Source organism: Rattus norvegicus, chromosome 17, assembly GCF_036323735.1.
Source record: "Rattus norvegicus strain BN/NHsdMcwi chromosome 17, GRCr8, whole genome shotgun sequence".
NCBI classification, from domain to species: Eukaryota; Metazoa; Chordata; class Mammalia; order Rodentia; family Muridae; genus Rattus; species Rattus norvegicus.
Genome location: NC_086035.1, coordinates 30,986,647 through 31,275,004, shown reverse-complemented (window position 1 = coordinate 31,275,004; position 288,358 = coordinate 30,986,647). Strand labels below are relative to the sequence as shown.

The 288,358-nt window shown below is 42.7% G+C and overlaps 7 protein-coding genes and 1 long non-coding RNA gene across 37 annotated transcripts in view; 4 read left to right on the top strand and 4 right to left on the bottom strand.

The window, feature by feature from the left end:
- Serpinb6el1 (serine (or cysteine) peptidase inhibitor, clade B, member 6e like 1) overlaps positions 1-985 on the bottom strand; it is a 16,495-nt gene extending 15,510 nt beyond the window's left edge. For both annotated transcript variants that reach the window (XM_006253873.5, XM_008771603.4), the window contains exon 1: positions 2-985. In XM_006253873.5, the coding sequence (XP_006253935.2) occupies positions 2-292 (291 nt within the window). In that variant the 5' untranslated portion in view covers positions 293-985. The remainder of the gene's footprint in view (position 1) is intronic.
- A 78,984-nt stretch (positions 986-79,969) lies between these two features.
- Positions 79,970-198,194, bottom strand: Serpinb6a (serpin family B member 6A). Of its 5 annotated transcripts, none has more exons than NM_001395026.1 (8): positions 198,103-198,194; positions 182,333-182,441; positions 94,090-94,264; positions 91,556-91,708; positions 88,420-88,537; positions 85,090-85,232; positions 80,779-80,934; positions 79,970-80,480 (listed from the first exon to the last, which is right to left on the bottom strand). In NM_001395026.1, exons 3-8 carry the CDS (start codon positions 94,252-94,254, stop codon positions 80,076-80,078), a joined length of 1,140 nt encoding a protein of 379 aa, NP_001381955.1. In that variant the 5' UTR covers positions 94,255-94,264; positions 182,333-182,441; positions 198,103-198,194; the 3' UTR covers positions 79,970-80,075. The 5 variants fall into 5 exon arrangements, with proteins under 5 accessions (NP_001381955.1, XP_038951420.1, NP_954516.1 ...); XM_039095492.2 differs by lacking the exon at positions 198,103-198,194 and adding an exon at positions 197,906-198,044; NM_199085.3 differs by lacking the exons at positions 182,333-182,441; positions 198,103-198,194 and adding an exon at positions 98,611-98,750.
- LOC102554685 (uncharacterized) lies at positions 98,680-115,664 on the top strand. 9 transcript variants are annotated; one of them, XR_001841893.3, is made up of 8 exons: positions 98,680-98,819; positions 101,204-101,360; positions 103,089-103,203; positions 104,574-104,729; positions 106,666-106,838; positions 108,569-108,670; positions 114,244-114,358; positions 114,511-115,664. It is a non-coding gene; the product is annotated as an uncharacterized LOC102554685 (long non-coding RNA). The 9 variants fall into 9 exon arrangements; XR_001841894.3 differs by having other exon boundaries at positions 106,666-106,870; XR_010059148.1 differs by lacking the exon at positions 103,089-103,203.
- Positions 130,943-160,180, top strand: Nqo2 (N-ribosyldihydronicotinamide:quinone dehydrogenase 2). Of its 5 annotated transcripts, none has more exons than XM_006253867.5 (7): positions 130,943-131,221; positions 134,793-134,880; positions 137,098-137,262; positions 154,553-154,683; positions 155,839-155,952; positions 156,808-156,909; positions 159,299-160,180. In XM_006253867.5, the coding sequence occupies exons 2-7, from the start codon at positions 134,874-134,876 to the stop codon at positions 159,473-159,475; spliced, it is 696 nt and encodes a 231-aa protein (XP_006253929.1). In that variant the 5' UTR covers positions 130,943-131,221; positions 134,793-134,873; the 3' UTR covers positions 159,476-160,180. The 5 variants fall into 5 exon arrangements, with proteins under 5 accessions (XP_006253929.1, XP_038951419.1, XP_006253930.1 ...); NM_001004214.1 differs by lacking the exon at positions 130,943-131,221 and adding an exon at positions 131,343-131,364 and having other exon boundaries at positions 159,299-159,881; XM_039095490.2 differs by lacking the exon at positions 130,943-131,221 and adding an exon at positions 131,435-133,876.
- Ripk1 (receptor interacting serine/threonine kinase 1) lies at positions 197,838-230,022 on the top strand. 6 transcript variants are annotated; one of them, XM_017600526.2, is made up of 13 exons: positions 198,001-198,139; positions 201,840-201,889; positions 202,928-203,192; positions 203,292-203,511; positions 204,226-204,382; positions 207,071-207,208; positions 208,984-209,212; positions 210,593-210,742; positions 214,973-215,049; positions 221,608-221,698; positions 222,637-223,179; positions 225,068-225,208; positions 227,534-230,022. In XM_017600526.2, exons 4-13 carry the CDS (start codon positions 203,348-203,350, stop codon positions 227,818-227,820), a joined length of 1,977 nt encoding a protein of 658 aa, XP_017456015.1. In that variant the 5' UTR covers positions 198,001-198,139; positions 201,840-201,889; positions 202,928-203,192; positions 203,292-203,347; the 3' UTR covers positions 227,821-230,022. The 6 variants fall into 6 exon arrangements, with proteins under 6 accessions (NP_001100820.1, XP_017456017.1, XP_017456015.1 ...); XM_063276410.1 differs by lacking the exon at positions 201,840-201,889 and adding an exon at positions 198,843-199,011; XM_017600528.3 differs by lacking the exon at positions 201,840-201,889 and having other exon boundaries at positions 198,000-198,139.
- Positions 230,023-232,373: 2,351 nt separating this feature from the next.
- Bphl (biphenyl hydrolase like) lies at positions 232,374-268,722 on the top strand. 5 transcript variants are annotated; one of them, NM_001037206.1, is made up of 7 exons: positions 232,430-232,542; positions 239,581-239,684; positions 242,020-242,186; positions 245,429-245,582; positions 255,848-255,979; positions 259,056-259,179; positions 268,330-268,722. In NM_001037206.1, the coding sequence occupies exons 1-7, from the start codon at positions 232,436-232,438 to the stop codon at positions 268,415-268,417; spliced, it is 876 nt and encodes a 291-aa protein (NP_001032283.1). In that variant the 5' UTR covers positions 232,430-232,435; the 3' UTR covers positions 268,418-268,722. The 5 variants fall into 5 exon arrangements, with proteins under 5 accessions (XP_063132658.1, XP_063132657.1, XP_063132656.1 ...); XM_063276587.1 differs by lacking the exons at positions 259,056-259,179; positions 268,330-268,722 and adding an exon at positions 258,304-259,019 and having other exon boundaries at positions 232,375-232,542; XM_063276586.1 differs by lacking the exon at positions 259,056-259,179 and having other exon boundaries at positions 232,376-232,542.
- A 225-nt stretch (positions 268,723-268,947) lies between these two features.
- Positions 268,948-272,819, bottom strand: Tubb2a (tubulin, beta 2A class IIa). Its single transcript, NM_001109119.1, has 4 exons — positions 272,686-272,819; positions 271,309-271,417; positions 270,948-271,058; positions 268,948-270,196 (listed from the first exon to the last, which is right to left on the bottom strand). The coding sequence occupies exons 1-4, from the start codon at positions 272,740-272,742 to the stop codon at positions 269,136-269,138; spliced, it is 1,338 nt and encodes a 445-aa protein (NP_001102589.1). The 5' UTR covers positions 272,743-272,819; the 3' UTR covers positions 268,948-269,135.
- A 789-nt stretch (positions 272,820-273,608) lies between these two features.
- Tubb2al1 (tubulin, beta 2A class IIa like 1) lies at positions 273,609-283,935 on the bottom strand. 4 transcript variants are annotated; one of them, XM_039096193.2, is made up of 3 exons: positions 283,560-283,929; positions 283,199-283,309; positions 273,609-280,777 (listed from the first exon to the last, which is right to left on the bottom strand). In XM_039096193.2, exons 1-3 carry the CDS (start codon positions 283,687-283,689, stop codon positions 280,716-280,718), a joined length of 303 nt encoding a protein of 100 aa, XP_038952121.1. In that variant the 5' UTR covers positions 283,690-283,929; the 3' UTR covers positions 273,609-280,715. The 4 variants fall into 4 exon arrangements, with proteins under 4 accessions (XP_038952121.1, XP_038952122.1, XP_038952123.1 ...); XM_039096194.2 differs by having other exon boundaries at positions 273,609-278,983; positions 283,560-283,928; XM_039096195.2 differs by having other exon boundaries at positions 273,609-278,980; positions 283,560-283,928.
- Between the last annotated feature and the right edge of the window lie 4,423 nt (positions 283,936-288,358).

Sequence of the window (288,358 nt, the reverse complement as noted above, 5' to 3'; positions counted from 1 at the left end):
CCTGACATATCTGGCTTGCAGTGGTTCCATTTGCTCCCATTAAGATCATAGACAGAGCTGAAGATATGCTCGGGAGTGAGAAAAATACATTTTTTGAGATGTCTTCACCCAATACTTTAAAAAGCTTTATGGCAAAGTTACCATTTGCTTTCAGGAGAGGATCCATAATGGTGAGTCTAGAATGAAGGATTACAATAAACATCATAAAAACACAGTCAAATGTATAGGCCGAATCTTCAATCTCACCAACATTGTCATGCTCTGACTTGGTGAAGAAGGGTAGATATGGCATGGAAAGTAAAGATCACATGCACAAAGTGTATATCCTTATATATATATAGCAAATCCGGCCTCACATAAGCTACATAGTAAGATGCTGTCTTAAAGAAAATAAGCCAATGAAAATAAGGACCTTATATGCATGGTCAATTTTTTACTCCAATAGCATATTGTCTAAGATCTCCTGGTTTCTGTCAGGATGGCATTAAGGAAGTACAAAATTTGACTACTTGCAGAAGAGATTACGTATTGCTGCTGGTTAAAAATACAAGTGTTTGGTTGAGGAATGGCTCAGTGGGTAATGTGTATGTCACTCAAGTGTGAATATCTTGGCTTTGACCCTCAGAAACAGTAAAGCTCAAGAAAGAGGTACATAGTAGTGATCCCAGTCATGGACAAAGGAGGTGGAATAAAAAACCAATGAACAAAAAGACAGCTGCTGGCCTTCATAAATACCTCAAAGGATAGAGTAACAGCCATGTACATATAAGGCATATAAGAACTGACAAAGTGGCACATTGTTGATATACCAAGGGAGGTCCTGGAGGTGGAGGCAGGAGAGTCTCTGGAGGCTCATGGATGAGCCCATACCCTGGAAAAGGTAGCAGCAACAAGGAGAACTTACCTCAAAGAAACTGACAGGGACCAACACCTGATGTTGCCTGGAAGAAAACAGCTGCCTTCTCTCTCTCTCTCTCTCTCTCTCTCTCTCTCTCTCTCTCTCTCTCTCTCTCTCTCTCTCTCTCCCTCCCTCCCTCCCTCCCTCCCTCCCTCCTTCTTCATTCCCCCTACCCCCTCTCATTCTGCATTTCTCATTTATCATTGGTAAAACTCTTGGACCAAGGTCTTCCAGGACTTGCTTTCTGTCTTAGCTCCTTTCAACGTTGCTATGAAAAATGCATGAAAAAAGTAACTCCACTGAAAACTAGTATAATTTGGCTTGTGGTTCCCTATGGCAAAGATGTCAGGGAGGTAGCACCTGGGGGCAGCATCTCAATCGGCATCCACAGTGAGAAATAAGATCAGGAAATGGTGCTGTCCATTTGGGTGGATATTCCCAAATCAACTAACCTGATTAAAATAATAATCCATCCATGAGGAATTATAAAATATGACTCATAGTGCACCTAGATCAAAATTTCCTAGGTGATTCTAAATTCTGTCAATCTATAGATAACTCTACCACTCCAAACTTCTGTGCCCAATCACAAACAAAGAATAATATTTGGGTTGGAATTAGTAGAAAGCCTACTGGTTGTAAGGGGCTGACTGAGAGCATTAGCTAAGCTGTAGGGAATAGGTCTTTTGTCCCATCTGGTCTCCTTTTGTCAGAACATTTCTCAGCACACAGCCTTCAGGTTTACAGAGACTACATGTTCCAAACCAGAATCAGCAAGCTTTGAAATAAAGGTGTGGGTCTTACATGTAACCCTTCTACCTCTGTCTGCCATTGTTGACAGGGACAGGTGGAGTGGAAGTGTATCACTTAGCTCTGTTCTACTTCTTTGTACTTTTACAAATCTGAGTTAGTTGTAATTAACTTTAAGGGATGCTCTATAACAGGGATTGTGGACCATGCCTTCAGTCTTAGGAAGCAAGAGGCACAGGCAGGCAGACCTCAGAGTTGAAGGCCAGCTTCATCTACAGAACAGCAAAGACTACACAGAAAAACCCTGTCTTGAAAAACAAAACAAACATACAAAATGTGCTTTGATTTGGAATTGGTATGACACAATATTAAATGTGGTCATTCCTGGATACCTAAATCACACCAGTCGGTCTATGAAATGCAGCAATGTTCAAGTGCTCAATTCAGTTTCATGATTTTAAATCATCTCTAGATGACCTACTATTCTTAATAGAATATAATTGCCAGATACATGAGCATGTACACAACACTGCTTGGACAGGAAAAAAGGAAAAAATATGTACATTTGAGTTAGAGACTCATTATACCAAACAAGCTAGTGTCGAATTAGCATCCCTTCTAATATCTGCATGAGTGTTTCTGTGAATTGCATATCTAAAATCAGAAGAAAGAAATCAATACCATATAGATAATAATGGGAGAAAAGCCAGATTTGGGGTTATACACCTGTAATTCCAGCACCTGGAAGGCTGAGGCATGCAGAGTTCAAGGCCAACCTGGTCAACAAAATGAGTTGCAGGACAGCCTGGAAACCCTGTTAAGAGAAAGAGACAGAGACAGAGAGAAGGAGAAGGGGGGGGAAGCGGAGGAGGAGGGGGGAGGGGGAGGAGGGGAAAGGAGAAAGAACTATTTCCAACTTTATCCCATCTCCTAAGTGATTGGGTGTTGCCTCTTTAAAGGGAAGAATGTTACAGTAGACTTGAACAAAGTTCTTTGTTGAGGCCAAATCAAAAATGCCATTTCCTTCTGTTCAAGAGAAATAACTCTAGCTCTAGACTGGGGGCAGCTAACATTCCAAGATACTCAATAGAGTTGATCACCTGGATAAGAGACTATCCACGTGGGGGAGGTGGATACAGGAAATGTCCAGATAAGTGCATGGGGGGATAATTATCCACTTAAGAAGATGATGCACTTTTACTTTCCAAAAAGCTGCTGTGAGGATCTGGTTGCTCTCCCCATCTTTCTGAGTCAAGACACAGAAAAGCATAACTGTGCAGTCTTCTTCCTTTTGTCGCTTTCTTTCAGTTTCTCTCCAAGGCCTGGGTAAGCCTACCATGCTTCTATACTGCTTTCCTTTTTGCCATGTGGCAGCTTGCTAAACCTCCATCACTAACTCAACCCACAGGAATTTCTCTTCCTCTATTCTACCTCAAAGCTCCCAAAAGCTGTTCTGTGGCTTTTCTTTCAAACTCTAATAAAACTTTGTTCAAATTTTTACTGTGTCTATTTTTGGTGAAACAAAAGGAGTTTAAGGAATCTAGGAACACATAAAAAAGAACCCAAATTTTCCTAGAATCAGATGGTTCTCCATGTAGGGCTCCCTAAAATTTCCAGTAACCCTGACACCATGGGAATGATAACTTTACATACTTTTAACTCTCAAAACATATTTAACAAAAAAGGAAGTTGAAGACTTTTATTTAGGGGCATATCACGTGCTCAGCACAACAAAGCTCTAGGTCCCTCAACATAATAAGGAGAAAGCAAGGAAAAAATGTAACTCACTGGACAATTTCATCTGAAACAGAAAGGAGGATAGAAACTTTCTTCGAATCCCAGAAGGCTAGCCTGAGAGACTCTAGATCCTTTAACATTTCACCTGATGTTATTTTAATAGAAAGCATGCCAAAATCATCAGGAGAGCTCCTTGTGAGTATCTGTCTTCTCACATTGAGGGTCTCCATGTAGTTCTGGTTTGAACCTAACTTTCCAGTTTTGAAAGTCACAAACACCACAACACATTCTAGAGAGTCTCCAGAAAAGTAGGTCCAACACCATTGGCACTGACTTCCAGGCCACTCTGGCTCCAGCCCTTTGAGATCCCAAAGTCTGCCTCATTTGACAAGAGTCCAGGATCTCAATTCTGGGCAAGCAGAGTCCCATGTGTGTCCAAGAGCCACTGGCAGACTCCTTAGTGCAAAAGCCACTGCCTCAATTTGTGCTTTGTTCATGTCCCTGGCATCCAAGCAGGCAGCAGAACCACCACCTGGCTGGGAACAAACAGGCTTCACCCCTAGGATCCAAACACATAACAGCACCAACAACTGGCCTGAACCAAAAGGGAACTAACTCCCTAGAGGAGTCGAGTGACACTGGGACACTCTGATAGCTCAGGTAAGACAGCTCAGCTCTTGTCCTGCAACACAGGAGCCACCCCCTGCACAGAAACCAGTGTCAAAGCCAACCCACAGAAAAGCATACCCAGGACCATAGGTTCACCTGAAGATGGTGAGAAGTGCAGATGTGTGAAGGCACTAACTGCACCCAGGGCCTTAAATACTGGTAGGACAGAGAGGTAGGAGGAATCTGGAGCCCTGGGCTCTAGCCTATTAGGTTAGGAAAGACAGAGGTCAGGACCTGTTGAGATGTACCCAGTAATACATCTTTTGCCTCCTGGCAATTAGGCAACTGATTTTTCTGGTCCAAGACACCTTCTCTAACCACAACAGGGAGAGGATCAAACCCAGGCTGAAGTCTATGGTTTGTTCCCTACAGATACCTAGGATGTGGTCTCAGCAGCCTGTTTACTCTGCTTTTGTCAAGCCTGAATAACAGACAGCCTAAGCAACATCAGAAGTGTGCCAGCACTTACTGGGCATAATCGGACAAAGAACAATGGAAATTTGATTGTTTGTCTAGCAAGTACAGTTGAGTAAATAAAAGGAAAGGAATAAAGGAAGCAAGAAAGGAAGAAAGAAAGAAAAATAAGAAAGGAAGGGAGGAAAAATGAAAAAAGAAGAAAAAAGGAAGGAAAGAAGAAAGAAAAGAAAGAATGAAAAGAAGGAAAGAAGGGAGGGAGGAAGAGAGGAAAGGAGGGAGGGAGAGAGAAAGGGAGGGAGGGTGGGAGGAAGGAAGGGAGGGAGGGAGGAAGAAATGTATGTGTTCCATGTCTTCACTTTTTCTGGGCCAATATAATTAGCCACAGAAAAATGCGCTTAGTTTAAAAAGAAAAAAAAAAAAACACAGTCTAAAGAAAAAAAGAAAAAAAGAGAGACATTTCTGACTCCAGAGGGAAACACCTAATGCCATCTGGGACACTGCTGCATGGAGGCTCCTGGAAAAGGCAGCGCAGGTCCTCCTGGTTGCCGCCCTCACAGAGAGCTAAAAAGCAACACCCACAAGCAAACTTGAGCCTCGGGACCACAGGTAAGACCAACTTTTCTGCTCCAAGCGACCTGACTGGTGGCCTCAGGACACACAGAAGCAAAATTCCCCTGGGACTGGACACTTCCGGTTTTTAGCTGGATTCCCAACCTCACTGATTGCCGCCCACACCTCACTGCTCCCAAACACCTTGGGGGAGAGAACTCACCACCCCGACAGGTGGGGACTCCTGAGACTGCAGAGCAGAAGAGACCACCAATACTGCCAACGCCTGCCCACATCTCTGGCCCAAGAGGAAACTGTATATGGCCTCTGGGAACCGGAAGATAGGGGCACTAGAGCTACAGGTCCCCTGTGCCCCCAGACACCTCTGGAACCTGAAGTGACCGACCAGATAAACAGTTCTCTGCAACCAAATCCCATGGGAGGGAGAGCTAAACCTTCAGAAAGGCAGACACGCCTGGGAAGCCAGAAGGGACTACACTCTGCCCACATTTCTGACTCCAGAGGAAAACACCAAATGCCATCTGGGACACTGGTGCATGGGGGTTCCCAGAAAAGGCGGCACAGGTCCTCCTGGTTGCTGCCCTCACAGAGTGCTCATAAGCAACACCCCATGAGCAAACATGAGCCTCGGGACCACAGGTAAGACCAACTTTTCTGCTCCAAGTGACCTGCCTGGTAAACTCAGGACACAGGCCCAAAGAAACAGGTGAAGACCTGTAGACAGGAAAAACTACTCACCTAAGAGCAGAACACTCTGTTCCCATAACTGGCTGAAAGAAAACAGGAAAACAGGTCTACAGCACTCCTGACACACAGGCCTATAGGACAGTTTAGCCACTGTCAGAAATAGCAGAACAAACTAACACTAGAGATAATCTGATGGCGAGAGGCAAGCACAGGAATCCAAGCAACAGAAACCAAGACTACATGGCATCATCAGAGCCCAATTCTCCCACCAAAGCAAACACGGAATATCCAAACACACCAGAAAAGCAAGATCTAGGCTTCATCCCAGGCATGCAGGGATGGTTTAATATACAGAAAACCATCAACGTGATCCATTATATAAACAAACTGAAAGAACAAAACCACATGATCATTTCATTAGATGCTGAGAAAGCATTTGACAAAATTCTACACCCCTTCATGATAAAAGTCCTGGAAAGAATAGGAATTCAAGGCCCATACCTAAACATAGTAAAAGCCATATACAGCAAACCAGTTGCTAACATTAAACTAAATGGAGAGAAACTTGAAGCAATCCCACTAAAATCAGGGACTAGACAAGGGTGCCCACTCTCTCCCTACTTATTCAATATAGTTCTTGAAGTTCTAGCCAGAGCAATCAGACAACAAAAGGAGGTCAAGGGGATACAGATCAGAAAAGAAGAAGTCAAAATATCACTATTTGCAGACGATATGATAGTTTATTTAAGTGATCCCAAAAGTTCCACCAGAGAACTACTAAAGCTGATAAACAACTTCAGCAAAGTGGCTGGGTATAAAATTAACTCAAATAAATCAGTAGCCTTCCTCTACACAAAAGAGAAACAAGCCGAGAAAGAAATTAGGGAAACGACACCTTCATAATAGACCCAAATAATATAAAGTACCTCGGTGTGACTTTAACCAAGGAAGTAAAAGATCTGTACAATAAGATCTAGATTTAAAATCATATTTGATCATGATGCTGGAGGACATCAAAAAAGACATAAAGAACTCCCTTAGAGAAATGCAAGAAAACATAAATAAACAAGTAGAAGCCTATAGACAGGAATCACAAAAATCCCTGAAAGAATTCCAGGAAAATACAATCAAACAGTTGAAGGAATTAAAAATGGAAATAGAAGCATTCAAGGAAAAACACAGGGAAACAACCCTGGATATAGAAAACCAAAGGAAGAGACAAGGAGCCATAGAACAAGCATCACCAACAGAATACAAGAGATAGAAGAGAGAATCTCAGGAGCAGACTATTCCATAGAAATCATCGACACAACTCTAAAAGATAAGGTAAAACGAAAAAAGCTACTGGTCCAAAACATACAGGAAATCCAGGACTCAATGAGAAGATCAAACCTAAGGATAATATGTATAGAAGAGAGTGAAGACTCCCAGCTTAAAGGACCAGTAAATATCTTCAACAAAATCATAGAAGAAAACTTCCCTAACGTAAAGAAAGAGATGCCCATAAGCATACAAGAAGCCTACAGAACTCCAAATAGATTGGACCAGAAAAGAAACTCCTCCTGTCACATAATAGTGAAAACACAAAATGCACAAGATAAAGAAAGAATATTAAAAGCAGTAAGGGAAAAAGGTCAAGTAACATATAAAGGCAGACCTATCAGAACAACATCACACTTTTCGCCAGAAACTATAAAAGCAAGAAGATCCTAGACAGATGTCATACAGACCCTAAGAGAACACAAATGCCAGCCCAGGTTACTGTATCCTGAAAATCTCTCAATTAACATAGAAGGAGAAACCAAGATATTCCATGAAAAAACCAAATTTACACAATATCTTTCTACAAATCCAGCACTACAAAGGATAATAAATGGTAATGCCCAAAATAAGGAGGCAAGCTACACCCTAGAAAAAGCAAGAAACTAATCGTCTTGGCAACAAAACAAAGAGAAGAAAAGCACACAAACATAACCTCACATCCAAATATGAATATAACAGGAAGCAATAATCACTATTCCTTAATATCTCTCAACATCAATGCTCTCAACTCCCCAATAAAAAGACATAGTTTAAAAAACTGGATAAACAATGAGGACCCTGCATTCTGCTGCCTACAGGAAACACACCTCAGAGACAAAGACAGACACTACATCAGAGTGAAAGGCTGGAAATCAACTTTCCAAGCAAATGGTCTGAAGAAGCAATCTGGAGTAGCCATTCTAATATCGAATAAAATCAATTTTCAACTAAAATTCATCAAAAAAGATAAGGAAGAACACTTCATATTCATCAAAGGAAAAATCCACCAATCCTAAATATCTATGCCCCAAATACAAGGGCACCTACATACGTAAAAGAAACCTTACTAAAGCTCAAAACACACATTGCACCTCACACAATAATAGTAGGAGATTTCAACACCCCAATCTCATCTATGGACAGGTCATGGAAACAGAAATTAAACAGAGACATAGACAGACTAAGAGAAGTCATGAACCAAATGGACTTAACAGATATTTATAGAACATTCTATCATAAAGCAAAAGAATATACATTCTTCTCACCACCTCATGGTACTTTCTCCAAAATTGACCACACAATTGGTCATAAAGCAGGCCTCAACAGATACAGAGAGATAGAAATGATCCCATGCATCCTATAAGACCACCACGGGCTAAAGCTGGTCTTCAATAACAATAAGGGAAGAACACCCACATATACATGGAAGTTGAACAATGCTCTACTCAATGATAACCTGGTCAAGGAAGAAATAAAGAAAGAAATTAAAGACTTCTTAGAATGTAATGAAAATGAAGGTACAACATACCCAAACTTACGAGACACAATGAAAGCTGTAATAAGAGGAAAACTCATAGCTCTGAGTGCCTGCAGAAAGAAACAGGAGAGAGCATATGTCACCAGCTTGACAGCACACCTAAAAGCTCTAGAACAAAAAGAAGCAAATACACCCAGGAGGAGTAGAAGGCAGGAAATAATCAAACTCAGAGCTGAAATCAACCAAGTAGAAACAAAAAGGACCATAGAATCAACAGAACCAAAAGTTGGTTCTTTGAGGAAATCAACAAGATAGATAAACCCTTAGCCAGACTACGAAGAGGAGTCCAAATTAAGAAAATCAGAAATGAAAAGGGAGACATAACTACAGATTCAGAGGAAATTCAAAAAATCATCAGATCCTACTGCAAAAGCCTATATTCAACAAAACTTGAAAATCTTCACAAAATGGACAATTTCCTAGACAGATACCAGGTACCGAAGTAAATCAGGAAGAGATAAACCATTTAAACAACCCCATAACTCCCAACGAAATAGAAGCAGTCATTAAAGATCTCCCAACCAAAAAGAGACCAGGTCCAGACGGGTTTAGTGCAGAATTCTATCAGACCATCATAGAAGACCTCATAACAATACTATCCAAACTATTCCACAAAATTGAAACAGATGGAGCACTACCAAATACCTTCTATGAAGCCACAATTACTCTTATACCTAAACCACACAAAGACCCAACAAAGAAAGAGAACTTCAGACCAATTTCCCTTATGAATATCGACGCAAAAATACTCAATAAAATTCTGGTAAACAGAATCCAAGAGCACATCAAAACAATCATCCACCATGATCAAGTAGGCTTCATCCCAGGCATGCAGGAATGGTTTAATATGCGGAAAACCATCAACATAATCCATTATATAAACCACATGATGCTAAAATAACAAAACCACATGATCATTTCATTAGATGCTGAGAAAGCATTTGACAAAATTCTACACCCCTTCATGATAAAAGTCCTGGAAAGAATAGGAATTCAAGGCCCATACCTAAACATAGCAAAAGCCATATACAGCAAACCAGTCGCTAACATTAAACTAAATGGAGAGAAACTTGAAGCAATCCCACTAAAATCAGGGACTAGACAAGGCTGCCCACTCTCTCCCTACTTATTCAATATAGTTCTTGAAGTTCTAGCCAGAGCAATCAGACAACAAAAGGAGATCAAGGAGATACAGATTGGAAAAGAAGACGTCAAAATATCACTATTTGCAGATGATATAATAGTATATTTAAGTGATCCCAAAAGTTCCACCAGAGAATTACTAAAGCTGATAAACAACTTCAGCAAAGTGGCTGGGTATAAAATTAACTCAAATAAATCAGTAGCTTTCTTCTACACAAAAGAGAAACAAGCCAAGAAAGAAATTAGGGAAACGACACCCTTCATAATAGACCCAAATAATATAAAGTACCTTGGTGTGACTTCAACCAAGCAAGTAAAAGATTTGTACAATAAGAACTTCAAGACTCTGAAGAAAGAAATTGAAGAAGACCTCAGAAGATGGAAAGATCTCCCATGCTCATGGATTGGCAGGATTAATATAGTAAAAATGGCCATTTTACCAAAAGCGATCTACAGATTCAATGCAATCCCCATCAAAATACCAATCCAGTTCTTCAAAGAGTTAGACAGAACAATTTGCAAATTCATCTGGAATTACAAAAAACCCAGGATAGCTAAAACTATCCTCCACAATAAAAGGACTTCAGGGGGAATCACTATCCCTGAACTCAAGCAGTATTACAGAGCAATAGTGATAAAAAACTGCATGGTATTGGTACAGAGACAGACAGATAGACCAATGGAATAGAATTGAAGACCCAGAAATGAACCCACACACCTATGGTCACTTGATTTTTGACAAAGGAGCCAAAACCATCCAATGGAAAAAAAGATAGCATTTTCAGCAAATGGTGCTGGTTCAACTGGAGGTCAACATGTAGAAGAATGCAGATCGATCCATGCTTATCACCCTGTACAAAGCTTAAGTCCAAGTGGATCAAGGACCTCCACATCAAACCAGATACACTCAAACTAATAGAAGAAAGACTGGGGCAGCACCTGAAGGCTTACATATGCCTTCTGTAATGAGCAGCACCTACACTACTTCTTTCTTTCTCCTTTTAGTCTGAGATTGGGTCTCAGTACTAGGCCCAGGCTGCCCAATGGCTCCATCTGTGTCAGGCAAGCCTCAGGTGTGGAGAATCTAGTCTCCTGAATCATTGGGATGACAGGCCTGATTCTTCAACCTACTATTGATGAAAATACAGACTACAAGCTTGAGACACTTCCGGTATTGGATGGGTGAGTTGTCTTTGGGGGACTAATAACTCTGCCCTAAACATTGCTAGCATCACTATTTTCTGAACATCATTGTATGAGTAGCCAGGATGATTGAGTGATAGAGGCAGACTCTATTGTCTAGTTTTCACTGCTGCATTCCTCAAACCTTCCTTTCAAGCACACCGCCCCTCCTATTTTCCAGAGCCATGAGGTGGCCTCCTAACAACTACGACCTTCAAAAGGACAGACATTATTCCCAGCCCGCAACCTAAATACACAGCTTCATAGACAAAGACCTTTAAGATAATTACAATTTTCTTCTTAGGATAGTACAATGCAAAATCAGCAGGTTTAAATATTTTTATATGAATTAGCTAGAATTTAGAAAATGGTGCCAATTGCTTGCCAGTATGCTATAAAAGTTCCACTTGTTGCACAGACTTATTCTACTTACTGAAAGAGCCATCAGCACCTTGGAGACAGAAGGGGAAACATAGAGTCTCTGGCCTTAGTATAGATATGCTAGCAGATAAAATAGGATATGGTATGTACTAGACCAATGATGAATACAGGGCAAGAACAAGTAGAAGCACAAACATAAAGGTTTGAGCAGCCTTAAATATTTTGGAGGTTTCCTACACACGTGTTCCCTTTAAATATCTATTAGGAGGTTATACCCCATTTAGGTGATATAGTCACCACATAAAAGGCCCAAAACCTTTCAGATTTATAATTAGCTTATAAGCAATGGAACAGGGCAGAGATCAACCCTCTGTGCTATTATGTCGACTTTCCTGTGGTGATCTTGGAGAACTCACTTTCATGTTCTGCCTGGGCCACTTCTACTCCATCAGGCCATCTCTCATGACCCTGCATTCACATTCCACATCATCAAATGAAAATTTAATTCCTCTTCCTCTCTGCCTCTCCCTCTGGTTGCTACCTAGGACCATGAACCCCAGAACCTTCATTCTGCCACACTCTATTCTACCCAGCCCAATTGGTAGGCATCTTTATTAACCAATTATTGAGGGTGTTGGGGGTCAAGGTTTGCAGAGCATAATTTATTGCATGACAATCTCCTCATGGGGGGAACCCAATTAGGTGGACATTATTTACCATCAGAATACATTGCAGTAACAAACCAACCCCCTGCAAGCCTGCCTTTGGGAGTAAGGAACAAAAAGACTGTGAGAGTCTGTAGAACTAGGACTGAAAACTGAAGAGTAAGGAGGAAATGAGTAAATAGGACAGAAGAGGGAAAATCTCTTTGTGCAGACTGGGAAACAAGGAAGGGTGTTTATACCTCTGAAAACCTATAGCTCCTAATGTATCATTAAATGGGAATCAAAATACCTTAGCTACTGAACTCCGTTATATCAATAATATCATACCTGTGGGTTTACAGACTTCTGAGCATGTAGGATATCCTCAGATTTAAGATTGAAAAGCTTGCTTCACAGCAGGGTGGGACCACAGCAGGAGTAGGAACCAATATTGCTAGTTCTTCAGATAAAAAGCACTAACAGTAAGCAGAGAGGTGATTACAGGAGAGGACAGGCAGTGCCCTTAATCCCGACATTATGAAAGAACAGACAGAAACATTTCTGAAATTCAAGGACAGTCTGATCTAAATAGAGAGTTCCAAGCCAATCGTAGGTATATAGGGAGATCCTATCTAAATAAATAAACAAAATTCATAAAAATACAAAGGAAGATAGAGAGCAATGGGGTGTGTGGAATAGTAGGACACAGAAGGAGGAAGCAGCCATGTCAGAGATGCATGACCCAACAGAACTGCGACAACAAACAAGATGGGAAAACAGGAGTTAGAGGGATTTAAGGAAACAAGATTAGCATGATTTCTTCATTTACTTTATTCGTGTGTGTGTGTGTGTGTGTGTGTGTGTGTGAGAGAGAGAGAGAGAGAGAGACAGACAGACAGACAGACAGACAGACAGACAGACAGAGGAAGAGACAGAGACACAGAGACAGAGACACAGGTAGACAGGGACAGAGACAGAGGCAGAAAGGGGGGAGAAATATATGAAGGTATATGTCAGTCTACAAAGAGAAATTGGAAGTTAAATTTGTGAAAGTTATGTTAGTTCCACCTTTATGTGGCTTATAAGAAACAACCTCAAGTCAGTAGCTTGACTGGCAAGCATTTAGCCACGAAACCACAACACCAGGTCCTATTAAATTTTTTGCCCACTGTGGTGCTAGGGTCTCCCCTATGCTAGACAATGAGGCTATCACTGAGCGACATCCATGGACATTCCTTTGCTTTTTATTCTGAAGCAGTATCTCAGTAAGCATCCCAGGCTGCCCCTAAATTTTGTGTGTAGCCTAGGATAAAATCAAACTCCTTCAAATTCCCACATAGCTCTCATAACAAGTCTATGTCACTGGTTCCAGTGTGAATTGCAACTTTGATATGTAAAATCAACATGACTGTCAAATAGACACAGCTTAAATCATAGGTCTGACAAAGGTTTACCTAAGGAGAAGAATTCCCAGGAAACCCAGTATACAAAAATGAATAGAGAGAAAAGAGTTAGCAGCCAGTTGGAGAGGCCAAAAGGCCCTGAAAGGTTGAGAAAAGGTTTTATTAAGAACCAAAAATATCAGCTAATGCTAAAAACGGACCTGAGTGTTTTGGGGCCATGAAGAATCCCTGTAGAACAGAATTGAGTTACAAGAGTTGATACAGTGGATTTCAACTAGAGCCAGACAGTAATTTGGTTTGCCAGGAGAGTAAGGAGTCACAAGAGTGAGTCAATTTTACTGGGAGTGATGAATATTGGGGAAATGGGGACACATAATAACACCCTATGACTAAGATAGAAGTACCAGGGTAAAGAACAAAGAAAGGCTGGTGTGTCCGGGCCCATGAACTCAAGAATTCAAGCTGGGCAGCCTGGGCAGTTGCTGGAGGCATAGGCAGGGCATTCAAGTACATTCAACAGAAGTGAAGTTAGAAAATCAGGTCTTCTCCCTGAGACAACTAGAGGATGATATTGGTGAGGACAGAGTGAGTTGAGTCACCAAGATGACCTCAAGAAAAAACAAGGAATGGCTGAGACAAGTGGAGAGATAGCAAGGTCAAAACAGTGAAGGCAAAGTGCATATGAAAATGACATGCTGCCTTTGTTATGCCCTATGCTTCATGAGCCTCATTGGCATTAACAGAGATGTGCCTCATTTTGGGAATACTTCAGGCCCTCATCAGAGGCCCACTCCTACAGAGTTTATTTTGTCAGGGAACAGGCACAGCATTCAGCATGGCAGGGAGTGCCTCAGCTAGAAAGGCATTCCACACCCAGGAGTCATAACCACCAGGCCTCATAGCTGAGCCTTGGGCAGAAGCACTTACACACCAATTGGCCAAGAAGACCAAGAAGCCTGGGCCACAGAATTCCCTGGATACTACTCTCCCTCAGTTTGAAGCAATGAGGCTGTGTTCACACAAACCTGGGCCAGAGCCTGGGGCACCTCAGGACTGGGGCCAGGTGACAAGGTTGGACATCAGAGGCTCAGGACAGCTATTCTCCAAATGGGAGAAGTCTGTAATACAAGGACAGTGACTAGGAATCAGGATAAGGGACTGAGTCTGCATCTGTGCAAGTATAATATCCTTGGTTAAATTAATCAAGCCCTGGTGCAGTGTGAGAGAGACGAAAAGGACTATGATTTTAGAAAAAATCAAGAGACAACTATCATACCCAGAGGAAAACAATGTGCTACTTTTAACCCAACAACTTATTTCTTATCTAACCCTTGCATAATGAAACATTACCCAATCATTCTGTTTCCATGAGAAGTACCTAACAGCATACAAAGCCAGGGCTCCTCACATCAGACCCTGTCAGTGGAACAAAATCTCACTGAGGCAGGTAGGAGGACAATCAGGCCCAAAAGGCTCAAAACCCAGGAGGAGCCATGGCCTGTGCTCAGGGAAAGGGAGGTTATTGTCCAAGCACCCCATATCAGGCAACTTGGATGCTGTTATTGACAGAGTCTGTAGCCCAGAAATTGAGGGCTCTAACCCCATCACATCTCACCTGCTGATGATCTTGATAATAATCAGATCGTTTCCAAAATCCTCTGGGTTCTGCCAAGGTATCACTTGCAGGCACAGACATAATAACTGGCTTTTGTCTACTCTATACTGGCAGAGATCTGTTAGCTTGCTTTCTGTTGTCTCTTCATTGGACTTGAGTCCTTCACTTAACCTTAGGATATTTTTATATACATTTATAAAAATGACTGCTCAGGGAATGAATCCCAGTGGGTAGAGTGTTTGTTTACATACCACAGATTCTGCGTTTCATCTCCAGCAAAGCATAAATCTGGATGGGATGCTTAGCTTTACTTTCTACGTTTATTCAATCTAGAATTAGCTGCAGGATCTCTCAATGAGATATTGACTACATTAGGTTGGCCTGTGGATATGTCTTTTGGGGGATGCCTCAATTAATTAATGGGAGTAAAAGAAGTTGCCTTCTTGAGACCAAGACATATGATAGCACATGTATAAAAATATTTACCAGATTAGAACTGGTAAGAGAAAGAGAAATAGGCAAGTCTCAAAAAATACCCGTATTGAGATGGAAGAGAAGCCCTTTTATATCAGAGGGGAAGTTTCTCAATCTTAATCTATGGTCTATTTCTGTGATATCATATATGGACAGAGGGAATGCCCATCTCATTATCCCTACTAGTAAGAAGTATATAGGAGTCATTAGAGGACCCCATGTTGCATCATGAGTTATGGGATCAAAATTACGACAAGTGAGGTTCTCAAGTTAAAGGAGAGGGGGCATGGTTCTTTCATTAGATGGTTTTCTTTCTATAATTTGCCATCACAGATCAGCCAGGTCAAGTCACTTACACAAGATCAAGGTCTTCTTACTACTGAGATTTCTTCAGAGCTAACAAGGGATACTGGGGGCCTAACTGGCAATGCATGTCTGTAATATTAGTGTAGGACCCTCAATAATGACATGTTTTTGTTGCATTTTAAAGCATGGAGGGATGGTTGTCACAGACAGCACTGTGGCACGGTTCCTGGGGTGTTAGGCAGAACTGAAGCTGATGCTAACAGATGATATTCCTAAAGTCATGCCGTCTGGAGCTTAATGACCTGTAATCTGGAGCATAGCAATCAAAGTAAAAGATTAAGGAAGGAAAGGAGATTTATGCCAGCATAGAGGCTGGATAGTGACCAGGAGAACCAGCACTTGTACCCTACCGGAGCTACCAGGATTGTATCAGGTCATAGAAATGCATTTTCAGTGAAATACTATTTGAAGCCTGCCTTTACAAATCAAACCTTAACCAACCCTGTAAGCAGGTGAACAATGAGCTCTGCAATCATTAATAACTATGTACACAACCTATATTCAACCTGCTCTGAATTAACCAACCTCTAAGACAGAGTAATAAATCTTACTCTACTTTGGATTTCCAAAGTAATTAACTTCTCCAATCTCAGATGAATGCAAAGCCTCAATTGCACCATGTTCCCTGCTTTTCCTTTGTGACCCATTTGTTCCCAGCTCAGAACAATATAAGTGTTGTATCATGTGGTGATAACATCTACTACTGGAAGCATCTAAGTATTGAAAACAACACCCTGTCCAAAAAATTTAAAAAATGAGAACAAGCCATAGGTAGAGATCTATTGTTAAGATAGGATTGCAGCTTTGTATGTTCAGAGTCACGGGGCCAAAATCTTATCTATTTGTAAGGCTCCTATCAAAAACTAATTAAGAAAAAATTTTCTTAATGCTTTTTATTACCATATTTTCTGTGTTGTTCAATAAATAGAGAACAGCTCAGCTCCATCTGTGCATATCTCTGTGCCCCACATGATGCCTGGTAACTACAGAGGTCAAAGGAGACATTGGACTCCCTGAGTCTCCCAAAAGGCCTGTCAGTACTCTTAACTATTAAACCTGTCAGCAGATCCAGGCTCTCTTACTGCTCTCTGAGGGAGGGGCTTTCAAAACAGAAATATTAGTCACTGATAGGAGACAGTGAAAAGTTGCAGAATATGCATCGACCACTGCCTCTTCTGATTTAAACTCACTTCTTAAGGGAGATACTATATCCTTAGAACTTTGATAGCTCGAGATTCACAGGCATTGTTTTGTGGTCTGAAAAGTAGTCTGGTCTGCAGTCTAATGTTACAGTAATAGACTTTGCTTCTGTATGTAAAGGAATGATTTCACATGAAAAAATATAGAGGAGATGGAAGGGACAATGAGTGTGGGGAGAGTCTAGCTTCTTCTGAGGTAGAATTGGACAGTTGCAGATTACTGTTGAGCTTCATGATGTAGAATAAGTTGTGTACCTGCTGATATCAGGCGCAGAAGCTTGTGTTTACACTAGTGCATCGAAAGTCTGTGGCCATAAAGTTCAAGCAGTGTTGTGGGATATATTCTTGGAGAACTTGATTGGCACACAGACTAAAATGGAGCCTGCCTTATAGATATTAGTCAATGTAGTTATTAAAGGAATACTTATAATAATAGGTTATATCATCCATGAAGAGTTTTAAAATCATTTTAGTTGGAGGGATTAAAAGCAAGGGAGATTGTGGGTAAATAGAGAAGTTGATGATAAAAGAGGCATCAATAAAAGAAATGCCAATAATATTTGAGGTTTTAGAGGACATTGTGGTGGAGGCACAGTAAGATAAGGTTTTAGTAGGATTGCTATAGATCTCATTGAGAATTATCCAATTGAATAGCATCATTTTAAAACACACGAAAGCTATATTCAGAGGAATGTAATAAATAGATGGACTATAAAAAACAATCAACAATGAGCGTGATTGTTGGGGGGAGGGCGGTAATGGGGGGAGGATGGGGAGGGGAACACCAATATAGAAGGGGAGGGGGATGTTGGCCCGGAAACCGGGAAAGGGAATAACAATCGAAATGTAAATAAGCAATACTCAAGTTAATAAAGATAAAAATAAAAATAAATCAAGCAGCCAAATGTAAATTGGCTTTGAAACCATAATATTTTGACTCTCCACACTTAGAGAATATCAATTCTTACCACACTAATGTATTTTGATGAGTCTCAACACATATAGTTTTAACACGTATAGTGTTAAAGCCTCAGCTTATTATCAAATTCGTGTCCTAGTACATCTAGGCTAGCATTTCTCAACCTGAGGATTTTGATTAATTTGGGGTTCAAATAACCATTTCACAGATGTCTATTAAGAATATGAGAAAATGGGGCTGGGGATTTAGCTCAGTGGTAGAGCGCTTACCTAGGAAGCGCAGGGCCCTGTGTTCGGTCCCCAGCTCCGAAAAAAAAAAGAACCAAAAAAAAAAAAAAAGAATATGAGAAAATGCTCTGTACTCAAACCCCATGGGGGAGAGAGATGGAATCTCAGAAGTTCAGACAATCCTGAGAGCTCAAGGGAGAACACCACTTCTGCTCACATTCCTGGCCCAAGAGGAACCCGCCTAGAACCCTCTGGACACAGTAACCTAGGAGTAGTCTGGGATAGGACCCTTCTGGTCTCTGCTTGTGCCCAAAGCTGAAAGCCAGTCACTAGGAGTGTAGAAACATGTGAGAGCAGAGGTTAAACCACAACTTCTATGCCAAGGGACCTGCATGGAACCCTCAGGACACACAAACCCAAGGTCAGTCTGGGACAGGACCCTTCCAATTTCTGCCTGTGCCTGGAGTTGACCAATCCCACAGCTATCTGTACCCATATCCCACTGGAAGAAAACCAGTCTCGAGGAGTGCTGAGACATAGGCTCACAGGAGGGCTATGCCACTATCAGAGGAAGTAAGAACAACTAACACCAGAGACAACCAGATGACTACAGGCAAGTACAGAAACCTAACCAACAAAAATGAAGGCTACTTGGCTTCATCAGAGCCCAGTTCTACCACCAAATCAAATACTGGATATTCCAAAACACTGGAAAAGCAAGATTTGCATTTAATATCATATCTCATGATGAGGATAGAGGACTTGAGGTAGGACATAAATAAATCCCTTAAAGAAATGCAGGACATGCTTGTGCACATTTTGGATAACATGCTGTCATCTGTCAAGGGTCTAAGTTACCTCACTCAGACCTTGCTTCTGAGGACACCTATTTCTGGGACAGAAGACAGAGCTTGCTGGCACTGACATGGAAGCTTCATAACTCTGGCTAGGCTTCATAGTGCTAGAAGATGCTGTGCATGCTGCCAGAGAAAAACAACCATCCATCTTACCCAGCTGTGAATGATTTAAAGCTCATTAACAACTGGCCTGGTAGGATATGACCACTGGTACAATAATGGCATGAAGATCATGGGAGGAGGCTGTTGCCAAGACTCTCTCCAAACTGATTACAAGGCCCCATTGCTGATGATAGCATCAACACAGCTAACTAAACATGGGGATGTCAAGCTGGTGCCTATATAGAGCCTTTACTCCTATATACTAGCATCCTTGGTAGAGGAAGGTACTCTGTGTGCTTCCAAAACAGAAACAGAAATACCAAGCCAGCTACAACTGCCTGATCTACAATGATGCCGTGCCTTCAATGTATGTTAGGGAAATGGTGGCATATAGCTAGTGGGAGTAATCAACCAACATCTGGTTTCACTTAAAGTCCACTCCATGAGACGGAATCCATACCTGACACTGTATGAGTAACCAAGAACCTAGTTTTAGATACCCTATGGACATATGACCAAACCAATCACTACTGTTCTTAAAACAACGATGATGGTGGTGATAACGAAGATGACAACAACTACAATAAAACACATAGTAACAAAATTACTCCTGATGCCATTCTTTATACTCATTGATCAATTCCTCGCTCAGCTATCATCAGAGAATATTCATCCTGCAGTAAATTAGAACAAATACAGATACCCACACCCAGATATTATTCAGAGAGTGAAAGACTTTGGAAAACTCTACCCAAAACAGGTTTTCTCTATTAAATCCCTCTCCTTTAGGCTAAGGTAACCCAGTGGAAGAGAAGGCTGAAAGAATGTAGTAGCAAGAAGGTATGGAGAACACCAAGAAAACAAGATCAATAACCATATGAACTCATGGAGACTGAGGCAGCATGTACAGGGCTTACACAGGTCTGTACCAGGTCCTCTGAATATATACTATGGCTTCTAGTTTAGTGATTTTATGAGATTCCTGCGTGTGCAAATGAGTGAGTCTCTGTATCTTGTTTGCTTTTGGACTCTCTTCCTTCTGTTTGTCTTCTCCAATTCTGATGTGTTAGTCTTGTTTCATCCTATTTTATTATTTATTATTGTCTCATAGAAGCCTTTTTGTTTTTTTAATGAGAGACAGAAAGGGAGTGGTTCTGAATGGGAAAGGAAGTGGAGAGGAATTAGGAGGAGTAGAGGAAGGAAAAAGCATAATTGGTATATGTTATGTGAGAAAAATCAATTTTGAATAAAAGGAAAAATACTACCTATATAAATACATACATGCATGCAATAACATTTAGCTAAAAACAAGGCCATGAACTTGAAGGAGAGTGGGAATGGATATATGGGAAGGTTTGGAAGAATGAAAGGAAAGAGGGAAACATTCTGATTATATCGTGATCTCAAAATAAAATTTTAAAAATTTCTTGTTTTTTTAAAAAAGTAAAAGAAAGAAAAAGAAATGCAGGACTACACAGGTAAACAAGTAGAAGCCCTTAAAGAGGAAACATAAAAATCCCTTAAAGAATTCCAGGAAAACACAAACACACAGATGAAATAATTGAACAAAATCATCCAGGATCTACAAATAGAAATAGAAACAATAAAGAAATCACAAAGGGAGACAATCCTGGAGATAGTAAGGAGAGAGATCAGGACTCACAAACGCAAGCATCACCAGAGAATAAAGGAGATAGAAGAGAAATCTCACGGGCAGAAGATATGATAGAAAACATTAATACAACCATCAAAGAAAATATAAAACACAAAAAGCTCCTAACACAAAACATCCAGTAAATCCAGGACACAACGAGAAGATCAAACCTAAGGATAATACATATAGAAAAGAGAAAAGATTCCCAACTTAAACTTCCCTAACCTAAAGAAACACATGCCCATTAACATAAAAGAAGTCTACAGAATTCCAAGTAGATTGGACCAGAAAAGAAATTCCTCGCATCACATAATAGTCAAAACACCAAATGCACAAAACAAGGAAAGAATATTAAACGGAGTAAGGGGAAAAGGTCAAGTAACATATAAAAGTAGACAGATCAGAATTACACCAGACATCTCAAGAAAGACTAGGAAAAACAGAAGATCCTGGGCAAATGTCATACAGACCCTAAAAGAACACAAATACCAGTCCAGGTTACTATAACCAGAAAAATTCCCAATTAGCATAAACGGAGAAACAAAGATATTCCATGACAAAACCAAGTTTACAAATACCTTTCCACAAATTCAGCCCTAAAAAGATAATAGAAGGAAAATTCCAACACAAGGAGAGAAACTACACCCTAGAAAAAGCAAGAAAGTAATCATCTTGCAACAAACGCAGAAGAGAGCCACACAAACATAATTCCACCTCTAACAACAAAAATAACAGAAACAACAATCACTATTTTCAATATATCTTAAAATCAGTGGAATCTATTCCTCAGTAACAAGGCATACACTAACAGACTGGATATGTAAACAGGACCAGGATTTTGCTGCAAGCAGAAAACACACTTCAGTGACAAAACAGATATTACCTCAGGGTAAAAGACTGGAAAACAATTTTCCAAGCAAATGATCCAAATAAATAAGCTGGAATAGCCATCCAAATATCAAATAAAATTGACTTTCAACGAAAAGTTATCAAAAGAAATAAGGAAGGACACTTCGTATTCATCAAAAGAAAAATCCACCAAGATGAACTCTCAATCCTGAATAAATCTACTCCAAATACAAGGGCACCACATTCAAAACAGAAGCCTTACTAAAGCTCAAAACACACATTGTGACTCACACAATAATAGTGGGAGATTTCAACACCCCACTCTCATCAATGGACAGGTCATGGAAACAGAAATTAAACAGAGACATAGACAGACTAAGAGAAGTCATGAACCAAATGGACTTAACAGATATTTATAGAACATTCTATCATAAAGCAAAAGGATATACATTCTTCTCAGCACCTCATGGTACTTTCTCCAAAATTGACCATATAATTGGTCATAAAACAGGCCTCAACAGATACAGAAAGATGGAAATAATCCCATGCATCCTATCAGACCACCACGGGCTAAAGCTGGTCTTCAATAACAAGAAGGGAAGAACGCCCACATATACATGGAAGTTGAACAATGCTCTACTCAATGATAACCTGGTCAAGGAAGAAATAAAGAAAGAAATTAAAGACTTCTTAGAATTTAATGAAAATGAAGGTACAACATACCCAAACTTATGGGACACAATGAAAGCTGTGCTAAGAGGAAAACTCATAGCACTGAGTGCCTGCAGAAAGAAACAGGAAAGAGCATATGTCACCAGCTTGACAGCACACCTAAAAGCTCTAGAACAAAAAGAAGCAAATACACCCAGAAGGAGTAGAAGGCAGGAAATAATCAAACTCACAGCTGAAATCAACCAAGTAGAAACAAAAAGGACCATAGAAAGAATCAACAGAACCAAAAGTTGGTTCTTTGAGAAAATCAACAAGATAGATAAACCATTAGCCAGACTAACGAGAGGACACAGAGAGTGTGTCCAAATTAACAAAATCAGAAATGAAAAGGGAGACATAACTACAGACTCAGAGGAAATTCAAAAAATCATCAGATCCTACTGCAAAAGCCTATATTCAACAAACCTTGAAAATCTGCAGGAAATGGACAATTTCCTAGACAGATACCAGGTACCAAAGTAAATCAGGAACAGATAAACCATTTAAACAACCCCATAACTCCTAACAAAATAGAAGCAGTCATTAATGATCTCCCAACCAAAAAGAGCCCAGGTCCAGACGGGTTTAGTACAGAATTCTATCAGACCTTCATAGAAGACCTCATACCAATACTATCCAAACTTTTCTCTGTTTTCTATCTCCAGAGGTGTCTGCTTTTATGATTTCTTTATTGTTTCTATTTCCATTTTTAGATCCCGGATGGATTTGTTCAATTCTGTCACCTGTTTGTCTGTATTTTCTTGTATTTCTTTAAGGGATTTATGTCTTTCCTCTTTAAGTACTTCTGTCTGTTTGCCTGTGTTCACCATTATTTCTTTAAGGGAGTTATTTATGTCCTTCTTAAAGTTCTCTATCATCATCATAAGCTGTGATTTTAAATCCATCTCTTGCGGTTTTTTTCTTTCGTTTTTTTTTGTTTGTTTGGTTTTGTTTTTGTTTTGGGTTTGGGGGGTTTTTTTGTTTGTTTTTGGGTTTTTTTGTTTTTTTTTGTTTTGTTTTTTGGTGTGTTGGGGTATCCAAGACTTGCTTGGCTGGGAGAACTGAGTTCTGATGATGCCAAGTAGCCTTGGGTTCTGTTGCTTATGTTCTTGCGTTTACCTTACTCCATCTGTTTATCTCCGTTGTTAGCTATTCTTCTGTCTCTGACTACAGCTTGTCCCTCCCATGAGCCTGTGTGCCTGTGATTTTAGATATGTCAGCACTCTTGGGAAACCAGCTCTCTCAAGGTGTGTCTTGAGTAGACAGACTGTGGGACTCTGTACAGGTCCCTTTTTGGACTCACTGGAATGAAAGTGGGGTCCTATGGTCCTAGGAGTGTTCACACCGTGTCCAGGCAAGATCCAGGCATGGAGGGCTTTGGGACAGCTCCAGCTCCAGTACACAAACTGAGACAGTAAGGATACTGTCTCACACTGTTCTGCAGTTCCTGTACCCTATATGCTCTGGGTGGATCCCTCTTTAGACAGTCACTGGAGTGAAAGTGGGGTCCCACCTATGGGCCTAGGAGTGAGGGCACTCCTGGGTGTCCAGCTCTCTGGACAAGACTTGGGGACAGAGAGCTATATTACAGCCCCAGCACCAGGGCACAGATGGAGATAGGAAAGATCCTGTCCCAGGCTGCTCTGCAGTTTCTGTGCTCTGTGCATTCCTGTCTGGTCCCCCTTTGGTCAGTAATTGAAGTGAAAGTAGGGTCTCACCTGTGAGCCCAGGAGCAAGAGCACCTAGCACACCAGCTCTCTCTGGGCAGGACATGGGTACAAAGGGCTGTAGTACAGCCCCAGCTCAAGGGTACAGGTCTCCATTTTAATTATGTAGCATTTCTGCCCATTTGACCAGCTTCTGGCTGTGAGTGTGCTTGTTTGACCCTTGTTGTTCCGGTGGGTAGGAATCATTAGATTTTAAGTGAAAGCTCTTCTAGAAGACAGACTACTGCAATGTGGAAAGGCTTTAACAACTTGTTTTGTTCATACTGGGGGTTAATTATTTGCCACCAAACAAACTGTCACAATATTTACCTCTTTGTTTTGGCAGTGCTGTAACTCTGCAGGTAATTTATGGGGGAGCCTTTCCATCCGTCCTTCCCTTTGCTTATGTGTGACCACATGCCTTCTGTACCATTCACTTGCTTGGGAAAGAAGTAAATTTATCTCCTAATTGGTTTAGAATTTTGCTTGTCTATTTAACTTTTGGTTTTGGATCTCATTATTTATGGAACAATAAATGTCATTTAATGCTAAGGGGAGGGGAAAGAAAGCAAAGAAGACTTATGCCATCGAGTAGATCCAGGTTGGACAATGACCAGGAGAGCCAGTCTCCTTATGCCCTCCCAGAGCTGCCAACCCTGTGTCATCTCCTAGAAATGGATTTTCTGAGAAATACTGTTTGAAGCTTCCCTTTACAAATCAAAATTCGACCCAATCTGTAACCAGGTGAATAATGAACTCTGCAATCATATATGACTACTTGGGCATTGTGCGTACACACTGTATATTTAACCTGTTCAAAATTAACCTACTTCTAAGATAAACAGTAATAAATCTTACTATACTTTGGATTAACTCCTACAATCCTTGATCAAGGCACAGGCTCAATTGCACCATGTTCCCTGTTTTTCCTTTGTGACCCATTTGTTCCCAACTCAGATCAATGTATGTATTGTATGAGGTTGTGACAAGATCTAAGTCATTTATTGCTAGAAGCATCAAAGTAATAAAAGCAACATCTTCTTTTGAAAACAATCCATAGGTATAGGTCAATTGATAAGATCTGATTGCAATTTTATGTGGTTCTGAGCCACAGGGCCAAAAACAAATCCCCTTGTGAGGTTGCTGCATAAGATCAGTAGAGCTGTGATCCCATAAAATGATCTTGGCAGTGTTCCTTCTGTTTCTACTTTGTGAAATACTTTGAGGGGTATTGCTATTAGCTATTTTTTAGTTCTGGTAAAATTCTGCAAACTTTCTGGCTTTTGGGGGGTTTTGGGGTAGATTTTAAAGACTGCTTATATGTCTTTAGTGACTATGGGGCAGTTCAAATAGTTTACCTCATCCTGTTTTAATTTTGGTAAGTGATATTTATCTAAAACATCATCCATTTCATTAAGATTTTTCAACATCATAGAGTACAAGATTTTGAAGTACGACATAATAATTCTTTGAATTGCTTCAGTATCTATTTTTATGTCTCCCTTTCATTTCTGACTTTATTTGGATACTGTCTTTGTATTTTGGTTAGTCTGGCTAAACATTTGTTTATGTTGTTGATTTGCACGCACAAAAAAACAGTTCTTGGTTTCATTGATTCTTTGTATTATTTTCATTGTTTCTAATTGATTGATTTCAGCCATGAATTTGATTATTTGTAGCCTTCTTCTCCTCTTTTGTATACTGCCTTTATTTCTAGAGCGTTCAGGTGTACTTTGTAATTACTTTATGGGGCACTTAGTGCCATGAACTTTCCTGTTAGCACTGGTTTCATTATGTTTCATACATTTCAGTATATTGTGCCTTCATTGTCATTGAATTCTTGAAGTTTTTAATTTCTTTTTTTTTATTTCTCCCCTGACCCACAGATCACTGAGTAGAAAGCAATTTAATTTCCATGAGTGGGTAGGGTTTATGGAGTCTAGCTTTTAATCCATGGTGGTCTGATAAGTTACAAGGCATTATTTCATTTTTCTTGTATCTGTTGAGGCTTGCTTTGTGACCAACTATATGGTCAATTTTAGAGAAGAATACATAAGATGTTGAGAAGAATATGTTCTTTTTGTTTAGGTGGATTATTCTATGAATTCTGTTAGGTCCATTTGGTTCATAACATGTTAGTTTTAATATTTCTCTATGTAGTATTTTTCTGGGTGACATGTCAATTCCTGACAGTGGGTGTTGAAGGAAGTCTCCCACTATTAAGCTGTGCGGTTCAGTGTATAATTTAACTTTAGCAATGTTTCTTTTACAAATGTGGGAGCCCTTGTCTTTGGGGCAAAAATGTTCAGAACTGAGAAATTATCTTGGTAGACTTTTTTCCTTGATGAGAATGAAGTGTCCTTCCCTGTCTCTCTTTTTATTTATCTTTATTAACTTGAGTATAACTTATTTACATTTCGATTATTGTTCCCCTTCCCTGTTTCCGGGCCAACATCCCCCTAACCCTCCCCCTCCCCTTCTATATGGGCTTCCCCTACCCATCCTCCCCCCATTACCGCCCTCCCCCCAACAATCACGTTCACTGGGGGTTCAGTCTTAGCAGGACCAAGGGCTTCCCCTTCCACTGGTGCTCTTACTAGGCTATTCATTGCTACCTATGTGGTTGGAGACCAGGGTCAGTCCATGTATAGTCTTTAGTTAGTGGCTTAGTCCCTGGAAGCCCTGGTTGGTTGGCATTGTTGTTCACATGAGGTCTCGAGCCCCTTCAAGCTCTTCCAGACCTTTCTCTGATTCCTTCAACGGGGTCCCAATCTCAGTTCAGTGGTTTGCTGCTGACATTCGCCTATGTATTTGCTGTATTCTGGGTGTGTCTCTCAGGAGAGATCTATATCCGGACCCTGTCAGCCTGCACTTCTTTGCTTAATCCATCTTATCTAATTGGGTGGCTGTATATGTATGGGCCACATGTGAGGCAGGATCTGAATGGATGTTCTTTCTGCCTCTGTTATAAACTTTGCCTCACTATTCCCTGCCAAGGGTTTTCTTGTTCCCCATTTAAAGAAGGAGTGAAGCATGAGCATATTGGTCATCCTCCTTGAGTTTCATGTGTTCTGTGCATCTAGGGTAATTCGAGCATTTGGGCTAATAGCCACTAATCAATAAGTACATACCATGTGTGTTTTTCTGTGATTGGGTTACCTCAATCAGGATGATATTTTCCAGGTCCATTCATCGGCCTATGAAATTCATAAAGTCATTGTTTTTGATAGCTGAGTAATATACCATTGTGTAGATGTACCACATTTTCTGTATCCATTCCTCTGTTGAAGGGCATCTGGGTTCTTTCCAGCTTCTGCCTATTATAAATAAGGCTGCTATGAACATAGTGGAGCATGTGTCTTTGTTGGGTATATCTCTTGGGCATATACCCACAAGATGTGCCCAAGAGAGGTATAGCTGGGTCCTCAGTTAGTTCAATGTCCAATTTTCTGAGGAACCTCCAGACTGATTTCCAGAATGGTTGTACCAGTTTGCAGTCCCACCAGCAATGGAGGAGTATTCCTCTTACTCCACATCCTCGCCAGCATTTGCTCTCACCTGAGATTTTGATCTTAGCCATACTCACTGGTGTGAGGTTAAATCTCAGAGTTGTTTTGTTTTGCATTTCCCTTATGACTAAAGATGTTGAACATTTCTTTAGGTGTTTCTCAGCCATTCGGCATTCCTCAGCTGTGAATTCTTTGTTTAGCTCTGAACCCCATTTTTAATAGGGTTATTTGTCTCCCTGTGGTGTAACTTCTTGAGTTCTTTGTATATTTTGGATATAAGCCCTCTATCTGTTGTAGGATTGGTAAAAATCTTTTCCCAATCTGCTGGTTGCCATTTTGTCCTAACAACAGTGTCCTTTGCCTTACAGAAGCTTTGCAGTTTTATGAGATTCCATTTGTCGATTCTTGATCTTAGAGCCTAAGCCATTGGTGTTTTGTTCAGGAAATTTTCTCCAGTGCCCATGTGTTCGAGATGCTTCCCCACTTTTTCTTCTATTAGTTTGAGTGTATCAGGTTTGACGTGGAGGTCCTTGATCCACTTGGACTTAAGCTTTGTACAGGGTGATAAGCATGGATCGATCTGCATTCTTCTACACGCTGACCTCCAGTTGAACCAGCACCATTTGCTGAAAATGCTATCTTTTTTCCATTGGAAGGTTTTGGCTCCTTTGTCAAAAATCAAGTTACCATAGGTGTGTGAGTTCATTTCTGGGTCTTCAGTTCTAATCCACTGACCTATCTGTCTGTCTCTGTACCAATACCATGCAGTTTTTTATCACTATTGCTCTGTAATACTGCTTGAGTTCAGGGATAGTGATTCCCCCTGAAGTCCTTTATTGTTGAGGATAGTGTTAGCTATCCTGGGATTTTTGTTATTCCAGATGAATTTGCAAATTGTTCTGTCTAACTCTCTAAAGAATTGGATTGGTATTTTGATGGGGATTGCATTTAATCTGTCAATTGCTTTTGGTAAAATGGCCTTTTTACTATATTAATCCTGCCAACCCATAAGCATGGGAGATCTTTCCATCTTCTTAGGTCTCGTTCAATTTCTTTCTTCAGGGGCTTGAAGTTCTTATCATACAGATCTTTTACTTGCTTGGTTAATGTCACACCGAGGTATTTTATATTATTTGGGACTATTGTGAAGGGTGTCATTTCCCTAATTTCTTTCTCGGCCTGTTTCTCTTTCGTGAAGAGGAAGTGATGGTTTTCCGTATATTAAACCATCCCTGCATGCCTGGGATGAAGCCTACTTGATCATGATGGATGATTGTTTTGATGTGATCTTGGATTAGGTTTGCAAGAATTTTTTGCGTAGTTTTGCGTCAATATTCATCAGGGAAATTGGTCAGAAGTTCTCTTCCTTTGTTGGGTCTTTGTGTGGTTTAGGTATAAGAGTAATTGTGGCTTCATAGAAGGAATTTGGTACCGCTCCATCTGTTTCAATTTTGTGGAATAGCTTCTTTTTCTTCTAGAGCTTTTAGGTGTGCTGTCAAGCTGCTGACATATGCTCTCTCCTGTTTCTTTCTGCAAGCACTCAGAACTAGGAGTTTTCCTCTTATCACAGCTTTCATTGTGTCCCATAAGTTTGGGTATGTTGTACCTTCATTTTTATTACATTCTAAGAAGTCTTTAATTTTTTTCTTTATTTCTTCCTTGACCAGGTTATCATTGAGTAGAGCATTGTTCAACTTCCATGTATATGTGGGTGTTCTTCCCTTCTTGTTATTGAAGACCAGCTTTAGCCCGTGGTGGTCTGATAGGACACCCGGGATTATTTCTATCTTTCTGTATCTGTTGAGGCCTGCTTTGTGACCTATTATATGGTCAATTTTGGAGAAAGTACCATGAGGTGCTAAGAAGAATGTATATCCTTTTGTTTTAGGATAGAATGTTCTATAAATATCTGTTAAGTCCATTTGTTTCATGACTTCTCTTAGTCTGTCTATGTCTCTGTTTAATTTCTGTTTCCATGATCTGTCCATTGATGAGAGTAGGGTGTTCAAATCTCCTACTATTATTGTGTGAGTTGCAATGTGTGCTTTGAGCTTTAGTAAGGTTTCTTTTATGTATGTAGGTGCCCTTGTATTTGAAGCATAGGTATTTAGGGTTGAGAGTTCATCTTGGTGAATTTTTTTCCTTGATGAATATGAAGTGACCTTCCTTATCTTTTTTGATGACTTTTAGTTGAAAATTGATTTTATTCGATATTAGAATGGCTACTCCAGATTGCTTCTTCAGACCGCTTGCTTGGAAAGTTGTTTTCCACCCTTTCACTCTGACGTAATGTATGTCTTTGTCTCTGAGGTCTGTTTCCTGTAGGCAACAGAATGCAGGGCTATCATTGCATATCCAGTTTGTTAATCTATGTCTTTTTATTGGAGAGTTGAGACCATTGATGTTGAGAGATATTAAGGAATAGTGATTATTGCTTCCTGTTATATTCGTTTTTGGAAATGAGATTATGTTTGTGTGCTTTTCTTCTCTTTGTTTTGTTGCCAAGACGATTAGTTTCGTGCTTTCTCTAGGGTATAGCTTGCCTCCTTATGTTGGGCTTTACCATTTGTTATCCTTTGTAGGGCTGGATTTGTAGAAAGATATTGTGTATATTTGGTTTTGTCATGGAATATCTTGGTTTCTCCATCTATGTTAATTGAGAGTTTTGCAGGATACAGTAACCTGGGATGGCATTTGTGTTCTCTTAGGGTCTGTATGACATCTGTCCAGGATCTCCTGGCTTTCATTGTCTCTGGTAAGAAGTCTGGTGTGACACCTATGGTCACTTGATTTTTGACAAAGGAGCCAAAACCATCCAATGGAAAAAAGATAGCATTTTCAGCAAATGGTGCTGGTTCAACTGGAGGGCAACATGTAGAAGAATGCAGATCGATCCATGCTTATCACCCTGTACAAAGCTTAAGTCCAAGTGGATCAAGGACCTCCACATCAAACCAGACACACTCAAACTAATAGAAGAAAAACTAGGGAAGCATCTGGAACACATGGGCACTGGAAAAAATTTCCTGAACAAAACACCAATGGCTTATGCTCTAAGATCAAGAATCGACAAATGGGATCTCATAAAACTGCAAAGCTTCTGTAAGGCAAAGGACACTGTGGTTAGGACAAAACGGCAACCAACAGATTGGGAAAAGATCTTTACCAATCCTATAACAGATAGAGGCCTTATATCCAAAATATACAAAGAACTCAAGAAGTTAGACCGCAGGGAAACAAATAACCCTATTAAAAAATGGGGTTCAGAGCTGAACAAAGAATTCACAGCTGAGGAATGCCGAATGGCTGAGAAACACCTAAAGAAATGTTCAACATCTTTAGTCACAAGGGAAATGCAAATCAAAACAACCCTGAGATTTCACCTCACACCAGTGAGAATGGCTAAGATCAAAAACTCAGGTGACAGCAGATGCTGGCGAGGATGTGGAGAAAGAGGAACACTCCTCCATTGTTGGTGGGATTGCAGACTGGTAAAACCATTCTGGAAATCAGTCTGGAGGTTCCTCAGAAAATTGGACATTGAACTGCCTGAGGATCCAGCCATACCTCTCTTGGGCATATACCCAAAAGATGCCTCAACATATAAAAGAGACACGTGCTCCACTATGTTCATCGCAGCCTTATTTATAATAGCCAGAAACTGGAAAGAACCCAGATGCCCTTCAACAGAGGAATGGATACAGAAAATGTGGTACATCTACACAATGGAATATTACTCAGCTATCAAAAACAACGAGTTTATGAAATTCGTAGGCAAATGGTTGGAACTGGAAAATATCATCCTGAGTGAGCTAACCCACTCACAGAAAGACATACATGGTATGCACTCATTGATAAGTGGCTATTAGCCCAAATGCTTGAATTACCCTAGATCCCTAGAACAAAGGAAACTCAAGACGGATGATCAAAATGTGAATGCTTCACTCCTTCTTTAAATGAGGAAAAAGAATACCCTTGGCAGGGAAGGGAGAGGCAAAGATTAAAACAGAGACTGAAGGAACACCCATTCAGAGCCTGCCCCACAGGTGGCCCATACATATACAGCCACCCAATTAGACAAGATGGATGAAGCAAAGAAGTGCAGACCGACAGGAGCCGGATGTAGATCGCTCCTGAGAGACACAGCCAGAATACAGCAAATACAGAGGCGAATGCCAGCAGCAAACCACTGAACTGAGAATAGGTCCCCCGTTGAAGGAATCAGAGAAAGAACTGGAAGAGCTTGAAGGTGCTCGAGACCCCAAAAGTACAACAATGTCAAGCAACCAGAGCTTCCAGGGACTAAGCCACTACCTAAAGACTATACATGGACTGACCCTGGACTCTGTCCCCATAGGTAGCAATGAATATCCTAGTAAGAGCACCAGTGGAAGGGGAAGCCCTGGGTCCTGCTAAGACTGAACCCCCAGTGAACTAGACTATGCGGGGAGGGTGGCAATGGGGGGAGGTTTGGGAGGGGAACACCCACAAGGAAGGGGAGGGGGGAGGGTGATGTCTGTCCGGAAACCGGGAAAGGGAATAACACTTGAAATGTATATAAGAAATACTCAAGATAATAAAAATAAAAAATAAAATAAAATAAAAAAAAGAAGTCTGGTGTGATTCTGATAGGGCTGCCTTTATACGTTACTTGACCTTTTTCCCTTACTGCTTTTAATATTCTTTTTTATTTTGTGCATTTGGTGTTTTGACTATTATGTGATGGGAGGAGTTTTTTTTCTGGTCCAATCTATTTGGAGTTCTGTAAGCTTCTTGTATGTTTATGGGCATCTCTTTCTTTAGGTTAGGGAAGTTTTCTTCATGATTTTGTTGAAGATATTTACTTGTCCTTTGAGCTGGGTGTCTTCACTTTCCTCTATACCTATTGTCCTTAGGTTTGATCTTCTCATTGAGTCCTAGATTTCCTGTATGTTTTGGACCAGTAGCTTTTTCCATTTTACATTTTCTTTGACAGTTGTGTTGATGATTTCTATGGAATCTTCTGCTCCTGAGATTCTCTCTTCTATCTCTTGTATTCTGTTTGTGATGCTTGTATCTACGGCTCCTTGTCTCTTTCTTTGGTTTTCTATATCCAGGGTTGTTTTCCTGTGTCTTTTCTTTATTGCTTCTATTTCCATTTTTAACTCCTTCACCTGTTTAAGCATGTTTTCCTGGAATTCTTTCATGGATTTTTGTGATTCCTCTCTACAGTTTTCTACTTGTTTATTTATGTTTTCCTGCATTTCTCTAAGGGAGTTCTTCATGTCTTTCTTGAAGTCCTTCAGCATCATGATCAAATGTGATTTTAAATCTAGATCATGCTTTTCTGGTATGTTTGGATATGCCGTGTTTGCTTTGGTGGGAGAATTGGGCTCCGATGATGCCATGTAGTCTTGGTTTCTGTTACTTGGGTTCCTGCGCTTGCCTCTCGCCATCAGGTTGTCTCTGGTGTTACTTTGTTCTGCTATTTCTGACATTGACTAGACCTTCCTATAGGCCTGTGTGTCAGGAGTGCTGTAGACCTGTTTTCCTGATTTCTTTCAGCCAGTTATGGGAACAAAGTGTTCTGCTTTCAGGCATGTAGTCTTTCCTGTCTACTGGTCTTCAGCTGTTTCTGTGCGACTGTGTCCTGGGTCCACCAGGCAGGTGGCTTGGAGCAGAAAAATTGGTATTACCTGTGGTCCCACAGTTCAAGTTGCTCGTTGGGGGGGGCTGCTTTTGAGCTCTCTGTGAGGGCAGCAACCAGGAGGGTCTGTGCCGCCTTTTGCCGGAGCCCCTGTGCACCGGGGTCCCAGATGGCATTAGGTGTTTTCCTCTGGAGTCAGAAATGTGGGCAGAGTGTAGTCTCTTCTGGCTTCCCAGGCATGTCTACCCCTCTGAAGGTTTATCTCTCCCTCCCACGGGATTTGGGTGCAGAGAACTGTTGACCGATTCCCTTCAGGTCCAGGCAGTGTCTGGACTGCAGGGGGTCTGCTGTAATAGTGCCCCTATCTTCAGGTTCCCAGAGGCCATATACAGTTTCCTCTTGGGCCAGGGATGTGGGCAGGGGTGGACAGTATTGGTGGTTTCTCCCATTCTGCAGACTCAGGAGTCCCCACCTGTCCAGGCGGTGAGCTCTCTCTCCCACGGGGTTTGGGAGAAGTGAGATGTGGGCCAGGATCAGCTAGCCTGGGGCTCCAGCTAAAAACCGGAAGTGTCCGGTCCCAGAGGAATTTTGCCCCTGTGTGTCCTGAGTCCACCAGGCAGGTCGCTTGGAGCAGAAAAGTTGGTCTTACCTGTGGTCCCGCGGCTCAAGTTGCTTGTTGGGGGCTGCTTTTGAGCTCTCAGTGAGGGCAGCAACCAGGAGGGTCTGCGCTGCCTTTTGCCGGAGCCCCCATTACTAGGGTCCCAGATGGCATTAGGTGTTTTCCTCTGGAGTCAGAAATGTGGGCAGAGTGTAGTCTCTTCTGGCTTCCCAGGCATGTCTACCCCTCTGAAGGTTTAGCTCTCCCTCTCACGGGATTTGGGTGAAGAGAGCCCTGTCTCTCTTGATTAATTTTGGTTGCATGTCTATTTTTTTAGACACTAGAATGTTTGCTTGCTTCTCAGGTCCATTTGCTTGGAAAACTTTTTCCACCTCTTTATTCTGAGGTAATGACTATCTTTTATGTGTTTCTTGTATACAGCAGGACAATGAATCCTGATTTCCATCCATCTGTTAACCTATGCCTTTCTATTGGGAAACTGAGACCACCGATGTTGAGAATTATTAATGACTAGTTACTGTTATTTTGTTGTTGTTATTGTTGGTGGTGGTGGTGGTGGTGTTGGTGGTATGTGTGTGTGTGTGTGTGTGTGTGTGTGTGTGTGTGTGTGTGTGTTGTCCTTGTTTTGGCTGGTATGCAATTACTTATTTCCTGTGTTTTCTTGGATGTCCTTATCCTCCTTGGGTTGGAGTATTTTCTAGTATTTTCTGTAGGGCTGTGTTTGTGGATATATATTGTTTAAATTTGGATTTGTCTTGAAATATCTTGTTTTCTCCATCTACAGTGATGGAGAATTTTGCTGAGTGTAGTAGTCTAGGTTGGCACCTGTGAGTTATTTGGAGTTGCAAGGTATTTGTCCATGTCTTCTATCTTTTAGACTCCCTGTTGAGAAGTCAGGCTTAAATCAGACAGATCTGCCCTTGAATGTTACCTTGCCTTTTCCCTTGCTACTTTTAATATTCTTTCTTTGCTCTTTAGATTTGGGTTTTGATTATTATAAGGCAGGGTGATTTCCTTTTCTGATCCAGTCTAATTGGTATTCTATATGACCCTTGTATGTTGATAGGCATCTCTATCTTTAGGTTGGAAAAGTTGCTGTTATGAATTTATGGAGAATATTTTATGGGCCTTGGAACTGGGACACTCAACTTTTTATAATCCTATTATACTTAGATTAGGTCACTTCATGGTACACCAGATTTTCTGGATGTTTTTGTGAGGAATTTTACAAAATTAAAATTTTCTTTGACTGATGTATTAATTTCTCCTATTGTATCTTCTATATCTGAGATTCTGTCTTCCATCTCTTACATTCTCTTGTATTCTGTTGGTAATGCTTCCATCTCTTGTTTTATTTCACTTCCCTAGGTTTTGCATCTTCAAGATTCCAACAGCTTGTGTATGCTTTATTGGTTCTATTTCCATTTTCAGGTCTTCAACACTTTTATTTATTTCTTTTTATGTTTAATTATATTTTCCTGTATGTCTTTAAAGGATTTGTTTCCTCTTTAAAGACCTATATCTGTTTGATTGTATTTTCCTATATTTCTTTAAGGGATCTATTCATTTCCTCTTTAAAGGTCTCAATCATCTTTAAAAGACTGATCTATGGTCATTTTCTTGCTCAGGACAGTTTACCTTGGGCAAAAACACTCAGCCAGCAGGAAAGATGGGTTATGGAAGTGAAGGTAGCCTGTTCAGAAACTGCAAGCCTCATAACAGTGTGAGAAGAGGTTGGGGGAGAATGGAGATTCCCTGGGATAGCAGGCTGCTCAGGGCTGCTTGGCTTTGGCCACAGTACTCAGTAAGCAGGCAGACAAGTGGGGGAAAGGAAGCTAACCTGTGTGGTTCAAGAGTCACAAGTATGATGAAGGTGGGAGAAGACATGGCAGGAGAATAGAGGTGTGAAGGAGATTGCAGGCAGCTAAGAGTAGCTTGGCTTGACTCAGAAGGCTAAGAGAACAGGAAAGATTGGAAGGGGAAAGATTCTATTACAGAGAATTGGTCATTTTAGGACATTCCTACTAAATTACAAATATTTAAAATGATTTTCAGTATTTGCCTTATTACACAAAATTTTCATTGTTTCTGTGATCTTTGGTTCTCTACACTGTTGACCAAAAAGATCTATGACATTAATTTTCAAAACTGACTAATGTATTCAGAAGTTTAGACCAAGACACATGCATAGTTGTTCTAAATCTAAGACCTATCACTTCTCAAATACCCACATTGTCTTCTTAAAAAGTACTGAATACTCCATAAAACCAAGTAAAACCTATATGCACCAAGTCTATGAAAGAGAGGAGTCTGTAAGCACGGTAACAGTTCAGAAGTAGTTATAGATTCTTCCCATGATGAACTTTTGAGAAAGGACACACTGAAGAAGTAAAGACTTAAAATTAGATGATCTCACAAACTGGATACAGAAGACACATCAAAGACTTCTTTCCACATGGAGGGAAAGACTATGTGGAGATGCTCCTGACAAGCTCCTACACTATAAGATTTTAGTCGACAAACTCATAGATTTGTACATTTAAAAATTATTTATGGAGATAGGAAATTTCTGGTTTCCATTTGCACCCCAGAGCTAACCCTGTGCCACAACTCTCTACACCCAAATCCTGTGCAGAAAGAGATGGTCTCCCAGGAGTGCTGAAACACCAAAGAGCACAGATCTACTATTCCAATACCTGGGCCAAGTGTGACAGAGATAGATCCCACAGGACAGAGGACACAGGAACCTTGGAGCATCCTGGGACAAGATCCTTCCAGTTTCTATCTGTGCCCCAGAACTGACCCTGAGCCACAGCTCTCCATACTCAAATCCTACCTGGGAAAAACAGGTTTCCCAGGAATGCTGACAGACCTATGATCACAGGCACACAAGCTCAAGGGAGAGACAAGGTACAGTCAGAGCACAGCAAGAGCAGCCAATACCAGAGATAACCAGATGGAATGAGGCAAGCACAAGAACATAAGCAACAAAAACCAAGGCTACTTGTCATCATCAGAACGCAGTTCTCCTACCACAGAAAGTCATGGATATAACAACATACCAAAAAAGGAAGACTCAGAATTAACACCATGCCTTATGATGATGAAGGATTTTAAGAAGGACATAAATAGCTCCCTTAAAGAAATAATAGTGAAGAGCGGAAGAGACCACCAACACTGCTCAACCCTGCCCACATCCCTGGCCCAAGAGGAAACTGTATAAGGCCTCTGGGCTCCCGTGGGGGAGGGCCCAGGAGCAGCAGGACCCCTGCCTGAGACACCACCGGAACCTGAAGGAAACAGACCGGATAAACAGTTCTCTGCACCCAAATCCCGTGGGAGGGAGAGCTAAACCTTCAGAGAGGCAGACAAGCCTGGGAAACCAGAAGAGACTGCTCCCTGCACACACATCTCGGACGCCAGAGGAAAAAGCCAAAGACCATCTGGAACTCTGGTGCACTGAAGCTCCTGGAAGGGGCGGCACAGGTCTTCCTGGTTGCTGCCGCTGCAGAGAGCCCGTGGGCAGCACCCCACGAGCGAACTTGAGCCTCGGGACCACAGGTAAGACCAAATTTTCTGCTGCAAGAAAGCTGCCTGGTGAACTCAAGACACAGGCCCACAGGAACAGCTGAAGACCTGTAGAGAGGAAAAACTACACGCCCGAAAGCAGAACACTCTGTCCCCATAACTGACTGAAAGAGAGGAAAACAGGTCTACAGCACTCCTGACACACAGGCTTATAGGACAGTCTAGCCACTGTCAGAAATAGCAGAACAAAGTAACACTAGAGATAATCTGATGGCGAGAGGCAAGCACAGGAACCCAAGCAACAGAAACCAAGACTACATGGCACCATCGGAGCCCAATTCTCCCATCAAAACAAACATGGAGTATCCAAACACACCAGAAAAGCAAGATCTAGTTTCAAAATCATTTTTGATCATGATGCTGGAGGACTTCAAGAAAGACGTGAAGAACTCCCTTAGAGAACAAGTAGAAGCCTACAGAGAGGAATCGCAAAAATGCCTGAAAGAATTCCAGGAAAACATAAATAAACAAGTAGAAGCCCATAGAGAGGAGACACAAAAATCCCTGAAAGAATTCCAGGAAAACATAAATAAACAAGTAGAAGCCCATAGAGAGGAGACACAAAAATCCCTGAAAGAATTCCAGGAAAACACAACCAAACAGTTGAAGGAATTAAAAATGGAAATAGAAGCAATCAAGAAAGAACACATGGAAACAACCTTGGATATAGAAAAACAAAAGAAGAGACAAGGAGCTGTAGATACAAGCTTCACCAACAGAATACAAGAGATGGAAGAGAGAATCTCAGGAGCAGAAGATTCCACAGAAATCATTGACTCAACTGTCAAAGATAACGTAAAGCAGAAAAAGCTACTGGTCCAAAACATACAGGAAATCCAGGACTCAATGAGAAGATCAAACCTAAGGATAATAGATATAGAAGAGAGTGAAGACTCCCAGCTCAAAGGACCATTAAATATCTTCAACAAAATCATAGAAGAAAACTTCCCTAACCTAAAAAAAGAGATACCCATAGACATACAAGAAGCCTACAGAACTCCAAATAGATTGGACCAGAAAAGAAACACCTCCCGTCACATAATTGTCAAAACACCAAACGCACAAAATAAAGAAAGAATATTAAAAGCAGTAAGGGAAAAAGGTCAAGTAACATATAAAGGCAGACCTATCAGAATCACACCAGACTTCTCGCCAGAAACTATGAAGGCCAGAAGATCCTGGACTGATGTCATACAGACCCTAAGAGAACACAAATGCCAGCCCAGGTTACTGTATCCAGAAAAACTCTCAATTAACATTGATGGAGAAACCAAGATATTCCATGACAAAACCAAATTTACACAATATCTTTCTACAAATCCAGCACTACAAAGGATAATAAATGGTAAAGCCCAACATAAGGAGGCAAGCTATACCCTAGAAGAAGCAAGAAACTAATCGTCTTAGCAACAAAACAAAGAGAGTGAAAGCACACAAACATAACCTCACATCCAAATATGAATATAACGGGAAGCAATAATCACTATTCCTTAATATCTCTCAATATCAATGGCCTCAACTCCCCAATAAAAAGACATAGATTAACAAACTGGATACGCAACGAGGACCCTGCATTCTGCTGCCTACAGGAAACACACCTCAGAGACAAAGACAGACACTACCTCAGAGTGAAAGGCTGGAAAACAACTTTCCAAGCAAATGGTCAGAAGAAGCAAGCTGGAGTAGCCATTCTAATATCAAATAAAATCAATTTCCAACTAAAAGTCATCAAAAAAGATAAGGAAGGACACTTCATATTCATCAAAGGAAAAATCCACCAAGATGAACTCTCAATCCTAAATATCTATGCCCCAAATACAAGGGCACCTACATACGTAAAAGAAACCTTACTAAAGCTCAAAACACACATTGCACCTCACACAATAATAGTGGCAGATTTCAACACCCCACTCTCATCAATGGACAGATCATGGAAACAGAAATTAAACAGTGATGTCGACAGACTAAGAGAAGTCATGAGCCAAATGGACTTAACGGATATTTATAGAACATTCTATCCTAAAGCAAAAGGATATACCTTTTTCTCAGCTCCTCATGGTACTTTCTCCAAAATTGACCATATAATTGGTCAAAAAACGGGCCTCAACAGGTACAGAAAGATAGAAATAATCCCATGCGTGCTATCGGACCACCACGGCCTAAAACTGGTCTTCAATAACAATAAGGGAAGAATGCCCACACATACGTGGAAATTGAACAATGCTCTACTCAATGATAACCTGGTAAAGGAAGAAATAAAGAAAGAAATTAAAAACTTTTTAGAATTTAATGAAAATGAAGGTACAACATACCCAAACTTATGGGACACAAGGAAAGCTGTGCTAAGAGGAAAACTCATAGCGCTGAGTGCCTGCAGAAAGAAACAGGAAAGAGCATATGTCAGCAGCTTGACAGCACACCTAAAAGCTCTAGAACAAAAAGAAGCAAATACACCCAGGAGGAGTAGAAGGCAGGAAATAATCAAACTCAGAGCTGAAATCAACCAAGTAGAAACAAAAAGGACCGTAGAAAGCATCAACAGAACCAAAAGTTGGTTCTTTGAGAAAATCAACAAGATAGATAAACCCTTAGCCAGACTAACGAGAGGACACAGAGAGTGCGTCCAAATTAACAAAATCAGAAACGAAAAGGAAGACATAGCTACAGATTCAGAGGAAATTCAAAAAATCATCAGATCTTCCTATAAAAAACCTATATTCAACAAAACTTGAAAATCTGCAGGAAATGGACAATTTCCTAGACAGATACCAGGTATCGAAGTTAAATCAGGAACAGATAAACCAGTTAAACAACCCCATAACTCCTAAGGAAATAGAAACAGTCATTAAAGGTCTCCCAACCAAAAAGAGCCCAGGTCCAGACGGGTTTAGTGCAGAATTCTATGAGACCTTCATAGAAGACCTCATACCAAGATTATCCAAACTATTCCACAAAATTGAAACAGATGGAGCACTACCGAATTCCTTCTACGAAGCCACAATTACTCTTATACCTAAACCACACAAAGACACAACAAAGAAAGAGAACTTCAGACCAATTTCCCTTATGAATATTGACGCAAAAATACTCAATAAAATTCTGGCAAACCGAATTCAAGAGCACATCAAAACAATCATCCACCATGATCAAGTAGGCTTCATCCCAGGCATGCAGGGATGGTTTAATATACGGAAAACCATCAACGTGATCCATTATATAAACAAACTGAAAGAACAGAACCACATGATCATTTCATTAGATGCTGAGAAAGCATTTGACAAAATTCAACACCCCTTCATGATAAAAGTCCTGGAAAGAATAGGAATTCAAGGCCCATACCTAAACATAGTAAAAGCCATATACAGCAAACCAGTTGCTAACATTAAACTAAATGGAGAGAAACTTGAAGCAATCCCACTAAAATCAGGCTAGACAAGGCTGCCCACTCTCTCCCTACTTATTCAATATAGTTCTTGAAGTTCTAGCCAGAGCAATCAGACAACAAAAGGAGATCAAGGGGATACAGATCGGAAAAGAAGAGGTCAAAATATCACTATTTGCAGATGACATGATAGTATATTTAAGTGATCCCAAAAGTTCCACCAGAGAACTACTAAAGCTGATAAACAACTTCAGCAAAGTGGCTGGGTATAAAATTAACTCAAATAAATCAGTAGCCTTCCTCTATACAAAAGAGAAACAAGCCGAGAAAGAAATTAGGGAAACGACACCCTTCATAATAGACCCAAATAATATAAAGTACCTCGGTGTGACTTTAACCAAGCAAGTAAAAGATCTGTACAATAAGAACTTCAAGACACTGAGGAAAGAAATTGAAGAAGACCTCAGAAGATGGAAAGATCTCCCATGCTCATGGATTGGCAGGATTAATATAGTAAAAATGGCCATTTTACCAAAAGCAATCTACAGATTCAATGCAATCCCCATCAAAATACCAATCCAATTCTTCAAAGAGTTAGACAGAACAATTTGCAAATTCATCTGGAATAACAAAAAACCCAGGATAGCTAAAGCTATCCTCAACAATAAAAGGACTTCAGGGGGAATCACTATCCCTGAACTCAAGCAGTATTACTGAGCAATAGTGATAAAAACTGCATGGTATTAGTACAGAGACAGACAGATAGACCAATGGAATAGAATTGAAGACCCAGAAATGAACCCACACACCTATGGTCACTTGATTTTTGACAAAGGAGCCAAAACCATCCAATGGAAAAAAGATAGCATTTTCAGCAAATGGTGCTGGTTCAACTGGAGGTCAACATGTAGAAGAATGCAGATCGATCCATGCTTATCACCCTGTACAAAGCTTAAGTCCAAATGGATCAAGGACCTCCACATCACATCAAACCAGACACACTCAAACTAATAGAAGAAAAACTAGGGAAGCATCTGGAACACATGGGCACTGGAAAAAATTTCCTGAACAAAACACCAATGGCTTATGCTCTAAGATCAAGAATCGACAAATGGGATCTCATAAAACTGCAAAGCTTCTGTAAGGCAAAGGACACTGTGGTTAGGACAAAACAGCAACCAACAGATTGGGAAAAGATCTTTACCAATCCTACAACAGATAGAGGCCTTATATCCAAAATATACAAAGAACTCAAGAAGTTAGACCGCAGGGAAACAAATAACCCTATTAAAAAATGGGGTTCAGAGCTAAACAAAGAATTCACAGCTGAGGAATGCCGAATGGCTGAGAAACACCTAAAGAAATGTTCAACATCTTTAGTCATAAGGGAAATGCAAATCAAAACAACCCTGAGATTTCACCTCACACCAGTGCGATTGGCTAAGATCAAAAACTCAGGTGACAGCAGATGCTGGCGAGGATGTGGAGAAAGAGGAACACTCCTCCATTGTTGGTGGGATTGCAGACTGGTAAAACCATTCTGGAAATCAGTCTGGAGGTTCCTCAGAAAATTGGACATTGAACTGCCTGAGGATCCAGCTATACCTCTCTTGGGCATATACCCAAAAGATTCCTCAACATACAAAAGAGACACGTGCTCCACTATGTTCATCGCAGCCTTATTTATAATAGCCAGAAAATGGAAAGAACCCAGATGCCCTTCAACAGAGGAATGGATACAGAAAATGTGGTACATCTACACAATGGAATATTACTCAGCTATCAAAAACAACGACTTTATGAAATTCGAGGGCAAATGGTTGGAACTGGAAAATATCATCCTGAGTGAGCTAACCCATTCACAGAAAGACATACATGGTATGCACTCATTGATAAGTGGTTATTAGCCCAAATGCTTGAATTACCCTAGATCCCTAGAACAAACGAAACTCAAGACGGATGATCAAAATGTGAATGCTTCACTCCTTCTTTAAATGAGGAAAAAGAATACCCTTGGCAGGGAAGGGAGAGGCAAAGATTAAAACAGAGACTGAAGGAACACCCATTCAGAGTCTGCCCCACATGTGGCCCATATATATACAGCCACCCAATTAGACAAGATGGATGAAGCAAAGAAGTGCAGACCGACAGGAGCCGGATGTAGATCGCTCCTGAGAGACACAGCCAGAATACAGCAAATACAGAGGCGAATGCCAGCAGCAAACCACTGAACTGAGAATACGTCCCCCGTTGAAGGAATCAGAGAAAGAACTGGAAGAACTTGAAGGGGCTCGAGACCCCAAAAGTACAACAACGTCAAGCAACCAGAGCTTCCAGGGACTAAGCCACTACCTAAAGACTATACATGGACTGACCCTGGACTCTGACCTCATAGGTAGCAATGAATATCCTAGTAAGAGCACCAGTGGAAGGGGAAGCCCTGGGTCCTGCTAAGACTGAACCCCCAGTGAACTAGACTGGGGGGGAGGGCGGCAATGGGGGGAGGGTTGGGAGGGGAACACCAATAAGGAAGGGGAGGGGGGAGGGGGATGTTTGCCCAGAAACCGGGAAAGGGAATAACACTTGAAATGTATATAAGAAATACTCAAGTTAATAAAAAAAAAAAAATGATAGTGAACACGAGTAAAGAGGTAGAAGCACTTAAAAAGGAAACATATGAATACCTTAAATAAATACATGAAAACACAACCAAACAGGTGAAGGAATTGAACAAAACCTCCAGGATCTAAAAATGGAAATAGAAACAATAAAAAAATAAATCATAAAAGGAGACAACAATGGAGATAGAAAACCCAGAAAAGAGATCAGGAGATATAGATGCAAGGATCACCAACAGAATACAAGAAACAGAAGAGAGATTCTCAGGTATAGAAGATACCATAGAAAACTCTGGCATGATAGTCAAAGAAAATGTAAAATGCTCCTAACCCAAAATATCCAGGAAATCCAGGACACAATGAGAATAACAAAACTGAGGATAATAGGTACAAAAAAGAATGAAGATTCAAAACTTAAAGGACTAGTAAACATCTTTTCAAAATTTATAGATTAAATTTTCCTAACCTAAAGAAAGAGATGCCCATAAATGTAAAAGAAGCCTACAGAACACCAAACAGAAGGGCCCAGAAAAGAAATAACTCCCTTCATATAATAATTAAAACACCAAATAGATTGTACCAGAAAACAAATACTTCCTGTTACATAATAGTCAAAATACCAAATGCACAAAACAAAGAAAGAAAGAATATTAAAAGCAGTAAGGGGAAAGGTCAAGAAAGATAAAAAGGCATACCTAACAGAATTTCACCAGACTTCTCAACAGAGACTAGGAAAAACAGAAGATTCTGGACAGATGTCATACAGACCCTAAGAGAACACAAATGCCAGCCCAGCCTACTATATCTGGCAAAAGTCACAATTAACATGGATGGTGAACTCAAGATATCCCATGACAAATCAAAATTTACACAATAACTTTCCACAAATCCAGCACTACAAAGGATAATAGATGGAAAACTCCAACAGAGGGAGAGAAACTACATCCTAGAAAAAGAAAGAATCTTGCAACAAACCCAAGAGAGTCACACAAATGTAATTCCACCTCTAACAACAAAAATAACAGGAAACAACAATCACTATTCCTTAATATCTCTTAACATCAATGGACTCAATTCTCCAGTAAAAAGACATAAACTAACAGACTGGATACTAAGGAGGATCTAGCATTTTGCAACATGCAAGAAACACACATCAGTGACAAAGACAAGTACTATCTCAGAGTAAAAGGCTGGAAAACAAATTTCCAAGCAAATGATCGCAAGAGACAAGCTGGAGTATCCATTCTAAGATCAAATAAAATCCATTTTTAACCAAAAGTTATCAAAAAAGATAAAGAAAGAAAGTTAACATTCATCAAGGACAAAAATCCAGCAAGATGAACTCTCAATCCTGAATAACCATTCTCCAAATGCAAGGGTACCTACATTCATAAAAGAAACATTACTAAAGATCAAAGCACATTACACCTCACACAATAATAGTGGGAGATTTCAACACCCCACTCTCCTCAATGGACAGATCATGAAAACAAAAAATAAACAGAGACATAGAGAAATTAACAGAAGTTATCAAACAAATGGATTTAACAGTTATTTATAGAACATTTCATCTAAAATAAAAGAATATACCTTCGTCTCAGTGTCTCATGATATCTTCTCCAAAACTGACCATATAATCAGTCACAAAGCAGGCCTCAACAGATACAAAGAGATTGAAATAATCCCATATATCCTATCAGATCACCATGGACTAAGGCTGGTCTTCAATAACAACAAAAATGACAGAGAGCCCATATACACATAGAAGTTGAACAACACTCTACTCAATGATAACTTGGTCAAGGAAGAAATAAAGAAAGAAATTAAAGACTTTTTAGAATTTAATGAAAATAAAGACACAATATACCCAAACTTATGGAATGCAATGAAAGCAGTGCTGAGAGGAAAACTAATACTTCAGAGTGCCTCCAAAAGAAACTAGAGAAAGCTTGACAATACACCTAAAAGCTCTAGAACAAAAAGAAGCAAATACACCCAAGAGGAGTAGAAAGCAGGAAATAATCATATTCAGAGCTGAAAACAACCAAGGAGAAACAAAAAGAATTATACAAAGGATCAACAAAACCAGGAGCTGGTTCTGTGAGAAAGTCAACAAGATAGATAAACCCTTAGCCAGACTAACCAGAAGGCACAGAGAATGTATCCAAATTAATAAAATCAGAAATGAAAAGTGAGATATAACAGAACTGGATAAAATTTTAAAAATTATCAGATCCTACTAAACATGCCTATATTCAACACAACTGGAACATCTGGATGAAATGGACAATTTTCTAGACAAATACAAGGTACCAAAGTTAAATCAGGATCAGATAAACCATCTCAACAGTCCCATAACTCTTAAAGAAATGAAAGCAGTTATTAAAGGTCTTCCAACCAACAAAAGCCCAGGACCAGCTAGGTTTAGTGCAGACTTTATCAGAACTTCATAGAAAACCTCTTACCAATACTATCGAAACTGATCCATAAAATAGAAACAGAAGGAATACTACCAAATTCCTTCTATGAAGCCACAATTATGCTTATACACAACCACACAAAAACCCAACAGAGAAAGAGAACTTCAGACCAATTTCCCTTGTGTATGAATATCGACACAAAAATATTCAATAAAATTCTCCCAAACAGAGTACAAGAACACATCAAAATGATCATCCATAATGATCAAGTAGGCTTCATTCCTACAATGCGGGGATTGTTCCATATAGAGAAATCCATCAACAAAATCCACTATATAAAGAAACACAAAGAAAAAACAACATGATTATCACATTAGATGCTGAGAAAGCATTTGACAAAAGTCAACAGCCCTTCATGATAAAAGTCCTGGAAAGATTAAGAATTCAAGGCCCATACCTAAACAGTATAAGCAATATACAGCAAACTAGTAGCCAACATCAAACTAAATGGAGAGAAACTTGAAGCAATCCCACTAAAGTCAGGGACTAGACAAGGCTGCCCACTCTCTTCCTACTTATTCAATATAGTACTCGAAGTCCTACTGAGAGCATTCAGACAACAAAAGGAGGTGAGAGGGATACAAATTGGAAAGAAGTCAAAATATCATTATTTGCAGATGATATGATAGTATACATAAGGGACCTCAAAAATTCCACCAGAGAACTCCTAGAGCTGACAAACAACTTCAGCTAAGTGGCTGGATATAAAATCAACTCAAACAAACCACTAGTCTTCCTCTAGTCAAAGGATAAACAAGCTGAGAAAGAAATTAGGAAAATGAAACCCTCCACAGTAGTCACAAATAACATAAAATACCTTGGTGGGACTCTATCCAAGGAAGTGAAAGATCTGTATGACAAATACTTGAAGTCTCTGAAAAAAGAAATTGAAGAAGATCTCAGAAGAAGGAAAGATCCCCCATGCTCTGGGATTGGCAGGATTAATGTAGTAAAAATGGCCATTTTGTCAAAAGGAATCTACAGATTTAATGCAAAACCGATGAAAATTCCAACCCAATTCTTCATAAAGTTACAAAGAGCAATTTGCAAATTCATTTGGAATAACAAAAAACCCAGTATAGGATGATGTCATACAGGTGAAGGCAGATACAAGATTGAATGAGGTCTGATATTGGATGAGAAGGAAGGATGGGTGGAAGAAAAGTTTGAGGGAAGAGGAAGAGACTGGAATGGGAAAAGGAAGAGAAGTGACCAGGAGAACATGGAGGTGAATGTAAAGATTCCTCTCCGCACATTTACAGTTAGTTGTTATGATTATTCTTAAGGGATGGATATGTACAGGGCTTTGCATGTCTAGGTGGGCAATTATATCTTATTAACTGGATCATAGGCTATTGTGGTGTGTGTTCTTTCATGTGGCAATTTAAGTTCAAAACAGTATGTGGTGGCTGGAGACACGGGGCCGCCAAGGAATTGTGATGAATATTTCTGGCATGGTGGCAACCTGCCTTAGAAACTAGATGGGTAGAGAGGTTGTTGCCAGACTCAAAGAGAAGCCATCAACAGTGTGATATGGGGTAAAACAAAGCAGGTGAGAGGCTTTGCTGACTGAGATGAAGATATCTGTCAGATATCTTGGGGCACTGCATGCAAGACCTAGTGTGGGGGGAAAAGGCAGCCTTTAATTTTTTTATAGTTTTACAGCAACAACCCAGGATAGCGGAAACTATCCTCAACATAGAAGAACTTCTGAGGCAATCACCATCCCTGGCCTCAAGCAGTATTACAGAGCAATAGTGATAAAAGCTGTATGGTGTTGGACCAGAGACAGGCAGGTATAATGATGGAATAGAACTGAAAATCCAGAAATGAACCCACACACCTATGTTTACTTCATCTTTGACAAAGGAGCTAGAACTGTTCAATAGAAAAAAGAAAGCATTTTCAAGAAATGGTGCTGGTTAAACTGGAGATTAGCATGTAGAAGAATGCAAATCAATCCATTCTTTTTTTTTTTTTTAGTATTTTCTTATTTATTTATTTACTCCCTTTTTGTCCAAATTGCTGCCAGTTTCCCTGCTCCCTTACACCGTCTCTCCCTCTATCTCTCCCCTTCTCTTCAGAGAGGGTGGTGGCCCCAGGGTATCCTCCCCCACTCCCCAACCCCCACACCTAGCTGGCACATCTAGCCTCTTTGGGGATGAATTCATCCTCTTCCACTGAGGCTAGTAAGGTAGCCCAGCCAAGGAAACAGAATTTACAGGCAGGCAACAGCTTTAGGGACAGCCCCTGCTCCAGTTGTTTGCGGACCCACATGCCCAAGCTGCATATCCGCTACATATGTGTGGGGACCTAGGGCCAGATGTGCATGCTCCCTGGTTGACGGTTCAGACACTGAGAGCTCCAAGGTTCCAGGTTAGTTGACTCTGTCCATGGTTCTTTGCAGTCCGTGTCCTTTTCTGGTCCTTCAGTCCTTCCTCCAGCTCTTCCATTGGACTCTCTTATTCTTTGAATGGATCATTCACAGTTTGCTAGCGCTGTGCACTGGTCACTTGGAAACACTGATACCCCAACCAATGCACAATGTAATATATTACAGAATCACACCAATTCCTGTTGCCACCTATCTCATTGAACAAAGGGTTCAGTAAGTCATACGGGGTGGCACCACCTGTAATCCCAGCACTGTGGAGGCAGAGGTGGGGAGAATACCAAAAGTTTGAGGATAATCCTGTTCTGTACTGCAAGTTCCAGGGTACTCAGGGTTACAGCAGCAAAATTCTCTTGTCCAAAAACAAATAGTCAAATAAATGATGAGTAAAACAATGATTTAAAAAACCATCTAGATATTGAAAAGCTGCTCATATCAAAACCACCAGCAAGTTTTCAGAAAACTCTGTCTTAAATTCCAAGTTTCCTTACTGGCAGCAGATATGATCAAGGGAGGCTGCAGGGATAGTTCAGTGGCACAAAGCACTAGTGCCTGTGTGGCAGCATTCCTCTTGGAGGCTCTGCGGGGGAGTGATTTCTCTCCTTTTGCCATCTACATTCTTTGGCTTATGACTACTTCGTTCATCTTCAAAACCATGGATATGCCAGTGTTTCCTTTTTCAGTTTGTCTATTTCTCCGTATCTGTAGCCCAGGCTGATTTGAAACTTGTTATATAATTCAGGCGGCCCTCCAAGTCCTCTTCCTCCTGAGTCTGCCTGTCAGATTCTGGGATCGTAAGTGGGCACCACCACACTTGGTTCTCGTGGATCTTTTGTGCATACAGTCCTGTCACCTACAGACCGTTTTCAATATCCTTTCCTCATTCTTTTTTTTTAATTTAGAGAATACTTTATTAGTTTTTGTAATCAAACCCACGTATATAAGACCTTACATATTTAATACAGTGTGTTACCCCTGTACAAATGGAAAAAACTTAAGTTCAACATTTCTAGACCAATATGGCTGTTAATTTCTGTACAGTGCCAACTCAACACAGTAAACGGGGATACTTTTTTCGAAAGTTGACAGCACAGGTAAAGTTTCAAAAAATTCAAATTATATATCTGTATATATATATTTATATTTATATAAAAAGACCAATAATAGCAGTGTGTTATGCATCAACAGCAGCAACAGCTTTTCCAGGTTCTGCAGTCATCTGAACAAAACTGTAGAGACATCCAGCACACTCCATTAAAAAAAAAAAAGTAAAAAAACAAAACCCAAGAAAACAGCACAGTTCTGTTACTCTTGTGGTACCTGGCACCATTTTTTTTTTAAATTAGCTTCTCAATCATCATCTGGAAAGAAAACATTCTGAGCAACATCATTAAAAACAGCTCTGATAAAGCACGGTCACTACTACGTATCATAAAGCAGGTACAAGCTATTTTACATCCACAGAGGTATGATACAGTACTGTCCTACATCTATAATACTAGAGGATACAATTTAAAAGGCATTATTTGAGACTTGATTCTACTTTTCCAGCAGAGGGCCCAAAGGATGGTGTGACACAGCTTTGTAAAGAAACATACTCTAGACAGGATTTCCTTTCACTAGTGGCACACTTCTAAGGATTCATTCTCTCCATGAATGTCAGCTAAAACCATTATTAAAAAAATGAAATATCCCTAGAACAAAACCGTATAACCACCGGATTCACATGAAGATGACCTAGTGGAGACAAGCTGGACCTCACCTTACCAACAAGCTATCAAATCTGTTATGTTTAAACAGTGAGACCTCCAAGGAAGGAGATGCCAAGTAGTGCTTCAAAGCTTCGGACCACAATCAAACACAGCATCCTTTTCAACAGAAGCAGAAGCTCATCTGAATATGCTCATGGATGCTGACATCAACATTTAATCATCTCCTCACTCATCCAGGAAGAGGGGGAGATCAGTTACTACTGTACTTTATTGTGTTCAACCAAATTACCATGTTACAAAAATAGCAAGCTGCCATAATAAAAAATAAGGCTCCTCTATCCAGCACCAGATAGCATCATTTTACTTTCAAGCCTAGAAATTGCACACTTGTATATAAACCAATCGAAGATGAGGATTGAGAGTTCATCTTGGTGGATTTTTCCTTTGATGAATATGAAGTGTCCTTATCTTTTTTGATGACTTTTAATTGAAAATTGATTTTATTTGATATTAGAATGGCTACTCCAGCTTGCTTCTTCTGACCATTTGCTTGGAAAGTTGTTTTCCAGCCTTTCACTCTGAGGTAGTGTCTGTCTTTGTCTCTGAGGTGTGTTTCCTGTAGGCAGCAGAATGCAGGGTCCTCATTGCGTATCCAGTTTGTTAATCTATGTCTTTTTATTGGGGAGTTGAGGCCATTGATGTTGAGAGATATTAAGGAATAGTGATTATTGCTTCCTGTTATATTCATATTTGGATGTGAGGTTATGTTTGTGTGCTTTCATTCGCTTTGTTTTGTTGCCAAGACGATTAGTTTCTTGCTTCTTCTAGGGTATAGCTTGCCTCCTTATGTTGGGCTTTACCATTTATTATCCTTTGTAGTGCTGGATTTGTAGAAAGATATTGTGTAAATTTGGTTTTGTCATGGAATATCTTGGTTTCTCCATCTATGTTAATTGAGAGTTTTGCAGGATACAGTAACCTGGGCTGGCATTTGTGTTCTCTTAGGGTCTGTATGACATCTGTCCAGGATCTTCTGGCCTTCATAGTTTCTGGCGAAAAGTCTGGTGTGATTCTGATAGGTCTGCCTTTATATGTTACTTGACCTTTTTCCCTTACTGCTTTTAATATTCTTTCTTTATTTTGTGCGTTTGGTGTTTTGACAATTATGTGACGGGAGGTGTTTCTTTTCTGGTCCAATCTATTTGGAGTTCTGTAGGCTTCTTGTATGCCTATGGGTATCTCTTTTTTTACGTTAGGGAAGTTTTCTTCTATGATTTTGTTGAAGATATTTACTGGTCCTTTGAGCTGGGAGTCTTCACTCTCTTCTATACCTATTATCCTTAGGTTTGATCTTCTCATTGAGTCCTGGATTTCCTGTATGTTTTGGACCAGTAGCTTTTTCCGCTTTACATTATCTTTGACAGTTGAGTCAATGATTTCTATGGAATCTTCTGCTCCCGAGATTCTCTCTTCCATCTCTTGTATTCTGTTGGTGAAGCTTGTATCTACAGCTCCTTGTCTTTTCTTTTGATTTTCTATGTCCAGGGTTGTTTCCATGTGTTCTTTCTTGATTGCTTCTATTTCCATTTTTAATTCCTTCAACTGTTTGATTGTGTTTTCCTGGAATTCTTTCAGGGATTTTTGCGATTCCTCTCTGTAGGCTTCTACTTGTTCTCTAAGGGAGTTCTTTATGTCTTTCTTGAAGTCCTCCAGCATCATGATCAAATATGATTTTGAAACTAGATCTTGCTTTTCTGGTGTGTTTGGATATTCAGTGTTTGCTTTGGTGGGAGAATTGGGCTCCGATGATGCCATGTAGTCTTGGTTTCTGTTGCTTGGGTTCCTGCGCTTGCCTTTCGCCATCAGATTATCTCTAGTGTTACTTTGTTCTGCTATTTCTGACCGTGGCTAGACTGTCCTATAAGCCTGTGTGTCAGGAGTGCTGTAGACCTGTTTTCCTGTTTTCTTTCAGCCAGTTATGGGGACAGAGTGTTCTGCTTTCGGGCGTGTAGTTTTTCCTCTCTACAGGTCTTCAGCTGTTCCTGTGGGCCTGTGTCTTGAGTTCACCAGGCAGGTTTCTTGCAGGGGAAAAGTTGGTCCTAACTGTGGTTCCAAGGCTCAAGTTTGCTCGTGGGGTACTGCCTAAGTCCTCTCTGCGGCGGCAGCAACCGGGAAGATCTGCGCCGCTCTTTCCGGGAGCCTCCGTGCACCAGGGTTCCAGATGACGTTTGGTGTTTTCCTCTGGCGTCTGGATGTGCACAGAGTGCAGTCTCTTCTGGTTTCCCAGGCGTGTCTGCCTCTCTGAAGGTTTAGCTCTCCCTCCCACGGGATTTGGGTGCAGAGAACTGTTTATCTGGTCTGTTTCCTTCAGGTTCCGGCGGTGTCTCAGGCGCAGGGATCCTGCCGCTCCTGGGCCCTCCCCTACGGGAACCCAGAGGCCTTATACAGTTGCCTCTTGGGCAGGGGTGGGCAGTGTTGGTGGTCTCCTCCGCTCTGCAACCTCAAGAGTGCCCACCTGATCAGGCGGTGAGGTCTCTCTCCCATGGGGTTTGGGAGCAGAGAGCTGCTGCGGGCCCAATCAATCCATTCTTATCACCCTGTACAAAGCTCAAGTCCATTTGGATCAAGGATCTTCACATAAAACCAGATACACTCAAACTAACAGAAGAAAAAGTGGGGAAGAGTCGAAAATTTCCTGAACAAAATACCAATGGTTTAGTCTCTAAGATCAAGAATCAACAAATTGGACCTTATAAAACTGCAAAGCTTGTGTAAGGCAAAGGACACTGTAATTAGGACAAAACAGCAAACAACAGATTAGGAAAATTTTTTTACCAATCCTACCTCTGTACAAGGCTAATATCCAGGCGTTGGGGATTTAGGTCAGTGGTAGAGCACTTGCCTAGCAAGCGCAAGGCCCTGGGTTCGGTCCCCAGCTCCGAAAAAAAGAAAAAAGGCTAATATCCAATATATACAAAGAACTCAAAAAGTTAGACTCCAGAGATCCAAATAACCCTATTAAAATGGGGTGCAAAGCTAAACAAAGAATTCTCAGCTGAGGAATATTGAATGTCTGAGAAGTACCTAAAGAAATGTTCAACATCCTTAGTCATCAGGGAAATGCAAATCTAAACAACCCTGAGATGCCTCCTCACACCAGTAAGAATGGCTAAGATCAAAAACCCAGGTGACAATAGATGCTGGCAAGGGTGTGGAGAAAGAGGAATACTCCTCCATTGCAAGCTGGTACAACCACTCTGGAAATCAGTCTAGATGTTCCTCAGAAAATTGGACATTCCACTACCTGAGGACCTAGCTCTACCTTTCCTGGGCATATTCCTAAATGATGCTCTAACATACAACAAGGACACATGCTCCACTATGTTTATAGCAGCCTTATTTATAATAGCCAGAAGCTGGAAAGAACCCAGATGCCCTTCAACAGAGGAATGGATACAGAAAGTGTGGTACATCTACACAGTGGAGTACTACTCAGCTATCAAAAACAATGACTTCATGAAATTCATAGGCAAATGAAGGGGAACTAAAAAATATCATCCTGAGTGAGGTAACCTAGTCACAAAAAAACACACATGGTATGCATTCACTGATAAATGGCTATTAGCCCAAAAACTCAAATTACCCAAGGTACAATCCACAGACCACATGAAGATCAAGAAGGATGACAAAATTATGGATTCTTCAGTCTTTCTTAAAAGGGAGAACAAAAATATTCATAAAAGGGCATATGGAGACAAAGTTTGGAGCAGAGACTGAAGGAATGGCCAATCAGAACCTGCCCCACCTGGGGATACCATATATATATGGTATATATATATATATATATATATATATATATATATATATATATATATATAGAGAGAGAGAGAGAGAGAGAGAGATAGCATGACAAATACAGAGGCAAATAGTAGCAATAAACCATTGAAATGAGAATGGAATCTCCATTGAAGGACTTAGAGACAGAATTGAAGGAGTTGAGGGGTCTTGCATTCCCGTAAGAACAACAATACCAACCAACCAGAGCTCCCAGGAACTAAACTGCTACCTGAAACTACACATGGACAGACCCTTGGCTCCAGCTGCATATGTAGCAGAGGCTGGCTACAGTTCAAAACACTCTCAGAAACAACATCTACCATGCTTCTATTAGTAGTGGCCTATTAAGTTACAAATGAAGCATTCCACTGTTTCCCAAACAAAGTCTCCAAATCCACATTCTTTAGCATGGTTAGGCTTGTCAAAGCAATACCCAAGTCCTGGGTACTGACTTCTGTCTTAGAATTTCCATTGCTATGAAGAAATACTATTACTAAAGCAAGTCTTATCAAGGACAATATTTAATTGGGGCTGGCTTACAGGTTCAGAGGTTCAGTCGATTATTTTCATGGTAGGAAGCATGACAGCATCCAGGTAGGCATAGCCTTGATGGAGCTGAGAGTGCTTCATCTTGTTGTGAAGGCAAACAGGAGAAGACTGACTCTCAGGTAGCTAAGGGGGTGGTTTCAAAGACCATCCACACAGTGACACACTTCCAAAAAGGTCACACTTACTCCAACAATGCCACACCTCCTAATAGTGCCCCTCCTGAGCCAAGCATATACAAACTACCACAACCCAACTATAAGGTCACCACAGAAGCATCAGTGAAGTCAGAAGGGATCGTGGCAGCTGCAACACTGCACATAGATCATGGAAAGTCCTTCCTACTATCCCTTAGAATTCTCATATGACTCTATCACACAGACTCTGATCCTTCAATTTCTTCCCTTCCTATTAAATGCTTTTATTGTATTTCAAGTAGGTGACCAACATGGCTGCTGAAACTTGTCACCTTTTTATTTGTAACACTTGTCACTAAATAAAGTCACCTGGTGTTTATTTATGCATCCATGGTCAACTATATTCCTGTGAGTAACCTCATGTTTCCAACCCCAAGAGAAAGTGGTCAATATGTATGTAAAGAGGTTTATGTGTCATACCATACAACAGGATAAACAGAGATATGGGGGAAAGGAGCTTTTCCTATAGGCATGAGTCTCTGCAAACCTCAGTTCTACACAGAGACTATCTGAGACATGTCTCCACTGTCCACTCCTCAGAACTCCAACTTGCTGGCCTTTTTCACTTAAAGTGGGATGAGATCCTGATGCTAACAGAAAAAGAGACAAAAGCACACATAGCTGCCTGTGTTGACATCCACAGGGCTCTCCAGCAGGGAAGAACTCTGTAGCCAGCAATACAACAAACCTATAGAACTGCAAGTCCAGATCCTAGAAAATAGTTCTGGAGGTGGGGTGCCATAAAGCCTTTTATTTCATAACTGTTATTGCACTTATGCATAAGGTCACTTTGGGTCACAGGCAAACCATGGAGAGTGGGTAAAAGAATGATCGGAACACCCTTTCCTCAAGGAGAGGAGAACCTGCCACAGAACAGAATCCCACTGGTATTAAAATACTGAATGAAGAAAAGGAAGGGGTGCTCAGCACAGAAGCAGGGGGTAAACCACGATGACACCTTCATAACAATTGCAGTAGAAGCTTCAGCCTCTGTGCCCTCCTCATTCACCTCCACAAAGGCCTTATGTATGACGTTGGACAGAAAAAAACCCTTGCTTAGAAAATATTCCAGAAAAGTCTGCTTTGCCCTCCTCAAAGGCATCAGTCATGCCCAACCTGCATACAACATTGTTCATTTCATAGTTCTCCAGTTCAAACCGTGGGAAGAAAACCTCCGCCTTTTCTCCCTTCATTCTGCTGAGCCTCATCCAATCTATGAATTTCTCATAAGTTATTTCCTTTTCCACCTCGAAGAGAAATGAAGACATTAGGACAGTGCTGTGACACAGGTCTCTTGAAACAAAGAGGAGGTTCTACACTGCCCAGGGAAGTGTGGCTGTAACTTATTATAGTAACAGGGAGAGGATAGGATGCAGAGCTTGTAAAGCATGCTCCAGATCCTGAGTTCCATTCCTGTCCCACAAATAATATAAGATAAAAACATGATCATGGGAGCCTAGGAGAGCTACCCCAGTAGAAACCCAAATGCTACTCTTTCTCCATTACAGCTCCATCAAGGCCCTATTCTCCTTATCATTCTCAGTTCAACATTCCCATCTGGAAGCATGATGATCATGTTTAACTCATTGTCAACACAGGGAAGCAACAGAATCTTGGTGGATATCTCTTCTACATAGGTCATCTTAAAGGTAGACTTCTTAAACATCATCTGTATAGGTTTCTTCTCATTCTGTGAATGGAGGATAAATACTAAGTTGAAACAGGGCACACTGTGCAATATCACAGGGGAAGACAGTCACTGGGAGAATTTTCTTGATGAGACTTAGAATATTCTATCAGCTCCTAAACTTCTGAAATAGTTTAGACTTTCTATGTCCTTATAGGCCCATTGTTTTCAAGAATTGATCCTCGGAATAGATCTTTAGGAAGGGAAGGGATGTTTAAGAGATGGGGCCTAGAAAAAGATGTTCTAGTCATTGAGAGGTACCTTGGGAAGGGATAATCAACTGTGTAAAATTGGTTATCTCTATTAGTGTTAATGATAGAGAGAAGACTCTAAATACCTGTCATGCCATGAGCCAACAACTATTTTCTACTGGGAACTCATTTATTTTCATGACTATGAATCAATTCCCAATTCACTGTTCTATCCTGGACTTCTCTCTGAACTTTAGAATAATGTATTTTGTAGTTATTTGACTGCTGTGCTTTTATATTTCTTTGCACAACTGCTCTACCTACAAGTCGTACTTGTCCCAATTGACAGCCATGTCCTCCTTCCACTTACCAAAACAATTTTCTGTCCTTGATTCCTGTCTTTTCTCCAGTAGCCTGATTTGACTCATTACAAAACGGTATTGCCTGAACCTCTCTTTTTTTTTTTTCCAGAGCTGAGGACCGAACCAAGGGTCTTGCGCTTGCTAGGCAAGCGCTCTACCACTGAGCTAAATCCCCAACCCCTGAACCTCTCAATTATAACCAAAACCTGACTCTACACTTTAACCTCCACTGCCATCGACACAGCTTGAGATGCTGTGATGTCATCTTTATCACTGACCACAGCACAGCACCCATAGGTCCAAGCACAAGGCAAGTCGGACCACCCTACTGTGGCTTAACACCTTTGTGTGGAATCACCCTGGCAGAAACAAAAGTTACTTAAAAGCCTTAAAACACCCAGGAATAACAAAGAGCATGCCCTGCCTCCTATTCTAGTTCACTCTCTCTTCTTTGGTTATAGGGCTGTTTGCAGTGTTGTGGTTAACTAGATTGTGTCCCTTTCTGCCCAAAACACTGGTCCTCAGAACCTGGAACTTGCTACTTGTGTCCTGGTGTCTGCTCTCATGCAGTCTTAGAGTGAAGGTTTCCTCAGCAGCTCTCACTGCCTCTCCACTCAAGCACAGTATATTGCCACTGCCTCTAGGTGTCCTGGAGCCTCTCACCAACCACTGTTTTCATACCTATGCTTCTCTTCTCTAGAAAGGCAGATCTTCATGAGGGTAGGCACACTCAAGCAGTTAGTGTGTGGTCACAGTAGGATCTCAAGTGATCTGAAGTAGTGAACTGCAGGCTATAGTGGGAAATTAATGGGCAGGAATCCTGCTCAAAATTTAAATACAAATCCATAGAGCAGAAAATCTTGTGCTTTTGGAGACATGTCTACATATATGGATTACTGTCAGCAGCTGTTGTAGCCACAAATCAGTCTGTGTCTAGTGTAGATACAAGAAAGCAAGACAATACCTCTACACTCTGCACTTAGTAGGAGCTATAGTAAGTAGGTCTACTTGTGTAATATATGGAAAAGATCTCAAACAAAAAAAAAGGCTTCTTGCTCTCAGTCCTATGCCCTTTCCTAGGGACTACAGAGTCAGGGTCAAAGCGCTGCTGTGAGCATGAGGAAAGAGACGCCAAACTAGCATAGCAGACCAGGAAAGGAGAGCCAGTTCCCAAAAGCACAAAAGCATCACCCTGTGTCAGCAGCCCCAGGCTCTGCCCACTCCCATTTTTGCCCTCCTTGTTGTAGATAAACTTATATGAATTCAATTATAATCATCTAGGGTTTCCAATGCTTGCAGTTGAATGAATCCCTAAGGTACATCTTGTCAACAAGTGATTTAAATGGCAGAAATACTTTAATCAGGAAAAACTGAAGAGTTTATAGAAAGTAAAGCTTGAAATGAAATTCATCTCCTAAGAAACTGGAGGTTCAATTAAAGTTAACCGGGAAGATCTGAGAACTGGTTAATGATCCAGAATGTAATGTAATTAATGTCTTTTGTTAGCCGAGGGGTATATGTATCAGGTGAGAGGGAGGTGAGGAAGGAGAAAGAAAGCAACAGGGAATTACACAAGGGAGAGAAGTAATATGCTTAAAAAAGCACTGGGCCATCAGCAAGTAACATGCTCTAACGTAAAAGAGGTTGAACATGGAGTCTATCCCACATACCTGTCCCTTTGTTGGCTTGTCTGTAAGCAAAAATCTGTGTGTATCTATTAAACAAGAAATGAATTTCACTCAATAGTAATTTCACTCATTAGTTCACTGTTTACTGAGCACCAACCATAAGCCAGGCCCTCATTACACAGCTCTCTGGCCTCAGCTGTTTTCCTAACAGGGTGAAAAAAGTGATTTTCCCTCTGTATTCTTTTGTGGTAACCTGCACGAAGTGTGGTCCTCATGAAGAAGGGGGAAGACATGAGACAGGACTCCTGGGAAGCCACAATGAAAAGAACAGACTGCACACAAGGAATGGGCTGCATTCTGGACCACAAGGAGCCACACACACATCGGGAGTTCAGATTTTGTTATTTTCAGACTTCTGTGAAAGACCATTTCAAGTACACTGCAGAGCTCTGCCATGAGGTCTGGATTCAGCTGCTGCCAGTAACAGCATAGCCCATGACAGAAGCAGGGCCAGGCCTCATACCATGTAGTCTATACCCATCATTGCCAACATGTAAAAGGAGAAGGGAAGGGAAGGCCCCAAGGTTAAGAGAGCGTCCTGTAGAACCTCTCAGAGGAACCTCCTTCTGCTTTAGAAGCCAATGTGAACAGAGGACATTGTCCAGGTTAGGGTTAGGGTTAGGGTTAGGGTTAGGGTTAGGGTTAGGGTTAGGGTTAGGGTTAGGGTTAGGGTTAGGATTCTCCTTAGTTACTACACTATGTTTACCTTGCTGACTTTGAAAGGCATCTCCCTGGTATCCTCTTCGTTAAATGATTTTTCCCAGTTTCCTTTGAAGTAGATGACATTCACAAGGACCAGCAGAGTGTTTGAATTCATTGTACCTGGAGACAGCAGCTCTTTGATTTTATCCAAAAGAAGGAATTTTTAAAACTTAATTAAAGATTTGTGGTACTTCGGATAAGAATAACCCCATTGGATCATATATTTGCATGCTTAGTCCTCAATTGAACCGTTTGGGAAGAATTAGTAAGTAGAGCCTTGTTGAAGGGGGTCTGTTGTGGCAGGGTAGTCTTTAAGATTTCAAAAACCTATAGAGGAGGGCTCAGTCTCTCTCACTGCCTGCTGCCTGTAGATCAGGATGTAAAACTCCCAGCTACTGCCCCAGCACCATGTCTGTCTGCTTCCTGACATGATGATCAGGAAATAACCCTCCTAAAACTGTAAGCAAACTTTCTTATACAAGAGTTGCCTTGGTCATTGTGTCTCTTCACAGCAATAGAACATTAACAAAAACTCACCCAATTAGCTAAGAGGTGGCTGACAAGCAAAGGGCGCCACCTGCTGCTCTGTTAGAAGCTTGCACAGGAGATTTCACCTGATATAAAAGGACACATGTCAGCTGGTTTCTGGCTGCAGGAAGAACTAAACTGAACCCGTCACAGCTCCCTGCCTCAAATCCCATGGGGGAGAGAGCTGGACCCTCAGAAGTGCAGACACTCATGAGAACCGGGAGTCGACAAAGCATTCTGCCCACATTCCTGGCACAAGAGGAAATTGTCTAGTGCTGTCTGTGCCCCCTGGACACAGGGACCTAGGAGCAGTCAGGGGCAAGACCCTTTCGGTTTCTTCCTGCGCCAAGAGCTGAAAGCCAGTCACCAGAACTGCCTACACAGCTGAGAGCAAGGCTCTCTGTTCCCAGATCCAGATGAAAGAAAACAGGAGTGCTGTCACACAGGCCCACAGGAGGGCCAAGCCACTTTCAGAGTCAGCAAGACAAGCCAACACCAGAGACAACCTGATGGCAAGAGGCAAGCACAGAAACCTAAGCAACAGAAACCAAGACTACTTGGCATCATCAGAGCCCAGTTCTCCCAACAAAACAAATGCTGGATAACCAAACACACCAGAAAAGCAAGACTGAAATTTAAAATCACATTTTATGATGATGGGAGACTTTAAGAAGGACATAAATAACTCCCTTAAAGAAATAAGGACAACACAAATAAACAAATATAGGCCCTTAAAGAGGAAACACAAAAGTTTCTTAAAGAATTACATGAAAACACAACCAAGCAGGTGAACAAAATGGACAAAACCATCTAGGATTTAAAAATGGAAATCGATTAGGGTTGCTTGAGATAACTGGTGTTATTCTGATGTATTCCATCTTGAAAAATTCCCTCAAACACCTATTTGGATTCCACACAAAAAGGGATTAAATCTAAAATGTCACCCTGGGTATTCTAGAAGGAAAGTGGGGGGGGGGGTGATATGAGATGAATATGGCACTCTTCATCCTTAATAAAAGTGTCTGAGTATTTAAATGAAGGTACAAAACCTCTTTTCTCAAGGTCTGTCTGTCTTAGTTCGTTTTCTTTGGCTATCGCTGAATACTTCAGACCACATATTTTATAAAGAGTAGAGGCTTGTTTAAGTTGTGATTTTAGAGACTAGGAGGCCAAAGTTTGAGGTACTGCATCTTTATGAGAATCTTTTTGCTGGTAGAAATTTCTGTACCATCTGTATAGTCATGTTGAGGTATACATACAAGTAACAAGGGCAATTGGGCTCCATAATAGACCCATTGAAGATAGCCTATGTCAATCAATCTTTTAGTCCTTAAATGCATTAACTGAGTTATAGCAAAGCTCTCATGGCCTAATCATCCCACAAAGACCCCCCCTCGCTTCCTAATACCTCACATGAGGGATTGGCTTCACCATGAATTGTGCTGGGACCACTCAAAGCACAGCACCCTGTCCTCAAGACATCTGTTTGCTGAGCTCATGGAGAAAGCAATTGGGTACAACAGAACTCTATTGTCTAGTTATCACTACAGCATTCCTCAGACTTCCCCTCCAGACACACACTGCTTTCCCTCCTCTTTCCAAAGCCATCGGCATATCTCAAAGCAACTAAGAACTTCACGAGGACAGAGGTTCTTCTCAGTCTGTGAGCTAACTATATAACTTCGTAGGTAGGCAAAGTCCTTTAGAACAATTACAATCTTGTTCTTCAGAAGGTTTCTGTGTGAGCATCCACTTTAAGAACTTTATTATATAGCTGACTGGTACTGGGGAAAAGGTGTCAATGGCTCGCCAGACATGGTATAATTGTTTCATTTGTTCTACAGATTTAATCTACTTATGGAACCATCCAAGAGCCTCTTGGAAACAAAAATTGAGAAGATACAGCTTCTGGCCTCAGTACAAATGGGCGAGAAGATGAAATATGTTGTGGCCTCTGCAACACGAATGCTGAATACAGGGGAAAGAACAAGTATATGTGGGAATAATAGGTTTGCCTTTGGGAATAAGGACCAAAAAGGGGGTCAGAGTCCTTAACACTAGAACTGAGAACTGGAGACTAAGGATGTGCTGAGGAAATGACACACAGGAAGGAATATTCCAACTGTGCAGGCTGGGAAACACGGAAGTGTGCATACACCACACTCAGGAAACCTATAGCCCATAACATATATCATTAAATAGGAGGCGATATAGCTTCAATCTGTTTTATATTCATGACATCATGCCAATGGGTTTACAGACTTTTGAGCATGTAGCGATAACAGAATTAAATAGGAAAGCTTGCATGACAAGCATGTGGAAGCACGGCAGGACTGGAAATCAGGCAGGGGAACCAATGCTGCCAAGGTTTCAGATAAAAAGCACTAACAGGAACCAAAGAGGTGCTTATGAAAGAGGACAGGCAGTACTAGGTGAAGTCCCTTAGTCCCAGCACTAGGGAAGAAGAGGAAGAGCTCTGCAAGTTCAAGGACAAGCTGGTCTAAATAGAGTTCCAGGCCACTCAAAGATACAGAATGAGACACACTATCTACATAAATAAATAAAATTAATAAAAATACTAAAGAGATACCCTTGCAGTAATGGAGGAAGCAGACATAATCCAGATGGATGATTTGGCCCAGTAGTCTAGTGGCTGTGACGACAAGCAAGATGGGAAAACAGAAGATAGAAGAATTTAAGGAAACATGGCTTGTTTATTTACTTTATTGGTGTGGGGGTATGGGGGCGGTTAGGGCATATGACAGCCTATCTGTGGAGATTGGAAACTAATTTTGTGTAAGTTAATTTAGTTCTACCTTTACACGGGTTTTAAGGAACAAACTCAGGTCAGTAGGCTTGACTGACAAACATTTACCCACTTAGCCATATCACAGTATATCTAGGCAAAATCTATTTATTTTTTTCCCTCTGTGATGCTGGGGACTGAACCAGCTCTCCTGAGTGTTAGGCAAGCACTCTACCACTGACCTACATCCCTAGTCCTGGTTTTACTTTTTATTTTGAGACAGTGTCTCAGTAAGTATACAGGCAGGCCTTAAATGTTGTCTGTAGCCCAGGATAGACTCAAACTCCTTTATTCTCCCACATAGCTGGACTAACAAGCCTGTTACACCAAGTCCAGCATCAATTTCAATTTTGACATGGAAAGATAGAAGTTCCATGGGAAGTTGAAGAGAGGTCTAGGAACCAAGTGCCAATGTGATGTCAAGTACATACAGCTTGAAGTCATGGTCCTTGGTGAGGTTTCTCAGAGAGGTGAAGGATTCCCAGGAATGCCAGTACACAAAGATGAATAGAGAGGAGAGAGCCAGCAGCTGACTAGGAGGCCAGAGGGGCCTGAAAGAGACTGAGGGATAGGTTATTAAGGACAAAGAGAAGGGACTAGTTCCAAATAAGGATCTGAGTGGCTTGGGACCATGAAAACTCCTTGTTGAAGAGAAGTGGGTGACTAGAGTTGAACGAAATAGCCTTGGAGTAGAGGGGGTTAGGGGAAGGTAGTTTGGTCTTCTTGGAGAAGAGTGAGGAGGCAGAGGTGTGATTTGGATTTTACTGGAGGGATAAATGGCAGGGAAGTGGGGGTCCGATGTTAAAAAGCTCTATGAACAGACCCGAAGCACCAGGGTTGGGAACAGAGTGAGGCTGATGAGGACTGGCCTACAAACCAACGAGCTTATGAATTCAGGCATCCTCAGTAGCCAGTGCTGGGAGGATAGGCAGTGCATTTGAGAATATTCAACCTCAGTGGGGTCAGCAAAGACAATGCCTCTCCCTGAGACACCTACAAAATGATACTGGTAAGGATAGAGTGAGTTGAGTCACCAAGATGACTTCACTAGTAGTCAGGGAAGGGTTGAATCAGTTGGAGGATAGCATGGTCAAACCAGTGGAGGCAAAGTGTACTCAACAGTGGCCCCCCACTAGGGAACCCTAGGCTTCTAGGGTTTTGTTGGCATCTGCCCAGAAGTGCAGAACTTTGGGAACAGTTCAGGCCCTCAGCTGCTTCCCACTCCCAGAGTGACTATTCCTTCCAAGGAGCAGGCACAGCATCCAGCACAGCAGGGAGGGCCTCAGCTGAAAGTTCATTCACACCCAAGGACTCCTTATCAGCAGGCCTCATAGCTAAGCCTTGGCCTCTTGCACACCAGTTGGCCAAAACCAGAAAACTTGGGACACAGGATTTCTGGGTCACTGGCCTCTTTCCGTGGGAAGGAATGGAGCTTTGGCTCAATGTGCCTGGGCTTGAGCCTAGGGCACCACAAGGCTAGGTAAAGTTGGAGGTTAGAGGCTCAGAGAAGTGAGACCAAACAGTACAGGGCTGTAAGGACAGGGGCAGGGACTAGAATGTAGGCTAAGGGGCTGAAACTGTGAGAAAATGGTCATTAGTAAAATTACTCATGCCCTTAGGCAATGTAAAAAGGTTAAGGAGAAGGCTGGGCTTTAAAAAAAAGTTGACATCTGTCATACCCACATCACTTCCTCAGCACTAGAGCAGAACCTTAGCTAGGCATGTGGTACAAAGGTCAGCCTCAAGAGGCTCAAAACTGTACAGAGCCATATTGGATTTGGGTCTAGCCACTTTTTGACTGCATGGCTCAAAGTGACTAGGTGACTCTGGGCTGTTTGGCCACAGATATTCACCCCTAAGATGACTGCCATAAGTCTTAAGATTGTTAGACAAACCCTCTCCCATGAATTTACGGCACAGGAAGATAACATTCAAGGGATGCCTCAGCTCGAGCAGATACCAGTTATCTCCTGAGTCAACACCTGGTGTCTTCATCGTCTGACCTCATCTTCGTCTACGGCCTAACCTCTTTGCCTCCAGCTATCACTGTCTATATCTTCATCTCCCCCTCCTCTGTGTTTCACAAAGGACACTCCCCCTACCTGAAAGCCTTAAAAGTTGTAACGTTCACTCCAATAAACGAGACCTTGACAACAGAATCTTGCTTGGTCTCCTTCTTCTCTCGCCCCCCATTTAGGTCCAAGGGTAGCACCCCTTCAGGACCCTGAATAACTGGGTCCCCGCAGGCAGGGACAAGTGGCGCCTGAACAGGGACCCCGAAGTACAGCCAACTACCGGACGATGGAGACAGGAGATCCTCGGAGAGATTGAGGACTCTTCAGGCTGCATCGCTGGAGAGGGAGGTAAGACCGGTTGAATAAGTGTTGTCCCATCGCCATGGAGAAGGTTTTGTCTAAGGAGGCTTGATTCATAGGAGAGATCAAGCGCTCATTCAGGGAGAGAGGAAAGAGTTAAGAAAAGGGATTTAATCAAATTTTTTTGTTTTGTTGATGAAAAGTGTCCTTGGCTAGTTTTAAGCAGCCCCGATATACACCCCCTTACTTGGAATAAGGTGGGTCAAGACATTAATAAACTCTTGAAAGCTGGTGACCCAGTGTCTGCGGCATTTTTTCAGTTATTGGGGTAAGATGGGCTAGAAAAGGCCTTGATGATTTGGGCTAGCGTAAATAAAATTTGTAATAAAAAAGGGACAAGGTAATGGTTTTTGTGTATGCGTTCTTTTAGAGTTACGTTTTAGTCTCTGGACCCTGATTAGAGATAGTTTACACCCTAGACATGAGAGAGAATGGGTTTGGGAAAAACAGTCCTCCCGGACTCTCCACGGATGCTTTGGAGAAAGAGAAAAACTTTCAGAGCTCTCCTAGGAACAAAAGAAAGGCAGGAGACGTCCTGCCTCTCTGCTGGCTCCTATTGGAGAAATGCTTATTTCTGGTTCTGGGTTCCATAGGTAGGATATCTGGGTCCCTTCTGTGGGACACCATCTAGTTTTTCCCCTCTATGTCTATTGTCTGTCCTTGGTGCACCAAGCTGTCCATGTCTGTCAGTTTATGTCTGTTGTTTTTGTTTCTCGTTGTTTAAATATTTTATGTTTCATGTTCAAAGGAAAAAATGGTAAAAACTTTATCTGCCGGTCGTTCACACCTTGATTTGGTTTTAACTTGTTTCAAAAAAAAGGGGGGGGGGGACAAATGAATAAAGAACAGTTTCAATTGGCCTTTGGAGCCCTGTACCTGTAGCTAGGAACCTAGGTCAGCTGGAGAAGCTGCCCGGGGGCTGAGCGTCTGCAGGAGCTGATCTTAAAGGCGCCAGCAGCCCCTCAGCTTCTATGGTATGGGAGCTGATGGCTGTTTCTCTTAGAAAAATTCCTGACTTATTATTAGACTTGGCAGGTGACAATGTGCTTCTCTTAAAATCACAGCTAGAAAAGTAAAAATGGTGCTTGGTCTAAATATTAAAGACATGTGTAGCCACTTCAATTTTGTTTCTGACTGGTTCTAAATGTATAAATATGCTCTACCTGCCTTGGTCATGGATTATTGGCTTTTAAGTTATTGGATATGGTTAAAAAGGTGTAACATTGGTAACAGAAAGTTGGCCTAAAACTGTAATTTGGATAAAGTCATTCTAGACAACATGTGGCATGAGCCAACCTAGGGAAACAGGTCTAAATTGAGATATTTTTATGGAACTCTTATCCTAGAAACCAAGCTTCTAAAAGATTTTAGGGCAATGTCTCTTTGTTGAGGTATCGGAGACTGCACCATCATGCATTCATATGTAGGAATTAGCAGTCAAACTTTGTAGCATGAAGGGTAGATAGACTCAGTGTCTTGGAGACTGGATTTTGGAGACTAGTTTGTTGGAGGTTGAGTTTTGCTTTCCAAAGTTGTGGTCTGCCCTGAAGTTATCTATATTTTAATGCTAATTCCACTGCCCCAAGGACAGCTGCCTAGTCGAGTACTCAGAACTCAGGTGACCTTGTGGTTGTACTCTGGTGTTACAAGGAGAATTTAAGGATTGTGATTAAGGATTGCCAGTGTTACATTGACTAACTCAAACTTATTTGTAATTAAGAAAAAAATCAAACAGGTAGAGATTGTTACAGGATTTATGAAGGATTGATGAGGTTTTGGAACTTGTGAGAGCACTACCGCTTGTTTGCTTACTCCAACTGCCATTTCAAGATAGATTTAGAGGATTGTTTTTATGCAGTTTGTTTACATCCTGGTGATTGTGAGTTTTCATTTCATGAGCTTGCTTATAATTTTAGAGAGCCCATGAAGTGATATCATTAAAAATTTTACAAAAGAAGGGCTAACAGCCTTGTATTGTGTAATTTTGTTGCTTCTTCAATGTAAGAAGTTAGAACTTTGAATCTTTCAGTGTATATGGAAATTTTTACTACAAACCTTTGCTCTCAAAATGAGCTTTAATATTTGGGGAGTAGCTGTTACACTGCTCCAGAAAAGAATATTTGAAACTAATTTTAAACTTCTAAGGATATGTTAATTGCCAAAGTACCTCACCTTACCAGAGGACTTAAGCCTGTTTGTTATCCTCATTGAAGATAAAGCTTCAGTTGTGTTAATACAGAATTGTAGGCTAGAGACATGGAAGTATTTTAAAAAGAAACCTGGTGAAACATATCTTATTCCAAACAGCAATTAAATTGGTTATTACAAAATACTGATATTTGGCCTATCACATATACAAATTTTTCAGGCAAAGTTGATAATTTTACTCTTTGCATGCTTTTGTATTTACTGTAAATTTATGCATGCAACCCATAGAAAATGCGCTTACTGTATTTATAGGTGGTTCATCTAATAAAAAGGCTACATGCATGATTGGATCACTTGTTTATTCTCTTGAGTTTCCCCTTGTTCAGCACAGATTATTAAATTACGTGCTATAGCCACTGTTTTTAAAATTAAAAAAAAATCAAGCTTTCAATTCATATACTGATAGCCAATGTGTGGCTTATGGTTTACAGTTGATTAAAAAGTTTTCTGTTTTTAGATGCTACTAGCCCTCAAATTTTACAATTACTTAATGCTTTATTAGAGGCAGGTTTTTCTACTTGAAATCAGTGAGTGATGATTTCAGTGTGAATGTCTGACAACCCATTGTCCTTTTAGAGCTCTGGCGCAGACAACTAAATTAAACCATAGACTCATACCCATCTCTTTAAAAATGGTAATGGAGTTGATACACACCCTTATGAAAAGAGGAAGACTCCATTTGCTTACTTTCAATTCCCAGCCTCGCCCTGCCACCTCAGGGATTTCTAGTAGGACTGAATCTGGACAATGTTTACAGGAGTTGGCATTTCTAATTAATGCTTAAAACTTGTGAGGTTCTGGAGAGATGACTTTAGTGGTTAAGAGCACTAAGTACTGTTCCTTTATAGGCCATTTAAGAACTCAAACTGGATTGCCTGGACTCCTTAGCAAGAGAGGGCAATGATACCAGGCAGATTATAGGCCTTACATAGGAACAATTAGTCAAAAAATCTCATTCTTTATATCACTAAAACAATAATGCTGGAAACAATAATTTGGTATACAAGTCAATTTAAAAATACAAGTGCTCAGTGTCCTCAATTTAATCCTCGAGGACTTATCTTAATAAACAATATTTTAACAGTTTTAATAAATAAAAAGGGGGCGTTATTCCTGTTTGCTAAATAATAGTCTTTTTATTTTAATTTTAAAATTTGGATGCCAAGGAACTCTGAGTGGTTATGGGACCCTACAACTAGGCATACTTCTGCCTAGAAGTATGATAGAAAGATCCACATATTGACATGATCCTGTCCAGGTATTTTTATGGGGAAGAGGGAATCTTTGTGTTTTTTCTACAGGATGCTACAGGAGTGTGCCAGCTGCCCGAGTGGCTGGTGAGACATGCTGATCCTGGGAGCGTGAAGATTCAGCTCTCGTGGTTCTGGTCCCTGGAGTCATTCCTGTGCCCTTAGAGGAAGATGGAGGACTCCCCCTCATCTTTTGTCATCACAGAGATTTTGGTGTTGCTGCAGTCATTGTGCCCCGTCCCACCGCGGCCTGCCCTCCAACCCTCTATGCTCTGCTGCTTGCTGGAGAAGACTGGACTCCAGCTGTTACCCCTGCCCCCCTCATTCCCCTGGTGACTCTTGCTGCCTTAACTGGTGTTGTCATTTTGCAGTCTGTAGCTTCACAGGAAGGCCATCTGCGTGAAGCTGTTGTGGACTGGGGAACTCTGCCCTGGTTGTGCAGATCTCAGAAATGGTTCCATTGTCTGCTGGTTGTTCCAGAGAAGAATGGCTGATCCTGAACTGTCCTGGGAAAGACCTTGGCATTTTTGCTGCTATTGTAGCAGCCATTACTGCTGCAGCCATTGTGTCTGCAGTGTCTGGAGTTACCCTCCCCCAATCTATTGTTAGGCAAGCACAGTGGGTGAACTTTCTGGAGTAGTTGCTAACAATCGGGAATTCTAAATTTTATTACAGGAGCGGCTTGACTACGGTCCTTGGTGGTATGGCCGTAGCAGCTGAGGAGTACCAGATGAGGTGCCCACTACTTATCGGGAGAGGCTCAATTTCCACAATCTGTTATATTAATGCCATCTGGCCCCTGCTCTTTCGCCCCTGGGCTCAAGTAAGAGGAATGAGAAGATGATCTAATGTAGTTATCCTCAGGGACAGGCAACTTCTTCTGACCCTTGACCAATCTAAGACAGGAACCTTGGGGGGCGACAAGGTGATCCTATGACCGATAAGGCTGGGGTTCGAGAGGTTGATCCTAAGACAGAGGTGGCTACACCCCGTTTAAATGTACGGGCCGGTCAAATGTTCCTCTGCCCAGTTTCTCCCCCAATAAACACACACGTATAGCCCAGAACGGTGTGTTACAGCATAAGTTCATTCCTAGCCATTGGGGTGCAGTCCTAACTGCAAGAGTAGCTCGCCATGGCTGAGCTGGGCACTCTGAGGCATGTCTGATCTCAGACCACTACTTCCACCTAATGGTCTTTTTTTTTTTAAAAAAAAAAAAAAGAATAATGGGGGAGATGTACAGAGCCATATTGGATTTTGGGCCTAGCCGCTTTTTGACTGCATGGCTCAAAGTGACTAGGTGACTCTGGGCTGTTTGGCCACAGATATTCACCCCTAAGATGACTGCCATAAGTCTTAAGATTGTTAGACAAACCCTCTCCCATGAATTTACGGCACAGGAAGATAACATTCAAGGGATGCCTCAGCTCGAACAGATACCAGTTATCTCCTGAGTCAACACCTGGTGTCTTCATCGTCTGACCTCATCTTCGTCTACTGCCTAACCTCTTTGCCTCCAGCTATCACTGTCTATATCTTCATCTCCCCCTCCTCTGTGTTTCACAAAGGACACTCCCCCTACCTGAAAGCCTTAAAAGTTGTAACGTTCACTCCAATAAACGAGACCTTGACAACAGAATCTTGCTTGGTCTCCTTCTTCTCTTGCCCCCCATTTAGGCCCAAGGGTAGCGCCCCTTCGGGACCCTGAATAACTGGGTCCCCGCTGGCGGGGACACAAAACCCCATGGCTTGTGCTTAGGGAGAGGTTCTTGCTGTCCAACCCCAAGTCAGGCTACTTTGTTGCTGACATTCACTGATTCTGTGGCCCATCGGATGGGAGACATAACCTTATCTGCTGGTGCTCCTGATGACACTCAGATCATTTCCAAGAGCCCCTGGGTTCTGCCAAGGTATCACTAGCAGGCACAAGCCACAGTAACTGACTTTTGACTAGTCTGTACAAACAGGCTAGCTTTCTGCTGTCAGTTCATTGTACTTGAGCCCTTTACTAGACCTTAAGACATTTTTCTAGACATTTATAAATAAGACAAACTGGTCTGGATTTCTTTCCACAAAGTAGGCCCCAGATATGATCCCCAGCAATGCATAAAACCTAATGGGATGGTTAGCTTTAATTTCCAACTTGATACGATCAACATTTACTTCTGAAAAGACTCTCGATGAGAAATTGTCTACATTAAGTTGACATGTGTGCATGTCTGTTGGGGGATGTCTTAACTAGTTAACGTGGGCAGGCCCAGCTCACTGAGGACAGCACTATTCTCTAGGCAAGAGTTCTTGAACTATGTAGGAATAAAGAAATTGCCTGAGAACAAGTAAGATGTCAGGAAAGGTATAAACTTATTTACCAGATTAGAACTAATAGGAGGTTTAATAAAGAATGTGTATTATAGGCAAAACAAACACAGAAAGAAAATTCTCAAAGAGACTCTCCCTCTTGAGATGGAAGGGTGCCATTTATATCAGAAGGAAAGTTGTTCGATATTAGGTCATGAACCGTTTGTGTGATGTCATATCTGGATAAACAGGAAATGTCCATCTCATTATTATAAGTGATTCATTCACAGTATTCATTAGGGGATCTCATAATGCACAAGGTAACGTGACTTACAGGATCAGGCTTAAGGTAAATGGATATTGCTGTTGAAGCAGGGAAGGGGTGGCGACGGGAGAGTACTTCCATTCTTGAGTCACTTTGTCTCGACAGATCAGCAAGGACAACTCATTGACACAGATCAATGTCTTTCTACTGAGGCTACATCAAAGCTGAGAAGGAATACTGGGGCCAGACTGCCAGTGCTGGTCTGTCATACGGGTGTAAGACCTCAAGGCATGAAAGGTTTGCATTGCATTTTGGAGCATGGGAAGGGAATGGATGGTTATCACAGACAGTTTCAGCAGTGGGAGGCAGGCACGGACGCTGATGGTAACAGACAAAATTCCTAAAACCTCAGCCAGGCCTCACTTTAGATATGCTTTTCTTTTGAGTCACTGGTCTGATTTTTGGTACAGGTCTGATTCATGACCTGTTGAAAACATAGACTCCAAGTTTGAGACAACTTACATGTTGGATGGATGAGTATTGGGCTGAAAACTCTGCCCTAAACCCTGCTAACCTCACTATTTCCTGAACATCATTCCATGAAGAGCCAAGAAGACTGAGTGACAGAGGCAGACCACTGTCACTTCCTCTACAGTTAATTTTCCTTTGACTAAGGCCAGCATACCTCTTGATCCCCAAGTTATCCCAAACTGCAATCCTTGGAGAGACACATTTCAAACTTGGGCCCCTGTCTATGCACAGTCACTCTCTGAATAAACGTGTATAGGAGTGGTTCTGATGGATTTATTTAACTGGGAAACTGTGTTTACTGATGCTGAAGGACCGTGCCCTTAATTTGGTTTTGATCTACCAATAAAGTTGCCAGTAGGCAATGACTGAGCACAGGGTGGGACACTGAGAGTTGCTCAGGGAGGATCTAGGGAGAATAGGGATGACTTGGGAGAAAAGTAGCAGCAAGAGATAAAGCCAACCAGAAATGTGACTTTTGGTGTAAGTGGCCACTGGACACTTTCCTGACTGGGCCTGGGGTAGCAGAAGAAGCTTTATGAGTGCTCAGTCATTGAGTTAGCCCAGTCATCTGGTGTTAGCTGGTCTTGCTGTGTCTTGACTGTGGCTTGTCCTGCCTGTAAGCCTGTGTGTCAGCACTCCTGGGAGACCAGCTCTCTCCCAGAGAGACTTAGGTGCAGAGAGCACTGATTCATGGTGAGCTACAAGTGCAGATGGAATCCTGAAGCATGACCATGTTTTTAAGATTCTTATCACATAGTGTCTTCTCCTCTCTTTACCTTCCCCTCTCTCCTCATGTTCCTCTCAGACCCCAAGCTCAGGAACCTCAAATCCCACCTATTTCTCTCTGCCCAGCTATTGGCTGTCAGCATCTTCATTTAACCTATAGTTATAAACCAAGGAGCAAGGTCACATTGTATTCGGATTCTCCTGGTTTTGGGAGCAACCTGGCCTTGGGGGCCAGTACTTATCATTACAATGCATATCAAAACAACAGTTTGTATTGTTACTGATTGATTTACAGGAGCAAAGTATGTTATCCCAGATGCCATTGCTTTTAGTATGTTAGGGGCATCATAGTTTTTAAGTTCTATGGGGCAAAAGAATCAACTTGGTCCTGAAAAACCTCAAGAAGCATGGAGATGTGGTCTATGAAAGAAAGAGCCTCAGAAGATAGGAATTAGGATCACATACCAGAGTCACAGTCTCGTCTTTTTTAAATTTAACTTTATGTGTATATACTCCCATGCACCACATGTATGTTTGCCTGGGTTCTACATGTAAATAAATATGCCTGTGCCCCACATGCTGCCTGGTACTGCAGAGGTAAAAGGAGGCATTGGATTTCCTGAGTCCCCCAAAGAGCTGTCACTGCTCTTTTTTTTTCCATTTCTTTTTTCACTGGATATTGTTTTTATTAGATATATTTCTTTACTTAGATTTCAAACGTTATTCCCCTTCCTGGTTTCCTGTCCATAAGCCCCCGTTCCCTTCCCTCCCCCTCCCCCATATGGGTATTCCCTCTATACATCTCCCTTATTGCCCTCCCATGTTCCCCTGCACTGGGGGTCCAACCTTGGCAGGACCAAGGGCTTCCCCTTCCACTGGTGCCCAAACAAGGCTATTCTCTGCTACATGTGCAGTTGGAGCCTTGGGTCAGTCCATGTATAGTCTTTGGGTAGTGGTTTAGTCCCTGGAAGCTCTGGTTGGTTGGCATTGTTTTTTTTATGCGGTTACAAGTTCCTTCACCTCTTTCAATACTTCCTCTAATTCCGCCCAAAGGGATCCTTTTCTCCGTTCAGTGGTTTGCTGCTCTTAACACCAAACTTGTCAGCAGACGCAGGCTCTCTTGCTCTCTGAGGGAGGGGCTTTCAGAGCAAGAGCCTGCTGGAGGCCCTCTGATTCTCCAGAAAGAGAAAGCAAGGTTGTGGGGAGCAGAATATGTATATACCTCTCTGCTGTAAACTCATTTCTTTAGTGGCATGTCATATACATGGAACTTTGATAGGTAGAGTTCACAGGCATTGTTTTGTGATCTGAGTAGCAGTCTGGTCTGGAATCTAATGGTACATTCCTAGACTTTTTGCTTATGTTGAAAACAAATAGAGGAGTGATTTCATAGGAAAAGAAGATAAAGGAGTCTCAGTGGACAATGGGTGTGGGCTGAGTCCTAGCTTCTTCTGAGCAAGAATTAGACAGTCACAGATTAGGTTTGGGTCTTGTGATCTAAAATGAGTAATGTCCAGTATCTGCTGGTCTCTGGTGCAGAAGCTTGTGTTTACACAATGCATCAAGGGGCTGTTGCCCATACAAGTCCAAGCAGTGTGGTAGTCAGTATTCTTGGAGAACTGGATTGGAATGCAGACTAAAAAGGTGCCTACCTGTAGATATGTCAATGTTCTGGGGACAGCATATGATGACAGGGACTGCCAGCAGTAGGCTGGGATAAAGACATCTCAGAAGCCCGCAGCAGCTCCTTTTTTTAAAAGGTGGCATCTGGAACCCTGAGAAGCAAGAGACACATCCTTCCAGGGGACCCACCATCTGAAATAAGAGGCTGCCCGCAGTAGGTCTTGATGGAGACATTTCAGTAGCTCCCAGCAGCTCCCGTTTAAAAAAAGAAAATGTTGTTCCCATTTCTCCTAACTTTAGCCTGGACAATGGCTGTATAGATTTCATTTGTGTGTGACTGCCTTTCAGTTGGCCTTGGTGTGCATAATTATTCTACTATATCTGACTTTCCTACTTCTTTCTTCTTCTGCTCTGGTGAATTCTGTGAAACTAGATGTTCCTTGATATAATGATTTTTAAACAATTAGAAATTGAGGCATAGGGGCACCGCACAGCACAGCACAGCACAGCACAGCACAGCACAGCACAGCACAGCACAGCACAGCACAGCACAGCACAGCACAGCACAGCACAGCCCTGATGGCCCAGGTGCTTGCTGTGTGTTCTCATCTTGGAAACAATGTAATAACTGCAAAATGGTAGTTCCAGATTAACGTTTGACTTGCAAAGAAACTTTGAAGAATTTATTAGAAAATGAATTAGAGCCAACATTGGGACCTCAAAAAAGGAAAAGGTTATTGAAGTTAGGAAGTAAGTTTTACATAACATTTGAGAGTGGTTCCTGGATAAGGAAGTATAGAATATATAAAATTATATACTAGTAAAACTAAGTCAAAATACTGGGACTCTTACAAGAGTCATTGCATACAATGTAAAGGAACAGAAAGTTAGCGGAACTACTGAGTTAAGGGTTAACTTGATTCTTTCTGGCCACTGCCTGGCAGCTTTACCCATGTCATTTATCATTAGAGCTTCGCAGGGAAAATGCAAGTTAGCTGACCTCCGAGCTCTGAGCTCTGAAGTATAATAAGTCAAAAGTTGAAGTTTAAATAATAAGTTTGTAATTATTATTGTTTTGGCCACAGGTCTGGGAATAGGGGAAGGGAAGCTTGAAACTTTGGGGAACAATCGTAATTCTTAATTCTTAGTGGGATGTGATTATTCTTTTGAATTTGATTTGGCAATGATTATACAATGTCTTTTTTTCTACCTGCTTTTGGAGTATCAATAAAAGATTGGGGCAAGAGTAAGGTGAGAGAGCACAAGAAGAGCATGTGAAGAGTGAGTGAAGAGAGAATGTGAAGTGTGTATGAAGAGTGTGTGTGAGAATGAAAGGGCAATATACAGAGGTGTGTGTGAGGGTGGGAGTTTGAGGGAAAAAAGTGCAATGGAGAAAAGCAGAGTGCGCAAGAGAATGCAGAGGGTGTGCAGCCTCAAGCTGAGAGACAGAGACAGACAGAGACAGAGACAGACAGAGACAGAGACAGAGAGACAGAGAGACAGTGAGACAGCGAGACAGAGACAGAGAGACAGAGACAGAGAGACAGAGACAGAGACAGAGACACAGAAAGACAGAGAGACAGAAAGACAGAGAGAGGAAAGTCTTGATATTGCCTATCAGTTTGTACCCAAAGAGTAGTCTGTGTATATTTATTATGCGCCTTCCAGATATTCCTTCTTCCAGTTGAGAACTCCGGTTCTGTGTCGAGGCTAGATGCCGGCATCAATGCAGTCATTAAAGGAATACCCATAAGCATAGGTTATGATGTCCATGAGAGTTTAAAATCATTTTTGTTGGAAGTGATTATGCAAAGGAGATGAAGGGTAAATAGAAGAGTTGATGGCAGAAAAGGCTTCAATAAAGAAATACCAATACGATTTGATGATTTGCTTTTAGAGGACGTCGTAGGAGAGGGAAAGGAAAGGTTAGTTTTAATAGGGTTGCTACAGGTCTCATTGAAGATTATCTAATGAAATAGTTTCATTTTAGACCACAAGAGAGTTATACACAGAGAAAGGTAATAAATAGATGGGATGTTAGAAGGAACCAAGCAGCCAAATATAACTTGGTTTTGAACCTATAACATTTTGACTTTAAAGAATATTGCTGAATATGGCCCAGAATGTCACAGTTAGATGACCAGATCATATAGTAGATCCACTCCTGGCTTTCTGAGGAACCTCCACACTGATTTTCATACTTCTTGTGCCACTTTGCACACCCACCAACAGTGAGTATGTGTTCCCCTTTCCCACATCTCATCGGCACTTGTAGTCATTTGTTTGAGGGTTTAGTTTTGGTTTTTGTTGTTAAGTCACTCTGACTTGTAAGATGAAATCACAAAGCAGCTTTAATTTGCACTTTCCTGATAGCAAAGCATATAAAATTAAAAAAAAAAAGTTTATCAGTCTTCTGCATTCTTTCCTTTGAGAGTTGTGTAGTTTCATCTCTCAATTTCCCAATTTTTAATTATTTGTTTTCTTCATATTTAGGTGTATTTTTTTCCATTCTTCATATATTCTAGACCCTAACACTCTGTCACATGTGCAACTGGTAACCAGATTTTTATTCTACTCTGTAGGTTGCCACTTTACTTAAATTAAGGAATCTTTCGTTGAACATTGGTCTTGGGAGAGAAGGGGGCGGGGGAAGGTAAGAAACTTTAAAGTTATTGTTTCCTTAATTCTCTTCTTGGCATGTTTGTATATAAAAGGCAACTTTCATGTGTTAATTTTGCATTCTGCTACTTTGATGAAAGTGTTCACCTGTAGTTTTCTTATGGTGTCTTCAAGATCTTTTATACATACAATCAGATCTTCAAATAAGGAGACATAAGCTTCTTCCTTTCCTGTTTGTATCCCCTTTATCTCATCCACTTGTATTATGTCCTAGACAAGACTTAAAGCACAATATTGAGCAGGAATGGACAGAGTGGCTATCCTTGTCTCATCCCTTTTGCTACTAGGAATACTTTGGTTTTTCCCATTTAGGATAATGTTGCCTTTGGTCATGCTGTAGATTGCCTTTATTATGTGAGATATGTCCCCCATATCCCTAGATTCTTCATAACTTGTATCATGAAGGGAAGATGTTGAGTCTTGTTGAAGGCCTTTGTTACATCTAATGAGATGATTGTGGTTTCTGTCACATAATCGTGATAGATTATGCTTATTGTTTTAGGTATTTTGAACCTCCCTGCATCTCTGGGATGAAGCCAAATGATCATGATGGATAATCTTTGTGATGTGCTCTTCAATTTGCTTAGCAAGGATTGTATTGTGACTTATTATGTCTGCATTCATCAGGGAAGTTGGACTATAATCAATTTCTGTCTTTCTATATTTTCTTTCCTCTTTTGATCTGGTTTTGATCTCAGGATAATTGGTCTTATAAGGAGAATTTGAAAATGTTCTTTCATTTTCTATTTTGGAAAATAGTTTGAGGAGAATTGGTGGCAGATTTCTTCACAGAATCTACCTGGGCTTGCTTTTAGCTTGGAGATTTTAGTTAGTGTTACCATCTCATTGTTTGCATATATATTTACATTATTATTTCATCTTGAGTTAACTCTGGTAGGTAATATAAATCTAGAAATCCATTTATTTCTCTTAGATTTTCAAACTGGTAGGTACACATTTTTTAAGTATGCCCTCATGATTTTGAGTTTCCTATCCACAGTGATATCTCCCTTATATTTTTAATTGTATAAATGTAGATCTTTCTCTCCCTCTATTAATTAGCTAATAGTGTATCAGTCTTGTTAATTCTAAGAACCTATTGTTTCCTTGATTCTTTGTCTTGTTTGCTTCTATGTCATTACTTTTAGCCATGAATTAGATTATCTCTTCCCATGCTGTTTGAGTTGTTGTTTGTTCTTGTTTTTCCAAGGATCAGATGCATTGTTGTTAACTTGACATCTCTCAAAATTTTGATGTAGGTGCTTAATGCTGTCATGAACTAGTTCCACTTAGGACTGTTGTGTGTCTCATGATTTGGGTAGACTGTGTTTTCGTTTTCATTCAATTCTAGGAATTATTGATTTCCTCATTCATTTCTTCCTTGACCCAACTGCCATTCAGGTGTCTTGTTCAGTCTCCATGGGGGTGTGTGCTTTCTGTAGTTCCTCTTGGTAGCCAGGTTTATTCAGTTGTGGTCAGACAGAGGGGCAGATGTTATTTCAGTTTTCCTAAATTTGTTGAAACTTGCTAATGTCATAATTATGAAGACATTTCTATGGGATGTGCATAGAAATGTGTATTCTTTAGCATTTGCATGAAATATTCTGTCAATGTGTACTAGGTCCATTTGATTTATTAAACTCCAGTTAACTCCAGATGGCTTTGATACCTGATCCTCCCACCTCTACTTCCCAAGTGCTGGAATCATTCATCTGCACCCTATGCTCACCACTTTTCCTGTCACAGGCATTTTTGCTATAGCAACAGGACACACTGGCAAATGGTAAGCATTGAAAGCCTTCCTCACCCTTTCTTCACATCAACTCCTAAATTCCATGTGTCTTAATGTTACCCAACTATATTGTCATGACAGCAGCATCGGTGAAGTCAGAAAGGATCCTAGCTGCTCCAAAATTACTCATAGGTCATGGAATGTTTTTCCTGCATTCTCTTTCACACAAACCCTGACCCCTTCAATTTCTTCCCTTCCTTCTAAATGTTTCTATTGTATTTCCAGCAAGTGACCAACATGGCTACAGAAACTTGTCACCTTTTTATTTGTAATACTTGTCCCTAAATAGAAAGTCATCTGGTGTTTGTGTGAATTGTCAAAGGCCAGCTTTGAGATCACAGGCAGTTAGGGGGTGTGGCAACAGCAATCCAGGTCAATGCTAATAGCAGTCAACACCCCACTCCCCCAGCTGACAGCAGTGGGCAATTTACAGAATCAGCACCACTGATGGAACAAAACTTAATTATCTAGGGATGGCAAGAATGCCTAGCAAGAAACTGAACTCTTTTAACTCACAAGTGGCTGGTGAGAAAGAAAAGGATAGAGAGGGTCATACTCTGGCCAGGCCTGACCACCTGTTTCATCAACTTCATAAGTATATATACACACTTGTATACATACACATATACCTACAAATGTATGTATGTACATACATATAGACAGGGAGACATATATACATATATAAATTTGGTGGATGGATCAGAGCCACACTATTTTTTTCTCAGCCTTTTTGTATCTTTAGAAAAAAGTTTTTTTATAAAACTATCTCATTGATAAAATTTTATACAAAGGGGAAGTAAGAGAAGGATGATGTCGAGAGTAAGTTCAAAACATAAGCTTATTATAAGTTCATAGCAACAGTTTCACATGGCCTTGCTTTATCATAGTGCATATCTGTGCTTTCATCCTTGGACCTGTCTAGAATGAATATTTTTCCTTGATCACAAATTTGTTCCAAGCCTATCTCTCTTCTTAGCAATTTATGAAAGCTTATTGTATTCCTTATAATGCAGCTTTTACTTACTGTTCTATGAGGAGAGTGCACATTCTATTCTTGAGTCTAACTTTATTACATCTTTCTGGAAAAACAACTAAAACCATCTCCTTAAACTTTCTTCCTAAAATTATTTGAATTCTATAGTCATTAATTCATATAAAGAGCATTAATTCATGAAAGTTCATCTTCATGTTGATCCACAGGAAATTTGTCCAATAGAGTGGGCTGATGCCCAGGACTCACTGGGCTATGTAATAGTGGCAGAAGAGGCATATGAGCAGTGGGAAGCAATTCTGAACCAAAGTCTCTGGAACTGTGTCTCTCCAGAGCACACCCACTGAAGCAGGCCATCTCCAGCAAACTCACTTGCTTGTCACAGCCCTCACTAGATGACTTCGGTCAGTGAATGCCCTCATGTTTCCAACGCCTGAGAGAAAACGGTCACTAAGTATCTAAAGAGGCTTATGTGTCATACCATCTGACAGGGGAAACAGAAATATAGGGAAAGAGAGCTTTCCCTACTGACCACCCCTTGAAGCTTCAACACAAAGGCTTTTTCTTCACTTAAAGTGGGATGAGATCCTGATGCTACCAAGGAAAAAGACAGAAGCACACATGGATCCCTGTATTGGTAGTCACAGGGTCCTACAGCAGGGATGAGCTCTGTAGCCAGAAACACCACCAACCCACAGGAGTGCAAATCCAGATCCTAGAAAAAGCCCTCCTGTGAGAGAGACAGACACTCGGTTCTGGAGGTGGGGTGCCATAAAGCCCTTTATTTCATAACTGTCATTGCACTTACACATAAGGTCACTTGGGTTATAGGCAAAGCGGGTAAAAGACTGACAGGCACACACTTTCCTCAGGGAGAGGAGAAGCGGCCACAGAACAGAATCCCCTTGGTCTTAACATGCTGAATGAAGAAAAGGAAGGGATGGTCAGCTAAGAAGCGGGGAGTGAACCTCAAGCACCTCATCGTTATGGTGCTACCTGTAGCAGCTACAGCCTCTGTACCCTCCTCATTCACCTCTACAAAGGCCTTATGGATGACCTTAGACAGAAACAAGCCTTGCTTGGAAGCTATTCCAGAAAAGTCGGCCCTGCCCTCCATAAAGGCATCAGTCATGCCCAATTTGCCGAGGACAACCTTCATGTCATAATTCTCCTCCAGTTTAAACCTTGGGAGAAATACTTCCACCTCTTCTTCATCCAACATGTCCAGCCTCGTCCACTCTATAAATTTCTCATAAGTTAATTCCTTTTCCACCTAGAAGAGAGGTGAAGACATTAGGGCAGAGCTGTCACAGCAGGTAATTGAAACAAGGGGGAGGCTATACACTGCCCAGGGAAGTGTGGCTGTAACTTATTATGGTAGCTGGGAGGGGACAGGGAGCAGCTCAGTGGTGAGTACTTGCTAAGCATGCTCTAGGTCCTGAGTTCCACCACAGCCACACAAGAATGAAAGATTAAAAACATGATCATGAGAGCCTAGGAGAAATGCCCCAGCTAGGGGGCATTCCCACTGTTTCTCCATCACAGCTTCATCAAAGCCCCGTGATCCTCACCGTTTTCAGTTCAATGTGTTCATCTGGAAGCATGATGATCATGTTCAGCTCATTGCCAGCATAGGGAAGCAACAGAATCTTGGTGAATATCTCTCCAATATAGGTCATCTTAAAAGTAGACTTCATAAACATCATTTGCACAGGTTTCTCCTCAGTCTGTAAAGGAAGGATAAATATTAAGTTAAAAGGAGACACAAGTGACACATTGGCCAAATTCAACCAAAGGAGCAAGGCATTGAAACTAGGACCACTTGCTTTTTTAAACTGTATTTGATATGTATGAGTGCTTGCCCTGCATGTCGTGTGTGTGTGTGTGTGTGTGTGTGTGTGTGTGTGTGTGTACCACATGACTATGGGCATTGAGTGCCTGCAGATTTCAGAAGACAGTATGAAATCAACTGGAACTGGAGCTATGGATGGTTATGACACACCAGTGGGTACTAGATTTTGACTCCAGTCCTCTTCAAGAACAACATGCGTTTTTAACTGCTGAGCCATCTCTCCAGCCTTGAGAGAATTTTCTTGAATTGACTTCTAGAATACATCTTCAGCTTCTCAAACACATGTTTAGACCTTACATGACCCCTAAGGCCCATTTTTCAAGGCTTGGTCTTAATGTGCAAGTCTGGGAAGAGAATCTTGTTTGTTTGAGACAGAATCTCACTATGTAACCCTAGTTGATCTAGAACTTGCTACAGAGACCAGGCTGGCCTTGAACCAGAGCTACCTTTCTCCACCTCCTGAGTGTTGGAATTAAAGGTGTTTGCCACCATGCCTGGCATAGTGGTGGAATCTAATAGGTACCCCTCAGAGGGAGGAATTTATATCATTGAGATATGCCCTTGAACAGAACTGAGGCATCCTGGGCTTTTTCCTGTCTTTCAAATTCCTGGTCTAGGAATGACTCATTTTGCTCCAATGCCTGCTTTCAGCATTCCATTCAAGTATCCTCAAAACAGGGCCCAAACCAATGGGCCCATCTCATCATAGACTTAAACCCCTAATCCTGAGTCAAATAAATAAACCCTTTCTCTTATTAAATTGGGTATCTCCACATTTTAATGACAGGAAGCTGACTGACCCATTTGTTAAACAATTGTGATGCCCTGGGCCAATAATTCTGTTCTATTGCGGTCTCATTTATTCTCATGACTTTGAACATAATTCCCAAATTCACTCTTCTACCCTAAACTTCTCCTTGAACAATGGAATAATCATTTTATAGCCTATTTAACCCCTGCACTTTGATATTCTTTTCTATAACTACTCTACCTACAAGTCTTACTCATCCTGATTGACAGTGATGTCCTCCTTCCAGTAGCCAAAACCATTTCACATCCTCAACTCCAGTCTTTCTCTCATACCCTTGCTTGACTCATTACAAAACTGTATTGTCTGTACCAAAAACCTGAGCTTTTTCACCTCCACTGCCATCAGAACAGCCCTGGGATACTGTAAGAACCTCCTTGTCACTCATCTCAGCACAGCAGCCATAGGTCATAGCACAAGGCAAGTCAGACCACCCTGCTGTGACTGGATACCATTTGTAGGACCATTCTATTACAAAAGTTAATTAAAGTCCTTAAAACATCCTAGAATAACAAAGAAGAACCCACCCTGCATCCTATTCTAGTTCACTCTCTCTTCTTTGGTTATAGGGCTGTTTGCAGTGTTGTGGTTAACTAGATTTGTGTCCTTTTCTGCCCAAAACACTGGTCCTCAGAATCTGCTTATGTCCTGGTGTCTGCTCTCATGCAGTCTTACACTGAAGGTTTCCTCAGAAGCTCTCACTGCCTCTCCACTCAAGTGCAGCATACCGCCACTGCCTCTGGGTGTCCTGGAGCCTCCCTCCCAGCAACCACTGTTTTTATGCCTAGGCTTATCTCAAATTTCCTCTAGAAAAACAGAGCTTCATGAGGGCTGGCACACTCACCCAATTAGTGCCCACAGTAGACTCTCAAGTGACATCTAAAGACTATAGTGGCAAACTAATGGGCAGGAATCCTGCTTATAATTTAAATACAGAAAATTTTGCGTCTTGGGAGCCATGGCCACGTCACAGAGCAGTCTGTGCTCTGGTGTAGGGACAAAGCAGAAAGACAATGCCTCTTGCCTCTGCACCTAACAGGAGCTATAGTAAGTAGTTCCACTTATGTAATACATGAGAAAGACCTAAAAAAAAAAAAAAAAAAAAAAAAAAAAAAAAGGCTTCTTGCTTTCAGTCCCATGTCCTTCCCCTTGACTGCATCAGGATCAAAGCCTTGCAGGGATGTAGGCATGAGGGAAAAGATCTCATGCTAAAAGTAGCAGAGAAGGAAACAAGAACCGGTTCCCAAGAGCATCACCCCAAGCAGGCAGCCCCGGGCTTCATCCATTTCCTGCCTTCCTGTGTGGGAAAATAAACCCTGCCAGGAAACTTGGTAAGGCTGAGCAGGTTCAGAGTCTCCAGGACCCAGGCACCCACCTGAGGCGGTAAGCAGCTTCCTACTTCCTGCCAGATTCCTGGCCTGGAACATGTGTCACACTCCCTACATAGGAACATGACCTATGGTCACGTAGATCAGAACAGAGTTCTCCATGCTAATGAAGTATCTAGAAGCCCTGAGGGTTTAGCCAATAAGCTTCCCTTCCCAGACATTCCTTCCTACAAAGCATATTTAATCTCTGATCCACCCTGAGAAGGTAGTATGCACCAATTTCCCATGATAAACAAATGGTATAGATAAACATGGACTGTCTCTTTCATCAAGAACCACTGTGGCAAACATGGAGAAACCCTTTATCTACAGAGCTTCAGCCTAAGTCTCCAGCAGAAGGCCCCTCTGTGTTCCCAGAAAACCACTGTAAGCTAAGAACAATAGCTAAACCCCTCCACCCCTACCCTCTGACCCCTACCCCCTGCCCCTGTGGCTTGTCCTCAGCCTTTGGGCCCACTCTGTCCCAACTCCCCTCCACCCAGTATCTGGATGCCCAGGAGTATGGGAACCCCCAGCCTTGGGCTCCTCATAGGCCCATGGTCCGCAGCCCTTCATTCTGAACTCCATGCAGTTTCCACTGAATTCCACTGAATTCTACTGAATACCCGGGAGCTTGGGAATCCCAGCTTCAAACTCCCACATCTAAGGCTGTATTTTCCCACCCACTGAGGAGTGTATTGGCATTTTGGTGCAGGGTAAATACAGTCTAGCTCCCTGTGTTTCGTCTGCCCTCTGGCATTTCCACACATTAGCAGCAGGGTGAAATGCTGACCTATATTCCTGGTGGGTGGTAAACTTGTATGAATTCAACTACAGTCATCTAAGGTTTCTTTTGCTTGCAATTGAAGGAAGCTCTAAGGTACAACAAGTCACTTCAAAGACAGAAATACTCTAATGTGGAAAAACTGAAGAGTGTGTTTAGAATAAAGCTTGAGATAAAATGTGTTTTCTAAGAAGCTGAAGATTCAGTTAAAGTTAGCCTAGAAAATCCAAGTGTTGGTTAATGATCCAGAATGGGATGCAATTAATTTGTTTTGTCAGTCTGGGGATATATGCACCAAGCAAGACAGACAGGCAGGCAGACAGACAGACAGACAAGAGAATGAACTAGATAATGATTTAAAAACAAAATAAAACAAAACCCTGGGCCATCTTCAAGCACAATGCTCTAACCTGGAAGAGCTTGAACATGGAATCTAATCCAAATACGCACCCCCTTGTTTGCTGTAAGCAAAAATCTGTGCATATCCCTCAAACCAAGAACGAACTTCACTCACCAGCTCAGTGAGCACCAACCATAAGCCAGGCACTCATTACACAGCGCTCTGGCCTCGGCTGTTTTCCCAACAGGGTTAAAAAGATTATTTTCCCTCTGTATGGTTTTGTGGTAACCAGCACAAAGTGTGGTCCTCACAAAGGAGGGGGAAGACACAAGACAGCACTTCTGGGAAGACACACTAAAAAGAACAGACTGTGCACAAGGAATGGGCTACATTCTGGACCACAAGGAGCCACACACACATCGGGAGTTCAGATTTTGTTATTTTCAAACTTCTATGAAAGACCATTTCAAGTACACTGCAGAGCTCTGCTGTGAGGTCTGATCTCAGCTGCTGCCAGTGACAGCATAGCCCGTGACATAAGCAGGGCCAGACCTCATACCACGTAGCCTGTGCCCATCATTGCCAACATGTGAAAGGAGAAGGAAAGAGAAGGCCCCAAGGCTGAGAGAGGGTCCTGCTGAGCTGCCCAGAGGAACCTCCTTCTGTTTTAGAAGCCAATGTGAACAGACGACCTTGTCCAGGAATCTCCTTTGTTATCGCACTATGTTTACCTTGCTGACTTTGAAAGGCTTCTCCCTGGTGTGCTCTTTGTTAAACTGCTTGTCCCAGTTTCCTTTGAAGTAGATGGCATTCACAAGGACTAGCACTGTGTCGGGATCCACTATACCTGGAGCCAGCAGCTCTTTGATTTTATCTGAAAGAAGGAATTTAAAAAGGAAAGATAATTGACGATTTGTGGTAGTATGGATGAGAATGGGCCCCCATAGGCTCATCTATGTACATGCTCCACCTCAGTTGAACTGTTTGGAAAGGATTAGTAGGTATAGCCTTGAAGGAGAAGTGCTGTTGGAGGTGGTCTTTAAGATTTCAAAAACCCACGGCAGCCCCCACCCCTTCTCTCTTCCTGCTGCTTGTGGATTAGGATGTAAAGCTCTCAGCTCCTGCTCCAAGACCATGCCTGTCTGCTTCCTGTCATGATGACCATGAAATAATCCTTCTAAAACTGTAAGCCAGCTCCAAAGTTGATGCTTTCTTTTATAACAGATGCCTTAGTCATGGTGTCTCTTCATAGTCACAGGACGGTAACAAAGAGCCAATTAACTAACAGAGGTGGCTGATATGTGCCAAGGGCTGGTAGGCAAATGGAGCTCCCTGCTGCTCTGGTCAGAAGCTGCTCTGGTCAGAAGCTTGCATAAAAGACTTCACTTCTCTCAATATATCGATATTTAGCCTTAAAGCAACAACCCTGACAAGAAGAAGACACCTTTTTGTTTTTTAAGATTTATTTTTAATTATGTTTATGCATGTGTGTTTGTAAGACAGTATGTCCACACGTGTGTTGACATCCACAGAGGCCCCGGGTGTTAGACAGATCCCCTACAACTGTAATATAGGAACTTGGACTGGGTGTTGGGATCCAACCCAGCACCTCTACAAGAGCACTTTGTGTTCTTAAGTGCAAAAGTATCCAGCACCAAAGCCACACTCTCTTTGAAAACTCTAGAGAAAATTACCAAGAAGGCGATAAGAAAATATATGAGTTGATGCTAAAAGTGCAGTTGGGATTGAAATAGAACGCTTGAGCTGGAAAGAGACAATTGTTAACTACAACTTTAAGAAAGGATCTTTAGGCTGTTTTAAAATATCCTGGAGGCTAGAGAGATGGCTCAGCAGTTAAGAGCACTGACTGCTCCTCTAGTGATCCTAAGTTCAATTCCCAGCAACTACATGGTGGCTCACAACCATCTATAATTGGATCTGATACCCTCTTTTGGTGTGTCTGAAGACAGAGACAGTATACTCACACACATTAAAATACATATATATATATATATATATATACACACACACACACATACACACACACACACTGGTTATGAATTACACTTAAAAATATTTGAATAGATATATTTATCTTGATCTGAACATTAGAGAACACACATTGAAAATCACACAGAACATATTTACGTTTCAACTTAAAAATCAATTGGAAGTAGAACAGCAGTTATAGAATGGACCTTACAAGTATAAAGCAGTCTAAAGGCACAGGTAAATGGGGGCTCAGTCCAGCATCTGCAACCATTCGACACAGCTACAGAATGGGAGCACATCAGCCAGAGTGGGGAAAGCTGCAGGAAAAAAGCATTTTGCACTCTATGTAACAACCTTTAAAAAGAAAGAGAAAAATAAAAAAGGGAGGGAGAGAGATTAGGAGAGAAGAAGGGAAGGAGGAATGGATCAAGGATGGGAGAAACAGCAGGTTCTCGAATAGGTGTATCAAATTGGGAGACATCAGAGACACACTGTTAAAATCTGGGAAAGCTAGGTGTAGTGACACACCACTTAATCCCAGAGCCGGAGCCCGAGACAGAGACAGAGACAGGGCCAGAGCCAGGGCCAGGGTCATCTCTGTGAGTTTGAAGCCAATCCAGTCTATTTAACAAGGTTAGCCAGTGATACACAGTGAGCTGCTGTCTTTAAAAAGTTGAAATAAAAAGGAACAGGAAAAAGCTAAGCAAAGTGTCAGACACTGACAGTATTTTAGAGACAGCTTTGCAAAGTTTATATATCTGTTTAGAAAAAAGTCCTGTAAACTGCAGATTTTGATCTGACTGCCTGTGTAGTTACTGAAAAAAACTGCCAACGGTTAAAAGCATTCTGTACATGCAATAGCCAGAGCTTCACTCAAATTCAATGCATGAACCCGAGGTGCTTATGGCGGTGGCCCCATCTTGCTTCACATCACTTCACCATGACCTTGGTGCTGACATACATGAACATTTTGTACTGTGCATGTCATTGTAGTGTGCTGTGAAATACAATGCCAACAAACACTGAGTTAAACATATCAGCTCATAATTCGAAACCGTGATGTTAGAAATGCAGCATTTGTGACTACATACAAATTTTTCTGATCTTATAGACAGAATGGCTTCATTGTGAAAAATATTCTCGTACTCTCCGCAAGTAAGCATCAAGTTATTACATCTTTGGGAATACGAAGAGATGACTAATGCCTAAAATTTCATATAGCACCCACATTAGGTGGCTCACAACTGCCTATAAATTCAGTTCCAGGGATCTGTCACTCTCTGGCCTCTCAAGCACCCGAAGGCACCTGGTGCGCATAAACGGCATAAACGCATACGAAGATTTTTTAAAGGCTTTAAATTTATTATCTCTTTGGGCTGATTTGTGTTTAGATAAACCTTCTCCCTCATTAGTATGAAAGTTTGGCTCCATCTTTAATCATAATAAATACAGGATACGAACAAGTTGTTTTAAAACACATTTCTATTAGACTATCTAAATGTACACCTGTCTTATATATTGTACAAGGTCAGACAAAAGTTTCTCAGGCAAAAAGGAGTTGTGACGGGTAAAGTTTAAGAGTTCTGATCTATGGGCCGGGCATGGTAGCACACACCTTTAATGCCAGCACACAGGAGGCAGAGACAAATGATCCCTGAGTCCCAGGGCAGCCTGGTCTACAGAGTGAGTTCCAGGACAGCAAAGGCTACAAGTGGACTCTGCCTCAAAAAACAAAGACAAAGACAAAAAGACTAGAGATGGAGGAATGGTCTGGCAAGTAAAGACACTTCCTACCAAAGCTGAAGAACTAAAGAGAATCCCTAAGACCCAGTGGTGGAAAGAGAAAATCAACTCTTTTGTGTGTTGTCCTGACTGCAGGCGTACACAGACATACACAAACTCACAGCAAACAAACAAACAAACAAATGTATCATTTTTTTAAAAGTAGCTTAACTGCTTAAGAGGGATGGGGTGTGGCTCAGTGGCAGAGATCCTGCTCAGCATGCTCAGGGCCCTGCAGCCAAATCTCAGCACTAAACACAAACAAAATGGCGTCAGTCTGTGCTCACCTTCTGTCTTTTTGGCTACCCAGGTGTTGATGCGCTGTCGAGACTGCTCTGTGTCACCCTTGAAGTCCAGCTCTTCCATTTCTGCTTCGTAGAACTTGCGGCAGGCATCTTTAAAAGACTGACACAGCATAATTACATAATGTGACAGCTGTGACATAATTACACAGCTATGAATGTGATTAGCACCAACAGCCTCCTTCCCAATGCCCAAAAACAGATACTTAAACTTTAATGGTGTACAGATGTGACTGGCAAACAACTATACAGGAAAAATATAAAATCCAGCCTTCCCGTTTCTGGCTTTCTTTACCCTTAGTTTATGAATGAGGTAAGATGCTGGTTGGGATGAGAACCACTAAAAAGCACAATGAACGCTGGATCTCCGAGGCAGTAGCTGAGGGGCACGGAGGTAACTGGGAGCAGCCTCAGATGCAGGTTCATACTGCCGCCACTCTAAGAGGCCACCGCACTGGCAGAGTGAGGGTTAACCCCACAAGAGCTATGGAACCTCTGCACTGTGCACAGGCTGGACCTTCTACCACGGTTTTCTATGCCAAAAGACATACAAATTCGCACCATTCAAAACAGTGTCTCCTATCCAGTCAGACACCAGGGAAGTGGCCAAGGAAGCTATGAAAATGAGTGTATCATTTTAATTTATTTTACTTCATCGTATGGAATTTGAATAGTCATGTATCCATGGCCAGTATGTCAGGCAGCTCTGTTACAAGGATGAGCAATTCACAAAACCACAGTCTATGCCGGGGTTGAGAGCTGCAGTGCAGTAGAGAAGAAGACCTGCCTGTCACACACGATCTCTTACAGGGAACTGATCACCAGCACCATAAGACACTAACAGTCAAGCTGAAATAGTCTATGAAATGACAATGACATTGAGGACCACCCACATTCTGTCGTGTTACAACAGAAAACTCAATACAACACAAATGGGCTAAAATTCTCATTATGTTAACAGTGTGTGTTGGGGAATAATTTTGTGTACTGTGTATTCAGACACTGATTTCTGTGCCCAGAGAGCTGGTTTTAGTAAAGACATCTGCATTGCAATGATAATTGGAGCATCTCCTGTCTCAGTGATGTGTAAAAACTGTGTTCCATCACCTCTAATTCGTTAATAAAAAGCTGGTGAGCCAAAAGATGAGCCAGAGAGAAGGCAGGACTAGCAATCCCAGTGAGAGAGGCTCTGGTGGAGAAAGAGAATGAACCATGAGAAAACATAACTAGGAGCATTCTCCATGAGCAGGTTGCCAGGGGAGTCATTATGAATACACTGATGCAGAAGGTGCAGCCGGAGCAAGGCTAAGACGCTGTAACCCCAGCACCAGAGGCAGAGGCAAGAGGATTAGGTGTTTAGAGCAACCCATAGCTGTATTTGAGGGTACTCTAGGCTACAGGAAATATGTCTCAAAAAAAAGAAAAAAGAAAAGAAAGAAAGAAAAGAAAACAGGCTAGTAACATACCCTTGTTATACCAGTGAATGATTTTGCAATTTTGAAATACACTGTGCACTGTCAGATTAAGCTACTATTTTTTAAGCAACAACTAATCAATCTTAAGGGGGAATCTAACTGCATATGGCAATTAGGATTTGAATTTTTTGGCGGGGGAGGATGTTCAAGACAGGGTTTCTCTGTGTAGCCCTGGCTGTCCTGCATTCACTTGGTAGACCAAGCTAATCTCAAACTCAGAAATCTGTGTGCCTCTGGAATCAAAGGCCTGCACCACCCCAACAGGCTTAGAAGTTGGGATCTTTCATGATAAATTAGTAAGAAGTAACTCAAAATAGTACTAATCTAGTTGATATGTACAAAACAGTAACAATTTAAATTATCAACACTTTTCTTTAAAAATTCATCAAAAAAAAGAAAGAAAATGAGTAAGCTAATCATTTGTTTGCCGAAAGTTTTGTTTTCTTCATGTAAAAAAGCCTTAAAATGGTAATAGCATAGAAAGCAGATAGAGATGCAAAGAAAGTAAAATAATGTGCAACTAACTAACTAACTAACCAGTGGAGATCTGAAATAGGTTAGAAAATTACAATAAAAAAATAAGACTGGGGGTTGGGGATTTAGCTCAGTGGTAGAGCGCTTGCCTAGGAAGCGCAAGGCCCTGGGTTCGGTCCCCAGCTCCGAAAAAATGAACCAAAAAAAAATAAAAAATAAAAAAAAATAAGACTGATCTCAAACATTGCAAAAATGAAATCTCTTATAAAGTTATAATAGAGCAGCTAGCCCAACACAAAAATGTCCACAGAGTATATGAATGAACAATTCACAGATGAGTTGAACGTCCTTTACCCAAAATGCTCAGGGTCAGATGTAATTTAGATTCAGGGAGTCTTCAGGTTTCAGGGTTTTTTGTTTGTTTGTTTGTTTGTTTGTTTGTTTGTTGTTGTTTTTGGATTTAGGGACGTTCAAAATCCAAGTGTAAAAGATTAAAATCATGCATAGCTCATGACAAGGACAGAAAGAAAAACTCTGCTGACGTCTCTGGCAACCTGGGCTCACAATGGAGCAATACATACTACAATATTAAGGCTCTACATTGTTTTTACAACTGCATCCAACAGTGCATAAGGCCACATTCATAACTCTCGGGTGGTAACAGGCCCCACTGGGGGCAAGCTAAATGCTACCCACATACAAGTGGTTTACTATGTCACCACACATTTCTACTCAGGATTTTCATGATATCTAATGGTAACTGAATTGTGCTTAGGGTGTGGATCAGTGGGAGAACTGGAGCTTAAATGTGTGAGACCGTGTGCTCCACCTCTCACACCAACAACAGCAACAGTAATAATGAGACAGAGTCTTGTGACAGTCGAGAAATAGAAAAAACTCATTAAAAAATAATACACTCAATGGCGTTACGCATGGAAGATTCTCACCGACTAAATTTCTGTATGTGCAGGAACACAAACATCACACTCACTTGTGGAAGCTCCTATTTGTGGAAGGAGCAGAATTAGAAGATAGCGCTTATTCAGACCTTCTGTACAACTGGGATACACTCACATACGGTTTCAAAGTATGTAAACACAGAGCTGCGTTAGTAAGCAAGGGAGTAAGGTGAATCCTCAGGCCCTCATCTCCGAACACTGCATGACACTTACTGCTAAAATATCACAAGTCTTTTCCCCAAAGAGCCTGTTGGCTGTTTTGAGCAAGTACTGTGTGCCAGTCTTGTTCACTTCGGCGAGAAGGGACTGGAAGCCCTGGTGGACGTCTCCACCTCCATTGCCGCTGCATTTATCCAAAGACAGTGTCTGAAATCAAAACAGATTAAAAACAACTTCAAGTCCAACTGTAAGAAAAGAGTCAACGCTAACCTCATCCTAAGGATTTTACAGATCCCTGATGCCACTCAAAGTTAAAGGTGGGAGTACCTCGAAGCTTCCCTTTCTAGGGTCCTCTCTGTGCCCTCTCAGCCCTGGGATGAGCAGAAATGGCCTTTCACAAATCCAACTCTTCATAGTCACTAATGATGCTCTGGCTCCAAGCATGGCTCAACCAGACCTGCTATGGCTCCAGTGCAGCTGGCCTCTGATCTCAGGTCAGGCTGCCTCTTCCCTGCTCTTGGATCTGGGCTGGCTCCAGCAACCGTCTGACCAGCAGAATTTAGGAGAGTGACCCTGTTCCAGGCCTGGGCTTTAAAAGGCCTGGCAGGTACTACCTTTGTGCTCCTGGAAGGAAATCCAAGCCATCCTGCAGGAGGCCACATGGAAAATACTTGAGTAATTGCTACCACATAAAGCTGCTTGAAAAAGAAGCAGAAGATCAAAAACTCAGGTAACAACAGATGCTGGTGAGGATGTGGAGAAAGGAAGAGGAACTCTCCTCCATTGTTGGTGGGATTGCAAACTAGTATAACCACTCGGAAATCAGTCTAGAGGTTCCTTAGAAAATTGGACATCCCACTATCTGAGGACCCAAGTATACCTCTCCTGGATATTAGCCCAAAAGCTGGAATTACCCAAGATACAATCCACAGACCACATGAAGCTCAAGAAGAAGGATGACCGAAGTGTGGATGCTTCAGTCCTTCTTAAAAGGAGGAACAAAAATATTCATAGGAGGAGATATGGAGACAAAGTTTGGAGCAGAGACTGAATGAATGGCCACTCAGAGCCTGCCCTACCTGGGGATACAGCCTACACACACACACACACACACACACACACACACACACACACACACACACACAGAGCCACAAAAACCACACAATATTGAAAAAGCCAAGAAATGCATGCTGACAGGAACCTGATATAGCTGTCTCCCGAGAGGCTCAGCCAGAGCAGGTCAAATACAGAGGCAAATGCTAGCAACAAACCATTGAACTAAGAATGGGGTCCCCATTGGAGGACTTAGAGAAAGGGTTGAAGGAGCTAAAGGGGCTTGCAACCCCCTAAGAACAATAACAACCAACCAACCAGAGCTCCCAGGGACTAAACCACCACCCAAAGACTACACATGGACAGACCCATGGCTCCAGCTGCATATGTAGCAGAGGATGGCCTTGTTGGGCACCAATGGGAAAAGAAACCCTTGGTCCTGCCAAGGCTGGAACACACCCCTCCCCCCCTCCAGTGCAGAGGAATGTCAGGGAGGGTGGAAAGGGGGCTGTTGGGGAGGGGGAACACCCTCATAGAAGAAGGGGAGGGGGTGGGATAGGGGGCTTATGGCCAGGAAACCAGAAAAGGGAATAACAGTTGAAATGTAAATAAAAAATTTCCAATAAAAAAAAGAAAAAAGAAAAAGAAGCAGGAACCCTGCCAACAGTGAACATCTAGGTGTCAGACCTTAGATATACCTTCTTAGACTTTCCAAGCCTACTGAAAAGCTACATGAATGACTTCAGCTACTCCCATAGGAAACAGATGAGCTGTCTATTAGTAGTTGTAATAGCTTGGAGCTAAAAGAGAGACAATGCAAATTGAAGGCAAGCCTGTAGGCCATAACTGTCTTCAGGCAGGAGGCAATTTGAGGAACAAACAAACACAATTACATCTTGTAAAAATGGAAAGACACTGCCTAGAGTTAGCCCAGAATGCAAAGTCCCTGCCCAGGTTGTTTCCTTGTCTTATGCCAGGACAGTTTGCCTCTGCAGTTCATGCACCTCTGTAGCTAAATCATAATTACATCTGAGAAGAGCCCTAATGGATCTGTACTGTTCTCTTAGCCAAAGGTGACCCCATTTGGTAAGAAACGTCAGGGTCCTGGAATAAGGTTGGTCTAGTGTTCCTTGCCTGCAAAAAGCTGAGATTCATTAGGCCAGAGAGAAGACAGAGGGACCACAGAGATCCTGACACCACCCTTTAGGTGTTTTTACTCAAGATAACCCTCACATACATGCTGTGAATGCCAGCGAGGCAGTGAAAGGATCTTAACAAGTATAACACACCGTTCCCTTCAACTCTCCAGACACTGTCACTTCATTCCCACTTGTTCCTCAAGATGGATTGTTTTTTTTTTTTGTTGTTGTTTTTTGGTTTTTTTTTTTTTTTTTTTTTTGAAATTGAAAATGTTGGGCTGGAGAGATGGCTCAGCCATTAAAGGCAAGGCTCTCAACCAAAAATATAAGAGGATGTAGAGGGCCAGCTCAGTTAACCGTCTATGGTGCTTATCTGCCATGAAACAGTGCATTTACCTGAACCATCTGGCTTGCAGTCATTCCTTTTGCCCCCATGAAGACCATGGTGAGGGCTGCGGAGATGCTAATGGGTGACAAAAATATATTGTTTGAGCTGTCTTCACTCAGTGTTTTCAAAAGCTTTAAGGCAAAGATGCCATTTCCTTCCTGTAGATGATCCATGATGGTGAACCTGGAAGGAGGGATTAAAATCACATAAATACAGGCTGATGTGTAGGACGTCTTCACTCTCACTTACACCGTGATGTTTTGGCTCAGTGAACAAAACAGCCTGGTAAGTAAAGGTCACGTGCAGGAAATGATACAGCCCTACTGGGCTGACTCAGCCTTATCTTTCTTCCCCCCCACCCCCCGGGGCTGGGGACCGAACCCAGGACCTTGCGCTTCCTAGGCAAGCGCTCTACCACTGAGCCAAATCCCCAGCCCCAGCCTTGTCTTTCTAATGTGCAGAAATCAATACATGGGGAACCCGAAGGAACTGGCTAAGAGGACAAGAGGCCCCTGAGGACACATCAACCGTGAGTGCTACAAATGCAGCCACGCAGGCTGGAAGCAAGCAACTGTAGGAGGAGGGCCTGTTGGTGCTCTCACCATCCATTAGCAGTTGTCGAATTCCTTTCCCAGTCAGACACTACAACAGTTCTAAGACTTCCCTGTGCTGGTTGGGAACTGACAGAACAAGGGAAGGGGAAGTAACTGGCTACAGGAAAGGGAAGGGCACCCAGCTGTAGTGATAACAAACTACGCAGCACACTTTGACATTCCTAGGAGGACTATAAACACTGCCGAACTCTTTAGTGACTTTTAAGTCATCGGATTTCCCTCACTTGAATGGACTCAAGCCTTTTTATAAAAATTCCTAATTAACTGCCTTTTTTTTCTTCTTGGTGCACAGAACTGTCCTCATATGGCTATCAAGAATCCATATGATTCTTATACTGGTTACTGTGCCCTGAGCTGTTGGTCTCAAACATTCTGACTTTACAGGAACAAGTGGGTACTATGCTGAACTCTTCCAGACCAAGGGCACAATATGGTTCCCCTCCTGGTTTCTTTCAGGAGGGGATTTGTAAAGTTCTAACTGTGTTGCTTGGAGAATAGATTGAATATTGGTCCTGGGCTGGGGGAATGAGTGGTTCAGTGGATAGAGCATCTGTCATGCAACTGACTTGAGTTTGAAGCCTGAGCACCCAGGTAAGGCCAGACGAGGTTGGACAAATCCACAATCCCAATCCTGTGAGGTGGGGGGTGGAGACTCTAGAAGCTCACAGGCCAGAAGCCTAGCAAATGAGGTGGCGAACCATGAGAGTCTATCTCCACAGAGTGAAGCGCATGGAACCACATCTGAAGTTGGTCTCTGATTTCCACATGCAGGTCAACACTCATGTATATCTACACTTGCACAACATAAGCATGTGTGCATGCATGCATACATACACACACACACACACGCGCACACGCACACGCACACACACACACACACACACAAAACGATGAGTTGCTGTGTGTGGACACACCAGTTGACAAGATAGGATAGATGCTTCCTTTAAGGCCCTCACGGGCCATGCTTTAAATTAGATCATCATTGCAAGTTCTCGTGCACTTGACTCTTCTGAGACCCCCTGGCACTTGGAGACGTTCATCTCTGCATTCAGTCAGACTACTCTTCTCTTTCACTGTATGGGTATTTCATACAACCAGTGTTTACTGGCCGTATCAGTGACAGGACTCCTGGACCCTTGCTCTGTGAGTGCTACAGGTCATACCTCTTTACCTGTATCATCTGTTCTGGACCCAACATATTCTTTTGTTACTTGTTCCTTTGTTATACAGTGCACTGTCCAACCACATTCTAAGAAAGAATATATATTCTGGTTTCTAACATCTGAAAATGTATTATTGTCCCATGCCACGGAGTCTGGCAGGGTCTACAAAAGGTTACATGTGACTTTGCACAGCTTCGTTCCTTCCCAGAACTAGTTTTGCTGTTGGAAGGTCTGATGACATACTGACTCCAGATGTATCTACTGCCCCCACCACAGCCCTAACACTGAAAGCTTATGAATTCTTATTCTTATTTCTGATACTCAGAAACACCCAATTTTGTGAACCTCTCTGATCCCTACTCCCGCATTCTACTGGATTCTTGGAGAACCCTTTTAAACTAGCAATTTCAACAACATTTCCTTTTCACTATGGAAACAGTTGTGAAGGTACTGCTCATTTCTCATAAACTGACTCTGTGCTCTCACTTTCTGCGTTATCTGTTTGTCAGATGCTAAAACTTTTGGACCGACCTCATTCATCCAGGACTGCCTTAATGTCTGCTGCTGTGATAAAATGCCTTGACAAAAGCAACTTCAGGTAGGGTTTACTTTGGCTCATAGCGCCTCACAGTTCCAGAGTTCAGGGGAGGCGAATGCTTGTGCTCAGCTAGCTGTCTATGCTTTATGGCCCAGCATATAGCTGAAAGGTCTGCCAAGATTGATTGTGTGACTTGATCCCATGTCCGGCAAGCTTGGAAACAGAGGATGGTGTTCTTCTATGTGACCCTACAGCACATGCTGAAGGTTCCTTTTGCCAGATAAGGGGATGGCAGGAAACACAACTGTTGATTATCTAATTCGATCTACTGCTATTGGCTGTGTTCGCTGTAACTCACTAAACTAATTTAAAGGTGCTTTGGGCTGGAAAGAGCTAGTAGAACTTTAAGTACCCAGTCATTCCTGGTTATCTGAAGGATAATATCAGTTGATATCTTAAGATGCCAGTGAACTATATTGTTGGGGGGAGGGCGGTAATGGGGGTAGGATGGGGAGGGGAACACCCATAAAGAAGGGGAGGGGGAGGGATTAGGGGGATGTTTGCCCGGAAACCGGGAAAGGGAATAACACTCGAAATGTATATAAGAAATACTCAAGTTAATAAAAAAAAATATTCAACAAAATTTGTTAAGATAGCTATGAAATTTAAATATTAGAACACGATAAAATAAAATGAATGCTATATTCATGCATTTAAAAAAAGATGCCAAAAATCCCCAAATGCTCAATTTACTTATGTAAAATAACTTAACATTTGACCTAACCAACATAAATGCCCCTGTGTACTTTAAATGGTTTAGAGATGAGTAAATACCCAGCATAATAAAAAGGCTAGAGAAACGATCCATGTTACCATAGTGTTTAGAAAACAAGAAAAGGGAGAGTCTATATATTCCTACACAGCCTACGCTGTCCTCAAACTCCCATCTCCCTGTCTCACCCTCCTGGGTGCTGGGATTGCAGGTGTACTGCAATACACCTCAGGTCTCCTACAGTGTTTTCTATCTGATTTTGATTTCTCCTTCATGGTGACTAACAGTGAGTTCCATGGATGGGATGCTATGGGGAAACAAGCAGGTATAGAGAGCCCAAATAAACTTGGTATATGGAGCCAAGAGTGCCCCCAAACACACCCTCTCTGTGTGATGACACAAGTCATAGCAGATGTGATTGCTCACGGCAGCCACACTAGGACACACCCTGTGTATACTGATAACAGCAAACATCCCTGGTGCCCCAGCACTACAGTCCCTGATCGCATACATTTACCCAAGGTTACTTGATATATCAGATCCCACACCCAGGCCCTAACCCACTGGAGGAAGGAAACGAGCAGCCTCTGGAGGAGTCCTATCACAAGCAATTTCCTCCCAAGCAGCCAAAAAAAAAAAGTGCCAAACCTCGCCCAGCTTTCCCTCACACTCAGCGTTCCTGACAGCACATGAATGTTATTGTCCATATTTCTGATCCTAAAATGGAGAAAAGACCTAAGGGGAGGAAAGGGAGAAGACCAGGCATGTGGCTCAATAGGAAAGAAGTTGCTCACCAGAACAAGCTCTGGGTCCATCAAAAAAGAGGAGGAGGGGAGGAAAAAACAAGTTCACGTGCCAATTTCATCTGGCACAGAAACCCTGTCAAAACTTGGCCCATAATCTTTTCCTAGCCTGACAAACATCAAATCTGTGAGTTTAGTAGGGAAAAAAAAAAATTCCAGAGATCTGGACTTGTTTCTCACAAGTAGCTATGTTTACAGGCCTCCCGGGTGCTGAGGATTGGTCAAAACCTTCCAGCACAGTCTGGGCCGCGCCCCTGGGCTATTCAGGCACACTGGACAAGAAAGCAAGGAGGCCTGAGCACTCAGCCCTCCGCCTCTCTCCGTCCCCCAGATTCCAACGCCCGTCGTAGTGCGTCACCAGCCTGCGTCTCCAGGGTCTCCTGGATCACTCGGGATCGGGGGACATACGTGGTCACCTGTAGCCCCCGGACCCCGCGCAGCAGCCGGGCCGGCTCCACGCTGCCCCCATCCCTCGCCAGCTGCCTCCTCCAAGAACGCTGGCAGATCTGGGTGGGCGGAGATGCCACCAGATGGCCGGGACCACAAGGCGACTCAGTCGGCTGCGTCACGGTCCGCTGAGGCCCTGTGCAGCAGAGGGAACCCGAGCCGGGACCACAGAGCTCTCTCCACAAGCCATACCTGCCCGTGTCCACAGTCCCGGCCGCAGTTAGCCTACAGCAGAACGTACCCTAGACTCTGGATTTCCGGACCAGTGGCAGGCAGAGAAGAGATGGGAGGGACCCAGCCGCGCCCGAGGCCTTAAATACCTGTGGGGCGGGAAGTCGGGCGGAGTCTAAAGGCCAGGGCGCTGCCGCCCCGGAGTAGGAAAGGGCCGAGAGTAAGGCCAGGTGAGTGACTGTGGCCCTACAATCTAGCCTATTCTCTGGCTCTTGGCCACCTTGTGGCAGATTAGGCACTTGATCTTTCTGGTACTTTACCGGATGATTTGACTACCTCCATTTAGCAACACCAGAAGTGTGCCAGTACTTAGTGGATGGACATACATGTGACAGAGCAGAACATAAGTTTAAAGTGAGGGAAGAAAAGACTTTGAACTACTGGGGCTGGAGGTAGAGGTCTTATTCAGCAGGTACAGAAAAATAAAGACAGGTGGTCAGTCAGTGCCTGTGTCCCAAGACTCCACTACTCCAGACTGGAAAAGTCTGACTTTGAGGTGCTGATATTTTATATAAATGAGATTAAAAACCCTATCTGCCTTCTTGCATTCCTTCCAGGAAGCAAGACAACTTGGTGGGGAGAATACTGGTCAGATTTTAAATCTTTAAGGACAGGACAATTGTGGAAACATCAAGATTCTTTGCGGTCTCCTTCACCTTTATCCTAAATCCTAGGATTCCTTACTGTTGACATTTAGGCTGCATGTTTCCTCGAGGATTTAAAGTATGTTGGCCAGCACCTGACCCTTCTACATAGAATATAGCAATAGAAAACCAGGGGTGTTACCACAGCTGTAAAATTTAACCTTTGAAATAGTGAAACAAAGCACCTTCCTATCCCTCCTCGCCCATCCCTCATTTGTTCTGCTCCAGGTTTTTTCCTTTTCCCTTTTTGCTTGTTTTTAAGTTTTTAGTTTTAAGAGTACATGCTGTTTCTGAATATGGGTTTATATACACGAACTCAGTCCCTTGGAAGAGAAGGAGACAGATAGCACAGGGTGCCCTGGAGCTGGAGTTACGGAATTTGTGAGCTGAGACCTGGACTCCATCCTCTAGAAGAGCAGTCTTAGTCCCTGAGACCTCCCTTCAGCCCCTCCACTCGTTTTTTTTATTCCAGTTTATCCTTCTAGGATGCTCTTTGCAAAATACACTGTGTATATAGGATGAATTTGGATATGCTAAAATTCTATATGTAATTCTAATTTCCCCTTTCTTAAAAAGACAAACGTTATGTGCTGAATCATTCTGTACTTTCCTGGGGTGGGGGGGGGACAGTGGTAGAGCTTCTGCCAGTATGAAACAGAAATCTTCCTTATTCTCATTCCCTGGCAGCACCATGTTCTTTTGTGTGCATGTGGGCTGATTCTTATGGTTTCAGGTTTTCGAGTATGTTATATGTGACAGGGGAGGGGGACAAAATTACATACATCTGAAGCCAGCAGAAGGCTCAGGTGAGGCTCTCAGTCTCGTTACTGTTATTATGGTTCTGGTTGTCATAAGCATATATCATTGTCAAGGCTGTGGGCCAGGGTGTTCTGTAGGTCACCACAACAACTCGGCTTCATGATTCCCAGTGGTCGTGTCACGGCAGGGGAAGTGCGTCCACTACAACAATAGCATTTGTTCTGACTTAGCAAATTACAGTAAGGAAATGTTTCCAGTTCCTATATTCTTATTAATAATAACACAGAGGCTCAGGACCCTCCCAGAAAGATTCCTTAACATGAGGCTGTCACATTTTATGGTGTATTCTACTGGGTTTGTAATAAAAGACACAGTGACAGTTAAATGGAGCCCATTTTTAATAGGGAGTGATAGAATTACACAGTTGGTGAAGGACTCCCGTGGTAAGTAGTGCTACTACAATGTGACCAAGGCCTGGGGTTCAGCTGTCTACTGTAACCACATTGAGCACCACTACAAATGCTTTTAGATTCTTTCTTCCCTCTCTTCCTGAGTGATAGGAAGGGGTAGGTGCTGGAAGTCTCCCATTCTATCCCCAAAGATTGGACCAAGAGCTTCTGTATGTTAAGCTCCCACTCGCTTCCCCATCCCACTCCCCCTGCTGGTAATTATTTCTTCTTCTACTTCTTCTTCTTCTTCTTCTTCTTCTTCTTCTTCTTCTTCTTCTTCTTCTTCTTCTTCTTCTTCTTCTTCTTCTTCTTGCTAGAGCAGGCTTTTATTTCTTTTTTTTCCTTCCATTTTCATTAAATTGGGTATTTCTTATTTACATTTCAAATGTTATTCCCGGTTTCCTGTCCATCAGCCCCCTAATCCCTCCCCCTCCCCTTCTATATGGGTGTTCCCAAAGCCTGGCAAACCAGTCAGAGCCTGATGAAGAATGCAAAGGTTACTGTTTGCCACCCCTAACGGGTCTTCTGTATTTTCTCCTCTTTCCCCTCTTCTCTTCCTCATTTAATGAAGAACTAACTGTGCTTATCTTTCGTAGAAAGTCTCAGCCCTGTGGACCCTGGATGGTATGGGAAAAGGAACAAAAAGACGGGCATGAGGCATCAGTGACTCAGCAGTCTCCTGGGTTTCTTACTTTTCCACAGGGACTATCAGAGCCTGAGTCTCCACCCATAGCAAATGGCATCTGTACTGGAAGCCTCTGCATATTAGTGCAGGGCGGGGATGGATAGATGAATGAAGGCAACGCTGATATGACAAGATATAGAAGAGCAGAAGGCAAGAAGGGGATGCAGCTCAGTGGTAAGTGCTTGTGTACCACACATGAAACACCAAGTTTCAATCATTTACAACACACACACACACACACACACACACACAGAGAGAGACAGACAGACAGACAGACAGACAGACAGACAGAGACACCACAATGAAGTTAGTCAAAATCAAAGCATTGTTTAAACAGCCAAGATACAATGCTCAAAGGAGAGTATGGAGAAAACCAAGTGGGATTGCTCCACAGCCTCCCTAGAACTTCTGATACTATGAAAGCTACCCAGCGTGGAGGAAGCTACCAAACCAGTACCAGCTTGATTTCTTCAAGGTGTGTGACCAAACTATGCAGTGGCTTCATCAATAGGAAGAAATGAAAAGACGAATAATGCACTCCAGAAGCAGCTTGAAGAACTGTAGTGAGACAGCCAGCCAGAGCTGGAAGGAGCTGGAAGGACTGTGTTTAAGGTCACGAGAGACGAGTTTAGTGTATCATTGGCCTTTTGAATTGTGGAATTGTAAACAGCCAACAAGTACTAGGAAATATGGAAATTGATAAACAAGAACACCAAAGCTGAAAAATGGTTTTCTCGGGAGTAACTGAAAAACGTGTGCTGGTTTAATTTTTATTATGTTTTATCTATCAGCTCAATGGCTCAGAGGGTAATTGCACTTTCCCGTGTAGTAACCTGGCACCTAGAGGACCGGTGTCCAGAAAAGGCGGGGCCATGAGGCTTGCAGGTGCCACTGTCAGAAACCTCAAAGGGGATTTCATGACCTGAGTTCCAACTACTTTTTTACTGTTGAGATTATACTCTTGAATTTAAAGCTTAAATTAAGAGAGTCTTGGTACTCTAGAAACTACTAAAAGAAGACCTGCTCATAAAAATTCAAAAAAATCTAAATCAAACCTACATACATCCTGCTGCTTACCTTGCTTTTTCTTACGCACTTTTTTTTTTAGCCAAACTCACTAACTTGGAGGTCATATATGCACACGGTTTTTGTTTATTAGTCTCCAACTGGCTTTGCATGTTTTCTTTTTGAGGGTTTCATTTGTAGTTCTAAATAGGTTCCCACTCACTCTGCCTGGAAGTCACTTTGTAGCTCAACCTGATCTCAGTCTCATAACAATAAATACTCCAGCCAGCCTTCAAAATGCTGGGTTTACAGATGTGAACCACCATCCCCAGAGTGGAGAGCACACCTGAGGACTGTAAGGTGCTTGGCAATTAGGATGCCCCACACAGGATTTACCTCTCGAATATTCTTGGTTTACTCACACAAACATTCCTAGTAATGCTCTGCTAACATAAAAGTTAAGCAGCCATCTCACCAAGCAGGCAACAGTTGATTGGGCAGAAAAGGCTGCTGAGGGGTCTACTGGGGAATCTGTTCTGTTATGGATGCTTCAGAAGCTTGCAGGCTTAACTCACATTCAAGGTGAGATCCTTCAAATTCGGCGAGCTGGGAGGCTGGCACCAGTGAAGGTCCCAGGAGGGCCTTGGGAGTGTGGGCCAGGGATTGTGGCTTTTTATTTATGTGCAGTGTATGTGTTGCTTTGTGAGTGAATGTGTAAAAGTGCCTGTGGAGGTCAAAAGGAGGTAGAGATGGCCAGGCAGTAGTAAACCACCTGAAGTGGACACTGGGGACAGAACTCAGCCCCTCTGGAAGAGCAGTAAGTGCTCCAAAATGCTGAGCCATATCTCCAGTCCCAACAATTTCATTTTTACTGTAAACATTGACATTTCATTTCAGACTTCTGGTAGGCGACTTTTGGCTTCAAAACCCTGAAAACTGTGTCCTAGACCACCCCGACACTACCATTTTCTGAACATCTTCCCATAAAGAATAATGAATATTGAACACCAGGGTAAGAACACCTCCCCTCTATAGTCACTCTTCTCTTTGAATTAGGCAACCCTACCTTCGTTTTTTTTTTCTTTGTATTTTCCTTTTTACTTTTTTTTCTTTTATTGGATATTTTCTTTATTTACATTTCAAATGTTATCCCCTTTCCCAGTTTCCTCTCTGGCAGACCCCTATCCTCTATCCCCTTCCCCTGCTTCTATGACGGGGCTTCCCTAACCCACCCACCCACTCCCTCCCTCCTTCCTGCCCTGACATTCCTCTACATTGGGGCATCAAGCCTTCACAGGACCAAGAGCCTTTCCTCCCATGGATGCCAGGCAAGTCCAGCCTCTGCTACATATGCAGCTGGAGCCATTGGTCACTGGTGGTATCTTCCCTGGAAGCTCTGTGTGGGTCTGGTTGGTTGGTATTGTTGTTCTTCATGTGGGGTTGCAAAACCTTCAGCTCCTTCAGCCCTTTATCAAACTCCTCCATTGGAGACCCCATTCTCAGTCCAATGGTTGGCTGCAAGTATCAGCCTCTATATTTGTCAGGCTCTGGCAGAGCCTCTCAGGAGACAGCAATATCAGGCTCTTGTCAGCATGCACTTCCTGGCATCCACAATAGTGCCTGGGTTTGGTGACTGTATATGGTATGGATCTTCAGGTGGGGCACTCTCTGGATGACCTTTCTCTCAGTCTCTGTCCACGCTTTGTCTCCATATTTCTTCCTGTGAGCATTTTGTTCCCTGTTCTGAGAAGGACTGAAGCATCCACACTTTGGTCTTCTTTCTTCTTGAAATTCATATGGTCTGTAAATTGTATCTTGGGTATTCCTAGCTTTGAGGCTAATATCCACTTATCAGTGAATGCATACCATGTTTGTTCTTTTGTGATTGGGTTACCTCACTCAGGATATTTTCTAGTTCCATCCATTTGCCTATGAATTTCATAAAGTCATTGTTTTTAATAGCTGAGTGATACTCCATTGTGTAAATGTACCACATTTTCTGTATCCATTCCTCTGCTGAAGGGCATCTGGGTTCTTTCCAGCTTCTGGCTATTATAAATAAGGCTTCTATGAACATAGTGCAGCATGTGTCCTTGTTGTATGTTGGAGCATCTTTTGGCTGTATGCCTAGGAATGGTATAGCTGGGTCCTCAGTTAGTACTATCTTCAGTTTCCTGAGGAACCAGCAGACTTATTTCCACAGTGCAACCCTACCATCTTATACCACAAATTCCCAAATCACCTCAGCAAAGCAGATTTCAGACTGAAGACTGTCTATGCTCAGCCAGTTTTAAAATAAACTTCTGATTACTAAATTCTTCCCAGTTATCAGCTTCCTAGATGGCCTGGTTCCCTGACATGTTTCTCTGGTTTTCTTTTTAGATACCAAAAAAGCTCATCTAATCTACTCAAGTATCACTGTGTACTCTGTTTCAAGATGCAAATGAAGTGGGGATTTTCCTATGCTGGACAGAGTGTACAGTTACCTGGCCATGAGGTCTTGGGTCATTGCTGAAGGGAGATTCATGAGGATGCCAGGTAAACTGCTCAAGTACCAAGTCAGCAACACTTAGTGTGCTTGACCACAGGGCTCTTGAGTAGGAATTCATTACAAGAGAGCTCTTAACACACACACACACACACACACACACACACACACACACACACACACACACAAAGAGAGAAGGGGGAGAGAGAGCGAGGAGAGTAAAAACAAAAATAAACCTGTTGCGAAAGGTCTTGAGGATTATGAGGCTAATTTCAGCCAGCCTGTGAGTGGTACCTAGAACACCAATTCTCTGCAGCCCCTGCCACCTTAACACCAGGGAGATATGGAGGACAGGGACTAAATTTTGGGCTTGCATCATAGCCAACATAGTCTTAGAGACCTGGAAGATAGTTCCATGATCAAAATTATCTCCCTTCTTAAAAATTATTCTAGTTTTGCTTCTGTGATTAAAATGCCCCAACAAAAAGCAACTTAGAGAGGAAGGGAGATTATTTCAACTTACAATTCCAGAACACAGTCTATCATGGTGGGGAATCAAGGCAGGAACTTCTAATAGCTGGTTATATCACATCCACAGTAGAGAACAGAGAGAAATGAATGAATATATATGTTCACTTGCTCTGCACAACTTCTCTACTGCACAGTTCAGGAATTCTTGCCTAGAAAATTGTGTCATCTAAAGTGGGCTACGTATTCTTACATCAACTAACTTAATTGAGACCATCCCCACAGATGTGTCCACAGGCCAACCCACTGGACAATCCATCATGGAGACACTTTTCCCAGGTGACTCTAGCTTGTGCCAACTTGATGATTAAAGCAAACCATCACAGAGACACATTTGGATTTCACGTAATAGGATAAATTTCAAAATTCTAGCTTGGGTATTCTAAAATGAAAGTAAAAGTGGTATGAGATATATCTGTCATTTATTAGTCCTCCTTGGTAAAGTAGCTAAAATGTTTTCATTCTTTTTAAATGAAGATAGAAAGCTCCCCTTCATCAGAAGCCATCTAGGAAAGGCTATGACAAGCAAATGAGTTTTCTGGAGCTGGCTCACTGCTTTGCATGGCTGCCACGGGTCTTCTCTGTGTGAGATGCAGGGTCCTCAGAGACTTCATCCAAGGATTGCTTCTTGCTGCTGTATTTCCTGCAACTATTACATAGCCTAATGATTCCTGAGCATCAGCCTCCCCAGAATCCTACAGAATCAATATTAAGATGCATTTTCATGTAGTAACACTGTGGAAATGAATGGGTAATTTTATAATTTCTGATTATGATTTTATAGAACTCCTAAATTAATACAAGTAAGTTCAAGCCCCCTATAGAATAAAAGCTGCAATTAGAGCTCTGCAAACCTCCATGTGTCAGAACAGGCTAACTGCACTAGGGAAAAAAACAGTCTTGGAACAAATTTATTAATAAGTAAAACATTCCTAGTAGGCTAGAATTGAAACCACTGTCTAATAACTAAAAGTCACAAAATGGGAACAGACAATTTACTATAGGTGCAAGGACAGAAAATAAATGATTCACTAATTTCTTTATACAAGACAAATAATAAGACACAAGGCAGAAGATTTGTTTCTTGACAAATCCATGCTACATTATGACATAAAAATTACTGCTTTAAACTTATAATGAACTTATGGAGCTAATAACAGATAATGAATGTTTAGTCAGGTACTAGTCTTAATGGAAAGACATGTAAACGATTCTTCTGTAACTCCTTAAGTTTTATCCATCTATAACATGATGCCTTAAAATTACTATAAACATATGGAATGGAATGTAAGAGTGTTTAGAAAACCATGCGATCCATTATCTTGAGAAAGTATAAAAACTAAGAACTACAATAAAGTGACAGTGCAGTGGCAGTCTCCTTCAGCTTCATCTACTATGTGTGTATGTTTCTGTGTATGTGCCTTTCTTTCCTTCTTTTCTTTTCTCTCTGACTCACAGACTTAAGGAATGCCTGGCCAGCAAAAGGCCTGAGTAAATGAGAAAAGAACCAAAGTAATTAAGATTCTTGAGCTGAAGGGGATTGTAACCCCATAGGAAAAACAACAGTATCAACTAACCTGACCACCAGAGCGTCCAGAGATTAAACTAACAACAAAAGAGTACACGTGGAGGTACCCATGGCTCCAGCTACATACATAGCAGAGTATGTGTGGCATCAATGGGAGGGGAGGCCCTTTGACCTGTGGAGGCTTAATACCTCAGCATAAGGGGATGCTAGAGTGGTAAGGTGGGAATGGTGTGAGCAACCTCACACAGGCAAAGGGGAGGGGCGGGTGGGGGATTTGCAGAGGGGAAACCAGGAAGGGGGAAACATTTGAAATGTAAATAAGGGGTTGGGGATTTAGCTCAGCGGTAGAGCGCTTGCCTAGGAAGCGCAAGGCCCTGGGTTCGATCCCCAGCTCCGAAAAAAAAAAAAAAAGAAAAAAAAAAAAAGGAATGGGGCGTCACCCTCCACTTCCTTGAAGGAAATGTAAATAAATAAAATAACCAATAAAGAAAAGGAAAAGAAAAAAAAGAAAAATGATTCTTTAACAGAGAGAGAGAGAGAGAGAGAGAGAGAGATTGAGATTATTTTCCCCTGCTGTTATCAGCAGTCATTAAATTACCAGAAGCCAGTGCTTTTGGCCACAAAATAGCAAAGAGTAAAGAGAAAAATTACCAGAAGTCAGCAGTTTTGGCCACAGTATAGCAAAGAGTTAAACAAAGAGTAAAATCGCCAGAAACCAGCAGCTCCTGGCCCCCAGAACAGGCAGAGAGAGTTACCAAAAAGTCATCAGCCTTTGATCTTTGAATGCTGTGTCCTATCTCAATACCTGAATGCTTGAGCTGGCCCCCAGCACTCCATCTAAGTGCCTAGTTGTCTTAACAGTGGTTACCGTGACTAGTACTACAGACAATATATTTTTATAAAGGACAAAGGTTTATCTTGCTTGTCATTCTAGAAGCTAGGAGGTCCAAGAATAAGAGACTATATTACTGAAGTAATTCTTATTGGGGGGGGGACTCTGCAGAGTCCTGAGGAGGTACAGGACTTGACACCGTGAAAGAGAAGCATTCAAAATCCAAGAACAGCTAGGCTTTATAACAGACTCATTTAAGATAGCCCAGTGCCAGCTGAGCCATGTCGGTCTATTCCTTTAATTCCAGCACTCAGGAGGCAAAGGCAGGTGAGTCTCTGAGAGTTCAAGGCCAGCCTGGTCTACATAGTTGCAGAATAGACAAGGGCTACAGAGAAAAACTGTGTCTTTAAAAAAAAAGCATAAATAAGAGGGAAGACGATATCCCATTGCCCAATTCATCCTTTAGTACATTGATGCATTACCCCATGTATCCATGTATACCAAAGATCTGGTGACCAATGACCTAATCAAAAAAAAAAAAAAAAAACCCACCTCCTAATACTTCACATGAGGAATTGGCTTCAGTGCAAATTTTTCTGGAGACACTAAAAGTCCAGCACCCCAGACTCTTACAGGAAGGTATCTGTTTGCTGAGCTCAAGGAAAAAAGGGATTGTGTAGAACAGGACTCTATTGTCTCGTTATCACTCCAGCATTCCTCAGACTTTCCCTCCAAATACACACTGCCCCCATTTTCCAGGGCCATCAACAAGTCTAAAAACAATGTAAGACCTTCACCAAGACAGAGGTACTTTCCAGCCTGTGAGCTAACTATGTGCCTTGATAGGCAAAGTCCTTTAGAACAATTATAGTCTTCTTCTTTGAATAATTTCATGTGTGACCATCGGTTTTAATAACTTTATTATATAGATGACTAGTATTGGAAAATAGTTATGCCAATGGCTTGCCAGATATGATATAATTGTTCCATTTGTTCCACAGAATTATCCTACTGAATAGACCATGAGCTACTTGGAGACAGAATTGGAGAAGATACAGTCTCTGGTCTCAGTATGGATGTGTAAGCAGGTGAAATACGTTATGGTATGTACAGTACCTGTGCTGAATATAAGAGCTAGGAACAAGTAAAAGCTAAAACAATGTTTGCCTTTGGGCATTTGAACAAAACTGGTGTCAGAGTCCTTAACACTAGAACTGAGAACTGAAGAAAGAGGATGAGCTGATCTCTGAGTACAAGACTTTAATCCCAGCTCTCAGGGAGCAGAGATAGGCAGATCTCTATGAGTTCAAGGCTAGCCTGGTCTGCACAGTTCAAGAGAGCCAAGGATGTAGGCTTAGATTTTTCAAAACCTACTTTAATAAGTGTTCTCAAATGCTTCAACACCCCCTTCTAGCCAATTGTCCAAAGCTAGGGAAGAAAACATAGTAAATAAGACAGGGGATTTGGACATATTTAGAATTAGTTCTTTGGGGCAATTCCAATCTGTTGTCAGGATACCAGCAGTCCAGTTCAGTAGTGTCAGGATACCAACAGTACAGTTCAAAAGTGTCAGTGGTAGCGCAATCCAACAGAAACTACCAGGCCTCTGCCGAATGGGCACAAGTCAGTAGGAGCAACCAGGTCCAGCTAGAATGCCAGGAGTTCTCTGCTGTGAACACTCAAACAGTGAGGTCGGCAAAGACACAAGACAAACACATCATTACACAGCTAGCTATGCAAGTACCCTGTCACTGTCTGTTAAGTCTATTCATCTCTAAACATCACGTGTCCTCTCACAGGCCTTGCCTTAGCAAAACATCACCTGAGTCTGTATCACATGACACAATCAGAAGTTTCCACTTCACAAGGATGAGTGACCCTAGCTCAGTAAAAAGAAAAAAAAAAGGAGGAGGAAGAGGATGACAATGATGGCCATGACAAGGTCATGAGAGGAAGAAGAAGTAAGAAAAAAAGAAGAGAAATAAAGACAAACCAGAGCACTCAATAGCAGAATTGGGCTAGGCAAGCTTGCTTTACAGTAGAGCTAAAGAATGGTTGGAATGAGAAGTGGGTGAGCAATGATGTGATGCCTTTCTTAGAATAAAAGTAGCTAAGACAGCCTTGGGCTTGGAGACTAGGTGAATACAGAAGGTAATACATCAGGAATCCCAGATGCCTGACTTGGTCCAGCAGGTAAATGGCTGTGACAAGCAGAGTAGGAAAACAGAAAAGTGACTAAATCCTTAAATATTGTATTTATTAACGGGGATGGGCTCATACCATCATGCATTCATAGAGTTAAGAGGATAAATTTGTGAAGCTGGTTCTCTCTTTTCCAGCTTTAGGTAAGTTTATGGGTTGTAAAGATTGCAGAGCAAATGCTTTAGCCAGCTAAGTCATCTTAGCACTGTTTGTTTGTTTGTTTGTTTGTTTGTTTCAGTATGGGGGACTGAACCAGGGTCTCCTGAATGCTAAGCAAGTACTCTACCACTCTACCACTCTACCACTGAGCAACTTTAGCCAGCTAAGCCATCTCAGCAGTCATCTATCCTTCCATCCATCAATCTGTCCGTCCGTCCATCCATCCATCTATCTATCTAATCTATCTATTTTAGTGCTGGGGACTGAACCAGCTCTCCTGAATGTTAGGAGAGCACTCTACCACTGAGCTACATCCCTAGCCCTGTTTTTATTTTTTATTTTGAGACTGTATCTCAGTAAGTACCCAGGTAGACCTTAAATGTTGTCTGTAGCCCAGGATAGACTTAAACTCCTTTATTCTCCCACATAACTGGGCTAACAAGCCTGTGACATCAGGTCCAGAATCAATTTCAATTTTGACATGGAAAGATTGAAGTTCCATGGGAACTTCAAGAGAGGTCTAGGAACCAAATGTCAATGTGATGTGAAGTAGATACAGCTTGAAGTCATAGGCCATGGTGAGGTTTCCCAGGCAGGAGAAGAATTCCCAGGAATGCCAGTACAAAAGTTAGTAGAGAGGAGAGAGCCAGCAGCTGACTAGGAGAGGCCAGAGGGACCTGAAAGGCTAAGGAATACAACAAAGAGAAGGGACTAGTGCAAAAAAAATAAATAAATAAAGACCAGGGTGGTTTGGGGCCATGAAGAATCCCTGTTGAACAGAAGTGGGTGGCCAATGTTGACAGCAGTGACCTTCAAATAGAGGATTGGGGCAGGGAGGGGGCAGTTCTTGAAGAACAGTGAGGAAGCAGAGGTGTATGTGAATTTTACTGGAGGGATGAATAACAGGGAAGTGGGGTCAAATGGAGACTCTGTGTTAAGGTCTGGAGCACCAGGGTTGGGAATAGGGCAGAAAGCAGGGTGGGGCTGGTGTAGTCTGGCCTAGAACAGGAATGAGCAAGTGTTGGAGGGATCTGTTGGCACTGAGTGAGCCTGTGACCTCTGAGAGAGCAGGCCAGGTTGGTGGTCAGGGTTGCAGTGCCATGTCTCTAGACACCCCGAGGAAGTGATTGCTATGAGTCAGAGACAAATCATGATTAATCATCATGCTCTGAAAGAGCTAGGACAAGGACAGCCATGACTCCAGACTACTGAAGAAATATGGCCCACAGGTGATACGGAGAAGCCTTTCCTTTCCATGACCTAAAGGCACCCTAGCCTAATCCTGAACTGTCCAAGGCTGCCAGAAACATAGGAAAACTTCAGGTCCCTTAGCTCTGCCCACTCCTAGAATGTCCATTCCTCCCAGCTATCCCTGAACCCAGCCAGACAGGACTCCCCACTTGAGGCAGCCAGAGTTTGAACCCCACAACCCACGCACTGCATCCTAGGCAGAAGCTCTTACATACCAGCATGGCCACTGGAATGGACTGAGCCACAGGGGCCTGTGCTAGAGTCTGGGGCATCGCCAGGCTGAAGTCCAGAGGATGGGGGTGAATATACTTGGGAAAGTTGAGACCCCAGAGGACAGGGATTCTGAGAAGAGAGCAGGGGTTGCAGGGGGTGGGGGGTGTGGAAGTTGGATGAGGGAATAGGGACATGACAAGGGCTGAGGTTGGCCTGGGACTTCATGGGCTCTGACCCAGCAGGATTTTGCTCAGGATCTGGCTGAGGGTTTGGGGCCTGAACTGCTGAGAGAAAGATCCCTGGTTGAACCCAGCCTGGTTGAACCCTGTGGAGCCCAGGCTGGGCAGGGGCGGGTGGGGTTGGGGTGGAGTGGTAGAAAAGGTCAAGTGACAACTTAACGTAAGATGACCAGTCTGTTAGCCACAGGGTGTGGCTTAGACTATGTTCTTGGCCCAGCAAGTGAGGAAATTAAGCATGTCCCATGTGATCTGCTGATACAGCAAAAGCACACACAGTCACTCTCTTTGGACAGTTTATCTAGTCTGTACTGGCAGAGTCCTGAAGCCTTGTTTTCTGTTGTCATTCTAGTGCTCCATTAGTTATTTGAGTCCTTAGGATATTTATAGTTTTGACATACCATAACACAAGCTGGGCTAGGGGTGTATGTCAGCTGGAAGAGTGTTTGCTTCTCTTGCATTGAACCCTGACTTTGATCATAGAAAACCTGGGAAAGTATGTATACCTGTATTCCCAGCACTCAGGTAGATGTGGTAGAAACTGAAATTCAAGGTCATCCTGGAGTTCCAGCCCAACCAGGGCTACATGAGACACTCTCTCAAAAGTAAACATATAAATAACAAAATTACAAATAATTAAGTGCGAGTCCTTTAAAAAAAAAAAGAAACCCCACACATTCTCAAAGGTCTTACTGTTTAATTATTTTAATATACTGTTCTCAAAGTTAGCCAAATAAGGTAAAGTTTTACTATTCAACTTGGAAAACAGAACCCAAATCTACAGGTTTTCCTTTCTATGCCTGCTAGATGTCAGGCTGTACATAATTAGCTGATAGGGATAGAATTATTTACCAAATCAGAACAGATATGAGGTTTAATAAAGAATGTGTATTACAGGAGAAACAGAAACACAGAAAATTTTCAGAGACAATCTCCCTTCTGAGATGGAAGGGGGTCCTTTTTAATCAGTGGGTAAGATACTTGACCTTTGTACATAGGCCATTTGTGTGATGTCATATCTGTGTAGACAAGAAGTGTCCATGTTACTGTCCTTCCTGAGCCTGGCCACTTAGGAGGCCCCAAGGGCCACTGGGGATCCCATGATGCATAAGGCATCACCAGTTACTGGATCAGGCTTAAGGCAGTTAGGTTCTGTGTTGAAGTGATTATGTGTGTGAGGGTGGGGGTGTGCTTTCATTTTGGGTCTTTTTGTTTCTACAGTCCCCTCCCCCTCCATCCCAAGATGAGCAAGGTCTAGTCACTGACACTAGATCAAAGTCTTCTTTCTACTGAGACTGCTTTAAAGCTGAGAAGGTGGGGTGGAGAGATGGCTCAGAGGTTAAGAGCACTGGCTGCTCTTCCAGAGGTCTTGAGTTTAATTCCCAGCAACCACCTGGTGGCTCACAACCATCTATGAGATCTGGTGCCCTCTTCTGGCCTGCAGGCACATATACATAATATGCAAGCCACTGTATACATAATAAATAAATAAATCTTTTTTAAAAAATTACAAAACAACAAACAAACAGAGCTGAGAAGTGACTGGCACTGTTGGTCTGTCATAAGCATGTAGGACCTTAAGCTATGAAAGGTTTGAGTTGTATTTTGTTGCGGGGTAGGGGTGATTATCATAGAAAGCATTGTGAAATATTTTCAGGGATGTGCCCCAGGCACTGAAGCTGATGGTTAACAGATGATATTCCTGAACCCGTGCCATCTGGCTCTTATTGACTTGTAATCAGAAGATAGCAATAAAACTAAAAGATTAAGGAAACAGGTGCCAAAAAGGAGACAATTATAATAGCAGGTAGATCTAAGTGAGGCACTAACCAAAAGACCTGGTCCCATGTGCCCTCCCATAGAGCCTGCTCATGGGCTGTCTATCTTAAACAATATTTGGCTTTTGGACTTTTAACTGCATAGTGATATTTCTATTTGATTGGCCCAGATAAATCACTGCATTCTGGTGAGGCAAGTAGGCTCCTGGGCTGCCATATGTAAGAACAAAATAGCTAGAAGACTGCACCCTCAACTAGTGAGCAAGGAGATGTAAGGAAACAAAAACATATGTTTAGATTCAGTTAGTAGAGTCCAGTGAGGGAGTGATAACTGGATATGTCTATGGAGAGATATTGCTTATTGGGTTCCTTTTAGTGAAGAAGTTGGATAATCTCCAAAGTCCAATTAGGAGTTAAAGGTAGTCAAAGCCAGTCAGGGAAACTGTTGCTTGAGTGCTTCGTAGATATATTTGAGAAGGTGATAGACGGTGAGCAGGATTAAGAGGGTGATAGTCCAAACAACTAAAACAGTGGCACCAGCTGTGGCAAAGGTAAGGAAAAACAGTAAGCAGGGTTGGAATGGGGCAGGGAAGAGTTGCAGGAGAAAGCCGCATCAAGATCAACATAGGAAAGAAGCCAGTTGACAGAGAAAGACTGGAAGGACTGCTTACCTGGATTTCATACTCGGGAAAAGTACAATATACAAGCAGGAGAGAGGTGAAGCTGTGTAAATGACTATAAAGGTCACGGGGTCACAGGTCCATGGCTGGGTGCTTGGGGGCTCAGCACACTAGTGCACTCCCATTCCCTGGAAACTGTCTCTATCTCTGTTTCTAGACATTTCCCTGTCTAATTCTTCGCTGGAGTACACAAGAATCTGCATACTTTGGCCTGTGGCTTGGGACTTCAGATCCACGTCTTTAAGACCTGGTGAGCCAGCCAGAAGAAAGAGGTAAACACAGAATGCTTCTCAAGATTCCTGTCTCTCTTGTCAAAAGTGGCCAAGTGTTCTTACCTAGAACAACTGAAAATGATGGAGAGATTTCCATGGGAGACTGAGGCCGGCCTTGAGAAATCAGATTCAGTTTCTTTTCCTTTTCCCAGCTGAAGGTGCCCCATGGCCAGATCCAAGTGTATGCCTGGACTCTCTTCTGCTTCTCCATATTGGGATATAAGTCCAGCAAAAGAAGTAACCATTGGCCAAGGACAGATGCCGAGACCATCATTAAAATTGAGAAGCAGCGCTGGAGAGATGATTCAGCAGTTAAGAGCACTTGCTGTTCTTACAAAGGGCCTGTCTGGATTTCATTCCCGGTGCCCACATGGAAGCTCACAGTTGTCTGTAATTCCAGTTCCAAGGAATCTGTCACACTCTTCTGACTTCCTTGGGCACAAGCATACACGAGATGTATACTCATATGTAGGCAAAATATTCATACACATATGACAAAATAAATCTAAAATATTGACATAGATTTAGAGTTTTAGTATTTTAATCAAATATTCATTTAGATGAGTTTATCATACACCTTCAAGGTGCATCAGTTGCAAGGTACTTAAGTTTCAAATTGTAGCATCACTCCAAATAAAGCTGAGATTATGCCACTCCAAACTCAAATTTAAGTGAACAACTGTATGCATTTCAACATGTTGGCTAAACATGCCCTGTGAAAAGTGAAAATATGTAGCCCAGTTTTTCGATCTGGAACCAGAATTTGAAAACCAATTTCAAGATTTCCAGGAAAAGTAATTAATATTTTAATATATTTGCAACTCCATTTTAAGCTCACAGAAATATGCCAAATACCAATTTTCAAGCAGAATGCACAGAGATGCAATCTGACATTTAACCTAAGGATAAACTTGGTTAGGTCTCTTTACTCAGCTTGCCTGGATCCTGTCTCTTCAGACACAATTATCCCGCCATTCCCAGTCACAGTCTGTTCACGTCATCACTGGTTGGCAGCTCTTTCATTTGTGAGCAAGTATGGAACCAGGTTATCCTTGAACTCAGTGGTAGGCCTTGCTCTGCAGGGATTAAAGGCGAGTGCCACCGTGGCCCAGCTGGGCAAGTATGTTTGAGAATGAGGCACATGTAGTAAAATTAGAACCCAGACACTTGACAAGCACCTGCCAGCATGCTCAGAATCACGATTATTCTTCCATGGAAGCAGCTATTGACACATTAGATCCCAAGAGAGATACCAGATTGTGGCCATCTTTGTTTTACTTAATTAAAAATAGTTTTGAAAAATGAACTTTTATTTCTTGTATGTGTTCACTTTAGTGGGGGATGGATAGGAGGCAGATTGTACATCTTGGACCTGTGTAGTGATTTTACTTTTGAGACAGGGTTTCTTTCTGTAGTCTTGGCTGTCTTGGAACACATGCTGTAGACCAGGCTAGCCTGGGACTCAGATAACAGCCTGCCTTTGCTGCCTTTGCTAGGATTTAAGGCATGTTTCGCCATGTTCAGATCTATTTGATGATTTCAAAAGACTCCTCTGAAGCTGGGCAGTGGTGACACATGCCTTTAATCCCAGTTCTTTACACAGGTGGATCTCTGTGAGTTTGAGGCCAGGCTAATCTACAGAGCTAGTTCCAGGACAGCCAGGGATACACAAAGAAACCCTGTCTCAAAAAACAAACAAGACTCTTATGAACAGGGCATGGCACAATAAAGATCGTTATGAGGCTGAGTTGACCCTGTGCCACAGCTCTCTGTACGGAGGTCCTGTGAAGGAAGAGCTAGATTATCAGAAGTAAAGACAATACTGAGAGCACAGGTGAGACCACCAACCACTTCTGTTCACATTTCTTACCCTAAAGGAACTGGCCTGGAGCCCTCAGGACACAAGAACTGAGGAGCAGTCTGTGACAGGATTCTTCCGGTTTACACCAGCGCCAGGAGCTGACTCTATGCCACAGCTTTGTGTACCCAGATACTGCTAGGAGAAAGCTGGTCTCCAGGAATGCTGACACACAGGCCTACAGGAGGGTCAAGCCACTGTCAGAGACAGCAAGATCAGCTAACACCAAAGATAAGCAGATGGCAAGAGGCAAGGTCAAGAACATAAGCGACAGAAACCAAGGCCACGTGGAATCATCAGAACCCAGTTCCCCCACCACATCAAGCCCTGGATACTGCAACATGGCAGAAAAGCAAGATTTTGATATAAAATCACAACTCATGATGATGATATAGGACTTTAAGAAGGACATAAATAACTACCTTAAAGAAATACAGGGCAACACAGGTAAACAGGTAGAAGCCCTTAAACAGGAAACACAAAAATCCCTTAAAGAATTATAGGAAAACACAACCAAACGGGTGAAGGAATTGAACAAAACCATCCAGAATCTAAAAACAAAAATAGAAACAATAAAGAAATCACAAAGGGAGACAACCCTGGAGATAGAAAACCTAGGAAAGAGATCAGGAGTCATAGAAGCAAGCATTACCAACAGAATACAAGAGATAGAAGAGTGAGTCTCAGTGGCAGAAGATACTATAGAAAACATTGAAACAACCGCCAAAGAAAATGCAAAAAGCAAAAAGCTTCTACCCCAAAACATACAGGAAATTCAGGACACAATGAAAAGATCAAACCTAACGATAATAGGTATAGAAGAGATCAAAGATTCCCAACTTAAAGGCCCAGTAAATATTTTCAACAAAATTATAGAAGAAAACTTACCTAACCTAAAGAAAGAGATGCCCATGAACATACAAGAAGCCTACAGAAATCCAAATAAATTGGACCGGAAAAGAAATTCCTCGAGCCACATAATAGTCAAAACACCAAACGCACAACAAAGAATATTAAAAGCAGTAAGGCAAGAAGTCAAGCAACATATAAAGGCAGACCTATTAGAATTTCACCAGACTTCTCAACAGAAACTAGGAAAAACAGAAGATTCTGGGCAGATGTCATACAGACCCTAAGAGAACACAAATGCCAGCCCAGGCTACTATATCCAGAAAAACTCTCAATTAACATAGATGGAGAAATCAAGATATTCCATGACAAAACCAAATTTACACAATATCTTTCCACAAATCTAGCCCTACAAAGGATAATAGATGGAAAACTCCAACACAAGGAGGGAAACTACACCCTAGAAAAAGCAAGAAAGTAATCTTCTTGCAACAAACCCAAAAGAAGATAGTCACACAAACGTAATTCCACCTCTAACAACAAAAATAACAGGAAACGGGAAGAGGGTTGGCTGGGCGGGGCTAGGAGGAGGAGGTGGTATCTGCGGGCGCGCGCGCGCGCGGGTGCGAACGGGAAACGCCGCGAGGGCCAGGCTAGGCCGGGCGGTAGACACGACGGACGGTGACTATGGCCACGACAGCGCGTGGTGGTCCGGGAGCAGCAGCAGGCGCCGTGGGTGCAGGGGGTGCGGCGGCGGCCTCCGGGTTGGCCGTGTACCGGAGGAAGGACGGGGGCCCGGCCAGCAAGTTTTAACATTCACCCTACTGGGAGTGGCCCTACCCCTCCCGGTATGCCTCCAATGCCCGGAAACATCTTAGGACCCCGGGTACCCCTCACAGCACCAAACGGCATGTATCCTCCTCCACCACAGCAGCCGCTGCCGCCTCCTGCAGATGGGGTCCCTCCACCTCCTGTTCCAGGCCCTCCAGCCTCAGCCACTCCCTAGCCTGGAAGACCAGGGAACCGCCACAGCCACCACAAGCTGAACTGGGGATGGCAAGACTTGTGTCTCGGCTTCCTTGGTTTTCTTGCAAGATTTTTTTTTCACAACCCCAAGCACAAGTCCCATGTCTCTCCACTCTGATACTTCGTGTGTCAGGTCCTTAGTTGACATTCAATGGAAAGCCTGTGGTGACTAGTGTGCTCTGATCATTTTAAAAGTACCATGTCCCCTGTCCCCGTGTGACAGATGTTAGCAATTGGTCTGCAGGTCCTGTTGACATTAATATCCTCTCTGTGTCTGTCTGTCTGTCTGTCTATCTGTCTCTCTGCTTTGTCTAAGGCTTCAATGGATAATCCTATATAATTATTGTCCTTTCTTTCTCTGTTACGGTTGTTTTTAAAGAAAGTATCCTAAGTTAATAGAAACCAAAAAGTGGTAATGGGCAGAAAGAGATAGCCACAGAGGGACACACCTTAAGGCATTATAAGTGACCTTATTTCTGCTTATCTGAGCTAAGAGTGGTGCTACTGGTAAAGTTCCTGAGACTTGTGACACATAAATGCTCCAAAATGGGAAGAGCTGGGGGGTGGGGGTAATCCCGTTGATAAGTTTCCTGGTGAGGACCATGAGGGACTCCATGCTGCCTGGAAGAACACACCACCGTCCCTGTTGTATGACAGCACAGCCAAGAGCACAAACAGGAGAGCCAGCCACTCCTTCCTTCTCCCACCATTCTGGGTTTTTGTGCAAAAGATTTGCAGTATTGAACTAGATGGTTGTTTTCCTAAGGGCAGCGTGGGCTTTAAAAGTTGAAATTTGACAGGTATTTGCTGGTTTTTCCCAGTCTAACAAAGAAAGATAAAGGGTCTGGGGCCCTACCTACACACTTTAGGAGCCCCGTCCAACCTTCCCCAAAAACACATGCTCTAAACTCACCATGTTACATGTTTTTTAAACCTTCCTCCTATAAAAAAGGAAAACAATGTAAAATGGGCTAAGTAGATTATGCTAAACATTTTCTCTCATGCAGCTTGGTTAGGGTGGCGGGGTACAGATCCTAAACTACCTCTTGCTGTAGCCAGGGTGAATGGGATTTCTTAAGCGGTACTGAGGTGCAGAGTGGGAGTGGAAATGCCCACGTGTGACCAGTAGCCTCTGTTCCTCCTTCTTGTAAGACCTCACATTTCCATCTGTCACAGGGTTATGGAAAGTGTGCTGTTGGCTCCAGAGTGTTAGGCTTTAAGGTTTGGGGAGCCATCCCCGAGGAAGACACACACACACACACACACACACACACACACACACACACACACACAAATGTCTTAATTTGAGCCTGTATCTACCCCTGCTGATGAACAATTAGATGGGCTTGGGTTTTGTCAGCTCCCTCCCTCCCTCCTTCCCTCCCTTCCTCCCTTCTTTCTGTCTTTCCATTAGTAGCAAAAGCCTGTTTTTGGCAGAACTTTAAGTGGCAATTTCATTCTTGAGAACGCACGGTAGAAGACCTTATGGGTGTATTTTCTATGTGTTTTAAAGCTTTATGTATGAGAGGTAGGTAGGCATTTCTTAATAACAAAAAAAGAAACCCCACAGTTGAGATTTGCCTTGGAGACTCTTGGGTTTGCCTCTAACAAGGTGCTCGAGTCACCGCCAGAGTCTTGGGGTGCTAGAGCTAGAGAAACCCTGCCCCTTCTTTATATTCTAGAGTCTTAGAGTGGAGATGGAAGTGAGCTTGTTCCTTGGGAGCTCACTCTGCTCATTTGTCTCCAGGAAGACCCCAGTGCCTTTTGACCGTGGCCAGGGCTCCCCTCCATTCTCTCCAAAGTAAATTGACTCCGAACACTTGCCTTCTGCCTGGATCCTAGAAGAATAGGACTCTGGTCCATACTGTGGTCGTTATAACCTAAGGTCTGTAATGTGATCACTTTCCAGTTTGAGAGATGCAATAGAGATAATTTTACAGTGTTGATAATCTACAAACCTGAGTTAACAGCTCTTTCCGTGACTGGGAGTCCGGTGTCATTCCTGTAATAACACCCATTCAATTTTGTGAGGGGCGGGCTTGGGTACTGTGTGGTTTTTGTACAAATGTGTTTCTCAGTGTGGGTTTTTAGTTTTTGTTGTTTTTCCTTTAGGTTTTGTTTTAATGAGGGAAGGGAGTTTTGAGAGTTTGGGAGAAAAATGAATGAAAGTGGCTTAATGTCCCTCTTTTTCATTGAATAAATGAATACCATTTATGAAAAAAAATAACAGGAAACAAAAAATCATTGGTCCCTAATATCTCTCAACATCAGTGAACTCAATTCCCCAATAAAAAGACAGGGATTAACAGTCTGGATACATAAAAAAGACCCAGCATTTTGCATCAGTCTATTTTATTTTCCGGAGCTGGGGACCGAACCCAGGGCCTTGCGCTTGCTAGGCAAGCGCTCTACCACTGAGCCAAATCCCCAACCCCAGCATTTTGCTCTGTACAGGAAACACACCTCAGCGACAAACACAGACACTACCTCAGAGTAAAAGGCTGGAAAACAATTTTCCAAGCAAATGGTTCCAAGAAACAAGCTGGAGTAGCCATTCTAATATCAAATGAAATCAACTTTCAACCAAAAGTTATCAGAAAAGATAAGGAAGGACACTTCATATTAATCAAAGAAAAAAATACACCAAGATGAATTCTCAATCCTGAATATCTATGCTCCAAATGCAAGGGCACTCACATTCATAAAAGAAACCTTACTAAAGCTCAAAGCACATATTGCACATCAAACAATAATAGTGGGACACTTAACACCCCACTCTCACCAATGGATCATGGAAACAGAAACTAAACAGAGACACGGAGAAACTAACAGAACTTATGAACCAAATGAATTTAACAGTTATTTATAGAACATTTCATCCTAAAACAAAAGAATATACCTTTTCAACACCTCATGGTACCTTCTCCAAAACTGACCATATAATTGGTCACAAAACAGGCCTCAACAGATAAAAGAAGATTGAAATAATCCCATGCATCAGATCACCATGGACTAAGGCTGGTCTTCAATAACAACAAAATCGACAGAAAGCCCACATACACATGGAACCTGAACAATGCTCTACTCATTATCTTGGACAAGGAAGAAATATAGAAAGACATTCAAGACTTTTTAGAATTTAATGAAAATGAAGGCACAGCATACCCAAACTTAGGGAACACAATGAAAGCTGTGCTAAGAGGAAAACTCATAGCTCTGAGTGCCTGCAGAAAGAAACTGGAGAGAGAATACACTAGCAGCTTGACAGCACACCTAAGAGCTCTAGAACAAAAGCAAGCCAATATACCCAAGAGGAGTAGACTGCAGAAAATAAACTCAGGGCTGAAATCAACCAAGTAAAAAAAAAGAATTATACAAAGAATCAACAAAATCAGGAGCTGGTTCTTTGAGAAAATCAATAAGATAGATAAACCCCTTAGCCAGGCTAACCAGAGGACACAGAGAGAGTATCCAAATTAACAAAATCAGAAATGAAAAGGGAAACATAACAACAGAATCTAAAGAAATTCAGAAAATCATCAGATCCTACTACAAAAGGTTATATTCAACAAAACTGGAATATCTGAATTAAATGGTTAATTTTCTATACCATTTCTATACCAGGTACCAAAGTTATATCAGGATCTTAACAATCCCATAACCCCTAAAGAAACAGAAGCAGTCATTAAAAGTCTCAACAAAAAAAAAAAAAAAAAACCCAGGACCAGATGGGTTTTAGTGCAGAATTCTATCAGACCTTCAAATAATACTTGATACCAATACTGTCCAAATTATTCCACAAAATAGAAACAGAAGAAATACTACCCAATACCATCTATAAAACCACAATTATGCTTATACCTAAACCACACAAAGACCCAAAAGGAAAGAGAACTTCAGACCAATTTCCCTTATAAATATCGACGCAAAAATACTCAATAAATTTTTGCAAACTGAATCCAAGAACACATCAAAACGATCATCCATCATGATCCAGTAGGCTTCATCCCAGGGATGCAGGGATGGTTTGATATATGGAAATCCCTCAATGTATATAAACAAACTCAAAGAAAAAAATACATGATAATTTCATTAGATGCTAAGAAAGCATTTGACAAAATTCGACACCCCTTCATGTTAAAAGTCTTGGAAAGATCAGAAACTCAATGCCCATACCTAAACATAGTAAAAGCAATATACAGTAAACCAGTAGCCATCATCAAACTAAATGGAGGGAAACTTGAAGCAATCCCACTAAAATCGGGTACTAGACAAGGCTGCCTACCCTCTCCATACACAAAGTACTCGAAGTCCTAGCCAGAGCAATCAGACAATGAAAAGAGGTCAAAGAAATACAAATTGGAAAGGAAGAAGTAAAAATATCACTATTTGCAGATGATATGATAGTATACTTAAGTAACCCCAAAAGTTCTACCAGAGAACTACTAAACCTGATAAACACCTTCAGCAAAGTGGCTGGGTATAAAATTAACTCAAACAAATCAGTAGCCTTCCTCTACTCAAAGGATAAGCAGGCTGATAAAGAAATTAGGGAAATGACAACTTTCACAATAGTCCCAAATAATATATAAAATACCTCGGTGTGAGGTATATATTACTCTAACCAAGTAAGTGAAAGATCTGTATGACAAGAACTTCATGTCTCTGAAGAAAGAAATTGAAGATCTCAGAAGATGAAAGATTTCCCCTGCTCATGGATTGGCAGGATTAATATCGTAAAACTGGCCATCTTGCCAAAAGCAATCTTCAGATTCAATGCAGTCCCCATGAAAATCCAAACTCAATTCTTTACAGAGTTAGAAAGAGGCAATTTGCAAATTCATTTGGAATAACAAAAAAAAAAAAAGGATAGCGAAAACTATCCTCATCAATAAAAGGACTTCTGAGGGAATCATCATCCCTGACCTCAAACTGTATTACAAAGCAAGTGATAAAAACTGTATGGTATTGGTACAGAGACAGGCAGGTAGATCAGTGGAATAGAATTGAAGACCCAGAAATGAACCCACACACCTACGGTCACTTGATCTTTGACAAAGGAGCTAAAACCATCCAGTAGGAAAAAGTAGCATTTTTAACAAATGTTGCTGGTTCTGGAGGTCAGCATGTAGGAGAATGCAAATCAAGCCATTCTTATTGTCCTGTACAAAGCTCAAGTCCAAGTGTATCAAGGACCTCCACATCAAACCAGATATACTCAAACTAATAGAAGAAAAAGTAGGGAAGAGCCTTGAACAAATGGGCACTGGGGAAATTTTTCTGAATAGAACACCAATGGCTTATCCTCTAAGATCAAGAATTGACAAATGGGAACTCATAAAATTGCAAAGCTTCTGTAAGGCAAAGGATACTGTCATTAGAACAAAACAGCAGCCAGCAGATTTGGAAAAGATCTTTAGCATTTCTACATCTGATAGAGGGTTAATATCCAATATATACAAACAACTCATGAAGTTAGACTCCAGAGAGCCAAATAACCATTTTTTTAAAATGGGGTACAGAGCTAAATAAAGAATCCTCAACTGAGGAATATCGAATGGCTGAGAAGCACCTAAAGAAATCAGTCTGGAGGTTCCTCAGAAAATTGGACATAGCACTACCTGAGGACCCAGCTATACCACTCCTGGACATATACCCAAAAGATGCTCCAATATATAACAAGGACACATGCTCCACTATGTTCATAGCAGCCTTATTTATAATAGCCAGAAGCTGGAAAGATCCCAGATGCCCTTCAACAGAGGAATGGATACAGAAAATGTGGTATATTTACACAACGGAGTCCTACTCAGCTATTAAAAATAGTGACTTCATGAAATTCTTAGGCAAATGGATGGAACTAGAAAATATCATCCTGAGTGAGGTAACCCAATCCCAAAAATCACACATGGTATGCACTCATTGATAAGTGGATATTAGCCCAAAAGCTCGGATTACCCAAGATAAAATCCACGGACCCCATGAAGCTCAAGAAGAAGGATGATCCAAGTGCGCATGCTTCAGTCCTTTTTAAAGGGGGAAACAAAGATAATCATACGAGGTGATATGGAGGCAAAGTTTGGAGCAGAAACTGAAGGAAAGGCCATCCAGAGACTGCCCCACCTTGGTATCCAGCCCATATACATACAGCCACCAAACCCAGACAATATTGTTAATGCCAAGAAGTGCAATGCTCACTGGAGCCTGATACTGCTGTCTCCTGAGAGGCTCTGCCAGAGCACGACAAATACAAAGGTGGATGCTGTCAGCCAACCACTGAACTGAAAACAGGGTCCCCAGTGAAGGCAGTTAGAGAAAGCACTGAAGAAGCTGAAGGGGCTTGCAATCTCATAAGAACAACAACCAACCAACCAACTACCGTTCTCAGGAGCTAAACCACCAGCCAAAGAGTACACGTGTACAGACCCATAGTTCCAGCTGCATATGTAGTAGCAGAGGATGACCACGTTGGGCACCAATGGGAGGACCCTCCAGTGTAGGAGAATGTTAGGACAGGGATGTAGGAAGGGGTGAGTGGTTGGGTAGGGGAGCACCCTCATTGAAGAAGGGGGAGAGGGATGGCATAGGGGGTTTATGGATGGGAAACCAGGAAAGGGGATAACATTTGAAATGTAAATTAAAAAATCCAGTTAAAAATAGGTTATTATGTGAGGACTTTTTCCTTCTCTGCCATGGCACATATGTGTAGGAAAATAATACACACCCCTCCCCTTTCTCGTCAGCTTTTGTATTTGTGTATTTAATGTGTGGCTCAAAGACAAATAATTCTTCCTCCAGTGGGGGGAGAAGCCAAAAGGTTGGACAGCCCTGGCTTAGTAAGAATCCCCACTAGATGGAGCTCTAGGATTTCCTGAGATGGAAATATCGGCGTCCTCTCCCAGTTTGGTCTTTCAGGTGCTTGAGGTCACCTCCTGGTGACAAAAGACCTTGTAGTAAAACAGTCAAAGGATTGTAAGATCCTTGGTCCAGTGTCTGAAGCTCTTTCCAAGTAAGTGAAAAGCATGGCTTGCAAACCTATAGCCATGAATGGCTTGGCACCCTTAGACTCTCGGGATCCAGACATATATTTTTGGATGTAGTTTCAACTAACGTAGATTGAAAGAGAACAGGGTTTTCTGAAGCAGTGTCATCTCCTGTGACTCAAATTAAAATTAATGAGTTTTATACTGGCTTTTTGCATTCCATCCAGTAGACAGACAATGATATAGTTTGGGTTGAACCGTCCCTGATCATTTCTTTATGCACGTGTCATAAGGCCAGTAGGGCTCCATGTCAGGTAAGACAGTAGAGTTGGCCAGGCTTCAATTGAGAAAGTCAGCCTTATCAGTCCAGGCTCACAATGAAGGCCAGATGTGCAAGCAGCAGACAGCTGGGGTGATATATTCTGCCAGGTCGGGTCAAAAGCCAAAGTGAATCCTTGGAATTATTTTCTGAAAGAAGGTAGAAGAATCATAGCTAAATCACCTTATTTTGGATTGTTTGCAACAATTCAGACATAAGCAAGAGGCCATGTACCAAACAGTGCCACCTAGTGAAGGTGGATATCTTCTGCAGGAGAGGGACACAGTTTTTAACTTTTCCCTGAGTTCTCTAAATGAAGTTCCCAAGAGAATCTGAGGACAGAGGGTATCTGAATAAGTTGGAGGGGCTCATAGTTGCATAGGATAAGTCTTAGTTTTTCCACACTGACTCCTGAGACATACTTTAATCTGACTTTAAAAGGAAACTTTACAAACTGAAGGGAGGCATTCACCCTCTTGTAAAAAGCAAAATACTAGCTATCTGCAGGTTTCTTGGATCAGGAAGTCTGGAAGGGGAAGAGGGGACAACAGGCCCAACCTGAGTTAGTCATGTGCTCAGCTCCTGTCACTGGAGTTCTCCTGGTCAAACCCTGAGCCTAGCAGCCCTAACAAGTTAGGCTCGACCATCCATCCCCAACAGATCAATTAAAGAGATAAGCAATGGACTAAAGCAGAGAAAAGAGATTTATTCTATTGGAAAGAGGAACAGAGGGAACCAGTTGAATGGGCAGGGTTTTCCAGAGAAATAGAACCTATAGTTATAATGGGATTTATTTAATTGGTTTACACAATGGGGCCTAAGTAGTCCAGTGGTTGTTGTTTACACGCTGAAAACACTGGGGACCAAGTAGCTGTTCAGACCATGAGGAGAGTCACCTCAACAGTCCCAATACGACACTGAAGGTCTCGGAGATTCCTGGAGAATCTCTGGACGGCAGGGAAGGTGAAGGCAGCAGCAGCAATAAAGGGATAAGCGCACTCAAGGAAGCAGCACTGTCTCTCCTCGGACCTCTACTCCTGGCTGCTGTGGGAAGTGCCACGTGGTCTGGGGGAGAGTCTTCTCCCCTCAGTTAATTCTTCCTGGAAATGTTCTCACACACCTGCTCAGAGGTGTCTTCCAGCTGATTTTCAGACTGAAGCAAATTGATAATCAGGATGAACCATCCTGGGCTGGATACATGGCTTAGCAGGTAAGACACTGGCAGCTTTGCCTGAGGACCCAGGTTCAATCCTCAGTGACCACATGATGGATTACAACCTCTGCAACTCCAGTTCCAGGGATCTTCTGGCCTCTGCATGCACTAGGCACACATGTGACACGCCTACATGCATGCAGAGTCAACACTCTACATATTAATAATAAAAATAAGTATTTAAATACTAATCATACTATCTGTTGATCCTTTAAATCCATCTTTGGGGTACTGATAAAAGGTCAGAGTTTGGGGGTGTAATTTAATTATTTATTTAGGTATTTTAGACATAATAGTACTACATAGACCTGATTGGCTTGCTGTGTAAGCATGAAGACTTAAGTTTGACTTCTAGCACCAAGTAAAATCTAGCATTGTGGTAGCAGTCACTATAACCCCAGGACTGGAGGCAGGTGGAGCAGAATGGCTCTGGGACGTGCTGGCCACCTAGCCTTGCTGAGGTCAATGAATTCCAAGTTCATTGCTCATTGACAAACATATGTCAAAAAATACAGTGAGAGTGATTGAGGAAGACACTAGATGTTGACATCTGGCGGCACACCAACACACACCTGCACTCACACACAAAGGAAGAAAAGAATACTCCATTTAAAAATAACAATAATCTTATAAAAACTGTAGTCTTAGTTTCCAAGATTAAAACTTTAATGTGCCAGACATTTGCAACTTTACATATTAATATTTAACGGCATGAGGCACAAATCATTCTATCAGGAAGGAAGCTGAAAATTGACATTTTGATCAGTTAACATTTTACTTAGTTTTGGCTAAAGTGAAATCTTCAAATAATAACCAATTTTTCTTTGGCCCAAAATTCAAGGTAACTGTTAATCTTCTGCATTCTAACTAAATATTTTTCAAAGGAAGAAGGGGAAAAAGTCAGAGTTAACATTATGTATTAATGTAGTTCAAAAGTCATCCTCAGATATTCAAATTCATTCATATTCTTATAGGTGCAGCCAGAGGTTTACTACAGTTACTTTTACAAACTCTAGGGGTAGTTTTAATATTGCCCTCTGCTGTTTAGGCACAAAATGACACAGAAACAATTACATTAATTCATAGTGTATTCAGATAGTATGTGTCAGAAGTATAGAAAAGAATAGTCAGCAAGAATTCTCCCTCGAGGTTACCAAAATAGTATAGACTTAACATTTTTGTGGTTATAAAGTTACCATGGGTAATTTTATTACCCATCTTTATTTCTCTGCGTCCTCTGTGTTTGTTCAATAAGATCCACATGGCTCAGAAGAACCACAGAAGACTAGAACTCACTTAAGCCTTTCCTGTAATACAGCAGAAGCCCAAATAACAGAACTCCAACATCTTAAAAGCCCTTTATGGTTTGAATGTGAAAGTTTCCCCATAGGCTCAAATGTGTACCATTTGGTAACCTTGCTGAAGGAAGTGGGTCAGTAGGGGTCAGTCTTGAGCGTGTATACTCTAACCCTATCTCCTGTCTGCCCTCTGCTTCCTAACTGAGAACACAATGTAGACTATTACTTCATTACCCTCTTTAAATGGTGAGCCCTGAATCTCTTATGGTTCTTCTCATCATCACAACATCAAGAAAAGTGAAAACAATTCCAAATGGTTCAACGGACCCTAAACAAAAAACCTCCAAACAAGCAGGAAGACAAACCTGGAGGTGCACCAACTGAGAAGAAATTTATCAAAGGCCAGACATTATTAAGGTTCCAAAACGGGAGCTGTAGAGACAGCTCAGGGTTAAAAGCACTTGCTGCTTCTACAGAGAGCCTGGCTTTGGTTCCCAGCACCCACTTTAGGTGGCTTATAGCAAGCTCTAACTCCAGTACCAGGGGATCCAACTCCCTCTTTCGGCCACTGCAAATACCTGCATGTACATGGTGCACATAAACTCATGTAAGCACACATAAAAAAAATCTTTAAGAGTTTAAATACTGCTTAAATAAGTATAGGAATGTTGTTACCACACGCTATTTCTCAAGGAACTAAATAGAACAGCCATATGACCCAACAATTCCATTCCTAGGTATGTGCACAAAAAGACTGAATACGGGAACTGAGACAAGTAAGCATACATCAATAGTCAATACAAAATTACTCAAAATAAGCATCTTGTCTATCAACATATGCATAGATAAACAAAATGTAGTGTGTGTGTGTGTGTGTGTGTCCACATTATTCATCTATAAAAAGGGATGAAGTTCTAGTATTCACTACATCATGGATGAATTTTGGCAACCAGATTTTCAAGGTAAATAAGCCAAGTGGAAATAACACACTTATATGAAAGACAATATACAAGTCATTGGAAACAGAAAATAAACTAGAAGTCACCAATTGCGATGCTTGGTTTTAATTGCCAACTTGATACAATCACTTGAGGAGACATTCCCGATGAGGGACTGTGTAGCTCAGACTAGCCTGCAGATATGTCTGTGGAAAACTGTCTGGGCTGGCCTTAATTAATGTGGGTAAGTCCAGCCTGAATGTGGGCAGCACTGTTCCCTGGCTTTGGACAGAGAGTTTATAAGATAAAGAGAACTAGATATGCAGTAAGTGTAAACATGCATCTCTCTGTGTTTGATTCTGATGTAATGTGACTAGCTGTCCTAATGTCCCATTGCCTTGGCTTCCCTGCTATCATACACAGTAACAGGATTGTGAACTGAAATAAGCCCCTTCTCTCCTAAGTTGATTTTTAATCAGGATATCTATCACAGAGATGAAACCATAACACCAAGAGGTTAGGGGAAAGAAAAATGAGGAGTTATTACTTAATGGTATATAACCAAGCATCTGAGATAAGTCAACTTAAAGGTAGAAAGAGGTCCGTTTGGCTGATGGGTCCAGAGGTTTGAGCTCAAGATTAGCTAACTCTATTGCTTTCTGGCCTGTGCAAAGGCTAATTATCTTGGCAGAAAGTGTGTGGGGAGGAGCCTGATTCATCTGACAGAGGCATAAACCAAAGAGAGAGTGCCAGGGTACCCACATCCCTTCAGTGGCGTATCCCATTCATCCAAATGTTTTCTATAGGCACCTTCTACAGCTTCCACCACCTTCCAAAAGTGTCAGGGCCCAGATACAAGCCCTCATCAGCACATGGACTTCTGGGGACATTCAAGATCCAAACTGAACGGAAAAGTTTTTGTTTGGAGCTGTGCAAACATTTCAGAGGCAGTCTGATTAGTGTTGTCATCTTTAAAGGAGCCATACAGAGTTCTATTTTATTCTGAAACAAAACATATGAGGTGAGGAGTTGAGGATAGGCTTTCCTGCCTCCTTGCCTGATATTCCTAATTCCACTTGCCCATTTCTGCAACATTAAAGTGACATAAATGATTAACTGGAAATCCCTTGAGGCAATGTTTATTATCGGTGCAGCTCATTTTGAGAGCATGACCCACAGCTGAAACTCAACATTCAATGTTGGTCTTATTTGTTTGCTGTAACTGAAACAATCCCAGACTGGTGGAAAGCTCTTAAGATTGTGTTCCTAGTGAACTCTCAACTTCTACTCAACTTACACCATTATAAACACCAACGGAAACCATTCTGCTTCTAGTCCCCAGTGGAAAGCAGCTTACCTAGAGTGCGTCTGTGAGTTCTTTTACTCACAGACGCAGTTGTACTCCACCCATACATGATCCCACAGGTGCTGGGGCACGTATGCCTGCAGCTCTACTACTAAATGTAGACTATCTCCAGGTCAGGACTCACCGGCAGCTCTGACCCTGCTGAGGAGTGCAGTAAAAATGCCATATTCCACCTCTTAATATAAGAAAATGGCAGCAGAGAGATCAGCACACCACCATTCCTTACATTGGTAAGATGTCCCTGTGGATAGAAAGCCAGAAAGCCAACAGCAAACACACACACACACACACACACACACACACACACACACACACACACAATTTTTCACCTAAAATTCCTACCAGCTCCTTTCCCCAGCTCTCCAACTACATACAGCACTGGCCCCAAGACTTTCCAGCTTTTAAGGGAGGTCCTAGGTCTTGCAACATTTTGTTTTAATTAACTATTTTGTTTTGGCCTATATGTCCGTTCCACTGTTTCCTCCAGTGATGACATCTGGCAAAAGTGTCTTACTGTGGTGTGATGCTGATAGGACAGGCAACGAATGCATCCCTCAACACAAATATTGTTTTTTAATTCTTAAATCTTTGCAACCACTACTCTGATTCCCTGTTCCTGTAATTTGCTCTTTCAGGAAACAGAATCATGAAATGCATAACCTTTCGGGATTGGATGCTCTTACTCTGGGAAATTCCCTGAAGTTTGAAGCCGGATGTATTCACAACTCATTTCTTTTTTGATTGCCCAGTAGTACACTGTGGGGCTTTTCGTGCTGTTTTGCCTGGATATATTAGTGCCTGTGAAGGATAAGGTACAAGGCAGAAAGGCGCCACTACCTATCTCCCAGCACAGGCTTCTGGCCAGATGCAAGGAGCGAAACTGGTTTTGCCCACAACCATGGGGCAGGAACTGCAAGGAGACTGGAGAGGAGGGAAGATTGAAGTCCAATGATTCTGCACTGACAGGCCCTAAAGGGAGTTGTGGGCGGGCTGTTGCCCACAAACGGCCAAAGGTCAGTGTGAGGGCGGGGCCGGGTGGGGAGTGGCCCTGGGCCCCCGTGCGCAGCCGCAGTGCCTGCCGGCACGCTATAGGCATTCCTGCCCTTGACAGTGGCTGTGTCGCGTTTGTGTGCAGTGTTCCCTCCAGGAGGCAGAGGTGAGAGTCTGTTCACTGCTTCCCTGGGGCATGCGCGCCCTTCCTGCAGGCAACTTTGGGGGTGGGGGAAATGCAGGACTAAAGAGGTCCCTTCCGGTTTTTAGCTTGCGTATTAAACTGTGGACCCGTGTTCCCAAGGTTCCTGGCACCTCGAGGCTTTCTTTAAGTATCAGCAGGCGCGTCCACATTGAGTCCAGGTCTTGATTAACGTTAATAGTTGCATTTTGTCAGCCCACTTCTGTATACTGAACAGTTGTGGGTCACTGCATATTTTTTACCAAGGGGTAAAAATAAAAATGAGCCGAGAGCAAAGTTTGTACAGGGTGCCTTCCCTTACCCTGGAACCTGAAGCAACAGCGGTTCACTCTGCCTTCAAGAACTCTGGCCCAAAAGAAATATCAGCTTCTATAACCTTAATGTAAAACTATCGGTTTCTGTAACCCGTAATTTCCGGAAATCTCAGTCAGAAAGATACAGAAGACTGAACTTTTGTGAATCGTAAATGCTTCCAGGGGTAGGGATGGGGGCGAGCTAGCGCACTCTGGGTAAAGATAACCTAAGTGAGCACAGTGCATCAGGCAGGCAATGATGTCAATATGGGATAACATATAAGCGGTTAGAATGACCACAATAGAGCCCACGTGTGTAGAAAGAGGCATGGAAAATGATACAGTGAAAATATCAAAATAACTACTGGAGGTTAAGACAAAATTATGCTTATCTCTAAATATCATATGGCTCATTTCACGTGGCTTGTAGGCTAACAACCACCCCTCCGCCCCAAACAAAACAAACAAAACCCTGGGTAACTTGCAATTTCTAACTAAGGAGAGTATCTGAGAGTGAAGAGCCTGTATCAGGAGATTGTCTCTATGTTCCCATTTCTTATGCTGGGAGAGTTGAGTAAGAGGAAATTTCAACCCTGATGCACCCAGCCAGCCACTCAATGTAATGATACAAATGTGTAAACTGGGCTGAGTAGCACAGATGGGGTGGTGAGGCATGAGGAGGTAGAAGACTGTAAAGTACACCTAATGGCACTGCTGTCAAAGTCCTGGGTCCACTTCGGGAATCTCAGGATGTGTTTTGCTCACCTGCCGTGGCCCTGGGAATCTTTGAAAAGATGTAACAACCTTGGTGCTATCTGCCTAAGGTTTTCTGTTACTCGCTGCATAAAATCTTTATCAGTCCTCATTCCCCGACCCAGATCCCTGGCTGTAGCACTGGCCACTCACTTCAAACCAGAGGCCAGCAAAATAACTTTTCTTGCTGTTTCTTGACCTCTTCCAGATCAGTTCCCATGGGGTCTTTACCCGACTACCTGCCAGCTTACTCTCCTGGACTTCTCTCTTGCTCCAGGTTTTTGAATGGCTAGCTCAATATCACCATTTACTCTCTCTGTTTAGACAACCTTTCTGCAATGGAACAGAGAGAGGAAATGTGGATTTGTGGCATCTACATAATGTTTAGTGACTGAGATATGAGAAAGTCCTCTGATTAGTACTCTGCTAGGGAAACTTTTGATCTGCTCTGTCAACATGCATCACTAACCAAGGGCAGAACTTTGAACTTTGTTTGACCTTTTCTAAGCTTTCCCCTAGACTTAATGAGTAAACAAACAGAACTGTGTCAAAATCTTGTGTCTCAAGTAGCCCAACAACATCAGAACCTAGTTTCATTTTAGCTATATTTCTCTAGTGATCAATGTGCCTTTTCATGTGCTTATTAGGCTCATCTGTATAACTTTGGAGAAAAATATGAATTGGATTGTTTGGTTTTTCATGGTTGATGTTTATCTGAGTTTTGGTTGTGGCTTTTTTTTCCTGCCAATAGCAGGAGATATTGTATCTTAGTTACTTTTCTGTTGCTGTGATGAAACAGTGGCCAAAAGTGACTTGTAGAAGAGTCTATTTTGACTTATGGTTTCAGAGGGATAAGAGTCTACCAAGGCGAGGAAGCATGGCAGCTAGCAGCAGCCATGATGACAGGAGCAGGGATCCCAGAGTTCCCCTTTAATCACAAGCAGGAAGCAGAGAGAGGGAATGGGAAGTGGGGTACGGCCATATAATCTCAAATCCTGCTCCTAGTGATATGCTTCCTCCGGTGAGGCTGTATGTCCCCATAATCTCTCCAAACAGCATCACCAAATGGGAACTGAATGTTCAAATACCAGAGATTATGAGGGTGCATTTCTCATTCGAACCAACACATCCTGCCTCTAGAAAGCTGTCTGGAGATGGCTAGCCAAGACAGTAATGACATATATGAGCCTCTGTGATGGTTTGTATATGCATGACCCAGGGCATGGCACCATTAGGAGGTATGGCCTTATTGGAGTAGGTGTGTCGCTGAGGGCGTGGGCTTTAAGACCTTCATCCTAGCTGCCAGAAAGCCAGTCTTTTCCTGTTTGCCACTGGAAGAAGATGTAAAACTCTCATTTCTGCCTGCACCGCACCTGCCTGGATGCTGCCACATTCCCACCTTGATGATAATGGACTGAACCTCTGAACCTGTAAGCCAGCCCCAATTACATGTTGTCCTTATAAGACTTGCATTGGTCGTAGTGTCTGTTCACAGCAGTAAAACCCTAAGACAGCCTCCTCGTGTTTGAAGCCCATTAGGAAGCACATTTTATCCAAAAACCTTTTACTGAAGGGAGGTGTGCTGGCCAACCCTAGGGCTTGCTTGCACATGCTAAATCCACCCAAGGTCTCCTAGAATCACATTACATTATAGCCAAGTGTGTGCGTGCCATCTTTCTTACTTTCTGGGCCACCCTGTGACTCTAGAGCAGTGCTTCTCAACCTGTGGGCCACAACCCCTCTGAGGTCAAAGGACCCTTTCACCAGAGTCATTTATATATCAGATTATCCTGCATATCAGATTTTTACATTACAGTTCATAACAGTAGCAAACTACAGTTATGAAGTAGCAATGAAGACAATTTTACGGTTGGGAGTCACCACAACAAAGGGTCACTGCTTCAGGACGGCTGAGAACCACTGTTTTAGATGGAAGACTGAAGCATGCCTTATTTACAGCTGAGGAAAAGGCCCAGCGATGCACAGTGACACCCCTTGACTTCCCCCATGCCCTTTGTCTTACCAGCCTCACTCACTGCTAAAACTGAAATCCTGGGATGCGGAAAGGCTGGCTGAGCAGGCACCACTCAGTTGTTTGTCTGTGGCTCATTTCCTAGGAGCTCCTCTCTAGCTCCTGCATGGAAAGTTCTAGTCCTGCAAAAAACACAGGGAAACACCGGTTTGACATCGTGTATGGTTTACACCAGGAAGCCCCCGTCTCCAGAGAGGTTTCCTCACCCTCTGAAAAACTGTTGTTCAGATGTGTTTGAGAAGCAGCCATGTGGGGCCTACACTTGGTATCCTAACCTCAGCTCGATCTTCCACTCTTCCTCTTACTTCTTCCAGACTGTTACAATAACCAAGGAGAGTGACAGTACCTGAAACTTCTGGCTATTGTATAAGATCAGAGAATCTGTCTTCTCCAACATGGCAGGTAATGACTACTTATGGGGATACATACATAATTTTACAACTCATTTTTTACTCAATAATATATAACATTGCCTTCTTTCATTTTAGAACATGTAGATTTACCTCACTGTGAACGTTCTAATGTACATTCTATACGTTTTTCTTTACATTCACAGTATTTACTTGTACATGTCAGACAAGCACTCCATGCAGCTGTATTATGTCTCTTGTACCTGACTTTGGATTTTTCACCCTCGATACTACTGATGTTTGAAGTCAGATCGATGTTGGGGTGCTATCTTGTTGCATATTTAATACAGTTCTTGAGTGGTACTCATTAGATGCCAGGAGTACTCCATCACAAGTTACGATAATTAGAAACTTCTCTACCTTTGACAGCTGTACCCATGACTGCTAACACTGCCCCTAAGTGAAAAACACGGATACAGGTATTTCACTTATACTCATTCTCTCGGAAAGCCCTCAAAGTACAGTTCCTTTATAGAATTGAAACATTAGAAAATTAAATAAAACTTCATATTTAATCCTTAACACAAGAAATTCGACCTTTGCACTCAGTTGAATGCCCTGAAAGTGTTTGCTTCAAGCTTAGATGTGTTTTCTATTCAGAGTCCTAGAAAGTTCAAATCAAGTCTTAGTGATTGTCTGTAACATGCTTGGCAAGCACACATGAGATCTGAGTTCAGATCCCTGGTACCCACACAAAATCCAGGCACAGGAGTGCTTGCCTATAAACCAGCAAGCAGACAGAGGCATTGGAGCTCTCTGGCTAGCCAATCTTGCCAAAATGGTTCAATGAGAGACTATAAAAGAAATAAGATAAAAAGCTATTGAAGAAGACACCTGACACAGACCTCTGGGCTCCATACACATGTGTGCATTGGTGTACTCACATTCACATGCACACATACACATGAGAGTTTTACACATACACCATAGACATAGTGTGTGTGTGTGTGTGTGCGTGTGTGTGTGTGTGTGTGTGTGTGTGTGTGTGTGTGTGTGTGTGTATGTATGTGTGAGTTTGCCTATGTCAGCACGTGAGAAGGCCAGAGATTGACATTGGAATTTCCTTCCTCACGCATAGGTAGAGAACCTAACTTTTAAATTGTTTTCTTATGTATGTGAGTGTTTGCATGGATGTATGTCTGTCACTGGCAGAGGTCAGAAGAGGGCATCTTCTGCAACTACAGTTTCAGATGGTTGTGAGCTGCCATGTGGGTACTGAGACTGCACACAGGTCCTCTGGAGGAGCAGCCACTCTCCAGCCCCTTCAACTTTATGTTGTAAATACAGGGTCTGTAATGGAATCTAGAGTACACTGTGGCTGGCCAGTGAGCTCTCTTGTCTCTATCCCCCACCAAGTTATAGGGTTACAGACATGTGCTGACATCCTTGGCATTTTTGGTGGGTGCTGGGATCCAAATTCAGGTCCTCATGCTTGTTCATAATAGAAACCATGCCTTCATGACCTATTCTTAGAATCTTCCTGTCTCAATGTCACCTTCAAAAGATAGGTTCCTCATGGCCCTGTCCCCCACAAGAGGCCAGAGTCTATTTTATTTCAGTGTCAAGTGTCCATAGACCTGGGGGAGATCGAGCAGAACACACTTGTCTGAAACATTCCATTATTGCTGACTGCCAATGTAGGCACAAGAGATGAATTCCTATTGTTTTTGTTTTGTTTTCTGTTATAAAGCAAGGCTAAAAATTGTCTTAGAGGCTAACCAAAATGGAACAGGCTTTTAGAAGAATTTTGTTGTATGTTTTCTAAAGAGACATGGCTTGGTTCATTGTATTATGAGTAAAGGTTGACTATCTTAATGGAGAAATATAGTTCTGAGCACATGATTACCAAATCTCCAAAATCAAAATGTTTGGGCTTTTGAGCATTTACAATTTTGAATTTTCAATTTGGGGTGTGGACTTATAAAGTCTATAAGTCATTTCAAAGTCTGAAAAAAATCCAAATTCTAAATCATTTCTGGTCTCAAACATTAAAAAAGTACAAGCTATTCAAGTTGTATCATTAGTAAGTCTGGTTACAGTGCCTTATAATAGCACTAAAATATTCATTACTATATGACCCATTTAAAAGGCTGCTGATTTCTTTGACTCAATACAGTGATGTGCCCACACATCAGTTTTACCCTAGTCTGCACTGGGTTTTGGCAAAAAGGATTTGCTTTTCAAAGGAAACATATATTCCCTTTGGCAGGTAAGAAAGTGCTCCTTGTCTATGCACACCAAGAACCCAAGTCCTTCAATGGGTCCATGAAGCAAGTGGCTGTTGAAGAACTGAGCAAGCAGGGATGCACAGTCACTGTGTCTGATTTATACACCATGAACTTCGAGCCAAGGGCCACAAGAAACGATGTTACTGGTGAGTCCAACTATAAATCATGTGTATTAAAGCTTTCTGAATTGTATAATTGTTAAAATGTCAGCAGTAGCTGACATTGCTTCCTCACTTCTCACAGAACACCTAACATAAGCACCTGGAGGATAGATTTATTTGGGCTTGCAGTTCTAGGTCAATGACTGGATCCATTTGCATCACTGCTGCACTGGCTTCTAAATACCTGGGAGCCTGAGCACAGTGAAGCTAATTCTGGGGAAAGGAACGGCTTCCTAGGATTTCCATTATAATCAGTTTGCCCACAGGCCTAGTCTTCTCAAGGGAAAAAATATCCAAGTAAGCTTTCTCTTTCATACCCCAAGCCTATTATGGATAGGATCCCCGGAGATGCCCTTAAGAAAATTTTCCTACTGTTTGCTGGCTAGTTTTATGTCAACTTGACACAAGCTAGAGTCACTGGAGAAGAGGGGAACGTAGATTAAGAAAATGCCTCCATATGATCAGACCGTAGGCAAGCCTGTAGGGCATTTTCTTAATTTAGTGATTGAGAGGGAGGGCTCAGACACTGGGTTGGGCCACCCCTGAGCTAGTGGTCCTGGGTTCTGTGAAAAGGCTGAGCTGAGCAAGCCAGAAGGAACAAGCCAGTAAGCAGCACCCCTCCATGGCCTCTGCTTCAGCTCCTGCCTCCAGGTTCCCACCTGGTTTGAGTTCCTGTCCTGACTCCCTCCAATGATGAATAGTGAAGTGAATGTATAAGCCTTTTAACCCTTTCCTCCCCAAGTTGCTTTGGTCATGGTATGTCATCACAGCAATAGTTACCCCAATTGATACAGAACTTGGTATCAGGAATGGAGTATTGCTGAGACAGACCTAAACATGTTGGTTTTGGGGAGGACTGTGGAAGGACTTTGGAACTTTGTGTGGGAAAAGCCATGGAGTGTTTGAGTGAGAAAAGCTTGGTGGACATGTTCTGTGGGAGCTTGGAAGAAAAGAATGTTAAAGAGAAATGCAAATGTTGGAAGCCTGACTTGTGAAGTTTTAGAGGAAAGTGTGAGAGTTACTTAAAGACCATAGAGACCATTTCTTATTTACTATTTTGAATTAAGGTTCTGTGGTTCTGGTCAGCTGGGACTGAAGAGTCAGCTGTGGCTAACAAGTGACCAGCACCACTGAAGTTAAATATTTATTTTGCTGGGTGTGTCTTACTCTGCATTTAATTGGGGGCTTGTTAAAGTTCCAGAGCATTAGACCATTATCACCATAGCATGGAACATGGTGGCATTCAGACAGGCATGGTACTGTAGCTCAAAGCTGCATCCTGATCTTCAGGCAGGAAGTGAGACGCTGGATCTGGTGGTGGCTTTTGAAACCTCAAAGCCTACTCCCAGTGACACACCTCCTCCACATGTCTTAATCTTTCCCAGTCTACCAACCGATGACTAAGTATTCAAATATGAGACTATGGGAGGCCAATATATTTCAAACCACCACACTGGTAGAGATGCTGGTTAGCTAGAGCTGAGAAATTAGCAGTAAATAAGATGAAACAAGCATCACTGAAGTAAAATTCTTCAGGAAGTGCACACAGAATAATATCTATACCTATATCCGGATGGATGGATGGATGGATGGATGGATGGATGGATGACAGATGGATGGATGGATGGATGACGGATGGATGGATGGATGGATGGATGACGGATGGATGGATGGATGACGGATGGATGGATGGTTGGATGGATGACGGATGGATAGATGGGTGGATGGATGGATGGATGGATGGTTGGATGGATGACGGATGGATGGATGGATGCCATGGATGGATGGATGGATGGATGGATGGATGGATGGATGGATGACGGATGGATGGATGGATGACGGATGGATGGATGGATGCCATGGATGGATGGATGGATGGATGGGTGGATGGATGGATGGATGACGGATGGATGGATGCCATGGATGGATGGATGGATGGATGGATGGATGAATGGATGGATGGATGACAGATGGATGGATGGATGGATGGATGGATGGATGCCATGGATGGATGGATGGATGGATGGATGGATGACAGATGGATGGATGGATGGATGGATGACAGATGGATGGATGGATGGATGGATGGATGGATGCCATGGATGGATGGATGGATGGATGGATGGATGGATGGATGGATGGATGACGGATGGATGGATGCCATGGATGGATGGATGGATGGATGGATGAATGGATGCCATGGATGGATGGATGGATGAATGGATGCCATGGATGGATGGATGGATGGATGGATGGATGGATGGATGGATGACGGATGGATGGATGGATGGATGGATGGATGGATGGATGACAGATGGATGGATGGATGCCATGGATGGATGGATGGATGGATGGATGGATGGATGCCATGGATGGATGGATGGATGGATGGACGGACGGACGGACGGATGGATGGATGGATGGATGCATAGACACGTAGAATTTAATGTCTGGTCAAGCTAGGTCACTGTTACTTCCTAGTTTTTGTAACTGTTTTTACTTTAGTTTTCCATAAAGTCTTTATGGTGAGCATTCCAGATTAAAAAAGAAATCCAACGATATATTGGTCAGGTCCCATTATATAGCCATATATGTGAACTTGGGAAGCATTCTGTGATGCTGCTGCTTGTTCACGAGAACGGTGTGACCTTTCATTTGCTCTACATTCCCTCCCTCCCTCCCTCCCTTATCCTCCACGTTCCTTCCTCAGGTCTATTGAGATATCTCCTTTATTTAAAAGCTATTTACTTATTTATTCTGTCCTGTTACTATTACCATATTATGTTTTAAGTCCATTTAAATAATTTTAAATATTTATCTGTATATATTTTAGGAAGCTTCTATGATAGTAGGTTTTCATATCACTTTTTATTTTATTTCTTACAGTCCAGTCATTGCCCCACTCCCAGCCCACCCTTCCACAGTTCCTCATCCCATTCCTCCTGTGTCCGTCTCCGAGAGATTGCCCCCTCCTCCTGCCAGGCCTCCACACTGCCTGGGGCCTCAAGTCTCTCAAGGGTTAGGCATGTCTTCTCCCACTGAGGCCAACCAGGCAATCCCCCACTATATATGTGCTGGGGGCCTCAGACCAGCTCATGTATGCTACCTGGTGGGTGCCTCAGTATCTGAGAGATCTCAAGATGGGCCAGTCATTGGACCTCCTTTCCCTCAGTCTCTTCTCCATTTTTGTCCCTGAAGTTCTTTTAGACGGGAACAATCATGGGTCAGAGTTTTTGACTGTGAGATGACAACCCCATCCCTCCACTTGATGCCCTGTCTTTCTACTGGAGGTGGACTCTACAAGTTCCCTCTTCCCACCATTAGGCATTTCCTTTAAGATCCCTCCCTCGCTTGAGTCCTAAGAGTCTCTCACCTCCCAGGTCTCTGGTAAATTCTAGAGGGTTGCCCCACCTCCCACAACCCCCCATGTTGCTGCTGGCCCTCAGGGCTTCACTCCTGATCCCCCCTCAAATACCTGATCATATTCCCCTTTTCCCTTCTCTCTCTCCTTTCCCACCCAGTTCCCTCCATTGATCCCTCTGCCTCCAGTGATTGTTTTCTTCTCCCTCCCAAGTGAGATTGAAGCAGAAGTGGGGCCCTTCTGCTTGTCAACCATCTTGAATTCTGTGGTTTGTATCCTAGGTATTCTGGGGTTTTTGTTTGTTTGTTTGTTTTTGTTAATATCCACTTATTAGTGAGTATATGCCATGCATGTCCTTCTGGGTCTGAGTTAACTAACTCAGGATATATTCTAGTTCCATTCATTTGCCTGCAGAACTCATGATGTCCTCATTCTTCCGCCCCACCCCCCCACCTGCATAGGCAGGGTTTTTTGTTGTTGGTTAGTTGGTTGTTTTTTCTTTTTCTTCTAATTTTTTTTTTTGCTGTTCCTTTGCCTTGTTTTTGGATATATTTTTTATTTACATTTTAAATGTTATCTCCTTTCCAGGTTTCCACTTCAAAAACATTCTATCCCATCCACCCTCCCCCTGCTTCTATGAAGGAGCTCCCTTACTCACTCACCTCCCAACCTTGACATTCCCCTACACTGGGGCATCAAGCCTTGATAGGACCAAGGGCCTCTCCTCCATTGGTGCCCAACAGAGCCATCCTCTGCTACATATGCAGCTGGAGCTATGGGTCTGTCCATGTGTACTCTTTGGATGGTGGTTTACTCCCTGGGAGCTCTGGTTGGTTGGTATTGTTGTTCTTATGGGTTTGCAAGCTCCTTTAGCTCCTTCAGTCCTTTCTCTAAGTCCTCCAGAGGGGACCCCATTCTTAGTTCAATGATTTGTTGCTAGCATTTGCAACAAATGTATTTAACCTGCTCTGGCTGAACCTCTCAGGAGACAGCTATATCAGGCTCCTGTCAGCATGCATTTCTTGGCATCCACAATACTGTCTGGGTTTGGTGTCTGTATGTTGGATGGATCCCCCAGGTGGGACAGTCTCTGGATGGCCTTTCCTTCAGTCTCTGCTCCACACTTTGTCTCCATATTTCCTCCTGTATTTTTGTTCCCCCTTCTAAGAAGGTCTGAAGCAGCCACACTTTGGTCTTGCTTCTTCTTAAGCTTCGTGTGTGATTTGTGAATAGTATCTTGGGTATTCTGAACTTTTGGGTTAATATCCACTAATCAGTGAGTACATATCATGTGTGTTCTTTTGTGATTGGGTTACTTCACTCAGGATGATATTTTCTAGTTCCATCCATTTTCCTAAGAAGTTCATGAAGTCATTGTTTAAATATTGTGTAAATATGCCACATTTTCTGTATCCATTCCTCTGTTGAAGGATGTCTGGGTTCTTTCCAGCTTCTGGCTATTATACATAAGGCTGCTATGAACATAGTGGAGCATGTATCCTTGATATATGTTGGAGCATCTTTTGGGTATATGCCTAGGAGTGGTATAGCTGAGTCCTCAGGTAGTACTATGTCCAATTTTCTGAGGAACTGCCAGACTGATTTTCAGAGTGGTTGTACCAGCTTGCAATCCCACTAACAATGGAGGAGTGTTCCTCTTTCTCCACGTCCTCACTAGCATCTGCTGTCACCTGCGTTTTTGATACTAGCTATTCTGACTGGTGTGAAATGGAATCTCAGGGTGGTTTTGTTTTGCATTTCTCTGATGACTAAGGATGTTGAACATTTCTGTAGGTGCTTCTTAGCCATTCGATATCCCTCAGTTGAGAATTCTTTGTTTAGCTCTGTAGCCCATATTTTAAAAGGGTTATTTGATTCTCTGGAGTCAAACGTCTTGAGTTCTTTGTATATATTGGATATTAGCCCTCTATCAGTAGTAAAAATCTTTCCCCAATCTGCTGGTTGCCATTTTGTCCTATTGACAGGGTCCTCTGCCTTGCAGAATCTTTGCAATTTTATGAAGTCCCATTTGTCAATTCTTGATATTAGAGGAGAAGCCATTGGTGTTCTTTTCAGGAAGATCTCCCTTGTACTCATGTGTTTAAGGTTCTTCCCCACTTTCTCTCCTATTAGTTTCAGTATATCTGGTTTTATGAGGAGGTCCTTGATCCACTTGGATTTGAGCTTTGTATAAGGTGATAAGCATGGATTGATTTGCATTCTTCTACATGCTGACCTCCAGTTGAACCAGCAGCAATTGTTGAAACAATTGTTGAAAATGCTGTCTTTTTTCCACTGGATGGTTTTAGATCCTTTGTCAAAGATTAAGTGACCATAGGCATGTGGGTTTACTTCTTGGTCTTCAATTCCATTACACTGATATACTTGCCTGTCTCTGTACCAATACCCTACAGTTTTTATCACTATTGCTCTGTAATACAGCTGGAGGATAGGGATGGTGATTCCCCAAAAAGTTCTTATATTGTTGAGGATAGTTCTTGATATCCTGGGATTTTTTTGTTATTCCAGATGCATTTGCAAATTGTTCTTTCTAACTCTGTGAAGAATTGACTTGGGATTTTGATGGAGATTGCATTGATATTATTTGTGACCTTTGTGAAGGATGTCTTTTCCCTAATTTCTTTCTCAGCTTGTTTATCCTTTGAGTAGAGGAGGGCTACTGATTTGTTACAGTTGATTTTATATCCAGCCACTTTGCTGAAGTTGTTTATCATATTTAGGAGTTCTCTGGTGGAATTTTTGGAGTCATTTAAGGATACTATCATAACATCTGCAAATAGTGATATTTTAACTTCTTCTTTTCCAATTTGTATCCCTTTGACCTCTTTTTGTGGTCTAATTGCTCTGGCGCGAACTTCAAGGATGTCCTCATTCCTTTTTTTTTGTTGTGAATATTTATTTTGCATCTGTATTTCCTTGTTTAATATTCATAACTCCTTCAAGACAAGGGTTGGGTTGGGCCTCCTTTTGTTTTTTTATATTTATTAACTTGGGTATTTCTTATTTACATTTCAATTGTTACTCCCTTTCCCGGTTTCCTGGCCAACATCCCCCTAACCCCTCCCCCTCCCTTCTCTACGGGTGTTCCCCTCCCCATCCTCCCCCAAGGAATAGCCTAGTAAGAGCACCAGTGGAAGGGGAAGTTCTTGATCCTGCCAAGACTGAACCCCCAGTGAACCTGATTGTTGGATGTCCTCATTCTTTTTTTTATTTTCATCTTTATTAACTTGGGTATTTCTTATTTACATTTCGATTGTTATTCCCTTTCCTGGCCAACATCCCCCTAACCCCTTCCCCTCCCCTTCCCTATGGGTGTTCCCCTCCCCATCCTCCCCCCATTACCGCCCTCCCCCCAACAATCACGTTCACTGGGGGTTCAGTCTTGGCAGGACCCAGGGCTTCCCCTTCCACTGGTGCTCTTACTAGGATATTCATTGCTACCTATGGGGTCAGAGTCCAGGGTCAGTCCATGTATAGTCTTTAGGTAGTGGCTTAGTCCCTGTAATCTTTGCTTGGTTGGCATTGTGGTTCATATGGGGTCTCAAGCCCCTTCAAGCTCTTCCAGTTCTTTCTCTGATTCCTTCAACGGGGGTCCCGTTCTCAGTTCAGTGGTTTGCTGCTGGCATTCGCCTCTGTATTTGCTGTATTCTGGCTGTGTCTCTCAGGAGAGATCTACATCCGGTTCCTGTCTGTCTGCGCTTGTTTGCTTTATCCATCTTATCTAATTGGGTGGCTGTATATGTATGGGCCACATGTGCGGCAGGCTCTGAATGGGTGTTCCGTCAGCCTCTGTTCTATACTTTGCCTCCCTATTCCCCCCCAAGGGTATTCTTGTTCCCCTTTTAAAGAAGAAGTGAAGCATTCACATTTTGATCATCCTTCTTGACTTTCATGTGTTCTGTGCATCTAGGGTAATTCGAGCATTTGGGCTAATAGCCACTTATCAATGAGTGCATACCATGTATGTTTTTCTGTGATTGGTTTACCTCACTCAGGATGATATTTTCCAGGTTCATCCATTTGCCTATGAATTTCATAAAGCCGTTGTTTTTGATAGCTAAGTAATATTGCATTGTGTAGATGTACCACATTTTCTGTATCCATTCCTCTGTTGAAGGGCATCTGGGTTCTTTCCAGCTTCTGGCTATTATAAATAAGGCTGCTATGAACATAGTGGACCATGTGTCTTTGTTATATGTTGGGGCATCTTTTGGGTATATGCCCAAGAGAAGTATAGCTGGGTCCTCAGGTAGTTCAATGTCCAATTTTCTGAGGAACCTCCAGACTGATTTCCAGAATGGTTGTACCAGCTTGCAATCCCACCAACAATGGAGGAGTGTTCCTCTTTCTCCACATGCTCGTCAGCATTTGCTGTCACCTGACTTTTTGATCTTAGCCATACTCACTAGTGTGAGGTTAAATCTCAGGGTTGTTTTGATTTGCATTTCCCTTATGACTAAAGATGTTGAACATTTCTTTAGGTGTTTCTCAGCCATTCAGCATTCCTCAGCTGTGAATTCTTTGTATAGCTCTGAACCCCATTTTTAATAGGGTTATTTGTCTCCCTGTGGTCTAACTTCTTGAGTTCTTTGTATATTTTGGATATAAGCCCTCTATAAGTTGTAGGATTGGTAAAGATCTTTTCCCAATCTGTTGGTTAACCGTTTTGTCCTTTGCCTTACAGAAGCTTTGCAGTTTTATGACATCCCATTTGTCGATTCTTGATCTTAGAGCATAAGCCATTAGTGTTTTGTTCAGGAAATTTTTTCCAGTGTCCATGTGTTCGAGATGCTGCCCTAGTTTTTCTTCTACTAGTTTGAGGGTATCTGGTTTGATGTGGAGGTCCTTGATCCACTTGGACTTAAGCTTTGTACAGGGTGATAAGCATGGATCAATCTGCATTCTTCTACATGTTGACCTCCAGTTGAACCAGCACCATTTGCTGAAAATGCTCTTTTTTTCCATTAGATGGTTTTGGCTCCTTTGTCAAAAATCAAGTGACCATAGGTGTGTGGGTTCATTTCTGGGTCTTCAATCCTGTTCCATTGGTCTATCTGTCTGTCTCTATACCAATACCATGCAGTTTTTATCACTATTGCTCTGTAATACTGCTTGAGTTCATTGATAGTGATTCCCCCTGAAGTCCTTTTATTGTTGAGAATAGTTTTAGCTATCCTGGGTTTTTTGTTATTCCAGATGAATTTGCAAAATGTTCTGTCTAACTCTTTGAAGAATTGGATTGGTATTTTGATGGGGATTGCATTGAATCTGTAGATCGCTTTGGGTAAAATGGCAATTTTTACTATATAAATCCTGCCAATCCATTAGCATGGGAGATCTTTCCATCTTCTGAAGTCTTCTTCAATTTCTTTCTTCAGAGGCTTGAAGTTCTTATTGTACATATCTTTTACTTGCTTGGTTAAAGTCACACTGAGGTATTTTATATTATTTGGGTCTATTATGAAGGGTGTCGTTTCCCTAATTTCTTTCTCAGTTTGTTTCTCTTTTGTGTAGAGGAAGGCTACTGATTTATTCAAGTTAATTTTATACCCAGCCACTTTGCTGAAGGTGTTTATCAGGTTTAGTAGTTCTCTGGTGGAACTTTTAGGATCGCTTCAATATACTGCCATCTGCAAATAGTGATATTTTGACTTCTTCTTTTCCAATCTGTATCCCTTTGCTCTGGCTAGAACTTCAAGAACTATATTGAATAAGTAGGGAGAGAGTGGGCAGCCTTGTCTAGTCCCTCAGTTTAGTGGGATTGCTTCAAGTTTCTCTCCATTTAGTTTAATATTAGCTACTGGTTTGTTGTATATGGCTTTTACTATGTTTAGGTATGGGCCTTGAATTCCTATTCTTTCCAGGACTTTTATCATGAAGGGGTGTTGAATTTTGTCAAATGCTTTCTCAGCATCTAATGAAATGATCATGTGTTTTTTACCTTTCAGTTTGTTTATATACTGAATTATGTTGATGGTTTTCCATATATTCAACCATTCTTACATGACTGGGATGAAGCCTACTTGATCATGATGGATGATTGTTTTGATGTGCTCTTGGATTCGGTTTGCCAGAATTTTATTGAGTATTTTTGCGTCGATATTCATAAGGGAAATTGGTCTGAAGTTCTCTTTCTTAGTTGGGTCTTTGTCTAGTTTAGGTATAAGAGTAATTATGGCTTCATAGAAGGAATTCGGTAGTGCTCCATCTGTTTCAATTTTGTGGAATAGTTTGGATACTATTGATATGAGGTCTTCTATGAAGGTCTGATAGAATTCTTCACTGAACCCATTTGGACCTTGGCTCTTTTTGGTTGGGAGACCTTTAATGACTGCTTCTAATTCTTTAGGAGTTATGGGGTTGTTTAAATGGTTTATCTGTTCCTGATTTAACTTCGGTTCCTGGTATCTGTCTAGGAAATTGTCCATTTTGTGAAGATTTTCAAGTTTTGTTGAATATAGGCTTTTGTAGTAGAATCTGATGATTTTTTTTAATTTCCTTTGATTCTATAGTTATGTCTCCCTTTTCATTTCTGATTTTGTTACTTTGGATACACTCTCTGTGTCCTCTCATTAGTCTGGCTAAGGGTCTATCTATCTTATTGATTTTCTCTAAGAACTAGCTCTTGGCTCTGTTGATTATTTGTATAGTCCTTTTTGTTTCTACTTGGTTGATTTCAGCTCTGAGTTTGATTATTTCCTTCCTTCTACTCCTCCTGGGTGTATTTGCTTCTTTTTGTTCTAGAACTTTTAGGTGTGCTGTCAAGCTGCTGACATATGCTCTCTCCTGTTTCTTTCTGCAGGCACTCAGAGCTATGAGTTTTCCTCTTAGTACAGCTTTTATTGTGTCCCATAAGTTTGGGTATGTTGTACCTTCATTTTCATTAAATTCTAAGAACTCTTTAATTTCTTTCTTTATTTCTTCCTTGACCAGGTTATCATTGAGTAGAGCATTGTTCAACTTCCATGTATATGTGGGCGTTCTTCCCTTATTGTTATTGAAGACCAGCTTTAGCCCGTGGTGGTCTGATGAGGACGCATGGGATTATTTCTATCTTTCTCTATCTATTGAGGCCTGTTTTATGACCTATTATATGGTCAATTTTGGAGAAAGTATCACGAGGTGGTGAGAAGAAGGTATATCCTTTCGTTTTAGGATAGAATGTTCTGTAAATATCTGTTAAGACCATTTGTTTCATGACTTCTCTTAGTCTGTCTATATCTCTGTTTAATTTCTGTTTCCATGATCTGTCCATTGATGAGAGTGGGGTGTTGAAATCTCCTACTATTGTTGTGTGAGGTGCAATGTGTGCTTTGAGATTTAGTAAGGTTTCTTTTATGTATGTAGGTGTGCCCTTGTATTTGGGGCATAGATATTTAGGATTGAGAGTTCATCTTGGTGGATTTTTCCTTTGATGAATATGAAGTGTCCTTCCTTATCTTTTTTGATGACTTTTAGTTGAAAATCGATTTTATTCGATATTAGAATGGCTACTCCAGCTTGCTTCTTCCGACCATTTGCTTGGAAACTTGTTTTCTAGCCTTTCACTCTGAGGTAGTGTCTGTGTTTGTCTCTGAGGTGTGTTTCCTCTAGGCAGCAGAATGCAGGGTCCTCATTGCATATCCAGTTTGTTAATCTATGTCTTTTTATTGGGGAGTTGAGACCATTGATGTTGAGAGATATTAAGAAATAGTGATTATTGCTTCCTGTTATATTCATATTTGGATGTGAGATTATTTTTGTGTGCTTTTCTTCTCTTTGTTTTGTTGCCAAGACAATTAGTTTCTTGCTTTTTCTAGGGTGTAGCTTGCCTCCTTATGTTGGATTTTACATTTATTATCCTTTGCTGCACTGGATTTATAGAAAGATATTGTGTAAATTTGGTTTTGTCATGGAATATCTTGGTTTCTCCATCTATGTTAGTTGAGTGTTTTTCAGGATACAGTAACCTGGGCTGGCATTTGTGTTCTCTTAGGGTCTGTATGACATCAGTCCAGGATCTTCTGGCTTTCATAGTCTCTGTTGAGAAGTCTGATGTGATTCTGATAGGTCTGCCTTTATATGTTACTTGACCTTTTTCCCTTACTGCTTTTAATATTCTTTCTTTATTTTGTGCATTTGATGTTTTGACTATTATGTGACGGGAGGATTTTCTTTTCTGGTCCAATCTATTTGGAGTTCTGTAGGCTTCTTGTATGTTTATGGGCATCTCTTTCTTTAGGTTAGGGAAGTTTTCTTCTATGATTTTTGTTGATGATATTTACTGGTCCTTTGAGCTGGGAGTCTTCACTCTCTTCTATACCTATTATCCTTAGGTTTGATCTTCTCATTGAGTCCTGAATTTCCTGTATGTTTTGGACCAGTAGCTTTTTCCGTTTTACATTTTCTTTGACAGTTGTGTTGATGATTTCTATGGAATCTTCTGCTCCTGAGAATCTCTCTTCTATCTCTTGTATTCTGTTGGTGATGCTTGTATCTATGGCTTCTTGTCTCTTCCTTTGGTTTTCTATATCCAGGGTTGTTTTCTTGTGTCCTTCTTATTGCTTCTATTTCCATTTTTAATTCCTTCACCTGTTTGATTTTGTTTTCCTGGAATTCTTTCAGGGATTTTTGTGATTCCTCTCTATAAGCTTCTACTTGTTTATTTATGTTTTCCTGCATTTCTCTAAGGGAGTTTTTTATGTCTTTCTTGAAGTCCTCCATCATCATGATCAAATGTGATTTCAAATCAAGATATTGCTTTCCTGGTGTGTTTGGATATGCTGTGTTTGCTTTGGTGGGAGAATTGGGCTACAGTGATGCCATGTAGTCTTGGTTTCTGTTGCTTGGGTTCCTGCGCTTGCCTCTCACCATCAGGTTGTCTCTGGTGTTACCTTGTTCTGCTATTTCTGACAGTGGCTAGACCATCCTAAAGGCCTGTGTGTCAGGAGTGCTGTAGACCTGTTTTCCTGTTTTCTTTCAGCCAGTTATGGGAACAGAGTGTTCTGCTTTCAGGCGTGTAGTCATTCCTGTCTACTGGTCTTCAGCTGTTCCTGTGGGCGTGTGTCCTGAGTCCACCGGCTGGTCAGTTGGAGAAGAAAAGTTGGTCTTACCTCTGGTCCAGTGGCTGAAGTTGCTTCTGAGGGCCTGCTTTTGAGCTCGCCGTGAGGGCGGCAACCAGAAGTGCCTGCCCGCCTTTTCCTGGGCCCCTGTGCACTGGGTTCCCAGATGGCATTAGGTATTTTCCTATGGAGTCAGAAATGTGGGCAGAGTGTAGTCTCTTCTGGCTTCCCAGGCGTGTCTGCCCCTCTGAAGGTTTAGCTCTCCCTCCCATGGGATTTGGGTGCAGGGAGCTGTTGACTGGGTCCCTTCAGATCTGGGCAGTGTCTGGACCGCAGTGTCCCTGCTGCTTGCTGCCCCTAACTTCCTGTTCTCAGAGGTCTTACACAGTTTCTTCTTGGGCCAGAGATGTGGGCAGGGGTGGGCAGTATTTGTGGTCTCTCCTGCTCTGCAGTCTCAGGAGTGCCCACCTGTCCGGGTGGGGAGCTCTCTCTCCCACGGGGTTTGGGAGCAGGGAGCTGTGGGCGGGGATCAGCAAGGTTCTGGCTCCAGCTAAAAACCAGAAGTGTCCGGTCCCAGAGGAATTTTGCCTTTGTGTGTCCTGAGTCCACCAGGCAGGTCACTTGGAGCAGAAAAGTTGGTCTTAAATCTGGTCCCGCGGCTGAAGTTGCTCCTTGGGGGCTGCTTTTGAGCTCTCCATGAGGGCGGCAACCAGAAGGGCCTGCCCGCCTTTTCCGGGGCCCTGGCACTGGGGTCCCAGATGGCATTGGGTGTTTTCCTCTGGAGTCAGAAATGTGGGCAGAGTGTAGTCTCTTCTGGCTTCCCAAGCGTGTGGATGTCCTCATTCTTAATAGCTGAATAGTATTCCATTGTGTAAATGAACCACATTTTCTATATCCATTCTTCTGTTGTGGCACATCTGGGCTGTTTCCAGCTTTTGGCTATTATAAATAAGGCTGCTATAAACATAGTGGAGCATGTGCTCCTGTGGCATGGTGGGCATCTTTTGGGTATATGCCCAAGGGTAGTATACCTGAGTCTTCAGGTAGATCTACTTCCATTTTCTGAAGAACCTCCAAATTGATTTCCAAAGTGGTTTTACAAGTTTGCAATACCACCAGCAGTGGAGGAGTGTTCCTCTTTTTCCACATCCTTCCCAGCATGTGCTGTCACCTGAGATTTTCATCTTAGCCATTCTGATTGATATAGAATCTCAAGGTTGTTTTGATTTACACTTCCCTGATGACTAAGTATTTTGAACATTTCTTAAGTGCTTTTCAGCCATTCCAGATTCCTCTATTGTGAATTTTCTGTTTAGCTCTATACCCCATTTAATTGGGTGGTTTGTTTGCTTGTTTGTTTGAAATTTAGTTTCTTGAGTTCTTTATATATCCCAATAGCCTTCTATCAGATGTGGGATTAGTGAAGTTTTTTTCCCCAATCTGTAGGTTACTAATTTGTTCTATTGACTGTGTCCTTTGCCTTACAGAAGCTTTTCAGTTTCATGAGGTCCCATTTATCAATTGTGGTACCTTACTTAGAGCCTGAGCCATTGGAGTTCTGTTTAGGCATCCCCACCCCACCCCCATTACAATGAGTTTTAACACTCCCACTTTTTCTTCTATTAGATTCAGTGTATCTGGTTTTATATTGAAGTCATTCATCCACTTGGACTTGAGATTTATGCAAAGTGACAAATATGGATTTATTTTCTTTTTTCTACATACTGACTGCCACTTAGACCAGTACCATTTATTCAACATGCTTTCTTTTTTCCACTGTATATTTTTGGCTTCTATTTCAAAGATCTAGTGACCATAGGTGTGTATGTTTATTTGTGGGTCTTCAGTTCTATTCCATTGATCAACCTGCCTGTCTGTTCTAATACCATGTGGTTTTTCTCACTATTATTCTGTAGTACAGCTTAAGATTAGGATGGTGATTCCTCCAGAAGTTCTTTTATTGTTAATAATTGTTTTCACTATCCTGGATCTTTTGTTTCTCCATATGAAATTGAGAATTGCTCTTTCCATATCTGTGAAGAATTTTGTTGAAATTTTGATAGGGATTGCATTGAATCTATAGATTGCTTTTGGTAGGATGGTCTTTTTACTATGTTAATCCTACCAATCCATCAGCATGAGAGAGCTCTCCATTTTCTGAGGTCTTATTTTTTTATTTCTTTCCTGGGAGACTTGAAGTTCTTGTCCTACAGATCTTTCACTTGTTTGGTTAGAGTTACCCCAGGATATTTTATATTATTTGTGCCTATTGTGAAGGGTTTAGTTTCCCTATTTTCTTTCTCAGCCTTTTATCATTTGTAAAAAGGAAGATTACAAAAAGAAGTAAACACACCCAAAAGGAGTAGACTGCAGGGAATCAACCAAATAGAAACAATGAGAACTATATAAAGAATCAACAAAACCAAAAGTTGGTTCTTTGAGAAAATCAACAAGATAGATAAACTTCTAGGCAAACGAACTAAAGGGCACAGAGATAATATCCAAATTAACAAAATCAGAAATGAAAAGGGAAACATAACAAAATATTCTGAGGTTCAAAACATCATTAGGTCCTACTACAAAAGCCTATATTCAACAAAACTGGAAAATCTAGATGAAATGGATGATTTTCTAGACAGATACCACATATCAAAGTTAAATCAAGATCAGGTAAACTTTCTAAACGGCCCCATATCCCCTAAGGAAATAGAAGTCATTAAAAAACCTCCCCCCCACGAAAAAAAAAAGCCTAGGGCCAGATGGCTTTGGTGTGGAATTCTAGCATACCTTCAAAGAAAAGCCAATAACTTACTTCTAAAAGCTAATACCAATACTTCTCAAACTATTCCATAAAATAGAAACAAAAGGAACACTACCTAATTCATTCTATGAAATCACAATTACTCTGATACCTAAATCACACAAAGGCTCAACAAAGAAAGGAACTTCAGACCAATTTTGCTTATGAATATCGATACAAAAATACTCATTAAAATTCTAACAAACCAAATCCAAGAACACATCAAAACCATCATTCACCACGATCAAGCAGGCTTCATCCCAGGGATGCAATGTTGGTTCAATATATAAAAATCCATCAACGTAATCCACTATATAAACAAATTCAAAGAAAAAAAATCATATGATCATCTCATTAGATGCTGAAAATGTCTATGACTAAATGCAATACCCCTTCATGGTAAAAGTCTTGGAAAGATCAGGACTTCAAGGCACATACCTAAACATAATGAAGGCAATATACAGCAAGCTAACAACCAATTAAATGGAGAGATTCTTGAAGCAATCCCATTAAAATCAGGGACATCACAAGGCTGCCCACTCTCTCCATATCTATTCAATATAGTTCTCTAAGTTCTAGCTAGAGCAATAAGACAACAAAAAGAGATCAAGGTGATACAATTTAACAAAGAAGTCAAGGTATCACTATTTGCAGATGATATGATAGTATACATAAGCGAACCCAAAAATTCTACCAGAAAACTTCTACAGCTGATAAACAACTTCAGCAAAGTGGCTAGATATAAAATTAAATCAAACAAATCAGTAGTCTTCCTTCATTGAAATGTCTTATCCCATGGATTTTGATAGGTATGTATCCAACCAACCCTAACTTTCGTATTGTTAGTGATGCTTTCATTGATTTTATGGGAGCTCTCCAGACATGTGAACAACTATCTTCAAACAATTTCATCTTATTTTTTCCAGTATCTTATTATACCCCTAATTTCCATCTCTTCCTTTAATACAGGTAAAAAGATACTCATTGTCTATGCACTTGGATTTATGTAGACTACACCTCCAGATTCAGTTTGTAATATTCATCCGAATCTTTCCTTTTATAGTTATGTGTATGTGTGTTTGCTTGCTTGCCTGTATGTATATCACAGGCGTGCATGTGTCTGAGAAGGCAGGTATAGGGTATCAGAACTCCTAGAATTTGAGTTATAGGACATTATAACCTGTCTTATATGAGTGCTGACCAAACCTTGATCCTCTGCAAGAATACAAAGTGCTCTCAACCACTGAGCCTTCTCTCCACCTCTCTCCCATTTTTTTTCAAATGCATTCAGTTCAGGCTGCGGATATATCATACTAGTTGAATGCCTGATCTGCAAGTTCAAGGCCAGCACTATTTTCTTTTAATGAACAGCAGAACAGGGTCTAAGAAAGTAGAAAGTGCAAAAAGTCAGACTCAGTTCCCTTGGATACTGAAGGACTACTGTAAGTGCAAAGAATGTAAGTAGACTTGGGGGAAATGTAATGTGGTGGCCATACACCATCTGATAACTTCTCCAGAACATCCCGGCTTTATCCCTAATGTAGTTCCACTCTACGGGTCTCTATAAAGCACAGAAAAGTAGACTGTGAAGAAACGCTCAACTTTTTCAGTTATGAAAAGGACTGACTCACTTTCCATTGAGATTCTTCTCAGAGGTCTTGAGTTTACACCGTCTAGTCTTGATGCCATACACTGGGGATCACATCAGTCTTAGGCCATCATACATGCAGGACCACTTCTGCTACCTAGGGCTCACATGGCACTAAGTACCTAGCTCCTCACAAGTCTTGGCTTCCTTTCTACTAAGTCAGGAATTTCCATCATCTCATGGGTTGTTGGGAAGATATAATAGCTCTTGGAAGATAGGAAGCATTCTTACCAGTGTGGTTCTCCCAGCCTTCTCTGTCAGCCTGATCTCAAGGCTGAGCTTCTGGTCAGTCACAGAAAATTCCCAAGGCTTTTGTGAGCTCAGACCACGTAGCAGTTTTTCGCAGGCTGGGGCAAGCTAGGGATACTCATCTATAAATGAAAACTTGGCCTTTTCTTTGCTAGGTGCCCTCTCTAATCCTGAAGTCTTCAAATATGGGATAGAAGCCTATGAAGCCTACAAGAAGAAAGCTCTGACCAGTGACATACTTGAAGAGCAGAGAAAGGTGCAAGAAGCTGATCTAGTGATATTTCAGGTTTGTTTGTTTGTTTTCCCCTCAGATGAGTAGAATTTTCTTATGAATAAACACTTGAACATTGCATTTAGAACCAGTATTTTTAGGACATGTACACAGTAACTTGAAATACCTTTCCTAGTTAGAACCCTAGGTCAACACTTACCTACATCAGTAAAGAGATCTTTATAGCTAATGTTATCCGAAGCCCTGGCTCCCTAAGTCAGTATGAATAAAGAATGTACCCATGGCCCAGTGGTCCCAGAAGCTAATATTGTGCCAATATTGTAGCTTTCATCCTCCCAAAGTCACTGTCCCAGACATGCCCGCTAGTTGGAACTTCCAGGAGCACTAATTCAATATGACCACTCCTGCCAGAACTAGACAGAGTGCAGTTAACATGTACCTATAACAATCTGGATAATCATATAAGTGTGTGCTTCTAAAGTGTTGTTACATTGACTGAAATCCAAGTCAAACACAAAAGAAAGGGTGGCTCAATATATAAGGGCTGTGCTCAGCCTGAGTCCTTTGGATAAGAATGGCCATGGCAGCACTTCTAGAGAGCTCTGCTCTCCCCAGATTTCTATCACACAGGGACTTCACTGATCCAAAGTCTCTGTTTTTATTTCCTATCTTAGTTTGGGCTACTATTGCTGTGATGAAATACCATGACCAAAAGCAAATTGAGGTGGGGAAAAGGTTTATTTGGCTTACACTTCCACATCCATAGTCCATCACTGAAGATATCAGGACAGGAACTCAAACGGAGAGAATCTAGAGACAGGAGCTAATGCAGAGGAGTGCTGCTAACTGGCTTGCTCCACAAGACTTGCTCAGCCTGCTTTCTTATAGAACTCACCAGCCCAGCAGATAGCACCACCCACAAGTCAGATCTTTGATCACTAATTAAGAAAATGCCTATGGACTTGCCTATAGCCTGATCTTACAGAAGCATTTTCAGATGTCTTTAACTTGTGTCGAACTGACACAAAACTATCCAGCATACTTCCTCAGTAGCATAGTCAGCTCTACCCCTCTCCCCACTATGCCTATGTTGTTCCCCCACTAGGCTGATCCTGTACGCTACCTTTGCCTAGTGGGTACCCTCAGAGGAGAGCTAAAGTATGAATCCTGAAACAGGACATAATTTGTCTCTGCTTGTTCCATTTCCAGTTTCCACTATACTGGTTCAGCGTTCCAGCAATCCTAAAAGGCTGGATGGATAGGGTGCTGTGCCAAGGGTTTGCCTTCGATGTCCCAGGCTTTTATGACTCTGGTTTTCTCAAGGTATGTACTCTGGAGATAAGATCACTACAGATCTATCTAGTGGGAGGAAGGTGAGGGCATCTATCAACTTATATTTTCTAGTTTGCATTTTTGTATTAGATAAGTAAATATCCATTAAGCAGTTAATTGTGCACAACACACTTACATCCTTTTTGATGGGGGGGGGGGGGTGAGGTGATATGCATCCACACAAATCTACACACAAGGCAAAGGAAGTATGGGCCGGGTACTGAGCAAGGGTGAATGACGTGGACATTATCAGCCCCAATGCCAGGGTACCAACTCTGTGACAGTCTGGCTGGTCTTGTATACCAATTGACACCTTTGGGTTCCATATGCCTACTATGGGGGGACTAGTAATCACACAGTTCCTATATTGTAGGAGAGAGGGTGTGAAACCTGGTAGGTACCATGTATAATATCTGTATCTTATTGAGAGAACTTTCTGTTAAGCAAATGGCTTTAAATTCTAAACATTTCAGAAATTAAATGTATATGATGAAAATGAACCAGGTAACCAAGATGCTGACCTTCATTGCAGTCATCCTGTGTAAGCCCTATCGCCTTTCCATTAGCCCTGTGGTCAGTTTCCCAGTTCCCATGGTGTCTCTAAAACCTAGTTCCCTCCAGAAGTCTCTCCTGTTAGAAGTTTGATATTCACTTGTCATTTGCCTGCTCTGTCCCCATCCCTGTTTGGGCATTAGTTGTCTTCTTTAGATGGGCCCATGGAACATGGGAGGATTATATCTGTCTAACCTGGAAAGAATCTGACCTCTGTACCTCTGTACTACATCACAGGAGCAGTTTCCTTTTCTTGCAGTCACATGATGCATTTACTCTCTCTCCTACCTGTAGGATAAACTAGCCCTCCTTTCCTTTACCACGGGAGGTACAGCAGAGATGTACACAAAAGCTGGGGTCAATGGAGATTTCCGGTACTTCCTGTGGCCACTTCAGGTAAACACGCCTTGTGCACATTCTCTGCTTTGCTGGCCCATTGAACAACACCTCACCCCTCATCCCTTACCCCACACCCCACACCCCACACCCCATGTACACATACATACATATATGCCTTGTAAGCTTGACACTTCGTATCATTTTGACTCCAAACTAGATAGGGAAAATAATAACATTTTGTCCTTGATTTATTTTTTAAATTGGTAGCAGTTTAAAGGCTGGCTAAGAGGGAAAACTTACAACTTTTGATAATGCTTGACCCAAAGTTGAAGCCAAATCTGGTTAGCCTCCTGTCTGTTCCCTAGTGATTGTGGTGGCCCTGAGGTGGGACCAGGTGTGAGGGTGTGATTGATGAGCAACAGTAAGGCCTGGAGAGGCCTCTTCAGACTTAAAATGGTCGATAAAGCTAGCACCACCTCTTAGCCTTGGTGAGAGGTACCACAGACCCTGTGGTATGGATAGCTTCACCTGAGCCTCTGAACAACCTAGACAGATGAGTGGCTCAAGAACAGCCCTCTACAGAAGGGAAAGACGATGACAGAATGAGTTCCAGCACGCTAGGATGCCCATGTGCATGGAACTCCCTGGCGAGAGACAAAGAACAAGAGGCAGACTTCAGGGCAAAGACGCATAGGAGATCTTGAAACCTAAATGGATGTACTCTTCCAGATGGTGAGGAGGAACACCTGTCCGGTTATGAGGGAAGCTTGTACTTAATAGCTGGAGAGATTGCCTTTGTGAACGTAGACATTGTGGGCAGAAGCTGCAGATAGAGTCTGTGGTGGAGCGAGTGCTGAGTGTACGCAAAGCCTTGAGTTTGAGCTCCCTCTAAGCTAGCTGTGGTAGTGCATGCCCACAACTAGGGAAGTAGAGGCAGGAGGATCATCCTCAGCTATACAAGTTTGAGGCCTGCCTGAGATACAGGAGTCCTTGTCTCAAAATAATAAATAAAAATTAAGATTTGTCTCGTTTCTTTCTAGGTTCCCATTCCTTACTCATTTCTATTGTCATTTTTTTAGCAGATTTGCCAGCTCGGTTAGTGAAACTATCCTATTGTGTCTTTTCAAAACAGGAAGAGTTTATAGATAGATAGATAGATAGATAGATAGATAGATAGATAGATAGATAGATAGATAGATAGCATATATTTAAGTTCATTCCTTGCCTTTGTTGTTTCTGGTGTGTGTGTGTGTGTGTGTGTGTGTGTGTGCGCATTTGCCTGTGCATGCATTTGTGAATGCTAGAGGTCAGTTTCAAGTAAATTCCTTGATCACTTTACACCTTATTCTTTGAGATTACATCTCTCATTGACCATGGTGCTTGCTGATTTGGCTTGACTGGATGGCTGGTGAGTCCTGGGATCTGCCTGCCTTTCCCCCTCTCCCCACATATACTGGGGTTACAGATCCAATGCTGCCATACCCACTGAGACCTTTAACTGCTGAGCCATTTTCCAGCCCCAATAATGGATTTTTAAGAGCTGATTTCCAAAAAGTCTTAACATCTGAGAGAAAGTAATATAAAAACATATATGTGGGCTTTTTGTCCCTAACTCCATAGGGAAGGCTTGGATGATCATGTGAGTTTTAAAAAGCATAGTGCAAAAGACCAAAGTGTGATATTTCTAGGGAGAAACTAGGCTTGTTTTGAAAGGTGATTCCAGTTAATGGATTAGTGGTGCTCCATTAAGGGCAGTTACAATCTGTGAGCTTCCCTCTCTGAAGGCTAGCCATTCTCACACATGTCCTTGACTAACCTTAAATCTTGTTTTAAAAATATGTACTTTACCCCAAATTATAACAACACATAGTAGAAATAAAGGTAAACATTATAAAAAAATTTAAAAGTCCACTTAACCTACACCTACTTGGAATGGATTTCCTTAATGGCCTAGATAGATCCTTACATTAAAAATGTCTATTACTAGTTTATTATTATTTTACATAAGTGGTATACAACAAATACTGCTTAAAATCTGTTTTGATTTAACAAGTATGGCCAATAGCCTTCCACAGCAGCACATCATAGCCAAAAAACCTCTCTGCACTTAGCACTGAATATATAATAACATATTTTAATAAATATATTATAGGTGGCAAATAGCATATTTGGAAAAATAGCGTAATTTGCAAAGTCCATCAAAACTGTGTTTAGTGGTGGATTCATTAGTAACCATCTGTCTGTAAATTCCAGCCACCAGGTTTTTCTGCTAATGAAGCCCTCCATCCTGCAGCTATCCAGAAGTGGGTTGTTATCAACTACATTGTAGCATCGTTTCACAATTTTTTAAAGCTTATTCACATCACATCATTTCCCTCCTCTACTAGCTTAACTGAATGTACATAAAGGGTTTGGTGATGATCATTTCCTTTCTTTCTGGCTTCAGCATGGTACATTGCACTTCTGTGGATTTAAAGTCCTTGCCCCACAGATCAGTTTTGGTCCTGAAGTTTCATCAGAAGAACAAAGAAAAGTGATGCTGGCATCATGGGTCCAGCGGCTGAAGAGCATCTGGAAGGAAGAACCCATCCACTGCACACCCTCTTGGTACTTCCAAGGATAACATTTTATGCTCTGGGTACAGCTGACAAGCAACATAGTAAGAGACCTAAAGCACGGCAAAGAGAAGGTGGTGATGTATCCTGAGATGTATTTAACAGTGCCCACCAATGAGTGTCTTCAGTTTCATTCAACTCCATCAGATATTTTGAAAATAAGTTTGTTGCACTGTATTAGTTCTGCCTGGTTATTCACTCAGTTTTCTGTTCTTTAATGTTTCTCTAAAATTTTTCTTGCAACTTTTGTAGCATAATTTTCTGAACATGTTTCACTCAGTTTCCTGTTAATCATCTTCAAATGACTTCTATCTGCAGTTTCTTTATATTCCTTTCTACTTTATATTCCTTTCCATTCCTTTCCTCCCCTTCAGACCCTTATTCATTTATTAAAATATTTAGTGTATACATGAACACACATGTCACTGTGTGTGTGTGTTGTGATTTGAATGAGATAGCCCCATAGGCTTATATGTTTGACTATTTGGTCCCCAGTTGGTAGAACTGTTTGAGAAAGATTAGGAAGTGTGGCTTCATTGGATGCAGTGTCATTGGTTTTGTGGTTTCAAAAGACACTGGTCATCCCGTGTGTCCTCTGCCTGCTGCTTTTGGATGAAGACGTGAACACTCAGCTGTTCCTTCCTTTGCTCTGCCATCATGAACTCTAACTCTCTAAAACCATAAGCCCAATTAAATGCTTTCTTTTATTCGTTGCCTTGGTTATAGTGTTTTGTCACAGCAAAAGAAACCTTAACTTAATACAGAAGTCAAGGGACAACCTACAGAAATTGGTTCTCTCCTCCTATCATGTTCCAGAGGCCAAATTCAGGTCAACAGACTTGGCTGAGCCAACTTGCCAGCCCCAGGCCCCTTTCATCTTTTTTTTTTTTTCTGTCATCAGATTCCAAATATTTCTCTGTCTTCCAGTCTTTTCCATCAAATACTTACTCAAAGCCTTTGCTTTGAAAAAAATTCTTTGAATTTGAAAAAATTCTGATTTTCAGAGCCATTTTCCCCACTTATTTCAGGACCACTTTTTCTAGTTTTTTTATTTAAATTTTCCTTATGATACATTGATGTTCTTTTCCTCCCCTAGCTCCTCCCCACCTCTCTTCCTGCTCTTAAAAAAAGGAAACTGAAAAACAAATAGCTTCTTGGTTAGGTATGGGGCTTTGGCCACTCCCCTTCTCAATGAAGAGTCTGTGTGGTTTGAACCTGTGCAGGTCCTGTGCTCAGGTTTATTTATGCGTCTGAGTGCTTTGCTTGTGTCTATGTCTGCACACCACCTTTGTGTCTGGTGCTTGCAGAGACCAGAAGAGGGTGCTGGGTCCCTCACACATTTGTGAGTAGCCATGTGAATGCTGGTAATCATACCTAGATTCTCAAAAGAGAAGTAATATATGCTCTTTACCAGTGAGCCACCACCTCTCTAGCACCATCATTCTCGTATATATGTGGGGTGGGAGTACATGGAACTGAGAAGACAACTTTCAGGAGTCAGTTCTCTCCTTCCATTGTACTTAGAGACTGAACTCTGGTTATCAGGCACCTTTACCTACAGAGCCACATCACTAGCCTTTATGTAATTTTTACTACCCCCAAGCTGCTTTTTTTAAAAATTTTTTTATTAGATATATTTCTTTACTTACATTTCAAATGTTATTCCCTTTCCCGGTTTCCTGTCCATAATCCCCCACCCCCTCCCCTCTCCCTCCCCCATACGGTATTTCCCCCATACATCCCCCTTACTGCCCCCCATATTCCCCTGCACTGGAGGTCCAACCTTAGCAGGAACAAGGGCTTCCCCTTACACTGCTGCCCCAACAAGTCTATTCTCTGCTACATATGTAGTTGGAGCCTTGGATCAGTCCATGTATAGACTTTCAGAAGTGATTTAGTCCCTGGAAGCTCTGGTTGGTTGGCATGGTTGTTTTTATGGGGTTGCAAGCTCCTTCAACTCTTTTAATACTTCCTCTAATTCCCCCCAAGGGAGTCCTGTTCTCAGTTCAGTGGTTTGCTGCTAGCACTGACCTCTGTATTGGACATGCTCTGGATGTGTCTCTCAGGAGAGATCTATATCCGGTCCCTTTCAGCATGCACTTTTTAGCTTCATCAATCTTACCTACTTTTTAGAATTGTCTTCAGATTCTCCTGTTGTAGTCCCCTTTCTGTGGTTATGATACTCTGACCAAAAACAACTTAGGGAAGCAAAGTTTTATTTTAGCTTACAACCCCAGAACTGGAGAGATGGCTCAGCAGTTAAGAACATTTGCTGCCCTTCTAGAGATCCAAATTTTGTTCCCAGCACCCACACCAAGTAGATTGATTTCTGCCTATTTCTGCAGTTATTGTTCTGGTGTCTCTTCTCCTATGATTGTAGAAATATCCAGTTCCAGGAAATCTGATACACTCCTCTGGGCTTCTCCAGCATTTATCCTCATGTATGCAAACCTACACAAAAATACACACATATACACATAATTTAAAAAATAAATCTTTACAAAAAGCAAACTAAAACAATGCAGATCACAGCCTATTATTAGGCAAATCAAGTCAAGAACTCAAGGTGTGAAGGCAGACCTGCTACCTTTCCTTACATTTTTACCCTATGACCAAGGAACTCACTTCACAGCCAAGAAGTATCAAAGGGAGCAGGAAGAGGATGCTTGCTAGTAGCTTACTCAGTGAGCTTTGTCTTTTTTTATTGTTTTTTGGGTTTTTTTCTTTTTTGAGACAGTCTTACTATGTCACCCTAGACCTAAAGGAATTCTCTATGTAGACTAGGCTGAACTCAAACTCACAGATCTACCTGCCTGTTCTGTGATTAAAGGTATATACCACCTCTCGCAAGCCTTCTTTTTTTTTTCTTTTTATTAACTTGAGTATTTCTTATTTACATTTCGATTGTTATTCCCTTTCCCGGTTTCCAGGACAATATCCCCCCTAGCCCCTCCCCCTCCCCTTCTATATGGGTGTTCCCCTCCCCATCCTCCCCCCATTACTGCCCTCCCCCCAACAATTACGTTCACTGGAGGTTCAGTCTTGGCAGGACCAAGGACTTCCCCTTCCACTGGTGCTCTTACTAGGCTATTCATTGCTACCTATGAGATTGGAGCCCAGGGTCAGTCCATGTGTATAGTCTTTGGGTAGTGGCTTAGTCCCTGGAAGCTCTGGTTGGTTGGCATTGTTCTAGCAAGCCTTCTTAAATGTTTAGAACCGACTATGAAGTGAATGGTGTGGCCCACAGTGGACTGGGCCCTCCATCAATTATCAATCAAGACAAGCCCCCATACACATGCAATTTGTGAGTAGCCATGTGGATTCTGGCAATCCTCATGAGGATCTAGGCAATTGCTCAGTTGAGACTTTCTTCTCAGATGACTTTGATCTGTGCCGACAGTTAAAGCCAACTAGTATTCCTCTCAAGATATGTCTACACATTTTTCAAGCCTCTCTTGGATCTTCTTGGTTCTCTTTCTTACAGCATTTTAATCTCTGAGATATCTTCAAAACCTCTCCAACTTGTTTGTCCTCCAAGCATCTTTTTATGTATAGGTCCTTCAAGTGCCATTTCAGTGGTAGCTTCTTAGGCATCCATTCTGCATATGCTGGGTTCTCCAAGGAACCCCTAGTCTAGAAAGATTGCTTTGTATAAGCTAAGATGCAGTGAAAACACTGCATGTCTGTATTGGCTCCACTAGCATTCAACGAACCTCCTCCATCACCTCAGCCTGTTCTCTTAACATAATCTTCTGTAAATTCATTCCATGCCTCAATGGGGGTTTCCAGCCACCAGGCCTCCATCAAATGTTTGACTTCAATGACTTGCTAGCCCCACATTTCTCCAGCATCCAGCAGTTAATCCTGGGCTTCTGACCACTAGAACTTTTTCACTGGTAATTGCTCTGGTGTCTCTTCTCCTATGACTGCAGAAATAGGCCCAAGGTTATGATAAGGAAATGAATGGGGCTTAAGAAGCCAAGAGAAAATAGGCAGTCCCAGAAGAAATGTCCTAGATAATGCACCTCTTTCCCTCCCCTCCCTCCTTCCCTACCTCCTCCCCCCAACCCAGGAATGGGTTTGATAATTCAGATCTCTCAGTTTGCTTAGCAAACTGTAGCCACAGGGAGCCTGGAAAGTGGAGAGACAACAACAACCCACCTTTAGAGCCTCATTCAGGGGCCCTTGTGAACTGCTGGACACCAAGAGTACTCAGAAGGAGAAATTCTGCCCTGATTCCCCAGCTCCCCATTTCTAGTACTGGATAAGAAGACCAAATGGAGGGAACCTTGCTCCCTTCCCAGGTTTCAGAAGTCACTACTTTGAGGTTTTGTCTTTTACTGTTTATTGTAATGCTAAATACTGGCCTCCAAAATCTGGAGTTTGCACAGTCTCTGGGACCCTGCTCCCAAGTTCTAATTGGTGAGTAAATATGCCATATTCTTTTTGCTACAACTATACCTTGGGAGTAGATTTCCTCAGCTTAGCCTCATGTATCTAAGGACATTATAAACTCTGCCTCCCAAGCAGAACCACTAGCAGTTCCAGAGTTGAGACTTTGCTCACATTTAATCAGCTACATCACCTGCACTTAAATCCTGTATCACCAGGTCAGTGGGAAGTGGTTCTCTGCAAAGAAAAAGAAATGGCCACAGCCATGGTTATGTTATTAGGCACCATTCCCTTAGGAACACAGGGCCTTTGTGACTTTGCAAAATCCTTGTCTCTGTGGAGTTCAGTTCCCTGAGCCATTCTGAGCAGAGGTGAGTAACAAAGGAAGCATGGCTTAATGTTAGAAAGTAAGGGAAGTGGGGGTAGGTCCAAGCAGCTCCAGTCTCCAAAGGATAGGGATGCTGGCAGAAGTCTCTAAGCAGAGAAAACCAGCACCAGAAGATGGCAAAATTCAGGGGTCAGAAAAAAAGTGGTTTGTAAGCAATTCCATGATGGAAGAGTTATAGGAGCCTTGGAGAAACCTATCTTCTCACATGAAGGCCTCCCACTGATGCGTGTGCTAGGCCAAGAGTCTTTCCTTTAAAGTATTTCTCCACTTGGATTATACCAGTACAGTAGTAATTGGTCCAGCACCACTGAGAACCAGCTGCAAGAAACCCAAAGGCTTTATTCTAAAGAAATACAGAGAAAATGAAAGTATTTTGGAAAGTAACTGTTGTCTGAGTTTTGTTATTTGTCTGTTAGCAGTACTGGTTATAATGGTAAGGGGAAAGTATCTAACGTATGTATCTATAGTGGATATTTAACATTGCCAGGAGCTGCTAACACTTTTTAGTTATATGGTAGCTCATTGAATTATTGTATTAGCCTTGTGAGCAAGAAAAGTTGCCTCATTTTATAGACACAGACATTGAAGCAGAGTTAAGACTCTTGCTCAAAGCTCACAGCTATGAAGAGGCAGATGTAGGATTTGAACTTAGACATGGCCCTCCACTAAGCTGGTATGTGGCACTATGCACACTCAGCTTTTCTCACACATCTTCCTGGTCTTTCTGGTGGCTCAACACTGATTTCCCTTTGGGTATTATGTCTTATTCTGAGCTATGTTGTTTTCACAGTGGTGGTCCCTACTTTGTACCCACTTGTGGCATCAGACAGACCTGATCAATCCATGTTCTGTGGCCGAGAAATAACCCAAGTCAGGAAAAAAAATTAAATTCAGGGACTGATCAGACCTTTGGGAAATAAAGCTCTTTCTTGCTGGAGTTGTGACACTGTAAATCAGAAACATAGAGGTGTCAGCCTGCAACCAAAGTCATGCTGAGGAAAAGATTGCTCAAGCTATAAAGAGATATTCTGATAGCATCTGTCGAACACATGTACCTGTGCTTGTCTGTGAAAGTGAGCCATCAGCTCTCCAGATATGTGAGGCAATGAACTGCCTTTGAGGCTTAAGTGGAGGTTAGATTTGTGCCAATTACAATGGAAACAAACGTGGGTAATTCAACAGATATGATTTTATAAAAACTAGCAAAACTTACAGCCCTACAAGTTATCAAAATCCTTTTCTCCCCAGATGGGCTGAGTGTATAGAAGCATCTAATAAGCAAAAGGAGAAGAGAAAAAGATTAAGTATCCGTCATTGTGGCAAACTGGTAGAATAGGCAGAGGCTTAATGTATCACCCAGTCCCAGGGTGACTGTGTGGCCTTAAGCATACCAGCTAGCCTTTTATGTATCAGTTTCCCCATCTGTGATATAAAGGGGTCTGGCCTTCCATTATTACACCACCTAACAAGCCAGAAGACAGTGTGTCCCCAGTTCCGGCATATGTAACTGTGATAGGTAACTTGACTGGATTAACAATGCTTAAGAGATTAGTGGAGAGATCTCTGATGTGTCTGAGAGCATTTCCAATAACAACTGGATCAGGAGGCTGTCCCTAACCAATAGATTAGCCCTTTAGCAGATTTATACAACACCATTATTGGGGTGATGTTGAAAGTTAAAGAGATGGGGCCTTGCTGGAAAAGGCAGGGCACAAGCATGTACATGGTAACTATATCTTGCCCTGACCTCTTCAGGAATTCCCTTTTCTTCCTGTCTGAGATGGTATGAATAGTTCTCAATGGGCTGATACTGTGGGCTAAAATAAACTTTCCACCTCTTAAGTTTTTTCTCTTAGATATTTTGGTCACAGCAATGAAAAGCTAATAAACTAGCTTCTTCTTGAGCCTCAGAAACAGCTTGAAATCCTGTCTGGGATCCCAAAGTCCTGGTGCAGACCTGGGAGGGTGAAGGTTTCTTCCAAGCATGTGCTAGCAGTCTTCAGGAAGGTTTTATGATTATCTTCATTTTACAGATGAGCAACTGAGACAGGGATAAAGTGACTTTACCAGGGTCCTATCACTATACACTTTTCTGGAGCTCTTCTCTGGGCTGCTAAGGAACCCTGAAAAACACATTTCCAGAGCTCACGACAAGAAAAAAACTCCCTGCTCAGTAATAGCCTGATGCTTTATGAATCGGGGATTTTTTTTTTTTTTTTTTGCTTGTTTCTTAGTGAGTTTCTATTGCTGTGAAGAGACACACAGGATGTTGTGGTTTGCCCTGAAGTTATCTGTATTTTGATGCTAATTCCACTGTACTCAGGAATCAGGTGACTTCACCAGAGCCTCCTCATTGAATTTGTAAAGTACAGGTGAAGGGCAGGTACAGGATAGAAGGAGGCCTGTCTTTGGAGGAGAAGGAAGGATGGGCAGGAGAGAAGTTTGAAGGAAGAGGAGGAGACAGAGGAGAAGGAGAGACAGGAGAGAGGAGAGGGAGAGAAGCCATGGCAGGTGATGTTAAGATTCTGCTCTGTGTATTAACAAGTTGTTATCAATGTTCCTAAGGGATGGATGGTACCGGGCTTTGTATGTTTAAGTGGACAATTATATCTTATCAGTTGGATCTAACATTATTGTGTTGTGTGTTATTTTATGTGACGGTTTGAGTGTAGGAAAGTGTGTGGCGGCAAGAGACACTGGGCCGCTGAGAAGTGGGGATGTGTTTCCGCCAAGATATCTAGCAGATATCTTGGGGACCCGCGGTGCGGACCTAGCCCGGTAAAAGAAACCAATATACCTTTTTTTTTATTTTTATATTTTTCAACAACACCACAACCATGGCAATTCTTTTTTTTCTTAATAATTTATTTTTATTTTATGTACATTGGTGTTTTGGCTGCATGTATGTTTGTGTGAGGGTGTCAGATATCCCTCAAACAGGAGTTACAGACAGATGGGAGCTGCCTTATGGATACTGGGAATGGAACCTGGGTCCTCTGGAATTGCAGCCAGTGTTTTTTTTTTTAATTGTTAATTTATTTTATTGTATCTGTTGTTTACATCTCAAATGATATCCCCTTTCCTGGTTATCCCTCCACAACCCCTCCTCATTCCATCTGCCCTCTCCCCCCTCCCCTTTCCCTCTGTGAGGGTGCTCCCCCACCCACCCACTCCCACCCCACCTCTCCAGTATTCCCCTACACTGGGGCATCAAATCTCCATAGGACCAAGAGCCTCCCCTCCCACTGATGTCAGACAAGGCATCCTCTTCTACCCATGTATCTGGAGCCATGGATCTCTCCCTGTACACTCCTTCATTGATGGTCTACTCCCTGTGAGTACTGCGTGGACTGGCCAGCTGACATTGATCTTCCTACAGGGTTGCAATCCCTCTCTGCTCCTCCAGTCCTTCTGCCAGCTCCCCCACCAGGGTCCCTCAGCTCGGTCTGATGTTTGGCTGTGAGCATCCACATCTGCACTGTCAGGTGCTGGCAGAACCTCCCAAGGAGCAGCCACACCAGGTTCCTGTCAGCAAGCACCTCTTGGCAACAACAGTGTTGGGTAGACAGAATGGATCCTCAGGTAGGGCAGTCCACGGATGGACTTTCCTTCAGTCTCTGCTCCAATTTTTGTCCCTGCCTTTCCTTCGAACAGGAACATTTCTGGGTTAAAAATGTTGAAATATGTAGATGGCTCCATCCCTTGACTAAGGGCCATGCCTATCTACTGGAGGTGGTCTCTACAGGTTCCCCTTTCCTGTGCATTAGGCTAAAGTCATCCCCACTGGGTCCTGAGAGCCTCTTGCTTCCCTGGTATCTGGCACCCTCCAGTGCAGCCAGTGCTCTTAAACCCTGAGCCATCTCTCCAGGCCCCTTACCATAATTCTTAAAGAAAACATTTAACTGGGGCTTGCTTACAATTTCAAAGGTTTTGTCCATTATTGTCATGGTGGGAAGCATGGTTACATGCAGGTAGATAAGGTGCTGAGAAGCAACTATGGGTTCTACATCTGGATCTGCCAGCAGCTGGCAGAGAGAAAACCACTGAGAAAATTTTGAAATCCCAAAGCAACACACTTCCTCCAACAAGGCCACATCTACCCTAGCAAAGCCAGACCTCCTAATGCCACTCCCTAAACATTCAAATATGAGCATATGGGGTCCATTCTTATTCAAACCACCACACTGGGTATCTGGCTGAGATTAAACCTTGCTAAGACTGATTCCCTACCCTTCAGCAGACAAGTTATTCCAAAATGCTCTTCTGTGGCAGCAAGACTTCTATCAGATAAACCAATATGAACACTCATGTAAATGCACTATTAAAACGAGAAAGTAGGGGAGTAACCAACCGTATCCCCAAACTTACACCTCAACAGCAAAACTAGTCACTTACAGCAGATAGGCAAGTGTGGCGCCTCTGGGCTGCCTTGGTCTCATGTTTACTACAGCAACTGGACAGACTGGAGTCAAACTACACTACGGGTGTGTGTGGTGTGAGCAGGTAATCAGTCCTTGTTCAGGAGTCGGTACCACCCCTATAATTCCTGCACACAGATGTAGAGACAGAGGGCTGCTGTTAATTGCAAGCCACCCTCTTATCCAAAGTAGATTCCAACAAGCCTGTTTTATATTAGGAGATCTTACATTAACAGAAGAAAAATACATGCATATACAAACAAAAGCCAAAAGAGACCATTTATACAGGGCCCATCCTTGTGAAAAGGTAGAAAAGTCTGCCTTTAACAGCAAACAGGCTATCTCTGTCTTAGTTTTGAATGAGAAGAAATCCTGACCTATACCACAGAATCTTGGCTTGAACCTATGGCATCCATATCTACAGTGTCAGAAGAGTTTTAAAGAAGTGGCCTGAAATGAATCAGTGAGATCAATCATAGGAAATAAGGATCATGGACTGGGCACGTTCTGTGTTTACCGGAAGTCCCACACCCGCGGATCCCGGCCCGCAGCAGCTCTCTGCTCCCAGACCCCGTGAGAGAGAGAGACCCAACCGCCTGGTCAGGTGGGCACTCCTGAGGCTGCAGAGCGGAAGAGACCACCAACACTGCTCACCCCTGCCCACATCCCTGGCCCAAGAGGAAACTGTATAAGGTCTCTGGGCTCCCGTGGGGGAGGGCCCAGGAGCGGCAGGACCCCTGCCTGAGACACCGCCGGAACCTGAAGGAAACAGACCAGATAAACAGTTCTCTGCACCCAAATCCCGTGGGAGGGAGAGCTAAACCTTCAGAGAGGCAGACAAGCCTGGGAAACCAGAAGAGACTGTTCTCTCCACACACATCTCGGACGCCAGAGGAAAAAGGCAAAGACCATCTGGAACCCTGGTGCACTGAAGCTCCCGGAAGGGTGGCACAGGTCTTCCTGGTTGCTGCCGCTGCAGAGAGCCCGTGGGCAGCACCCCACGAGCGAACTTGAGCCTCAGGACCACAGGTAAGACCAAATTTTCTGCTGCAAGAAAGCTGCCTGGTGAACTCAAGACACAGGCCCACAGGAACAGCTGAAGACCTGTAGAGAGGAAAAACTACACGCCCGAAAGCAGAACACTCTGTCCCCATAACTGACTGAAAGAGAGGAAAACAGGTCTACAGCACTCCTGACACACAAGCTTATAGGACAGTCTAGCCACTGTCAGAAATAGCAGAACAAAGTAACACTAGAGATAATCTGATGGCGAGAGGCAAGCGCAGGAACCCAAGCAACAGAAACCAAGACTACATGGCACCATCGGAGCCCAATTCTCCCATCAAAACAAACATGGAGTATCCAAACACACCAGAAAAGCAAGATCTAGTTTCAAAATCATTTTTGATCATGATGCTGGAGGACTTCAAGAAAGACGTGAAGAACTCCCTTAGAGAACAAGTAGAGGCCTACAGAGAGGAATCGCAAAAATGCCTGAAAGAATTCCAGGAAAACATAAATAAACAAGTAGAAGCCCATAGAGAGGAGACACAAAAATCCCTGAAAGAATTCCAGGAAAACACAACCAAACAGTTGAAGGAATTAAAAATGGAAATAGAAGCAATCAAGAAAGAACACATGGAAACAACCCTGGATATAGAAAACCAAAAGAAGAGACAAGGAGCTGTAGATACAAGCTTCACCAACAGAATACAAGAGATGGAAGAGAGAATCTCAGGAGCAGAAGATTCCATAGAAATCATTGACTCAACTCTCAAAGATAATGTAAAGCGGAAAAAGCTACTGGTCCAAAACATACAGGAAATCCAGGACTCAATGAGAAGATCAAACCTAAGGATAATAGGTATAGAAGAGAGGGAAGACTCCCAGCTCAAAGGACCAGTAAATATCTTCAACAAAATCATAGAAGAAAACTTCCCTAACCTAAAAAAAGAGATACCCATAGACATACAAGAAGCCTACAGAACTCCAAATAGATTGGACCAGAAAAGAAACACCTCCCGTCACATAATTGTCAAAACACCAAACGCACAAAATAAAGAAAGAATATTAAAAGCAGTAAGGGAAAAAGGTCAAGTAACATATAAAGGCAGACCTATCAGAATCACACCAGACTTCTCGCCAGAAACTATGAAGGCCAGAAGATCCTGGACTGATGTCATACAGACCCTAAAAGAACACAAATGCCAGCCCAGGTTACTGTATCCAGCAAAACTCTCAATTAACATTGATGGAGAAACCAAGATATTCCATGACAAAACCAAATTTATACAATATCTTTCTACAAATCCAGCACTACAAAGGATAATAAATGGTAAAGCCCAACATAAGGAGGCAAGCTATACCCTAGAAGAAGCAAGAAACTAATCGTCTTGGCAACAAAACAAAGAGAATGAAAGCACACAAACATAACCTCACTTCCAAATATGAATATAACGGGAAGCAATAATCACTATTCCTTAATATCTCTCAATATCAATGGCCTCAACTCCCCAATAAAAAGACATAGATTAACAAACTGGATACGCAACGAGAACCCTGCATTCTGCTGCCTACAGGAAACACACCTCAGAGACAAAGACAGACACTACCTCAGAGTGAAAGGCTGGAAAACAACTTTCCAAGCAAATGGTCAGAAGAAGCAAGCTGGAGTAGCCATTCTAATATCAAATAAAATCAATTTTCAACTAAAAGTCATCAAAAAAGATAAGGAAGGACACTTCATATTCATCAAAGGAAAAATCCACCAAGATGAACTCTCAATCCTAAATATCTATGCCCCAAATACAAGGGCACCTACATATGTAAAAGAAACCTTACTAAAGCTCAAAACACACATTGCACCTCACACAATAATAGTGGGAGATTTCAACACCCCACTCTCATCAATGGACAGATCATGGAAACAGAAATTAAACAGAGATGTAGACAGACTAAGAGAAGTCATGAGCCAAATGGACTTAACGGATATTTATAGAACATTCTATCCTAAAGCAAAAGGATATACCTTCTTCTCAGCTCCTCATGGTACTTTCTCCAAAATTGACCATATAATTGGTCAAAAAACGGGCCTCAACAGGTACAGAAAGATAGAAATAATCCCATGCGTGCTATCGGACCACCACGGCCTAAAACTGGTCTTCAATAACAATAAGGGAAGAATGCCCACATATACGTGGAAATTGAACAATGCTCTACTCAATGATAACCTGGTCAAGGAAGAAATAAAGAAAGAAATTAAAAACTTTTTAGAATTTAATGAAAATGAAGGTACAACATACCCAATCTTATGGGACACAATGAAAGCTGTGCTAAGAGGAAAACTCATAGCGCTGAGTGCCTGCAGAAAGAAACAGGAAAGAGCATATCTCAGCAGCTTGACAGCACACCTAAAAGCTCTAGAACAAAAAGAAGCAAATACACCCAGGAGGAGTAGAAGGCAGGAAATAATCAAACTCAGAGCTGAAATCAACCAAGTAGAAACAAAAAGGACCATAGAAAGAATCAACAGAACCAAAAGTTGGTACTTTGAGAAAATCAACAACATAGATAAACCCTTAGCCAGACTAACGAGAGGACACAGAGAGTGCGTCCAAATTAACAAAATCAGAAATGAAAAGGGAGACATAACTACAGATTCAGAGGAAATTCAAAAATCATCAGATCTTACTATAAAAACCTATATTCAACAAAACTTGAAAATCTTCAGGAAATGGACAATTTCCTAGACAGATACCAGGTATCGAAGTTAAATCAGGAACAGATAAACCAGTTAAACAACCCCATAACTCCTAAGGAAATAGAAGCAGTCATTAAAGGTCTCCCAACCAAAAAGAGCCCAGGTCCAGACGGGTTTAGCGCAGAATTCTATCAAACCTTCATAGAAGACCTCATACCAATATTATCCAAACTATTCCACAAAATTGAAACAGATGGAGCCCTACCGAATTCCTTCTACGAAGCCACAATTAGTCTTATACCTAAACCACACAAAGACACAACAAAGAAAGAGAACTTCAGACCAATTTCCCTTATGAATATCGACGCAAAAATACTCAATAAGATTTTGGCAAACCGAATTCAAGAGCACATCAAAACAATCATCCACCATGATCAAGTAGGCTTCATCCCAGGCATGCAGGGATGGTTTAATATACGGAAAACCATCAACGTGATCCATCATATAAACAACCTGAAAGAACAGAACCACATGATCATTTCATTAGATGCTGAGAAAGCATTTGACAAAATTCAACACCCCTTCATGATAAAAGTCCTAGAAAGAATAGGAATTCAAGACCCATACCTAAACATAGTAAAAGCCATATACAGCAAACCAGTTGCTAACATTAAACTAAATGGAGAGAAACTTGAAGCAATCCCACTAAAATCAGGGACTAGACAAGGCTGCCCACTCTCTCCCTACTTATTCAATATAGTTCTTGAAGTTCTAGCCAGAGCAATCAGACAACAAAAGGAGATCAAGGGGATACAGATCGGAAAAGAAGAGGTCAAAATATCACTAGTTGCAGACGACATGATAGTATATTTAAGTGATCCCAAAAGTTCCACCAGAGAACTACTAAAGCTGATAAACAACTTCAGCAAAGTGGCTGGGTATAAAATTAACTCAAATAAATCAGTTGCCTTCCTCTATACAAAAGAGAAACAAGCCGAGAAAGAAATTAGGGAAACGACACCCTTCATAATAGACCCAAATAATATAAAGTACCTCGGTGTGACTTTAACCAAGCAAGTAAAAGATCTGTACAATAAGAACTTCAAGACACTGAGGAAAGAAATTGAAGAAGACCTCAGAAGATGGAAAGATCTCCCATGCTCATGGATTGGCAGGATTAATATAGTAAAAATGGCCATTTTACCAAAAGCAATCTACAGATTCAATGCAATCCCCATCAAAACACCAATCCAATTCTTCAAAGAGTTAGACAGAACAATTTGCAAATTCATCTGGAATACCAAAAAACCCAGGATAGCTAAAGCTATCCTCAACAATAAAAGGACTTCAGGGGGAATCACTATCCCTGAACTCAAGCAGTATTACAGAGCAATAGTGATAAAAACTGCATGGTATTGGTACAGAGACAGACAGATAGACCAATGGAATAGAATTGAAGACCCAGAAATGAACCCACACACTTATGGTCACTTGATTTTTGACAAAGGAGCCAAAACCATCAAATGGAAAAAAGATAGCATTTTCAGCAAATGGTGCTGGTTCAACTGGAGGGCAACATGTAGAAGAATGCAGATCGATCCATGCTTATCACCCTGTACAAAGCTTAAGTCCAAGTGGATCAAGGACCTCCACATCAAACCAGACACACTCAAACTAATAGAAGAAAAACTAGGGAAGCATCTGGAACACATGGGCACTGGAAAAAATTTCCTGAACAAAACACCAATGGCTTACGCTCTAAGATCAAGAATCGACAAATGGGATGTCATAAAACTGCAAAGCTTCTGTAAGGCAAAGCACACTGTGGTTAGGACAAAACGGCAACCAACAGATTGGGAAAAGATCTTTACCAATCCTACAACAGATAGAGGCCTTATATCCAAAATATACAAAGAACTCAAGAAGTTAGACCGCAGGGAAACAAATAAACCTATTAAAAAATGGGGTTCAGAGCTAAACAAAGAATTCACAGCTGAGGAATGCCGAATGGCTGAGAAACACCTAAAGAAATGTTCAACATCTTTAGTCATAAGGGAAATGCAAATCAAAACAACCCTGAGATTTCACCTCACACCAGTGAGAATGGCTAAGATCAAAAACTCAGGTGACAGCAGATGCTGGCGAGGATGCGGAGAAAGAGGAACACTCCTCCATTGTTGGTGGGATTGCAGACTGGTACAACCATTCTGGAAATCAGTCTGGAGGTTCCTCAGAAAATTGGACATTGAACTGCCTGAGGATCCAGCTATACCTCTCTTGGGCATATACCCAAAAGATGCCTCAACATATAAAAGAGACACGTGCTCCACTATGTTCATCGCAGCCTTATTTATAATAGCCAGAAACTGGAAAGAACCCAGATGCCCTTCAACAGAGGAATGAATACAGAAAATGTGGTACATCTACACAATGGAATATTACTCAGCTATCAAAAACAACGAGTTCATGAAATTCGTAGGCAAATGGTTGGAACTGGAAAATATCATCCTGAGTGAGCTAACCCAATCACAGAAAGACATACATGGTATGCACTCATTGATAAGTGGCTATTAGCCCAAATGCTTGAATTACCCTAGATCCCTAGAACAAACGAAACTCAAGACGGATGATCAAAATGTGAATGCTTCACTCCTTCTTTAAATGAGGAAAAAGAATACCCTTGGCAGGGAAGGGAGAGGCAAAGATTAAAACAGAGACTGAAGGAACACCCATTCAGAGCCTGCCCCACATGTGGCCCATACATATACAGCCACCCAATTAGACAAGATGGATGAAGCAAAGAAGTGCAGACCGACAGGAGCCGGATGTAGATCGCTCCTGAGAGACACAGCCAGAATACAGCAAATACAGAGGCGAATGCCAGCAGCAAACCACTGAACTGAGAATAGGTCCCCCGTTGAAGGAATCAGAGAAAGAACTGGAAGAGCTTGAAGGTGCTCGAGACTCCAAAAGTACAACAATGTCAAGCAACCAGAGCTTCCAGGGACTAAGCCACTACCTAAAGACTATACATGGACTGACCCTGGACTCTGACCTCATAGGTAGCAATGAATATCCTAGTAAGAGCACCAGTGTAAGGGGAAGCCCTGGGTCCTGCTAAGACTGAACCCCCAGTGAACTAGACTATGGGGGGAGGGCGGCAATGGGGGGAGGGTTGGGAGGGGAACACCCATAAGGAAGGGGAGGGGGGAGGAGGATGTTTGTCCGGAAACCGGGAAAGGGAATAACACTTGAAATGTATATAAGAAATACTCAAGTTAATAAAAAAAAAAAGATCATAAATTCTTTCCAAAGGAAACATCACCCCCTAATTACAGGCATTTTCTAGAGCTAAGATGAGCTTCCTATAAACCTTCCCAAATCACCAAGCACACAAGGAGGCAAAGATGTGACTGATTAAGTACAAAGCACCAAATAAAACGTAAATCACTCATGGGTTTCACATAGTAGCAATATGAAACAATCACATAAATTACCACATGTAAGGTGTTTACACACATTCAAAAATGAACACATTTCAAAGAAACACATATTTTAGAGCTGAAACACATAGAAGTTGAAACTAAACACTGGCTAGGTAAACTAGTAGTCCCACAGATTACGGAGAGAATTAATGAGCTAAAAAGATCTGAACAAGTGCTGGATAGAGGACTTTGTGGGCAAAGCATGGGAATCTGAGTGTGGGTCCTGAGCAACCACCTGAAAGGCTGGGTACGTGCATGTAACCCCAGTGCTAGAGGGTGGATACAAACAGAGCCCAGGTTTAACTGGCCAGCCCTTTCAACCAAAAGGTCATGCTCCAAGTTCAGTGACAGAGCGTGTTTCAAAAAGTAAGTGACTGAGTGACTGAGGAAGACATCCCAACAATTAACCTTTGGCCTCCACAGAAGCAAGTACACCACCACTACCACCACCACTACCACCACCACTACCACCACCACTATCACCACCACTACCACCACCACCACCACTACCACTACCACTACCACCACCACTACCACCACCACCACCACTACCACCACCACTACCACCACCACTACCACCACCACCACCACTACCACCACCACTACCACCACCACTACCACCACCACTACCACCACCACCACCACCACCACTACCACTACCACTACCACCACCACTACTACCACCACTACCACCACCACCACCACTACCACCACCACCACCACTACCACTACCACCACCACTACCACCACCACCACCACCACCACCACCACTACCACCACCACTACCACCACCACTACCACCACCACTACCACCACCACTACCACCACCACTACCACCACCACCACCACTACCACCACCACCACCCTACCACTACCACCACCACTACCACCACCACTACCACCACCACTACAACCACCACTACCACCACCCTTTCCCCAAAAAAGATCTGACCAAGTAAGAAAATAAATGAAAAAGACAAAGACTAGGGGCATGGCAAATTGAGACATTAATTTTTATAGAAACATTAATTGGCTGTCAGGTTTAATAAATACCACATGGATCAAGCAGCACAAATAAAAACTATTAGACAGTATACAGTGAAACCATCCAACACACAGGAAAAATGAAAATGACTGCAAAAATGAATAGCCAGATCCAGACCATAGAAGAAAAATTAAGACATTTTTAACAGATTAAAAAGAGAGTTTTCAATGAATATACATTACTAGAGAAATTTCTTAAAATTATATGTCTTTTAGAAGGATAATAATATAAAAAAATAAAAGGAGGGCTGAAATGCAGTGGCCATGGGGGACAAGAACAATGGGGGATGTGTTAACTCTAGGCAAATAATTATTATGAAATTATTATAATATGGTTGAATTCACAGTGTGGCAGCTGAAGCAGGGGAATAAATGGTAATATTCAAGAAATAATGTATAAGATAATAATCTAAAATAAAGCAGCCACTTCAAATGGCATGTATATACTCAGTATATATTCAGGTTACTAGAGTTCTCTGAAATAATAGAGGCTAATGGTCAACCTTATAAGGAGAAAACAGATTTTAAAAAAAAGTCCAATTGCCCAAAAGAAAGTATGGATGGAGGAAAACTGACAGGCATGATGGCAAGTGTCTATGACTCTAGTATTTGGAAGGCAGAAGGGCCAGGCGCTCACCTGCATAGTAATTTCAGGGCCAGCCTATGCTACATGAGACTCTGTCGCAAATAACAGAGAGAGAGAAAAAAAAAGAGGAAACGAGGGAGAGAGGCAGGGAAGAAAGGAAAAAAGAGAGGAGGGAGGGAGGGAGGTGTTATGGTTTTATATGCTTGCCCGAGGGAGTGGCACTATTAGGAGGTGTGTCCTTCATACCCAGGGCTCCAGCTGCATATGTAGCAGAGGATGGCCTTGTTGGGCAGCAATGGGAGGAGAATCCCTTGGTCCTGCCAAGGCTGGACCCCAAAGTGTAGGAGGATGTCAGGGTAGGAGGTGGGAAGGGGTGGGTGACTAGGTGGGGGAACACCCCCATACAATAAGGGGGAGGGAGGATGGGATGGGGGCTTATGGATGGGAAACCGGGTAAGGGGATAACACTTGAAATATAAATTAAAAAATATCCAATTTTTAAAAAGGTGTGTCCTTGTTGAAGAGGTGTGTCACTGTGGGCATGGGAAGCCAGTCTCCTCCTGTTTGTCTTCAGATGAAATGTAGAACTCTCAGCTCCCCCTGCACCATGCCTGCCTGGATGCTGCCATGCTCCTGCCTTGATAATAACGGACTGGACCTCTGACCTATAAGCCAGCCCCAATTAAATGTCATTATAAGAGTTGCCTTGGGGGTTGGGGATTTAGCTCAGTGGTAGAGCGCTTGCCTAGCAAGCGCAAGGCCCTGGGTTCGGTCCCCAGCTCCGGAAAAAAAAAGAAAAAAAAAAAAAAAGAGTTGCCTTGGTCATGGTGTCTGTTCACAGCAGTAAAGCCCTAAGAAAGGAGGGAGTAAATAAGTAAAACAGACTGAAGACACATGATATACAATGGTGGGGCAAAAAACAGGAAAGGGGAGATAAGGAAAAGAGTAAATCATACAAATACAGATATGCCGGGTATAGCGACATTTCCTTTATAATAGTCCACATACAGATGATGGTCCCATAAAATTACTGTGGAGCAGAAGAATCCTATTATGGTGGACATATAGCTTCCCTACACCATAGCATAGCACACTAATCCTGTGTCTGTGGTGATAGCATGGTGATTTTGATGTAAGATCTACAACTCATAAGCCACAGATAGCTGTCTTTAATTTGAATTTAAGTTTGCCTGTATTGGCTGACATTCTGGCCCATTTCTTTACTTTGTGATTCAGACATATTAGGATTTTTCCTTCCATAGTATTTTACATTTTCAGTTTACCTGGTTTTACTATTTTCTTTTTTTCCTCCATTCTCATCTTCCTTTAGATGATCTCATTTTAAATTCTAGTTATATCCTTCTACTAATTTGGCCCCATATAGTCAAATGAAAATTTTCCTCTCTAGTCTTAGGTAGGGTCCCCTGATCTGAAGCATCCCTGAGACATATAATGTTACCTTATCAGTTATAATCCTGCTACATGCCCTGTGATCTCAATTAGGTTGCTTAGCAACTCTTTTTTTAAAAACAATAGCTTTAAACTCACTGTGCTGGTTATTTTGTTTCCTATGATAAAATACCATGCTGACCAAAAGCAACTTTAAAAAGAGTTTGTCTTAACTCATGGTTCCAGAGAGAGAAAAGGAAACCATAATGGTAAGGAAGGCTTAGCATATGCAAAGAAGATGGCTGACAACATACACATGCAGGATGCAGAGAAAGCAAAAAGGGAGGCTGTAAACCCTCATAGCCCACCCCTAGTGACTACTAAAGACTCCATAACTTCACAAACAGTACCACTAACTGGGGCCTTTGGGGACATTTCACAACAAAATCACATCCATCAAAATCCAATATGTGACTATTAGAAAAGACAATGAAGTGTGGCCTTTTTTTTTCTTTTAAGTTTATTCAACACAAAAATAATCTTCAACTTCACTGAAGTGGTTGACCATGTTCACAACCAAAATCACCCTCTAAACTGGAATTCAGTTGCACAGCCTACACCAGTCTCAGCTTTTTTGTTAGCACCAGGGGACATAACAAGTCCTTCTGTAGGTGTCTCTCTGTCTACCTCCACCCTTGTGAATCTTGCAGGTGGTTCACTCTCTAGAACTTTAGGCCAAGGCCTGCCTGCCAGTCTGAGGATGGCTGTGGTACAAGCTGTGTCAGGCAATATCTCCAGAGGAAGCTGGAAGTAATCTCAGAGATACTGGATACCTTCATTTGTAAGGCACAAAAAAAATGTTTCCAGGCACCCCAACTACAGCAGTTATTAGGTTAGGATGCTAACGTCTTACCAAATTAGCAATTTACCCAGAAGTTCTTTCTCAATAACATAACATGAATGTGTAGTGACCATCGGGAGGTGTATGTGAGCCTCCCCAATCTGCTCCTGCCTCCCCTTAGCCTGACACCAGCAACCTTAGCCAGAATCCTAACATGGTCTAGAAAGGGACATCACAAAAAGCTAGCATTAGATGATGTATTAAAAAGGCCTCTAATGAGTACCTAAATATACTTTCACAACTACCCCATCTCTAACAAGGTGGTGCAGGCCTCTGTGAGAACTGGTCCTTTTGACTAGATAGTTCTAGGGAGGGAAGACTTGAAGTTTCATGTTTTGACTGGGTTTGTTTCAAAATTACCACAGAAGAAAAGTGTAGAAAATGCTTGTGGTGTACTAATTCTTTTCTGTATTTAAGTTACTGTGATTGACATACACTTATAATTAAATTCTGAACTGAAAAAAATAAACGAAAGGAAGGAAGAAAGGGAAGAAGGAAGGAAGGAAGGAAAGAAGGAAGGAAGGAACGAAGGAACAAAGGAAGGGTGAGTCTACAGGCAAACTGCTCCCTTACATAGCTTCAAGGCTTGAAAGACTGTGTGATCTTCATTACAATGAAGTTGGATACATTTTATTTGCTAGTGCAGGAATTTTGATCATTTGGACATCTTTCTTGGTAACCATCACTCCATCCTTAAAAAGGACTTCATAGATAGCAATCTGGTTCTTAGGCACTAACATCACAGAGACTGCATGGTCCAAGGTGGAGGCAGGAAGGTGGAGGTGTGACTCTTAAGTGAAGCACACACCAAACTGTTAAGTTTCCTTAGGATCAAGTTTGATCCCCAGTGCCCATGTAAAAAGTTAGATGTGATGGTATACAGCTATAATCCCAGCACTGGTAAAGTGAAACTGGGAGTTTGCAGGCCAGCCATGCTGGCAGCAGCTGAGTAAGGAAGACCCTACTTTAGCAAGATGAAAAATAAGACCCCAACGCCTGACAGTTGTTCTTTGATCTCTGCACACATGCCATAGCTGTGTGTTTCATACTGGCTAGTCCTGAAATTATTCCTGTGTCAAAGCCATAGACTCTAGTTTGGCCTGAGTAGGGAATCTCCTTTGACAGTAGACTAAAGGAATAGAACAGAGAACCTAGAAATCAGCCCAGACAATACAGACACCTGATCCTGAAAAGGAAAAGAGGAATATTCAGCCTCTAATATCCACACGTTGAAGAATGAAACTAGATCCTTGTCTGTCACTGTGTAGCCTAAATTGTACTAAAGATCTTAATGTGAAATAACTGATGCTTTGCAACAACTCAAGGAAAATACTTCAAGATCTAGGCATGGGGACTAGGAAGATGGCTCAGCAGTCAGGAATTAGTACTCTTAAAGAAGACCTGAGTTTGCTTCCTAGCACCCACATAGGCTAGGCAGCTCACAGCCACCTGTAATTTCTGCTCCAGGAGATCTAACACCTCTGGCCTACACACATGCACAGACACTTTAAAATTTTAAACTCTTGAACAATCTAGATATTAGTGATTACTTACTGAATAAGACTTCAATACTTGTGGAAATAACAAGAACTAAAATCCAAATACCTGACTTGTCTCATTAATCTGATAAGGTCACTTGATCCCTGGTGTGCCTGAGTCTACAAAAGCTTCCCAGAGTAGAAGAGGTATGACTAACTTGTTCCTAAATACTGGTGACTGTGCATCTGCTGCCCTCTGATGGCAGTCTGAAGTTGATGAACTTGGATTCAACTATAGGGCAGAGGGGACATAGCAGGGCTACCAGGCCCAGCCCCCTGTAGAATAACTTTGGGGCTTCTGCACATCTAAGCCATGTGTTTCCCTTCTGCAGGATATGTCCTGGCATTCAATCTTTCCTCTAGCTCTGAGAAATCAACCACAAAAGGCCCTTGCTGATCAATAATACTTAAGAACTATCTCTTATCAGAGAAATGAAGCCAAAACTGGAAATAAGATATACTGCCCTCAAAGTAATCAAAATCTATGCCTCACACCAGAAAATTTTTAATAGCTACCTGACAGTGTCTTCTAAGGTGTGCTTTAAGAGCTGACTAGACAAATCGTTTTGGATGTAGGCAAAGGCAAATCTTTTGCACAGCGTTTCTTATGATATGACAAATGACCACATAGACAATGATGAGAAATTCCAAGTCCAGTATCTCACAAAGTATAACTAAAGAATGGGAAGCATGGGGGAAAGGGGCATTAATCCAGGAGGAACATCTGTTCTACTCAGAGGATGAAACTGGTTAGGAGTTCTGAGAACTGATATTGAAGAAATGAGAAACATCAGGCTTTTGCCACAAAAAACTTCCTCTTCTACTTATCCACCACAACTTGAACTTGACACAGTAAGAAGTCAGAAAACCTATAGGTATCAAATTACAGAAAAAATGATAATCTGTACATTCTGACCTCACACGAGAAGAGGTTCTTTTAATAAACTGGTATTTAATTTTCTCTCAAGAACATTTAGAGTGTTATTAACTCATAGAGGGGAATTTCTAACCACTTCTCACCTACCTTTCTTATTTCCAGAGGGAGCCGCAGGTTCAGCATGGAACTCAGGCCAGTCCAGGAATGCCACACTTCTGTGGTGTTGAAGAGGTGACTCTGGCTTCTAAGGCTTCATCTAATAAAGGAAAGCAATAGTGGCATGGTGGGCCCAGAGGCCACAGACTTTGGAAAAGAAAAGCCAGTCACCATATTCCCCTTGACATTTTTTAGCAATATTGTTCAACAGAGAGTTAGCAATACAGAGAGTTGCAAATGCCAGCTACCAGTGTATGGCCTGTCCGCTACCCACCTACCTTAATATTTATTTTAAAAGCAAATATAAATTTAGCATCCTTCATTTGGGGAAGATTCTGGAAAGAAGAAAAGAAACCCTAGGCACATACCCACATACTATGTGGAATAATGATCTCTAGGAAGCCTGTGCAACCGTCATCAGTCTGGGCCTAAACAAACCTAACTTTGGCCACCATCTCTGTAGAGAAGCCTTAATATAAGGGTGGAAATATGTGGTTGAAAGTGATGTGTATGGGTATCAACTGAATATAGGTACGTTTATGACTGCAAGTATTGTCAACTTGACACCTCCAGCCCTACCTGTGAAGGTGTTTTCAGAGGTTTAACTGAAGAGTAGGAAGCATGGTCTACATTCTCAGACTGAACAAACAGAGAAAAGGGAGAAAGCTGAGTACTAAAATTTCATCTCTAGTACTAACATGCTTTCTGACCACATAAGCAAAGAGACCAGCCACCCATATCACTGCCACAGTGGATTAGATTCTAAGCCAAAGCAATCCCTTTCTTTCTTCCTTCCTTCCTTCCTTCGTCTTCTTTTTCTTTTTTCTTTTTGCTTTATAAAAGATTTACTCTAACACTCCAACTGCACATTCCTTTTTCTTTTCAACATTCGATTGGATGCCAAAGAGTCAGGCATTGGCATAGGCCATGCGAAGACTGGCAAGAGTTGTTCTCTTCTGTGATGACTCTGGCTTTTTCTTTTTTGAACACATTCTAGATGGACATCACAGATCCTGTTAGCTGGGTGGCCAATTTAAGTTCTTCAGTAGAACTATTTCCCTTCTTTGGAGCAGAAGGCTTACTGGGGAAAAGTATGATCTTAGAGCGGTACTCCTTCAGACACACCATGTTGGCCTGTAGTGATTCAGTGGATCTGTTTTGCTTCCTTGGGTTCACAGAGATGCCGATGGTATGAGCCATTTTCTTGTGGATACCAGCCACCCTGAGTTTTTCCAGGCCAAAGCTCCTGCCTGCCCGGACAAACATTGGTATGGTATCTAACTGTACGGAACCTCACTATGGGCCTGATGAGACCAGACAGGGGACAAGAGGCTATGCGGCTTGCCCAGTCTTGCATCTGCGGATCTTGTATGTCGGCTGGTTGAGTGAGGTGTCCGCTTGCTGCTGCCAATCCCTGTGGAAGTGGGGCTTCAGAATCATGCCATGCTGGCTGAGTGCCATGGCTGCCTAAGGCCGAGAGGGAGAGGAGGACCCCTTCCTTCCTTCTTTAACTTGCTTTTGTCAGCTATTTTGTCACAGCAATGAGAAAGAAGTAACCAATACAACCTAGCAAGAACTCCAGATGCCCAGGTGACATGTTAGACTGTCTTTCCCAGCAATGTAAACACTAGTCATGGAGCATAAAACTGAGTAGAAAGAAACAAATAGAAAAAATATTTTGCTAGTGTAATCAAAAGTTTTTGCAGTCTCTGTCTTAGTCTCTTTTTATTATAACAAAATATGTAGCTGAGTTCTTTATAAAGCTGGGGTGCTTTAGTTCATAGTTTGGCAGGGTGAAAGTCCAATAGTGGATGTCTCCATGTCTTTAATTTCCTTGAATGTTTCAAGGTAGATGGTATTACTATGGTGAGAACATGTGAATAAGAGACCATAGGGCAAGGCTAAAAGCCTGAGAAGTTTGGGGGCCAGGCTCGCTCGCTCGCTCACTCATTTATTTAGTTATTTATTTAGTTATTTAGTTATTTGACAAGGAAGTATTCTTATTGCTTCAAAAGAAGGCTAGTAGTAGGAGTAAGGCTCTCATTCATTAGTATATACATAAAGCACTAAAAACAGTGTTTATGTTGTACTGTCAGCTTTTGTTACAGTTAGTGAAACATGATGTTTTCTAAGCCCGGAGTACTTTCCCCAGCCTACTGCTTTCCCAGTGAAGAGTTCCTCAAGTAAGGCTTCTCTGAAAACTGCACTCATCTTTTCTCTATATAAATGCCCAATGATATATTTTCAGCAACACTATCCACAACAAAGCTGCTTTGTATACCTAATCACATGAAACGGTTGTAAGTCCTGTCCACATCCCATTTGACACAGTGCTTGATTAGCCACCTGCAGGATTCTAGATCCCACCCTTAGCACAGGGGGTGAGGGGCAGGTGTAGGGAAACTAAATGATTTGTCTTCAGAAATGACTCCAGCAATATGCCTTCTACCCTCATACTGTCACTTCCATCCCACACTCGCTCCTACATCCCTTACATGCTCTTTTTTTTTTTTTTTTATTAACTTGAGTATTTCTTATATACATTTCAAGTGTTATTCCCTTTCCCGGTTTCCGGGCAAATCCCCCTCCCCCCTCCCCTTCCTTATGGGTGTTCCCCTCCCAACCCTCCCCCCATTGCCGCCCTCCCCCCATAGTCTAGTTCACTGGGGGTTCAGTCTTAGCAGGACCCAGGGCTTCCCCTTCCACTGGTGCTCTTACTAGGATATTCATTGCTATCTATGGGGTCAGAGTCCAGGGTCAGTCCATGTATAGTCTTTAGGTAGTGGCTTAGTCCCTGGAAGCTCTGGTTGCTTGACATTGTTGTACTTTTGGGGTCTCGAGCCCCTTCAAGCTCTTCCAGTTCTTTCTCTGATTCCTTCAACGGGGGACCTATTCTCAGCTCAGTGGTTTGCTGCTGGCATTCGCCTCTGTATTTGCTGTATTCTGGCTGTGTCTCTCAGGAGCGATCTACATCCGGCTCCTGTCGGTCTGCACTTCTTTGCTTCATCCATCTTGTCCAATTGGGTGGCTGTATATGTATGGGCCACCTGTGGGGCAGGCTCTGAATGGGTGTTCCTTCAGTCTCTGTTTTAATCTTTGCCTCTCCCTTCCCAGCCAAGGGTATTCTTTTTCCTCATTTAAAGAAGGAGTGAAGCATTCACATTTTGATCATCCGTCTTGAGTTTCGTTTGTTCTAGGGATCTAGGGTAATTCAAGCATTTGGGCTAATAGCCACTTATCAATGAGTGCATACCATGTATGTCTTTCTGTGATTGGGTTAGCTCACTCAGGATGATATTTTCCAGTTCCAACCATTTGCCTACGAATTTCATAGACTCGTTGTTTTTGATAGCTGAGTAATATTCCATTGTGTAGATGTACCACATTTTCTGTATCCATTCCTCTGTTGAAGGGCATCTCGGTTCTTTCCATTTTCTGGCTATTATAAATAAGGCTGCGATGAACATAGTGGAGCACGTGTCTCTTTTATATGTTGAGGCATCTTTTGGGTATATGCCCAAGAGAGGTATAGCTGGATCCTCAGGCAGTTCAATGTCCAATTTTCTGAGGAACCTCCAGACTGATTTCCAGAATGGTTTTACCAGTCTGCAATCCCACCAACAATGGAGGAGTGTTCCTCTTTCTCCACATCCTCGCCAGCATCTGCTGTCACCTGAGTTTTTGATCTTAGCCATTCTCACTGGTGTGAGGTGAAATCTCAGGGTTGTTTTGATTTGCATTTCCCTTATGACTAAAGATGTTGAACATTTCTTTAGGTGTTTCTCAGCCATTCGGCATTCCTCAGCTGTGAATTCTTTGTTTAGCTCTGAACCCCATTTTTTAATAGGGTTATTTGTTTCCCTGCGGTCTAACTTCTTGAGTTCTTTGTATATTTTGGATATAAGGCCTCTATCTGTTGTATCCAAGCAATAGGATGTTCTGAAACAGCCTGAATGTGGACCAACCCTGTCCTTTAGGCAATTAACTACTGAGGCCTGAGCATCTGTGACTCAATTTGATCAGGAGAGAGTACTTGTCATTTGCTTAGTATAAGCTATGTGAATCTAGATATGTAACCCAGGTCTTACCCAAACAGTGCTACATTACTATACCATGCCTACGCACAGGGCTTGATGAAGTAATGCTAACACCAACTGCAAGGATTCAGTAACGGACATCAGTGAAATTAGTACCACTTTCCTTTTGTCTTCTCTTTCCCCAGGCAAGCTATCCTCCCTTCAGGCAGTGGTTCTCACTAGAGTTTCTTTTGTTGCCCATTCCCCAGGGAAATTTGAAAATGTCTCCAAACATTTTTGATGATTACAGCTTTAGATAGAAAGTGTTTCTATAGTATCTAGAGAACAGAGGTCAGAAACAGTTAAACAACATATTAGATGTAAGACAGCCCTTCACCTACCCCATCACAACTCGGACCACTGAAGTCACCTGATTCAAAATGTCAATAGTTAAGGAATCCATTATCACAGGGAACAGCCTCTGAAATGGAGAGCTCAATTTACTTATACTGCTTCAAAAGAGCAGAGCAAAGCTACTAGCAATGGAAAGGGGAAGGAGGGTAAAAGATTTAACCATCGCCCTTCCCTTGAGAGCTAATCTTCCTGTAAGATGACTGGATTGTACAGACAGCACATGCTACAAATTCTACATGTTTCCTATTTTTTTCCCACACATTTTCTGAACAGTTCAATTAAGTACTAACCTAGCTATGCCAGGAAAGGTTACACGGATGTGTTTTAGCCACCAACTGAGAAGTACATTTAATGAAAAATATTTAATGGGAGGATAATCAAAAGGCATGGCAGTTGATACCCAGCTCAAGCAGTTAGCAATGCAGTCAAAAAGACAGCAAAAACTTAGTTTTGTTGATTTGTTCAATCAGATGTATAAATTCCTTGCAAATCATTGGCAGAGCTTGTTTTTTGCCCTAAGTACCTGATACCATGTTAAGCCACACTGAGAACAGAACCCAAGTTTCAGATAGTCTCTCTCAAGTCTTCTAGAGCTTTTATTAGACAGATGACATAAAACTAGGCATGGAGACTTGACTGTCTCTCTTCCTACAATAGATCTTGCTTGGCTTTTTCAGTTGCCCTCTTCAACCTGTTCAGGAGAGATTCAGTGGGGGGAGGTAGTAGATGAGTCTTGGAAGTTCCCTGGTGCTGGAAAATATGCTGATGGCTATTTTCTGTCTCCTAACTATGGCTGGATTAGAACTACAGGTTTCCTCAGCCAAGCTACATGTCTTACTGTTGACCTCATGGAAAGATGCCATTTTCTAAATTTTTCTGACTCTGAAGTCAGAGATGGTGCTAACTTCTTGGAAGAGTATGTAGAGGAGCTTAGAGATGAATAGGGTATGATAAAGGGTGCATAATGAAGTTGATGGAACATGTCATTGTCCCTGCCTTCTTCTTGTGCTCTGCTTGGTGCAATAGTATGGTGTAATGGTGTAATAGTATGATAAGGACCCAATGAATTCTAATTGTGTTCCATTTTCCAAAAGGAGAATTTTGCTCTGTGTAGTCAAAGCAGTCTTGCAGGTTATTTGTATTTCCACAGAAGTCACCCAAGACAATATGGGTACAGCTTCCAGGTCCTCTGCTAGCACTAGAAGAGAGAAAGTGTATGTCCAAGCCTCAGACTGTCAAATAATTCTTGCTAACTGGCTGCCTCAATGACCTACCTAAGCTCAGGCTCAATCTTTCTCCTTCTCCCTTCTTATCCTCTGCCCCTGCCCCCCGAAAAAACTATTCTTGAAAGAACTGAGTTTTCCTGATAATTAAATTAATCCCTTTTTCAGACAGTACCTCCAATGAACTGATCACTTTTCTATTAGGCCCCACCTCTTAAAGGTTCAACCACTTCAACACAGCCACACCTACCTAGCACATGAGCTTCTAGGGAACACACTCAATATCCAAAGCACTGTCTCTTACCCTGTCATCTTCATATGTAAGCAAGTCAATACGTATACTTGTACTCAAGCACACAGCAGAGAACAGTGTCCACTGTCTCTTCAGAAAATTAAGCAATCTCTCCTTCTGGCTTCTCTGCTGCCTTTCTCTGCTTCTAAGATTCTATTTCTTGCAGATCTTTTTTTTTCTCTCCCACCCCTCTTGCAGATCTTAATTTAGCTCTGACTGGTCTACATGGTCACTGTAGCTCTGCTCCTCTACACGGGGACCCCTGATGTTAAAATATTAAATCTAAAATGTACCTGACACAAAACACCCAGGAAATCTGAGACACTATGACAAGACCAAACCAAAGAATAAAAATTTAAAAAGGAGAAGAATCCCAGCTCAAAGGCTCAGAAAATATTTTCAACAAAATCATAAAAGAAATCCTTCCTAACTTAATAAAGATGATGCTTATAAAGGTACAAGAAGCAAACAGAACATCAAATAATTTGGACTAGAAAAGTCCTCTTGTCACATAATAATCAAAAGAATAAACATACAGACAAATATAAAAGTGGATCTATTAGAATTATACCTGACTTCTCAATGGAGACACTAAAAGCCTTAAGAGCCTAGGCAGATGTCCTGCAGACTACAAGAAACCACAGATGCCAGCCCACTACTATACCCAGCAAAACTTTCAATTACCATAGATGGAGAAAACAAGATATTCCATGACAAAGTCACACTTATATAACATCTACAAAACCAGCCTAATAGAAAATACTAGAAATAAAACTACAACTCAATGAAAATACAGAAAATGAATAACCTCACACCAACAGAAAACATAAGAAAGCACATGTACCCTCTCTCTCTCTCTCTCTCTCTCTCTCTCTCTCTCTCTCTCTCACACACACACACACACACACACACACACACTAACAACAACAACAACAATAACAATAATTAACAATTACTGGTCATTGATATCTCTCAATATCAACAGCCTCAATTCCCAATAAAAAGACATAGACTAACAGATGGATGTGAAAACAGGATCCATCCTTCTGACACATACAAGAAACATACCTCAACATCAAATACAGACATCACCACAGAGTATAGGATTAAAAAAAAGATCTTCCAAGCAAAAGGATCAAAGAAGCTAGTTGGTTGTAGCCATTCTAATATCAAATAAAACAGACTTCAAACCACAATTAATCAAAAGAGACAGGAAAGGACTCTTCATACTCATCAAAGGAAAATTCCATACAGACGATGTTTCAATTCTTAACATCTATGCCTCAAATACAAGGGCACCTACATTTGAAAAAAAGAAACATTACCAAAACTTAAATCACATATTGACCCTTACACACTGATAGTAGAGTACTTTAATAACCCACTCTCAACACCAGAGAGTTCATCCAGACAAAAATCTAAACAGAGACATAGTGAACTAAATAGATATTATGAGCCATACGGACCTAACAGATATCTATAGAACATTTTATCCAAACATAAAGAATATACATTCTTAGCACCTCACAGAACTTTCTCCAAAATCAATCATGTACTCAGTCACAAAACAAGCTTCAACAGATACAAGAAAACTGAAATATCCCCCTGCATCCTATCAGACCATCACTGGATTAAAACACACAAGAGAAAGGCCAAAAGTCATGGAAATTAAACAACTCTCTACTGAATGACTACCGGACCAAGACAGAAGTAAGAAAGAAATTAAAGACTTCCTAGTATTCAATGAAAATGAATGTGCAACAAACTCATGGGAAACAATGAAAATAGTGCTAAGAGGAAAATTCATAGCACTAAGTACCCACACAAAGAAATTGGAGAGATCTCATACTAGCAACTTAACAGAACACCTGAAAGCTCTAGAACAAAAAAAAGCAAGTGCACCAAAGAGGAGTAGATGGCAGAAAATAATCAAACTGAGTGCTGAAATCAATAAAATAGAAACAAAGAGAATACGTTCTTTGAGAAAATCAACCAGAGAGACAAACCCTTATCCAAACTATTAAAAGACAGACTATCTAAACTAACAAAATCATAAATAAAAGGAGGAGAGAAGAGATACTGAAAAAAATCCAAAGAACCAGTTAAGTCATGCTTTAAAAACCTATACTCCATAAAATTAGAAAACCTAAAAGAAATAGTTTTCTCAATAGACATCACAAACAACTTAAATATATAACCCATAAGGAAATAGAAGCAGTAATTAAAAGTCTTCCAACCAAAAAAAGCACAGGGCCAGACAGTTTTCGTGGAAAATTCTACCAGACTTTCGAAGAAGAGTTAACACAAATTACTCCTCAAATTATTCCACAAAATAGAAACAGAAAGAACATTGACAAATTCATTTTATGATGTCACAGTCACCCTGATACACAAACCAAAGATTCAATATATAAAGAGAATTACAGATCAATTTCCCTCATGAACATTGATATGAAAATACTCAAAATACTTGCAGACTGAATCTAAGAACACATCAAAAGACCATCCCCCATGAACAAGTAGGCTTGGTAATGTACGGATGTACAAAAAAATATCAGTCAGTGTAATCCAACATATAACAAAACTGAAAGAAAAACATCACATGATCATCTCATTTGATGCTGAAAAAGCCTTTGACAAAATACAACACCCCTTCATGATAAGAGTCTTGGAGAGTTTATAGACAGATGGGGCATACTTCAACATAATAAAAGCAATTTACAGAAAGCCTATAGCCAATGTCAAATTGAATGGAAACTCAAAAGCAAATTCCAGTACAATCAGGAACAAGACAGTGCTGTCTACTCTCTCCATATCTATTCAACATACTACTTGAAGTTCTAGCTAAACAACTGAAGGAGATTAAGGGGATACAAGTAGAAAAAGAAGTTAAATTATTATTTGCAAATGATAGAATAAGTGATACCCAAAATTTTACCAGGGGACTCCTACAACTGATAAACACTGTGGTGGTTTGAATAGGTATGGGCCCCATATACTCATGTGTTTGAATGTCTAATAATGCCATAGGGAGGGGCACTATTAGGAGTGAGGTGACCCAGACTCCCAAAACATGGTTTGTACTCTCTTATAAGTGAATATTAGGGGGTTAGGGAGATGACTCAGAGGTTAGGAGCACTGACTGCTCTTTCAGAGGTCTTGAGTTCAATTCCCAGCAACCACATGGTGGCTCACAACCATCGGTAATGGGATCTGATGCCCTCTTCTGGTGTGTCTGACGACAGCTATAGTGTACTCATATAATAAGTAAATAAATATTTTTAAAGAAATAAGTGAATATTAGCTGTTAAGTAAAGAATAATCATGATACAATCCACAGACCCAGTGAGGATAAGTAAGAAGGAATGGGGGGTGGGGTGGGGCATGGATCTCCCTGGGAAAGGGAAATAGAATAATTTTGTGGTGGACTGTAGCAGGTCGGTATAGGAACAGGAGAGATCAAACAGAAGAGAGAGGGAGAGAGGGAGAGAGTACAGGGAGAGATGACTGGAACTGGAGACATTTCCATTTGTGCCATGAAAACTTTCTAGAACCTATGAGGATGATACTATTAAGAACTCCTAGTAATGGAGGATGTGGAGCCTGAACTAGCAAACTTCAGTAACCAGGCAAGGCATCTAGTAGTGGGTCTGGGACATCAACCTACCTAGAAAACCTTCAACCCACAACCTACCTATCTGGCCTGCAAGAACTGTCAGAGCTTGTGAGAGTGGCCAGCAATGACTAGTCTACCTTGAGGCCCATGCCATAAGAGGAAGCCCATATCCATACTGCTAGATTGTCAGGAAGCTGCTCAGAGACCTAGTGTAGAACCAAACATGACTGGGGAAAAAAGTCAATGAAATGATTCCTAATGATGTTCTGCTAAACTCATAGACTGATACCTAGCCCAACTGTCATTAGAGAGGCTTTCCCAGCTAGCTAATGGGAGCAGTTGTAGAGACCCACAGCCCAACTTTAGGTAGAGCTCAGGAAGCCCACAGAAATGTGTGAGTGTGTGTGTGTGTGTGTGTGTGTCTGTGTGTGTGTGTGTGTCTGTGTGTCTGTGTGTGTGTCGAGGACACCAGGAAAACATGACCCACAGAATCAACTAAGCATGATTCATAGGGGCTCACAGAGATTGAAGTGGCAATCACAGAGCCTGCATGGGTCTGCATTAGGTCTTCTGCAACCTATTATGGTTGTTTAGCTTAGGGTTTTTATGGTACTCCTAACAATGGAGAGTAAGGGAGTGTCCCTGGATCTTTTGCCTGCTCTGGGGACCCTTGCTGGGTTAACTCATCCAGTCTCAATATGAGTTTGTACCTAGTCTTGTTGCATCTTGTTATGCAGTGTTCTGCTGATATCCCTTGGAGGCCTGTTCTTTTCTGAAGGGAAATGAAGGAGCAGTAAATCTAGGGGAGAGGGGAGATGTGTATGTTTGTACAGGTGTGGAGGGATGGGAGGCTATGATCGTGATATATAATGAGAGCAATAAAAAATGTTTGTTTTGATGAGAAAAAATTATATTGATGTTCCTGAGTTGACTGTAGTTTTGCTTTGCATCCTTGTCTAATTTTCATATGAAGAGAATTCTAAAAGAGTAGGTTGGAGAGTCTAGTCTGTTGTTTTTCTACAAATAAACCTGAATTAGAAATAAACCTTGATTAAGAATTAATCATTTGTTCCTTGAATTTTTTTCAATCATCAGTTATGGTTTTGAATAAAAATGGCCCCCACAGGCCCATTGGGAGTGGTACTATTAGGAGGTGTGGACTTGTCTAAGTAAATGTGGCACTGTTGGAGGAAGTATGTCGCTGGAGGTAAGCTTTGATGTTTTAGAAGCTCAAGCCAGGCCCGGTCTCTCTTTCTGCTACCTGCTAATCCAGATAAAGAATTCTCAGCTACCTCTCCAGCACCACATCTGCCTGTGTACTGCTATGCCTCCCACCATGACGATAATGAACTAAACCTCTGATCTGTAAGTCAGCCCCAGTTAAACGCTTCCTTAGATGAGTTGCCATCATTATGATATCTCTTCATAGCAATACCCCTAATACATCAATAAAAGTAACAAATGCAGCCAACAAAAACTGAAACCTTGAAGACATAAAACTTTTTAATTGATAAAAGTCTGAACCAAATCTTCCTCCTTTTCTCTGTGCTCTTTCTTCCAATCTTGGCTCCAGGCAGGGTACACTTGTGGAAGCAAGTGGCAGTAGGCAACACAAGCCTCAGCTTTCTGCAGAAGACTGGAAATACAAGTCCCCTAGAAGCAAAAATTACTGGATAGACCACCAGAAGGAAGAAAAATTAACAGAGGAAGACAGTACTATAAGGTTTATAAGGTTGGAATCATTTCAGAGTCTCATTTCTGACCCTAATCAGCATGCCAAAGATACTGAGAACTAAAAAAATAGTCTTTGGGTTACTTAATATACACATGGAACCAAGGTCAGACTGCCTATCTGCATAATGTAACTTGTGGTCTGACCCTCTCTGTGTTGGTATCTGGATAAAATAAAACTGGGGATTGCTGTCTATATGCAAATGAGGGTAGGCACAAGATAAGGTGAGAGCCTGTGATTGGGCAGTAGAAAAGGAAGGCAGGCTGAGAATTTTAGAGTAAAGAGAGACAGAGGAAGGGAAGGAAAGTAGGAGACAAGATGGAACCTATAGGAGAGGAAGGGGAGCCAGAACCACACAGTCCTGGGAGCCATAAGTCTTGGGGATTTCTTAGATGATTAAATAATAAGTAGGGTGTGTTTGCCCCATCTAGGTGTGCAGCTTGTGTTTATATCAATTGAGTTTTAAGTTCTTTGTGTGGGCATTTTGTGGGTTGAAAATTTACTAATATAAATCTGACTGATAAATTACAAGCCTCTAGAGTTTTGATTTTACTGGGTTACAGAGATTTGTGACAGGTAATCACAGGAGGTGGATGGCTGGGAATGTGAGCAGCATCCACAGCAAGAAAACCTCGAGATAGGCTGTCACTACATGGGGTTAGCCATGGAGGCAACGAGACCACTAAGGCCAGAGAGTAGCCGGCGATAATGTGGGATGGTGCCTTTTTATATTTCATGCAACATAAAACTAATAGCATTCTTTATAGATATTGACTGGCACACAGCCTTGCATAACATGATTGTCAAAAATTCTTAATGCAATACAAAATTATTTGGCATTCAAGGTGCCAGTAAGTCTCAACTTGCATGGGAAGAAAAAAAAATGCTAACCCAGATATCAGGTAGGTATTACTCATCTCTGAACAATAGTTTTGGGTCTTCTTTCCTAATATTTATACAGAAGAGCATACTCACATGGCAGACTTTAAAACAAAAATTTCACATTCATTGTAGCAGTTATAAAAGTAATATAGAATATCCTTGTCCTTACAAGATGTGATTTAGGCAGTGACTTAAAAAAATGAAGATCATGAAGCATAAGAGAAAGAAGACAACAAGTACAGCAAAATGGTCACAATTCTGAGCTGCAGAGCAGGGTATTCGCTGTACTGTTTCTGCAACTTATGTTTAAGTTCAACCATTTTCAGACCCATTGATTTCACCTTGACATTTAACAAAGGATGGCACGTGTTATGTATATTTACATTTCATGTGTTAGACATTATGGAAAAGGCTAATTACACTAGCAGAAAGATCTATGCTAACCAGAGACTGGGAGGAGACACCATAAAATTGTGGAGAACTTCCTAAGGCTGCTAGAGGGTTTCTGAATCATGTTTATCGTGGCAGGTACACTACCACATCTATTTGTCAAAACTTAGCAAGCAAAACACTTTAAATTGGTGAGTTCTAGTATATATGTAATGCATGCTTTGTAGTGGGTTGAACTGTGTCCTACCAAAAAGATATCCATACATTCTAAACTCTGATACCTGAGAAACTATCTTTGCAAAGAGAATCTTTACAGGGGTCATTAAGAGACTATCCTGGACTTATGGTGACTCTAAACTCAATGACTGATATCATTCTACCAGGATATAGAAGATTTGAGGAGGAGGGGAGATCCAGAAGAAAATGGCCATCTGGGGAAGAACCAAATGAAATGCTTGAAACCTTAGATAGTACAGATCTAACACTCTCTGTCTCTCTCTGTCTCTGTCTCTGTCTCTGTCTGTGTGTGTGTGTGTGTGTGTGTCTGTCTGTCTGTCTGTCTGTCTCTGTTCCGTTACCTTGGTTACCTTGTAATTTAAGTTAGGCCTAGTAAGATGTTAACAGCAATAAAAAGTAGCAATGCACTGTAAAGGCACACTATTAGCTTCCCTATCCTGAGGTATCAAGTCTAAGAATGAGCCATTACCAGCAATATAGGTTCCCCTAAAAAAATATCTACTCCTATCTTTCTATCTTCCTTTCTAACTTTTTGGCTCTGCCTCTCTGGAGTACCCAGACGGGACAAGCCATGACAGGTAAACATGGGACTATAGTCAGATCAAATAGTTTCAGGTTGCAAAAAAAGAAAAGTCTCCTATGCTTTACTGATATATCCCCCTTCCTTGTAAACCCATGGCAACCACTGGCCTATGTAGAATCTTCATAACTTTCCCTCATTGAAGATGTCATCTTTGAAATCATACATTGTAACATAGTTTTTTTTAAGATTGATTGTTATTACTTAGAAATACATAAAAACACACCAAATTCTTTTTTTTTTAATTCTGTAATTCATTTTAATGCCAAGTAGTAGTCCATTGTGGTAGATTTACTAGAGCTTTTGAAAGGTAACTCATTTGCTTTCAAGTTTTGGCAATTATGAAAAGCTGCTGCAAAAATTCAAACACAGTAATGGGAGAGATGGCTCAGTGGTTGTTCTTGCAGAGGACCAGGGTCTCAGCACTCACGTGGTGACTCACAACTATCCATACCTCCAATTCCAGGAGATCTGATGCCCTCCTCTGACCTCCATAAGCACCAAGCATGCAAGTGGTACACAAACATGCACCCAAAACACTCATACATAGAAAATAAACACTTAACTGTTTCAAATACAGGAGCCGGAACTATGAGTCAGCTGTTAAAAGCACATACTGATCTTACAAAGGACCTAAGTGTGGTTCCTAGACTCACACCAGACAGCTCACCTGTAACTCTAACTTCTGGGGACCTGATGCCTTTTTGTGGCCTCTGGGAGAATCTACACTCATATATACACACTCAAAAATAAAACAAAAAAAATTAAAGAAAAACAATGCTCAGGGTTTCAGAAAAGTGCTTGCCATGGCAACATATGAATCTGAGTTCAATCCCCAGCACCCTTGCAAAAACAAAAACAAACAAACAAAAAACTGGCTATGGCGACATTCCTGGAGTTGAAGACAGACACGCTCTTGCAGTTTACTGGGCAGACTGCTTAGTCCACTCCACAAGCTAAAGTCAAAAGTAAGACAATGTATGGAAAAGAAAAAGGTGAATTGTAAGGAGCTTCTGGAGGTGGGCTTCTGGCCTCCACATTATGTGCAGTTTTACACACACACACACACACACACACACACACACACACACACCACACGCACTCCACCCCCAAAATAACTCAAAACAAACAAAAAACCCAACTTAAGTACATGTGTTTATACAGTAGATGTATGTTTATTTGGGTACATACCTGTATGTGAAACTACTAAATCATATAGTAACCATAAAGGTTTTGCATTATTTGCAAGAATATAAGCGATTTTCAGTTATTGTATGTCTTCATTAACATCTGTGAATGTTTGGGATTTGGAGGCTTTTTATGTGTATTTGACATCAAATTTGAGTTCCCCTAGTGTCCTAGGACCTTGAGCATCTTCTTTTTTTTTTTTTTCAGAGCTGGGGACCGAACCCAGGGCCTTGCGCTTGCTAGACAAGTGTTCTACCACTGAGCTAAATCCCCAACCCCCTTGAGCATCTTCTTAATGCTTATTTTCATGGTATCTGGTAAAATGGCTGTTAAGTTTCTTAAAGTGGTGGTCGTGTGTAGGGTTTAGGAAGTCTCCTTAATCGTATCTTTTGTGATCCTCTCCCTCTCTTGACCTATTTTTTTTTCTTTGACAATAAGTGATCGTTGTATTACCGTGCAACTTCTTTCTTAATGACACCTGTAGTAACACTTATTTTTTTTTTTTGCTTGGGATTTCAATTACCACTTTAGAGAGCTACAAATTAATCACGTTTCTTCCTCGACAGCCTGCCGTGACAGATAAATGATAATTTGCCAGGGGTTCTGTCACCGCTGAACCCACAAAGCTTGCAAACGCCACTGTCGCACGCAGTGCTTGAAGCGGCCAAGCGGTCTCTGCCCTGACATACAGCGGTTATGACCGCCTCTTTTTTTTTTTTTTTAAGGGATCTCTCATAACTAGTTGTAAGGCAAAGCAAAACTACCATTCATTTTCCTAGCTGATTTCCGGGATCATCGCGCTGCAAACCTGGCTTTCTCGGTAGAGCTCAATGCCCAGCTTGGGAGGCTGGCGCTCGCCCGGGCACACCGCCCCGGGGCGTGAGCAGAGGCGGAGACAAGGGCGGTCGCAGCCTAGCACCACCCCAGTAGACCTTAGACGCGTAGGAGCGGCCCCCAGAGCGGCCTCCGGAGCGCGGGTATCGGTGCCGCTCACCTCCCGTGAGTCCAGCCGCTGTGCGAACCGGCTGAGGAGCGAGGTGGACGCGGTGGGAGGCGGTGAGGAGCCTGGGCGTGGCTGGACGCCACTTCAGCACCTAGCTCCGTCCGGTCCTAGTCAGGGCCCAGGTTCATCCCCGCCCGGCAGCCACAGCGAGGAGCAGCTCCTGACGTCCACCGCCCGTCCTTCCTCACCTGGGCCGGAGTACTTGGCCGCGGAAAAGCCTCTAAGGTAAGTCAGAGCCGGGGCCCGGGCCGCCGCTAGTTTCCTCAACAGCTGGATTCCCGGAAGGGGCGGGGGCCGAGCGATTTCTGCGCGTGGACCGGAGGGCGGGGCTCGTTGTTTCCGGAAACCGGGTGATGGGCGGGACTTCAAGCGTACCCGGAAATCGGAAAGCGCGGGACTTGCTGTCATCTAGCGGGAGGGTGGACACTTGAGGTAGTTTTAGCTCAAGTCGCGACAGAGAAGGTGGACATCTGCGCCGCGACCACGGTTACAGATCTCTCTTATTATTATTATTATTATTATTATTATTATTATTATTATTATTATTTTGGTAGGGATGACGGCTTATTGAAGCGTTAGTGCCCAAACTAGGTTACCTAAATGTAATCTATCAACCCTGGACCTACCAACTCTTTAAAAGGGTCTATTACTGTTGTACTTGGGGCAGTAGAAGGTTGCAAAGCAGTCAGTAGCTTTCATCTTTATCTTTGAGGCGAGCTGAAAAAGGAGTGATCCACAACCTCGACGAGAGACTAGTATCAAACATCCAAGGCTTCTCTGGTCCTCAGTAGCATTTGCTTTTGTATTGCTGCAGACACTCTCTGAATTGTGAAAAAGATAGGCCGCATTCTCCTCACCTAAACATTGGACAGAGTCTTCTGAGATTGGATGGTGCAGTCCAGGGTGACTCATTCATTGTCTCTTGCAGATCATTTGATTTCCTTGCTCTTTTATTTTGTGAAGCTGTTTTAAGAAATGCCACAAAAGACCTTCGGAAAGGTATTCTTAACACATGAAGACTCAGTGGCAGAGTGAACTTTGGGATGGAATGACTTAGTCGTGTAATTTTGTAACCACTGGAAAGGCCTGTTAGAAAGGTGAACCATCACAGCTGCATTGTATACAGAAATATACTAGCCTTATTTTAAGTAAAATTCGGGATGTTTTGTTTGTGTTACTGACAAAACAGTAGTAACAATTCTTAACTTTAATTTTCATTTTTCTCTTTCTTTGCTATTTTGCACATGATATTGAGCTTTCAGGATTGTATTAAGAAATATGTCCAAGGTAACAACTTACAAATTGGGCACTGTAGAAGTAATATTACTTCTTAGTGTGTGACTCCTTAATATCTTCAGTAGGATCTGGAAATTGAATCAAAAATAGTTTCCCAGGGTTGGGGATTTAGCTCAGTGGTAGAGTGCTTGCCTAGGAAGCACAAGGCCCTGGGTTCGGTCCCCAGCTCTGAAAAAAAGAACCAAAAAAAAAAAAAAAATAGCTTCCCACACTTTGGTTGGATATTATTCTGGCAGATGTATCTTATTATATAGACATGGATATAATACTTATTTTTTAAAAACATAGTTTTCCTAAGTTTTTAAAATTTAGTCAGTACACCCCCATATTTTTTAATGTAGAATATTAATTTAATCTGGGTAAGTCTGTATGATTTTGTTTGTTTGTTTATTGTTTTCGAGACAGAGTGTCTTTGTGTAGCCCTTACTATCCTGAAGCCAGTTACATAGAAGACCAGGCTGGCCTTGAATTCCCAGAGATCCACCTGCCTCAGCCTTCCTGGTATTTGGCTTGAAGGCTTGTGTCACTAAGCATAACTTTGTCTCAGACTCGAATCCTCAGAATACACAGCCATTGAGTTAAGGTGTAATTCTTTCAGAACGTAATTTTGTTATGAATGTAATTTGTGTTTATTATAGGAAATGTAATAAAAAATGTAAAGAGCCAGGAATGGTAATTACAGCTGTAATTCCAACACTGAAGCAAGAGGATCACAAATCTCAAGCCAGCCTAGGCACACACAAGACACTGACTTAACAAAAGTATACAGAAGAAAGGAACAATTTGCCTTACAATGTAAAATCAATGTTAGTGAATTTTTGGTGTCTTTCTCTATATTGTTTTTTTATTGCCATATAATCCATTTTATAGTTTATGATCTGTTTTATTATATCCTTTATTATTTAACAACTAAATAGTTCTTCTTTTAGAATTTTTTTACCACTTAACAATTGTTTACCATGTGTTTGGCTCTTCCAGGCACTGAGGACAAACAGGTTTTTTGGTTTTGATTGGTTTTGTTGGTGGTGGTGGTTTTGTTGTTGGTGGTGGTTTTGTTTTGTTTTTTGCCTCTGTACAGTTCATTAGGAACGATTTTAAAATAACTATTTGAGGAGAGACGTGCGAGCTCTGTAAACATCTCATAATAGGAAGACTTAAGATTGGAACCCAGGAAATGAGAGTACTCAGACCAGAAACTTCTAGTCTTCCTGACTAGGGGTTTAAAAGAATGTGGCTGGAGAGGGAGGGGTATATCTGAGATGAGGAAGACTGGGCAGGACTTCTTGCCCCAGAAAATGTATAGGAAAGGAGGAATTGGGCCTGGAACACCTAGTAATATTAACACCTTCTGTCTCCACACTAGTCCATTCTCAGTCTCATAGATTGTCTGTAGGGACCTGCTGGGTAGTCTCAATTCAGTCTTTAAGTGCTAATTTAACATGTAAGCAAGTAGGACTCTGGAGCTGTTTTCCACTTCATTTCCTTGGGGATGGCAGAGCCCCCATGGACAGCCTTTACTCAATGGGAGATGACCATTGTAGGTATACCCCTTGTCATTATACCTCCTTTTGAAGTGTTTTGTACACTTAGAAATGCACCTGTGTACACAGACCCACTGTGGATTCTCAGAGTCCTGGTGTTATAAACCTAACAACAGGACTTACCGTAGCTATAACTATGAAGCAGGCAAATGTATTTTCACATGTTACTTTCTCATAAAATTCCTTGCCAGTCCCAAGATGGGCTGTTATTTCCTTTCACAGATGAGGAAATGGAGGCTTAAGTAAGTTCCTTAAAGTCACGAGGCAAATGAATTAAGAGTTCATACTCTCCAGAGGAAGATCCTTGCTCTGCACTCCCTTAATGGTTCCTGCTAGCACGCTTCTAGTGCCTTCCTTACTCCTCAGCCTTCACTCCTTCATCTGGGCCACCTCCTCTCTTTGCCGCTGCCCCACTCCTAGTCATCTTCCTTGGCAGTGCCTGAGATGGAGAAGATCATTTGATGTGCCCCTCTGATATCAGCTGTGCTGTTATGCTGGTGTCCTCTAGGAAGCCTCTATAGAGTGTAGAAGATTCACATACCCAAGCATTCTGCCGCAAGCCACTAGACAAGACTATAGGCACCCTACCTTTGCTTGTGAGTTATTGTCTATTCCTTGAATAACTCTAAGATAAAGTGTCTGCAACTTGTAGACCTAGATGTTCCTAATGACAGAAAACTTGTCACCTAAATTATCCAAAACCTTTGACACAGTGTTAAGAGGATTCCCAAAACCAGGCCTGCTAAATAGCGGTGCTTTTGTACTTCTTAATACTATTAAATGTCTTAGGTTTTCAACCAGAGCGAAGCACACTGGGGCCATGTCTTCCACTGTGAACAGTTTCCTTTGGGGGTGACAGAGCTCTCAGGAAGAGTCTTTACTTCATGGGAGATGACTATCATAGTTTCACCCCTTTTAAAGCTATCACCTCAGACATGTTCTTCATATACTTCTTAGGTCTTCTGGATTTTCTCTTTGGTCATTTCTTCACCTTTTAGGTACTCATTAAAATGTATTGAAACCCATAAGCTACTGTTTCCTTGTGTTTTACCTTCCTTCCTTTGAGGTTTTCTGTCTTCTTTTCACAGCATTCAGAGTGGGAATAAACTTGGCTTGCGTTGAATGGACACTGTTTATAGTGAGTAACCTCCTATGTATGGGTGACCAAGATGTTGAATTCAGCTGTGACATTCATCCTAGCACTGTGGCTGCCCTCTACCTACCCACCAGGGCACTCTCCTTCAAGTTCTCCTCCTGAGGAACACTGAATGTCACTCCTCAGAGATAGGCAGATCTCATGAGTCATCACGTCTTTTTCACGTCTTACTGTTCAGCATTATTCTTTTTATATTCTTCTAGTCCCTAACTTCGCTCATAATTACTTGTGTCATATATATTTCCTAATATTATTCAATATACTAATTACCTGATGTTCTTACCCTGTGCTTACTACTGCTGTCTATTATATACATATAGTCTAGCTCATAAGGAATGTTTTATTTTGTTATTTATACTTTTGGAAAGGGAACTTATGTCTAACATGCCTCCAAGTTGTTTTGTTGGTTTTAACATTAAAATCTAAGAATATCATCAGACTATGACCTCTTTCTACATAAGCATTCTTAGTTTGGGGAAATCACTCCTGCCCTAAAGAGAATGTCCTAAAGACAAAGTGCAAGGCATTGGGGATTTAGCTCAGTGGTAGAGCGCTTGCCTAGCAAACACAAGGCCCTGGGTTCGGTCCCCAGCTCCGGAAAAAAAAAAAAAAAAAAAAAAAAAGACAAAGCCCAAATTTATTTGAAGATGGCTCAGGTTATGAATTCACAGAGAATCTTTTTTAACCTCATTCCTAGTCATAGACACATGTATTTATTGGTAGCGATGGCTTTTTTTTTTCCCAGTCCATCTTTCTACTGAGAAGCTGAGGAGGTCCAAACTATGAGGAGGGCCTCACTCCAACCCTCTTGTATTGCAGACCACCTCCACTCCTAACCTAGAGCTACAATAGTAAAATTGCCACCATATGAGTCATTACCCCTATCCAGTGCTCAGTCTACTTTTTGTCTGTAGAATTTTTCCTTTCCGCTGTACCAAACTATGAATTTCGGTGGATGCTCAAGCCATGTTAGCTAACACATACGTAGCTTCCTGACAGAATGTTATCATTTTTTTCTAGTGTTCCATGATGCCAGAAATGAAGCATCCACTGGAATAAAAAAAATCAGTCTTCTATATCTCTTGGCTGAACAACTCATGTCACAGATTATACTTTTCCTCAAGAAAAACAAAGGCACTCCACATATGTGGTCCTTCGGGAGTTGAGGAGTTCTGAAACAGGACTCCCTGTATTGTTCTAACTGGTCTGGGACTCACTGTGGAGTACAAGCTAGCCTCAGACCTTCAGTCCTCCTGACTCAGCCTCCTGGGTAATAGGATTCCAGGCATGTACCGCTATCCCTGACAACATGCAGTATTTTTGGTTTTGGTTTTTTAAATCGTGGTCTTTTTGCCCTGAAATATCCTCTCTGATTGCTTTATAGGACACAGCCCTAAGCAAGAACCAAAGGTGGTGGGCTGCAGATTCTGAGCGTTCAAGATGCAGCCAGACATGTCCTTGGACAATATTAAAATGGCATCCGATGACCTGCTGGAGAGGAAAGACCTGGACAGCGGAGGCTTCGGGAAGGTGTCCTTGTGTTTCCACAGAACCCATGGATTTGTCATCCTGAAAAAAGTATACACGGGACCCAACCGCGCTGAGTGAGTCGGGAGCAGAAATGGGTTTCTGACTGCAGAAGGTAGTTGTCTCCAACTCTGTGGCTAAACACATAAAGTTTTAAATGAGGCTGACCTGCGGGGAGACTTGGCACACTGGCTTGATGAAGGGTGCCCATAACTCTTATTATTATGTTGGATGAGGACTTTGGAGTTAATTAAAAAGATATTAGTGCTTGATGGGAATGTGTGGGAAAGGCATCCCTGAAGACAGGAAGCTGGATAGTAAGGGAGGCCATGAGAAGAAGTCAGAGCCGTGGATACAGACACTGAAGCCTGGTACAAAAAGAGGCCAGTCCCATCATGGGAAATCCCAGCCACCCTGTGAGAGGCTGTAAAGGTGGAGGGCTTCTCTCCTCCTCAGGCTGGTTTGAGAGGGATGCCTGTCTTATTGTGTTTCCCAGTTCAGTCTCCATCAGGCCAGACCAGCGCTGAATTTTTCATTAATTGATTTGCTGCCATGAGTGCCCGGCTTCCAGTTCCTAAGACAAGGCAGGAGGGAGGGGTTTAGATGAAGAGAAGCCTCCCTGCCCCCCTAGGACCTGTCTGCCTGGAGGAGACCGGAACAGACCTGATTGTGACAAATGTTTGCAATATGGCTCGCACTGCAGGGACACTGGAGCTTCTTAGGCACCTGGGTAGAAGGGTTTGCCCTGCCCTGCTCAGCCCTGCTCAGCCTAGCTGCTCTCCTGCCCACAGGTACAATGAGGCTCTCTTGGAAGAGGGGAAGATGATGCACAGACTGAGACACGATCGAGTGGTGAAGCTACTGGGCATCATCATAGAGGAGGGGAATTACTCGCTGGTGATGGAGTACATGGAGCAGGGCAACCTGATGCACGTGCTGAAGACCAAGGTAGGTGGCACCTAAGGCAGTCAGTGCTAAAGTGTCAAGTGCTAGCTGCTCTTGGGGTTTCGTTTGTAGCTTTCCGGTTGGAAATTTGGGTTTGTGGTTTGGATATCTTTGCTTGCTTGCTTGCTCGCTCGCTTGCTTTCTGGCTTGCTTTCTTTCCTTACTTTTGTTCGTTCATTTGTTTGTTTGTTTGTTGGAGTTTTTGTTATTGTTGATTTCTGCAACTCGATATATAGACCACAGGCTGGCCTTGAACTCACAGAATTCCGCCTACCTCTGCCTCCTCAATGCTAGGATTAAAGGTGTTTGCCACCGCAGTTGGCTTCATTTGGATTTCTGTGCCTCTTCCAGCCTTGGGGATCGTCTCCCCCACTCAGGCCCCATTTATGTCTGTATTACCACTTGAGGTTCCCTCTTTGCTGACCCACCTAGTCTTTCTCCAATCCACAGTTGGCAGACGGACCTTCTTTCAGTAATACCCGGTCTGACAGAGATGCGTGTAAATGATAACAAATTTGAGTTCATTGATGAAAATGTCTATGTTGCAGATGACAGGTAGTAATTTACAAAAGCACGTGCACTGTCACTGACTATAAGAGAAAGAGGGGTATTCGCAATTGTAATCTTAGACCATTTAAGAAGTTGCTCTAGATTAAATCTAGAATATAAAACTCAGCAATATAAAATTTAAAATCAGGGAGAAGAGGAATTACGAAAACTAGGTAATTGTTTAAAGTTCCTGTATGGATTAGGATCTGAGTCTTGTGCTAGTTCTTCAGGAGCCCATAGCTGATACAACACCGGCAAGCACAAGACGCAGAAGAAGCAATGGAGCATCTGATGTTATGGTGTCTGATAGGCACACAGTTGCCTGCTGCAGAACACGGGCGAGGTGCCCCGTCCAATCTGAGCTAAGTGGGACAGGATTCCCGAAGGACAAGTTGAAGCACATAACTAAGGAGCAAACGTTCCAGGCACAGAGATGACATGTGGGAAGGAATTAGGGGATGACAGTTTGTAGAACTGCCAGTCACCAACTTTCGCCAGAGCACAGATTGCATGTAAGGGACAGAAACATTTAGCTGCCTTTGTACCAAATATTTCCCCTCCCTCCATCTCCCCACACCTTACAAATGTCAAATCAGCAGATCTCAGAAACGCAAACATGGTGGGAAGGATAAAAGATGATACACATGGCATTGTAAGCATGTGTATCATTGTAAGGTAAGATTAGCCATGTGACAGAAGTAGGCATTTAGATCCAGAGATGAGTCATCTGTGAGGAAAGGCTTCGGTGGGTCAGCCAATAATAAGCTTCACAAGATAGGGACAAGAAGAGTCAAGGACCCAAGAGAACCAGGAAGAGGTTAGGTAGGGAACAATCATACCTCCTAATAAGGCTTTCCTGAACATATATAGATGAAGACAGGAACAGTCTCTGCTGCTGTTTTTAATTAATCAATTAATTTTTGCAAGCAAGGGCAATGAGAATGCTGCTCTCAAACGTTTAGATCCTTTTGCCTCAGCCTCCTTAGTATCTGGGACGACAGGTGTGTACCACCAGATCCAGCCTTCTGCTCTCTTTTATACTGTGGAAGTCAAGCGCTGATGCTGTGGTTCAGTTTCAGCGTGGATAAATATGGTGTGAAGGCTGTGGTTTGGTATGACTTGGGAATCTAAGCTCCACCCCCTTGACCTTTTCACCTGTAAACCATTAACAGACACTTAAAAGTTTTTAAGAGTCATTCATTCTGTAAGCTGGTCTTAGTATTGAGAAAAACTGAAATGATACTACTAAAACAGAAACATGCATTTCTTAAATAATATATTGAGGTTGATATAATTAGAGTATAATTTTAAGAGTGACCTAAGATTCTACAAAGATCTGCCAGGTCACCACATAAATACTACATGGTATCATGCATATGGCCCAGATGCTTATGTGGTAGTTGGCACTGTTAACATGCTTCCCCGAATTCCATTTCTCTCTGTGCCATTTCACATTCCCATTTCCCTGATGTTGTTATTCCTATGTAAATGCCAGTGTCATTTCACAACAGTATGCCGTGGAAATGTTTGTAGGTTTGCTGTTTATTCAGATATTCTAAACATTACTTTAGCTATACGGAGGCAATCTTTGGAATAGCAGGAGAATTAGAAGTAATAGTAACAAAAATAATAAATGTCATTGTTTAAAGGGATTTGGCTTCATGGTTTTTTAAACATGAGTTTTTATTACATAATGTACTAAATTATGTCATAGAATACCAAGTAGTCCCAGGTTATTCTATTATAAAGTATTTACTTATTTTTTTAAATATATTTCATCATTTTCTCCTTCCCTTTCCTCCCTCCAACACCTCCCATGTACCCCTCTCAATTGCTTTCTCTCAAATTCATGGCTTCTTCTTATGGTATTTTTATATGCATGTAGATTGGCACAGAATTTATTTCTATTTTTTCACTAAACAAAATATAGCAGTAGTATTTGGCTATCCTGTAGGCCCTGGGGTAGGGTCTTTCTTGAAGGAGCTTGTTTCCCAGGGACAGCAGTGCTATGGACCACATGGTGGGAGGAACCTGCTAACACTAACCTTGGGCCCTCATCCCATCGGCATGGATGGAGAAGTTGTTCTTGCCTGTTAGATTACCTCTCCATTACTTCATAGACCTAATGTGTCATTTCATTAGGAAAGTGTCCCACTTTCTGTGAAAGGAAGGATAATCGTGGAGATCATAGAAGGCATGCACTACTTACATGACGAAGGTGTAATACACAAGGACCTGAAGCCTGAAAATATCCTCGTTGACCGTGACTTTCACATTAAGGTAATCCACAGTCTGTACACGTTGAGAAGGCTGAGTGATTGTAGTCTGATTTTCCACTAGAAACCCATTGCTATAGTTGATCATGATAAAAGAGGACCTAGCTCAGCACGGAGCACGGTGCTGCTTGCAAGGCTAGCATAGTACAAGGTGTGGGCTTGACTGGATTGAAGGATACGATGAAAAAGATCTCATCCCTGGTTCCTGGGTTTTGTTTCCCTCTGATTAGATTTGGAAATGGAAACACTGAAGGGTTGCTACCTTCCCTCTGGAATGGGCTATCTGCTCATCATCTTTCCCAGGAAATCTTGTGACTGAGACTTCTCCACCCTGGAGAGAAAGGGAGTATAGAAGTGTGTGGAGACTATTCTTAAAATTCAGAAAAGGCTTAAAAGCAGTAGTAAGTCAACCATTTTGGCCTCAGAATCCTCCACTTTGTGGACCAAGGGGCATAGTTCAGTGGAGAAAACTAGTCTCGCACATCTTTGGTCCTAGACTCAGTCCTGGCTCTCCAAGACAAAGACTTCTGCTTTGACATCCTGTTTATGTCTATTTTCATTTAAGGAGTCAATTTACTTTTGAAAATTCTTTTTATCATAGCAGAGGTAATAAGGAAAATGCAGCCTATTCAGGAGCTACATGTAACTGAGGAAGCAACAGCACACATAATTAGTCTTGGTAGCTAGAATCCAAGCTGGAGACCTGAAGGGGGACCAGATAGCTCAGGGCCAGAGTTCTGGGTTTCATCCCCACACCTACACCAACAAGAAACAAAAAGATCCTGAAAACATTTAGCACTGGGGAAGAACCAGGACCTGCCTACAAGATCCGCATCAGACGCCATTCATGTCTCAGACGGCTGTTAATCCCAACGTCTTTTTTTCTTTCAATTAAGAACTTATCCTTTGTGTTCTGGGTTAAAATCTGTGCATTTCATGTAGGCACATGCTCTATCTAGCTCCTCCCTAAATGCTTCTTAGAGGCAGAAGAGGACCACCTCCTTGGATTGTCCCGTAACTGTCCTCCTCTGCCATTTCCCCTTGCCACTTTATTCTTTGCTGCGTCTGACTTGGTTATCTTTTTCTCTGCCTTTATGTGTGTTTCGATTTCCTTCTCTCCATCCTGTCTTCTCTTAGGTGCAAACTGCCAACACAAAACAAGTAGCAGCAACAGTCCCACCCTCAGGGTGGCTTTGGGATGCTCAGAGAAACAACCACGGTCCTCTGGATGTTATTGGGCAAATGAAAGGTGTGGTAACCAGTCTCTGTCTTCCCCAGAAAAGACCAAAACAAAAAAAAAAAATATGCAAAGTAAATGAGAAATTAGCACAAACACAGTTTTGTTGTCTTGCCCCAGTGTTATTGGTTAAGAATTGAGATGCCAAGGCCCCAGCAAGATAGCTCAGCTAGTAAAGATACTTTGCTGCTGGGCTTGAAGACCCAAGTTCAATCCCAGTATGGAGCGAAAGGACTTCTGCAAGTTGTCTTCTGACTCACACACACATCTTGAAATATGCGCCCCCTCAAAATAAATAAAAATAAATAAATAAATAAATGTTTAAAAGAAACTTTAAAAAATAATTGATATGCTAGCATTTTACATGAACATTCTGAGAGTCTATTGAGAGGTAACTATTCTAGATAGGCCCATGCAGCAACTGAAAAATTGATTGTGCCACACATGTACTGGATAAGCCCCAGACTTGAATTCATGAAAATCCAGTTTGATTTACTCATAAGCCTTCGTGATGAGTTCCGTTGGCCCCTCTTCTCTTCCAGATAGCCGATCTTGGTGTGGCTTCCTTTAAGACATGGAGCAAACTGACTAAGGAGGAACACAACAAGCAGAGGGAGGCCAGCAGCGTCACCAAGAAGAACGGAGGCACCCTCTACTACATGGCACCGGAACACCTGACTGACATCAACACAAAGCCCACAGAGAAGTCAGATGTGTACAGCTTCGCCATTGTGCTTTGGGCAATATTTGCTAATAAGGAGCCCTATGAGAGTAAGACATGTATAGTCATGGGACTTTGATAGTAATGAAAACCGTTAGATGAGGGTTGGTAAGAAGGCTCAGTGAGTAAAGGCCTTTACCACTGACCCTGACAACCTGAGTTCAGTCCAAATTCCAGGACTTATGTGGAGAAGGAGGGAACTGACTTCTGAAAATTGATCTCTGACTTCTCTGTACATGCACTGCAGCATGCAGATATATCTCCTACTCTCTCTCTCTCTCTCTCTCTCTCTCCCCTCTATTCTCTTTTCTTTCTGTCTCTTGATGTACACAAACACTCCCACACTAAATTTTTTAAATATCATTTTTAAACATAAACTGATACCCTTTAGTTAATTCTGTTAAAATCTATAATTGTTCATTTAATTGCTTTCTGTAGTGTCATAAAGGCCAATCCCATATCTAATTTATTCACTGCTATTTATTTAGCAGATACACACACATACCCACCACGGGGGGCGGGGGGCGGGAAGCACCAGCCTGAAATATTAGGTACCGAGGAGACCTTTGTTGGATTAGTCATCCCAGTTTAGGATGGGGTGAGTAGACTCCTTTATAATATAGCTCAGCTCAGTATTCTTCCTGGAGTGGGGACAGCCATACTTTGATTCTATTTGTGAACGAGCCTTTTTCATTACTTACTGTGGGCAGTTCAGTCAGCTGGAATGTAAAGGAAACTAAGTCGTTGTTTGTACAGGGAAAAGTCATCCTTCCATGTGTGTAAAGAAATGACTGCCTTCTATGACTTCTTCATGATTACCAACACCAATAGATCAGGGATCTGGTGACTCTTAAACCTTAGTCTCTGACCATGACCAAGACATCCACAGATCTGTTAGACCCAGCAAGTATACCACAGGAACCTCCAAAATAGCATCCCCTGAAAAAGTTGCCAAGTTTATCAGCACAGTACAGGTTGTTTACCACCCGCACTGAATGGCACAATAAGCAACTTTAACTGTTCTCATCTTGATTGTTTTTACCAAAACCCCTCATTCTTGATTCTAGAGTATCGGTTATCATGTATATGTTTAAGTCACTCTCATTAATCTGAGCTTCTTAAAGCCCTGGCCATCCTGTATTTGCCTCTGTATTCTATGACTTTACCCATTTATTCTGTTTGTTCTGTGAAAAGGTAGCTTTGTTCTGATTTTTTGTCTTTCTTCTGCAAAGTCAAAACATCATCCTATCATTCTGTAGTAGACTACATCAGCTCCTTGCTACAAGGTTGCTACTCTATGGAATGAGACAGCCATGGAAAAAGCATACCCTAGGTAGAGACAAAATAGCAGCATTATCCAGGTCCTGTCATCTTCCTGCTTGAGAGCAGAGTGGGACTGAGCCCTAACTGAAGTTCACCCCTCTTTGCAGATGTCATCTGTACTGAGCAGTTCTTGGTCTGCATAAACTCTGGGAACAGGCCAAATGTGGAGGACATCCTTGAGTTCTGTCCAAGGGAGATCATCAGCCTCATGGAGCGGTGTTGGCAGACCAACCCAGAAGACAGGCCAACATTTTTTGGTAAGAATGGGTTGTATGCCTATTTAGGCTGCATCTGACAGGATGGCACTCTTCAGCAAGGTGACACTGGTAATTTAGTTTCTTTTCCTGTTGCTGAGACAAAGAGGACAAAGCAACTCGAGGAAAAGGTATATTTTGGCTCAGTTCAAGGGTACAGTCTACCATGGCATGGTGGGAGGTCACAGTAGCTGGAGCCCGAGGCAGCTGGCCACACTGCATCTACAGTCACAAAGGAGGCAGACATAGATGCTGGCAGTCATTTGCTCTCTCCTTTTATTCAGTGCAAGGTCTCAGCCCATGGGATGCTGCTGCCCACATTCAGGGTGGGCTTTCCCTGCTTCACACCCCCACAGACACATCTAGAAGTTGGTAAGGAGAGTCAGCCATCAGTTAGGAACATACTTTGAGTACCACTTCACCTGTGGCTTCAAACTGACTGGAAAGATTTCAAACAACTTGTCAATGAAAAGGTCTACCCTTCCACAAAGCATGGGCTTCTTCATTTCCTTCTTTAGTTTGGGGAATTAGCGTTGTTATTGTAGCACATATGCTTTCCATCTTGTAAGTATACTGTCTAGTGGTGTGAAGTCCATTCCATTTTCAACAATACCTACCACTATCCATCTCCAAGATCCCTCAGCCTAGAGCACAACCCTGTGCTCAGGAAGTGTTAGCTCCACTTCCCCTTTCCTCTCTCCCCTCTCCAGCCTTAACAGTCACTATTCTATTGACTCTGACTGCACCAAGTATCTCATGTAAGCAAAAATTGCACAATACTTCTATTTTGTATCTGTTGTATTTTACCAGCTGTCTTTAAGGTCCATCCATGTGACAGAATGTGTCAAAATGTACTTTTTATTGCAGAAAAATATTCTACTCTGTAGATAGTTTTTGTGAGTGTGTGTTCGTCTGTTGATAAGTACTTGGCCTAACTATTTCTAGCTTCTTTCACTTATATGCCTCCTTAGTTGGCACCTTATTGGCATCCTTAGAAATTAATTCTGGCATATAGGCTGGCCCTACAGTTGAGGAAAAGGAAGGAGACACGAGCATTTGGCCCATCCCCTAGACTACCTAGGAGTGTGAAGTAGGCCAAAGGAGAAAAGCAGAGATACAATAGGAGCTACTCAGAAATGTACACAGCATCATATTGTTGTATTTCTGTGAGAAAACAGAACTGGAGTTCCAGCCATTCCCACTTTGTAAACCAAGCTGACCTCACATTTACAGAAATACCATGCCTCTGCCTTCTGGTTGCTGTGATTACAGGAATGCACTGCCATGCATGACTAGACACACCTCTTACAGGTCTCACAACTCCTGACAGTGTTGTCAACTTCGAATCAAGCCATACATTGAAGGTTGTTCAAGATTCAAACTGCAGCATTTTCTTGTAGGTTCTTAAACTTGTTCTAGAGTTCTACTTTGAGTCATCTGTAGTGGTTTTTTACATGGTTTTCAAGCATGTAGGCATCATCCATATGGCATGGCTTATTTTTCCAGTTTGCCATTTTATCACCCTGACTGAAGTATGGAAGCCTTCCCTTTCTCCTCACACATTTCTCCTTACACGTGTAGGGTGCATCAGACCATGCTGCAGCTTTGCTTCTGTCTTCATAATCTTCATAAAATCTCTAAAAGAAAGCCCGTGGCTTTTATTTACCCATTGTTTTGATTGTCATGTGTCATTTTTCTGATACCACATATATTTACACTTCTGACACCATGCAGGCTATCATGAGATTCCACATTTAAGAACTTATCGCCCACATTGTACACATAGCATACCTAGGTGTCTTACTCAGGGTTTCTTTTCCTGCACAAACATCATGACCAAGAAACAAGTTGGAGAGGAAAGGGTTTATTCAGCTCACACTTCCCCCTGTTCAAGACCAAAGGAAGTCAGGACTGGAACTCCCACAGAGCAGGAAGCAGGAGCTGATGCAGAGGCCATGGAGAGATTTTACTTACTGTCTCTCTTCCCCTGGCTTGCTCAGTTGCTTTCCTATAGAACCCAGGACCACCAGCCCAGGGATGGTACCCCCCACAAGGGGCCCTCCCCCTTCTTGATCACTAATTGAGAAAATGCCTTACAGCTGAATCTCATGGAGGCATTTTCTCTGTGATAACTCCAGCTTGAAACACAGCCAGTACACCAGGCTTCTGCCCAGCATATCCCATCTCAGGATTGGGAGTAGGCTCATCTGGCTCAGGAAATAGTGCACTTAAGTATAACTCCATGTTGTAGGATATTAAACTCAGAAACAACCAGATGAAAGAGGTGTTTGGGTAGGGATTGCTGCGCCTCCAGACCCTCTCCAGGCAATGCCTCCCTCTCAGCACTTTTTTCTTCACTAACTCTTTGGACCCCACCATGTTTGGGTTTATGTAGGAGTTTTACTGTGTGGGCACAGTTAAGCAAATCACTGGTCATTAGTGACTGAACTTAATCTCCAGTTTCTCTCCCGAGGCATCACACTGTGGTGCCCAGCATTCCAACTCCAATCAGTGGCATGGCTTTTCTAGTGATCGTTCTTTGTGCTAAGGCTGTTACTCCCCTTGCTTCTGCCCCAACGACACCTTTATTTCATTAGGAGACTCAGGGATTTTTAAGAGCTACCTGTAGTATTGTAAGAGCTTGTTACCAGCTTCAGGCAGGAAAGTTCTGGCTTCCTCTTTGATGATCTCTTATATCATCCTGGCAGGGATTGACAAGCCTCTCACCAGTTTGGAGGTTGTCTTAATTACTATTCTGTTGCTGTGATAAGACAGCAGAACCAAGACAACTTATAGAAGGGTTTATTGGGGTTTACAGTTGCAGAGGGCTGGGACTACCATGACAAGGAGCACGACTGCAAGCAGGCAGGCATGGTGCTCATATCTTGAGACACAACCATAAAGCAGAGATAGTTAACTGAGGATGTCTTGGGCTTTTGAAACCTCAGAAGCCTTCACCGAATGACACACCTCCTCCAACAAGGCCACACCTACTAATCCTTCCCAAACAGTCCCACTGACTGAGGACCAAGCATTCAAATATATCAACCTATGGGGGCCATTCTCATTCAAACTATCCCAGAAGTCTAGGCTGTCCATTGAGTTTGTGGGAATGGTGTAAAATCATGGTTGTTTTCTGTGGCATTAGCTGGTTAGTAGTTGATCATTGATCAAACTTTTTGTGTGCTAGTAGGCTGCTGTCACATGCTTAGTTCTTTGGTAGAAAAGAAAGCTTTTGTTGTTGTTTTGTTACTGCTATTGTGAGTGCCTGATGATATTTCTGGATTGATAGCTTTTCAGCTTTAACCGTGGGATGTATGAGTGAGGCACAGTGAACTTAGTGCCATGTGTTTTTACAGACCCTGAGGTTCAAGCCACTTTGTCTACCTTTCTTTCTCCCAAATTATCCATGTTTGTTTTATATATAGTATCTAGGATGTTTTATTAAACTTAGATGGAAGAATAAGGGAAAATATTGCTAACCTATCCTCCTAGAACTGAAGATTTCCTGTTTTGTTTTGTTTTGTTAAGATCAGGCCTCACTCAGTAAAGGGCAGGCTACCTTGGAACTCATCCCTGAACTTGTGTCAGACTCTCTTTCTCAGCCTGGGGTTACATGCATAATTTACCATATCTAGCACCAGCCCACCTCCATTCTAGTAGCTCTAGCTTCTTAGTGCCAGAGATAGAAAATGTGGAGTTCAGTCATCTTTATTAACTTGGAAATTACCTCACACTATCAGGACTATGCTGTGGCCAGAGTAAGGCACACTGTTCTGCTGAAGTCAGGGACTGAAAGTGTCTACCTGGCATTGAGCTCTGGTCTCTTCATCAAACTTAATGTCATTGCTTTGTCTACATACTATGATAAGTGACTTAAAAATAATAGATTATTAATATTTGACACTTTAATAAGAAATGTGGGGAGCTGGTGAGTTGGCCTTGTTGGTAAACTGTCTTGCAAGCAGGAGGACCTGAATTTAATCAGGTTCCCATCGAGAAGCCAGTTGTGGTGATAAGTTCTTGTAATTCCAATGCTGGGGAGGCAGACACTCATTGTCCTGGCGGACTAGCCTTGGCAGGGTCTAGACCAGCAAGAGACCCTATCTCAAAAAGCAGGGTGGATGGCAGCTAAGGGACGGCTAATGCTGTCTTTGGGCCTACATACACACTCACACACATGAAAACATGCACAAAAGATAAAAAAGTTAAAGGACTGTTTTTTTCATACAGGCATTGAAAAAGAATTTAAGCCTTTTTACTTAAGTCAATTTGAAGAATATGTAGAAGAGGATGTGGCAAGTTTAAAGGTGAGTGATCCGACAAGTGCCCAGAACAGCAGCATACCAAAATGCACTGTCAGTCATCAAAGCTAGCAGATTTGAAATGAACTAGCTTGGTGAACACGAAACAAAGTTAGCAAGTATATGAAGTATCATGTTGTCTCATTTCTCCATGCACAAAAGGAGAGGGAAATATATAAAACAATACAAACAAGAAAAGAAAAACAAAAGAAACAAACAAATAATACAAACAAAACAAAAGAAAAACAAGAAAGCATCACTTGAAGAGACTGAATTGTATGACAAGTGGGTCAGTCATTCTGAGGAATTTATAAAATACTTTGTGGGGATACGACTCAGTGATAGATTATGCATGAGGCTTTGAGTTCTGTTTCCAGCACCACAAAACAAGCAAATAACTACACATACTGTGTGTGTGTGTGTGTGTGTGTGTGTGTGTGTGTGTGTTTGTGTGTGTACGCACGAGCCCAAATAGAAAGAGAAGAAATATGTCTATTAAGATAGTCAAAGGACTATACATGGACTGACCCTGGACTCCAACTGCATAGGTAGCAATGAATAGCCTAATAAAAGCACCAGTGGAAGGGGAAGTCCTTGGTCTTCCAGTGAACCCCCAGTGAACGTGATTGTTGGGGAGCGGGCAGTAATGGGGGGGAGGATGGGAAGAGGAACACCCATATAGAGGGGGAGGGCCTAGGGGGATGTTGGCCCAGAAACCGGAAAAGGGAATGACAATCGAAATGTAGATAAGAAATACTCGAGTTAATAAAGATAAAAAAAAAAAAAGATAGTCAAAGGAATATGAAAATAAAAACACTAATCCACAAGTTAATGCTGAGAGGGAAGTCATAGAGAAGCAAGCAGATAATGCTAGAGAACAGTCATTTGAGAACCAAACACATGCTTTCAAGAAAAGCTGGTTTCTCAATGTACTTTGTGTTGTGGTAAAAATAAAAAAGGGTATTCGTGTGCCCTGTTGGTCTCTCTCGCTAGTTCCAGCTCCTTGGGGCCACTGGAACTAGTGCTAATTTATCTCAGCGGCTCCACGCTGCCCCCAAGTACTCTTTGACCCAGGCAGGTCGCTGCCATGCCAGTTTCATACAGAGACCTACTATCTCTCGGTTCTCTTCCTGTGGACTCTTCACATTTCTAGCATCCACCCCCTGGTCCCAGTGGCAGCTACCCTCTCATAACTATCTGCTGCTGCTCTGTTTACATTCCCAACATCTGCTGCCTAATAGTTATGGTCTAAACTCCCAACAAACCATTAAAATTAAGACTCAACACACTCAACCCAACAATCCACAATTCATCCGTACAATAAACTCACAACCAATTGATGAGGATATAAACCGCCCACCTTGATAAGATAAATTTGCCTACAGAAATCCATCATTCTTCGCTGTCTCCATCTTGATTCTCCTTCTCTCCCACCTTACAAGAACTTTGTCCCTGCCTTATTTTTTTTACTGTCCAATCATGGCCTTGACCTAACTTATGCCAGCCCTCACCTGTATATAGACATCAACCTACACTTCATACTAAGCTCTGAGTCAAGTCAACAGCATTTAAGACTGAAGTGGAGAATTTGCTTTTGGAGTCTGAGAGGTATGTCAAAGTGCAGTTTCCACCCACCAGCTCTCCCTCTCCCTCTCCCTCTCCCTCTCCCTCTCCCTCTCCCTCCCCCTCCCCCTCTCCCTCTCCCTTTCCCTCTCCCTCTCCCTCTCCTTCTCCCTTTCCCTTTCCCTCTCCCTCTCTTTCTCCCTCTCCTCCTATCTCCTTCCTTCCTTCCCTCCTTAGTTGTCACTATGCCACCATAACAGTCTCAGGATTACACACACATAGATGTGAAAGGTAAACTCCAATAAATAAGCAATGGGAGCAAACTGATTTCCAAGTAAGTAGGCAGGTAGATAGAGAAACTAGTTAGAGTTTCCAGACTTCAGAGGGATACTTACACTATAAAAGAGACATACAATAATCGAGGTAGACATCAAGTGGAGAAAAGCATTGCCATAAGCAGGAATAATAATAATAATAATAATAATAATAATAATAACAATAAGCTTGATAATGAAAAAAAGGTTCAGTTCACAGAAAGATACAGTAGCTTTCAATGTGGACATACCCATGGTAACATTTTCTTAAACATACACATCAAAAAATGATAGAACTCAGAGAAAAATAGACAAATCCTAACCTTGCTTAGGAATACATCAATCTTTAATTGATACAGCAAACAGATCCAAACAATCAGTAAGGAGTTTGACTGTTTGAAACACATTTTTAATACAAGACCTAATACAAACATATAAATCTTTTTATCAAATAACCTCTAAACAACTGCTGTCTTAGCAGTTACAACTGCTGTCTTATTTTCTTTCTATGATAAAATACTCTGACAAAGGCAACTGAAAGGGAAGAGGGTTTATTTGGCCCACAATTCCAGGTTCAGTCAATTATTACAAGGTCAAGGTAGCAGGAACTTAAAGCAGCTAGTCACATTATAATCCACAGTCAGGAGCAAAAAACAATTAATTCATGCACCCATGTTAACACTCTTCTTGTTTTTCTCCACTCTATAATTCTCTCTGCCAAAGGAGTGGTGCCACCACACACAGTGGGCTTGTCATCATAGTAATCAAAATAATCCCCCACAGACTTGTCCACAGGCCAATCTAATGTAGACAGTGCCCTACTGAGACTCTCTTCCTAGCTGACTCTAGAGTAGACAGTTAAAATTAACCATCACATTTTCCTTCGAATAGTAACCATCACACCTACTGTCAATAGTTTTAAAAAGCACAGAACGTTTTTAAGACGAACATATATAAACATTTGAAAAGTAACTGAAGAGGTGGATCAGTGATTTAGAACCCTTACTGTTTCTCCCTAAAGACTGAGGAGCACAGAACCCAGAGGAATCTTACAAGTCAGAAAGACAAGCTACTGCCTCAAATCATGGACAGAAGCAAGACATAGAAACACACACTCGGCAGGCTCAAATACATCTCTATGAGTTTGGGGCTAGCCAAATCTATACAGTGGACTCTGTTTCAAAAACGACAACAGAAAAAGAAAAATCAAAAATGCACAGACAAAGTACTGAAGTCAACAGATCACCAAAGAGAATGCTCAAGCAGCCAGTAGCTATATCAGAAAAGTATATAACCCTACCAGTAATCTGGGAAATGCAAAATAAAACCAGAGCAGATGATACAGCGTGTCTATAGATGGGCAAACATGTAGAAACTTTTTAAAAGACCTGAAAGAACACTAAATAAACGCTGGGGTGGTTGCGGGATGAGGGAAGCAGATAGCCCACTGGAGATGTAGCTGTCCTAGTGCCACTGCTGTAGAGACACAGTCCTAATGACAAATCCTCCATGTCCTTTAGACAATGCAACAAACTTAAGTTGGCATGGGGGAAAGAGAAAAAAAGGAACAAACAAGCATACCACTCTAGGCAGCAGATGATGTATCTAAAACAATGTTTTTAAACAAGAATCATCATCATAATAGGAAGAAATACCATATCACTGACCAGCAAGTCTCTGAACTGTATCTGTCCTCACAGAAAAACAAATTGAATCACTTACAGTTTTTCACCTCTAAGATTACCATTTTCGAATGTCTGATAATAGTGTTGGTAAAATTGCAGAACAGTAGACATCCCAATTGGTGAAGTTTCTTGGAAGCTAAATTACCAGTAAGGCATTGTAGAAGCCTATCCTCACATATGTGTTCAAAGCATTATGAAACTGCCCGTGCAGGGACACTTAGAGCCTTAGGAGCCCATCCTAGCATACACATGCAAACTTGAACTATCAAAAGTTGCTTATACCTTAGTTAACAAGTAAAAAAATGGCAAACAGTGTGAACGTCTTAAATAGACCCCAAATCATGACTGATCCAAACACAGTCTGTATTGAGAAGAGGTGAAAATGAAATGTGATGACTCAGCAGGGTCTTCAAGACTTGATAATAAGAAGGAAAAGTCACACAACAGCACTGTTGCTATTCCCTTCGTATTAAATGGTGTGTGCGTGTGCGTGCGTGTGTGTGTGTGTGTGTGTGTGTGTGTGTGTGTGTGTGTGTGTGTGTGCGCGTGCGCGCGCACGCGCACCAGTGCCAAGAGGGAGGAAAGGGCTGTGCCTCCCACTCTGAATGAAATTCTCCGCAAAGAACAGGGTAGAGGTTCGGAGGGAACAGCACACAGAGGTGGTTCTGCATGTTCTACATTGTGGGAATTTTCAAGACTCTTACTTAAATACGTTGTGTATTGAAAAATAACTATAAAAATCACTTTCACAAAATGTTTTAAAAATGCACGAAAATTCTAGGCATGGTAACACATGGTGACATTCTTTAATCCCACACTTGGGGCAAGTAGATATCTGTAAGTTCAAGGTCAGCCTGATCTATATAACTGAGTTCTAAAACAACATAGGGCTACAGAGTGAGACCCTGACTTATACAAAACAATACTTAAAGCTAAATTTCATGATAATTAAAAACAATATATAAAATTCTACAAGATGTAGACATACAATATGCTGTGGCATTCCTTTCCAAATAATGCATTTATTCAGGAAATGATTTTGAACCACTTACTAATATTAATATTCTGCTAAGAAGAAAATACAAATGTGAATAGAAAAAATCTTGGAGGAAAGTTATAAAAATGTTATATCTTTGGTAGGCTGTGAAAAATATAATTTTCTACATTTCATATTTTCTTCAACAAAAAATGTTATTTATATGAAGAGGAAAATTATCTCTCTCATCACCTTCCCCTAATTCTGAGGATTGATCTTAGGACCTTGTGCACCCTAGGCAAGGACTCTATGATTAAGCTGTATCCCCACCCCTATTTTGTGTTTGGTAAAATATATGTAAAATGGACTTTCTAGCCATGTGAAGTATATCACCACTTTCCATTTCTAGAGTTTTATCATCACGAACACAAACTCAACTTACTAAATAGTAAGTCCCTACTTCTCCCTCTCCTAGTCTCTGGTGGTCTTTTTCTGTCTCTGAATTTCCCTGTTCTAGGTAGCCCACAGGAAATAAAGCCATACAGTGTTTTTCCATTGTGGAAGCATTTTGTTTACCATGTCATTTATTTTGTTGCTGAATAATATTCCACTGGGTGGATAGTTCCACACTTGTCTGTGACCCTTCTCTTGGTGGATGTCAGGGCTATCTCTCCCTTTGAGCTACTGTTGAATGGTGCCGTGGAAACACTGGTGTACAGGCTTTGGGGCCTAGTGTGTGCTTCCACTTCTTTGTGCTATTTACTTAGGAATGGAATGGGCAGACCGTGCAGACATCCTGTTTTAGTTTTAGGAGCCTTTAAACTATTTTCCAGGGCATCAGAACCACTCACATTCTTTACCAGCATCTACAGGAGTTCAGTTTATACCCCCATCGTGTTGTTTTGATGTTATGGTCGTCCTCTTTGTGTTCTGTTTGAGCCATTCTGTTCAACGTGAAGCGGCATTTCCTGGCGGATGAGTGTCTCTCCTGGGCTGCTGCTAGTTCCCATTTTATATATATATATATCTTCTTTGGAGAAACACTACTTCAATTTTTCCACTTTGGGGGTATTTGTATGTTTTCGTTTTGACAGTGTCAAACCAATACCTAAAGCCTATCTCCAATTCATGGTCCACCTGACTCTGCCCCATGTGCTGGGCTTACAGATGTGTCCCACCCCTGGGCCTGGCTACCAGGACCTTGCATGTGCTGGGCAGTCTTCTACCATCAGGTTATATCTGCAGCCCTCCCTTTGCAAGTGTCTAAATTGGTTATTGGTAGGGTATGGATGGTGGTGGTAGTTGTTGTTGCTATTGTTGTTGAGCTGTAGAAGTTTTTTGTATATTCTGAATATTCTTCTCTTATCAAATATATATAATTTTCAAATATTTTCCTACCCTGTGGATTGCCTTTTCACTCTTTTGATAGTTCCTTCTGATGCACACGCTTTAATTTTGATGTGACATAAATTTGACTTGATTGCATGAGATTTGAAAGCATTAGCTGTGCTTTCAGTGTCATTGTCAGGAAATTGTTGCAGGGACCAGCGCCATGACTAATTTCTCCTGTACTTTCTTCTTAGAGTATTATACTTGGAGCCCTTAAATTTGAGTTATTGATGTATTTTGAGTTAATTTTTATATATGATAAGGGCCATCTTAATTTTTTACATGTGGATGTCCAGTTTTCCCCTCACTGAATGTTCCAAGCTACCCTGGTCAAACATCAGTTAGCCATGTAATGGGGGTGGAGAGTAATTCTAAGCTACCTTTCCTGTACCTTTTATCTGTGTTTCTGTTTTATGTAAGTATCTGATTTTGCTAGCTTTGTGGTAACTTTTGAAATCAGGAAATATAAGTCCTCCAACTATGTGAATTTTTGGTTTAGCTCTTGGGAAAATGTTTAGTTTATGGGAAAATGTTACTGATTATTAAATTTGTATGAAATGTCTTGATGGTGTGAAGAGATGGATTCTTTTCAGAATAATTTTCTACTGGTTACTAAAGTGAGTCTTCTCACTTATAGAAAGAATATCCAAGTCAAAGCCCAGTTTTGAAGAGAATGTTTTCTCTGCAGCATGACTGTGTGCCCTTACCTCCAAGCAGGTCAAATTCAGGTAATGAACCTATTCATTCATTTGCATACTCACTCATTCACTTTACCCTTAAAATACTTCTGAAAACCAGAAGAAAAATAAGATCAAACAACTGACTTAATAGAATTTATGTGTCCTCTAGAATCTAGTCACGTATCTTAGAAATACTTTTTAACTATATGCTCACCAAAATCATAGTGTCCTGACACAAGTGATCTGATGTATTTCACAGAAAGACAATGACAATTCAGGAGGAAGTCAGGGACACATGTGGATGCATCATCCTTGAGACCAGAGTACTGCAGAAAAGTTGGTCTCAGATTCACACAGGGGTGCTTTTTTATTAGGTCAAAAGGGAAGATAATATGAGATACCAAGGTCACTGCCATCTCGTCTCATCTGGAGCAAATTACCAAACCCCATCCAGTCCTGCACACACCACAAGCCGTGTGTGTGTGTGTGTGTGTGTGTGTGTGTGTGTGTGTGTGTGTGTGTGTGTGTGTCTGAGTCTGTGTACCATATGTGTACAGTGCCCATGGCAGCCAAAAGAGGGCATCAGATCTGGAACTTTAGTTACAGGTTGTTGTGAACCGCCCTAAGTCCTCAGCAAGAATAAGAGTGTCCTGAATTGTTGAGCCATTTCTCCAGGATGTGCACAGGACACAGATACTGCTGTTTTAGACTCCACAGGGTTTCAAGGTGATAGTCACCATCTCATTCCAATGCAAGTCCCCTTCTGCCTCAGCTGTCCCTGCAACACCCTCTCTTTTGTTGCTTGTGATAATTTTCCTGTGTACTTCCTTGACAGCCAGGGTTCCTGCTGCTCACATACTAAACTTAAAGGAAGGGGACTATGATATGCTTTTCCTGATTCTTTTTCAGTATGTCACTCAAGGACAGGTTCACAAGTACTCAAGTGTTATTTACTTTTTACACTGATCATTTCTTCTCTGCTACAGAACAACCCGGTTCGCTGCACAGTTCCCAGGGACTCCCAATGGGACCTGTGGAGGAGTCCTGGTTTTCTTCCTCCCCAGAGTACCCACAGGAAGAGAATGAGCGCAGTGTGCAGGCTAAACTGCAAGAGGAAGCCAGCTATCATGCTTTTGGAATATTTGCGGAAAAACAGACAAAATCACAGCCAAGGCTGAATGAGGCTTACAACAGAGAGGAGGAAAGGAAGCGAAGGGTCTCCCATGACCCCTTTGCACAGCAGAGAGTTCATGAGAATGTTAAGAGTGCAGGAGCAAAAGGTCTTCCTTATCCCAGCACAACCAGTCATGGAAATGCAGCGCACCAGCTGTCAGGGCCAGCCAGCCAAATCAAAGTGCCACTTTGGAACAACGGAGTATATAATCATCATGGGTTTGGAGCTACAGGTACAGGAGTTTGGTATGGGCCAAGTGTAAGCCAATCATATAATGCTTATAAAACTCCAGTGCCTGAGACCAACCTACCAGGAAGCATACCCACCATGCCATACATCTCCTTGGCACCACCAGGTAAATGAATTTTTTAATAATCCCCATCTTGTCCTTTTTTTACCCTTAAGAATGAAGCACCACTAGCACTGATTCTAAGTTATTGATGGGAACAAAGGGTATGTTACTTAGAGCCTGTAGCTGGCTGCTACAGCCTTACACGTTGAAACGGTCTCCATCAAACCAGTCTGTGTGTAATTGTGTTTATGTGTTTACCTGTGACTCATCATGGACGTCTCCAAGTGGATTATAGATCCTTATACCTGATAGGAATCTTTCTTTAGCCTGCATGAGATACTAATCTCAAGAGACCCAGCTACTCCAATAAATGGGAAATATTTTCTTAAATTCTTTTATTTTGCTTCTTGTCTTCTGAGGCTAAGAAAGAAGTCTTAGGTATTTTTGTTTCATATTTAGATATAAACTACAATTTGTGGTAAGAAAGGTGTTTTTCAGCTTCCATAGCTCTCTCTGGTAAGATCCAAGCTAGTTGATGTAGTTTCTAATATTTTAGCATTGAAGAGACTTAGTATTTGTCATTATTACCAAATAATCGTTCCCATGCTGCCTTCACTTAACCAGATGTCATCAGTAGCCCTTCACTTATCCAGATGTTAGCAGTAACTGTACTGTGTCCTAGGCATCCTATAGTAGAATAGGTAGAAAAAGCTTTGAGAACCACAGAACTTTCTGAATTGGCTGTGTAGCTCAATGGTACAGAGCTGGCCTAGCATGCATGAGGCCCTGTGGTCCTTGATACAAAACAAGCACACAAAAGACCAGTTTCTGTCAAAATGGCCAATTCCCCAAAGTCTCCTGCCTTTTCTGTAGGTTTTCCTGTAAGTTCTGTGGAAAGCACATTGGTGGACTAGGTATTGAGTAGGATCTATAACCATACATATCAGACACACTTTTGTTCCCTTTGCATTTTCACCTAAAATGTTTTGTGTCGCCATTATGTTTTATTCACTCACAATTAATTCAATAAAAATCCCTAGAGTGCTTCCTGCTTTGTACCATGATGCTGGAGAGCTGTAACATGAGCAAACAGTCTGAGCTTCTTTCCTCGTGGAGCTTGAATCTGAGTAGGCGGAAAGCATTCATAACCAACATCTAACATGCCGTTTTCTGGTCCTGTCTCCATATGAGTAGCCCTGTCTTACTAGTTTGCTGCAGGAGTCCTTTCTCTCCCTTTAGGCCCCAGTCCTGCCAAGAAGAGATCCCCTTAATGATGCTGAGTCTTTGCCAGCAGTAGGGGATCTCAGTTCACAGTCAGTCATGGAATTAATTACCAAGGCTTAAGGAGGATCTCATAGACCACCCAGTTAGTAAATGAACAGATTGTATTTCTCACTGCAGCATGATTCTTTTCCTTGCTTCTGTGACCCAGTATAAGTAACAAATGTGAGCTTTCTAACACCACTGCCATCGAAGGAGGATGGGTTACCAGTAAGTGGGAAAGGAGAATAAAGTAGCACTTGAGTTGCTATCTGTTGTTTTGAGTGATACTACTGTAAACACAGATGTAGAAAGATCTTTAGGCAGTCTGTCTGTCTGTCTCTGTGTCTCTCTACATGTGTATATGTGTACAGACATAACTAGAATGGGATTACCAAACTATGGTTGTTCTATCTTTAATTTCTAAGAAACCCAATACTGTCATCCATGTTGGTTATATCATTTTCATTCCCAACAACGTATAGACCCTTCACATTCCCACATTCTTGCCAACATTGATGTCTTTTGTTAATGGTTGTGAAGTCAAGAAGCCACATTATAAAGAAGTGACTGTTAAGGGTATCAGGATAAGCAGTTGAGCATCTGTAATAAAGCCCCATACCTTTACACGCCATGTATTTTCTCTTGCTTTCAATCCCATGCACTTACCTATGTCTCTTTTTCCATTCAGATGACTCCATAAGATGTACTATATACAATAGTTCTCGTGTTCAGATTGGAAACTACAACTATATGGATCTTGGACCGAGTTCACAACCACCAACCAACACTTGCAAAGTAGAGTCAACTTCCAGGCATCAAGCCGTCTTCGGTAAAATTCTTAAGGACCAATACTGGCTGAGGAGTAACTATGGCAGACTGCCTGCCTAGCATGCATGGAGCCTTGAATTCAGTCCTCAGCACTGAAGGGAATATTTTTTTAAAGGGTGTAGTATCTTATGACTTGGACATCTTTTGACCATTTTTAAATTCTTGAGAGGAACATGATAGAATCTTAGGGTTTCTTTTAACATTCTCTCTGAGTTATCCTGTTTCCTCCTTAGTGTTATTTTAGATTTATATGTTATTTGTATGACTGTTTTGTCTTCACATACTACATGCATGCCTGGTGCCTACAGAGGTCAGAGGAGGGTGTCAGATCCTTTGGAACTGGAGTTATGAACAGTTGTGAGCTCTGTGAATGCCAGGAACTGACCCAAGCAAGAACAAGGGCTCTTAACTGCTGAGCCATCTACTCCAGCCCCTACCCAGTAGTTTTTAACTCCTTTGTAGTCTAATTGGTAGTAGTGCTATAAAGCTTAAACTAGTCAAAGAGTTAAAAACATAGGCCACTGCCTGTGAATGTTAAATTTATCATCCATGATCCTGTTCAGACTTAGGGAAATCGCTCCCTTGACTCTACAGCAAAGGGATTCTGTACAGTCTGTACAGGAGACCATGCCCTCCATAGCACTCTGTAATCAAAACAAGAGTGCTCAGAAGTGTCCACAGCTCTCTCCATGGGTGGTAATGTATGCCTATAGTCCATCACTAGGGCGGTTAAAGTGGGAAGATGGTGAGTCCCAGGCCACCCTGGCCATAGCAAGACCGTGTCTCAGAAAGAAACCAGAATTCAACTTTTTGATTTACTTAGGGGTTGCTATTTTTTTCTATGAAGGGGTGCTTAATAGGCAAGGCTCTGATGGCCCTGAGATCTCTCTGTCATTGGAGTGCAGAAGCAGCCACAAGTAGTTTGCACAAGGATGAAGACAGATATGGTTCCTGAAACTATTTACAAAAAAACAGAAGCCAGACTTGGCCCACAGGCCACATGAATCCCTGTACTATTCTGTTTGAGGAGTGACCTTTAAAATGCCTGAGAGAGGGGTTCTTAGCTTTTGAGGAACTCTACTGACACCAGGGCTCTACAGAGACAGTTACCTTAGGAGGTTCTTAGTCTGCTGCCATAGTTGTCAGACTCTGCACTGTGGTACTGAAGAAAGAATGGGAGCTGAGGGAGAAACAAGGTGGGGTTTCCCTTAGGTTCAGCCGCCTGAGGTTCATGAGGTCCAAAGACTATTATGGTGACTTTTTTTTTCTTTTTTGTGAGATGCTCTTGCTCTCATTCTCTCTTTCCCCTCTTCCCTCCCTCTTTCCCTCTCTCTCTGTCTCATCTATCTATCTATCTATCTTCTTCTCTACCACCACGTGTGTGTATGTATGTGTATGTGTGTGTGTATGTGTGTGTGTATCTATGTGTGTATCTATGTATCTGTGTATCTCTGTTTCTATGTATCTACACACAGAGAGACACATATAGCTCTGGTTGCCCTGGATCTTGTTCTGTAGATCAGACTGGCCTTGAACTCACATAAATCCACCTGCTTCTGTCTCCCAAGTGCTAGGATTAAAGGCATGTGCCACCACACTGGGCTATTTCTTATCTTCATGTGTTCCCTTTATGTGTTATTTTTTGTGACCATCTAAGGTGATGGAGCTAATGGCAAGAGAAAGGTCATATATATAAAACATGAAAGGTCTTTGATTTGATAGACAAAGAAAACCTTGAAAAGTTCATATTCCTCATTGACTGAGAGATAAGGGAAGACATAATAATTAAATGAAGGTTACACTTGGTCTCATCAGTGTCCTTGTTAAGAGAAAAGTGAACTGTCTAGAAATGGGTGGCCCTGGACTACACCACATATAAGTTGACAGTTTCCCTGCCCCCGCCACTGCCCATTGTGCCCAGTTAGTCTAACTAGAAGAGTCTAACTCCCAAGTGGAGTTGAATAGAGCATCTAGCCATGTAGAGCATGTGCTCATGAAGCCATCAGTTATGGCTCAGGAAGGTGCACATCTGCTGAGAAGGAAGCAGCACCTTATTTAACTCATGTAAAGACTCGTATTGGCTGATGGTAGGTCAAGTATTGTCCAGCAAGTCAATGACAGTTGTTATCACCAGGCATAGTGGTGCATACTATAATCCTAGTCCGAGGGAGACAAGGGGGCTACAGAGCAAGATTATCTTTTAAAAAGTTTCCTTTCTATGTCTTCATATTTTCTTTTTACTTTCCTGGGCCCTTTCAGCAACACAGGACACTAGACTGGTTGAATGGGCTGCAGCCTGATGCTTCTTCTCTTTTCTATTTAACAGCTAACACCACTAGCCTGACTGATAAACACCTGAACCCCATCAGGGAAAACATGGGAAAGCAGTGGAAAAACTGTGCCCGAAAGCTGGGCTTCACTGAGTCTCAGATCGACGAAATCGACCATGACTATGAAAGAGATGGACTGAAAGAGAAAGTTTACCAAATGCTTCAGAAGTGGCTGATGCGGGAAGGCACCAAGGGAGCCACGGTGGGAAAGCTGGCCCAGGCTCTTCACCAGTGTTGCAGGACAGACCTGCTGAACCAGCTGATTCAGGCCAGCCAGAGTTAGGCCTGGGCAGGCTCTGGCAGTGGGAACCCAACTGTTCATGGTGCACAAACCCCTCTTGCCCCCTAGCCTTCAGTACAAGCTCTGCATCTGAGCACACAGTGTGAATGGGAAGAGAGATCTGAAGCCCACAGCGATTCTTCTGAAAGTACAAGCATGCAGACTGCTGAGCAGTCCAGGACCAGTTAAAGAAAAAAATAAAAAGAATGGTCTATTGGGTTTTGAAAGGGAGAGGAGATGTTGGGGGAGAAAGATGGCCTTTGTTGCGCTTGTGTCATAGTCTCCACTTAGGTGATTTGCTCAGTTTCCTGTGCTTTCAGTGGGTAAGGGGGAAACAAACAAGCAAAAAACATTTAAAGGATGTAAAATCAGCTAGCTTCCCACTTCATGTACTGCGAGTACAGTAAAGTTCTGCTCCAATGTCTTATATGAGGCACAACTCTTCTAAAAATCATAAAAATCATGCTGTTAATTTTAGCATCCAATGCTGTACTGTCACCTTAAGCTTTAAGAATCATGTCCAATTCTAGTCTATGAAATTGTCAATTAATGAGGAATTTTTAAGGAGTGCTAAAGAGAAAGAAGTCCAGGGCAGAGAGAGATCTTCAGGTACCGGCGGTCATCACAGAACTGCTGCTGTCTGTGACTACTGTAAAAAAACGACTTTACGTTTCTAAAGTTTCTCCTACCGTTCTGGTGCTTCATGCAGTTTCCCAGCCTGTGCACCCCACAGAGGGAACAGATGTGCAGGAAACACTGATCAGGAAATACCATCTCTTCCTCCCTGGATATGACTGGCACCGTAGCGCTGCTCACTGCTCAATAAACTCTCTCGGCAGTTTACTCCAGTGTTTCTTCCGTGAGCCACGAATTGAAAAAGGACAGCTTCAGAGTCTGCTTCTTGTGCCTTTGGGAAGCCCATATGCAACCTAAAAGTGAGTGAAGAAGCTGGGATAGAAGACTAAAGCCACTTAAGCCCAAGTGCAGTCACTGCTGGCACCCGCTGGTCACAGCCCATGCAGTGAATCCCCTCCAACTTCAGCAGATAGAGCACTGCCGGGATGAGCTGCAAAGCCGCTTTGGCCTTGTTGGCCATTCTGGCACTAGTTGGCACTTCATCCTCCTTGTTGGGCTATCCTGTACTTGGTACAGGACACTTGGGAGCATTCCTGGCCTCTGTCCACAAGATGCCAATAGTACAAGGCAACCACACCCAACAGGTGTGACAAAAATAACTCTAGACATTGCTACATGTTCTTGGGAGGGACTCCCCTGAAACGTTATACCCCATCCCACCAGACAAGGTTTCTCGGTTCTGGCTGTCCTGGAACTCACTCTGTAGACCAGGTTGGTTTCCAACTCAGAGATCCACCTGCCTCTGCCTCTTGAGTTCTGGGATTAAAGGCCTGTGCTGCCGCCACCCACCCAGCTTCCCGCTGTAAGTTTGTATGTCTTAGTTCTCCTGTCACACGGGCCATGGTCATTTTTAACTGCATAGAGCATACACAGTGGAAGAGAATTGGGATAGGGAAGTTCCAGGCTTTCCTGAAGGAGCCTGAGTAGTCTTTAAATGCTTTCCTCTTAACCTCTGTTCTAATGCTGTTTTAAGAAGATGGAACTAAGAATACTTTCTGTGAAGTTTTAAGGGAAAAAGTAGCCATGGAGGCCAGAGCTGGTTTTGGAATTGCAGTAGCAATCGGGGTCCTAACGATAAAATCACGTCTGTGGTGTTCAGACAGGGAAGAATTGCGTGTCCATTGCTGAAGATAGGTGCTTCAGGTCCAGGCCCAGACTAACCACAGACTTTCAGATCTTTTCCAGACTCATCGCTGACAGCCTGTGTGAGTTGAAGGATGGCCAGCAGATGGAGCCATGTACTCTCACGGTGTGCTGGCCAGCCCCTTGTACAAGATCTGGACCCATGTCACAAAGCCAGTCATTGACAGGGACCTTTAAGTACTCCCATTTGCATCCACTACCATGATAACTGGTGACTTTGTACTCAGTGGTACCTGCCCCAAACAAGTCCCCGTGGGAGCCCAGCATGGAGTCAGAACACCTCTTTAAAGCCACTTCCTAAGCTGAGCAGAATGCTATGGTCTGAGGTACAATATATATGTATGTATGTATATATGTATGTATATGTATATACATATATATTTGTACTTTAAATACAGGATATTGAATAAAGTTTGTAAGAATATATTCCCTGTGTTGGTGTCTCCTGTGCATTCCCCCTTTGCTTGTCTGTTGCTAACAGAAGAGTGCTGATGGTGAAAGGTGTCCCATGTAGCACATTCTGTCCCCAAGAGGCCAGCACCACCGCAGTCCTTCCACGTGGCTCAGAGGCCTTTCAGCTCTGCTCTCAGTGCCGCCCTGAAAAGAGCCACGTTTACCTCTGAGGGTTTCAGGCCAAGCCACACTCCACTATTATACCTGGTCAGAAACCAGACAAGCAAGGGAGCCAGAGCAGAAAACTGGAGGAGACTCCACAGTTGCTCCCGAGCACGGGTTTTCCGCTCACTGTGCTTGTGATCCTGCCTTTCTTCAGTCGTGCGGTTACTGTGTAAGAATGAGAAAAGGAACTCTACCTCAAAAACGCCTAGAGCATTTATCACGATGTATCTTTTTCTTTGCTTTTTAAAGAGTTGTTTGCGAAGAGACGCAACCTCTTTTAACAGGAAAAAATAGTTTCAACCATTTCACTTTGAGTTAACGAAGGTTCACAGATGAACAACATATATTTTCAACCATTTCACTTGGAGTTAACGAAAGTTCACAAATGAACAACATACCCACTCAGTGGCCCTTTTATTTTTATTTGTGTGCACATGTGCTTTTTTGAACTGTAATGTGGAGGTCAGAGGTCAACTGATAGGAGTCAGTTCTCTATACAAGTGGTGCTGAATGACATCTTAATAATGAGACCCAACAGCATAGTTTTTTATTCCTTTAGATCACTTCCTTAGGAGAATCTTCCACCTTGTTCCTTACCACATTTTCCAACATGTCATATTTACATTCAGTGACAATTCCAGTAGTGTGTCAACTCTTGTCCACACGTCTGGATGCTCCCTTGTCAGTACTTCCTCCGCTGTATTTTGCTGTATTCCCAGCACTTGGGAGGCTGACACAGGAGGATCAAGCATCCAAGGCTAGCTTCACCCTAAGCTTGTCTATGGTATAAGCAATACATAAAGATGTCTAAAGGGTTAACATCCAGTTTGTGGCTAGAAGTGAGCAACTTAATCTGATAATGTTTCATAACTGCTGACGTAATATTACCAAAAAGGGGCCACTGAAGGTGAGGAAGGGGAAGTGGGGAAGAAATCAAGGTTCCCTTCATGGTTTTATCACTTCAAAAGGGGGTTAAAATGGAGAAGGAGAGGCTCAATGACATTTACAAACTGGTGGTTATAAAGATTAAGAGCTAGTGTTAGTGCAGTGAAAGGTATGGTGTGTTCATACAACATTAGGAAACTAAGCTGACCTGCATACCCCTCCGCAGCTGTGTGAGCCAAGTCTTTCCAACTTCCCTTCCCACTGTTTCCTCATCTACAGTTTGGGGTTAAGGGGGATGGATGGAGAAAGGGCATTTACTAACTAAAAAAAAAGTGAAGCACTTTAAGGTGCCTGGCACAAAAATGATGGTAGTTTTTGGTACGAAGCATTGAAAGCTCTTCCCCCTATTACTGGAATCGGTCATTGGTGGGTGATTTGATCGTGAGGGCTACAGTCTAATCAATGAAATAATCCATTGATGGATTCATAGTTTGATGGAAGATTATAGATAGGGGCCTGACTACAAGAAGCAGATCATTGGATGCATATCTTTGAACTATTTCTTCCTTTGAACAATTCCTTCCAGTTCCTTCATCTCTCTCAGCCTCTGTTAAGCAAGCGCTCTGGCCTCTGTTCCCACCAAGTGCTGCCTTGTCCCATACCCAAAGCAATGGATCCAGATGACCTTGGACTGAAAACTCTGAAACCATGAATCTTTCCTCCTTTTAAATTGTTCTCAAATGTCTGTCACAGTGATGCATAGAGCTAACACAGCAACAAGATGTACGAATGATGAGTTCTTAAGACTTACATAATAAATGTTGACATAGGTGACCTAAAGGCTTACTACTCTTATGCTTAGCACCAGGGAAGAGGGCTAGATATGTGGGAAGTGGGATGTAGTCAGGTGTGGTGACGCAGGTCAGAAGTCTGGATATCAGGAGCTCACGGTCAACATCAGCTAGTTATAGGCCAGCTTGAGCTTTCCTTTCTCAGCAGAGGCAGGAAACAATGATGGTCTGTTGTGCACCTGTGTGTGTCTCAGAGGCTCTGCCTAGATACCCAGCAGATGACAGGAGCACAGCAGGTGGCCCCGTCTCCCCTTAGCCTTGGACTCCATAGCAATTGCAAGCAAGGAGCAGTTCCTACTGGACTGTCTCTGAGAGAGCTAAGACTAGTAGGACACGCTCTGTTTCTGTCCTGACAGGGCAGGCCTGACAGAGGGCAGAACGGGCAGGGCACGGCGGGCCAGGGGCGGGGCTTCCAGCTTAGCACTTCAAGGGTGGCATCCAGCTGGGCGCACGCGCGTTCTGCTAAGGCTGTGCGACTTGGAGCTATGGCGACCGCAGCAGTCCACCCAGTAGCCCTGCGGTTACGGTTGCTCCTCTCACCCCTGAAATCCCGGATCTGCGTACCCCAGGCCGAGCACGCAGCCACCTTCGGGTAATGGCGCGAAAGGGCCAGCGCGGTCCACTGTCCGGGGAGGGATACGGACGCCTGGCGTTGTCCGCCCTTCCTTGCTCAGACCCAAGTCCAGATCCCGCAGAACTGGTGCGCGAGCACTTTAGTGCCTGGGGTTAGGTTCAAAGGTGCTGGGTTGTGGTCCAGCTTCCTCAGTGCAGAGGGAAGAACTGGGGCGGGGGTGAAGGGGGTGGGGGGACCGCACATGTTTGCTGGTGTTAGCCAGTTACTGGGAACAGTAAATATTCCTGCCTCATCAGAAATCTGCCTAACCTGCTTCAGTGGCAGGTAGGGCCCAAGTTTCCTGAGTCCTTTTTCTTTATAACCTCAAACTTCAGTGTGTAAGACAATCTGCTTGGAAACCTGTGTAAATTCAAAGTCCCAGGTTCCCCTGCCAGAGGGTCTATTGTGTGTGTGTGCATGGTAATGGCCAGGACACTGAATCTTCCATTCCATTTCCACCACGCGCCACCCCAGCGCTTTGCTAAAATAATAACATTCATGGAGACCTACTGTCTTGAAAATGGTTGCTCAGCCTCAAGAGAATGTGAGCAGAAAATGTAGATAGGGCAGCCCGAAGTTGTGCACATCCCTACCATATACACATGAAGACACAAGCAGTGGCCGTGTGCCGTTTACTACTGGTGGGCCATTGACAATAGTAACTGGCATTTAGAACTCTACTAGATGTGAGGTGGAAACCAGCCGTTGGAGCACATAATCTGGAAGTAGAAAGAAAAGGGAAGCCACCCAATTTGTTAAACGTTAGTAGCAAGATTGTGTAGCTTTTGGTCTTTGTATCCAATTCAGATTTCTTCTCTCATGTGACTTTAAAAGCTTTGTAAATATGCAGGTGGAAAAAACATGTCAATAACTATGGTTGTATAAATTGCCAGCGAATAGTAGGCATTTTATCCAGTTTCCTGATTGCAAGAAGGGCTTAAATGAGTGCACTAGGGTTGTGTTAATGTCATACTCTTCGGTGACTTAATGGTTGTTGAGAGTCCCATTCACTTCGCTGCACTGTAGACCACTCTTCCTGGAAGATCTCTGAACGTTTGTTTCTCTGAGTCTTGCCCTGCTGTTTTAGAAACACACACGGCCTGTAATCTGAGAAACCACTCTGGCTGGTTAAGCCTGAAGCCAGGCCGCAGCCCCAGGCAGCCACTCTGAACAGTCCCTGGAAAATCTCTTCACAGCCAGTGTCCAGCCTGAAGCTAGCTGAGTTAGTTGTGTGCCACAGAGTTTCTTGTAAATCTGATGCTTGGAACTTTGACCTTTTTCTTACTGCATGATCTCTGTGATCTGTTGAAAAGTTGTCTTTTCTCTGTCAGTTCTGATATTAATAATTTACTAAATCTGACAGTCTGAAGACAGAACTTTCTGAGTTAACCTAAGGAGGCCCCGCCAGAGAATCAGGTCCATTCCTTTCCCTTACCCCTGCCTCCACGCCCTACTTGGAACTGGCTTTGGTGGAGAGACTGAATGCCACCCCAGCATGTTTGCCCTGTTGAGGACTCAGTTCTGACAGGAGATTAAAGAGAAATCATGGCCTTTTGAATTCGTGTAGTTTAAGTAGCTGTATTATTGACCCTTCCTAGCTGTGTGATGGTAGACTAGTTCAACCTCTCTGGGTCTCTGGCTTTGCAGTGTTTGTATTTGAAACAATGATTGTGAAAGACCTGAAACAGAATAAAAATAAATAATTAACAAGGACAATTAATGATATCATTAGCATTTTGAATGAAAAAATAAGAAAGAAAGGAAAGAACATGACCACCCCTAGGTATGGTGGAGGAGAGAGTTTATTATAGATAAGGTAGAGCATAGCCAGAAGTAGACACAATTGGGAGAATCCAGATCTGAGGTGAGGTAGAGAGCGGGGCGGGGAGGGGAAGGGAGAAAGGAGAACCAACTACAGCAGCCAGAAGGCCAAAGGTACAAAAAAGGGGCGGGTACCCAAAAATGTCTGGATTATATAAGAAAGAGCCTCTGGGGGAAAGAGCAGTTTAGCCCCTAGGCTGGAGCGTTCAGGATAGAGGGCAGGGGATGACAGCCACACCCTGTAACAGATAGGGATGAGTGATGCTGGGAGAACCTGGAGGCCGGGTCCACTTTGATATGTTAAATAAACACCTCAGCCATTTGCCCAGGTTTGAAACTTAACATACATAAATAATAGGTCAGTATATAAACGTCATCAAACTTCATGTAATCGAGTAGTGGCAGCATCGGATACTGTGACTCTCGGTTATTTATAAGAAAGAAGAGTGTAAGCAGTAAGGACTTTCAAAGTGCAGCTGTATCTTACTAAGCAATTCTTACTTTCACCTCTAAGTGAGGTGCTCACTTAGGCTTTCTATTGCTTCAACGACCAAAATACAAATAGGGGAGGAAAGGGTTTATTCAGCTTATGCTTCCACATCATAGTAAGTCATCAAAGACAGACAGGACAGGAACTCAAGCAGGGCAGGAACCTGACTCAAGACAGTCAGGACAGGAACTCAAGCAGGGCAGGAACCTGGAAGCAGGAGCCGATACAGAGGCCATGGAGGGATGCTGCTTACTTGCTTGCTCCCCATGGCTTGCTCAGCCTGTATTATTACAGAATCCAGGTCACCAGCCCAGAGATGGCACCTACCTTGGGCTGGGCTATCCTCCATCAATCACTAATTAAGAAAATGCCGTACAGCTGGATCTGATGGAGACAGTTTCTCAATTAAGGTCCCCTCCTTTCTGAGAACTCTAGCTTGTGTGTCAAGGTAACATGAGACTGGCCAGCACAGTGCTGAAGCCAAGACTCCAGGTCAGACCCTCGGATGCTCATCTTGGGCTGGGTTATCCAATCCTGTGATGATCAAATTAGCTTTCCCACCAACTTGGGGCCTCTCTGTGGTAATGTTAGGTTAACTACTCAGAAATGAAAGGTAGGTAAAGTACTTATGAGAGTGCAGACACATGGTAGTAAGTACTTGACTTGGTTTACCTATGTGCCCCAATCCCTTATGTTCTAGCCTTCCTTGACAATCACCTCTCTTTGTTTGAGGGGAGTAGGACCCCCCCACCCCATACCATATAAAACATCACAGGTCTCGCCGCCCAGGGAAAGGAGTCAGGGACAACAGGAGACAGGAAGGTACACTTTGAAGGCCTCTTAAGAGTGATTCTCCTGTTGTTCTCTAAGAAATTAGCTCATCTTGCTGGCCTGCCGGACTCTCCTGAGGAAATTTAAAAGATGCAGTTGCCTACTTCCTGTTCAGATTGTGGTGTAGTGAAGCCTGGACTCATAGATTTTGAAGGCTGGTCAGTGATTTGAATTCAAATTTTGAGCCCTGCTGCAGTAACAGGAGAAAAGAGATGTTGGTGCTGGTAGGCTGAACTGGCTGTGTTGTACCCACGGCCCAGGGTCTACATCATCTCCACCTTTACCGGAAAGGCCCCACACATGTACACAAAGAACTGGTGGTGGGTGATATCTGCCCATCTCCTGCTAGCCTTCAGGCTTCAGGAGGACATGCCTTTAGTGTCCTGTAAAGTGTGACTTTCGGAGCAGCTACAGGGCTGTGCCCAGAGTTTCTGAGTATCTCTCCAGATTGTCCTAGTCATGGGTGTTTGTAAAACACAACACAATCTCATAAATATTCCTGCTTCAGACCTTATAATTTGAAGACAGGGTGTTGGGGGGGTGGGAGAGAAGGGGTGAAAAAGAACATTTGACTCCCAAGTAAACGGGGTTGGGGAGTAGATTATTCTTTAAGTTTTCTGAGGGTTTCTGCCCTTTTCATCCTACCTAAGAGTTTGAGAAATCCAATACCGAGTGTGGTTTCAAAAGTGGGCAAGCGTTTGGGCCCTTGAAGGCTGAGGCTGCATGCCTGACCCTTCCCACGTACTTAGCTGTTTATAAAAGGTCTGACCACAATCAAGGAGACCTCCTAACAAACCAGAGTCAGTGCTTTGGGCTTGACATGACCCCAAATGATTTCCTATATATCTCTAGAGAAATTAGCCAGTTTTCAGTCACTCTGTGATTAAACACAAACCTTTCCTCATGTTGGAAATGAATAATTTATTAATATCTAATAATTTTGTTTGTAAATAATTCTCTGCCTCCTCCCCAGCCTTGGAGAGTAGAAGCAGTGCTTGGCTGGACAGGCTGGGGTGATGCTCGTCCCCCTAGGGTGGCAGCCTAGGACAATGAAGCACCAGGGACCAATTCCACTTACCGCAGAACCCCACATCGTCCAGTCCCTACCCCTGTCCCTCTGTCCTCTCACTTTGCTTGTGAGCATGCCCTGTGGTCTCCCAGCAATGCTCTCCTGCATTGCTCTTAGGTAGACTTTTTAATCTTCTTTGGTGTTTCGTCACAAAAGACACTTTTCTCTCCCTTCAGTCACTGCTACCCAACCTGACATGACCTTTCTTGTTCTCTCCACCAAAGCCAGTTCCAAGCCTTTGCATAGAGGCTTGGAACTGAGTTTCTAGTAAGCTTAACTCTGACTACCTGATGTCCCTAGAGTCCTGTTAGGTGGTGATAATTTAGAAAGAAATCTGGAATGGGAAACCAAACCTTAGATCCAGCCAGATGCAGGAAGAAGTTAGATTTTGTTGTTGTTGTTGTTGTTGCTGCTGCTGCTGCTGCTGCTGCTGCTGCTGCTGCTGCTGCTGCTGTTTTTAACCAAAGAGGCTTGAATGTGATCAAAGGAGCTGCAGGAAAGATGCCTTTGTGAACCAGTGCTCCAGGGAGACACAGTGACGCTCAGGGCTCTGGCAGCAACACCAGTCCCAAAAAGCCACTGGCTGTGTGCACTGAGGACAGTGGGGGGGAGGGGTTGCCTTTGTATGGACACCCGCATAGCGCAATATGGCTTTGACAAGCATGTTCTTGGTACTGAAGGCAAGGGAGCCCCTAAAAGAGCTCCTGTGCATGGGGAACAATAAAAGGGGGATATGGTACTTTGTGCTTCACTGCTAACATGAACCCAATAAACACTAGTCAGCTGCTTCATTTAATATCAGAAACAAGAAACAGAGAAAGGAAATTTTATCTGGCCCAGGTGCCTGCAGCATAAGTCAGCCCTCCCTGAGCAAATCCTCCCTGTCTTTGTCTTCTCTCCTGCTGGGCCAAGAGTGAACTGTGCTGAATAAAGTGAGTCTGTTGGTAGACTGCATGTTTTCCACTTCTGTCCTGATTCTAAGATGCTTAAAGCTGTCCTAACAATAAAACTCAATTCTCCAGACGAGTGGGGTGTTAACAAAAACAAATTGGCATCATTGGCTTTGTTATTGCCCCTCTGATGTTTGTGTAGATGAGCTTATTTTAGGCCTTCTTATTTCCCAATTTTGTCATATAGTTTTCAGAAGAACGTTTATATGCTCATATTAGATGTGCCAATGTTCAACACACATTCCCACTTGCCCACATTCTTTTTTTTTTCTGACACAGGGTATCTCAGTGTAGCCCTGGCTATCATATAGCTTACTCAGTAGACCAGGCTGACCTTACACTCCGAGATTTGCCTGTCTTTGCCTCTCTAATGCTGGGATCAAAAGCATTCTTCACCATACATTCTGTCTTAGTCAGGTTTTCATTGTTGTGAAGAGACCTAGGCAACTCTAGGACATTTAATTGGGGCTGGCTTACAGTTTCAGAGTTCCAAGCCATTATTGTCATGGTGGGAAGCATGGCAGTATCCGGGCCTCCAAGCCCACCTCCACACTGAGACACATCCTCCAACAAGGCCACACCTCCCAATAGTGCCACTCCCTGGGCCAAGCATATTCAAACCACCACACATTCTTTACTGATTTTGTTGCTATTGTTTAAGACCGTCTCCCTACATATCCTAGGCTAACTTTGAACTTGTGTAATCCTCCTCCCTCTACCTTCCAAGTGCTGGAATTTCATGTGTGCCACTGTTAGGGTTTGTCTATGCTCAGCCCAGGGAGTGGCACTATTAGGAGCCGTGGCCATGTTGGAGTGGGTGCATCACTGTGGGAGTGGGCTTTAAGAGCCTCACCCTAGCTGCCTGGAAGTCAGTATTCTGCTAGCAACCTTCAGATGAAGATGTAGAACTCTCAGCTCCGCCTGCACCACGCCTGCCTGGATGCTGCCATGCTCCCACCTTGATGATAATGGACTGAACCTCTGAACCAGTAAGACGGCCCCAATTAAATGTTGTCCTTATAATGGTTGCCTTGGTCATGGTGCCTGTTCACAGCAGTAAAACCCTAACTAAGATAGCCACTATGTTCTGCTTGTGTTATTTATTGCTTGAACTTAGTGAGTCATATAAAACCAGCACAGGGAACACAAAACCTTGTTTTTTTTCAAAAATGCCACATTTTGACCAAGGACAGAGATGGGGTGAGGTATATAGAAGGAAAAACAAGTCAGTGGTTGGCTTAAATTTACTGCCAATCCACAAGAAGAGCAATTCCTCTGTCCTGGCATGCCCCCTCCCCATATCCTTTTTGTCAACTCCCTCTATCAGGGGAATGGCCAGGAAGGTCGTAAGGTCAAGAAGTGAAGCAAAGTCCTTGGACAAATGTGGCTCTCCCAGCCTGCCTTCTAGTACAACCCAGGACCACCTGATTAAGAGTGGCACCACCTGCAGTGGGCTGGGCCCTCCCACATCAGTCATGACTGTGTAAAACTGCCCCATAGACTAGCCTCTGGGCCAATCTAATGGAGTTGTTTTCTCAATTGAAGTTCCTTTTTCTAAGATGACCCAGGCTTGTGTCAAGTTGATCAGGAAAAAAAAAATCTAACTAGGTCAGAGGGCAAGCTTCTGGGTGCCGCAGTGAGTCAAGACAGGAAGACACTGTTCAGATTTTCAGATTTGCAGTCTGTTATGAAGACACAACCTGGATCAGAAAACTGAGGCACACACCAAAGCAGAGATGTGAGCCCGAGTGGGTACTGGTGCTAACTCATGCACAAAACCTGATACTCTGTCATATTAAATACACCAGTTTGGCATGATAAATAAGTCTTCCTCTGGGAATTCCTTTCTCTTCCAGCACTGCAGTAACTTCTGCCAAGGCGGCTGTGAATGGCATCCACCTGCATTACCAGCGAGTGGGAGAAGGGGAGCATGCAGTCCTCCTACTTCCTGGGATGTTGGGTATGTATGCACTTTGATGGAACACTTCTGCAGGCTGTAGATTCCCGTGATGGACCTCAGTGCTCAATGCCAAGCATTGGTCATTCATGTTAGCGCTTGCTAAAAACTCTCAAGGAATATCTGCCTCGTCAAAGTGGAGTGATCTAGAAAAGTAAATAAGTTTCTCTTGTATTAATTTGGTTTTTTTTTACCCATTTCTTCCCCTATTTAAAATGAAAATGGTTTCCTTTTATTTGGGAGGGCTGCAGGGGTCAAGGAAACAGGGGTCCAAAAAAGGAGCAAATGATACAGATAGTAAGGTGGTGACTAGCTATTCTAGTTGGTTTCCCTGGTCTCCAGGGCTTTCTGGAATGTGAGACTTACATTACTAAACACAGTCAGGAGGCATCTGGACTAGGTGCATTGGATTTGTTTAATAAAATAGTGGGTGGGGGCAGGGTGTTAAAAGATTCTCTTTTCCTAACAGGGTCTTACTTTATAGCTCACACTTGCCTTAGCCCCATAAATACTAAGATGGCAGGTTTGCTCCACCATTCCAAGCCAATTTCAAGTCTTTTTCAAACCCAAACTCGGATGAGCACATCACTGTCTGCAGTGTGTAGAGCATAGAGGAGTCCCCTGAATCTCAGTCTTACTTCATGAGCAGTCCGGGTTTAGAGGTTCCAGAGGGAGTGAGCAGTGATTTGGGTTTTTTTGTTGTTGTTGTTTGTTTGTTTGTTGTTGTTTTTGTTTTGTTTTAGGGTTGCTACTTTCTTTCTTCCTTCGTTCTTTCCTTCCTTTCTTTTTTTCTTTCTTTTTTTTTTTTTTTTTTTTTTTTGGTATTTCTGTAATCCCATTATAGACTTATTGTGACTTGCCTCTTTCTCCTAAAGGTCATATACTGAAAAATTTCAGCTACTTTTGGTCCCGCTCTCCAGGACCCTGATCCAATACCACTGTAGCAAGTGAGAGTCTTGGGACACTTAACACCCTTTTCTTAAGCTTCAGTAATCAAGGAGATATTTACTCCAAAAGCTGGTGTCCAGTTAAATCATCAGCAAAAACAATTTAGCATGTTATGTGTGTTTTTAAATTATTTTAACACTGCAGTCATTAACTATACAAAGCATTCACCACTATAAATTTTTTTCATTTCTGTAAAGTATTATCATGGTTCTAAAGCTTTTTTAAAATGGAACAGTGGGAGTCTTTTTCCTACCTTGTCCCCTAGTTTCCCACGGGTCCCCCAGAATCATGCACTGATAATGATGTCTATTCTCTATACTTGTTTAAGGTTGTAGTACTCTTGGCCCTAGTTTTCGTGTGCATGCCCAGTGTCAGAAAGCAAACATTTCCTCATCTGTAAAACTGTTATTTTAGCTTGACCTCGCCACCCCTCCAATCCCTTACTTCTTGCCCCTCCTTTAGGATGGTTCTAGTTAAGGGGCCTACAAGAAGCTCCTGTGAGAACTAAGGGACATACAAGAAGCTCCTATGCTGTAGACAAGGAGGTCTGCAATCATTGAGGTCTGCTTTTGGCGTGGGTTTTTGAATGATTTGTGTGATGGACTTAGTAAGTGAGCTTGGTTATCTGTGACTGGGCAATGTTCCCTTGTGTATTTGTGGCCCAAGTTCTGAGTGCTCTTAGTACATGACCTTAGACACACACACACACACACACACACACACACACACACACACACACACACACACTAAATGTGAGCATACCACACCTCCTGTGGCCGAGATAGTGGGGATTAACGGGGCCATCACAGGCTCTTGGCATGGGCTCCTTTGTGCTAGTTTGATAAAATACAATTTGATTTCTTAAACACACATGTTTTAGGGCTTTGATTTTACTTCTACTTAACTCTTAAGAGGCATTCATATTAGCTTAATGAAAAACTTCTGGAATATGAGACTTCTATCTGGGTGCCATTGGGATCTCCATCATTTTAAGTTATCTTTCTTAGAGAGATACTACCAGAAACTATCAAATTTGAAAGTTTATTTCAAGAAGATTTAGTTAATTCTTCCTAAGGACGGGTAGGAAAACTAAACTGTCAAAAGCTCTACAAAAATACTCGTCCCAAGCCTCGTTCTGGGCCCATCTATAGCTTCCTCAAAAATCACCACTAGGGGGAGACCGGCGGCAGGTCCTAACTCCATCAGCAGTGGAAATGCGCCTCTGGGCGGAGCCATTGCTAGACAACTCCCCGCCCCCAGCAGGAGTTTTTCTGGTTAACTTTGAAGAGCACCAGGAATTGTATTTTGAGATTGTTACTGCTTCTGTTTTGCTCTGGTGTTGGCTACGCTGAGAACATTCAGTGGAACGTAACCCAGTGGGTGTTTTCAGGAAGCGGAAAGACCGATTTTGCACCTCAGCTTCAGAGCCTAAATAAGAAGCGCTTCACATTGGTGGCCTGGGATCCTCGAGGATACGGAGAGTCCAGACCCCCAGATCGAGATTTCCCACGGGACTTTTTTGAGAGGGATGCAAAGGATGCTGTTGACTTGATGAAGGTGAGACCCAGAGAAGTGCCGGAGTCGGGAAAGACGACTGGGCCCATCTTTATTTGTCTTAATTCCCTGTGTTCTTTCTTTTTACAAAGGCAATACCATGTGAGTCTTAGATAAGGAAGAACTAAAGGACCAAGTAGAAACAGAGCCCAGCTATCTAACGATGCTACTGCCAAGACACCATGGTTCTGCCTTTTCCACCAGTCTCCTGGCATACGAGACAGATTTTCATTGTATAGTCTTAGCAGGCCTTGAGATCTCAACCCTTCTGCTTCAGCCTCGTGACATACTGGGACTGCAGGCCTATAACACCACACACAACAGAATACACAGCTTTATACAGATGAAACTGGAGTCCTAAGCCAACTCAACTCCCTGGCTTCCACCCAAAACAGCGACAAGAAGGGCTGGTGAAGAGACGGGAAAGCATTTTGAACACAATTGCGATTTGGAGAAGGTGGAAAGTAAGCCCTTTGGTCGGTCTCTCTGGGTACCGACATGAGCTTTAGGTTTAGGGAGAGCAGGAATTGGAGCGGTGGCAAGAAGTCTGCATAGGTAAGCAGTCCTGGTCAAGGTGTGGTCTGGTGTTATCTCAGTTCTGGTTCTGCAAGGTAGCCTGAGGAAGTCATGACTCCCCATGCTCAGGAGTCATCTCTCGAGGTGATTTGTCTGTAAGGCTCTGCCGTTCCTGAAATCCAAGCTGACTTCAGGCTTAGAACAGTATGCACAAGTCTGGAGCAGGACATTAATGATGGCAACAGTAAGATGCCACCGCTGCTCTTATGCTTGTGCCTTCAGCCTTGAGGGGGTTGTCCTAGTAGGGTTACCATTGTTATGATGAAACACCATGACCAAAGCAACAGGGGAAGGAAAGAGTTTATTTGGCTTACACTTCTACATCACTGGAAGTCAGGACAGGAACTCAAGCAGCACAGAAATCTAGAAGCAGAAGCTGATTGCAGAGGCCATGGAGGGGTGCTGCTTACTGGCTTGCTCCTCGAGGCTTGCTTAGCCTATCTTCTTTTAAAACCTCCAGCCTAGGAATAGCACCACCCACAATGGACTAGGCCCTCCTTACCAATCACTGATTAGAAACGGCCTTATAGGTTGCCTACAGCTCTATATTATGGAGGCATTTTCTCCACTGAAGATGCCCCCTCTCTGTTGACTTTAGCTTGTACCAAGGTGACATAAAACTAGCCAGTACAGCAGTCAAGATTGCTAGGTACCATCAGCCTTTAGGCAGACGTCCCTTGAATGCTTAACCTGGCTACATGCAGAGTTGAGCAGGAATCCAACCCAAAGTAAAAAAGAAGATACAAAAGCTACAAAGTGGAGATGGAGAGATCCAGCATTTATCCTGCCTTTCATTATCGTTTAGGCCCAGGTAAGGAGTCAGTGCTCCCCAGCAAACACAGTATTTTATTTGGTAATTTTGGGTTTTCTGAAGCAGGATCTTGCTGTGTAGCCCTGGCTAGCCTCAAACTCACCGCACAGCAGGGTAGCCTCTGTCTCCTAAGTGCTGGGCTTACAGGCATGTAGTGCTGAAGGTCTCACACCGTACCTCACATCCATCCAGTTTGCTGTTCCCTTCCAGATGAACATGCTCACTGCCACTGGCCCTTCTCCATGCTCTGGCTCTCTGTGGCTCCACTTATCCATGGCCAACTGTGGTCTGAAAAAATTCCAGAAATAGTTCATTCGTAATTTGTAATGTTTTATAATTTAAATTATGTTTACTTTTAGCTTATACATTAAAATATTACAAAAAAAATCGTACATGCCACAGGATTGAGTAAGGTTCCAGTATATATCTATAGTGCATAATGTTCAAACCAGGTTAAACACGTCTGTCTCATCAGCCATTGTTGCTCAGTTGCTTTGCACCTTGTCTTTTGAAACAAAGCCACTCATTGGCCTGAGGGTCCCCAAGTAGGCTAGACTGGATGGCCAGCAAGCCCCAGAGATCCTCCTGTCTTCATGGCCTCAGAGCTGGGATTGCAAGCATGTGCCACAGTGTCTAGCTTTTTACATGCGTCTTGGGAGAGAACTCAGATCCTCATGCATGTACCACAAGCACTTTGCCAACACCACTATCTTCCCACCCCGCCCCCAACATTTATCATTTCCTTATGAGAAACGCTTTCAAAATATTTCCTTCTGTCTTTCTGAAATGCAACTTCACTAATGTTATGTGTAACGCTCCATTGTGAGTTTTAAATCCCATGATATTCTGAATGGTCCAGTGAAGTGTGATGCTGCCCACCTAAATTTTTAGGTATCCCCTGCCCAAAGTATCCGCTCTATACTGATGTATACCATCTTGGTACTGTCTATGTTACAAGGCATCCCTGGTGAGGTATGGCTATATGTAGATCATATAACCCAGCAGGGTCAAGAGATCCGCTGTGCCTCACTGGATATATCCACTGGTCTATTCCACTCATCATCTACTGGTAAATGATTAACTTAATCTTGCGCTATGTTTCACTATAAGTCGCTCGCAGACATTTGTCACTTTGGTGATTATGGGCAATGTTGTATATATCCCGGGTCTGTCTCCCGGTCAGTGAATCCAGGGGGCAGTGTGCTAGGCTATAGAAAACACGGACCCTCATTCTGCATATTAATGTCACATGATTATCCAGAGAACATATGTACCTGTGGGATGCCACCAGCGAGTATCCCGACTAACGTTGGTTAGTTCCTTAACTTTAATCTTTCCAGACACTCTCTTTTACCTTGAGAAGCCTCTTCTCTATGCTTTGTCATCTTTCTCTGCTGAGCACATTTTTGGAGTCCTGGCTGATTCATCCAAGGACAGACCCGTCTTTGCTATGACACCATGCCCCCTCTTGTCTCCAGCCAGCTCTTCCCATCACTGCAGCTGTGACTTCACCAGATGCCCTGATGTGTTTTCTCTTAAGATCCTCTCCAATCTACAAAATCACCCTCCAAGCCCTGCTCAGGTGCACGCACACACAGTGTTTGCCTTACCCAAATAACAGCAGATGATGGCTCCTGATTGAGTACCTGGACATTTTATCTGAGTGGAAGACATGATGCCTGCATTAAGTCAAACTAATACCATGTATTCAAGGTCCTGGGACACTTGCAATGTCGCAAGGTTAATTGATGCCAGGTCTCCAAGTGTCAGACTTACAGAGCTCTGATCACCACCACCCAGGCTCTTTCAGCAGAGTGGAGTGGTAACCGTGCCATGCATTCTGCTCTGTCACCCACAGGCGCTGCAGTTCAAGCAGGTCTCCCTCCTGGGCTGGAGTGATGGCGGCATAACCGCGCTCATTGCTGCTGCAAAGTACCCATCTTATATCCGCAAGATGGTGATCTGGGGGGCCAACGCCTACGTCACTGAGGAAGACAGCAGGATTTACCAGGGTAAGTGCTGCCAACCATGGGCACAGCCACGATGATCCTCCTTGCTTCCTCCTCGTCTCTTGTTTTGATGCGTACTGACTGGCAAGTCACATCTCATCCACTTGCAATTCTCAGCAGTAGGGTTAAAAGAAGAGTGAGTTTTCAGAAAAGTCACCTATTTGAACCAACCTAGAAATGGACAGTTTTCTAGTTCCAGAAGTGAAACTCGGATGACTTGAGCCAAAGCTCTGAAACAGCAGTGTTTACACTCACTATCCCAGGGAGAGAGCTTGATAGAAGGCGGGGGTGTTGTGAAGTGTTACTCATAACCTCATTTTAAGTGATATGAGAACCAGTTACAGTAGCACATGCCTGTGGTCTCAGCTACTCAGGAGGTTAAAGCTGGAGAATTCTGAGTTTGAAGCCAACATGGGCAATATAGCATGGCCAGGTCTCAAAAGAAAAACCATGAATGAATGAATGAATGAATGAATGAATACATTAATATAATGAAGGAATATTATTAAAGGAAGCACTAGGCTGAAAAATGAACCTGTGTTTTGCTTACAACGATGTGTAGAGTTTTCTTGGCTAAGGCTTCCTTTAAGCTTCTCCTTGAGATCTTTAGGGGCACAAGAGTGGGGCCAGTGACCTCCAGCCTATGGTTCAATGCCAACCTACCACTTGCTTTTGCAAATCTGAGGCCCCGGTGAAACTTAGCTCATGATTTGGAGACCAAGCTGGGGCATCTACACCCTAACTCTTTCTGTTTTCTTCTCCCAGCACTACTGCCTGGCTTGTACCAATAGCTAGGACATGCGGGAGTGTTTGAAGTTAGTAGGCACCCAGCCTTGGCATTGTTTAGCCTCTGGCAAGCCTTCTGAGTTGGGAGAATTGTGCTCTCAGAAGGAGAGAAGGGTTCTCCGGGACTTGGGAGTCACTTGGGCAAGAGAGGCTACCCAGGCTTCCAACACTTCTACCATCTGCCCCATCATGACTCTTCCTTTCTCACTGGAAGCTTTCTGTCTCTACTAAACTATAGATGGCCTAACAGAAGAGGTTTGCTCCCAGGGGATCCAGAATCTTCTCTCCTCAGATGTGCCTATATTATGTCTTTGATGAGTATCTTGGGCATCTGAGCCTGAAATATTACTCCCTGGCCCTGACAGAAAAGTTTGCAGAGCCCTGCAGATGCGAAGTCTCTTCCAGGTATCCTGCTATTCTCATTGTAAGCTTCTTGGAGGCTACATCCTGTTCTTAGAATCTTAGTTCTCTATGCTCTTCCTGTTTTTAAAGCAATCTGAAACTCTTAAGTAACAGATGATTTAGAAAGCAATCCTTATCCGGCCTCCATGTGCCCTCATCAGAGTAGCCTGTTCCACCGTTACCATCCATGAGCCCCTGCTGCCTCTGGCACCTGATACCTTTGCTTCTTCCAAATCCTCCACCTCTCTCACTGGGCCCTTGCTCTCTGCCTCAATGGATAAACATTACTACTCCTCCTCCAAATACTGTCCCCTTTCCCTGCAGCTCCTCTTTACCACACTGTATCCCACCCCACAGCTGTATAAAATAGGCATCTGTGTCCTCTCTCCTTTGGTGGCCTTGTGGTCATTCTGGTTTTCTGCTGAATGGTTCTCACAATAGCAAGTTTAATATCATCAAAGACAGTGGGTACTTTAAACTTATCAATATTGCTTCTTCACTACCCCCTAGACATTTGGGTCATGTATTAAATTGTAAGGTCTGTAGAAATACCTCCCGTGTCCCCATTGGTCATCTGCGTCACCTCTTCTTTGCCTGGCCAGTCACTGGTCTTTTCAAAGCAGCTGCTTCTAATGTTGACTTGGTTTTGTTTTCTGTCTTCTGTTATTTCTGTCCTCCTTCTGCTTGCTTTGGGTTCTGATTTGCTTTATTCCCTCCAATCTCAAAGGAAAAATCTGAGATTATCGATTTGAGATGTTTACTCTTTTCTAATATATTATTTAATGCTGTAAAAGTTCCTCTAGAGCTGCTGAATCTAAGCACCTGTTCATATAAAGGGATTTATTAGATTGATCAGATTTATTATCTATAGATTAGGGGGCAGTCTGGGTAGCCCAACAAGGGCTGTCTCACATTGGAGCAACTGAGAATCCAGTAGTGTTTCCATTGGCAGTCCCATTCCAAAGGCCTGGATATTTCTTGAACAGTGTTTTGGTCAACATTGGAATCCTGAAGAAAATGGTTTGATTATTGATGAAGGAATGCTGCAGTATCCTAGTTAGGATTCTTATTGCTATAATAAAACCATGACCAAAAGCAGCTGCAGGGGAAAGGGGATCTATTTCACCTTATAGCTCTCAGGTCGCACTCTATCACTGAGGGAAATCAAGGCAAGAACTCAAAGCAGAAACCTGAGGGACAGGAGTGGAAGCAGAAGCCTTGGAGAAATGCTGCTTACTGGCTTCCTCTTTGTCAAGTCTGTTTACTTACAGCACTCAGGACCCATGGGGTTCCACCCAGTGAGCCAGGCTCTCCCATATCAATCATCACTCCATAAAATACACCTCACACTTGTCCACAGGCAATCTGGTGAGAGCATTTTCTCAGTTGAGGTTCCCTCTTCCCAAATGACTCTAGTTTGTATGACGTTGACATAAAACTAGCCAGCACAATCAGCAGCAGGATAGATGGACTTGACAGCAAGAGTGAAGGCAAGCAGGCAAAAAGAATTTTCTTCCTCCTTGTCCTTTTTATCTGGGCTATCCACATGCTATCCACATGTAGAGTGGGTCTTCCTGTTTCAAATGATCTAATTAAGGAAACCCCTCACAGGAGTGTCCAGCAACTTGCATTTGAGTTGGTTCCAGGTGCTGTCAAGTTGACAACCAAAATTAGCTATCACAGCACCTACAGATTTTACTGTGTTACATTTTCACTCATCAAAAGATAGTTCAAAATAAAATTTCTAATATCTCTTCAGACTTTGCCTTCATTCGTAGGTACTTAGAAACGTAATGTTTAATTTCTAAATTCCTAGGTTTTCCTAGATATCTTTCTGCTATTAGCATCTAATTCTTCTAGATTTGGGGGACAAATTTGCACAGTTTCAATTCTTTTTAACTTCTTAAGGTTTATTTTATACCCTTGGACTTGGACTACCTTATGCTAAAGTTAAATGCCACCCCCATCTCTACTCAGCTTTTCTCATTATTCAGCTAACAGGCCATGCCCTTTGAATTTATGTAATTCACCTCTTGAAAGCTCAAGTCTTCCTCAGCCCTCTGCATCCCATGGTGATATTGTTCTGTTGATGCCACGCAATGACTCCTGAGTTACATCCTCCTCCCCACACCCTTCACTGTCCTAGTTAAGAACCTTGGCCTCTTGGGATATTCCATCCTCCCCAGCAAAAAATCCTTTACAGGACAGAAACCAAGTGACTCCATCTCCCACTTAAAAAGGCCTCTAGTAACTTCAGAGAGGTCCGCTCAGCTTCATCAGCCCCCCGAGCCCCCAGTCTGGCTTCATTCCGGTTTTAACTCTTCTGGTTCTATCTTCCAGTGGGCTTCCTGCATTGATAAGCTGCCCTTCCTTGATGCACCTTCCCCTCTCCCAGTCCACATCCTCAGTAGTCACCCCAATACCCAGCTCTCAGGGTACCACCTCTGAGGCACCCTGCAGTCCTAAGCCTGGTGGACCTTGTAATGCTTTGCACATGCCCACACTATGACACTTTGTCCTGGGCACTCTTCACCCTTTTATTCCTTTGTCATAGTCACTGAAGAAGAAGTTTCCCATCACAATGGCTCTGACTTTCCCTACTTCCTGAAACAAAAGCTCTTTCAATCCCACAATACTCTTCACTGTCCAGGGTATCTCTGATTCCCTCCCTCACCACCATTGCCCCTTCCTCATCCTGGAAGGAGGCCTCTGACCCAGCAGACAAGCAAAGACAGTGCCTTCCATGTAATCAAACCCTCTGGGCTCTTGACTGCTCTGCATTTCCCCTCCCCCAACCCTCCCTGTGGCCACTGAAAGCAGTCTCCTACTGTGTATGTTACAGTGTACATCCTCTTCATGAGCTCCCTCTGGGTTGGCTTTCTAGCTACTGTGCTGTCATGGCCCTGGTGTCCCTCTCTGTTTGCTCTGTGATATGTGTTTGCACTTTGATATGTGGGGCAGTATCATTGAGGCCCTTGAAAGCTGACCTTGCTTTCTGTTCTGATCCTCTCCTCTTTTACTCTGTGTGTGTGTGTGTGTGTGTGTGTGTGTGTGTGTGTGTGTGTGACTATGCATGTGGAGGATAGGGGTCCTCTTCAGGTGCTGTTTGTTTTCTGAGATGAGATCTCTCACTGAACCTAGGGTTCACGGCTTAGCAGAGGTTGGTTAGCCTGGGAGCCCCAGGGGTCTGCTGGTCTCTGCTTTCTCAGCATCTGGATTACAAGTGTACACCACTACATTCAGTCTTTTTATGTGGATTCTACAAGTCAGACTCAGGTCCTCATGCTTGTGTGATAAGCACTGTGCTGACTGAACTATCCCACTGCCTCATCTTCACTACTTTTAAAGGCAGGCTGTCAGTGTGTTGCCCGTGCTGGCCTCAACCCCTTGGGCTCGAGCAGTCCTCCTGCCTCAGCTTCCCGTGTGGCTTAGATTGCAGGTGTACTCCACCACGCCATGCTCTGTACTCACCCTGTGCCCTTCTCTGTCTTCTCCTGAGCCCCACACATTGGACTCTTCATGATTCTTATCTGCTTACCACATAGATACCTCGCTATGTCTACAACCTGAACTCAGTCTCTCCTCGACATGTTCCTCTTGCTAAATGCCTTACCCTCGTAAATGATTCACCAGAGAGTACAGCACACACTGGGTTCAGACTGGAACACAGCCTCCCATTACCTTGGCTTTACTCTCTGAAGCCTTACTCAGCTGTGCTCTGAAATTGTTCATGAAAAAATTCCAGAGTAATCAATCCTCAAGTTCTAAATCGTGTTGCCGTTGTGAGAAAAATGCTCATGTGTTCCACCACACCTGATGCTGCTACATGCTACCCAGAGCACAAACCGTCCCTTTGTCCAGCATGTCCGCTACGCTCTGTATGCTACCTGCCTGTCCGTCTTCAGAAACCACCTTGGGCAACAGATCCACTGCTGCCATTCCTGCATGCCATGCGTGTTTGTTTTACTTGAAACTCTTCACACAGTGAGGACTGATGCTGGCAGCCCCACTACAGTGCATTCTAATTGTTCTGGTTTACATTAGTTATTGCCAATCTCTTTTACTGGGCCTACTTAGCAATAAATGCCTCATGGGAGAACACAGCATTTGTAGGGTTCAGTGCCCTGTGGTTTCAAGACACCAGGAGTCCTGGTGGTTCTTATGGATGGGCAGCCTCCATGCCTTGGATGCTATCTGCAAACCCTTGTCTGTGAGACTCTTAAGATGTAAGCTGTATCTTTCATCTTAGTTGCTTAGTAACTTTTCTGACACCATGACTGAGCAACTTATAAAAGGAAGTGTTTAATGTGGGGCTCATGGATTCAGAGGGTTAGAGTTCATAACCACCATGGCGAAGAGCTTGGCAGCAGGCAAGCAGACATGAGAGCTCACATCAGGTCCAGAAGCAAGAGACAGAGAGAGCACACTGGGAATGGTATAGGCTTTTGAAGCCTCAAAGCCCACCCCACCCCACCCCCAGTACACACCACCTCCAACAAGGCCACACCTCCTAACCCTTCCTAAACAGTTCCACTTGCTAGGGACCAACGATTCAAGTATATAACCTTTCAGGGGCTATTCTCATTCAAACCACTATATTATCCAAGTTTATATTGGTGGAAACAGGCACTCAGCAGACTTCCTTGGTGCTTATGAACTAAATTAATGTTTTCATTATAGTTCTAGTGTTTGGCATGGGTTATTGCTCTAAAAGGGAGAGGGGGGTATATCAGTTACTTTTGGGATCCAAATTCTGTTTTGAATCAACAAACAGTTTGATTCAATTGGTTATTCTGGGCACTTGCCTATGAAGCATAATTATTAATTTTGGGTAGTGATTATGCTTTGGTACAGAAATGGCTTTCTCTTAAATTAACAGAAGTAAATATATAAATGCAAAAGCATCTTTTTCAGCATGTGTTACATGCCAGGCACCATTATCAGCAAATTCCATGTAATTTCTTACTGTTTATTCTTGAAGCTTGATAGAATTCATATTTTCTGATTAGGAAGTTAGCACAGAGAGATTAAGTAGCTTGCCCAGTTTCACACACAATTAGTCTAGGAGATAGGCCTCCTATTTAATCAGTCTGACTTCCAAGTCTGTGCTCCAACCACTGTAAGACCTCTGGCTCCCCCAGCAGCAGCTGGATTCCCCTGCCCTGAGATCGTTTGCTATTTCCTCTGGGGTCCTGAAGATTTTTCCACAGATCTGATATTCCCATAGACACCCTTCATTTTAAAAAATCTACATAAATTAGTCTACTAAAGGGACCTTATGCTGTTCCCAGCTGAAGTGCCTGTGCTTTAACAGGGGACACCGTACTAAGCACTAAGCCATTGGGTTCTCAGAAGAGTCTCGGTTCTCAGCCTCACATCATACGGAATTTGTTTTTCCTAATTGATTTTTAAATTTTTTACTACTTACTTTTTATTTTACATGTATTGGCATTTTGCCTGAATGAGTATCTGTATGAATGTGTCGGAACTCCTGGAGCTGGAGTTACAGACATTGGTGAGCTGCCATGCGGGTGCTGGGAATTGAACCTGGGTCTTCTGAAAGAGCAGCCAGTGCTCTTAGGTGATGAGCTATCCCTTCATTCCCTAAAGGTTTTTTAAATATAATATTTAGTCATTATAATTTAGCTCTTTTGGCATAAATGAACTATGCTGTGGAGCCCCGGTTTCCACCTTTAAATTGTATTCAGATCTGTTGGGCAAATCTACCAAGTAGTTTGTACATGCTTTTCCCCATGGACAACTGGTTTACCTCACGTTGTAAACTACCTCATGTTGGACTCCTACCGTGTACAGTGGATAAGGCCCTGTGAAATCGATGACTGCTGGGTGCACATGCCACATGACAATTGACAGGTCACTCTTGTCTGGATACAATGAGCATGAATTCAGATTGGCCTTGGCTCCTCCTTGCTAATAGCTGTCTGACCCCTGGAACAGCCCCGCTGTGAGTCACCCTTCTTCACTGGCCTTGTTTCAGGGTTTGCTATCTCTCTTGTAAACTCACTCATACATGTTCACTAGTATCTATGACTGTTAAATCATGAAAATTGCATTTCATAGATCTGGGGAGAAAGCTCAGTTGGTAAAGTACTTGTTGTGCAACCGTGAGGACCTGAGTTCTAGTCCCAGTGCCCATATGAAAGGCTGAGTACAGTGCATGCTCCGTGCTGAAAAAGCAGACAGCCCCCATAACCAGCCAGCCTAGCCTCACCCCTGAGCCCTGTCTCATAAAACAAGGTAGTGCATGAGGAGGAGTGGCATTCGATGCTGTCCTCTAGTCTCCACATACACGTCCTCAAACATACAAATTTTTTTAATTTTATATTTGTGAGTGTTTTGCATCCATGCATGCCTCCATGTTGTGCGTGCCTGGTACCCACACAGGATGGAAGAGGCACCATATTCCTCAGAACTGGAATTACAGACAGTTATGAGCTGCCATGTGGGTGCTGGGAATAGAACTTGGGTCCTCTGGAAGAGCAGTTAGTGCTTTTACCCACTAGGCTATCACACCAGCCCGTAGGAAAGATTTGTTTTAATAATTATATTTTTTTGAAAGATGGGGTTGTTCTACTGCAAGATGGTCCCTCACAGGTTGTGGTCTGCCAGACAGCTCAGAGTGTAGGTATCCACAAGCAATTTTTAAAAAAATATTTATTTACTTATTATGTATACAACATATAGCTTTCTGCCTGCCTGCAGGTATGCTACAGGCCAGAAGAGGGCACTAGATCTGATTATAGATGGTTGTCATCCACCATGTGGTTGCTGGGAATTGAACTCGGGACCTCTGGAAGAGCAGTCAGTGCTCTTAACCTCTGAGCCATCTCTCCAGGCCTCCACGAGCAACTTTTAAATTGCTATTATTATATTTTGGAGTATAGGCGTGGTACTAGGAATTAAACATAGAGCCTCATATATGCAAATATTTTACCATTGAACTTCCCTCCCTTCAGGCTTCCATCACATCTTGCTAGCCTCTTTCCCACTCTCCCAACTCTCCATTACTTAATTGTTTTAACCAACTTTAATACACCCCTTTCTGAAGTCTTTCCCATTTCACCAAACAGTTCAACCATCCTAGTCTCTGCTGTCAACTCACCCTGGCTTCCCTCTGAGCATCTAAAGGCAGGGCTAGTCACCTTCTTCAGAAGGCAGTTTAGCTGTAAAATGGTTTCCTGCATTTGAGTATTTGAGTATTTCCATTCACCGCGTACACCTTGAGAGCATAGGGGGTGCTGGCGCTGTCAGTACTCTGTAGAAAATACCATCTGCCGTCAGTGTGTATTACTAGTGTCACCTGACCTTTGTGATGTATCCTTAACAATACACGGGTTAAATGCTTTCATACACAGCATTTAATATGTTCAAGAGTACCAGGATCTTGACCCTAGTGCTTAAGGAACTACATAAAAGATCAGGTGGAATAAATCACATTTGCTGCTTTATTTTAAAGGTAGAGGTTGGCTCTATTTTTTCCTATGAAGTAATCACTTATAATATAGTTTAGACTTAGTAGTCTAAACTCTACACACTATGTGTTGAACAGACCTTACATGTATCATTTATTTGTTTCTCAGTGTGCCAGAAAATTTTCTTTAAATAGCTATCCCTTTACTAGGGGTCAATCGACCATGGCCAAAAAATTTGAAAAATAAATCACCTTTGAACATACACAGATGATATTTTTTGTCATGATATCCTAAACAATATAGTATACTACTTGTATAGCATTTAAATAATTACATGAATCAAGATTAAATATTGTAGAGATGGTTTAATATATGGGAGAACCTGTGTCAATTTTGCATATATTCTCTGCAATTTTGTGTGATGGGCTGGAACATCCACAGAGTTTGGCGTCTACAGTCCTAGAATCAGTCCCCTCTCTATGATGCATGACAAAACATTTTCTGGGGAAATGCAACACACACGTCTACTCACCTAAAATAAGGATCCTATGACAAACCAACGTATGGACGTCATTAAAGTCCAACTTGATGAACCATGAGTTTATCTGGGTTACTTCCAAGGAGCAAAAATGATTCAAAGACAACTGCATCACCAAAGTCCTCCCTAGTATGGGTGACAGCTCACAGCCTAGGAACCAAGAGTATACTGCACTGCTGCAGGTGATTCAACAGGTTAGAGAGTGTCCTTTCCAGGTGCCTCAGTGGGTCCAAATCTCTTCCAGGCAATCCAGCTGGTTTCTGCTTCTTGTAGCAACTGATCACTCTCAGAGTCTTCTTTGCAGCTTTTCTCTGAGAATTTTCTTTGCAGTTCAGCTTTCTTTAGTCTGAAGGGGAATCTCAGCTTTCATTGCTTCCTTTGGCAAGGAGGAGCCTAGTCAATCTGGTCAGTTTTAGGGACTTCTGGTGCTGTTTTGAGTAGTTTACCATCCTGCTTAAAGAGCTTTCTCCAGGTTGAAATGTTTCAATCTTGGAGGAAGTAATGTTTCAATCTTGGAGGAAGAAATGTTTCAATCTTGGAGGAAACTGTTACACCATTCCGTAATTGCATATCTCCGGGATTAAATCTTATATACTTTATTTTTGCAGCAATTACAAAAATTAAAAGAGGAAATGTGGAAATAGAACCAAACTAGGAACTAAAAGATAACTATAATGTCATTCTTACTCTGCCAACATGAGTTAGAGAAATGTTTCTGTTTATCTTACTACCTTAGCAGAAAGCATTCAACTCGGTTCTATTTCAGTCACTCACTAATGATTAATCATGTCATTCTAGTGGGAGATCCAGCCCAGTGTCTGATGTGTAGCAAGGCATAAAACAAAATCTTTTGCTCTGGGACCCCATCCGGAAGGGGTGGGGTATGGACAATCAGGCCTGAGGCAGAACGCCCTGCCAAGCAGTGACAAATGCCAAGCAGATGGAAGGGCAAAGTCACAGAGGGCATGCGGGTGGGAGTGTGGCACTCTAACATCTGAACAAAGACCTAGACGATGTGAGTGAGCCAGGCCCCTGCTGAGGGGAAGTCCCCATGCTAGGGATAGGGAGGAGGGGGACTCATCCTTATCTATCACACTTTGGTTTCTCAGGTATCCGAGATGTTTCTAAATGGAGTGAGAAGGCAAGGAAACCCCTGGAAGCCCTATATGGACATGACTACTTTGCCAAAACCTGTGAGAAGTGGGTGGACGGCATAAACCAGTTTAAACATCTGCCAGATGGTACGTTGCGTGGACTAATGGCTCTTTTGCTAATTGCAGGGCAGGCTCGAGTTCTTCCCTTGGCTTCCCAGTATTCCTCCGTGATAAATAAACCCAGCCATTATCCCCACACTGTTATCGTGCACAACACGAGTCCTTGTGTAATTAGTGTAAATGCCAGACGGACAGTGTGAGTTTGTGTTGAGACTTTAACCGCAATCTCTTCACTTCCCTTCAGTCCTTTGCATAAGTGTCTGCATGAATTTGTTCTCCGGAAACCTGTTTCTACTTTCTATTTGAAGAAGAGGTCATTAGAAAGAGAGCCAGAATATAGGCAGTTTTCCCTCTGTCTGAATGGGTCCACCCACTACTCATTTTACTTCTAGGACAAAGCAGGAGGAAATGTCTGCCACTTCAGCCCCAGCAGAGCTGGCAAGGGGAAGAGACTGTTCAGCTCTCTTTCCGTGTTCAGAACCACGTGACATAACCTGGCTGTGGACAAATACCTCCTTCTGTTTAATCTGAAAATTTAAGATTCCCGGCAAGAATGAACATCCTTAAATTTAATTTTACCCAGCTATGTGTTTAGTCAGTTTTCTGTCACGGGGACAAATGCCAGAGACAATCAGCTCACTGAGAGGAAAGGTGGATTGTGACTTAGTTCTGGGGGTTTTCCGCCCATGACTCGGGAGACCAACTGCCTTTCAGGCTGAATGCTGCGTTGAATCATGACAGGAGAGTCTGGCAAGGCAAAGCCTCTTTGGCAAAAATGAAAAAAGGATAAACTCGTGTCTACCTCTCTTCCAAAGGCACACCCCCAATGACCTATAACCTTTCACTAAGCCCCGCCTCTTAAAGGTTCCACCACCTCGCTTCCTCTCCACACAAAAGAGCAAGCTCTAACACCGGAGGTTTTGGGAAACACTAAGATCCAAACTGCAGCAAGCTGCTCGGAATCCCTCTTTTGAGCCCTTTCTTCTTTTTATCTTTGTAATTGCTGCAAGAGTGGAGTAGATAAGATTCAATCCCAGGCCCATTCAGTTATAGAATGCTTGTGTCTGAAGGGATAGTTTAATCTGTTAGGTAATCCTTTCCAGCATGAATCATCTGTAACGGCGAAGCTTTTGCAATGAAAAGGACTTTGGAAATGTCACATGTCCGGTTTAAGTTCAAAATAACAAACCCATGCCTGACAGTGATCCTGTTGAAATGCAGTCTCCATGCATAGTAACAAATCTTTGTGTTTTCTTGCACCTTAAAAACAACAGAAAAAATAATGTCACCAAATCATGTGAGACAGCTGCCCATGACAGTGTACAACTTGCTAAATTGACCATTCAGAAACACATCCTGTCTAGAAAATCCAATATGGAAATCATCCTACAGCAGGACTTAGTTCATCTCCCTTCTGCATGTACTGATCTAATAGGAGTCTTTTGTCCACGGCCGTGTGTCAGTACAGACACTTGGTCTGGCATGGGTGATTGTACAGCTGTGGAGTCACCCAGGCCTGGGTTTGAGGTCAGCATGGCTTTGTGCAGTGACTTGGTTCCTGAAGAACATACTAATACTTACTTACCCCGTAAAGTTTTTGTAGGGATTAAGTGAGATAATATGCATTCAGCTATGGCAGAGTACTAGCAATGGTTATTGTGAAAGTGCTGTTACCGTTATGTTTTTAAGAAGCATCAGTTTACAAACGTTTGGCGGTGTGGAATGAGTTAAAATGTAAGTACTAGCCTAGCACGGTAGCAAGTACCTTTAATCACCGCATTTTGGAGGCAGAGACAAGTGAATCTGTGACATTGAGGCCAGCCTGGTCTACATAGTAAGGACCAGTCCAGCAAAAGTGTGCCTTTCCCCACACCCCCAAAGAAGTGTAAGTGTTGGAAGCATTAACAGATCCTGCTGCAGCAAGTGGTGGCAGAGCTGGCTTTCATCAGCTTCACCTCATACAGTGGCAGGCATGTGCCGCCCAGTGACTGGAGAGGAGTGCTTCAGAGACCCAGTCAACTGGTGACTCTCCCTTGGAGGACAGCAATCCCCAGCCAAAGAGAAGGGCAAGGGCCTGTTGCCTGGTGGGCAGTACTGGATCCCAGCCAGCTCAGTGCTGTGGCACCTTCCTTTTAGTACAGGCAGAGATGGGAGAGGAGTGAAGGAAGGAGCTGCTGTCTCCAGAATCTTCCATACCGCTGACCATATGTGCAGCCTCATAACAGTCACGGCAACTGTGATCATTGCTGTTTGAGACTGAAGCTCGAGCTGGCATGGAGCCGCCAAGGTGTGGTCGTCAGGAGTGTCATGAAGGCACAAGCCCTGAAGAGTTGCTTGTGTTCTCTCTACAGGCTAACTTCACTGTGAAGTCCCCCCACCCTGAGGACTATCTAGTCTTCAGGTGCTGAAGCACAGACTCAAGGGAAAAGGCTTCCACTGCTAGATATCATCCACATGACTGACGGGCTCTGTAATATGAGACTTGTACAGGTTTTGTTTGCTTATTTGATTTTTCCATCATTTTACGTGAGTGATGGACTTAACTCAAGAAAGGCTGACTATTTACCAGTGGAGCATCAACATGAGCAGAGCACAGGAAAAGAAGAACAAAACCTAATAATGTTAATACTAGAAGAAACCACAGATCAAATTGCAGAGGGACGTGTGTGTGTGTGTGTGTGTGTGTGTGTGTGTGTGTGTGTGTGTGTGAGAGAGAGAGAGAGAGAGAGAGAGAGAGAGAGGATTTCAAAACACCTGAGATAACAGAAAAGCCTTACCTCAGCTTGTCGTGAAGGTTCCAGCCAGTGAACAAGTAGCCACACTGCTTTGCAACTGTGCTGAGGCAACCAGTCACTTCCCAAGTCAGAGAGCAAAAGGGAAGAAAGAATAGGCTAGGATTCCACAATCCTCTTCAGGTGAATGTCCCCAGTGACCAAGGATGTCCCACAAGGCTTCTGAGGCTTTCACTGCTTCCTAATGGCACCTTTCTGGGGACCAAGCCTTTGATGCCTTCAGCAGCATTGATGTCCAATGTTTAGCAGCAGCGCATCTCTGCAGAATGACTGTGCTAAGGTGAGTGACTCCCTGTGGTCTTGTCTGTCAGGTAACATCTGCCGGCACTTGCTGCCCCTGATCCAGTGCCCTACCCTCATTGTGCACGGGGAGAAGGACCCATTGGTCCCACGCTTTCATGCTGACTTCCTTCTAGAGCATGTGAAAGGGTCACGGTGAGTCTCGTTACAGCTTCACAACTTCTGGGCACCACAAAGCCTCTGAGGAAATAAGAGAAGCCATAGGAAGGAAAAGAAGAGGGAGAAGGGTAATTTAGGATGCATGTTCCTCATTTGGTCAGAGAGTACCACAGGGTTGAGAGTACCACGGGCACGGAGAACCTGAGCTCTGAGCTCTGGGGATCCTCAGCAGAAGGATTCTGGCAAATGTCTTTGAGCACAGTGAGGACAGTGTGTTCTAGGCACCGAGTTCTGAAACAAAAATATCACTTTAGATTTGAGGCAAGCACTGATAACAACTTGGTATGCCTTGGAATTTTTAGTTCATTAAAAACAATGACAATAAAAACATTCATAAAACCAAACCAAGAAAAAAAATCATTCTTTGGTAGCCACCCACATAGATAGTCAGATTCTTTATTCAACTCTGAAAGGTTTTTTTTTTTTCTCACTAACATTACACTGTAAACTTTACAAGTCATAGCCACCTTAAATATGGACTCAGTCCCTCCGTGTGCCTGACTTCGGAGGTGCTGCTCAGCTCACTGGGCACTTAGCTTAGGTTTCTCAGAGTCCCCAAAGCCCCAAGGGAAAGCTGCACTCTAACAGCTCCACTGCCTGTGAGTGAGTCTCCTCTGGTATCTTCACAGTAGAATTCTCCAGATTTAGAAATAAGGGGAGGAGGTTTTCTTATTCCATAACAAAATACAATTGCATGGCAATTCGTGTGTGTGTGTGTGTGTGTGTGTGTGTGTGTGTGTGTGTGTGTGTGTGCTATATGTATATATTTCTAATTTTTTACATTGAAAGACCTCTCTTCATTCTCTACATTCTACTACATTCTTCTATGTCAGTTCAACCTTGAGTTAGGCAAACGCAAGAATATGTACAGAAATAGCAACCGCTTTGGGAAGAACGTAGAGTAAGTGAAAAATAAAGGTAGAAAGAAGTTACATTGAAATTACAGTGCGAATAAACATGGAGGACTTTTACAAAAAATTAGAAGTCCATAATAAATACAACATTTTCAAACTTGACTTTTATAATATTATAAAAATATAAGCCGTGTTTATGGCACAAAATTCAAACAGCTCATTATCCTATTAATCTCCCAGATGTTCTCTGTGTACCTATGCAATGAGAATTTTGCTTTCTTTAAAAACACATAAGTATTATAAGAATGTGTTTTCATTTTAATCCCAAATGTGGGATATGGGGCGCTTCAGACTGTCCACATCAGCTGACTGTGATTTGTCCCATGCTCTAACAAGAGCATGATTTTGCCAGCTGAAGATAGTTTCTGAGAGTGTGTGACATTTGGAATTCTGGGGCTCCTCAGAGGATATATAAATGCTAGGGCTCAAGAGATGGGGCTGTTTGGCCAGCTGGTAGTTGGATGTGCTTTGTCAAGCAGTTATGTGCAAAGAGATGAAAAGAGGAAATTAAATAACCTGATGGCAAGATCAACTTGCCCTAAGGACCTTGATACCCCTAATCATCAGGCAGTAGTCAAATGATTTTTTTGCCCCCCTTTCCCTATACTTTTTTCCCTACTACCTAGTGTTAGGGGGTTGGAAGGGCAGAAGAAGAGGGGTGAGGAAGGGTGGAAGAAAGAAAGAACCCACAAATAGCCACAACTCCAGTTACATGCCTCATTTTCTGTATTTTATATTAATTTTATACATTTAGAGTGAGCAATGTGATGTTTCCACATAACATTTTGTATTTTAACGATATTTTACTTATACTTCACTACAAATGTAGGGAAAATAGTTCCATTTTGTAGATGAGAATTCAAGGCAGGTTGACATTAAACAGTGCTTCAAGCCATGTAGTTGGATTTTCCTAAAACAGAGCTTTTTTTTCACCATAGCACAACTGCCTCTTATGAACATTCCATTAGAGAGAAGCTAGATGGCCTAGTTACTTGTTTTCTGCTTCAGAAATGACTAGTTTCCCTACCCTGACCCTCATTATAAATGCATAGACTTCCCTTAAAAAGCAAAGTTCATTAAACATCTGTCTCTAAAATAGTTTGGCCTAGGAATTCTGTTCCAAACCTATCTCCTAGCAACAGAATACATCAATATTGAAGAAAAATGTGCCCTTCCTGTACATTTGCTGGAAAATCATTTTCTTACATCACTATCCTTTGGAACTGACGGGTTGGAGGAAAAATGTTATTAGCAACAGTTCTCTAAAAACAGTCTGTATTTTCCACTCCTTTTGCTGAAAGAGCCTTTTATGTTGGGTGGCAACCTATAAGACCACTGCAGGTTTCTTTGGGATCCCAAAGAAAGACAGCAGCTCAGAGAGCAGCTAACCCCTGCTGTGCATCTGCTGTGAGGCAGGACAGTAGCACACCTTGCCAGACGTGCCTTTAGCTACGGTTAAAAGCATAATCTGTGCTCACCAGGTTTTTACCAAGAAATACTTGCTGTGTATGAGTCACACCATTGGCGCTTTTGCTGCCTTGGAAGGAGACCAGCCTCCAGCTTTGCCAATCTGTCTCCTTCCCTTCTTTTTTCTCTCTTCACAGGAGAGGAATCATAGTCTCACAAAAGCAAAAGAGGCCTTTGTTTTAAGGTTTTGGTTTTAGACAGCTGCATTTCTCCCCCAGAAGCTCTTGTGTAAAACCAGTGGTGAGAGCTGTTCTGACTGCAGCAGTGAGGTGAACAGACCCTGTCTTTGGAGTCTTCCTGCCTAGCCAGGCCTCCCTCCTGGCTTACAGACTTCTCGCCAGTCTTGTCTGCCAGCTCTGGGTGGACACTTCCCATTACAGCCAGCCCTAGTAGCTATCAGGAAATCTTCTCAAGCGTTAATTGGCACCCATCATACTCTAGAGCTGGTGTGAAGAGGCTCTTGGAGGTAGCCGAGCTGGACTGACTGGAGGGAATGTGAGTGCACAGCAAGGTCAAGGCTCTGTGCTGTGAACCAGCTAGCTTGGCTGCCTCAGGGAAGTTAGAGTGTCTGCCTCAGCTGTCCTCTAAGAAAGACTTTCAACTCTGCAGTAATATCAGAGCATCCCATGCAACCATAGGCTTTCCCTGTTCAGTTCAGAGTTCACTAATCTACATGTAGTTCTCAATGCTTTATTAAGAATCAGGGTCTGGGGCTGGAGAGATGGCTCAGAGGTTAAGAGCACTGACTGCTCTTCCAGAGGTCCTGAGTTCAAATCCCAGCAACTACATGGTGGCTCACAGTCTGGGATATGATGCCCTCTTCTGGTGTGTCTGAAGACAGCTACAGTGTACATATATATATATATATATATATATATATATATATATATAATAAACCTATATTTAAAAAAAAAAGAATCAGGGTCTGTAGCATAGGAGATGATTTCGCTCAGCTGTAGCATGTAAGCATGTTTAAGGTAGGCTAGGCTAAGCTGCGATGTTTGGCAATATAGATATACTAGGTGCACTTCTTGTTGGTTTGGGTTTTTTTGCTTTGTTTTGTTTTTGGCTTTTTTTTTTTTTTTTTTTTTGTCTTTTCCACACAAGGTTTCTCTGTGAAGCCTTAGCCATCTTGGAGCTTTCTCTGCAGACCAGGCTGGCCTTGAACCCAGAAATCCGCCTGTCTCTGCCTCCCTGAGGGCTGGGATGAAAGATGTGCACCACCACTGCCCAGTAGCTGCATTTTTCATTTATGGTACTTTATATTCATTTTTGTCTACATTGCTGGGGATAAGGTCAGGACATTCTGCCCCTAAGCATCACCCCCAGCCTCAATATTGTCAACATACAGCGGCTTTATGAAGACATGACTCCATTACAACACAAACATCAATCTTCTCCAGTTCTAGAGTCCAGGATGGGGCTGTTGACAGAGTCCTTGCTCCCCAGCTCACAGACAGTCTTTCCTCTGATCCTGTGACCCACTTTCCCTTTCTTTATAGGGTCACTAGTCACAGCAGATCAGGACATGACCATATTTTGAACTAAGTCACTCTTAGAGATACTGAGATTTCAGCATATGACGGGGATGGAGATCATTCCATAAGTGTTTTTGAGGAGGCTTCAGATCTCAGGCATTAACAGAAGCCAGAATCTGCATTTCAGCTCCAGTGGCAAACCTCCATGCCCCTTCCTCCCTTCCTGCCCGTCCAGTATACTTATCCTTCACATCACAGCTCAGCATCTCCCCCTCAGGGAAGCTTCCTTACCCCCATGATCACATGGTTCCTTATTCATACCTTTTAAACAGCTCTCGGCATGTGATTTGATCTTTATCCCGTTGAATAGCTCTCTCAGATCTAATCTAGCGTATTTTAAAGGTTGGGGGAGGGAGAATGTGGAAAGGGAAGAAGGCAGAAAGCATGTGCAAAGCAGGAGCAGTAGGCACTCAAGGGTCAGACTCTGCAGGGGCCCAGCTGCATGGTCAGGCAGGCCTTGGAGCCCAGCAAGCAGGAGAGAAGAGGGGTAAAATCAATGTTTACAGAATGACATTGCAGGGTTGTTTCAGCCAGGGGGAAAAACTAATGGAGAAATCTCTGGAAATGAAAGGGTACTGAATAGCATTTGTGACCTTGGGATTAAGAGCAATGGAGTGCCATTTGACTGTGCCCTCAAGCATTGCACATGACATCTCTAGTTTTGTTTTTTTTTTTTTTCTGGTGTGTAAAACGTAGGTGCCAGGTAGCTTTTCAACCTGACCTTCAACAGATTGAACCAGCTCTACTCACACTAGGGAGGGCAATAATAACCTTACTCAGCCCGTGGATTCAGGTTTTAATGTCATCCCCAAACACACTCAGGCACAACTGCAATCACATCTAGTTAAATACCTGAGTATCCCGAGACCCAGTCAAATTGATGTGTGATATTAATCCTATGGGGAAGGGCTAAGGGGCACATGCCTCCCTCTAGAGTTCTTGATCTTGAGGTGGCTTTCCTGGAGGTTATGTTAGTGGAGTGATGTGACAGGAGTGGCCATCTAGGTAGGTGGTGGGCTAGTTGCTGCCTTCTTGTCTGGGTCACTGAAGGGTGGGAAGCCCTCTTTCTGCTGCGTCCTTGGCTCTCCAAGTCTAGCCATCAGTGTGAGATGCCCAAGCCTCCTGGAGCAGTGTGAATTGGAGCATGAAGATGGAGCCGATTCACACTAGAAACTGAAAAGACCAGGATCCTGGAGGAGGGAGAGGCTGATGGAAGGCACCTGCTTGCACACCACATCTTGCTGGGAGTTTCCATCCCCAACCCCCACGCTATGATGACTACTCTGTAAATGCATGGCTTTTCTATGCTCAGCCTAGCTATGAAACAATGACATGGAGACCTGGTATATTTATTAATAAGCTTCTGGCACTGTAGCTGGGCAGGATTCTCATCTATTCTAACCTGACCATCCTGGCCTGGCCTATTTCCCAGCAACTTTCCAGCCATGTGGTATTACGTGCCATTTTAGTCTCCCTCTGGCTGCTCCTGCTCTCCACCGGTCTTCTCTGTTCTCTCCTGGCAATTCATTTCTCCACTCTCTCCTCCTCCTCCTTTCCCCCCCAGGACCTCTTCACTGGGATCGGAAGCCCCGGCCCCTTCTTTCCTGCCCAGCCATTGACTGATCAGCTCTGTATTAACCAACCAGAGGTGATGGCAAACAATTTTTATACAACATTGAGACAGGAGATGCTTGACAATGCCAACATCCAACCAGATCTCTGAACACAGGCATAAAACATTCCCCAACACCTGTCCCCTAGCGGTAGTCAGCTAGAGCCCTGCAATGTTAACTTCAACTAGAAATCCCCAGGGCTGAGGCCATTTTGACTCAAAAGGACCAGAGTCTGACCCTGTCCAGGCAAATCTTAAACACATTTTCTTAAGGGAAAAAATCTTCCAACTGGAGGTTTTATGTCAGTCAGTAAATATAAATAAACTGTGCTCCCTGAGTCAGAATATTTATGCCAAGCTCAGTTAGAATTTCACAAAGTATAATACATAACAAAACAATAGCAGATACCAATGAAATGCCTACAGACTAGTGCATATGCCTTACATGCAATCTTTCTTTTGGTTTCCAGCATAGTCTCAGGAGTACCATTACTACCGCCATTTTTCAGGTGAAGAATGGTGGCTGAGTGGTGGGGGAGGGGAGCTGTAGCTGTCAGTGCAGAGGTCATACTACTTCCATAAAGCCCCTCCCCCATTGATGACCTCTATAATGTATGTCCTTCTTGCACTGCAGTTGGTAGCCCCAGCCACATCCCTGGCATCTCGGAAGGTTTGTCCTCCACACACCACAGTAGCTAATTAACCCTGCAGACCTAATGGAAGTGCTCCATCCAGAGTGGGTAGGGGTCACTGCAGTGATTTAACTTATCTTTTCATGCATGAGCTGTGATTATTAGACTTAGGAAAAGAAACTTCCCTTTGAGTTGTCTGCCCCACCCACCCCATGTCTCGTAGGGCAAAGTCTGGGGGCAGTGGCTTCTCGCTTCACCAGTTGGAAGAAATGTGTAGTTCTCACACCTTACTATTTTCTTAGGGCTTTCTCAAAAGCATAATCAAAAAAGAAAATATTCCTTTTCTGAATAGGGAATCTGTTATAGCCAGCCAGGTTTGCATAGCTTTGAAGCTGTGCCTTTGAGGGAAGGGTGTAACCTGCTGCCGTTCACCTTCGTGATGGACAAGAGCCCCTCACAGAGAACCAGCCGCTCATTTCCAGAGAAAGCAGAAGCTCACATGCTCTTCCTGGCCATAGGTTCATAAGATACTGAGAATATTGTCATGTTCATTCAGAGCAAAGATGCTAGAGCGTGTTCATTAGGTCCCACCACTATCGGACAGCGCTCGCAGCTTCATTTGAAAGCCGAGAACAGCAAGAATGAGGACAAAATGGTAATATGACAAGATTGGCAGCATCCCATGCGCCATGACCAAGAGGGGCTAAGTCAGCAGAGCTCAGATGACCACTGGGTGTATCCCACCTTAACAGGCTCCCCAAGAGCTCTAGAATCTTTTTCTAAAGACTCCACATGCTACAGGACCTCTGTCTTACAAATAGGAACCATGTAGAGCCCCTTCACTGGCATCTGAGCCATGTGTTTAGGCTTTCCTACTGGTTTTCCTGGAGAATGTGACTGAAAGCCACTCAGTGAGGCATGTGTATCCTTTTATTGTCTGGGTAAGAACTGGGTCAGCAGCAGAGTAGCTTCCTGGCCGAGTGTTTATGCCTGGCTGTTCTGGTCCTGTTCCCAAGAGGATTCACAGCAGGCTCCACTCAGTGTGAAGGGAGGATTTGTGCTAAGAAACAGCATCAAGGAGAATAATTTTCTTTATATTTCCATCTGTCCATCCACCCATCCACCTATTCATTTATCCATCCATCCATCCATCACTGTTCGTCCGCTGTCCACCCATGCATCCACTAATACACCCATCTGACATCTAAGGTAGTTCTCTCATAGTTTTAATACTTTCCCAAGATCTAGAGATGTAGAAACACTGTAGGCTTCATCAGGCTTCACTGCAAAGCTTTAAAAAAGGGGTTTGCAGCTGTTTTTATTGGAAACACACAGGTTGTAGAAACAGGGCAGAACTGGTGGCAGCTGAGTTGGATGTACTTCAGGATGGTCAGGTCAGGGTTTCCTGGCTTCTGAACCCAGCTTAATTAAGATACATGGTCATAGTCTGTCCTATACTTGTCCTTCTATTACCTCAGCATCCTGGGAAGCTGAGTCTTTTCTGTGTCCTAAAACCGGCAGCTCTGAGTATCCCTGCAGTCCCATTCCTAGGTGGTACAGCTGGATTATCTTTGGGGCTGGAATAACTTATCCCTTTATTTTCTTAAAGATTTGTCTATTTTTATTCATAGGAGCACACTGCAGCTGTCTTCAGACATACACTAGAAGAGGGCATCGGGTCCCACTACAGATGGTTGTGAGCCACCATGTGGTTGCTGGGAATTGAACTCAGGACCTCTGGAAAAGCAGTCAGTGGTCTTAACTACTGAGCCATCTCTCCAGCCCAACTTATCCCTTATAAGAATCACATTTTAAACCTAAATGTTCTGGGTTATCATTACTAGGCATTATTAATGTTACAGCAGCCCCCTAAAAGGGACCAAAAGTGTGTATTCCCTTTACATTTTAGCCTTAGTTGTCCCATCCCTGTTATTGGCACAGCAGAGTTGCAAGACACACAGCCTCTCCTGAGGAGGGCTGCCTTCCCCCAGAGTCCTCCCACTGAACTGCTGAGAGCATTAGCCTTCCTGCTAAGAGGTCAGAGAACTACAGAATGTAGTCATTGGAATTTTGCTCCAGACTAATGCCTTTGACACCCAGTTGTCACTGTAGACAGCACGACTTGAACTGGGGCTTGGCCACCTAAAAAGCTTTGTTTAAACTTTATTTTTACACTTTAGAAGCTACTAAATAGATTTTTAAATTGTATTTATTGTATGAAAGATTGCAAATCAAACCCCTTTGACTAAGATCACATTAAATAGGAAAAAAAAAAGCCTTTTCGGGACAGAGGGGACCACCAAAGACATCATGTGACAGCTGCAAAAGTAGTTCTGCCCACACAGCTGCTGAGCCCCAACACCCACCCAAAATTCCTAAGGCGTTTTCCCTTCTGTCTGCTGACTGCAATCAGTCTTCTTTGTCCTGTACTCTGAGAATGACAAGATGCCTTGGAATCTTGCATGGAGGCTGCTGCTGCCTTAGAACTCCTATTTGGCCTGCCCACTATCACCATACAGATACCACCCCCTCCCACCCCAATAAGAACTCACCTGTGCAACTCAGTGAATTCTGACCATCTCTTATTTTTCCATCTTTTCTTTTGAAGAATTAGGGGTGACAGTCCATCACTGTCACCCCTATTACTTTTCAGTCATTTTCTCATTAGTCTTTTAAAATACAAATTGGCTAAAAATATATTTCTCAAGTAATTACCAGATCGCATTCTTCACTGTCTTTCAGTCAAACCATTTATGTAACTGATGTGATTCCAAACATATTGCCCGTGTTCAGTGAAGACCTTATGGTTTACCTCCGGGGTGGTCAGAACCTCCAAGGGGGTTCGCCCTGACATTCATGTTCTTGGAAACTTTATTTGGTTCTGAAAGATCCTCATCAAAGGCTGAAGAGGGGAAAGCATTTTTAATTTACACCACTGACGAAAAGCTTGCTTTGTTTCATAGGTTGCACCTGATGCCAGAGGGCAAGCATAACCTACACTTGCGCTTTGCGGATGAATTCAACAGGTTGGTAGAAGACTTTCTACAGTGAGAGCAGGAAACCTCTGGTGTCTAGGAGATTCTGTATTGAAGGACCATGTCATTGCCTGTTACCTGGATGCTCGCAAACACCTTCCCTCGCTTTTCACCTCAGTTCACAGACAGGCCTACCAGGCTTACTGCCTTCCCTGCAATGGGACTCTACACAAGCCGGGAAAATAGCAAACCCAAATCAGGTTGTAGCTTCAATAGCTGCAAAAAACATGAACATTAGCATTTTTAACACTAACTTTCTATCATTGTCTTCAAAGTAAATTCTTACCATGATTTGTTTTCAAATAAATTTTATGGAAAACATTTGCAGTGTTTCTGTTTGCTATTTTAGGACTTCTTAAATATAGAACATACTTTTATTGCCTGAGAGTTAAAAGCTTTAGTCTTAGTCCTTGATTTGACAGGTTCACTGGAATGCTAACCATTAAAACATTAAGCATAAGTCCCACAATGCTATTACACCCTGAAGATTTGTATTTCAGAAAAAAAAAAAAAAAAAGGTGTCGACGAGAAAAGGGCCACAGATCTTATACACATGCTTTTTTATTCATATAGATTTCTGAGACAATACTGTAATCTTGAAAGGAGGTTCACACTATTACATCAACAGTGAATTTCAGACAGAGGCAAACTGAGCACCATAATTTACAAATAGAAAGACCATGCTGGAGGACAACAGAAGTTCACTAAGGGTGCACAATGTATCCGAGAAGTTCTTAAGCCTCATCCTCGCCCTCCTCCTCCTCGAACTCGCCCTGCTCATCAGCCGTGGCATCCTGGTACTGCTGGTACTCAGACACCAGGTCATTCATGTTGCTCTCTGCCTCGGTGAACTCCATCTCGTCCATGCCCTCGCCCGTGTACCAGTGCAGGAAAGCCTTGCGCCTGAACATGGCAGTGAACTGCTCCGAGATGCGCTTGAACAGCTCCTGGATGGCGGTGCTGTTGCCAATGAAGGTGGCTGACATCTTGAGGCCACGAGGAGGGATGTCACACACGGCCGTCTTCACATTGTTGGGGATCCACTCCACGAAGTAGCTGCTGTTCTTGTTCTGCACGTTGAGCATCTGCTCATCCACCTCCTTCATGGACATGCGGCCCCGGAAAATGGCGGCTACGGTCAGGTAGCGGCCATGGCGTGGGTCGCAGGCAGCCATCATGTTCTTGGAGTCGAACATCTGCTGGGTGAGCTCGGGCACTGTCAGGGCTCGGTACTGCTGGCTGCCCCTGCTGGTCAGAGGTGCGAAGCCTGGCATGAAGAAGTGCAGGCGCGGGAAGGGCACCATGTTCACAGCCAGCTTGCGCAGGTCTGCGTTCAGCTGGCCAGGGAAGCGCAGGCAGGTGGTCACTCCACTCATGGTGGCTGACACCAGGTGGTTGAGATCGCCATAGGTGGGCGTGGTCAGCTTCAGGGTGCGGAAGCAGATGTCATACAGAGCCTCATTGTCAATGGAATAGGTTTCATCTGTGTTCTCTACCAGCTGGTGCACGGAGAGGGTGGCATTATAGGGCTCCACCACAGTGTCAGAGACCTTGGGTGAGGGCATGACGCTGAAGGTGTTCATGATGCGGTCTGGGTACTCTTCTCTGATCTTGCTGATGAGCAGGGTCCCCATGCCTGAGCCAGTGCCTCCCCCCAGTGAGTGGGTCAGCTGGAAGCCCTGGAGACAGTCACAGCTTTCTGACTCCTTCCTCACCACATCCAGGACAGAGTCCACCAGCTCGGCACCCTCTGTGTAGTGGCCCTTTGCCCAGTTATTTCCTGCACCACTCTGACCTGAAAAAGAGAATATTAGTCACTTAGGAATCCAGGGTGGTGTCCTTGGACTATAAAAGAAAGTGGAAAACATGGGGAGGAAGAGGACACATCTTTTTTTTTTTTTTTTTCTTTCGGAGCTGGGGACCGAACCCAGGGCCTTGTGCTCGCTAGGCAAGCCCTCTACCACTAAGCTAAATCCCCAATCCTAAATAACTTTTTTTTTCTTTTCTTTTTTTTTTCGGAGCTGGGGACTGAACCCAGGGCCTTGCGCTTCCTAGGCAAGCGCTCTACCACTGAGCTAAATCCCCAACCCCAAGAGGACACATCTTAACAATTTTCAGTAACTTCTAAAGTTATGCACAGAGCGCATTCTGTAAATACCCTTAATTAGCTATAATTAAAGAGGCGGGGAAGACAGCTCTAAACATTTGGGCTACATCTTGGTCACTGAAGTGGTTACCTGGCATCAGTGATCCTTTGAAATCTCCTACAGCCTATGATGCCCTTGGAAGGCTTTTATCGTTTCCAATGCCCCACCCCCAGAGGCTGCTCCTCCTAGGGCCTTTCACAGCCTCCACAGACCCACACACCCCTCTGAGCTGTCAAGAGTGACCACAGACATGATCTTGTCAGCTGCATAGGTTAGGCCAGGACTTGCGGTCCCTGGGACACAGGCTCAGCTGGATGCTGCACACAGAACTGTAAAGCCCACGGCTGCTAGGAAGGGAATGAGTCAGCTGGGCAGCTCTCCTAGAGCATGACGACATACCGAACACAAAGTTGTCTGGCCTGAAGATCTGGCCGAATGGTCCCGACCTCACTGAGTCCATGGTGCCTGGCTCCAGGTCCACTAGGATGGCCCGAGGTACATATTTGTTGCCTGTGGGGACAAGAGCTGACTTACAACTGGGCTTGGGAAAGGAGATGGATGGAGCAGAAGAAGTCATTGCAGAAATCCCAGCATTGAGACAAAGGAGGAAAAAGAAAATGGAGACACAAAGCATACAGAGGTCCTCAGGAACAGCAACGTGGTTTTTTTTTTAAATGAGTGTGCAAAAAAGCATTTCCTTGTCTGCATGCTGCTTCCTCTGCCACAGTGTGGAAAGCAAGACTGACATCCAAACCCTTACCAGCAGCTTCATTGTAGTACACATTGATTCTCTCCAGCTGCAAGTCACTGTCGCCATGGTAACTGCCAGTGGGGTCGATGCCATGCTCATCGCTTATCACCTCCCAAAACTGAAACGAAGGCAATCGCATCACACTTAGACTGTCACCCAGAAAGGTCTTGGTCAGACAGCAGGCAAGAGCCTAGTGTGCTGCTGGCCTCCATGTATTTGGGCAGCAGCAGCTGCTGCAGAGGTCTTGGGAATGCGCAGTGCATCGCCATATTATGACCACAGATGCAGGGTGCAGGGGGAGCCTGGAGAAGGAAGTGGGCACAGCAGATCTCCCAGAACTGCAGAGGCAGCTGCTTTCTATCACTCCAGGCAAGGCTGAATGTTACACATACAGCCTGATGGATGGGAATGGCAGAAGGGAAGATCAGGTGCCCCACCCCCTGTGCCTCCAGGGATCAATGGCTGCTGGCACAGACTCCATGACAGCTTTCAACAGCCCGGTTTTATACCACTGACCTACATATTGGCTTCGGGTATTGACCCTGACTAGGAAATGTTCGGGGATGGGCAGTAAAATCCTGAGAGGGCATCTGGCAGCCCCGGAAAAAGCTGGCCTCCCTCAGGATGCAGCCTGCATTGTGACTTGGCAGCAGGAAAAGGGAGTGGGGAGGTTGGGTGGGCAATATGGCGGTGTTGAAAGAGACCACGTCCTTGTACAGGAACCTGCCCACACCCATGTTTAATGCTCATTGCTGTCTCCCCGCTGCCATCAGGTCTCTCAGCCCCCATTCCGAGTCTCACAGAGGAGAAAGACGACCATTGCGTTTTAAGTTACATCTAGGCGAGCCCTAGTAAGAGAATTTGTCTAACACCCTCGTCTGTTGGCCCAAAGACAAGCCTCTGTAACATCTGTCAACCCAATGACACTGCATTTTTTTGATTCAAATGATAGACAAAATATACGTATACAAATTACATTTGACATGAGATTTTTCAATACATGGAGTGACACCCCAACCCAAATTTCAGAGACGAAAACACCCAGAGTAATGTCATTTGCACCCTGCAGAAGGGCTGTGTCCCAAAGCAATGTAATGGACCTTAATTTAAGACACCCTGTCGCACCCATCGTGGCAGATTAGTCGGCTTTCAGGACCCGCTTTTAGGACCCGGTCCGCCCAGTAGCCAGCGAAGGAATGCGACACCAGCACCAGCACAGGCTCCTCTGGAACCCCTAGGTCCGGCTTGCCTCCACCCCCCACTCCCTACCCCTCACCCTCTACCCCTCACCCTCCACCCCTCACTCCCCACCCCACCCCCACACAACCTTGGGACCCCGACCCGAGGGGGCGACCTCATCCATTTCCTCCCTAGGGGTGCTCCCACCTTAGCGCCGATCTGGTTGCCGCATTGGCCCGCCTGGATGTGCACGATCTCGCGCATGGTGTTGGCTGTAGAAGAGGTGAAGGCTCTTGCCCTAGGAGCAGTGCGTGGACCGAGGGCTAAGGAGAGCAAAAGACCAGTCGCCTTCCCCCAGCTCCACCTTTTATACCCGGGGACCGCCCAGCCCCGCTGACGTCACGGGGGCAGAGCCGAGGGGCGGCGCTGCGGGGACTGCGGCACCGCGAGAGGGAGCCGGGGCGCGGTGCGAGGTGCAGGGCACCCGGCTGTATGCAGCGTCCCAGGGTTACTACGCCCCTCGGCCCGTCCTGCTGGCTTCCCCTCAACGTCCACCTGAGCTGTTTGTCTACTGTGGATACCTTTAGGTTACACTCTGGTTCCGCTCCCACCCTGCTCACTTCCCACCACGCCGGGGACTCGAGATTGGGCTCCTGCCTCCCCAGATAGCAGGACAGGTGTGGCCTCGCTCTTGGATATGGAGCCCAAAACTGAAAACGTATCTCTATTAGATGTCCTTTCTGAAAAGGAATGCCAGCATCCTGGGCAGGGGCTTGAACTGCAGCCCGGTTCTCTTTGAAGTCTGGGTGATAATCGAGGGCGAGTTGAAAGCCAGGCGCGGTGCGGCTTGGGAGGAGGAGGGGAGGGTTGAGAAAGGGTCTGGACTGTTTCGAGGACAAGGATGCGCTCTACAGGTAGATTGCAGGGTATGGGGAGGAAGAGTGTCCTTTGCTCTGGACTCTTGGATCCTAAAAGCCCCTTAAAAGTTGAAATTTCTGCTCTCGGCACAGGCACGTGTTGGAGCGAGAGAGCCAGGGAGGAAAGAGGAGATGTGAGAGAGAAACCATGGTTTTCATGGGCTGGGTAAGTTAGCCAAAGAACCCCACTGACAAAAGGTCACAGGGATCATGTTTTGGACAGTGTTTAAAATATATTTTTAATGACTCACTTTTTTCACTTTTAAAAATGTGATTACCAGGAAAACATAAAAACACTGTTGCAGCCCACATTCGGGGTTCACATACATCCTGTTGGCTAGTACTGTCCTACAGTAGGCATCATCACTACCCTGATTCCTCCCCTTGAAAAAGCAAGGTTTAAAATCTGATCAGCTACAAAGGGAGGAAGCCAAAGAACTTGCAATGTTTCTATTAGCAGAAACCCTGGGTGAGTCTCAAAGGCTTGGCACTAGGACTGGACCACCAGGAGTTACTCTTGGTTGGTCTGGCACAGTGGAGAGGTAAACAGGAGCTTCCTCCACCTTTTCCTCTTGGGAGCCAGTTTCTTCAAACATTACATAATTATAGGTGCCTTGGAGCTGGCTTTGTGAACAGGAAATGAGAAGGTGTATATGAAAGCCGGTTGAGTTTATGGAGTGAAAATGCCTCCATAAAGTCCAAGGCGATGCTGTTGTAAATGTGGATCTTGTTTGCCATGTTAATATTGGGTCATTTGCTGAGGCAGGAGCCACAAGCCAGTCACTCGTGATTAAGCCCCAGTGAAGTTACATCATCATGGGCTCTGCTTCAGGGAACCAGACCTCCAGGCAGGCTGTGCTGGTACCTCCTCAGATGGGGATGGATGTCCTAAATGTTCTTCTTTCTCCTACCCATCCCCAAGCTGTTGGGTCCCCACTGATAGCTTGTCCAACTGATCCTCTTCCCAGGGACAAGGCTGGGCCTCCAGCTTCTCCCCTACTTTGCCTCCAGCTCCACATCTTGGCTCTTCATGATTAGCTAGAACCTTTCAGAACCTGTGCAGAAATGGCCCTTCTTTGGAGAATGTCACTGATTATGGCATTGCACAAAAGTTCCCTGAAACAGTTGCCTACTGCCCTTTGTTGCTTCATTCATAATGGAAGTTTAAGACCAAGAGGAAGAGAGGATATGATCCTGGGGGTGTGAGGGTTCCTAGCAGGCAGAGAGTAGTGACATTTTTCTACTGTTTCCTAGCTGGCTCCTCCAGCAACCATGCTCACCTTTGAGCCTACCTCACCAGATGAAAATACTGTGCTGAAGGACAAGCAGCACCCATGTGCTCTGACACAGAGTGACCCTAAAGTAAGTGAACAGTGACTGTTGCTCAGGGCAGACAATAGCTTCTGAAGGCCTTCTGCTTTGGGCCTTGTCCCGAGTGAGCCTGCATCCACCATCCGGCATCCAGCCTTGATATCTATTAATTTATAGCCAGAGTCACAGATTTCAAACAATGCCTGCCCTGCCCAAAGTGACTCATCTGAGGGCTGGGTCTGCTTTCTTCTCTCTCCAGTATGAATATTCAAACTTCATCATACTATCACAAAGCAAGGCTGCTTTGTGGAGCTCCGGTGCATGACAGGAGGGGATGAGCCAAGTTAACACTCCCTATCCCGGCTCTAGAACAGGTCTCTGAAATGTTTTTGGGGGGAGGGGGAGAATAGCCCCTCTCTCCTTTTATCTGTCTTTCTTGTCTAAAAGGAGCAGTTCTGCTGGCTATTGGACAGGATGGATGGCAAAGGACAACAGTGTCCTCCAACCATAGGCCATTTCCTGCTTTAGAATCGCTGTTACTAACAGTGTCTGTCCCCTAAGGCATTGCAGAATAGCAATGACAAAATTAGAACTAGAAGGTGGACGATGACATGGACTCCGGTCTCTCACTCTGCCCGGTTTCTCACTTTGCCTTTATCAGGCTCCCCCAGGAAGGGTCTTCATGAGAAAGCTTTGGTGAACTATGTTCTGTGGGCACATCACATGTTAGATGCAACCATGACGGATGTTCCTTCTATAGGTGACAGACATTCTTGAGACAGATTGATCAGTCCCCTTACAAGGGTCCTAAAATTCTGAAAACATTAGATTCAGCATTAACCCCATCAAATGTATTCACTTTGTACCTGATAACAATAGAGAGAGTAAAGTGTGTAGTGATAGTTTTCAAGCACCTCCAAGGATGTGTCAGGCCATTGGTGACGGGAGAGGCACCTCCAGGCTTCTAGAGCTCTGTTGAGCTCTAACCCCATAAATACACGCACATTATGTACATGTCTTGGTTATAAATTTAAAAATTTGATGGCTCAGCAAATAAAGATGTTTGCCATACAAACTGAGTTCATTCCCTGGATCCCTGATAAACGTGGGCAGAGAGAACTGACTTCACAAAATGTTCTCCTTTGATTTCCACATGTGTGTGAGTGCACTTGGGCACATGTGCAAATACGCACACAAAATACTTGTATTTTAAAATTTAGAAAGTAAAAAGAGGTCTAATGTATCCACTCATCTCTAGTTGTGTGTGTTTCACTATTGATATTTGACGGTAATATCGTCCTTTTCCTCTACTTGTGGGATGAGATGTTTTCCTTTTGAATGTAATTTTAGCATCTTTGCCTTTGTAATTAAGAACAAATACTAGGGGCTGGAGGAATGGCTCAGCAGTTAAGAGCACTGACTACTCTTCCAGAGGTCCTGAGTTTAATTCCCAGCAACCACATGGTGGCTCACAACCATCTGTAATGGGATCGGATGCCCTCTTCTGCAGTGTCTGAAGACAGCAGGAGTGTGTATATATATATATATATATATATATATATATATATATATATATATATATATATATATATGTAAATAAATCTTTAAAAAAAACAAATACCATCTTCTTACTCTTTGACTTAAATGCAACGTCACAAAGTCTCAGACACATGCAATCCCACACCCCACACTGCTGTCATTCTCTCCATCACCTGGGCCATACTGCATCCTCTGAATGGATTGTGTCATATAGCCAAGGCTGTTTTGTGAGAGGGGAAGAATCCCCCCAACCCCATTCCCTGACTGGTAAGAGCACAGGCCATAGAGGCTGAGTGAATGCAAATCTCAAACACCTAACCTCTTCTTACCCACTTCCTCATCTGTGAAATGGGAATAATATTACCAGCCCTCTGCATATGGTCATTCACCTAACTATATTTAAGGAGTTAAAAATATTTGCAATAAATGCTTCTGATTGTTGTCATTGTCTGAACAGTACAATATGACACACATAGTAAATACAGCATGATGGGCATAATGTCAGGCATTGTTAGCAATCTAGAAATAATGTTCAGTCCATAGGAGGCTGTGCATAGGCTATGCAGATTCAATATTGTCTTATAGAAGAGACTTGAAGCATCTATGGATCTGGGCTATCTCCATGAACACTGAGGAAAATCGTACCTCCCTGGGGCTGTTACGAAGACTGAAACAGACTAATGTGTGACAACACTTACAATACCACCTGCCACATGATAATATTAGTTACATAAATCTAAGCTATTACAGCTGGTATAATCATATCCTATATCCCCTTCTCCCTCTCTCTGCCCTCTTCTCTCCCTCTCCCACTCAAGGAGCTTACATTTCTTATTATTCTTGCCACAGTGCCAAAATATCAGATAAAATAAGATGGGGAGGGTTTATTTGGGCTTCTGGCTGCCGAAGGTCCCATGTGTGTTCACTCTGTCTCATATACTCCCTTATAAATCACAATCAACTTATGTTCAGTGCCATAGTTTGCATTTTCCATTTCCCCCAAATGTTCTTGTGTTAAAGGCTTGCTCCCTAATGTCTAATCCTATAAGAGGTGGTGGAACCTTTAAGAAGTGGGATTTAGTAGAAGGAAGTTAAGTCGCTGAGAGAGTGCCCTAGAGGGGGATACTGGGACTGGAGTCCCACCTCCCCTTTCTCTTTCCATTCTTAGCCTCCATTCACACACTTTCTGTCACCGTCAGTTTCCACACTAGTGTACACGTCTAGCTCTGGCCCACAGAGCCAATCAACCAGTCATGAACCGAATTGCTGAAACTCTGAGCCAAGTGGAACTTCCCTTCTTATACCCCTTTTTTTTAAAGTTCTTTTTTTTTTTTTTTCAGAGCTGAGGACCGAACCCAGGGCCTTGCGCTTGCTAGGCAAGTGCTCTACCACTGAGCTAAATCCCCAACCCTATACCCTTTTTTTAATCTAGGGTATTTTGTCACAGTGACAGAAAGCTGACTGAAACTTTCTATGTGATTCTCTAACTCAATACTTCTCAACCTACGGGTCACGACCCTTTGGGGGTTGAATAACCCTTTCACAGGATTAAATATCAGATATCCTGCATATAAGATATTTATTTTACGCTTCATAACAGTAGCAATATTATAGTTATGAAGGGACAACAAAACAGGTCTTATGGTTGGGGTTTACTGTAACCTCAGGAATTGTATTAAAGGGTTGCAGCATTAGGCAGGCTAAGACGCACTGCTCTTCTTAACTGAACCCTTTTGATCCTCTGCTCCCCATGCTGATGTGTGCACATCCTCCTCTTACCATCTGTGATGTTTTGCATATGCTTGGTCCAGGGAGTGGCACTATTAGAAGGTGTGACCCTGTTGGAGTAGGTGTGTCCTACTGTGGGGGTGGGCTTTAAGACCTTCATCCTACCTGCCTGGAAGTCAGTCTTCTACTAGCAGCCTTCAGATGAAGATGTAGAACTCTCAGCTCTGTCTGCACCATGCCTGCCTGGATACTGCCATGTTGCTGCCTTAATGACAATGGACTGAACCTCAGAACCTAAAGCCAGCCCCAATTAAATGTTGTCCTCATAAGAGTTGCCTTCGAGGGCTGGAGAGATGGCTCAGTGGTTAAGAGCACCGACTGCTCTTCCAGAGGACCTGAGTTCAAATCCCAGCAACCACATGGTGGCTCACAACCATCTGTAATGGAATCCGATGCCCTCTTCTGGTGTGTCAGAAGACAGCTACAGTGTACTCATATACAAAATAAATAAATAAATCTAAAAAAAAAAAAAAAAGAGTTGCCTTCGCCATGGTGTCTGTTCATAGCAGTAAAACCCTAAGACACCATTCGTACTCCTGGTCCATGGGAACCAGTGGTATGTAGTTTTAGCTGAGGCATCTTTTGAACGTTCCTCCCTACACAAGTCCCTTGGGTCTGTAGGTCCCCAGGAACCCTCTGCACCATGCAGTAGGGCAGTAGAGGTGACCAGCTCTGTGAGGTACCCAGAACCAGGAGACCTTGTTCCCATAAGCTTTGCAACTTTGTTTCCTTCGTTACCTATTCACAAAACATTGGCTTTCACATCTCACCAAATCTGTTTGCAAAGGGATTTGGGTGGGGCTGAGCAGGGCACCCTCCACCCAGCCAAGCTCCTGTAGAAAGAACACTATTCAGTTCTTCCAGAGTGTTCCTGAGCCCAAGATCTGTTCGTTTTCGCTTTCAAGGCAAATAACAACTTGCGGAGGTTGACATCAATGTTTTCTTCTCTTCTGAAGGGAAGGAAGCCAGTTACTTCAACAGAGCCTAATTTTACCTTTGCAGAAAGCATGCAGGGGAGAGTTTTGCAGCAAATATTTGCAAGCATGAGGGAGACAGCCTGGCTCAGAAATGGCAGCTCTGTGTGCTCCTCCATGTGGGCCTTTCCCAGTCACACTGCTGTATTTCAGAAACAGTCTCTCCTGCCGGGTTCCTACCGTGGTCTATGCTGCTTCTGTAAGAGTATTCTGCATAGGAAACTGTATCCAAGGAACATCAAGGGAAAGTGCTTTCAAAACACCAAGGTATCTCCTTTGGCTAAAAAGGGATGTTGAAACGAAATTGTCAACAGTGTTTATTGGGCCAAGAGCACTTCAGATGTTAAAAAGAAAAAAAAATCCCCTGACTCTGAAACTGGGATCTTCAGAGAAACCCAAATCATTCCTGGTTCTTATGGTCCTCCTTTATCGAAGATAAATCCCAAAAATGCTTGACTAGTTGGCTGGAGTGATCCTTCACATCTGTCACTATAGATGCCTCATTCCCATGTGGGCAAAACAGTCCTAAGCACTATCTTCATATGTCAGATGTAAGGTGAATTTTAAAGTTTATTTTTTCTATAGTTAGCTCCTATGTCTGCATAGGACAACATTCATGAAATCAGCCAATCATGGATGAAATATATCCAAAATTAAGGGAAAGGTGTGTCAGTACTGAGCATGTACAAACAGCTTTCTTGTCATGCTAAACAACTATTTGCATAGCTTTGACACTGTATCAGGGTTTATCAGTAATCTAAAGACAATACATATTAAACGGGAGGAAGTGTGTAGGTTGTATGCAAATATTTGGCCATAATTTTGGCATCCACAGGGATCAATCCCCTTAGATACCAAGAAATAATACTGTTTCTTAGCCCCAAATGTTGCTTCTAATATAATGCTACCAATATTAAGATGCAGCACATATATATATATATGCATACATATGCATATATATATATATATTGAACCTATGTGAACTCTCTAAAATTCATTAGCCAGGTCAGCTTTGCCATTTAGCAAAACAACCATAGTGCTTACTAACGAGTGAGCTAATTTATTTACCCCGTGATAAGCTTTATCTGGTTTATTTGGGTCCAAAGACCATGCTGTTTCCAATCTATTGCAGTCCATGTGCATTGGGCAGATTCTAAGATGTCCCCTCTCCAACTGTTCAAATGCTAATCTAGGTACTGCTGAGATGGGTTTTTTAAGCAGTTAGGATTCACATCAGTTGACCTTAAGGATTCCTGAGTAGGCTATCTCTAACAGCCCCTAAAACAAGACTGTTTGTAGATGGTGACAGAAGAGCAGCTCAGTTTGGGCCATCAGGCTCTAGATGCTCTCCTGTTGGCCTGAAAGGAGGAAGTACTATGTCATGGGGAATGGCCAGGCAGCTTCCAGATAGAGAGAGCAGCTTTTGGTCAATAGTCAAGGAGACAAGAAGCCCCTCAGATGAATTGTGTAAAATGAGCTGAGCTTGAGATGACAGTGTAGAACAGGAGGTTCACTTTGGGCGTTCCTCACGGATGGACTCGTTTTCACCGCTGAGTTTCTGCTCCCGACTGTGTGGCTTTCAGCCACTCACTTTGCAATGGCTTATTACCAGGAATAGAGAACTACCATGGCTTTCCTTCAGTACCAATGGGAAAGTGTTACATAAACTTGTAGATATGTGTGATGTGTCTCCTTTCTGTAAAGCCGTTCATATATGCCTTCCACACTCCTTTGTGTACTTTAAATCATCTCTTAGATGAGCCACAGTACCTAAGCAATGTAAACATCATGTGAATAGCTGTTTATGCTGTAGGGCTTACAGAGGGTAACAAGTAAAATGTCTGCGCATGCTCCCTACAGATGCAACTTTTCATTCCAAATAGTTTCTACTTGAGGTTGGGTCACTCTACAGACAGAGGACCTATGGACACTGAGGGATGTTCAGCTTGACTTCACCCATGATGTGGAATGGGAGACTTGACAGGAGATGTTGAGAATGGTCTAGAGCCTAGGATGCCCAAGATGGGTCATGGAGATAGAACCAACGAAGATAAAAGCCAGTACTAGAGTGCAGATGACCGCTTTGGACAGCAAAGGGCTCAACCCCGGGAGTGTGAAAGAGAGACCGGAGAGCATCACGTGAGTCCCCCATGAGAACATGAGAAGTAGACAAGAAAGCATCACATGAATCCCACATGAGAAGTAAATGAGCCGGGTATTTTTTTTTCCTGGTTCTAACCTGTAACTTCATGGGAATTCTTCCAAAGCAACTCAGCTAGCTGGATAAATGAGCTTTGTGGCCATAGGAATTGTTAAGGTTGCCGCCTTGTTCTAGAATGATAAGGGCCAATGGAGGCAGTCGGCAGGTCTAACTGTACTGCTATAAAAATGTTAGGAAGTCCTTTTGATCTGACAGGTATAATGCTATGTAGGTCATACCTAGTTTCCATGTGTACTTCCAGACCCTGGTGCTCCTAGACTAAATATTTCAACCCCTCCTCAAAGCAGAGCTTCGAATCCCTTCTTCTCCAGGGAGGCCCTAGACTTGGAACATCCCAAAGCTGTTATCACTCCTTTTATGGCCCCCATTTGAAGGGCTGTCATTGGACAGTTCTGACCACATCGGTTACAAGACGGCTTCATTATGCCAGTGCCTCAGCAAAAGCTGTACTGGTGTCTTAATTCCCTCACCCACTTATTTTACTGTTTGTGTCAGCATCACAGGCAGAGCATGACCTCTGCTGGGGACCATCAGCTTTTCCAGACAAAGAATGGCTGACTGCACTGCTGGACAAAGATGCAGGAAGGGCACCGTGTTCACAGCTGATTTGCTGAGGTCTGCATTCAGCTGACCTGAGGAGTATGAGAAGGTGTTCACCCCACTTATGGTGACTGACACCAGGTAGGTGAGGTCATCACAGACGGGTGTGGTCAGCTTCAGTGTACAGACTCAGATGTCACACAGGGCCTTATTGATGATAAGTTATACCTGTGTTCTCCACCAGCTGGTGCCCAGAAAGAGTGGCATTATATGGTCTTATGTTGATGGCTGACACTGTAGGCGAATGTATGATGCCTAAGCTAATGCCACCATCGGTGCCCTCTGTGTAGTGGTCTTTTGCCCAGGAATTTCCTGTGCTGATCTAGCCTGTGAGAAGAAAGAGAATACGAGAGACAACACATAGGAATCCCAGCTTGTGTCATTCAGATCATGAAGGGCAAGGTGGGACTATTCCTGAGATACCTTGGAAAATCTTTTAGGCATACTTTTGTTTCCAAAGGTAAAATTTCCACAGCTTAACGACCCTCAAAAAGGCTGAGATCCAGAGTGTTGGGGAAATGTTGATGGCCGTTACTAAGCTACAGTCGAAGGGAGTGAAAACCCTGCTGTGCTGTTACTATAGAAACAACAATGTTCTGTACATATCTGGAGGCTGAGAGAATTGTGATATTTCACCACATGGAAATATCTGAGGTGAAAATGCTTAGGCCAGTTTTAAGCATCACACAACGTGTACCTATGTCGGATATGGTATGGTACCTCATTACGTCCTCAACTGTTCCAGGTTTATAGATTGGTTTAAAAACTAAAATCACCTTTGCAAGACTGGCGGGGGGAGGGGAGCCTAGAATCAAGGCAAGGAGCTGAGTGTGGTGGCACATGCCCCATAAGGCCAGTACTTACAGGCAAGAGGGTCATCCTGGGGTATATGAGACTGTCTCAAACAAAGGATGAACTTGAGAAAGGAGCTGCTTAGGGAAATAAGCACACAGAGCGTTCTGTAAATACCCTTAATTAGCTATAATTAAAGAGGCGGGGAAGACAGCTCTAAACATTTGGGCTACATCTTGGTCACTGAAGTGGTTACCTAGCATCAGTGGTCCTTTGAAATCCCCTGCAGCCTATGATGCCTTTGGAAGGCTTTCATCCTTTCCACCCCTCCACCCCTCCCCCCTCCCCCCGAGGCTGCTCCTCCTAGAGGCCTTTCACAGCCTCCACAGACCCACACTCCCCTCTGAGCTGTCAAGAGTGACCACAGACATGATCTTGTCAGCTGCATAGGTTAGGCCAGGACTTGCGGTCCCTGGGACACAGGCTCAGCTGGATGCTGCACACAGAACTGTAAAGCCCACGGCTGCTAGGAAGGGAATGAGTCAGCTGGGCAGCTCTCCTAGAGCATGACGACATACCGAACACAAAGTTGTCTGGCCTGAAGATCTGGCTGAATGGTCCCGACTTCACTGAGTCCATGGTGCCTGGCTCCAGGTCCACTAGGATGGCCCGAGGTACATATTTGTTGCCTGTGGGGACAAGAGCTGACTTACAACTGGGCTTGGGAAAGGAGATGGATGGAGCAGAAGAAGTCATTGCAGAAATCCCAGCATTGAGACAAAGGAGGAAAAAGAAAATGGAGACACAAAGCATACAGAGGTCCTCAGGAACAGCAACGTGGTTTTTTTTTTAAATGAGTGTGCAAAAAAGCATTTCCTTGTCTGCATGCTGCTTCCTCTGCCACAGTGTGGAAAGCAAGACTGACATCCAAACCCTTACCAGCAGCTTCATTGTAGTACACATTGATTCTCTCCAGCTGCAAGTCACTGTCGCCATGGTAACTGCCAGTGGGGTCGATGCCATGCTCATCGCTTATCACCTCCCAAAACTGAAACGAAGGCAATCGCATCACACTTAGACTGTCACCCAGAAAGGTCTTGGTCAGACAGCAGGCAAGAGCCTAGTGTGCTGCTGGCCTCCATGTATTTGGGCAGCAGCAGCTGCTGCAGAGGTCTTGGGAATGCGCAGTGCATCGCCATATTATGACCACAGATGCAGGGTGCAGGGGGAGCCTGGAGAAGGAAGTGGGCACAGCAGATCTCCCAGAACTGCAGAGGCAGCTGCTTTCTATCACTCCAGGCAAGGGTAGATTTCTGTAACTTGGGGATTAAAGGCTCCTAACACAGACCCAATCCCTCACTGAGCTAGCTACATAGGTTTATATCTGTCATACATTCTGGCCTCTGGTCCTAATCATGGAAGAATGGACGAATTTGGAGAGAAGGAGCCTCAGAAGGAACAGTGCAGCCGAGGAGGAAGCTGGCTATTATCTGGATGCAGCTTCTATTGTGAACATCAAACAGGAAAAGAGTGGGGGGAGACATTTTTGTATCATGCCCACCCACATCCATACTATGCCTGATACAAACTCCCATGGTGCCTGGAGTCATAGAGCTACCTAGTGCCACTTGCTGTCTCATAAGGAGAAGCGAGACTATCATGTTACATATTATGTCATCACGCTTCGACCAGGCCCATGTGAACAGAATTTATTTAAGGCCCTCATTGGCATGATGTTACCACCAAAACCCAGATCTAGACGTACATTTAAAGTCAACTGCAATAAAGAAATTCTCTAGGCTCAGTAATCTGTAAGCATCCAAAATCAAACAGTTGTGAAGTTTGTTTACTGGAAATGATTTACAGAAAGTGTGCGTATCGGGGAGCTGGGTGGCAAACTGGTGGGGATAATCGTATAGCAAAATCGGGTCACCTACATGGGAACCAAGTTCTTTCCAGCCAGCACATTCTGTGGGAGCTGTTCAGACAGACAGAATGCACCTGAGCGCCTGGATGCACAGCAAAATTCAAAAGCTGAGAAGCCTGGTGAAGTGTGGTGGATCTAAAGCCATGGGTAGGAAGCAGGTAACGCAAGCAGTAGCTTCTCTTCGTTGTTTCAGCCCCTCTAACCCCCAATCTAATATTAAATGAGATTAGCAATGGAATGACACTCGTTGCCAAGGTGAGGTTTGACCATTTCCAGTTCTGTCTGCTTTATGGTTTAAGCTGTGAACTCTCCGCTCTCTGCTCATTTTGACATGCCTGTCTGCGGTTGCCATACCTTCCCACAAATGATGGTGACAAAGTCTTATTCCTCTGGAACCACAAACCCAAAGAAACCCTTCTTTCTATAAGTTGCCTCAGTCATGGTGTTTTATCATGGCAACAGAAAAGTAATTAAAGTAGCTGAGTTAGGTCTTGCCATTCAGATAAGCTCTCAACTTGTGAAAAGGGAATGTAAGGTATTTTCCCATCCTATCAAGTAGGTTAAGAACCTGCTTCCAATGTTATTCAAGGGGCCAAAGGCCCAGCTCAAGCAGGCAACAGAACTTGGCAATGTCATTCCCATGGTTTTAGCTTTAGAATCATGAGGGATGAACGCTAAAGGGATTGTGGAATCTTCCTCTGTGGTTCCAGAGAGTGACAGGGGCCTGGCAACATGTAGCAGGGAGTCTCTGTATAAAGACCCTGCGAGGATAGGAGGACTCTGGAAAGCTGTTTCCTGAAGCTGTGGACATGTAGCCTGAGCTATGTCAGAGACCCCAAGCTGTTGTTGATGCTTGAGCCTGAGATATCTGCCAAAGAGAGCTGTGTACAAGGAGTGGAACAAGACCAAGAGAAAGATGCATATTACAAAGCAGAAAGGCTAGAGGGTAGAGCCTTATCCCAAATGGTGTTTTGCTGGGGCACACAGGTGAAAGGATGTTTGGCTATAGCAGACACGTGAAAGGACTCTTGATAAAGGAGTATAAATATAACCCCACAGACAGTGCTGAGCTTTGATTTGCTCTGCCTCACAATTCCCTAAAGACACACGTGTATTGGTTTGACTAACAAAGTGTCGTTGAGCTCAACTTGCAGTAATGCTGCCACTGAAAGAAACTCGCTCGTGAGGTTCCTGCGGCAACTTGCCACTTCAGTGGCCACCTCAAGCCAGTCGGTGAGCCTGGTAGTTTCTTCAGGACTGAACTACAGCTGCCCGATGTCTACTTGCTGAAAGGACTGGACTGTAACTGCTGGTTCATGCCTGGTGTCTGCCTGCTTAGAGGACTAGTGTGCAGCTGCTGAATTGTATTTAGCGTTTGCTACGGGACTGAACTGCTGCCAAAGAAGATCAAGCCAAGAACTGTGGCTGAACAGGTCCTCTTCCCCGCTACCCTAATAACATTTCTCTCCCACTACCTATGCTCCATGGTGGGCTAGAGGAGAGTTTGAACCCTTTAATACCCTTTAACTACTTTAATAAGAATAGGTTGCAAAAAATTTATGCCTACAATATGTGCTTTGCTTTTTTTTTTTTAAAGGCTATAAGTAGCTGTCTTTCAGAAGAGACTGAACTTTTAAACAATGTTGAAACTACAAAAGATTATCTGGACTTTGAAGACAGACAAAATGTATTTTGCATTACAATATGGCCATGAACCTATGAGGACCAGGTGATGAAATGTTGTGGTTTGAACAGAATGTCCCCATTTGCTTATGTATTTGAATACTTGATGTTCAGTTGGTGACACTATATAGGGGGGCTTAAGAAAGTGTGACCTTGTTGAAGTATGTCACTGAAGGAAGGGATTGGAAGTTTAAAGCAATGGTTCTCAACCTTTCTTAAGCTGTGTCCCTTCAATACCATTCCTCATGTTGTGATAACCACCAACATACAATTATTTTTGTTGCTATACTTGATAAAATGACTTCATAACTATAATGTGTTACTGTTAAGAATCATAATATAGGGCTGGAGAGATGGCTCAGTGGTTAAGAGCATTGACTGCTCTTCCAGAGGTTCTAAGTTTAAATCCCAACAACCACATGGTGGCTCACAACCATATGTAATGAGATCTGATGCCTTCTTCTGGTATGTCTGATGACAGCTACAATGAATTATATATATAAATTAATAAATCTTTTTTAAAAATAAAGAATCATAATATAAAATTCTTTATTTTCCAATGGTCTTTGGTGACCCCTTCTAAAGGGTCATTCAACCTCCAGCCCACAGGTTGGGAACATCTAGTCTGAAAGCCTTCTGCCAATTCTAGTTTTCCCCCTGCTTTGTACTTTCTGTTCAAGATTTAAACTCTCGGTTTTCTGCTCAAGCCATCATGTCTACCTGTTGCCATAGCTCCCTGCACTGATAGTGAAGGACTCTTACCATTCTGTAACTATAAGTTCAAACAAATCCTTCTTCCTTTTATGTGCTGCCTCAGTTCATGGTATTTTGTCACAGGAAAAGAAAGGTAGCATACATAATAGGATAGAGTCAACGAAAATTCCAGAAAAGAAGCTGTGTCTGCAAGACTGGTGGACCAATTGGAATTTCAGTGCTGTGATGAAATTGGATTTTTGTATGTTCAGAGGCTAATTACTTTATCTTGGACTAGTTTTAGCCTTCTGGAGCAGTGATTCTTTGCTTGGCTCTGTATCTGAGCTAACACCTCCTGATAATAAACAAAAGCCTCATAGAACCTATTAACTATAAAGAACACTAGTTTCCAGCAATCCAAGAGTTAAGAATGTCATCAGATAGCTGTTTGGGTTTACAGAGCTCCCCAACCCCCACTTTGATGTATCTGGCTGTCTGGTGTACCCACCAATGTATTTCAAACTTGCCTAGACTCATGACTTTTCTTTATTTTGTAAAACTATGGTAACTTCATGAAATTGCTTCCACATTGGAACATGGAATTAAGGGAAACCTAAATGTTTTTTCTTGGGCCATGGTCACTCAGAGTGGCTCCAGAATGAGCTCCTATTCCCTTCAAGATGGAGGCTGGTTTTTTGTTTTGTTTTGTTTTTAAATGTCAAAACTAAAAAAAAAAAAAAAAAAAACAAAAAAACAAAAAAAAACAAATACTAAAGCTCAGTGAGAACATACAATCCAGACTTGAGGTTTTCGAGGAGTGAACGCCTCTAAAGGGAGGGTTTGAGAGACAGGTGGTGGGGCTGGGGATTTAGCTCAGTGGTAGAGCGCTTAACTAGGAAGCGCAAGGCCCTGGGTTCGGTCCCCAGCTCCGAAAAAATGAACCAAAAAAAAAAAAAAAAAAAAAGAGAGACAGGTGGCAATTCAGCAGAGTCCCATGTTTGTAGTCGGAACACTTGATGCACAGGTCCATGAACAATAGGTCTATGGGAGCACAAGGCAGTCATCTCTGGGAGCATAGTCACATGTATTCTTCAGAAAGTCAGGATCCTGTCCTGGCAATTGCTAAGAACTAGCTATAGGAGTTCATTACTTCTCTGGTAATGCTATCTATCATTTTCCAAAGCAGAGCATGGGAAGAGTAGAAACCATGGTGAACTTACATGGTGACCCGAGCAGTGGTCCTAGACACTAGCAATCCACCCACAGGCTACTATAGCTTATACTTTTCAGGTGCTTCCAAACCCAGAACTCCCTATGCTGTGCCCTCTTGAAGGCTTTGGTGGAAAGAGTTGCAACCTTTTCCTATGCTTTGCTTTTTGTGGGCTTTTTGAATTGTCTAGGACCTGGGGAAAACTCAAATTACTCAAAAGTAAAA

What these genes read in the sequence shown, in the direction of transcription:
- Bphl (NM_001037206.1), top strand. Translation starts at nt 232,436, where the DNA reads ATGGCGACCGCAGCAGTCCACCCAGTAGCCCTGCGGTTACGGTTGCTC. An exon ending in GAGCACGCAGCCACCTTCGG is followed by an intron (nt 232,543 to 239,580) that starts GTAATGGCGCGA and finishes TTTCTCTTCCAG; the next exon opens with CACTGCAGTAACTTCTGCCA. An exon ending in GAGCATGTGAAAGGGTCACG is followed by an intron (nt 259,180 to 268,329) that starts GTGAGTCTCGTT and finishes TTTGTTTCATAG; the next exon opens with GTTGCACCTGATGCCAGAGG.
- Nqo2 (XM_006253867.5), top strand. An exon ending in ATGACTCTGGTTTTCTCAAG is followed by an intron (nt 155,953 to 156,807) that starts GTATGTACTCTG and finishes TCCTACCTGTAG; the next exon opens with GATAAACTAGCCCTCCTTTC. An exon ending in ACTTCCTGTGGCCACTTCAG is followed by an intron (nt 156,910 to 159,298) that starts GTAAACACGCCT and finishes TTCTGGCTTCAG; the next exon opens with CATGGTACATTGCACTTCTG.
- Tubb2al1 (XM_006253861.5), bottom strand. Translation starts at nt 283,689, where the DNA reads ATGCGATTGCCTTCGTTTCAGTTTTGGGAGGTGATAAGCGATGAGCAT. An exon ending in GTACTACAATGAAGCTGCTG is followed by an intron (nt 283,310 to 283,559) that starts GTAAGGGTTTGG and finishes TTGTCCCCACAG; the next exon opens with GCAACAAATATGTACCTCGG.
- Serpinb6a (XM_006253871.4), bottom strand. Translation starts at nt 98,440, where the DNA reads ATGGGGGCAGCGTGGAGCCGGCCCGGCTGCTGCGCGGGGTCCGGGGGC. An exon ending in CTGCAAGCCAGATGGTTCAG is followed by an intron (nt 91,709 to 94,089) that starts GTAAATGCACTG and finishes TTTTGATTTCAG; the next exon opens with ACACTGTCTTTGGATAAATG. An exon ending in AGACTTGTGATATTTTAGCA is followed by an intron (nt 88,538 to 91,555) that starts GTAAGTGTCATG and finishes ATGCTGTGTCAG; the next exon opens with TCTTTTAAAGATGCCTGCCG.
- Ripk1 (XM_017600528.3), top strand. Translation starts at nt 203,348, where the DNA reads ATGCAGCCAGACATGTCCTTGGACAATATTAAAATGGCATCCGATGAC. An exon ending in ACGGGACCCAACCGCGCTGA is followed by an intron (nt 203,512 to 204,225) that starts GTGAGTCGGGAG and finishes TCCTGCCCACAG; the next exon opens with GTACAATGAGGCTCTCTTGG. An exon ending in TAATAAGGAGCCCTATGAGA is followed by an intron (nt 209,213 to 210,592) that starts GTAAGACATGTA and finishes CCCTCTTTGCAG; the next exon opens with ATGTCATCTGTACTGAGCAG.
- Tubb2a (NM_001109119.1), bottom strand. Translation starts at nt 272,742, where the DNA reads ATGCGCGAGATCGTGCACATCCAGGCGGGCCAATGCGGCAACCAGATC. An exon ending in GCAACCAGATCGGCGCTAAG is followed by an intron (nt 271,418 to 272,685) that starts GTGGGAGCACCC and finishes CCTTCGTTTCAG; the next exon opens with TTTTGGGAGGTGATAAGCGA. An exon ending in GTACTACAATGAAGCTGCTG is followed by an intron (nt 271,059 to 271,308) that starts GTAAGGGTTTGG and finishes TTGTCCCCACAG; the next exon opens with GCAACAAATATGTACCTCGG.